We start from the raw sequence: 234,938 nt of genomic DNA, 5'->3' as shown, positions 1-234,938 counted from the left end.
AAGGGGCTACAAGAAAGATGGGGAACTTTTTACCAGGGCATATAGTGATAGGACAAGGGGGGATGGCTTTAAACTGAAAGTGTAGAGTTAGATTATATATTAGGAAGTTCTTCCCTGTGAAAGTGATGAGGCACTGCAGAGGTTGTCCAGAGAAGTTGCAGCTGCTCCATCCCTGGCAGTGTTCAAGGGCAGGTTGGATAGAGCTTGGAGCAACCTGGTCTAATGGAAGGTGTCCCTGCCCATGACAAGGGGTTGGAACTGGATGACCTTTAAGGTCCCTTCAAAGCCAAACCATTCATCTTTCTATGAAGCAATGAAGGCCTCCTCCAATAATGGCAACTTTCACTTTCCCAAGGCTTTTTGTTTTTGTTTTGTTTTTTTTTTTTTTGTTAAAGTGATTTCAGTCAGTGAAACTGACTTTCTAGCAGAGACTGGAGTTCCCCATTTGTATAAGTGACTTTGTGACTTCTTAAATGCAAGTCTGGGAAACAGGAGTTTGTAGGAATTTACTCCCTAATTCTTGACACCTACCTCCATTAGTACCAATGTAAACTTGCCTGTGATGTTGACAGCAAAAACTGGGGTTTCCTAAGTTTAGGTCACACACAGGTTAGTCTGGTATGTGTTTGTAAACACAGGATGGGTGAGGAAAGTACACATGCATAAATGTGTTCATTCCAACCCAAAATGGCCAAGTACCTGGACACCAAAAATACACCCACATTGTTTTCACCCTCCTTTGCAGGAAGAGAGTTTCTTTGTTGTGCTTAAATTTCATTGAAGACAAAGGCTGTTACCTACAACCTGGTCTTGCTTCCTGGCAGGACAGTGCTACAGCTGCTTTTGTGAGAATTTAAGGATCAGACTTCCCTTCCCTTAGTAGTATATGAAAGAATGTGACCACACTCTGCTTTTAGTAGCTACCCCTCTTCCCTGTCAAGAAAAAAGTCTGTCTTCCTCTAAATCAAGTAGCATTATTTCTGTGCATGTCTTACAGGAATTGCTACCACCACCTCGGGAAATACTCTACAAAAACCTCTTGAGATGATGCTTTCTGAAAGGTGAGGATTGTGTAATGCTGGGAAGGTTCTGAAATCTGTCAGGTGTGAATCAGGCCCTTTGGCTAATTCCCAGCCCCGCTGTCTAACTGAGCAGAGCTGGATACTCAGAGGGGTTTTGAAGAGAACATGCCTTCTGTTACTGTGCCTGTCTTCAAAACAGCATGATTTATGTAGCCTAGAAAACCTCAAGGGCTTCTAGGAAGTCAGCACAGCGTGAACAGTGAATGATGCGTTCTTCCATGTGTTTACAGGTTACTTGTGAAATTTGGACTCCAGAAAAGCAAACGTCCTCTGCTAAAAGGAAGTTGCAGGTTGCAGTTTCACCACCTTTGGTGTGTTTCAGGTGTGTGCAAGACACTTCATTCCAGATGAAAAAAAAAAATTTCTTCTGTAAGGTTATCTCCCACACAGGATTCAGTGGGCAGGGATTCATGGTGGATCAGTTTATAATATCCTTTCCCTTAGTCATGTGTGATAGATTCGACCAAGAAGCGATGAATTTTCTTGTGGATTCCCCAAGACTTTATCAGAGAGAAGGCTAACTCCTACCTCCAAGTACCATTTCTGAGAAGCAGAAATGAAACACCTACTCCTTTGTGAAACACCAACTCCATTTCTCCAAAGCCAGACTCCTATTTCCTAGCCCCTGTGTTTGAGTAATAGTGTAGCAGGGCTATGTGCTTGCTGCAGGTTTTTGGCCCCATGCCCAAGGAGCTAGAATTCTTTTGAGATGTTTCTAGCACCCAGTTGCCCCAGACGTTGCTCAGAGCAGGCACTGATAATCCATTTCCGGTAACAATTGCTTTTTTAACTACCCAGTAGCTAGCTATTAAATTTGAAACTCAAGACATTAATAGCTAAATCAACGCTGCAGAGATATGGCTGTAAATCTACAGAAAAAAATGGCAGCATGAAGCTGCATCTCAACTGCTCAAGCAGAGAAATAACACATTTGAACACCAGTAATGAAGCAGTATGACGCCTGCAGGTTGACTTCAACAGCTGAGTAGCAGCAGCTTTTAGTGCCCATGTTGTGAACTGCACCAGAACCACATTGTCCTGCAGAACTGGATTTAAAATCAGCAGGGTTGTAAATCTCCCTGTCTTCCATGTAACGGTAGATGAGGTCTTGTGATGGGTTACAGTTAGTCTGATTCACAAGGAGGATGTGATACTGCTGATTAAGCCAGCTAAAAATGGCTAGGGGAATGAGGAAACCACAGTGAACAGAGCTACATGTGTGACTTGTACTTGCTAATCAGATCTCCTATTCCCAATCTACCAACACTCTAAATGTCTTCTTTTGTTGTTTTTAAATTCTTGGTAGCATACTGCATCAGCCAGAAATTTCAGCAGAGGGGCTAGTCAGTGGCCAGCTTTCCCCTCACCTTACAGCTCACTGCAGTGCCGTGTTGAATAACCTATGCTACTGTGGCCTGTGTTACTTTGCATGAAAACAAGTTGTGGTGACTGGTTTGTAATTACTCGAGGACAATAAAGTTACTGATGGTGAGCTAGAATTGTTCTTTTAATAAATTATCTGGCCTAAAAATTCCAAGACCTTTACTCTGGTTTCTCAGAAGTTGTTAGGTTGGTAAAAAACAAAGTGGCTACAATATTCACATCTTGTAAGAAATAGATACAGAATTATGGTGGTTTTATAGTCATTGATGGTTTTCCTCTGTAATTCTAATTGGAATCTAGACCTACTATAAGCTTCATGAGCTAGACAATGAGAAAAATTGAAATAGCAGGGAATAAATTATTACAGAAACATATATTAGAATCACAGAATCATAGAATAGTTAGGGTTGGAAAGGACCTTAAGATCAAGTTCCAGTCCCCCTGCCATGGGCAGGGACACCTCACACTAAACCATGTCACCCAAGGCTCTGTCCAACCTGGCCTTGAACACCACCAAGGATGGAGCATTCACAACTTCCCTGGGCAACCCATTCCAGTGCCTCACCACCCTCACAGTAGAGAACTTCCTCCTCATATCCAATCCTATAACCATTCCCCCTTGTCCTATTGCTACAGTCCCTAATGAAGAGTCCCTCCCCAGCATCTTTATAAGCCCGCTTCAGATACTGGAACACTGCTATGAGGTCTCCACACAGCCTTCTCTTCTCCAGACTGCACAGTCCCAACTTTCTCAGCCTGTTTTCATACAGGAGGTGCTCCAGTCCCCTGATCATCCTCATGGCCCTCCTCTGAACTTATTCCAACAGTTCCATGTCCTTTTTATGTTGAGGACACCAGAACTGCACACAATACTCCAGGTGAAGTCTCATGAGAGTAGAGTAGAGGGGCAGGATCACCTCCTTTGACCTCCTTTTGACGCATATTGATTTATCTAAAGCATTAGAGAGAAATTAGTTCAAAAAAAGAACAGACCAGTATTCATATTTTCTTTAATATCATTTTCATAATCTAAATTAGGTCCCACTTGTCCCAGGGCCCTTCTCCACTGTGTCTGGATGAAGCAATCTAACCCCTTGTTTTTCTCTCACAGTGCTCTAAATCTGATTTTGGTGGGTTTCTTTTTACCTATCTTGTTCCAAAACTCTTCCTCTGTCCTGGAACACCTCAATCAGCCTGGTACAATTTAAACTTTTTAAGATGGAGATGAAATTTCAGCAGTTGATTTAGAATATTTGATCATCTGTTAAGTTAGAATCACTGCTCATGTAAGTAGAGAGAAGTAAAATCCTTCAAAATGGAATTAAATTTTTTCCTTTGTTGCAGAAAGTGTGACCGAATGTGTATATAAAGTGTTGAAAATACTAGTTAGAATCATAAAGACACTTTCTTAGTCTCAGACACAAACCTGCAAGATCCGCTCCTGTAATTTTGAATTCCTTTTGAGGATTCGCTATTCAAGTTAAATATCAGGTGCAGTCCCATAGTTGGTTATGAAGAGGTGTTCGAATCTGGGGTGTGGCTGTTTTTTCAACACTAGCTGTAAGAGTGTCCCTGCCAATAATGGCTAGTGAATACAGGAATGGGAGTTTTGGTAAGGAAAACATACCAAGTTCACAAGTACATTTGTAAGGAAATGCACTTTTTCAAGTACTAAAGCCACTTGTTCTTGGGCTTTCTGCCTTGCTCTGTGCCTCTTGAGTTCTGCAACAGTGAAAGTGCCTGTCTGTTGTGTCTTGTCACTTGAATATTTATGAATGGTGAGCTCTACGTTGGTTATCATCATGTATTTTCCATACAGCACAGCAACTAAGCAATACTACAAAGCCAAGCTGATCTTCAGGGATGGCTAAACCCTGCCTGAGGACACACACATGAAATGAATATCGAAATGACTTGTCTGTTCTGTCAATAGATAAGGAGTATGCATACATATCCTGGTAAAACAAAACAGGCTCAATGACCCTCTTCATCCAAGGATACTGAAATTGAGTCTCTTCATCCTTTCCTCTGATGTAAGAGTGTTACAGTAATAACAATAGAAGAATAACCTCCATTTGTTGCAGTGGACTCCAGAATCAACTACTCCTTCGTCTCTCAAGCTTTCTGTTTTCCATGCCTGTTTTTCATGGGAGGCCTTTTGTTTATGAAGAGCTATCAGATGGAAAGGGACTGGCCTCTTGATCCTGGTCTCTTGAGCATTCATTCATGGCTGCTCTAATCTAGTTTATAAGAAGAACTGCGCTGTGGCATTTCTGCACAGAGAAATCACTGAGATGGCCGGCTAAGAGCGTATAAAGTTTGTGGAAATCCAAAAAGGAAAGTGAAAGATGAAACAGAGGATCTAAGGGCAATTTCATATGGGTCTTTTTTTCCCTATATAGATTGTGTTTAATAATGTTTATTTTTATCCACACTTATGGTTGCTCTGGACCCACTATATAATCAGGACAAATTCATGTGCAGTCACACAGAGTTATTTTTACTGAAGCATACAAAGGTGTGTAATTTTTGCTATATAAAGGATGCTAAATGACAGGGCTTTTTAGTGTTGGAGTGTTTTTTTCCCAGAATGTGCTAATGACCAGACATATGCACAATGTTCTGGAGAAAACAAAGGAATACACAAGTATTAAATACTAGCAGCTGCTCTGTTCAGGCAGCAGCCACATGCTGCCTGTTTTATGAAAATTAATTGGAAAAACTTCCACACAAAATAATCATCCTACTTGAATTTTTAAGAGTCAATTTAAAATGTTTTACTTTCAAAAGAATGACTTCCTGCAGAGTTCAGATCTACATTGTTGTAGAAATACCTGCACTATATTGCCAGAGAGCATGAAATATAAAGCTCAAAGTGATTGCCAGAAATCCATCAGCTCTAACCCAGTCCTTTCTGGAGAGTCAAAACAAATTAATCTAGATCATAAAGGATAAATCTTTGTCTAAATATCCCTAAAATCTTTTCAGTATGGAGAGCCTGGAAATTAATTTTCCTTTTGTTCTTGCTCCAGTGTTCAAAGAAAAATATTGTATGGTTGTTACTGAAGCAGGGGGGTAATTGCAAATTAGAGCAGATGAGCTGAATGGATTTGTATAGGGAGAGTGAGGTAGGCTATCTTGCCCAAACTGGAAAATATAAACAGTATTTGTCCCATGCAATACCTTTGTTTCTATATTATAGGATCTTGATTGTGTCCCTATTAGTCTTTAACCTTATAGGACAAATAATAACCCATTCACATTGACCTTTCACAAGCTTTAAACCACTAATCACTTGTGCTCATCTGCTTTAGAGGGTACCTTCAGTTTTCTTGCATTTTTCATTTGTGTATGAAGCCTTTTCCTAGATCAGATGCATTTGTGAAGGATTTTTCTCTATATGTTTCTCTATATGCATGCACATATATCTAACCATATGTGTAACATTCACCAACAAATTATTTGCCCAGTGGCTGAGGATGTGCCTTTGTGTTTTTAAGATTAAGATGAAAATGAGTAGTCAGCAAGGACATAGATTAACTGTGGCAAACATATCAGCTTCAGTAAGGATGCTTGTGTTAGTGCTCCCCCAAGTCCTTGTAATTCAAAATAATCAAAAATCCTTTTGGGATGTATTTTGAAATCTTTGGAACATAATAATATGTTGCTAAGGCTTATTTTTCTTTTACTAGTTTAGCAGTAAATATTTTCTCACAGGTGTCAAGCAGCTTGATGCATAATGTGATTTGAAATGAGATTATTTAAAGATTACTTGTCAGCAACATTTGTACTTTTCTACCTCCATTTGAGACTTTTGACATTATATGTGTTTATATTTAGCATCTTAACATTTTTCACTAGCTCATTCTTCAGTCCTTCACTACAAAAATGGAATGGCCTCTATTGAGCTAGAGGTTTTATTTTGACCATGTTAGACATCATGTTTACTTTTCAGTTTTGAAATCTGCACTTCTTACTCCCCTTCTTTTTCCTAGCCTGAGAGCAGGGAGTATTTTGTTTAGAATTCTAGTGGCAAAAAAAGTCAGCGAACCCCACTGACAGCAGGTTTTTTGTGACACAAAACACAAGTTTAATGTTGACAGATTGTCCAGGTAATCATGTAGAGGAGACTAGGTAAAGCTATGTGACCTAGCTTTACACTCTGCTTTGGATAATAATCACAGCTGCAATGACCCATAGTTGAGGTTAACAGAAAGGAACATGAAAGAAAGGCTGGTGGGCTGACAGCTGGATACTGAAGGCAGCTGAGATCTCAGCTTGAGAGGCAGAGGGAAGCTATGAAGCAGCCATGGCAGAGCTGTGAATCTCCCTCTTCTGGCATTAGTAAAAGCTGCAAACAGTGGATTCTTGTGCAGATATCCCTTTTGTACTGTTCTCACATTTTCTTGTTGCTGTAGTCTTACAAATGGGAGTACCATTTCAAGGTCTAAGAAACCATTGCAATCTGATAGTCATGTCACTCACATATGAGGAGACCTTGCCTCATCTGTGTCTTTTCAGCAAACCACTTAAATTGACCATGTGTTAGTTCTCATATCTACTGATGGGATAGTAATGTACAGGAATTTTGTGCATTAACTTCGGTGGCTGTGCAACATCAAGGCGTTCAGTAGTCTACAACTGCCTCAAACTAAAGAATCTTGACTTTCTGTAACAGGAATAGACCACACAAAGCATGTTCATTTGGTCAGTTCTTTCGGAAGTATAGATGCCTACAAAGTTGGTGAGATTCTTCCCTTGTATATACACTGTCTTAGCTATTGATATCTGTCCCTGATTATTTCAGTTCCTTATGGTTTGGGCATTTAGTCGTGTCTTCTGGAACATAGCGCTCTGTTCTTTACAAAACTCTTCTCTGAGGCTTGCATACATAGACGTAGCAACTGGCTTTTAAAAGAAGCAGTATGATTTGCCACATATATCATAAGGCAGAAAAAAACCCTAAAAAACATATTGAGAGACAGATGCTACCCCAGATATCAAAGTTTTTATTTCTGGATACTAGCTTTATAGTCTGTGAAACTTGTGCTTTGGTCTGAACACTTGCTGCTCACTCAAGAAAATAACTGGTTGTACCATTTAATTTAGGGAACCATTCAATTTAGGAAAAAGGCCATTGTGTCTGTTTGTACAAACTGAAAGTGAAAGGACTGTCTTCTGTTAAGGGTTTATTCAGGCAGTATGTATTTTTATATACATCAGGTTACAGCTAAATAGAGCCATGTGCTTAAATAATCTTCATTCTAGTCTTCTTTGTCTTAATGTGTTGTTCTATAGTCATGAACATTAGTTTATGTGAGTGGACTGTCAGTATGTATGAACAGAAGATTTTTCAGATTTTGATGTGTGGAACTAGAAAGCAGGTGTTAGAAATATATGTTTGCCATTTGGTGAGAGTATTTTCTGTATCCAGCATTTAATTCAAAGGAGAACTTAAGGGACTGGAGTCTGATGCTTGACCAACCAGATTTTGAGTTGACAATTCCATAATGGAATTAAGGAAAACCAGAAATGCGTGTGTTATCTCCTGGTACTTAATGGAATAAGCAGCATGCAGCTAGCCGAGGTTTCTATTCTAAAATAAGAAGTGATTTCTCTTTTTGCTTACCATTAGGATTTCCCATTCTTCAACTTACTTCTGGAGGCTTGGACCATTTCTTTGCAATACATACCCTGTCCAAATTGGTTTATAAAATACTCCTACCTGGTCACTTGTAAATCAAGGTGTGTGAACTGGGGAACACTGTTGAGAATTAAAGATTCCTCCAAGCAGTGACTACCAGCATCAGTTCCCACTATGGGAAGTGGCAGTTCTGCAAGTGAAAGGCTGCATTGCAGATAAAGGGAGATGGCAGAGTCAAGATTTTGTGTGTGTGAATGGTAACCACAGGAGTAACTTACAAATCTTTATATGCAACAAAATTAAAGTAACAGCAGAATAACACATTTAATAACCCTTCTCTTTTTAAAAGTGTATTTGGATTCTGAAAGCACTCCTGCCCTTAAACAGCACACTGCCTTTTAAACCCACATATTGAGTGACTTGGTACTGATTCACTATTTATTGTTCTACCAAGAGCGTTTTCTGAGCCTGAGAGCTATGTACCAGGCAAGCATCTTAAATTGAGTTGCATAATTTTAGCTATTATGAGTTACGCATAGCAATAACCAGGGCAATAAATACAGTGAGAAAAGCTATGCTTTTACTGCCGGCCATTTATTTCAGAGTTCTTTTTCCAGACATAGTGCAAGGGGAAATAATCTGTTATTTTCTCGGCACACTTTCCCATTTTTCATTCCATTAGCATTTTTCTCAAATGTTTTTTTTCTACCACAATTCATCCAGCAAACATTCCTCCCTCTTTCCTTCTATTCCTTTCATTTTAATCTCTCTCGCACTTACCTATTTTTAGGGCGTTGTAAGTACAGAAGCACATGTAAATACACATTCTAGCACACCTCTTTTTATTTTATATGCTTTTCAGTGGGGGTTCAGCCTACATTTTCTTCTTAGGTTCTCAAGCTTCAAATCATGCAAAGCACAGAGAAAAATTGTTGATATGTGTTAAGTAGGAACTAGGAAGAAATATATGAGCCCACCCTGTGTGCATCACATAAGCAGTGAGTTCAGTAGAGATTTATTCCAGTGGTAGCACCAAGACACTGAAAAATAAGAAGGTGAAGAAATGCTGGCAAAGCTAGTGTCGTAAATTCAAGTACTGTCTTATCATCGTGATGAATCACAGCATCGAAATATGGAGATGCCAGGAGTTAACCATACTATGTTTGCATAACTCTATACTGGAAAGGATGGGTGACAAAAGCATTTATAATGGCAATTTTCTCCTGTAATTGTAAGCAAGAGATAATTCCCTGTGGTTTGTTCCTTTCTTTACTGAGCCCTGCTGACAGCACTGCACAATGGCATTTCTATAGCTAGGTTGTAACATGGTCTAATTATTCCTGAGGACTAAAGTTTAATCAAGTGCTGCATCAATCCTCAGGGAATTAGTTCAGAAGGTTTCTTGCTCAGAGCCCAGAGCTGTGTCGGTTGCTGCCACGTCCTGTTATGGCATATGTTTAAGATGATGTGTGGGTGTATTTTTGCTTGCGGATAATAACACCCCTCCATTGATTATAGAAGGAGAGCCTAGAATAGATAACTGACTTTTATACCACTGAAGTTGTGAGATGAGTAACCATACTACTCCACAAACGCTATGGGTCTTACTGAAGTCAGGTAGGTGTTCTATAGCAAGTACCAGTGCTACTCTCCAGTTTCAGACAAAAGTCTGTCTAGCAATTCTGTTTGCTTAAAAAACCAAGTAGGTCAAAGTATTTTTAACTTTCTGTGGGTCCCAAATGAAAAATAATGAGTTCACCTACCCTAACAGTAAAAGTGTTAACATTTTTATCTAGATCTGGTGGTGGAATGTGCTCCTATAAGCACAGTTATGCCTGAAATGCAGATGCATGTGATGGTGTTAAAATGCTTGTTGGTGCCAGCCAAGGTTGTTTTGTGCATAGCTATTACAGCACATTCATAAAAAACCCTACACTGGTATTCCCCACTGAAACACAGGAGACTTCATTTTACCTATGCGAAAAGCAAACTTTTGTTTTCAAATAGGTCTCTGCTCCTTAATAAGTTTCTGAAAGCTGCAGTTATATTTTCAAATGACTACTTGATACAAATGCTTTCCTCTGTGTGAATTTATTATAACTGGGAATGTCTATGTACTATTGACACAAACATGTAAATCCAGTGGAAACACTGCAATTTATACCCAAGAACGTTATTTCAGACATGCACAGGAATTCTTCAGCAGAGATCATGTAGGTATGAGACTCTTACCTCAACAAAAATCCCAGTCAGGCAGCTCGGTTATACAATGAGCAAATGCAACGGGCCACGTGGAATAATCGCTGTTGTCCAGATTGCAAAGCCATTTCATTGAATCTAATCGCTGCTTGAGGCACGGCATTCCCCTTTTTTCTCCAACTCTCACCTCCGCTAGCTGAAGCCCACCCTATTACTACACTCCATTTTAGCATACAGATAAATTAAAAGATAGGATGCCAGAGGCTGAAATTTAGGAATATGCCAGGCAGGCTTTGGTTTTCACCAAACTAGGAATTTGCTGTGCTTTGTAAATGACTCTAAACTGTACCTCTTGGTTGCAGCCCTGAGCAACTTCTGTTTTACTCATCCAGAAACTCTGACTCTATTACAGGCAAAATTAGGACTCCTATCCTAGATGACAAAATGCCACCTGTGCTCATTGCCAGGGAACTCTCTACAACTGAAAAGACAGGCATAGGATATATGTATTTACTTGACATGGTAAGATTTTATAACATGCCCTTCACAGGCCTGGAGTGGAAACTGTAGGGATATTGTAAACTTTATAGCTGCAGAGAGAAGAGAAGACAGCATTTGCCTTGGGCAACTGCAGAGAGGCAAGGGTCAGCCACACAAAATATCAGCAATCAGAAACGACTTTCCAGACCTCAGTTTCCTCAGATCTGAAAGGAAGAACTAGGAACAAAACCTACTTATAGCCCCAGCTAAGCTGCGATGCAGGCACAATGTTTGGCTTTGGGTCACTTTGCATCATGTCTCATGCAGAAAGCAGTTTCCACTAGAAACTGGTGCATCAGAGGAAGTTCATCCTAGTCAAAGGTATATTGGAGGGTTTAAGCTCCTCAGCCGTACCACTGTCTTCACAAATGAAAAGGAGGCCAGTGCTCAGTGCCTGTCAGAGATGTACGCTTGAGAGTGCCCTCTGAGGGGAAGAGAAGAATGAGCAGGAAGGGGAGTGGAAAGCTATCTTATGACTAATTGCTGTTTGCAGCTGCACATAGGCACGTGCTTGATTATCTGCTATATGCATGCAAATTCGGCTTGCTGTCACCAGGGTCCAGATGTTCCCTTCCATTATACTAAGTACAACAAACAAAAGAGAAAGGGTCAGAGGGCAAAATAAATGGGGCTGGGAGTGGCAGCTTCATGCTATTTTCCTTCCTGTTATACTCTCAGCCTGGACTACCGTTTTTCTGAACCCCTAGTCACAGACAGAGATCTGTGAGTTCAGAGCATCTGGTCAGAGAGGAAGTGAAGCCTCAGAAGAGTTATTCCCCCCAGCTTCCCTCCTGGGGTAACGCTGGGGAAAGAGTGCAGGAAGGACACAGCCCCATAGCAGGCAGAGCCAGTCATGGAGGGGCTGGGGGACCCAGGATGCCATGCAGGCACCCAGGAGCTGCCCAGGAGTGCATTGGGTCTTGCATTGGAATGGAGGAGCGGCTGGGCTCCTTGCCAGAACCACACTCCCCAGAATTGTCCAGTCAAGCTAACAGTTACCAGTTTCTAACTAGCTTCTCTGTTGTAGACATTTCCCTTGGCAGGGGTAAGTCGTCTCTGAGCAGTCCTAAGGCTTATTTTTTATTATGTACCTTTCCTTCTTCAATTGTAAAGTCTTTTTTCTTTTTATCCATCCTCTGCAGTCAGGTCTGGTCTGGTTTTTAGGCACTTTTTTGTATTGTTAAAAAAAATGCAGGTTTTTTTTCACAGAAAGTGGTGAAACATTCTTCATTTTAACTCGTCGTAGCGAAGTCCTTTTTCATAAGATTATACAGCATGTTCCTAACACTTAAGAATAATAAGCTACAAAACCACAACTAGATCCTTTTCTCCTATCAGTCCAAATCTAGGAACAATAGAGCTATGTTGATTTATGCCAATCATGCACCTGGCCTTTATTTTGTTTGATGGCATTCAGTGTCTCTTTGGAAGATTTAACCTATTCGTTCCATTTTAATTAAATAACAATGATCATTAGTGGGTTTGTGGTGTCTGTTTTGAATTAAATTTGTTCTGAGTATGTACGTCATGTTGATTCATTTTATCTTTTGTGATACATGCAATACACATAGATCAGTGATCACATGTCCTCCTAAGTGGCTCAGCAGAGGGAACATTTCCTTCCTTTAACATGGCAATATCAAGTTACAAGAATCTGACTGAATACAATTTATCAGTCATAAACTTGGTCCTACTCTTCTGCATGCAGGGATAATGAGATTCCCAAAAGGGTTTTCTTTTTCCTGAGCCTGCTAAAGGCATAGTGGGGTGACCGTGTAGTTCCCTTGCTTCCACCCCTATTGTTGATACAAATGCCCTCTCTGTGTAAAGCTTCGATGTATGTATATTTGCATTAAAAGGGTTATCTTAGGTTTTCCGGAGACTTGTGTCCTGCCCTTAATTACATAACAAACAGGTTTTATCTGCAATAACAATCTCTGTAAACCTTAGCAATGTCTTAGAATACAGTTTCTAGAAACTGTATGAGACTTGCTGCATGTTTTAATAAGGTGTGTGAGGCAAAGTCCTCTGAAGTGGTTAGGTTTTTACACTGAGCCACTGAACTTTGGATAACACCTATGTGTTTTCTTGGAGAACTGCCCAGAGTGCATTTAGGTTCATTACTACTTAGGTTACTGTCCCCGGGGTATGTCACTAGCTTTGATTTCACTGCAAAGGTGAAGTTAGAACTTTATTATTGATTTGACACATTGTTCTGAGGTAAATTTTATCAGTTGCAACCCTTGCCTTAGGCAGAGGAATGGGTATTCAGGTGTGTTACTGGCCCTCTAGGTTTGTAGAATAGACAGTATTCTGATCAGAAAGCAGTCAGAAGGAGCTAGAATTAAGATTTGTGGCAGGTGCTGTTAGCTAACAACAGAAATCCTCTATTAAGTAATAATATCTCAAGCTGACAGACTTTTGCTCATTATGTTATTAACACACTGTTAGTTAAAACTGTGCCTGCAAGAGCAGGAACAGCACCATTTATTTCTATATCTTTAAAAATTATTTCCTTCATTATGTCTTCAGAAATCAGATCTGAACAGTTCTTTTTGGATTGAAATTCTAACAGTCTTCTTCCAGATCATTTATAAATTACTGACATACCTATGAATGTAATTCTTCATTCTTACTAGTGCACAGTCATCCTGTGACAGGAATCTTAGACATAGGCTCCTGCATAATACAGAAATCTGTTGCTGTTCCCAGTTTAAATATAACTGAACAGAGAAAGAAGATCGTGATGCCAACTATCTGCCTCTTTATTCCATGCAATAATGCAGCAGTGCTTAATCTTTATCAATGAGCTGGTGATAACAAACAAATTGCGTCTCATGAAACACATATGCTTCATGTTCCGAACAACCTGTAGGAATCAGAGTAATTGGCTGAGTTGTAAAGTAATGACAGGAGTGTGTTTAAAAAAATCTTACGTATTTATCTTATATATTTTGATTGCTGTCAGCTGCAAACCAGGAGACACAGTATGATGTGACAATAGGTCATTGCTACAGTGGATCCCCGAAACTGACAAAGAGAACATAAAGACTCATTGGTTGTTTAGCTTGCAATTCTTATACTCAGAGGATGCTTCATTCCAGCTCCAACAATGACCAGCCTCTTGCAGATTTGAGATGTCTGGGCCAGCTGCATAAGGGGCGTTTATACTTATTCCTTGCAGTCTTAATGCCTTCAGTGATGCTGTAACATTGTACTATGGCACTATCCCCTTTAATGTGAAGTAGTTATTTTTGTCTATGTATTTTTAGAAAATACAGGCAGATTTACAGATGACTGGACCACTATGCCCTAAATTTTCTTACATCATTAAAAAAGATGCAGGAGTTTTTTTAAACAGGGAAACCACAAGGAGAATGTAAGAGGCAAAAAGCATGGCAAGAGTTCATTACAAAGCCGTAATGCACTTGAATCATTTTCAGTAAGACCACATTTTCCATGCTATTTTATGAGGGGCAGAAAGGAAACAGAGGGGAGAAAAACACCCAGATAATTCACAGAGGACTTTGGAAGAAGCAAAATTACTAGCAGGAGGGAGAGCTAAAATGAAATGGCTCACAGGTGACTCCAAAGAAGTGGTTACAAAACTGGAGGAAGTTAACTCACCCAAATCATTTTGCTGCTGACAGAGTGAAAGGTCAGTGGCTCCATGTTTTACATGAAAGCTCCACAGTTATAAAAGCACAGACCTTCAAACTCAGATATGGGATGACTTTTAAGAAGTTTTAATTGGAAGATTTTGTTATTAGAAACTAAAGTTACAATATCATTTATAAGCAGTGAAAAGGAACAAAATGTATGCTTTTCTCTACAATGAATGTATTTCCTTCCACAATGCCCTATGATCTATTTCTTTTTATTTGCCTGCAGTTCTCAGTGTTAAGCTTCCAAACTGCCTTTCAGCTCCCATTAATCTGGCTGTGTTTTGTAGTTATAATGAATGGGAACTCACAGACCTCGGTGTCATCCACCTCAGATAACGTGTTCCTATTAAATCTAATCCACATTAACTAGAGGAGAACCTTTTGCCCTTGATACTTATATGGACGAGAGATTTGGCAGCAGCAATACCAGTGTGGTTTAGTCTAGAGAGGAAATCTGCTCTACTTGCGTAATTGGTTTGGGATTCAGATGAACCATTATGGCAATCTAAATACACTGTTCAAGAGTGTGGGCTTTTTAGCCATGAGTTCCTGTGTATTGAACAGAGTATTTGATCCTTTTTCATTAAACTTTTCAAAACTTTCATTAAACTTTTCAAAACTTTCCTCAGGAGCCTGCATTTCAAGAGGTACAAACCGTATAGTAAAATCTTGCCAGCAGAGATTAACATATGCATTTCTGTGGTTATTACTTCTAATTTTAAGGTGAATGAAGCAAAATGCAAGCTGTAAAACTTTTGTACCCTTGAACACAAGCAATAATAACAATGCAAGCTCAGAAAGGATGACTGGAATTGAGAAGATTTTACCACTGAAAATTTTAATATTACTTGAAGACTTGAATAGCAAATAGTAATGATAACTAGACAATACAAAATTACAGGGAAAGTCTCTCTTATGGGAGGTACTTCAATTCTAACATGGGAACTGATAGATTTGGTAGTCCACCTGAATTTCAAAGGAGGTTAATAATCCATGGAAGTTACTGTCAAATGGGCACACTCAGATGATGAAAGCCTTGGGACTGCTACTTATAACAAGTAAAAAAAACCCACAACCAAACATGACATGGTGTTTACCCAAAGCTAACATTACTATTTATTCTCATAACATTTCATCTTACTACAAGATTTAGTCACTTCCTGTCTGAAGTATATAAAATGTACTGGGGAAATTGTTTACTTTGATTTTAACAAAGATCTTTCCTGGTGAAGCTGAAGAAAATAAAACTTTACAGTTGAAATTACGTCTGCTATTCATGGCTTGAAATACTTGAAAATTCAGGCTCTTGTTTTCCAGAAGTTGTTTCCCATGTGAGAAAATTCAGAATATTTTAAGCACAGAATGGACCGTGTGTGAAATACAGTTCAGTGTCCATACTGATTTCTTCCTAATAATTCTTCATCAGACTAATCTAAACAGGACAACTTCTTTCCTTATGTAAAGATTATCTACTGGATCTTCAGCATCAAAAAGCTTTTTACTAGGTGCTTGTCAGCATGGCATATATTTATCTATGTTACAGTACAAAACCAATTCTTGTTGGCTTTTATTGATTGTCCCAACAATGTGTGACAGCCTGACTTTATTGAAACAACGCAACTGAAGAAAGTGGGGGCGGGAAACAACCTTAAAATCAGAGTGACTTTTCTACTTTTTTTTTTTTTTTTGTTATGCATTAGGATTGTACTGGAATTATTATTTCCTAACCATTATAACATACAGTTACTCAAATTTTTCATTTCTGCTTGTCAGCGTTAAAACTACATCTGATAAAATAAAATCAGATGGAAGAGAACTGAAATCCAGGACTGGCTCCAGATTGTGACACAGAAGTCTTTGCCATGTTTGCTTTTTCTGAAGGAGGAAGGGAAGAAGCAAAAGGCTTTATTATGGTTGGGGAAAATCTGCTTCAGAGAGCAGTCTGGTGGTCATGAGATACAAAATGTTGCTAGAGGACTAATGATAAAGTTCAACTGCTCTTCCTTTCTCCTTGTGGAAATTTTCAGTGCCAACTAAGGGCAGTAAATCAATTGAGTATTTCCACAGTGTTCGTCACCTGGATATTTAACAATATACTTCAAAGGCAGGTGGCCTTATGCTTAGAAAGGATTCAGTTGTTGATATCCAGAAAGATGATTTCTGAACCCGATGACCTCCAGGCCAAGGGGTGTTTCTGTCCCATGAGGCAGCCAGCCATACAGGAGAAGCTGTTTCTCCAGAGCATCTCCAGAGATGGCTCTGCCATTACATGCTAATCCTTCGCTCCCTCAGAGGCCTCAACTCTGGCATGCTTTCACTACATTCCATTTCCTCCAAAACATGCTCTACAGCTGAGAAACCTCTGCATGGACATAGATTTGCCTGTAATGGAGTTGCCACGAAAGATAAAGGAACACAAGATTTGGTGTGATCAGCTTTCTGGCACTTCTGTCACCCTGCAAAGCTGCAAAGGATCTGCAAAGCTGCAAAAATTTGGTAAGAGATCTATGACCAAAGCCATAAGGACTATTGATCTGGCATCTTCTACTGATCGAGCTAGCACCTTACTCCAAACACACTGAAGACATGCTGCTGCACTTTAAGCAAGAAGGCAGTTGAAAGTAGGAACAAGCCATGTCAAGTCTATTTAGTCCAGCCCTGTATTCAGAATGAAGCAAACTGGACCCCTCTGTCCTCCACCATGTGTCAGTATCAGGTACAAAGTGAAGATTGAATGTCAAAGGAAAGAGTTTTGCTGGTTTAGTCCTGCAATTCATGCTACAGAACTGTAGCAGGTACAACCACTGTTCCTAATGTAACTTGTCTTCATTTAATCAAGAAAAAAAGCTTATGGAGGAGTCTTTCTGGCTCTGAAGATTACAAGAAAAATTACTCTCCAAGTTTCTTATATAACCACATTCTAACAAGCAGAGATGATAAACTCTTGCTTAATCAGGCAGTTCAGCTTCTTAAAGCTACAGAAATGCTTGCATAAAGCAAGCAGGATTTAGCAGCCTGTGAAAAACACATAAAAGAAATAGCAGGTTAAAATAACCAAACAAGAAAATGTATGGTTTTGAGAACATACAGCATTTATTTGGCCCCAGAATTCCTAGCATTGTAACAAACTCCCAGAGTTTCACTCCTTAAAGTGCTTCAAACTCCATTTATATTATTATTATTATTACTTTTAACATTAATGTACATTTCTGTATAAACATCAATCCAAAGACATTTATATTTTTATAAAATTCTTTATATTAGTGGATCAAATTTGCTCTCAAGATGACCAGCATTAAGGCAAACTACCAAAATTAATACACTGGAGTTATTCAAGTTGATGCTGTTGTGGGTGAGAGCAGAATTTGGCCCAGTAGGGTATATACAATTATATTTTCTGCATATATTGCAAGAGGCACAATGGAAATCGATAACATTGGAAAGGGAGTTTATCAAAGCAAATACTTTAAATTTGCTTTAGCACAGTCCACATCCAGAGGATGCATATGCTCACCAACTGGTCTGAATAACCAGCCTGGTGACAGTGACATGGTGATCATCAAAAGGGAAACCCATGTTGCATGAATTCTTACAGTACTTCAGCAGACCTAGCCTGAGGTGTGTACAACTATTGGAACAGCAAAGTTACTTTACTGGGCAGCCATGCAAACTCACTGCACCATGAACCTCTGAAATTCTCCTGATGGAGATGTGTTTGTCATTGATGTTAATATTCCGAAGACAGCCAAAAAATGGGTCTTTAACTGGAAGCCACGGTGTGTCCAAATTTGCTACAAAAAACAAGGTAGAAAGAGCAGTTTAATAAAATGAGAATGATTTTAAAGAACATAAGTTATTGCAAGGCTTTCAAAAGAGGGGAAATGTTATAGGACTACATGCATGAACAGGAGCCTTGTTTTGGAAGTGGAAAAAAACCCAGTAGGTATATAAAAAATAAGAAGCAATAATATTACCTGGAATTTTGCCAAAGTAGAGTGGCTGATGCACACGTCTAGGAGGAGAGGGTGGAAGTCCAGTAGTATAGTTACTTTGTGTGCCCACCTCTAGCTGCACTGTGTTCTCCTCCTGAGAGACTGCAAAGAAGCAGGTAAATGAGTGCTCTTTCTCAAACCTAGTGGAGGATCAACTACATATGGCACTATTTTTAAATAACATCTGTTTGAAATCTAACTCGCAGGGAAAATTTATTTTAATTCAAAGTCAGATTGACACATCTAGCTAGACTTGGGCTAAATATAGCCCAAAAACCCTGCCTTATGTGAAGCCTTGAATTAACACAAGACACTTATATTGTTCTAAAGAATATTCTCAGAATACACAGAAGTGAAATGATTAATAAAATTCTAGTGCTCTGTGCCTACTGTCCTTCCAAAGTTTCAGGTATGTACAATGTACCTGCAATCGTATGCCACTGTCCATCAAACAGATGTTGCTTGGGTGTAACTGATATCTGGAATTCACCAGCACCATTATTTCCAGTAGCAATGACCTGTAAAAAAGTTATCGTTTAAGTTACTGTGGCAAAGAGCAACAGAAAAATACAGTCCTTTAAGTAACTTACTGAACTTGTGATGGCTGGGTTTCATCTAGTTTTAAGTGTCACAGAAATCTTCCTCTCCAAGAGGAAAGTGAGTTTACCTAATAGAATCCCAGGAGAGGATATTTGGCTAATTTTTCAAGCACAGGTACATACCTTTGCCTCTCCCTCTCAATCTTAGAAAATTATGCTAATTCTTTTGACATAAACTCTCTGAGACAAAGTCTTTCCTACTAGGCCTTCCTTTCCTTTCCCAAAGCAGTCATCTACATGCTTGGTATCTCCTGAGAGAATCTCTGCAATGCATTTCTCTGGCCTTTCGTACAGTTTTGGACTACTTGTAAGTTACTCATGAATTTTGGAGCCTATTTGTGACATTTTGAACAAGAATCTGCTTGTGCTTTCTCACTTCTTGCTTCTCATTCTGTGTGAGTGCATTATGTTCTTTCAACATCTTCCACTCAAACTCTTTTGGTGTGATGGTTCCAACAAACTTGGTAATGGTCAGGTAACTGATACGCTTGAGTCCACTTTTTGTCAGGCTGATTGATGGTGTCCCACTGACATTTTATTCCTTCCTGTGTCATCCTGTCCACACTGACAGCATTAGTCTAAGTTACTGCTGAGAAAAAGTGGTCAATCTTGCCTCTAAGGAGTCCCTAACCGTCAATGCCCCTGCTCCTGTATGCTAGTTGTATCTTGAAACAGATCTGGGGAAACTGATAACAAAATGATAAATAATAAAACCAGATTCCCTAATCTGGGAAGAGAAGAGCAAAACTGAGCTTTCTGGAGTTAGGTAGACTTATGCTGGCTTAACCTATGTCATGAGACAGCAGGTTCTGTGGAGCACTGACATCTTTCTATTTGATGTCTCTCCAGCAGCAACCACAATAGTGTTGTAGTCCAAGATTCATATTCTGAATCTGTTACATTATGAAAAAGTGACAGTGACAATAACCAGAACCATGACAAACCGACAAACTGAAGAAGATGCTAACACAAAACAAGACGGCTCAAGTTCTATAACAGACATGGTTATGGAGCTACGTCAGTACAGCCACATGATGACTGATGTAGGAGTGGGAATAAGCCACAGACTTCTGGGTAAAACCCCAAGGGGATTTTGCAAAGGTCCAGAAGCCTGAGAAAATGAAGACTCTGTCCTACTGCTGACCACTTGAAGAAAGCATGTGCAAACTGATGTGCACACAATGGAATCTGCTAACAGAGGCACAGAGACAGGCACAATTTCCCATGTGATGGTTTTAAATAACTAAGGAAGTTATTTAACATTATACCTATAGACAAATGTAACACATAAGGCTAGAGTTCAAAGTCAGAATTTCCTCTGCTAAATAAGGACTCTGCAGCTGAAGTGGAAATACAGCTTATATTTACCTTTCCTTCTTCCATGTAAATAGTCAAGTAGTTGTCTTGCTTGCTTCCAGTATGGAGAAGTATACCTGTTGAACTCCTTGGTCGAATGGTAAATAGAATCCTAAAACCCAAGCCCATCAACAAATTACCTGTGGATAATTAAACAGTGGGTAAAGGAATGATATTAGGAGAATTTAATTGGAAAACCACATTAAAATAAATTAAAAACTCCCTACACATACACACTTAAGACATAATCTACGCATCTTACCAATGGTGATATATCCTCCTTCGTTAGAGAAATAAATCCCTGTGTCCATGGGAACATCCAGACATGGAAGTACACCATTTTTTTGCTGAGGTGCATTCATGACTTCTCCATTCATCTTAAAATTCTTCAGGCAACCCTTGAAACTGTTCATTGGTATGTTCTGAAAACATATTTCCAAACTAAAATAAATACCAAAGCATGATGGCAATTTTGTAGTAGGAATACCCCTAAGATCTTTTGTACTGTTGGACTGTATAAAGCCAACTGGCACTAAAGGCATTAAATCTCACCTCTGATGCAATGAAAAAGTATTCAAAATTTAAAAAGAGCTTAAAAATGAAAGCAAAGCAAATGTTTTCCAGTTAACATAACTTCTGTTTGCAGAAATGATGCTTCCCAATGATATGTCAAAAAGGCAAAAGCAGTAAGAGCTGTGAAATCTCAGATAAACCCTTCCCTTTCTAACAGGCTGTTTATTTAAATCTCATTTTATAAAATGCCCTGCATCATTAATTGTCCAGTTTTTAAAGTGATAGGCACCACACATATTTCAGATTAAACTCCAGTTCTCCATTCATAATTCTTTAATGCTTTCTTTAATTCTTTAATGCTTCTTAATTATTCCTTTGCTCCTCCACAGGTTATTGCCTAGTCCACTGAGGTGAATATTCTGCTGGAAGAGGGTATTCCTGGAATTACGAATGTGTCTTTGGTCTTTTCTGTTTTTTAAAGAAATATAAACAGTACATGGCTGTTATCAGTGTCTCAGCAACAACCACTGGCAACATGGGTCCAGCTGAGAGCTGGGTAGACAGGCAAGGAAGATGATCTGTAATGAGCGGCTGGGAACACCAGTCACAGATGGTGCTCACTGAGTGATTGGAAATATCTCACAAACTTTTACTACATGGAAATCCTGCACATTAACATTTTCACATGTAATTAGTGCAGAATGGGGTGTGTGTGGAGGTGGATGTGTCAATTACCTGTGTTTTTAGTGATGGCAGTCCTCCCACGTAGATTGGTGGCTTAATGCTGATGGCAGAATTTGTTGCTAATCTTCTGTGCTGGGCCCTTAGACCATCAACAACAAGGCGGATGTTCTCCCTATCTGTGCTGAAGGCAACCTTTGCAGGGTACAAGCATAGCACAGTGAGAAGCCCTAAGGCAAATGAAAGCCACTGAAGATTTTTTTTTCTTTAACTTAAACACCCTATTGTTGAAATATTTAAACTGAAAATAACATGATGGACCATCAGTCTCTATAAGCTCTCTCATAACAGAGACCTGACAACCACATGAACTTTCAGGCATAGGACTTACCTTCAGATGACTAGAATCCAATTTCTGATACCTTAAAAATTCAATAGGCTGTGCCTGCTGAATAATAGTTGTGGTTTCATCATGGTTCCTGTGCCATACTTACAGTGTGCCATTGCCCATCATTGTATTTAATACTGGTTTTGAGTTTGATTTGTGTTCCTCCAGAGCCAAGTGAAAAGACAAAACGTCCTTTTGAAATGTGGAGAGCCATATAAGAGTCCTCAGACCTTTCCTCTATGAAAACTATTAATCCTCTTGATGATCGAGTCCGTACATCTACAGAAAAATGTAACCTGTAGTGGAAAGTAAGCAAAGGTCTGTTTTGTTAATGGTATTCTTTCTGTTCTCCAGAAAAATGCCAGTGAAACTCCATTTGCGAAACAGAAAAGCTTTTGGGTGGGATCGTGGTGTTCTGCATTGCCTGCATTTCTGGATGCGAATGAAAGTTGACATATTCAGGCTTAGGACTTGGCATCAATATGCACTGTAATTGTCTACCACATCCAAGTCAATCTACCTATTCCAGATAAATGTTAACATACTAAAAAAAAATGCCTGAACCTTTAGAACCATTCTTCTGTTATGCTCCAAGACATACTCAAGAAGAAAATCCTAACTCCTAGCACCCAAATATTCAAGCAGCTTTGACAATTCAAATAGTAAGAGGAGAACAGAGAACATTTGTATTACCTGTCTGTAGATGACAGTGGAGAAAACATGTAGGATATAAAACTGTTGGGGATGTTTCCAAAGAGATACGCTTCACTGCTGACATTTAACTGATCTGGTAAAGTGTGTGTTTGCACATTAGCAGCTTTCAAATACCCAAGGTATTTTTCATTCTGTACCTGTTAAGACAGAATTGAAACCTTTACTATGCATACACATGAAGAAAACCCATCATTTCAAGCTACACATTTAAAAGTTTCCACCTGAGGCAATCAACAGCCTTCTCTAAATGGTAGAGTTGTCATTCTGAACAGGAATGGGTTTAGCATGGAACTTCAACAACAACTTGCTTCAGATGTGAGATGGAAGTAAATAACAACTGAATCTCAGCTGTATAAACCATGGCTGTGCAGGCAAAGCCTTGGCTTCAATATAGAGCAAAGATTACATTAAAAAGAAGCATACCTTGAGCATCTTAAACTTAAGAGGATTTTTAAATTCCTTCAGCAGCATTGGTTCAAGGTTCTCATATTTGCGGCAAGCTCCAAGGGACACACCAGTCTTCGCAGTATAATTAACGAGATTCTGAACCTCAGGGAGCTGACCTGCCCTAGAGCGATGAAAGCAGTAAGTGCCATGACACAGCATTCCTTTGCTTTAGTGTAATTAACAACATATTGTAAAACTGTGCTCTGTACAAAATAAATTTCCCAGTGATCTAATGTTAAAGTACCAATTTTCATTTTCCAATGAAAAATGTAAGTTCAATGCTGTAAAAAGTATTCCTATTTGTCCTGGGTTTGCCCCTTTTTGTCTATGGAAAAACTGATGTTTTGCTTCTAAACAAATTGATTTTTGCTAAAAGCTATATATTTATAACAAACATCGCCATTGAAAAAAAGGGGGGGGAGGGGGGGGAATGACAGCATCCTTGTTTGAATAAGATATCTGGATCAGACTACAAAACTTTGCTGGTTAATTATTACCAGCAGCAGATCAAGAGAAAATGGCAACAACAGATCCTGCTAACTCAATGATTCATTCTCTCCTTAAATAAGACATTCTAATGAGATTTGTCAAGGGGCAAAGCCCATCCCAACTTAATATACAGCTTTAATATTATAGCCAAATTATCAGAAAGGCTGTCAAAACCAAGTTCCTGTGTTTAAAGAAATAGTAACGCTACCCACTATCATTTTGCAAGTTGTACAGAGCTTCTCTAATCAGTAAATTACAAAACACTTTACAAGTAGGAAAAGCAACAAAGTTCCTTGCCCCTGGGTTTTTATTAGAAGAGTGGTAGAACTGGGAGCAGAGTCTGAACTTCTTTGATTCTGCTCCAGTTCACCATTCACTTGATCAAACTAGCTACACCATTAACTCTTAACCTATTTTTGTACTATAAGCAATTTTCCAAATTTGTTTTCTGATGGGGAGGTTAATACACAGGTTACTTCATTGCCTTGCAGTGCTGTAAATGAAGATGTAATTTGAGCAACATGGTCTAGTAGAAGGTGTCTCTGCCCATGGCAGGGGGGCTGGACTAGTTATCATTAAAGGTCCCTTCCAACAAACCATTCTGTGGTTCTATAATAATAAAATCAGAATACAATGTCATTTTGTAAACTCTATACATGTATAAATATTAATCAAAACTTAGCTAAAATAAAAAGTCCCACTGGGGCACCACTTGTGACTCAAGGAATTCTTTTCTTTAAAGAACATATTTATGCATATATTTTGTCCTAAATTTTTCCTGTAAGATGCTCTAATAATCAGAGAAACACATGAAAAAGAGACAATATAAATCACACACATGATTTCTATATGTAAGCTCTCATCTTTTTGTGTAACTCTTCTGGTTCCATCAGTAAGGTTTGCTCATTTCATTACTTGGCTTCCAGTGTAGCTACAATGATGCAGTCTAGCAGAACTTTTTAGATGCCTTGTTGGGACACTTGCAATTCACTAAATTGAGGTCAGTCTTTTATTAAAACACTACAAAACAAGTATGATTCAGACTAAGATTCCATTACATCTGAACAGCAAAATTAATTACAACTTGATACCATGTATTATATACCTGAATGAAAGAATATTTGGGGGCAGCAAAGTTACACATTCATGAAGGCTTCATGTATTTAGAAGAAAAGTCACTTTAACAAAAAGTTATTGTAATATGATTAAAGAAGGAAATCAGGCCAAAATATAAGAAACATTTGAACATTAGAACAGGCTTCCCAGGAAAGTGGTGGAACCACTGTCCCTGGAAGTGTTCAAAAACCGTATAGAGGAGGCCCTCAGTGATATGGCTTAGTGGTGGTCTTTGCAGTCCTGAGATAATGGTTGGACTTGATGATCTTAAAGGTATTTTCCAACCTAGTTAACTCTATGATTCTATGACTTCAAACAAAATTCTTTCTATGTCAAATACCTTTTTATAAAGATGTTTGAGATGCAACCTTCAAAATCATCTCCACCAAACTTTATAGGTTCGATTAATGCCCGTGCTCTGGGAGAGTCAACTGATGCCAATTCCAACTTATCATCAACCAATAGACGTACTCTGAAACCAAGTGAATAAAAATAAGCATGAATTCTAAAGAGATAGTTATGAACCTAAATGAAATATATGTATTAAAAAAGAATCATTTGACAAATGTATTGGCTTATTACATTATAATTATGCTAGAGCTCCATTAGTTTCTTTCTGGGACTTTTTCAATACATGCTCATTGACTGCTATGAATTTGCTCTGCTTTTTGGTAGTAGACATTGAGCAAGAGTTGAAACTAGTACTTTAGTCTTACAGTGAAATCCTGGTCCCATTGAAATTCATGAAAAGCTCTCCTTGACAGCTATGGGACAGGACTTCATCCTTTCTGTCAAAATGGTGCACTTTACATGTTATTAGCAGCTAGTACTGATAATATTAAGCTATAATTACCTGAAGTTATAGCCATTTTCCACTTCAACTAACAGTTATGTCCTTTTATGTGTTCTACAGAAATCACTATTATTTAGGAGCTTTTCAGTAAATTGTCTTTCCTTATATTTATCTGCATTAAAGATAATTGTTAAAAAAACAGACACAGTATTAGCTTCTTCCCTGGGCCTTTAACCACTTACATTACAGTGATGTATGTAAAGGCTATGGGAATGGGAAGAGCTCCTAGGCTCCAGCTTGACAAGCATTCAAAACTCACACCATTCATAAAACACATGCATAGTAGTGTACAGCTGAAACATCATAGTTATCAGCATGCACATTCATAGAACAAAAATCTCCTTTTGCTTCGTTATTTCAGCATCCTTTGCTAGCAGAGGCCACTTTTAGCTGTGTACAAAAAGAACAAGTCACACAAAATTTTAATCTTCTTTCTTTAACCACAACATAAAAGAATTAGGTAAAGAACTTAACTCACTCGTTGTTTGTTTTTGTGACTGTCACGTAATGCATTGACCCATCGTCGTATTTCTTTTCCAATTTGATTTCTTTCTCTCCCATTTTTGCAATTACAAAGCCAGGTGTCAGAAAGATGGTAAGAATATTAGGCTATAAAAGAATCCAATAAAATGATCAGTTAAATGCAAGTGCCTTTAGTTCTCCTTGATACTGCCATTTATACAGTTCTCAGTGGGCTCTTGTGGAAAAGAAATTTTCTTACACTAAATCTGCATTTCTCAGTCATCTAGTCCTAGATGCTACAGCAAATTCTGCATGATTAACATGGCTCCTGCTTTAAAATACCCCTGCACTCTGAATACCAGTTATTTAAAATGCGTTTTTAAAGTCTTTTTACAAAAGCAGAGGATTCAGTTCTCCACCTCTCAAATGCTTCGTGTGCACTCGCTTCTTAATTCCTTCAGCCAGCAAGGATGGGCTTCTGCTTGAACCTCCCTGCTTTCTGAGGGAACAGAGCAAAGTCAATTGCTTTCCTCTGCATATCTGATAATGGTAACATTCTGTAGGCAGAATGCCATTTTTTTCAGCAAACTATCAGGCAACAGTTATCTTAGTGGGATGGTGGTGATACATTGTGTATGAGCTACTCTGCAGAAGGATCAGGGTCAAAGCCCAGTTACTCATCAAACTACTTGTTGGGTGTGTGAAGAAATTGCGAAGATGTGTTTTTCTGGCCTGACAAGCAAGATGCCATGCTCAAAAAAGGGTTATAATAGCCATTTCTTGCCTTAAAATACAGGAATCTACATGAGACTTATGACACAAACTGATGCCAAACTGGCAGAGTCACGGAGACGTGACTGATCCAGAAATAAAACCAATCACGTATTCTAAGTTGAACATGTTTCATACCCATAGATTGTAATTTAAGAGTGTTCCAGTCGATGCCATGGTCTGAAATCCAAAGCCAACTTGAAAATCCTTGGGAAATGGGAAACCTGCTGCACTCAGGCTCAGTGTTCCCTTCTTAGAGAAAGCTGCAGATCTGACGAGCTGAAAGAGAGACAATGCTTTCAGCTATTTTCCTTTTAATCAGAAGAAATGGCAACATGGGACAACAACTGCCCTACTCAACATAATTGTGACTGACTCCAGTCAAAACCAAGCACAAGGCAAACTGCAAGTACCATTATTTCAGTACAGAAGAGACTGACTGAATTGGTCTTACCAGCATTAACTGTGATCTGAGAAACTCTACAGGGAGATGAGGCTTGCTGCGTATAATGAGCTGTTCATCTCTAGCTATTCTTTACATTGACATGACGGCTTTGAAAGTTTTCACATTTGGGAATGCAAAAGTAAGCATCTGAAGGAATAGCTCGTAAGTACGGAGCTTTGCAGATGAGCTACATAACTGAAATTGTGTGAGTCATAAGACAGAGTATTCCTGGGACTTTTTGAACAAAACATGTTTTAATACATGAGAAGTTATACAGATAAAGACAGAGAATGAAAGTCAGATCCTCTGCATAGGAAAACAGCCTGCAAAGAAATTGCTCTGTGAAAGGTTTATATGCCACAAAGGGAAATCAAATGAGAAGAAACATTAAGGGCAATGCCATATTAAAAAGGGCAAATGGGATCATGCACAATGTAAGCATCAGTAGGTAGAAGCAGAAGGGTAGTTTTCAACTCTTCATGCAGCACTGGTTAAGCCAACACTGAAATGTCACATGTTCCCATTTTAAAAAGAACATGGCAAAACTCAAGTGTGGACAGAAAATAATTATAAAAGAAACAGATGGGTAGAGCAATATCCTTACAATGAGAGACCTTGGTGGAAGTAGAGTCTGCTTAGCTCTTTCAAGAAAAAAGGTTGAGAGACCATTTAATTAATGCTAGTTGATTCTATGATTCTAATTAGGAAGCGTAAGCACCTTGGTGAGAGGAAAGATCCTGAGTAGTATTAAGTAACTAAGTATTCTAGCCTAATCAATAATAGCAACTGGAAGCCAAGTTTATATGGTAAATATAAATTCTTAATTGCACACAGTATTAAGTAAAAGGGTGGGCTACTCCGTAGAGCAAGGTAACACAGTAGGGTGGATGCTCCTTGCTTTCATATCTTCTACTAACCCCAGGTTCTTTTAATATTACCACATGTTATCCAAGCAAAATTTTTGACCAGAGTAAAACATAATGATCTGGGGTTTATAGACAAACCAGAATCTGTAAACACCAACAGGAAGTTTTTAAGGAACTTTGTTAGTTACCTTCCAATCATCTGAACATTTCTTGCTGACACCAACAGTCTCATCAAATATAACAGATGCAGTGTTGGGGTTTTTCACATTCTTCATGCAGCCCCGGAATGTAGGTGTGGATATATTAAAGCTGGTTTCAGGGAGAGAAAGGAAAAAGAATTCAGTAGCCTGGTATTTCAAAGCATACAGCAGCATAGTAGCCTGTAAATGCTGACAGTATAAGAAATAGAAAAACAGAATAAGAGGAATCTTTCTTGCACACACATACTTCACGCTGATCAAACACAATCTTCAGGATACACTGCAACAAAGATCCCACCACTAGCCAAAAATTACAGATTATGGTCATCTATTATTTTCATATTATATGAGATACCCAATACAGAGTGTGAAAGAAATAGCCTAAGGAAAGAATTTAGATGGATTTTCCATACAAAGCCTATGTATTATACTCTTTTTGTAGTTACTTACCGCTCCCGTAGAGAAGATGGAATTCCACCTAGGTAGTACTTAGTGAAAAGGAAGACATTTATGTTGGCTTTAATATCAGGGCTGACATGAACAGTATTCCTGCTTCGGGCAAGCACCAAATGAATCTGGAATAGGTGAATAAGGAGAATTACTTAGCGGAACAAAAATTATTTAGCAGATTAAAAGTATTCCCACAGAGAAGGACACAATGTGAGCTTTTTTCCCCCCTTCTCTTATTTACTAGTGACTTAAATCCAGAATAACTGCAGTAGTTTAAAGAGACTTTGCAAAATTTGGCCAAAGAAAATGCCTACGACAAATGCTCTGCTATCTAAATAGAAGGTGAGGTTTTATCTTCTTCAGGAATATTGCCCTAAAATACACCTCGCCTAAGATTCAGATACTGCCTTCTGTTTGCAGTTGAAGATCCAGGAGCTGCTGCCTGACACAACGACTAGCTCAGTCAGCTGGCTGGAGGTAACTTGGCTGGGTATGGCACAAAGGTTCCTTTCAGCAGACCTTGCGATCTATACTGTTTAGTTGGAGAGGTAGTAAGGGGAAAGGGAGAATGCATCAACATGGCAATCAAAGGTTTTAACAATGTCTTTACAATTTTACTCTGGCAGCACTGAAGCTAAGCAGACAAGCGACAACAAGAAGACCACAAAAGAGGAACCCTTGTAAAGATCAGACAGGCCTGAAAGAAATAAACTCTTAGGTGGTAAAAGCACTAATCTATTTATTAAACTGGTGTTAATAATAGCAATGTACACAGGTCTGTTTAAATAAAGCATTTCTCTGTCAAAATTTTCTTCTTTGCTGCTTTTTCTGTTAAAATTGAATTTATTCACCAGAAAACACAACAGTAGAAAGATTAATTTTCACATGTCCAAAGTAATCCCCAGAAGCTTGATATCCTCAAGACAAAAGGAAAACTTCACAACTAAACTTCACAACCGGATGTTTAGTTTCAGTTAAATGAGTAATTTTGCAAATAATGATCACTTGATTGTTTAAAATGACATACTTGTTTATATGTTCCATCATTTACAGTTGCGTTGGTTTCTATTTCTTTTGGAGGCTCAGAGCCAACTTTGTATTTAAAAACTGTGTGACCATCTTTAATAAGTACACTGATGAACTGATCCTGAAATAAAAAAAAACAACAAAACACCAACACAATTAAACTGCCAACATTTCTTATATTTCACTGTCCTGTGAATAATTTTAATGAAGCTATCTAGTTGCTTTGATAATGCTTTTGGTGGAAAAGGTAACACAAAGCCGATTAAAACTTACAATAACCAGCTATAATTACCTTAAACTGTTATAAATAGATCTGGTATCAGCTCCAGATGTATTCTTCAAGTCTCTAGAGGACTTTTTGTCATTTCAAGATGTCTACTGAGCATTGAGAAAGTAGACAGAAGATGTCGAAGTGATTGCAAATATGTCTATAATACTATTCGATAAGTAGCATCAATACTGTTTTGAGCACCTTTACAGGCAGAAGTCAGCATGTCACAAACTAAATTTTCCTTCCTCTGTTACCACCCATATCTAGATTTGGGAAGAATGCACTTCCACTTTTGGAGGATTTCAGCATTTCAAAATTGGCTTGATTCAAATTACATCCTCCCTGCCTGCCCCCAGTTCTGAATTCTCTGAATGGCCTAATGGAGGGGCTACTTGGAATGATTTTTTTTCTCAGCCTTGACAAAGTGAGTATTCAGCAGCCATTCTAGAATCATAGAATATCTCAGGTTGGAAGGGACCCATAAAGATCAGTGAGTCCATCTCCCTGCTCCTTGCAGTACTACCTAAAACTAAACTGTGTGACACTAAAAATACAGCAGAATCTACTAATCTGCCACATAGACAAAAATAATGCTTTTAAGAAATTTCCTTGTAGTAGTTACTAAATCTAACAAGTTCTCAAGTGAAGTTTCTAAAAATGTTCTTGGACCCCAAAACAGACAGAAGCATTCCACAAATTTACCCCATCTTCTGCAAAAAAGACAATGCCTTCGTCTGCAGTAGTCTCAATTGTCTGCTCATAGCGTACTCGGCTGTGGGTATTTAGTTCTTTCAATGTGACACTTGCATAACCAGTGCCTTCAAAATAGCTTTGGTCAGTCTCTTCTTTATACCTGTAATAATTCGATGACACAGATGTGAGAGCAAGAACTATTACCACATGGACTTACTGCCATTATAATTTTAAGAAAGCTTAAGTTGAGGCATTTGGTGCAGGGCCACAAATAGAGCCAAATTCTGATCTAACCCAAGTAAAAAGAAAACCTTCCACTGGCTTCTATTGGATCCGCATATGGTCTTCAGAGAGGAATTCATAGTGAGAGACTTTTTTGTGCTTAATGTGATATTTACATTAAAAGGAGGTGAATGCATTAGTCCATGAGTTGTGTCTGGGTATTGTAACATTTAAATTGTTGGCCAGTGGACTGAGATCACCATACATGTGAGCATGCCAACACTGAGGATTTTTTCTAAGAAATGCAGTAATGACAAAAAGTTAGAAAAAAATCACCAGTTTAGCCACAGTAGTTACTCTTCTGGATGGGAAAAGACAAGAATTCATAATGATAAAATCACAGAACTCTGAAACACTTCTGTGTTTATACCGTACCTTCTGCAGGGTTGCACTTCAGTGGTATTGAGATTAAATGTCCTCTTGAAGTTGTAAAGGCTGATAATATGCTCATTTAGGTTGTCTAATTCAATGCAGCCTTCGTAATGAGGATAATCCAGTTTACGTGGCGGCTGCAAAATAGTGCCACCAAAAACATTCCATCAACATCTAGCTGGCAATATTTACATTGACATGTAACTGCTAAGACTATTAGTAATATTATTCAAATATTAGTGAGACACAGAAGATGACATTCTAAATAGCAAAAAATTATTATTTCTTTGTGTATAATATGCAAACCATCTGATACCACCCCAGGAGTACTGCAGCACAATTTAAAGTGGAGTCATATGGATGTGTTGGGAATTGTACTTAGCAGGGGTGGACAGTTTTCATGCTTTCCTCAGCAAATGAAATACCATCATGCTCCCCCTTCTTTGAATTTCAGCATATGACACATCAGTCACCTTCTGTAGCAACTAGTGTCTCCTTACATCCTGTCTATTCCTGTTGATATAGATAAACTTTTACAGAGCCTTTGAGTGGCTGCTAGTTCCGATCTTTACTTGTAAGAACAACAGAATGATTAACATGGACATCTCTTTAAAAAATTAAGCAACAATTTGTACCCTAAAATCTGGTGGGTATCCTCCAACATAAAAGACAACAGTGCTGGGATCGAGATTTAGAAGCACGTCAGTGCCTCCACTGCCTGCAGTCAAAGGGCTTTCATACTCTGGAGAAGCTGATGTTGCTGCTTTGATGTAATTCAGCTTTACATACTGGTAAATCCTAAAAGCAAAAGAGACAGGCAAAATACCACATCATGCTATTAAAATATGTTCTTAGCAGTTTTTGGAATCGATTGCTGTGCAACTGTAAGTCCTATACCTTTCAAACTTTACTTGATCCATAACAGCTTCCTCAGTTTCACTTTGAGTCACAAAAGGCTGCACATCTACTTCTACATCACCATCTCCCAGGTTATAGACACAGGTAAGGTGACCATCTTTCAAAGCCATGCCAATATAGTCCTTGGAAGCCTAAGAATAGCAAAGCAAATAATAAAAATAATTAATGAATGATTAATGTTAATGAATGTAAAATACAGCAGCACTTCCTCAGAAACCTCATCATACTGTGCATGAGTCATAAGACATCCGCCCACCTAATAATGAGAATCGTTATTAAGTTTAGCAGTTCTGTGAAGAAAAAATGGTAATCTTATATGTTGGAGTGATTCAGTGAGTAATGTGTTGCATTGGTTCAACAAATGCAGCTATAAATGAACTGAAAAGTAATCTGTGGCTTTCTATTTTTATAACAATAGTAGCTAAATAATTTTCACATTTGTAACATCTCCTTGCTAACGCCATGAGAACATGACACCTTTCCAAAAAATTAGGCCCAACATCTGCAAAATAGAAAAGACATTTAGAGTGAGACTCAGTCAGGACAATGGTTCCTACAGAGTTACCTGAAAGCAGTCATTTCCCCAAACAATTCACATTTTATTTCTTCAACATGCCATATTTTACAAGTAGCAATTAAAATGTTGTCAACAGATATCCTGGGATAAAATGCCAGATATTGAGGGGATAAAAAGATGAAATCCAATGTAGAACAACTACCCTTAAGCTGCTTTCTGTGTATGCACAAGACTCACTACAGATATGACTGTTATCAGATGACAAGACTTAAAATGCATAGTTAGGAATTGCATGCAGGAAGTTTTTGAAGTGTTTGATGGTTCTTGAGCAAGCCTGAATGCACAAGCAGGTGTGGTTTATTCTGCATATTCAGAAGAGAAAGAATTTTAAACCTGAAATGATTACTTTCTATGTACCAACAGAGAAACTCACAGAGACTTAATACTGTGAAAAGTCAAAACGTTGAGGCAGGATTTAGGCTGAGTTTGTGCTGACTGCTGCAGAAACTGTCAGTTCTGACAAGACAGTGTGATGGTATCCATGACAGAGAAGTAAATCCTACAGCAGCAAAACAGCAAAGCATCAAAGGGCAAAGCAGTCAGTCATCCAACAAGTTATGTTATCAGTGGAGGAATGAACAAAACACTGCTGCCCCCACATAATGGCAGTCATGAAGAAATGGGCCAACTGTAGCTATGAACTTCAGTCAAAATAAATAATCTCCCATCTGTTTCTCAAGTATGTTGTCTGAAGACCAGCTTGAGTATCAAAATATACCTACATTTTTATTACCCAGGTACAGTACAAACTTATTTGATGCCCTCTGGGGATTGCCTGATTTCGTCTGAGGTCTTTGGAGGAAGAAAGAAAGTGAAGTATAGCCTTTCAGATCTTCAAGGTTGCTTGGAGGTCGAACTTCCACACCAGAGCTGCCATTGAACCTCATAGGAATAGCAACCTGGTAAGAAAGAAAATATTCAATATAATTAGCTGTTGCTACTATAACAACTATAACTATCTGTTACTACTCCTACTTAGTTCAGTGTTACGTTTAATTGCAAAGTAACCTATTGCATATCGTAGTCATTTTACAGCCATCAATTACTACAGATTTGGACTCTAATCCTACCAAACAATATAATTGAAACAAGCTGGATAATACGGCATTCTGTATTGTCAACCCTTATAACTTAACACAGTACTTTTTTACTACAGACATCAATTAATCAACCCTTACCACACCTCTGTCAAGTAATTGTTACCTTAAATACACGGACAGGGAAGAATGTGCCCTGCAGCTCTATAGAGTAAACCTATGAATTATTTAGATGTCTACATACAGATCCTGATGCTTCACTTGGACTGGACTAGCTGTTGGAAATTATAATGCACCTCTGATGTTAACAAAGACACATCCTATTACAGCTATTTGCACCACAGTCACAGATTTCTCTTTTTCACTGTGACTGTAGGTTATTTGTGATGACCTTAGGGATGCTTCTCAGGGACCTGAGGCCATGCTATCCCTTCAGATGGACAAATGGCAGTCTAGTAAGAAGATGCTAGTAGCCAACTCCTGACATCTTGAGGCAGCTGGAGATATAAGAGCACTGGGCTATACAACTTCTTTGGCAGTGTCAGCGTTCAGCTGTCCAAGCACGGTGAACAGCCCTGCCATTAAGCTACACAGCCGACTCTATCTCTGCTGCCAAAGCCACCACAATACCTTGGAAGACAAGAGACTATTGTACAAATAAGTATCAGAGATGCCCTGGAAAAAAACCCTAGGGGAGGAGGATGAAGCAGAATGCTACTGCATCCACTCATTTTTATGTACAGATTATTATGCTTCTCATCATCACAGTTACTTTAAGTGCTGGGTGGTGCTGTTGAATTAAATTTATGCCTGGTCTTTCACATACATTTAAAAAAAAAAAAGTTTTAGAAAGATAAAGAGGATCAAAGCACTGATGTGTGTCCAAACCACTGAGGTCAAGAACAATTGCAGCGTTCGGGACAGACCTTGTTTGCAGCATCTCTTGCCTGCTGAATTAGCTCTCTTATACGATTCACATTCTCAGAGATATTGCTTGTTGGCATTAGCTGTTGGTTGATACTCTCGATCTTGCTGAACAGATCTGGAAGTTTGTTTGTCAATTTCTTTACTGCAATGAAAGAAAAAACCATCACTGATGATGGAAAGGAGGAGGAAAACAGATGCAAAAATGTGATAGCACTACACAACTATCAGGAAAGCAATGAGCACGGTGATGACAGTACTGTTTTCATTAATTCTACAATATTAAGAAGCCCTTACTGAAACTAGGAGTTTAAACAGAGGTTATGGTACTCTGGAAATTTGTGGCCAAAGGTATTTGCAGATGCAGACAGAATCAGCACATCCAAAAACATATTAGATAAATTCAGGTCCAGAAAAAACTATTCAATAGAACAGACAGGATATTCTCTCTAACATTATTATTGAGTGACTGGGGATGCTAAGGCAGGATAAGGATAATGGACAACAGAGAGCGGTCAGGCTTATGTGCATTCCCTGAGTAACATCATCTGCAGCTGTTGGAGAGTGGATACTGGGATAGGCAGACTGCTGGCCTGACTGAGTAGGTTACACCGTATATTCTTGTGTCAGGGTTGCTAGTCATCACAATTCAGTAGTGAGCCTTATGATATCAGGGCAGGTTTATTTCAGGAGAAAAGGAGTTGATATGAGAACTTAAACTTTCATTAAAATGGGAAACAATTTTTCATCTCCTGTGATTGAGGAATAAAAAAACAAGCCTGTAAGTATTAGCAGACTGCAACCCTGTGATGCAGAAGGCAAATAAAAAGAAATCAAGACCTGTTATTTTTCTAAATAGAACTCCTAAGCTGGTCTTGCAACTTCAGGGATGACTTATGACTGCAATAACATGCAGGGCTAGCTCTTGTATTTGTCTTATTTGAAATGTTTACTCTCACTTGACTTTATCAGCCAAAGTTGCTGAAAAGATGAAAAAAAGATGCTGTTTGTGATTGTCCCTTATTTTGTATTCAACGCAGGCTCTATGCAGTCCATTTCACTTAATTTCAGCCAACAGACATCTAGCCTAAGCTGGACCTACCTAGGTCCCTTCTTTAGTCAGTGTAGTAGAAAAATCACAGAATCACAGAGCTGCTGAGGTTGGAAGGGACCCCTGAAGATCATCTTGTCCAACCCCTATGCTCAAGCAGGGCCAGTTGCCCAAAATCTTGTCCAGATGGCTTTTGAAGATCACCAAGGATGGCGACTCTGCAACCTCCCTAGACAACCTGTGCCAGTGCTAGGTCACCCTCACAGTAAAAGACTATTTTTCCTGATGTTCAGAGGGAACCTCCTGTGTTTCATTCTTTTCAGCAAGGGCACATTGCTGGCTCGTGTTCAACTTGGTGCCCACCATCACCCACAAGCCATTTTCTGCAAAGCTGCTTTCCAGCTTAGCCATCCCCTAGCATATACTGGTGCACTGGGGGTTTTCTCCTCCAGTACAGGACTTCTTCTTGTTGAAGTTCATGAGGTTCTGTCAGCCTATTTCTGCAACGTGTCTGGATGGCAGCATGGCCATCTAGTGTACCATCCATTCCTCACAGTTTTGTGTCACCAGCAAACTTGCTGAGGGCACACTCTCTCCCATCATCCAGATCATTAAGATGTTAAAAAGGATTTGCTCTAGTACTAAAGTCTGGGACACCCTGCTAATAACTGGCCTCCAAATCTTTAGGGACCAGCCATCTTTTAACATGTTCCACAGAATGGCCTTAGTCACCTTCTGCTCTACCTGTCCCTTTCTACTGGCAATAAAGAAAGCTCAGAATAGTAGCTTACGCTAGGTGCTTAACTTTTGGATCACTAAAATTTCTGCTGCAAAACTGACCATCTTCACCTAACAGTGACTTGGCAGGTCTCAGGTAGCACCTGCAGTACCTGAATTGTTTGCCTCCATCAATGCTTTATTGAAGCCAGCGCTCTGTGTGCTTCCATAGGTACTCTTCATTTTTTCCACATCTTCTTGAATTGGGAGCAGTTCATCCAATACATTGGTTGTGACATCCTCGGCACTTTTTACCATGTTCTTTGCACCGGTGATGATGCTGTCTATGTCATCTGAAACGCACACACAAACGCATATGCAGATTCTTATAGTAATAGGTGAAAGAGGCAAACAGAAGTGATCAGTAAATAACTAACCTCTATTTATCCCATTGAGATTATTTTGAAGAGTAACAAGATCAACTTGCAGTGTATTCTTCTTTCCATCAGTGACATCAAGCCTTTGCTTTATATCTTCAAGGGTTGGACCAATGGCTGAAAAACAGGGAATGTCCTGCATGAATTTTAAACCAAAATACCACCTTTCTGTTGGACAGGTGATGCCACAGCACCAGCCTTCACTCTTCCATAGCTCGTGTTGCCATGGAGTATTGAATGCACTGCTAAACAAACATAAGGCGAAACATTTGCTGGACAGGAGTACTGCAAAGGTGTATAGCATAAGCAGATGTAGGAAATTTTTCTAGCGTCTTTACTATTGGAAATAGCCACAACAAGATGTCTCATCATAACCAGCCTCTTCTGGGTCAATATGTGCTGCAGAGATTTCTGAACTGTGAAAATTTTCAGTTCAGTGACAGCTTCTCATGTCGTGCCAATATTTTTACTGTCACCTTCTTTCTTGGTACCTTTCAATGTCTTTTCAGTCTCCTGTGCTTGATTCAAGAGTGTAGTGCTCTCAGTTTTTAACCTTGCAGCTTTTCCTGATAGGTCTTCTCTCTTCACAGTCTAATGATAAAGAGAAACATGGTACTGTAAGATTGCTTAACTAAATATACTAACATTTAAAGAGTAAAAGAGATAGCCCAATCCATCTTAAAAAAGCAACTACGCAAGGGCAGAGTTTTCACATGAAGAACACCACCTTTAACGACAATTGTTAGGATTAATTTAAGCATAATACAATCTTGGTCTTTAGCAAACTTCTGATTTTGGAGTATTAGGAAGAAATTAATAGCACACGGCTGTTAAGAAGTGCTATACCCACGGCTGAAGAGCTTGTGGGTATTACTAGTGCAAAGTAAAAGTGAATACCTGAAATCACCTTTAGTGATTACAGGGCTTGCCTTATGCAGATCTCTATTTTGTACTGGAAGGAACAATTAGTATTTATATGGACAACCTCATCAGAAAGGCATTAACTAATGCTTTAGCATCTTTCGTGCTGAATCAAGAGAAAAAGAGTAATATCTAGTTGTAACAGGTTCACCAGCATTTGGCCACTTATGGATACTTACTGATAAAGCTGAGTCAGCTGCATTCCCAGCTTTTTTGGCTGCTTCCTCTGCCGCTTTGATGGCATTAATAATATTGTCATAGGCAGTAGAAGCTTCCACAGCGCAGCCTACCAACTCGTCCTTCCTGGCACTGTTCTTTATTCTGTGGGAAACAGATTGAAAAATTCAGTCCTCTGCAATGACTGTGGAATTAAAAGAGTATTCAAAATAGATCTGAACTTCGGATTTTCAAAGTAATGCCAATACTGAAAATAATACACAGCACTGCGTGCACATCAGTTAGATCTGTAGTTTCATTCTGAAAAAGTATCAATCCTGGAGGCAGACCAATACGATTCTTCAAGATTCTTCAGAGTAAGAAAAAGAGTATAAGCTCATGCATTTGGAAAAGCACTACTATGGGCCTCCAAAGCAGCCTTTAAATGATAGGGAGAATTCACCAATGCACAAGGTCAATAAGCCCCCTTGATCACAGCTGTCCAAATACAATTCAGTTTAGAATTGCAGCTTCCAGACCATCTCTGGCAGTTCCAGCATCCTACAGGAGTGGCAGATGGAGCACAGGATGGAGCAACTGCAAGACCTCTTATGTTTTCCCCAAGAACCAATATGACGGCTCAGGAATTAGAAACAACAGACAAAATCTCTTCTACCCACTCCCCATGAGCTACACTATTGCTCTGTATTAGCTGCCTTGTATTTGTGAGAACAGTGTCTTCTTAAGTGAAAAAAATCACAGTGGAAACTAATTTTTTTAAAGCAAGAATTTTCCAGCTGAGTTAGGTATCTTTGAGTTTTACTTTTTGAGAGTTTCTACTTGGATTAATGACAAAATTCAAACAACTTGCACAGGAAAAAATTATAAATCGGGATACCATTTTTTCCATTTTGTTCTGCTGACCATAAAAGGTCTCCAAAACCTCAGTCCTAATTCCAAGGTAAAGTACAAATAATGGCAAGTAATGGAGAAGGAAATACTTGATTCACATCAAGTGAATAATTTTTTTGCCTTCCTAGAAGATTCCTTGAAGGATGAGAAAACCATAAGAAGTCTTTTCCTCACTAACGCTTCAGGTGTGTCTGAAGACTGACAAGATAGCATTTCTTCCAATTATTTGCCTCAATTCATTGATATAATAAAAGTATCCCTGAGTACAGGTACAGGAAATAACACTACAAAAAAGATATTATAAACATCTTCCCATTCTATACATGAGGATTTTCTCTTTAGTAAGAAGTTAATGAAGTGTTAGTGCAGTAATACAAAACTGTATAATGGCAACCCCCCACTTCTGGGAAAAGGAAAAAGTCACAAAAAATACAGAAAGACCTGATTTGTGGGGAAAAAAGGGAAGAAATCATCTGTACATCACGAAGAAGCAGAAAAAGAAAACAAATTTCTAACTTTGCAAATAGTCATTAAAGCAAGTAAAGTTACAGACAGAGCATTGCAACCATGGATGTTATGTACAAAAATGGCTCATTTACAGAAATGGCAACATACTCTTCCAGTTGTTTTGCCAAGTCTTGCAAAGATTTGGCATGTTCCTCAGCCCTCACCACCAACGGTTCTTTGCTTGCTGATAAGGAGCTATTTGTCAGCTTTTCATTCATATCCTTCCTTGCTCCATCCAGCTTAGCAGCCAGGCTTTCATATTCCTATGGGTTTATATAGACAAAATTTTATTTGTATTCATACACGTTTGATTTTGTCTTTGTCTCCTTCAGTGTTACACATACCTTGCACCTGACAAGACCAAGGGACAAAACATTTCCTTACAAATTATTCTGCAGATTACTGGAAACAACTGATAGTCATTACATTATGCTTCCAGGCCCATTAGGTAAAAACTGAGTCAGATCCTTCTAGCCCACTACCCTGTCTTTGACAGTGGTTAAAAGCTATTGCCCAGAAAAAAATACAAGAATAACACAATTGCATAATGGCATTTCTCACAGATATTCTACCACATTCCAGTATCTGCAGCTCACACATCAACAAGCTTCTCTTACACTAACTTCTCTAGCTGCTGAACTATGCTACCCATTATAGTGACAGCAAGACATTGGGGGGGGTCTGACCATAAGAAGGTTAATTATACCTCTTTGCTCTTTTGCAGTAATCCAAGCACGCTGTTAGCTTGTGTCAGGGAAGATCGGGCAGAGCTTAGAATATCCAAGATACCATTCTGTTGTACATTTGTCTCCTCAATCCGTTTCTGAGGAAAAATGTGACTGGGTTAAAAATGAGACACGGGGAAAACCATATCTACCTAATCTAGTTTGCAGTAGGATTTACCAAAGGTACTCTCGCTCTGTTAATCAGGTGCCTATACTGTTTAAAGACTAATGATATCCTACTGATTAGAAGTGTGAGAAAACTCAGGAGTCTGCAGGAGCATAGAATAGCACTGGGCACCAGGCTACAATAGGTCAGTTATGAGCAATCAAATTAAAAGTACTAAGGGTCAGCTGAGATGAACTGTCAGGACAGGCCATCTAAGTGTCTGACCTCTTAAATCTGGAAACTTCAAAACCAGCTCCCTGGTGACTATCCTAATCTTTTCAGTTCTCTCAAAGTCAGAAATAAAACGCTTGCAGTAACCCTTCATCTGGGGATCTTATCAGAAAGGGGTGAGAAACCTCCCAACCTTATCCTCTTGAAAGCTGTGAGAGGAATGAAGCTCTTTGGTCTTGAGCAGCCCTGTGACAATCCACAGTGTAGCTCCATGGCAATGGCATCCCACAAACCCAGACAGACAAGTGGTGTTGCAGGTAAGGGTGTGTTACCTTTCTTTCATTGCAACGTGTTCAATCTCTGCCAGGTAAGTGTATCAGTAGCAGATGCACTTGTACAGATGCATCCATCATTGAACACAACTGTGCATACTTATTTGCCAATCATATTGTACAGTCAATGCACATGAAGGTACAATTAAATGTCAAAAGGGACTGTTGAAATTCTTTTGTTCAAGCAGTGTTAGTAAACTGGATGGACATGAGCGTGCTAAACCACTGACATATTCTAGCAAAACCACATTTAATGTAAAAGAATGAGTCCTGCAGCATACCTTTTTTTATTGTACTACTTCACCAGCTCTAAAAATCAATCACTCTCAGGAGTGCAGCTTTTTCTTGTCACCTTTCTGGTGAGATCTCAGAAAAAGTTCTGTAGAATACTAATCCCAAATAATTTAACAGTATTGCACACATTATCGCTCCCATCTTTCATGACTGATAAGGCAAAATACTTTAAGCAACTTCCTGTATTAAAAAAATACGTCAGGAATTTGATCCAGAATAGGAAAAAACAAAAGGCTAGTGGCAGCTGAAGAGAAGTGCTAGGCAGAGACTCCCATTCATCACAGCTAGTCTTGGTCACACTGTCCCAGTCACATAAAGAGACCACAAATGGGAGTAGGCTATATTTATAGCTGTCCATACATACACCAAAAGATGGAAAAAGACCTTGAAGAAAGTCTAAAGCATTAGCGCTACTTGGCTTTGCAAGGTTAAAAGCACTTATCTCCTGAGGTTTAACTTTCTTCTCCCAAGCCCTGACATTACCTTAATGTCTTCCAGCAGAACTCCATTATCTCTGTTTAAGTTTTCAGCCTGCTTGATTTGTCCCGTCGCTTCATTCAGAGCTTCACGAAGGTCAGTGATTTTTGATTCATATTCATTCAATGACTCCCTCACAATTTTAATAAGCCCATGATTTTCTTGGTGGTACTTTTGTAGTTCATTCTTAATACGTGCCAGTACTGCAGTATCAGGACCAGAAAGAAAAGTTTTGTTCAGAGAGTGAACCAGAACAAACTTCCTTCAAAAGGGCTTGACATTTAGAATTAGAAAGTTGTGGTTGTGTGAAATACTAAGCACCCTTCGCAGTGCTAATTTCAGTGTTACTGTAGCAGAGATGCTATTCAGCATCTCACTGGGTCAAATATGCTCGCTAGTTTGCTGTTGCAGACATAGAGCAGAAATAATTGCATTTATTTGGCAATTTCTAAATTAAGGATGAAAATCAGCAAAAACTGACTTTTTTTTTATTTATGTGCAACTAACAATTTCATCAACAATTTCATCTACAATGTAGATAGCTACATCTGTGCCAGTCACCAAAGCTTCCTCTGTAACCACTGGAGAGATAAGGGCATGTTCAATCTCAAAGAAGTTAGGAACATAAAAGAGATCAAATTAATCGCTCTCTTAGGAGTGCCTATTTCACTGCCTACGAGATAGGGTACAGAAGAGTTTCTCTGAGGTAGGTATCAAACTCCAAAGTTAGTGGATATGTCTACCACTTGTAAGGTCTTTCGCATTCCTCAACTACGCCCCTGCTTATGAGATAAGCCTGTGACTTTGATGTACTTGCTGTCTCTAATGTCTGCAATCAGGTTTCTGAATGTCCTGGTTAAATACATACAGAGAACATATAAGGGCGTACAAGTGCAACCAGAACTTCTGAACTTCCTTATCTTTGTATGATCTGGCCCTTGGACCACTCGAGCAGATTCTGAAAATCTGTTGTTAAATTACACCTGTAGTTCCTCTAAAATAGCTGCAGGTACCATAGTACTCCATAAGGATGTTAGGATTGGCTATTTCTTAATTTTACTGAGATAAACCTAATTATGAAGGAAGGATCTACTGGGTCTCTTCCCCAGCTCAACTCAGTTTCTTCCATAACAAACTAAAAATCCCTCCAGAACTACCACTTTCCTGTCGACTAACAACTGCTACTGATCCCAGGGATACACTGCAAAGTGCGCTTCCCTGCACTACCTCCCAAACAATCAGTAATGCTTCAGATTTCAGATCGATCTTTCTAGAGAGTAAGAAGCTAAGAGAACAAGCTCTTACACAGCTGAGCTGCTGTTCGCTCCTTCTCTGCCTCTGCTTGAAGTTGGCCAAAGTTGCGGGTTCGCATCTCCATCATCATGCGTTGAGCTTCGGCCAGTTCTTTGGCAGCATCTCCCAAGGGTAAGTTGTTACTTTCTGCATTTGTACCAGATACTTGTTCCAAGAGCACTGAAAAAAAAAATCGTCAGAGTCAAGGAGGGAATGCACTTAAGCCTATGCAAAATACAAAAATGACAAACTTTTGTGAAAAAGACATGCCTATTCTGTAATTCCTTAATGAAGCAGATCCATTTTGCATTAACTGTATTAAGCTGAAAAGTATGCCATGTTACACAATGGGAGCTAGTAAGATGGCATTGGGATTGAAATTTGTCCTAACTCACCAACTTCACAGCAACATTTTTAAGGTTCTAACTTTGAAGAGCCTGTGAGAGTCCTGACTAAAGTCAGACTAAAATCAGGATAGTCATTTATAGCTCTAAATGTGTCTGTGCTAAATCCTCTTTGTCCCTATTCACTACAGAGAGAAGGTAGTCTCCTAAACTAACGTTATATATTTCTAATAGGAAGAGGAAATTTCACAGCCATGTCCAAGTTCTGATTTATGAAGCTGTTTTCAAAAAAAAATCTATGCTTAATTAAGAATATTGTAAGTAAACTTTAAAAGATTCCATAAAACAAAACATGCTATGGAGTTAAAAATTGGTTTTACCTTGTATATTATTGACAACTATTTGTATTTGTGAAACCAAATCCTTTCCTTTCTGATGAGTTTGGCCAAAATTATTAAATAGTATCTCAGCTGCTTTGTAGTTCGCTTCAGCCTAGCAAGGGCAAAACATTATTAGGTTAAAAATATCTGGATACAGCATGCTAATATGTCGTAAAGAAAAGCGTATTTTTAAATTGATTTGGTAAGTCACCTTTTCCTGCAGAGCATTTACATCATGATTTAGGTTAAAGAATTCTGTCTCCAATTCATCTACCTTTGAACCCTGATTGCGTACAACAGAGCGGTAGTTGTTCAATAAACCCTGAAAAGAAAGAAAAAAAAATCCAATTAATTACTCATACACAGGAGACACAAAAGCAAAAAGTCACTGGGTTAGATCTTTATCCAAGGTAAATAAAAGCAGCATTACTGACATGAAAGCTGACCAGTTTTTGCCCAAACCCTGGGCTTTCTTATCTGTGAGTATAGCAACTGCTATTCCAACCAAAGAGATTCTTTTTAGGATGAATTTTGGTATTGGCAATTGGAATGTTAAGGATTTTTGGTAATGCAGAGGTATAAGTGCTGGAAAAGGACAGAGCTATAGGGAAATCTTGGAGATACAGCTTTCAAGGTGAGCAGGCCTCAGAAAAAGCAGAGATACTGATTCTCTTACAGAGAATGACATGGAAACAACTGTCCTCTAACAGGTGAAGCCCAGTGCTGTCAGCATCTGGTATGTGGAATCAAGCATTAACGTATGTTTCCTTGCAAGGTGACAAAAAGATGAAGTTCGTAGGTTCAGCTCTTATCAGCTTAATCTGAAATCTGCTTTTCTGTATGTGTGTACCTACCTTTAAGTCCTTGATGCGTGTTTCCAAACGTCTCATCTGCTCCAGTGTGTGGCTACTTGCATGGACATTTTGCAGCTGAGACTTAATCAGCTGAAGCTCATCACCTATTGTGCTCAAATCCTTCAGCAGTGTCATTACACAGCTATCGCAAGCTGGAGGGTGCATGAGCAAATGAAAGCAATACTTGCGATTAGTATTTGGTGCAGAGAACATTTCACTGGTTATATTAATAAATGAGATGCAATAGAAACACTTTGATGCTTGTCATCTAGGATTGCCTGAACAGCAAATGCAACAACAAAGCCCAGAGTATTAAGGGGAGTGATCAGAGGCAGAAATAAGGAGGAGGCCCCATTTACATCTGGCTAATTGACCACCTCTTTTATATTTTAAGTGTTTCATTGAATATTTGTTTTCAGAAGATTCATTACGGGACAGCTCCAGTCCTTTTTAAACTGTGTCCCCCTTAAAAAGTCATTGATATGTACCCAAAGCCAGCAGCAGGCAATCCAAGTCCAGTTCTACTTTATTACTTACGGTCACAATCTTCATTGGGATCCACATCTTTTGGTTCATTATTGAAACATTCTGAAATCACAAGAGTCTCATTAGCAGTCAAAGTTTTCTTATAGATATTACTACTGCATTTTTGCCTTCACTTTTCATGGTTGGCAGCCATGCAAAACACAGTGCTGCCCTTTCATAAATCCACACTCACTGTGAACAAGCTGAAATTCCCAGAAGGCATGAGCATGCCGAAACATTCAGCTCCCACCTATACCTTGCTGAGATCAACACCTTTTTGATCCCTTGAAGAAAACTGACTGTAACCCCAACCAATATACACTACTTAGGTAGCAGCAAGAGGCTCTCTTACATCAAGTGGGCAGAATGTACTGCTAGAATTTGCCTAGAATAACACTACCAGGACTGGAGCCAAGAGTATATTACAAGCATTAAGGCATTTTACCCTTCGCTTTAGCATCCATGTTCACACCACATATTCTGTTTCCTCAAAGGATGCCTTACCCACAGGGAACTGAGAAATATTTATGGACTACCTGTCACAGTTTGTGAGATTAAGGGATTAATCAAGCTTGAGAGAAATCCACATTTATGTGTGGAAGGAGGCCCTGTATGTAACCCAAGGCATGGAGCTTGGACCAGAGATACAAGTGGTATATAACAAACATTGCCACAGACTTTCCAAGAAGCTAGCACAAGTGGCTGCCTGTCCAGTGTGCTGATTCAGTTAGTTTATTTGCTTTACAAACCCCATTATACGAAACTTCTCTCCAGGTGCATGTGGGATTGTGACATCCTGGGATCCCAATTTCTTGGAGTCAGGATGGGAAGTGGCTCCTAAAAATGCCATTGTATAGGACAGGAATATTCCCCATCTTGATGCCCAAGTCTCTTTTACAGGCTTAGTCCTACTGCCAAACTCTCATCTCCTCTTGAAAATGAAATGTGCATATCTTTGACAGAAAAGGATGCACTCAGGGTATAGGCTGCTGCTGTCAAGAGTCAACAACAGCTTGAGACTGTGAGAGGTTACAGTGATAAAGTCGGACCCGAACTTTAGAGCAGCATGAAACAGCATGGAACCAACTGCATAGCTGTGCCATTTCCTTTGGCACTTGCACATTAAGTCATCAGGAAACTAAATGGGATTGGAAGTGAGCGCTGCTGCCAAAAGGAGACATGTCACAAAGAATATATTTGTAAGAGAATGAAGGAAATCATTCTGAAATCCAAATACCCGTCCAGTTTGGCTGTTGTGCAATTCAGCTAACACCAGACACATTTCAGCTGTCACACTGAAGTACCAATTAAAGAAAACTATTGCTACAGCTTCTGCAGAAACCGCACCAGCCAAGAAATGGTGAAATGAGAAAGTCTGGCCAAGTGCCGAACATCATGCACAAGAAACCTGCTAGAACATGCTGTGCTGATGATCACAGAGGGTTTTATTCCTCATGCAGAGAACAAGAGGGCTAATCAGAATGTATAGTTGGAGACAAACTGAAAACAGACTTGTTGAATTTTGCCCTGCAGATTAGTTAGTCGTAGCTAACTCTTGCTTCAAGAAGAAAGGAATGAGAAAAGATCAAACACTGCTTGGATCTGTTCCACACAGCTATAAATACAATAAAGATGTATTACGTCAATGATGAAATATGAAATGAAAACTAGATATTGAAAAATTGCACCAGCTGCCAACAGCGGTTCACATATACTTGCTGGTTTTCTAATTTCTGTGCCCAAAGAAAGGTAAGGTAATCCTTGCAGTTACTTGAATGCAGTACGAACAGCAGTGCAGAGAAATTAAGAGCATGGAAATAGTAGGAGTTATTAGTTTGACATTTCACTGACATCTGAGGAGGAAAAGCTGTCTACAGGGAAAGAAAATTGTAATTTTATTGGGGAATGGAAATATGGGAGAATAAGGTCCTTTTCAGCAGCAGTGACTGATGTGCTTCTGAATAGAAATGTGTATCCCAAGGAACTGAGATGAATTGAGGTGAAGACAGTCCGAAGAATGTAGGATCAGCCCCTTTAGAATTGTAACAGATAAAGCAAACATATGCCAGTGGCATAATAATCTTATAAGAGCTTACTAGTAGGGGAGTACATGTGTGACTGATTCTGGGAAAATCATGGATGTCTTAGACTGCAGCACGGTGTATAGCAGGATTTATAAAACAGCCTCCTGAGTCAGGTCCTAACTTCCACTGTAAACACAGTTAGCTTGGATATCTAAGAAGGCAGAGACTGATGCAGATTCTGAAGATGTCACTAATCTGTCCCAAATACATTTTAAAAAGGCATGTTGAGACTGCTCAGTTTCCTAAGTCCATAACACAGACTGGCAAGATATGACTTAACCATGTCAGCAGAAAAACCACAGTGCATTTAAAAACATATCCATGAAACAGAAAAAGAAAATAAAATTGCTAATGTTAATGAAGGGAAATAGCCAATAGTACAGCTTACAAAGGTGAATTCAATGACTCAGAACAAGCCACAATGTTATGTTTTAGAAAATCTTAAACTTTGTTAAAATTGATCTACATTTCTTACAAGCCTAGATCTTTCCTTCAGTACAACTCAGATAAGTACCTTCCTTCTTTGCTTCCCAGAGAGAAAAGAACACTCACTTCCATTTTCACAAGCTCTCACGTACCTCCAGTCAGGTGGTCACAGCTCGCCAGCTGTCCATTATTATTACAATTACATTTCTGACAGTAGCCTCCATATTTCTGTGGATTTCCAAAATATCCTGGAGCACAGCTAGATAAAGAGATACAAGTAATTTTTATTAGGTAGTTGAGCTACTTTTGTGAAATATACTTTCCCTTGAACCCCCCCCCCCCCCCCCCCAGTTATTCTCCTGAGGAAACTTTCAAGAACTTTTGATTTCATGTCTTAGACAAAAAGGGTTTATTTTTGCTTTACAGTATCCCCTGCATTATGCTAAAAATATCTTTCCAAGGACTGCAGATTTTTTTTCTATAAATAGAAGAACTCCCACAATGCTCGTATAGGAATAATTCACTTAGTCTGAAAAAAAACACAATGCACACAGATACATACATATACACACAGAGAACTTGACAAGGCTTAACCCAGTAAATCACACCATTATGGTCTGTGATCCCACCAGAAAACGCATACTAAGGAGGATCACCCTGCAAGCACATGTTGAGATTTCAAACAGTAATGGCACTGAATGACATTATCACCCTTGTGACGGGTGATACCTCCTCTGCCACCTGCTAGCAAAGCAGCCTGTCTGAGTGTGAGAAAATGTTTTATAGGTAAAATATACTGCTCAGATGGCTAGATAATAATCTTAAAAGTCACTCTGTTGTAAGATTGATAGGGGTGGCAATGTGAGGTCAAAGGGCCATGATGAGCAGCTGAGGTACATCATGAAGCTAGATCTGGAAGAGAAAACTTGTCTATAACCTGAAGCTTAGATATCAAAGGTAACAGTCTTGAAGCATAAGACAATGTGCTACTGGAGGTAACCTTCAGGAGAGACATCATGATGTTATTGGCCTCAAATTTCCAAACCAGACAACACTACTCTATTACAATTAAATTCCCCTGGGTTTGAAATTCAGTGATATTGCCTCATTTGCCTGCCTGAAACTGCCATGCTGTGTCACTTGTGTTTTGTCAAACTGATGCAATGTTCCAGCAAAATAGATGGTTCCAGCATTGTGTTTGTACGCTCCACATGTGGAGCACATCAGAATGAGTTGGGATGAAGGGTATCACAGAATCATAGAATCATGGATTGGAAAGGACCTTAAAGATCATCTAGTTCCAACTCTCCTGATTTGGGCAGGGACACCTTCCACTAGATGAGATTGCTCAAAGCCCCATCCAATCTGGGTTAGAACACTTTCAAAGAATGACATTGAATGTTATCTGGTTGCAGTTGGAATGTTTCTTTGGGGAAAGTTGGGTTTACATTTAGAATTACACTATAGCACTACATTACAGCAGCTGTTCATATAAACAGATAATCCTTAAGTATGTGCATCCTATGCATGTGTACATTCATATATTACCCAGTGCAAACATACCTGCTTTTATGGTATTTCTCAGAAACCTTGGTCTTGAGAAAGAGAAACAAGTCACTCACCGTTCACAACGAACTCCAGTATAGCCTTCTTTGCACAGACACTGGATTTCTTCACCGTTTTCCACACAGCCAGTTGCAAATCTTTGAGAAGAGGCAAGAATATTGTTGTGAGCAAGTCATCAAATAGACTTTACTCTCTAGAGGCTAAACTCAGTTAAATGATTTTCAGATTAAAAAGTTTTTATATCACTGAATTACTTCTCAGCTAATTTAATTGCCTCTAAATAGATTGTTGTGATTAATTCTTTGATGTTTCATATTTTTCATTGAAATTCTTTCCTTAGACTAAAAATATAATTGTTTCCTGACCTTCTAGACTGAGCATAATAGCTCACTGCCAAAAGGAATGCTTAAAGAAAACCTTAATAGTGGTGTTGTAAGATAAAACAAGTCTGGGTAGCTATTTTATCTTACTAGGGCAAGAATCAATAGCCTGTGTGAGACAACATTTCCTCCTGTTTGGATAACTTCCTTTTTTTTAATTTATTTTTCATAGATGGAAACATTAGAGGATATTTTATGTACCTCATATTGCTTGGGGTTTGGTTTTGGTTGTTTTTTTTAACCAAGGCAAAATATAGCTGTGCATCATTTTGGGGAGCTCTAGCATATCTCTAACACAATGAATATTTCTGGATGCTCTTTCCAGCAGACTTGTCTAACTTTAAATTCCTCTGGGAGAAAAATTACTTTTATGGCCACTGTTTGGGAAAGAAAGGCAGGAGGTGAAGCAGGGATGGCCACGTTTGCTGTTTCCGTTTGTTAATCTATGAAAGCTGGATAAAGCAAGTCTGTGTATCAAAGACAGATGTTTGCACAAATCATTACATCTAATTTGACTAGGTGGAAAATTGCTAACCCCAATAATGGCAGGTGGGGTGCATTTCCTATGTCAGGAATGGTATTTACCACCCTAACGCACAGCTATGAAACTGCACAGGTTTACTGTCTCTATAGGTATTTCAGCACTCTTAAAAGAAAAGATGACTAAAACTGTGTTCAGTCAGCCTCAGGCAAGCACCTGCAGAAGAGGCCAATGCTGTCAAAATCAGATCTATTAGAGTTCTCTGATAAATGAATAACCTGTCTACTGTCTGGTAGTGTAAATCTCTTAAGGCTACTTGGTGTTTGCTAATGCACCTGGCAAATATTATGTGATGCCTTTAGCAATTTATATGTTAGTTTGTTGGTTTTTTTTTTCTAATATATGTTTTTATTTAACACATTTCACATTTCAGTAAGATTTGGCAATTTATTGCCCAATTTTAAAAGCCTGGCAACCTTATTAGGTCCAAGGAAACTTTTTTAGCTCAGTACATTTGCACTTCAAATAAAGCTTCCACCTGAAGAGCAACCATACTCTTTTAGGAATTAGATATGTGCTTAAGAGCTTTAATGTTTTTATATTATTTTTGCATCTTACTAAATTTTCTGAATTCATATAAAAGGCTCATTTCATTATTGTCATTTATCTCCTAGCCAGAGTAATGGTGTTAAACCTGAGAGTAAAGATAACTTACACCTTGCATTTCAGCAAACAAGAAAGATTCTGGATATGCCCAGTAAGCATCCCATATTTTTCACTATGAATGAATTACTAATGGTTTTGTACGTGAGCCATTGTAACTACCTGGGGCTCCCCCAGGTAATGAGCAGCATGTCTTTATGACTCAGGAACTGAATTGGAATACTTACCTTATTAAAAAAGATAATGCCATGAGACAGACCACCAAGTTACTGCTGGTCTGACATGCCTCACACGGGTCTCATGCCCCACTACGTTGGACAATATGAAAGTACAGAAAAGGGTCATTATCTTCGTGTGTTAGCAGCATTTGGGTCTTGGATTGTTATTTGTTTGTTTTTCTTTTTTTCCCTCCCCTGCATGATTTCTTATGATGTTCTACTGTACCTGTTTGTATAGGGGCAAGGACACACCCGGCAGGAACCTTGAGTGGCATCGCCAAAATAACCATCTTTGCAGCGCTCACATTTCTCCCCAGCAGTATTATATTGACAGTTCTTCAAAACAAGCCAGACAGTTAATAGTGCTTTGTCACTCAATATGGCTTTACTATTATTAAAAAATATATAGCTTATCTATTCAGAGGATATGATCTTTCCCTTCTACATAATCAAGCATTTACTGCCAAACTGCCTTCCAGGCAGAATAGATTGGTTCCAGTCATTTTGTAATTGTAGAAATCACAATTCACTCATTATTGTGGAAAAGCTATAGATAAATAAGCAGCATTAAATATATTTTAAAAGAAATGCAATCAGATGCATAGTTTGTTAAGGAACGTTTCATTAATGCACTCTCTCTGTCCTGATATTTCAGTTAAAAACCACTATGTTTAAATGGAACTTTAAATTTTCCATCTTAATTAGAAGGCAGATATCATTTAAAAGCATGCAATTAATTGAGCCCAAGTACATCCTTAAAACAATCCCACGAAGTTAATATAAAAAGTATTTCTTTTAGTAGATTAAGATCAGAGTTTAATTTCATGCGCTTTCTCTAGTGTATGTTATTTGTATCTCCCTGGAGGAACTGGAATAAATAATGAAAAATAAAGGCTGGGAAAACAATTGAAACTGATACAACTGAACTACTTTTTCCATGATAAAACTGTTGGGAATTATATCTTATTTTAGAAACATTCCTGGTGCTGTTTAATTGTCATATACTTGTATACATTACAGGGAGACAATAAGCAAGTTGCTTTTGCATTACCTAAAGTGATGCTAATTTAAAATAGAAGTTCAAAACCATTTTGGGGTAACCATAAAAATTCTGTGTGATCCACACTCAAGAGACATTCACACTCCCAAGTTCTACAACTGTTTTCCAGCAGACTGATCCAATGTCCCACAGAGCTGAGGGTGTACCAATAAGGTAAAAGGTGGAAAGAGAAGGTGGGAAATTGCTTAGAAGTAGTCACTAAGCAAATTATACTTCCATTTCAGGGACCTTGATGGCTTAGCGCTGTGGTAAGGCCCTAGTACCATGACTTGCAGTAGAGGGGCACTTTTCCCTACACATGAGAAACGGTTCTATCTTTTCCATCTCTTCTTATGCTCCATTCTCCTCCACATTACTTCACATTCACATTCCCTCAACCACATGAACAGTGCTTCCCTCAGCCTCTTGCTCATCGAACCCCTAATTTGTTTTTATTTTGATTAAAGAACTAAATTTGTGGCTCACTTGGGAAAGACCCGGAAATGGTCCAGTTCCCATATAGGACATTTAACTAGGCAAGCTAAAGTTACATGAAGACACTATACTATGTAAAAGGAAATATTTTAAAATGCCGCCTCTCCAAAAGCTGGTGCATATTTTCCTGCAAAAATCTCACGGAAAATTCAGTCTGGTTTTGTGTAATTACTGACAATATTTATAATCCTGAAGAAAAAAACTGCAAAAAGAGTAAAAAAGAAGTACTTAAAAATATTTGTGGTGGTTTCATCTTGGAGCAACCTCCCATCCCTAATTCTATCTGCTGGTTTTTGTTTTGCTCACTTTATCTAAAGAAACTGAACTAATTCCATAACTACAAAGAAAGTTTCAGATATTTGACATATAAGACACTCTAAATGTGCCATGCTGCTCTTCTAGCTACATGGCACATAAGGACTGGAACTCTCAAGGCACAGTGGAATTAAACCAGAGCAGCAGCTCTTGGGTCTTCCTTCAAGTTTCACAGGGCCAGAGACACTTCTGAAGTCATGGCATCTCCAAACCATGATGTACTGTAAACTCTGAAGGGAAAACTCTCAGCTGATTTCATATGCACATATATGGTACAAGAAAGCCAGAGTAGAGTGTGTTAGGGCCTCAACAGAAACACCTATGAACATGGGGTTATGTGACATGAAACAACTTGTCATGGGATGGACAAGCCTCAGCACTGTTCTGCTGCTGAGGGAACCTGTGTTTCAGGAGGAAGGGCAGGGAGCACAAGGACACAAAGCCTGATTAATGGCAAAGGGTCAGCTTTTCCCTGCACATGAGAACCAGTTCTGTCTTCTCTACCTCCTCCTGTACTCTGTTCTCCTCCACTCTCAGCAGCGCAGCACCGCATTCCTCTCTTTCCATCAGTGTACAACAGGATAGGTATTGCCAGAACTGGGGAGCATTGCACTGCTGCCACAAGGAAAGGGTCTCACAAGGAAAGCCTTCTCTGGAGGCTACCACTGGAGAGAAGCTGGCATGTGAAGGTGCTATGCTCCCAGCAAGGAGCAGGAAGAAGGACACCAAGTGAGGTGAGCAGGTGTTGCACTTTGGGTGTGAAACTCGACAACTCCACCTTGGGAAGCAAGCCTCCTTGTTTTCCTTGCACCACTATAGGTCTTTGTCCTATGGCTCTTCTACAGAGAGACAAACTTCCTTGCTATGAAGTGGAGGCTCATGGTGGAAATATGGGCCCTCTGGGCTGGCACTTTTTACCACATTATTCTGGATGACTTTGCTTGCCCTAAATTTTGTCTGAGGGTCAAGTGTTGATATAGCTGTATCTATCTGAAAGTTAATCTAGCTGTGAGAAGGAGGGGCTAAAGAGAAGCCTAAATCACGTACTTCATGAGATAAAAGTGAAATTTGTATTTTTATTTTCTTTTCCCTTACAATTTTTCATCTGAAGTAAAACTTCCTCATCTTTACAGCTCTGCTGCAGCACTTTCCTGTCATGGCCTGCCCTGCCTTTCCAAAGCAGCAGCCTGTAAGTCATCCCCCAGAATGTGCTGAATCGGTTTATAGTTTTTATTGGAGCAAGAGGGTTGGTTGAGACAAAGTCAGGAGAATGACATAACGCACAGGAATGCACCGCAGGCAGAACGGATGCAGCATGAACAAGGAAGAAATAACAGAGAAGACAGACCATGAAAGATGTTGGCAAGGTTCTTGTTTACACAGTAAGTGAAATATTAGTGAAAAGTTTTTAAGTGGGATTTTTCAGAACAAACTGTTCAAAGCAGCAGCACGGATATAAGCTGGAGAAGAGCAGTCGGCCAAATGTCACACTTTCATTGCTACAAGGGATGATCTACTCCAATGAGGTTGCTTTGGGCTTAATATGGTGTGCCAGAGAGCAAAAACTGTGCCACTGTATCTTCTACAACCACTGAAATTTTTCTAATTAATCTAACTTTTACCCCCTTCAGGTCATCTTATTTATTGCAATATTTTTTAACCTACCTCTAGATTAAGATTAGTGGAGATTTACCGATGCTGATTAAATGAGGTTTTTCAAAGGCTATGCTATGCATGAATGTGGTGGTTGTCAGCACTGGCAAACCCTGGTATATATGTATAAAACTAAAGATGGTGTATACTAGGATAAGGCACATATTTACTATAAATAACTGAAAACACTTACATATGCACTAATTTGGTGACTTTTTATACCATGAGCTAACAAAAATGGCAGGGGAAAGAAGAAAACAAAAACAAGGACGTGAATTATTCTGATCACCCACAGTTACATTATGTACATGTAAGTGTATGCAACTTATGCTCATTAACAGTACAAGATATAGAGACTTGTACTAGATCTGTATCTAGATATAGATATGCAAGGACTATTTATGCTTATTTGATCAGAATTGACCAATATAGTCCATACTGCAATAAGGTTTCTTCTTTTCTCAGTTAATTTCTTGAATGCTAGTGGTTACTTACAATGCATTTTCCAGTACCATCTTGACATCTATTTGAATTTCCATTGCAGTTACAGGGGACACAACGTCCAGTAAAATATCCTTTATTCTCACGATAAAATCCAAGGCTGCATTCCTAGACAGTAAGCAGAGAGAAGAAACAACGGTGAGTGTTGGCAGAAAGCAAGTTTTACAGGTTATGGAAAGTGTATTTTGAAATTGTTTGCGATTTCTAAGGAGAAGTGGGGGTGTACATTTCCTTGAAAGCTCTTCCAAGCCCATGTTGTTGTTTAAGTGCTTTAATGCAGTGAGTAGAAATGAGTGGAGCTGAAGAAATTTCAGCTGAACCCTGTGCTCTACACTTTGTGGTAGTGAGGATTTAATCATTTTGAGTGTAACCTCTGAGAGAAACGTATTTCCGGTGGCTGTGTACAAAGGTGTAGAATATAACTTTTAAACCACGGAAAAAGATCTGAATATAGGTTCACACTATAGTGTTCTCAAAGAAGAATATATGGAAATCTCACATAGTAGCTAGTGCTTATATTAAATCTCAATTTAACTACAGTGTGATCCTTGGAAATACTTCTAATAAGATATCTTTTACATGAATTTATCATGACTTCCACAATAAGTCTACCTAGACCTATACAAAGCCATGGTAAAACAGAGCTAGATGATATAACAAAACATACAGCGATCTCATTTCTGAGTACAGGCTTGCCCCGGAGACCCAGGAAGCATGAGAAGAATGTTCAGCTATTGAGGTCACCGGAGTGGGAGCACAGCCTGTCAGATCAAAGTTGGATTTAAATTGGGACATGAAACAGAGAAACATTATAAATGAATCGAGAGACATGAAGTTTGTTAGCCTACACCAGGGAGGTAGTAATAATCTGTTAAAACTGGCTTGTTGCTTGGTATGGACAAAGAAAGCACAAGGGTAAGGAAAGTACAAGGAATTCCTCCCAGGCATAAAGCCTTCCCATATACAGAACAATTAAAGAATCTGTGTCCATTCCTCTGCTCAGCATCCTGGCACACTAACCACAGCGAAAATAGATGGACATAAGTTTATCCCTTCTATTCCTTAGCTCCTTTTCACTAGCCACTAAGCTAGTGCGGTGCTGATGCAAGGAATACTAGAGGCTGTGCAGAAGCAGGGAAGAAACTGCTCCCCACAAAGCCAACACCTCCCAGGTTCTTGCCTTTGGCAATGTATTTCTGCACTGTACTTATACCTCGCCTCTACCTCACAGTTAAGGGCTGGCTTCAATGATATTCAGAAAACAAGTGACACTTGAACTTTAAAGCTGTAAATCTCTTCTCCTAGCAATTGCACCACCGAGACTGATGGGACTAATCTGAAGAGCAAAGGGTTTGTGGGATGATGTCTCAAATCATGTTCCAGCAGTTTGAGGTGTAAGGAGTGAATTTATCAATCATGTAACTACCAGAGGGGGGAAAAAAATTACCTCTCCCAAAGCAGATCTCCAAAGGAATATTGATTTATTGCTGTTTAAATAACAGTTGCTAGTGGCATCTTCGCCTTCTTTACATGTGGGATGAAAATGAAAAGAAAAAAAGCATGCAGGATACTAATAGCATGAGTCAGGTTAATACTGACTTCAGTGACAGCAAGGACTGAATTTAGAATAGGCACTTGAGATTTTTCAACTGCATTTTTAAAAGGGTGCCTATATTCCCTGAACGATGGAGAGCCAATATACACAGCTTCTGAAGGAACAGTGCCTGAAATACACTAAACAGCATGACTAAGTAAAATATAAGTTCTAATGCATATATGTTCTATGTAGTGAAATAGTTTTTTTGGAGAGCAGAATGAATCAGTCATTTTAAAAATACATCCAAATGCATTCGGAAAAAATATGTGCAGCTTTTTGTTTTTCTATTTATGCTGTCTTTAAAACGAGATCTTTAGAGTACGTGGGCGCTTAGCTTTTGAAACAGTGCTCGTGATACTGAGAAATTGATTCCACACAAAGATGTGCTTCTAAGTGCTCAGGAGTTCAGGCTGATTGTTCTCAAGTAAACAGCAATTTATAAGAAACTTCTCTTTACACACTGTTGTTAGCAAAGTACTTTGAGACACAAGATTAGCTTTCTTATTACTTTTATATTAAGCAATGTAGCAGCTATCAAATTAGTTCATTTGAAAACAAAGAGAAAGAAGGAAGCAAGCAAGGAAAGGAAAATTAACAAATTACCTGTCTCAGGTAGAAGTCCCTTTGAACTTGCTGCTGCTGACTCCCCTGATGAAGGTGAGGATACAATAGCCTCTGCTGCATACCTTGTGCTAAACAACGACTCAGGGCTACTAACGTGACAACTACCCATGGTACATTTCTTGGTCTCTGTGCTTGGGCCATCATCTTTCTTTAGCTCCAGTTTGAACAGAATCTGCTATCCTTTATGTGCTTGCCTGTTCGCTTATACTCTCCCTTCTTCTCCAGCTTCTGACTCAGATTAATGAGGCTCTGTGCTCCAATGGGCCCCACCTCTAAACTTTATACGTGAGTCAAGTTGTACGGCACGTATTACTGTTCCTGAGGTTAACAAGTAACCTCGCAGTTCCTGTAGCTCAATATATACCTAAGTCAGGGTGTGGCAGGCATCACCTCCTCCCCACCTAAGGCAGCCAGACAGAGTGAAGTGATTAGAGCAGTAAATCACTGCCTGAGTAATACTGCATAAACATACGGGTCTTACGAACTACCCAACTGAGTGTCTTGATCACTTCCTTTGGCTATGTATTTCCACCAGGTTATATAAAAAACACCCAGCAGATTAGTTTTTCAAGGCAGTCTGCCGAAAGCAATGGGATGGCAGTGGGAATTTCAGTCAATGCTCACTGATTTGCATGTGACACAGAGCATAAAAAGTGTGAAAAAATCAGTCTCTATAAATATTTCCAACATGGTTATTTAACAGATGATGAATAGCTGCCCTGGGAAGTGGATGCACACATGAAACATAAGCCAGCCATAAATGTTTTCTTTAATCTCTCTGCTCTGGTCTAGATGTTATTCTTGCATGCTCATTTCAAAAATGTTCGCAAGGTTATTACAGCAATTGTAACCTTTAATCATTTTCTGAGAGAATAATTCCTCCCATTTTGTGCACTTTGTACACCACTTATCTCTTAGTATTTTATTCTGCTGCACATACGAACAATCTCTAAGCTAAGCAAAGTGACATCCAAAAGAATTACAGCTACAGGAACAGCATATACAACTGCAGCTAGGATTTCACTATTTTTCAGGAAACAGTATTACTTTGCAATGTTTACATTATCTTTCATAAAAATATCTTCAATTTTTTTTTTGCAAATATGTTGACTTCAGCTTTCAAACATTTTCCAGTAAAAATAGGGAAGTATCTAGAATTATCTAGATTCAGGCTACTTCCCTTGAGCCCTGCTAAAATAAGGAACACCAGGGATCTTCACTCTGCAGGGCCTCACAGACGTTGATCAAATCGATTTTGACCTTCTCTCCATTAAAGGAGATTATTCAGCTTTTCATAGGCATCACAGAAGAACCCCTCATTGTAGTGCCTCACACATGTAAAATGGCATCCACAATACCACAAAAACAATGAATAACTTTACAGTGCTTCTTAGACAGTGAAAGTATTTGAGCCATTGTACGAGCTCATGCTTACAAGAAGCGTGTTTAATTACTTTAATAACCAGCCCGTTACCTTTAAGTAAACCAGTACGCATAGCTGTAGGCAAGACATGAGATAGTGGTTACAGGATGGTGGCAAATGCTTCCTACCTGACATGAGTCACCGGTGTACTCCGGAGGGCAGGAGCATGTCTCTACGCTGTATGCGATACTGCCGCTTCCTGTGCTGGTGGCTTCTTCCAGCCCAACCTCACCAAGGGTTAATCGCTGGGTCTCCGTGAAGTAAAGGCCTCTGATGTGTAAACCATCTAGTCTAGACAGGATTATCATCAGCTCTTCTCTGGATACAAGGTTACTGCTGCTGGCATGCCTGAAGTTTCCCTGCAGGTGAAGGGTACAAAATGAGTATGACCTTGCAGCTTCTTAAGAAGAGCATCTGCAAAGAAGAAAGGATGACAGAAAAAGGGAGAAGACCCCCATGGAACAGACCCCTATAGTGCCAGTTGATGTGGGGTGAAATAGACGTCAGGAAAAGAAATACAGTGAATGTAAACACAGGATAGGTAGAAAATGGTATAATGAGCATCAAAAAGAACGTACCCTTTACTTTGCAAAGTACATATATATGGCTCTGAGGTACTGAAAAGTGAAGCATGTAGGTTCTTCTTTAGACAGCCAAATTTCTTTGAGGTATCACCCACCAAACCATAAAGGGTGGAGGAAACTGCTTTTATTTTTAAGAATAGGCAAAGTCCTAGATATCCAATCTTTGAGGGCTGCCTTCACATAATTTCTTGCTGATACTAGATGCAGCATTACTGAAAATGAAATCTGGCTTGAAGAAACTTTATATTTTTTTTTTTTTTTTGGCCTGCATATGAGATAGAAATATAGCCCAGTTTGACATTCTAAGCACAGGTTTAAGGTAGGAATAATCCCTGCTAAGTTTGCTTGCCTGAGTGTTGGACGCCCATTCTTAACTAGGTAGCTAGGCATCAAAGGAAAACAGGCAACAGTTCATTCCATCATTAAGTATGATCTGGTACTGCAGTGAATCATCTTCCATTGATGACTAGTTCAGTATTACTCCCATGGCCCTGGAGGGAGTGCTAAGGGCTAAATAGGACAAGATGCCTAATTCAGAGGTGCTAAAATTAGGTGTCATGAACCAGAACCTAGGTTCAATGTGGCAGTAAAGAGAGAAATAATGTTGTCTATAGTATTTCAACTTATATTCATTAATATTATAAAGTATTTGGTATTTCTGCACATTTTAGATGAGCATTTTTTATGTGCCACTGGGAAGAAAGGAAAGGCCATTCCATTTGCATTTCTTACCTCAATGAGCTGCACACGGCCATAATATTGACGGTCAGGCAGTGGGTCATTGGGATCCATATAAATGACTTTCATTTGATGGCCCTGTGTGAGAATGAGAATGTAACATTGCTGTTTCCCTACTTTGTATAGTAAAGTGTTCAGTGGAGCAAAATTTTGTAAAGCACATAAATCCTGTTCTTCAGGGGGCAAAAACTAAGTAATACTAGGAAAACTGTAAGTCATTTTGTTGGCAAAGTGGTATAGTAGGCATTGTATTCTAGTGTCAGCAGGTTTTTCACTGCAGTTGCCTATTAAAAATGTTGCTTTCAAATAAAAGACCCAGAGAATTATATTAATGCTGACCAATTTCCATAGGAGCTAGTTATTAATTTTGAGTAAAAATGTTTTTGCATTTTCATATACTCTCCTTTGTGTTCTGGTACACAAATGACTTTGGATACTACTGTAGTACTTTATGAGGCATGTTTCCCAATAAGAATCCTAGAATAATGTATTTGTATTTCTGATGGTCTGAAGAAACAAAACCACCCTCTTGGGAATGTGCAGTTCTGGTGTCCTCAACATAAAAAGGACATGGAACTGTTGGAACAAGTCCACAGGAGGGCCACGAGGATGGTCAGGGAACTGGAGCACCTCCTTTATGAAGATAGGCTGAGAAAGTTGGGTTTGTTCAGCCTGGAGAAGAGAAGGCTGCGTGGAGACCTCATAGCAGCCTTCCAGTATCTGAAGGGGGCCTATAGGGATGCTGGGGAGGGACTCTTCATTAGGGACTGTAGTGATAGGACAAGGGGTAATGGGTTTAAACTTAAACAAGGGAAGTTCAGGTTAGATATAAGGAGAAAGTTCTTTACTGTGAGGGTGGTGAGGCACTGGAATTGGCTGCCCAGGGAAGCTGTGAATGCTCCATCCTTGGTGGTGTTCAAGGCCAGGTTGGACAGAGCCTTGGGTGACATGGTTTATTGGGAGGTGTCCCTGCCTATGGCAGGGGGATTGGAACTCGATGATCTTAAGGTCCTTTCAAACCCTAACTATTCTATGATTCTATGAATTTCAATAAACAGTAGGAGATTTCAATTCTGGCCCAACAGTTTTTAAATTAAAAAAATGTTAACAGAAAATACATTTCTAATTCAGCCCCCTGAAGCCTTAGAACTATGTTTAATTTTATGCTAAAGAAAACTCTTACAGAAAATGAGATTAATCACACATGGGATCCAGGGCATATTTTGCAGAGTTGAGGCCATACTTGTTGACAAATGTACAAGGCTTTAATTATTTTTATTCCACAGGTGTATTTTATGGAGAAAATCCTGTTTTATCTTTTTATTTGCTCTCAAGTCAGTTATGCTTAATAATATATTACCTTGGTGACAGAGATAGCTGTGTTGATGGCTTTAAGCAAAATGCAATAAAATCACTTTTATAGAAATGTAGCAAGTTACTATAAAAGTAAAGCATGCTATGGGAGCAAAATTTGATATAGTTATCAGGTAACATAAAAATCATGGTATTGGTGTTGCTTGAAAGAAAACATAATATTCCAAAACTTACTGTTAGTTGTATATCAGGTCTCTTATCCAGAAGAACCATGCCCTCACTAGGTAAGCCAAAAGATTTCACTTGGTAACTTAAGAAACCACCATATGAAGAAAGCTGTAAGAAAATACACAAGACCAGAGGTACTTTACTGCACAATTGCTTGATATTAGTATAGCTTTATAGCCAAGTTTATGTCATCTTCTAGCACTATACATGATATTTTTACTCTATTCCTTAGGCAAAATATGTGTTGCTTGGAAGAAATTATTTTGTTTTGTTTACTTTTGTGTATCTGACATCACTTTTTGAGCAGTACTGTTCTCTGGAAGGTTACCAGCATCACTTTGGGGTGGTTTTTTTTCATGCCTGGGACCACACCACCTGTATCATGAAGGGGCCTATGGGGATGCTGGGGATGGACTCTTCATTAGGGACTGTAGTGGTAGGACAAGGGGTAACGGGTTAAAACTTAAACAGGGGAAGTTTAGATTGGATATAAGGAGGAAATTCTTTCCTGTTAGGGTGGTGAGGCACTGGAATGGATTGCCCAGGGAGGTTGTGAATGCTCCATCCCTGGCAGTGTTCAAGGCCAGGTTGGACGAGGCCTTGGGTGATATAGTTTAGAGCGAGGTGTCCCTGCCCATGGCAGGGGGGGTTGGAACTTGATGATCTTAAGCTCCTTTCCAACCCTAACTATTCTATGATTCTATGGAGAAATCACATGTTCACACAAATGTTCTTTCGCTGACCCTACAAAAATTTGGCTCATTAAACGAAGATGTCACACTGACAACAGGAGTGGTAGTGAGAGACTTGAAAAGCCATGGATAAAAAACGAGAAGTCAGACTAAGCATTTTAGATGTGGCTTTCATAGGCCACATTTTCTAGACTTACTACAAACATAAATCTAACCAGGAACCTTTTCTTTACCTTCTGTGGAATGGGACTTCTACTCATATCAGCTGGTACCAGCTCTGTTGTTGTAAACAGACGTTGCTGTAGGTTGAACTGAAACCACACTTCTGGCTCCGCTACAGGTGACCACAGGCAGCCTCAAACCCAACCAAATACGTACACTGCTGCCCAGAACAAAGACTGAGTTAAGTATGTTTGAGTCACCTGACGAACAGCTTCCCTGGGTTGTGTATGAGTGACTCAGTTCAAAACATATTGAAAGGAAAGGAAGCTCCAGGCACAGCTTAGAAGCCTAGAAAGAAAGTTTGTGGGCACTAGGGGAAATCAGGAGTTTTGCCACAGATTCACTACTTTGTTTTGCAGCCCTTGCTGATTGCCCTTTATAGCTTATGCTTGGTTTTGACATGGAAGGAAGAACTGCTTTGTCAGGTTTTGGTGTTCTACAGGTAAGCATCAGCCTTCAGCCTACCCCTTTCCATCCATATACTTTGATGAATTACAAACACAACACATGCATCTCAGTACTAAACTTGTTCTTTGAATCACAGGGTCATAATTAATCCTATTATCTTCAGCCAATTGCATTTTCAAAAGCATCATTTAGAATGTTGCCTATATTTTGCCAACACAAAACAACTGTGAAAACAACTGTATATACATTTTTATTGTTTATGTTTTTTTCCAAAAATATAAGAAAACTCAGGTTAGAGCTTTAATGTCCTGTTTAACACACACTTTAGGACTGCACCATATGAAAGGCTGTTATGTTCCTGCTTTTTCTTTTTTTTTCAATGGGAAAATGTTTGCATTATAAACTACCTTCTATGTGCACAGTACTTATTTGCTAACATTAAGAGTTCTCTATTAAATAGAATGTTAAAACAGAAAAGAGCAGAATATGGGGATAATGTGATCTGAATTTCCCAGTGACTGTTAGATTCTGCACTTCTATAGATTATAAATTTGAACCCTCTTTAACCTGGTAAACAAAAGATAGAAAGAGGAAAGAAATTATACTCTGCTAAATATTAATGCTCAGTGGGACTAATTAAAAGGTTTAAGATAATGGAGAGCAGTATTTATACCCTCATCATAGGATGTGGACTGATATTGTTCAGTTTCTGAAAGAGGTGCCATCACTAGAAGCAGACAAAATCCTGACATTTCCGAATACAATAATAATGTGACTAATTGGTAAATTTATGAGCTTTTAAAAATAGCAGCAAGATAGCATTTAGGGTGAGAGGGGACACTTTCACTACTGCAGCATTGCCTGTGCTATAATATATATGTGACATTTCTTTGAAAAGTGACTTGCAGACATTGAAACGAGAACAGCTATTACATTAACAAAGAGCACCCTAACTAAACATGCCGTGCACCTGAGAGATACGTACCTCTGAGTGCAGGAGAGCAGGATGAAAAATACTGCTCTAGTCTTTAAAATGGTGACTAAGGGGAACTAGAAAAATCGTACCATATTTAATGCTGTGGTGTCTATTCCCATTGTGTTCATCTGTGTGACAGGAGGGTTGCATCTGAAAAGCCTGTGTGTCCTACAACTGGCTAGCTACTATTGACACTGTCAGAGTTTCAAACAGGGAGAACCTGGGGCTCTGGGCCTGCAAGCACCCACTAGCAAAGTCCCCCTGTCAGTGTGATCCCCAGGCTGAAACGCCAATAGGTTTTAACTGTGAGCAAAAGACTGCTCCGATGCATGAGTAGAAAGAGGTGCAAGCAGTTCCAAGGACAAAAAGGTTAGAAAACCAGGTGTTGTTCTTCCCAAGTGACATGTCAAAAGCAAAAGGTTGGGTTTTTTGCATACACTGAGCACATAATCACATTATATTCTTTTGGAAATCTGCCCAGGAGGTACTTCAGGGAGTGTAAAGGATACTTGGGCACAGTGGTAAGCTCTAGATGTTCTGGGTTTCAGAAAAGCAGCTGAAGGTACCAGCTCTCTGAACCATAGCTCCTAACATGCTGTTCACACAAAGCCTTCCCTGGCACCAAGCAAGATGATTAATTCTGTATTACTGGTTATAATTTTAACTTTGTATTCAGAAGTAAAACGTTGTGATTCCTGGCATGACAGGTAAGAGAGGTAAGAATCTCATGAGGGAAAAGTGACAAACGTATCTAAGAAAAACAGTGAGACACTATCAATGATGCTAGAAAAAAATAATACATGTTATAAAACCAGATAAGTTAGGTGTCATTTACCTTCTCTCCCAGGTAAGATGGTGGTGCTTTCCAGTACAAACTGTGCACTGAAGCAGGTAGTTCTTGAACATCAGCCACTACGCTATTACTGACTGGATTGAAAGTGACTGGAATGTCAATATTTTCATCCACTGCCTCCAAGCTCCAGTTCCTCATGTCCACAAACTAACAAAAATACATGAAAGAAATAAAAGCTTGTTTCGTCGTTTATTAAACTTTACCAGCATCACGTAATGAGATAAACTTTTTTAGTCTCTATAATTCCCTTAGCATGAAATTCAACCCCTTCAGAGCCAGCCTAAAGTCTTTGAGCAACAGATGTTGCAAGGAACTCAAAAGGCAACAGAAGTGAGACAAATGTGCCAAAGCTACTTGGGATGCAAGTATTTGGTCTGTCACCTCTAGAATCTGCCAAACATTTCTCAGGTTTCAAGATGCATCTAAGATATAGACATTTAAAATGAAATGTGCTTATCAAAACATCCTTGAAGGAGACCATTGACTTCAATGAAGAATTAGTGCCTGAATATAAAGCAATAGAAGTTCAGCTCAATTTCAGTTCAGCCCAATTTCAGTTCAGCCCAATTTCAGTTCAGCTAGCGAACTGTAAGCAAACAGGTGGAAAGAGCCGTTTCTGCTGAAAGGCACTTTAAGTCTTAACAAGGCTGCACTAAATCTGCGCTATTGATTGCAGAATATTTCTCATCCTTAGAAACTAATAAGACATATTTTCAATTTTGGAAGAAATCTGGCATTTCATTAGTAGAATAAATGTAGGTTCATGGTAGCAAATTAAAAAACTATTGCATACACCTTGGTTCTACGATGATTTGTGCTGCGACAGTTGTTGGTTGCTCCAAAACAAAAGCAAGAGGTGCATCCCCTGGGATTAGAAGGGTCCAGATAAAAGGATCCTGGCCGGCAAGTATCACATTCTGCACCTTCAACATTCTCCTGTTAAAGCATAATTGAAAAAAACCTCAGGACTTTCCTTTTGGTTTTGGTGAGAGCCCCAAAACCTTCTGCACACAAACCAAATCTTCTAAAAGAGTACTTATTTAAATATAAGGACACATGAATGAAAATGTGCGTTGTCTTGAATACACCATGCTCCAAATGCAAATAAAACTGACTTCTTGAAGACTATCTTAGGAGCTTTCCAGTTTATAAAGTGAACCATTGAGTAATAAATATTAGTCAGATACAGCTGGTAACTTCCCTGCCAAAACCCTCCTGCTGGCTTTTCAAAGCCTACAGTATAAAAGGTCACTTGTGAAAGTTCACATTTATCACATTTAATTATGCAGGTCAGAACAAAAGAGGATTTCCTGGACATAATGATGTGGTGAAATGTCAACTGACATACTATGGCTAAAAAAAGCATGGGACCTGGTTAGCATCCAAAAGTCGAGATGCAAATGCATAAAACAGATCTGTTCAGAGTACTGATTGCTTCAGTGAAGCAATGGACATCTACTCTGCAGTTCTGTAACATCCCGCAAAGCCTAAGACCACCCATTCAACTGGCAGATACTAAACTCATTAAAAATGGCATTTAACTGCTACCATGATAATCTGCATGTACTTCAAAGTGTGGTAATTTTGTACAGCTGCATTTAATTTTTACTGAAAACTTGATGATAAATTTACTTCATTCACCCCATTAAATATCAGTCACTGATGTGCAAATGATGCTTGAGAATGCAGAAGTAATATGATTTATCTGACCTTGCAGAGACAAATTCCTGTCTGGGGATCACAAACACCTGGTTCTGTTCCATCCCTGTTACAGTTACATGGCATGCAGTTTGGGAAACCGTAAGTTCCAGGAGCACACTGATCACATTGCCGTCCTTTTATTCCTGGTTTGCACCTTTATCAACAAACAAACACAGAGGAGGGAGTAAACAGGGGAAGCAGGAACAGAGCAAGGGTGGGAAGATTAAACAAAAGGCTGGTGGATCTTTGAAGCGATTGCATGGCTATGACACAACTTTATAATTTCCACAGAGGAACAGCAGCAGGTTAGTACTGTTCTCAGATTTTAACAGTGAGACATTTTAAAACAACATGGAACTGATTAGGAATGGATTTGATTTTGAAGGCTATAAACGCTCACAATAAGATTAGACTTCTGCAGCTATTCAGTGCAGAACTACTCTCTATATATCAAAGTGTGAAATATGGATGTTCAACATGGATAAGCAGAACTGGAAGATTTATAGGGAGGATGTGACTAGGCATTACTCAAGGCTAAGAAAAAGGTGAATAATCCCAGGTATATGAATAATTATGTGGGCTTCAACCTGCCAAAAGGCTCAGTTTACTTTACAACAGTTCACAAAGGATAAAATCCACTTTGCTCACAATGACGACTGAAGGCCTTGAATTTGTTTAGGTGAAGTACAGCAGATGCAAAAACCAACACCAAACTATGAACAGGGCTTGAGATAAGAGAGGACGTCTTTCTGTGGCAGCAGCTACTTAATCCTACTTTTACAACAAACTTGTACAATCTGATAAAACTAGTGAAAGATAGATCTGATGATCCCTCTTCCTCCCGTTCATGCTGGTAAACTGTGTGTACCAGCCCCAAGAAACCAAGTTTCAAGAGAGTAAGGATCCATTACTAATGTATGCCACCACTACCCTCCACATCTTCACATTTTACTTGTGATAAGATGATTTTTAGAAGTGTCAGCAAGTTGAAGGAGTCTCCTTTGGCTCTCAGCATCGAATTCGTATGTGCACTAACACAGTGATTTTAATGGAAATAAACAGTTAAAAGTATGAGGCCAAGGCAGACTACACTTGAGTAATTGCTTCCATATATTACATGAATTCACAAAACAGTGGATGAGGTTTCTCAAAGTCTCTGTGAATACATTACCCCTATACACAGATAACTGGTGCTGGATGGGGATTTCGAGCTTCATGTAATCCACAGAAGTATTAATCAGAATGTAGTAGTTAGACATATCTTTCAGCAATCATTCTTAAAGTACTTGCTAAATATCAAATTCTGCTGTCATTTCTTTGATATTTCTGATGAGGCTGCATGTGAAAAGTATCGCCATTATAATGAGCCAATATAGCTTTTCACTGAAATGGAAAAATGTGACTATTTCTGAAAAAAATAACCTCAATTTTACTCAAGTAGAAATGTGCTGAGACCTTTCAATAAAGTTATTTGATTGAATGATTTATTTAATTTAATTTTGCATAGTATTTATTTTGATTTTTATTTTGTATTCTGTGGGGAAAATCAAAGCAGAAACTTATCAGATTGACAGTGCACCAGGAGACACAGAATACGCTATATTTTAATACTGAACCCCAACTTCTAAATATGAAAAGGGAATCCTGTTTTGCTCTTGGATATGGCCATTATTCACTTCATATGAAAAGGACAGATTTAGGAAAAAAAATAAATTTGGGAAGTATTATGATCATTCTCTGAAAATGAGTGCTCTCAATGTCTCTATATAATACATTCTCTATGATATTACAGGCTTAATGGCAGAGTACGAAGGACAAATTTCTCTTTATTAGGAGCATACCATAGCAGACCCAATCAAACTGTAGCACTCCTGGCCTTACACAACCTACTTGCTATCAAGTATTTGTACTTGCTATTCAAGGACTCAATCCCTCCAAGGAAATAAATGTTCAGCTATACTAATATGACAGTATTTGAGCTTAAGGTCATTCCTTATGGTTGTGGCTGTATGCTATACCAATTTTAGAAGATGTAAATAAGAGAATAAAGAATTTATCCTCATCTCAGCATGCTGAGTTACAGAAAAATAATCGTATGTCATACAGAAAGTGCAATTTTAAGGAGAATTACCACCTATGACTCCAACTGAACCATATATTCCATACAAACTGCACCTATCATCAAAGTTTCTCAAAATTTGTTACAAACTTTCAAGCTTTACAGTACTTAAAAGCATCATTAGACTTAAACCCAGACCTCAGACTGTGGAAGGTCTACTGTGAAGTTTTAAGAAACTGGGAACTAATGTATACCATTACAAATTACATGTGCATCCAGAAGTCATGAGCTGTGACATGAAGTCTACTACTGACATTGGATAAGTTATATGAGCTGGACAGAGATTTGGTGACTTCCTGGGAGTGACATGGCACGTCACTGGCAAACAGAACGCAAGCCCAGGAACCCCAAATCCCACCATTAGACACCTGCAAAACCAAGTTTCCACTAAAACATTGCAGGTCCTTGAAACAGGACTCCTCATTATTGCTAAGCACTGCTTAAGTCCCTACTGACCATCATCAAGGTTTCCCACATCCCCTCAAAATACCTGAAAAGGACAGTAAAACAAACCACTCGAGCCCTGTTTATGACACACGTATCCTAAACTTACCTGCACTGCCCGTTGTTCTTTTCACATTCTGGGCTTGCCACATTAACAATTCCTCTTTCTGAACAGTTGCAGCTCTCGCAGCCAGCAAGAGGGTGGTAGCTGAAGTAATTTTTCTTGCACACTTCACATTTTGGTTTCACAGTTCGCGGAGGGCATATGCATTTACCAGTCATGTCATCACAAAGACGCTGGCCACAGTTGCATACTAGGTCAGAGAAAATGTTCTACAAATCAATCACATCTCAATGTACAGCGATCAACTTTTACTGAACTTGGATATGAAACAAACACACACAACATTTATGCTTCTGTCTTTCACTAGTTTTAAGCTCAGGGTCATGGAAACCAACTATGTGACTGTAACAGTAGTTTCAAAGATTAACTTTAGTGCCTGGCTCTTTTCCACAGGTTGTTTGCTTAATTTCGCTGCAGACATTATTAATGACTTCCCCAAACTGCCAAGGATTAAATGGCAAACAGTTTTGGTGTTAAGGGCACCACTTTTACAAGGCAACATTTATAAACATCAAGTGTAATATCTGGGAAGGCAGCTGAGGACTGATCTATAAATCTGGTAATGTTTATAAAAATTACATCAGAATATGAGGAATTAGGAATGCTATGTCACTGATTATCTATGGAAGACAGATACGATGTAAACTGGGATGCAACAGGAATAACTTGGAAATTATTTAGCAGTCAATGCAGAAAAATCCATGTGACTGAGAGTGGCGATATGGATTTTAACCACTTTAACTGTAGCCCTGTACACCTGATCAAACAACACATGTGAAGGCACAGTCCATCATGAATTAAGTGTGCTTTAAGGGAATGAGAATTTAATTTCTGCCTCAAAATTATGCTATGCTAAATCTAAGACCGGCTCAAACAGCCTCTCTTAAAATCAAGTCCTATAAAGAAAAGTGGCATACAATGCAATAAAATCAGAGAACTGAATAAATCAGAGATTTGGGTCAGGTGTTGAATAATTCTAAGCTTGTACTTACACTTGCAGAATGGGAATCCATAGTAGCCGGTCTGGCACTGGCTGCACCGACGCCCAATAACATTAGGTCTGCAAATACACTGTCCTCCCATGGGGCTGCAAGTAGGGCTCACAGCACCTGCGCTATGGCAATTGCATGGCAGAGCTCCATCGTTGTAGAAAGCCACTAGCGATCTCACGGAGTCCTTACAGAAGGCCGATGATCCTTCTGGGCTATTTAAAATTGAAATATAAATCATGTAAGTACTGCACTTGGGAACTGTTATGCGGGTGCTTTGCAGTGGTTCAGTAAATTAGGGTTCTGTCTTCAAAAAGTTCTTTAACATAAGGATGGCATCAGTACACATGCAAGAATATACTTATTAAATTAGTGGTGAATGGCTTTGAATATGCAGGTAAGAGGTATTTTTTCAAACAAGGTGCATATTAGTCATATAATTAGTTCAGACACGCCAAGCAAAATACCGAATACCAAAGATGGAAATACCAAAGAGAGAAAGATGACATACATCTACGTCTTTTGTACCGTGAGCAATAAACCCTACCTTTACATTTCATTTACAATAGAAAGTCATGGAAAAATGACTCATGGAAATTTAGTGAGCCAGCATAAGCCATGAAAAGCATTTTAATGTAGCGCAGTGATTGGGATTTTATACATGTCCTTAATACAGAGTAAAAGTAACATTAATTCCTAGCTGGTGTCAATGTTCAGGTTTTTAGAAAGCAGTGCTTACTCAATATAAAAACTGTTTCCTCCACACTGGTTGATAAAATCAAGTGACTTGTCCACTGTCTTTTTGTCAAGGATTTTGTAACTGTAGGTGTCTGCTGGAACAACTAAGACTTTTTCCTTAAAACAACAAGAAAGCTAAATTGTACATTTCTGAGAAAAGCAAAAGACAGAATCTAAGGTATTTATATATTTAAATGTTGCTTCATTATGCATTCTGGATTTTCTCAAAACCCGTAACATTTTAACTTAAAAAATATAGGAATATATACTTACATTCCCCCCAGCGTTGTGATGCTATAAGCAGTGTAAAATAAAAACAGTGTATAGTATCTTAAAGTTTTAAAGTAAAACAGAAACTGCACAAAATCCTAAAAATCTGGAACACAACATTAAAAAAAAATCTTTCTTTTTGGCTTTCATCTTTGCATCTATCTCTAAATGAATGGTGAAACTGAGAACAACGTCGCCAAGCACATTTATGTAATAAACATACCAGAACCAGCATTCTTCCGTCAGGTATCATCACTGTAACAGAGATCTCAGGTTCAGAAATGTCAAGCTCAATTTGGTTTTCGGCAATCACCTGATCCCGGCAGCCAGAGGTGTGAGGGCAGAATGAAGCATTGAAGGAACCTAGAAGAAAAGACATATTGGATTTGTCTAGCAAGGTTTTTGTAGTGGGGGGGCTACAGGGGTGGCTTCTGTGAGAAGCAGCTTGAACCTTCCTCTATGTCTAATGGAGGATGGTGGTAACATCTTTCTGATGAAGTATTTAAGAAGGGGGAAAATGTTGCTTGTGCAATGGCAACTGCAGCTGAAGAGAGGAGTAAGAATCTGGGAGAAACAGCCCTGCAGACACCCAGGTCAGTGAGGAAGAAGGGCAGGAGGTGCTCCAGGCACTGGAGCAGAGATACCCCTGCAGCCCGTGGTGCAGATCGTGCCAAGTCTGTTTCACTCATGACAGTAATTGGTGAGTAGTCTCTTCCTGTCCTTATGTCCCACAGCCTTTTGTTGTATTTTCTCTCCCCTGTCCAGCTGAAGAGGGAAGTGACAGAGCACTTTTGGTGGGCACCTGACATCAACCAAGGTCAGCCCACCACAGCTCCGTGTGCCAAAACACTGAGGAAGGAAAGGCGTTAGATCAAATTCAGATGCTTACCTGACCACACACGTCCCACATCCACACGCACTTGCACAGAGAACACTGGGTGTGCTGGCTGATAAAAATGTACCACAAACACGTATCTGCCCAAGCGGGGCACTCTGCCATTCAAGGTAATCTGGTTCTGCAGAAACAAGAACAGCTCTGATAGTGTATTTGTTTCATTAAATATTCCTGGGTTTATGAGCTGTGCTCTGTGCCACCTACCTGCAATGAAAGAGGGGAGGCTTAGCATCTCTAAGCAAGTTAAACATCTTCAAAGAGTATGGCATTACAGCTGCATGTGCTGCTATCTGTTTGCATGCCAAACACTCCTAATGTTCTTCTGCAGTGTGTGAAACTACTGTGCAGTTTAGAAAGAAGCTGGCATTTTTGTTTCCCTTTCTGTGTGTTGTCTTTGTGGCTTACTCAGTCTGCTACATTTTGATCATACCACGTAATTCAGTTTTGATTCTCTTAAGGTGTTTCATCTGCTTAGCCTTGTGAAGAACATACTTTGTGACTTAGGAAATGAAGTTTTCAAAATATGAGATACCTGTAACGGTGTCAAGGTGACTCCATTAATTGAGCCAGAAGGTAAAGGGGCACTTAGTGGATCATAGAGTATATATCTCTGTACTTCAGGAATGTTCCCATCCTTCAATGCATTCAAAACCAAAGCTGCTGGTGGAGTTTCATACACTGAGGGTATGCATGTTGCACTAAACACAGAATTACAGTTATTACTTTAGGACCCAGGAAACTTTCTTAAGCATCATAAATGGAAAAGCAGTTGACATATTAGGCTGTATTACAATTAATAATGCAGTTAGCAACCCCTGTTACTCTTTAGATTCTATGTAAATGATCAGAAAGTAAATGAAGACAAGAGGTATGGATTTAACTTTCAAAAATGAAAATATATATTAACGGATTTTATTCACTCAAATTTTCCATAAACTGAAGAATTTCAATGGAAAGAGTTAGCTAAGGAATATTAAAACTAAGAGAACCAAGAGTGTTAAAAAAAGCAAAATAGATTTCAGTTAATCCAGTTAGTTACGTTCACCAGAATCTGTACTAATACTGAATTCTCAGTTCTGCAGGTATTTACATAGGTGTATCTTTTAAACATGCACGTTTCCCCACTGAAGTCAATGGGAATACTTCAGTACTTAGAAGTTAAGTATACCCTCAAATATTTGTACAATTAGAGCCAAAATAAATAACAGTGATCCTTGAAAGCATTCTCATTCATTCACTACTGTGTCTGACTATTTCTTCCTTGGTATATTTGATCCTGAAGAACTTGACTGAGAGAAGTATTTTCCAAGACTGCAGGAGAAAACATTTTTTTCTAGGGGGAGACAGGGTGGTTTCCTGCTTGCATTTGTTCACTTCTCATAAGTACTCAACAGACAATGATTAATCTTTGCTCAAGACAGGCTCGGAACTGGAATGACAAGTATGTTTCAGGGCCAGGACTGAGATGTATTTGCCAGGCCTGTGTGGGAAATCACACGCGCATCTGCTTATAACACTGTTTAACTGAGCCAAGATTCTGCGTCTTTCAACTTGGTGAATAAAAAACACTTTCAGGAAAGCAAAAATGTGACAACCAGCACAATGGTTCTAAGAACAGAACATAAAAGACACAGTAAACTACGCAAGTATAATGAGATTACAAATACAACCCACATCACAAAACAAAAGTAAAATGTAAAAATGTCTACATTTGCTTTATTTTAAATGCCCTTTTTTGCCCAGCCCCATTCAATTCAGAATATAAATGCCCAGGAATGCAAAATACCTTTGGTGCAAGGACAAGTATCCAGTCTTATAAAGCTGTTCTGAGTTGTAACGCTCCAAGCAGGAGAATTAAAGCTGCAATTCAATGCTATGCATGCTTGGAAGCTAAGTACAGTCACATGCTTTTACCTAATTTACTACCCAAATTTTTCTGCTTTCTCTTGCAATTCAACCACTGTATTAGAAGCTACTGTCTGGAAAACTATTAGACCTAGTCACCAACTCTTTCTGCCTCTGAAGTCCTGCAAATAACATTTACTTCCCACTGCCAGATCAGTAGGAAGAAAGCTTTAGGAGCAGTATCACGAGGGACATCCTGTGGAGTGCAACAGGAAATTAAATGTGGGTCTCCCTAATTTGGAAGCTGCAGTGATAATTCCTTTCTGGCCCGAAGAACAAAACATGTGGAAAGGGGAAGAGCTTCTACATGGTAGACCAAGTGCTCTGCAGAACCCAAACCTGACTACTTGGGAAGTGAAAATTCAGGTTCAGATCTTGGCAGCAAGAGAAGAGCCATCAGGTTGTGTCAACCAAGCTGTAGATGAATGTTCTAATTATGGGTCGTATACAAGTATAATGGAGGAGAAGGATCACTTGGCACTGCTGTATGCCGTGAACACTGAGGGGACACCTACCATATGGGTTGCACAATGAGATGGATAAAGAAATGGCTTGTTTCTGAAGCAGGATTTACATGTTGATTAGCTTGATGCTGCCAAATTGAGCTGGTGGATCGGTGCCTGAAAGGGCAGTGACAGCCCCTACCTAACAACAAACTAAAGCCATTTCAGAACAGCTGGAGCAGTAATATGTAGAATTAAACTCCAGAAGAAGCAGTAAGCATTTCAGGCCACCAAAGTAGCAATATTTCTCCAACCTGGACACCTATCAAAATGCACAGCGTATGAAAGTGTATGTGTCAGTATTTTCTAATGCGTCAGCACTCAGTAGTTCAGACGGGCCAGGGAGAAGCTATTCTTAACAAAATCCTGTGCAAAGCAGATTAATACTAATGCTTCAGCATTTTTACAAATGCTACATTGCAAAAGTAGCCTACATATAACTTGTGAGTCACCCAGAAAAGGATAATTCAAAAGAATTAAAATTCCATTCGGTCTGCCTTTCAAAGTCATCTTCAGAAAATACAGAGGATAAAGCCAAGCACGTTACCTTGCATCATGGGTACTCCTGTAAGCAGCTACGCACTGTACTTTAGGAGCCACATATTCTGGAGAAAATTCTTCAGCTGATACAATACAAACCTTATGCTGAAAAATAAGGATAAGGCACAATTAAATAATAATATAATAAATAAATAACAGGGCCAGGACTGAATGGGAATGATGAAGTCTAATTTTAGCATGAGGAAACCTGAGCCCAAAGCCATGTTCTGCCATGGACTTACTTTAAGAAAATTAAAACCTAAGTATATATGTTTGGCAATGGGAATGACAGAAGACCAGCTTGCACTGTCAGAAGGTAGGCAAGACATACAGATGTAGAAGAGAAAAGCCTTCATCATTGATGTGAGAGACTTTTGGACCCTGGTGCAATTCCTAGACCTTCTGAAATGCAGACATGAACACTTGCTCACTCAAAGTCCATAGAATTGAGTTTCAGTGACACCAGGATTTCTCCCAGTAGATTTAGAACTCATGGAATCATAGAATAGTTAGGGTTGGAAGGGACCTTAAGATCATCGAGTTCCAATCCCCCTGCCATGGGCAGGGACACCTCCCAGTAAATCATGTCACCCAAGGCTCTGTCCAACCTGGCCTTGAACACCAACAAGGATGGAGCATTCACAACTTCCCTGGGCAACCCATTCCATTGCCTCACCACCCTAACAGGAAAGAACTTCCTCCTTATATTCAATCTAAACTTCTGCTGTTTAAGTTTTAACCCATTACCCCTTGTCCTATCACTACAGTCCCTAATGAAGAGTCCCTCCCCACCATCCCTATAGGCCCTCTTCAGATACTGGAAGGCTGCTATGAGGTCTCCACACAGCCTTCTCTTCTCCAGGCTGAACAGCCCCAACTTTCTCAGCCGACCTTCATACAGGAGGTGCTCCAGTCCCCTGATCATCTTTGTGGCCCTCCTCTGGGCTTGTTCTAACAGTTCCACGTTCTTTTTATGTTGAGGACACCAGAACTGCACACAATACTCCAAGTGAGGTCTCACAAGAGCAGAGTAGAGGGGCAGGATCACCTCCTTCAGCCTGCTGGTCACGCTGCCTTTGATGCAGCCCAGGATATGGTTGGCTTTCTGGGCTGCGAGCGCACACTGAAGCCAGCTCATGTTCATTTTCCTATCGACCAGCACCCGCAAGTCCTTCTCCACAGGGCTGCTCTGAATCTCTTCTCTGCCCAACCTGTAGCTGTGTCTGGGATTGCTCCGACCCAGGGGTAGGACCTTGCTATATACCTGAAGCTCTTATTTTCCCCAGAAGACTTCCCACTAGAAACTTCCACATGTGGAGATACAGACTAATAATATTATCTTTTGGATATGTATCTTGTTAGCACAGCAATAGCAGCAGGCAGCTAACATACAATCTAAATGGTATCTGTTCACACTGAACACTGCCTCACGAAATGAAGAAAGCATGTATCAATTATTAATCCTAATAGTTCCATGAAACTACCCTATGTTTACAGCTGTGTTGAAACTAATATTTTAACCAACTGTGTAACTCACCTTTTTAAAATGGAAAACAGAAACAACATAGAAGAAAATTCTGCGTCCAGAAAAATGCATTCCTGGTGTGGCCAAAAGAGGTCAGTGAAGGCTTTTTATTCAAAGTATTTATACCAATAATGAATGAATCTATTACCTGAAATGAATCCATTTATTACCTGAATTTTGTAAGAGACCCAGGAAACTGGGTCTCTTACAGGTTTTGGGGGATAAACTCTTACATGGTTTTGAGGATTTAAAAAAAGTGAAGGAAAAAAATTATGAAGTATAAAACTACCAGAAGATTTTTCATTTAAAGTGCACATGTAGAAGAGAGAGGGGAACTGAAATAAAGCACAAGAGAGCTGGAAAAAACCTTGCCAAGAAAGGCAAATTTCTGTTTACACTTGGAACTGAGCAAGTTTGCCTCAATACAAAGAAACATCTTCAAGCATCTAATATGCATCATTCATACATTCCTGCACAGCATGTGAACATAGGAAAAGAAGTATCTCTCTCCGCCCTCAGGGGATACTTCACACTCAGGGAATAAGTACTACTAAAGGGATAAGAAAATGGAAACTTACCAGAAGAAAATTAATTGATGATGCCTTGAGATGTATCTTTGTATCTGCTAGTAGGTCATAGACTGCAATGCGATTGCTGTCGTCAACTACAACGCTGCGACAAAGGAAACTGAGACAGAAAGCAGGATTAAAAATTAGCCTGTGGTTTTGCCATGTTGTTTAGGCTATTGCCTAGCTCAGCTGCCTAGTTTTTGGCTAGACTCACCAATGGTGCCTAGCCATTCTGCTGCATCACAAGTAACAGCTACCTGGCCAGTGGTAAACCTGCAGTATCCTCACTAGCGCAATGAAGGATGTACCACATACAAGATACTGCTTGTCCTTTGTGGATTGACCTATTCAGAGCTCAAACATCCAGATCTCAGCTCAGATATCTGTTTGAGCTACTGCTTTAAGTAGCATATGGACAGACACGCATGCATGCTATCTGCATAACATGGTGTGTAACTAATACTCTGTGACTGGGCCGTGCTCCTTGAGATGCCAGCACACACCAGCTGCTGTTTTCCACTACAGCCACATGCCTCTTATGATGTGGATCAGCAGCTCTCACCCACCCAATGGCAACTGTCCAAGTCTTGATTTTAGGAAGCTATTCTGGACACGGGGATACTCACCAATACAAGTGAAAACCAAGTAGGCTTCCCTTTTACTGACTACCTTTGACTGGCTGCACTTCTTTGTTAAAGACAAATACAAACTAAGAGGAAGAGTCTTGCTAAAGCCTTTAAGCTCTGTCTTGTTCAGGGAGAATGACACCTGCAACTTGCCAAAAGTAGCGATAGTTCCCTTTTGCTAAAGAGAAGGAACTAATTTCTTCCTTCTGCACTTCTGCTCAGCTAGGCCATGGGTGAGAAGCTGCAACCACCATAAAACCACTTCTCTATTTCTTCTCTATTAAGCAGAGAATGTGGAAATTTCACTCTCATTTGGAGCACAGCTCAAAAATAAGGTCAGCTCAGGGCTAAGGACATTGAAGGACAGAGAAATATAGGTCCCTTATTTGTGATTTGCTGGAAGCTTGCAGTGTTTTATTGTCTTTTGATGTTTTATTTGGACTACCAATAGATCTGTCAGAAGGCCTGGAACAATATGTTCCTAATTCTACAAATTAATTTTATCTGCATGTACCTCACTATGTCATTTCTTGATTTATTTTTGAAGATACTTGTAGCTTCCTGCTCTAGAAAAGATGACACAGCAACTCACTTGCAATGTGACCATTAACTTCAAGCACAATGGCTGCAGAAGGGACTTACTGCATTGCTGCATTGAAGTAGCAAGGGCTTTACTTGTATTTTCATCAGCAAGTTCTTAGTGTATCATATGAATCAACAAGAATGCTCAATATTAGCCCATAAAATCTGCTGGGGGGTGGGAGGGAAATACCAATAAAAAGGAAGATTTATAGCACATTGTTTGGGGCTCAAAGTTTTACATAACAGGCTAAAAATAAGAGCCTTCCCCAGCAATAACCTCGCAAGGTCATCACTCCTCATAGTTCTGCTCTGCACCATGAACATGCTGATGAAAATGATTTTCCTTACTGGGGAATTTCACCCTCAATGCAAACCTAAGCACAAGCCTCCAGTCTGTCAAACTCTTGGCTCATGGGAAAAACGAATGCATGACAGTAGTCTCCTAGCACTGGGTAGAGTCTCCCAAGGGCGCAAGCATCTGCAGGATCACAATCCTAAACTGAGTCGTATACTGAAATGCTCAGGTGTTAAAGACAATCTCTCTCAGGACAGACAAAATCTCTTGTCGAGAAACATCTGCGGTAACCTCAGTAGTCGACAAGGATAAAGAAGCATTCAGCTGAAGACCTTGCCTACAGCCTAACAGCCAGAGGATGGCTACACTTAGAATTTCAGAGACCTCTTGTAAAACTGGCTGCTACATTTTTTATAGCCAAAGGCCTTGGACACACTTTTAACTAAATAAAAACAGTGCAGGCTTCTGCAGCCAACACTGATGCTTTTCTGCTGGACTCAAGAAAATAATAGTTTATAAGGGTTTATGGATGTGCATTAAAAAAACCTGTTTGTAGGAAAACATTTCATTGAAGCAGTAACAATATTTAATGACCTGATTAGACAGAGAGATTTATACCCACGGAATCATGGACTTGCTTTTAAATCAACCTATAATATTCACAGTCTACATAGTAAAATAGATTACAATATATAGGACGTATAATTATATCCCAAATGCTTATTTAATAATTTACTGATTACTTCAGAAATTCTTACCTGTATTTACAACTATATATTATCACTCTGCCTTCAGTGATAGGTCCAGGACTATGTATTGTTACCTCGGCAGTGTATAACTGGTCATCTTCATTGGCGTATTCAAAAACCAGAACATAGCGACCAACTTGAGGAACATTTATGGTCATCCGTAAATTGACCTAGGTCAAGATCATTGTAAAAGAAAAAAGCTGTTAGATTTTTCACTCCCTTTCTTGCAGGAAGCTCCCTTTTCCTGCCTTGTAAGCATACCCGTCAGTATCAGTCCAGGGCCAGTCCCGTAATGTCTCAGAAAAAGACAACCAACAGAATGGAAGCACTGCTTATGAATATCAGTATATCCACTAGTAAGAGTCAACCAAGTTCAAGATACAGCTGCCACTAAACAGTTCTAGGAAGGCTGTAAAGTAAGCCCAGGAAATGATCATATTATTATTTCTCTTCTCCCCAGGGGAAAGTATCAGTGAGGAAACTTTAACAATCCTAAATAATTGTCACCATCATCTCTAAACTATCTTTAATAACATAAAAATTGAGTCTACTTCTCCACTGAAAACAAAATTTCCAGGAACACAATTCCTACTGCAGATTCCTTACAAAGAGTGAAAGCATTTTCTCCAGGCAACAGCCAATACCACTTTCTGAAGCATCAAGTTTTTCTTTCAGTTTACCTGCACAAATCGGTTAACACAATATTTGATTCGAAATAGTTTGAAGTAGCTGCATGGAAAGCGCTGTGGTCGCAGAAGTTTTCGCCACATTTGGCTATGTAACTATTTTCAAATTTAAACTCTTTTTTCTCAATATTTCCTTAAGCTACAAACACTTAAACATGTAATTAATTCTGTCAACAGCCCTCTTGACTTCACTGCAATCTTTCATACCAGTACAGCTTTGCACATGCATCAGTCATGAAGCACCAGGGCCTGTGGCATATAAATATTCTTGTTGCACTTGGTATTTTTAAAAGCAATGTCTAAGCACAGTAGTAGAGGGCATAATCACTGTACATGTAACTATCATGTAATTGATAAAACACTGTATTTTTTTACCAGACACACTTCCAGTATATCTTTGATTTCACAAAGCATGTTTCTCTTTCAATAGAGCTACAATAGAGGCATAGTTGCTTCTGCTTTTTTGTTTATTAAAGCAAATATTTTATGTAAGTATAGCTAATTAAGGGGGAAAATAAGATTAATTTATAGTGATGTACGTACACCATTTCTGCTGACAAACCATTATCCCGCTTATGTTGCAATTAAACAGTATTCTGAACAAGCCAGTATGCCTAAAGCAGAAGGATCTTTATTTAACAAATTACTTGTGTCAGAGTGAAATGTCTACTCTGGTCACTGTTATAAATCTGCCTACACTGATCCGTTTACACAGTTCTGTATAAAATGCAGAACCTGGCACAGCATCTGCTTTAGGGATGTGTTACATATCTGCAAATCCTAAACTGTAACCTGCAAGTGTTTTAGTGCAGTAAGTTTATAGCCAACAGTGCAGATGGGACTGCAATTAGCAGCAGGAATCTGACCTCTCTTCCACTGATATGGGCCATCACTGGTTGATCAGGAGTTGGCTGCTGCACAGGTATTCTTCTGTATTCTCCCCCATGTCTGAAATACACTGCCTTTGAACCAAGGACACAGGAAAATCTGGCCAATGGCAAATGCTGATAGAGCAAGCAGCTTACATAAAAACAAACAAACACAGGATTGTTATTGTTTTCAAGTGCAGCAAGATAATAATAAAATAATCCAAGGCACTGCTTTACTCTGAAGCACATATACTGACTGCTCTGTTGAAGCATGTCCTGAATAGGTGCAAGGCTCTGTAACTTGTATCTGCAAGATGGATGCTTCGTAGTAATCACTGGGTAACAGCACCATATAGTCCTAAGAAGAAAGAATACAACAAATGCAAGACCGTGCAGAAAATTAAAGGAACAAAAAGGAACATCTCTAGACTTTCTCAGTGTAGTAATGAAAGAAACCAACCACATATATAATTTTTACAGAGTATATCTGCAAGACATGAAAGTTTTTTGCTGTTACATGGGCAGGTAATATCAGAACGTATCTCCCTAACTCTATTTCTGCCTTCATAGAGATGAGACGAAGGCAGCTACCCTGTGAGCAAGGAAATTCTGAGGCCACTCCCATCATGTGTTGTACAAGATAGTGCTCATGAAGCAGCTTCTCTACAGCCAGGTAATACACAACTGACTGCATGCAGTTTTCAGGCATGAGTGTGATCAACTTGCACAGAACTCCAGCTCCAGAAGGGAGATTCATGTAGCTCAGGTGACTTCATTAAAATACATCATGTAATCTATTAAGCTGTGCTTCAGAAGCTGGTATATTTTTGTTCTGTTTTGACTACTTAAATTAACATATTAGAGTTTTTATAAAAACTGTTAAAGTGAGAACATACTGGGCTAAAGTCATTAATAAATTCCTTTTCAAAGGTATTAGCTAAAAAAAACAGACACAATAAGTACTGTCACTTTCAGCAAGAAATATGTTTGCAAGCTCTTTTAGTAACATTTTACCTGGTACTCCATAAATTTAACAGAGCCCCAGGCTTAATGACTAAAGACACAGACTACTTGTTAACCCTATACATTATACATATGAATTCAGTATGCTGCCTTTGTGATCATCCATGTTTAAGGTTTCTCTTAGTTCGTGACCTCAAACAATTTCTGGTTTTAGAGCAACTTCTCAGAACTGATGTCAGAAAGTTTTTCAGTGAGACAAAGAAGAGTCATGATGGAAGGACGAAAAGCATTTAGAAAATAGCCTACTAATCACGCAGCCCATTGCATTTTTGCCTTCTTAAGAATCTTTGTCAAGAAACTAAGGCCTTGGTCATCTGTGGTAAGCTTTAGATATGATAGCTGATAGGTAGGAACTATTAATTTCTGTATTTCTTCTCAACCAGTTCTCGTGTGTGTTAATATTACTATAGCCTTTGAAAGTAAAAATTCCAGATAAAGTATGTAAGCACAAGAAAAATTAGAGCTGATGAAAGTCAGGAAAGAAGAAAAAATGAAATAAGCAGTGGGACTGTAAATTTTCATAATGATATTCTGCTGCTGTGCTCTTTTCACTAGTGCTGGATTTCAATCGCTTAGAGGGTTCTTCCCGGTGAATAACTCCGGAGCAATACTATCATGACAGCCTTCAAGCACCTGTTTTCCTCAATCATTTTCTTACCAAGAGGACTTCTTCTGCCATTATAGTGACAGTCCATGTGCCTGGAACCAGTGAGAAAGGCTCTGTGGAGCTTTTTCCTGGGATTGTGACAAAAGTCGGCTCCTTGCTGGGTGGGAAGACAAACTCTTTGTTCTGAGCAGCCCCTGCCAGCAAAATAAAACCAAGTAAAAATATAAGGAATTGTGAAAAATGTCTCTATTTGCTTAGTGTGCTGAACTAATGATTCAATCTATTTAAATGGTTCTAACAGGAGCTGATCAATGCTTTTCTTAAGGCGTTACATTAATCAATGTGCATTTGTCCACACAATGAGCTACAGAGCTACACAGTGATTGTTGTCTTTGTTTTCATTAGTCTTGAGCAAATTGGTTCAGAAAAGCAGAGCTCTGCCCCTGTGATGGCCAGTTTCACAATATTCTGAAGTGCTCACTACTTCACTTTTCCATTATTTTCTGTTCAGCCTGTATTTGCACTGACCCACAATATGTTCAGCTGACACCAGACCAGTTATCATGAGACTCTCAGCCAAATATTTCAGATACTGGAAGTTCTCAGCAGCATCTAACATGTTTAGTTACAGACAGTAACTGAAGGTCTAGGCATAGATGATGTACAACGTGCAGAGATGATGTACAACACAAATGTAGCTGCAGTGTGCTTCATCAAAAAGTTGTGAGGTGCAATTGTTATGAATATTACAGATTTCTTCTCTGAAGCCCAGACAAAACCTGGTTCCCTGTCTCCCATCCAATAAAACCCAGAAATAACCATGAACTGCTGCCACTCTGCTGAGTGATATCTGTGAAGTCTTCAGTTTTGTCTCCTTACGATTACTAAAAAGTCTATGACTAAACTCCATTAGCTGCCATAAGTCTGCTGAGGTTAGGCATTATAAGACATAATTCTGCATATAGGCTTGGTATCCTCCTGTTCAAAGGATATGGAGTACTTATCCTCTATCAGCCTCACATGCTGTTGAGGTCTGTAATCAGAGCTAACTTGATAGGTTGGATTCACCCTTAAATAAATGTTATTCATGGAATGAAGGCAGAAGCCACCTTTAAACTGAAATATTAAAGGCAACTAAACCAATATAAATGCTGTTATCCCTTCTTTAAAAGCTTCATTAAATACAGTTCAGAGCTTCCAAGTGCAGAACTGAAAGTACTGAGTTTGGCAAACATTTGAAGAAACAAATGTTGCTTACTAGTGTTAAGTAGGGATTTCATGCAAACACAGCCACATCAGTTACACAGCAAAATACACTAGGAAAAGCACAAAAGGCACTGCCACTGTTAAAAGTGACTCATTTTAAGCAACATTACAAATCTGTCTCAGGTGCACCTTGAAAAGACTCCTCCAATCTAATATTCTGATCTGTTGCACCACTGAGTTGCACCTACCTGTTTCAGGCCGAGATTGACAGGCAGATAAGCGACCAGACAATGTTTCACCTCCAGGGTTAATATACCTCAGGATAATGCGAAATAAGTTTGATTTTTCCACATTCAAAGTTATCCTCACTTCATTCTGAAAAATGGAAGTTAATAAACAAAACCAGCCATAAAGTGCTGAATAGAGGAAGTTAGAAGCCATGCAAGCACCATACTAAAGTCCTACAAGAAAAATGCACATGCAGACAAGTATATACTGGAATGGCAATGCTGCTGTATGACAGAGGAAGACAGGCAAGCCTAGTGAGAAAATTAATTCACTTACAAGTGTAATTAGTGCCAAAATGTTTTCCCTCAGCAACTGAGATCTTCCCTTTAGAGCTTTTTGAGCCCAGGCTGACATAGCGGAGGACTAGATGGAAGAGCTTAGGGGAAGCCACAGTGATAGGCACAACCACCTCTGGCTGCGAAAAATAAAAAGAAAGGGAAAAAGGAGGAAAGGAAAGTATATTATTTGTTACTAGCACCCAGAGAAAGAAAAACCATTTGGCCAAGACAAACTCTGTAATAGAAAAGAAAGGCTTGGACAGCTTACAAAAAGAACATAGAACAAAACCTCCTGTGAAATAAACTCTTGTTAAATACTAGCTTATCCAGAAAGACACAGAAGGGCTGAACTGACATGTGTGTTAACATTGCAGCTTGATATATGGGCAGTATTTTACAGTTATTCTCCCCTTCCATGCCCTAAAGGAGGCTTATGGCATCAAGGGTTGTCCATATTCCTAGCTTCCCGAAGAACAGGCCAGAATCAACAGTCCTCCTCTGAGATCACACAACACACTCCACAGCACACAGACATCTCAGATTGTCACTGAAACTTCTGCTTCTCCACCAGATCCTGTGGTTTCTTAGAGATGCAATACCATGCATGACTCTTTGCCCTGGGGCTGAACTGATTCCTCTGGAGCCATGCAGTTCTCGACCCCACAGGAGGCTTCTCTCTCATAGCCCCCATTATTTAATTGGCAGAGCAACAGAATCAGCAGAGACATGTTCAAATGGTGGTGGTGGATTAGGAAAAGATAGGATTGGTACAACCTCAAGTGTTGGCTTCCTTCTTTCCATCCTAAAACTCCCCTTGTAATCCAGCTCCCAACAGTTCACCCATCACGATCCACTTGCTGTCCCTTTCCAAGACTCTTGTTGTATGGTGACCTCCCCACTGCTGTAGTTCATTCTGCTTCTGCAAATCTACATGTTTTCTCTGTTCCATACATTTGAGAACAGAGCACAAAGCTTCATTTTCTGTTACTCCTAAAAGTTACAATAAATGCAAAATTGCCAGCTCTCCTATGCTGCTCTGAATGTTCCTCAATTCTGTCATCACCAGACACTTTCACCTTCTTAATAGAAATTCAAAGCAGAAAGCAAAGATAGGCATACCACAGATGGCAGGGCCAAGAGATCTAGAGACTTGATAGCTAAAATCTAGGTGATTGCAGAAGGGCAATGGGGAAAGCTTTCACAAGAGTTGTTTTAAGTGGAGAAGGATGACTTCTGAAAGATAATACATGGGCAAGACAGGCACTAAAGGAATACTTGAAAAAGAGACATGAATAAAAAAGAAAAGGCAAAAGAAATAAAAAAGCATGCTTCAGGAGATTTATCAAAATGGTTTCTGAGCTTTTATGGAAAATCTAGAAGACACAGTGAAGTGAGAGAAAGAAGACACGTGAGGAATGAGGGAGGAAGAGATGCCAGTCCCTGGCCTCAAGCAAAGACAGGGAGTGGGGAGAAATTATTCTTTGAGCTCTGTCACAAACTTAGGCAACTCTGGCTGGTGCTTTAAAATCTAAGCTCGACTGTCAGCTGCTCAGTCTACAATGAAACACCCATGTTGGCAGCTTGACTATAGTCTCCACTGATGTCACACACAGCTTATTTATTTCACCTCAAGAATTTTTCATTGTACTGAAATAGTTTCTTTTCACACAAAGCTCTTACAATTGCCTTTTGTGTGGTAGACATGGCAACATTTGCCTTCTACAAAATAAATGTCAGGAGGATTATTTCAGGGTCCTGCAAGACACAGAAACACTACACTGAAATTAGGAAAGTTCCATGAAATGAAGACCATAATTTCCTCCTGTTAAAACCTTGCATAACTGAGAATGCAACGATCTAAATAAGAAGGGCCTGGAGCTGGCAATTACATGACTGAAAAGGTTTGTCCAGGTAAGCAAAATAATGCACACTTGTATCAAGATTAGAGACTAAGGCTTTTCTCTGCCTCTTCACAAAATGGCACTGGATATGAAATGCAAAAAGCAGCTGAGTTAGAAAGCAGAAGTTAAGAAATCACAGCTACTGGACAGTTGCCTTCCTCTATGAAAGTGGAGTAATTCTGAAGATCCAACGAATATGAGCTCCGGGATAAAACAAACAAACAACAGAAAGAACAAAGAGGAAAGAGTGAAAAATTAAGAACTGAAAGGAAATCACTATGCTTGTGCGATAATCATGTACTTGCATGTCAATCTACAGAGATCCATTAATCCTTGGACACAACCACACCAGAGTACTACCTTTAAGAAGAGTGAGCAAATCCTATTTACTGTTCAAATCTACTGTTTTAAAGTCCTGGTTCACTTGGTCAATAGTTCAGTCCAAAGTCAGGCAGGTCCCTTCTTACACTTACTGGTGACCTTCTTTCTGTGATTTACTTATAAACTGCTGTTGCTTAGTTTATTTGTGGACTGTCATGAGACTAAAATGAATGTTGCCAATATGCTCCTCCTCACAGCTTCCTTTCTGCATCACACCTTTTCCTGTTTGCTGTAATGTGCTAACAAAAGTTGGCACCTTTCTCTTTTTCACCCAATATGATTTGCAGGTGTAAAAGACTTCAGTGACAGCCCTGTGATGGTACCTGAAAACCTTGTGGATACAGACTGCCATGGAATTGTGTAATTCAAATTATTTTGCCAAGCATCAACTTTCTGCTATTTCCACTGTCCTTGACATTACAAGAACTTCTGAACTTAGTATTACAGACTTTAAAGTTGTTAGCTCTTTTTTTTACACCCATTTCAAAATGCGTATCTCTCAGAAAAATCAAACAAACAACCCCCCCCCCCAACAACCTCAAAGATCATTTCTGAAGGACAAATACTGGCAAAAGCAATGACCATACTAATAGTACCAACACTCACTAATCTAAACAGGGATACAGTGCCAAAGGGTTCAACTTAGTGATATCCTGTCCTTTTTTTCCAGTTTCTCCATGACCCTGCATACACATAGCGGTACTATAGACATACATACCATGCACCTATGTTTTCACATCAAAGCCTTGAGCAAAGCTTACTTGTATAGATGACATCTGAGCATATCCTCTCCAACTGAAGTCGGGGAATTCCTGAGGATCATAGCCAAAACGAATTTCCCTTCCCTTGACAGTAGTACCATCTTCAATCTCAAACTTCATGTGGTGCAGATCAGGGAAAAAATAGTTTTTTTCAGGCCTTTCAAGGAAAAAATTAAAAACCAAACAACAAGGTGTCACTAATTGCTGTATGGTCTATATCTAAGAGCACAAAGCAGTGGATCGGAAGTGACCTACTGATGACTGAGGAATCCTGATAGCAGCTAGTAAATTCGAGACAGCTGATAAAGATTGGTGTAATGAGAGTTCTCCTCTCAGAAGTTTTTACAACTTACATATGTTTTACTATATAACTCTTGATATGTATATAGATTCATATGCATTATGATTGCACAACTGGCATTGGTTATTTAAGGAAATAAGTTTAAAACATCTTAATAAAACAACCTAAGAAAACTGCCCAGCAAAATTAATATCAACAGCTAATACAAAAACAAGTGACTTGCAGGCAGTTTCAAAAGAACTATGCTTAAGCAGGAGCTAGTAGCAGCTACAGCCAGACTCACTCCTGACAGGCTGTCCCCACGACATGAGCCCTGCACTGGCAGCCACCTGCGGGCTCGGCACACGCCAGGCTGAGGGATCCTCCAACATCACACTGGCAGCCTGTTGGGGAAAGAGCAGAAACCAAATATCCCATCAGAAAAGAAATGACAAAAGTTATCAGAAAACACACCTCGCTACTAATGATTCGTTTCCTCCTTCCAGAGCCCTCCAGACCCCTCAGACTCTTTCAAACGTGTTAAAACACATGCACGAGCTGCAACTATTTCTGGCTTCTGAAGTTTGTGGTTGTTTGCTTTATTTTCACCTTGGAATGTGAGAAAAGCCACTTAAAAAACCCAAATCACAAGCAGTAAGCCATGCCACATTACTAAATGCACGACTACAGCTCTGCAGAGCAGTCATTCAAATGTTTTGCTAGTAAGTCAGAATTTCTACAACATGATGATTATTTAACCCCCCCCAAAATAAACAAACAACATCCCCCACACCAAAACAAACCCAAAACCCTAACTTAAAAAAAATTGTAAGATATTAATTTTTCAGAACCTTTATCTTACAAAAATTGGACATGACAAGAACGTATGTGTTCATATAATAGCATATGCCCATTTTTAACCAATGCTGGACAACAATATTGAATGATTTTCTACAGGAGACAGGAATTGTGGCACAAACTAAATTACACCTCTAATAAGGAGGTATAATATATATTGTACTAAGGAACAGCTATGTCTAGGCTAAAAATTTCAAGCTGAATTGAAAGGTTGAAAGTTCCTAAACATGTACTTATGTCATAGTGTAAAAGCCTCCTGTTCCTAAGACATCATAAGTACTTGTAATCCTCTGACACCTTTGTGAAACCAGATCCCATTCATTATCTCCTTGGTTAGATATTAGGTATAAAAGCTTTGTTGGGTACAGGACCTGTTATTTTTAACTTCGCACAAATTAAATGATTGTTGAATTGCTTCAATGCATTAAAAATACATCTTTTGCATCAACTCCAAACAGATGTAAAGCACGCTGAAGTCAGTAAAAGTGCTTTCAATAATTTTAACAAACCTACATCTACAGGAGGGGGACAAGGAGGGAAGGGAACTGGTGCAGTAGCTCTACATCACTCAAAACACATGGCAAAGCATGTATCCCTCAGAAGAAACACTTTTTCCACATCACAGCTACATCTGGCTCTGCTTCAAAACACATTGTGGCCTGGACTGTGAATATACCTGCAAAAACACCCATCAAGCTACTATCATCTGTTGTAACATTTTAAGTTCTTACTGTAGCAGCAGACCTTAGAAAACTGCTAAGCAAAACAGACAGCTACTGCTCTTCCAAGTAACTCTTGGAGGAAAACCAACCATCCCTGGCTCCACAACTTGGGAGAAGGAACAAGAAGAGGAATGAATGTCAATTATATTGCTTGATAAGATAACAGCTTCAGCTGTGCGCAAGTGATTCAACAAATACATTCACATTTTAAAAATACAACCTAGGGAATTCTAAATACTTTTCTGCTAAGTGCAAGTCTGCTACTGGAAATGTCCTTTATTCATTTTACCTCTGCAGCCAAAATAATTCTTGCTTTCAAGAGCATAATAACCAGCTTCACAAGTGTCACAGGAATCTCCACAAACATTAGATTTGCAGTAACAATGCCCATTTTCCTAGGGGTTAAAAAAAAAAAAAAAGCAAAACAAACAATTTAATCAAAAAATTTTCTGCCCCTTTTTGAGAACTTTAACATTCAATATCCCAAATTCCCTCTAATTCTAAAAAGAAAAAACATTTTCATCTCCACACAAAATACAATCTGGACATAACCTCTCTCACATACCATCTTCAAAGAGCAGACTAGAAAATATATAAACTCAAGATGCTGAGAATTTTTCAGACCTTTCGTACAGCCCTAGGATGTATAAAACTTCTGTATAAAACTGCGTCTCCATTATATAAAACTGCTTCTCCATTATCGAAAACTGCTTCTCCATTATATAAAACTAGCCACTTTCTGTGTAAAAGCAATAATTGCTACCAAGACTTCTACCTTACCAAATGTCATAACAATTTATCTTTACAAAAGTCAATTTCATTAATGTCTTTCTTTCAATTTCACTTTACCTGCTGACATTCTCCGACTCCACTTAGTGTTCCCCTCATATCACACTGGCATGCTGCACAGATGAAAAAAAGGCAATCTGCATTTCATCATTCCAAGGTACTTTGCAGGAAAAAAAAACCCACCACCCTGAATCTGCCATTTTGAGTCATAGTGCCACAAGGTGGATTTTACTCTAGAAGGTTCAGAACAGCAGACAGATACTGGCACAAGGTGAGAGGAAAAACAAAAGGGGAAAGAAAGAGGACTTCAGTGTATGTGCGATTTACTGGAGTATTTAAAACGTTTTAACTTGTATTTAACAAAAAACAGTCTTGAGTTTGGATTTCAAACTGTTTCCTTTTTTTAGAAACATTCAGGCAATTGATGCAAATCAGTGTCCAGGCTGACTTGCACGTTTTATTTTGCGGTGCTACTTTGAGATCAGTTCAACTCTCCGTATGAGCGAATAACAATGACTTCCGAAAGAATTCAATACATTCCATAAGCCCAAAGAAATATGCCATGAAGTTATACCTGTGCATCCCTCAGGGTTTTCTTCGGCCAGATTCCAGTATAACGGTTTGCATTTACTACAGGTAGGACCTTCAACATGCTGAAGACATTGGCAATAGCCCTAATGACAGAAAGGAGTTAATATGGCTTCATCTGTTTCATATAAACATACTGGTCTTTAGTGCTAAGAAAATCCTAGTATTATTAAGAGCTCATGCAGTTTACTGACTTCTACAGATGCATGGAATTGAGGCTGATTCAGACTTAGATTTTTCCGTCTCATACGATCAGCACAGGACTTCCACACAGTGCATTTTTTCCACATCTAATTTATTCTACATGTTTCAATAGATGTACTTTCCAATTAGCCTTATTAGGACTGCTCTAAAGTATTGACTGTTTTGCAAAAAGTTAAAAAAACAAATTTACTTAAAAATAATAATTCATTTGCAAATTTAATCCTTCCTTTATTGATGGAAAACACACGTACATGAACCAACATCGATAACTCTTCCGTCAGTCAGACTTACCTTCTAGGTCTTAATTGCTACACATTTAGCAATGACCATGATTTCTGCTAAATATGCTATTATTAATAACCATCACTGTATTAATAACAATAATAGTGGAATAGTAACAGTTACAAAGAGAGAATAATTTTTCTCAAGAATAATTTGATGCTGAAATGGCCTGTTGCAACCCAAATCTACAAGGTCTGTGGGACATGCATAGGCAATGCATATATTAGAGTTTTAGCACACCAAGAAGAGATAAACAGTATGCATATTCTATATATAAAAGATGAAAAAACCACCCTCAACAAAAACAAAACACAAAGTTTATTTTCACTCCTAAGGACGTGAACAGTGAAGTGAATGTGTTCAGCAAAGGCACATGAGTTATTAACACACACTATTAGCTGTGATGGGAGAATACTTACAGAATGAGAACCAACGCTACCCAAAGGATCACATTCACTGTTGGCACCTTTATGAAATTAAAAAACAAACACATTGAAAGACCTTTTGAAAACAGAGCTGTGGAATGTAGCAGTGCCGAAGCACAATGTGAGTTTGAAAGGGTTTTTTAATCTGGTTACCTTGAAGGGACTGAAATGCTTTAAACTTCAAGACCAACAGAAACCTTTAGTAATGATTTTTCAGATGTGTATTTATCCTGGTTTAGACTATTTGGTTTGATATGCAAAGTAGTGGCTTAGAAAATAGTGCACTAACCTATAGGTCTGAGAGATGTTTTCTTAAAGTTCCTGTGTCATCATCTAACAACACTTAAATCTTACAGTATTTACCTTATGAAATAACATGCAGAATGACACATAAGCTCATCTAATATGTGCTCCTGGTGCATCCCTCCCTCCGTCCCCATGCTTCAGGGAGTTTCTGTAAACTTCTGTATGCAACAGACTGCCCTGGAGAACCCTGCAGTAAAGGCTTTCCCTCAGAAGTGTTACCTTTGCAGTAGGGGAAACTGTCAGCTGCAGAAAGGCATCTGTCACACCGTTGCCCTGTGATGCCCATTTGACACTCACACTGCCCGGATGTGGGCTCACACATGCCGTGCTGGGAACCGTCAGGAGAGCATTGACAAGCTACAGAACAACAAACATAGCCAGTGGTGGGAAAGTTCACTCTGCAGGTACCAAGCAAAAACCTTCCAAAACTTTAGTACTGCAGTCGTTTTGAATACTGTTTGTCTATTTGGTTTTGGTTGTTTTTTGGTTGTTTTTTTTTCCCAATAAATAGCTCACAAGATTCTCCTGTAGCTTACAGGGTTCTCACCCCTGCTTGGAACCTGAGTTTGATGTGACATGTACCACACTGACATTGACTCTTCCTCTCTGCTTGGCTGAAACAGGTAAGATTATCTGGAACTATAATAAAACTCTCCTCCTTAAATTCTTTGTCCCATCCCATGGGCAGAGAAGAGATTCAGAGCAGACCTGTGGAGAAGGACTTGGGGGTGTTGGCCAATAAAAAAATGACCATGAGCCAGCTTCAATGTGCACTCACAGCCCAGAAAGCCAACCGTATACTAGGCTGCATCAAACTGGGCTGCATCAAAAGGAGTGTGACCAGCATGTCGAAGGAGGTGATCCTGCCCCTCTACTCTGCTCTCATGAGACCTCACTTGGAGTATTGTGTGCAGTTCTGGTGTCCTCAACATTAAAAGGACATGGAACTGTTGGAACAAGTCCAGAGGAGGCCACGAGGATGATCAGGGGACTGGAGCACCTCGTATGAAAGGCTGAGAAAGTTGGGGCTGTTCAGCCTGGAGAAGAGAAGGCTGCATGGAGACCTCATAGCAGCCTTCCAGTATCTGAAGGGGGCCTATAGGGATGTTGGGGAGGGACTCTTCATTAGGGACTGCAGTGATAGGACAAGGGGTAATTGGTTAAAACTTAAACAGGGGAAGTTTAGATTGGATATAAGGAAGAAGTTCTTTACTGTAAGGGTGGTGAGGCACTGGAATGGGTTGCCCAAGGAGGCTGTGAATGCTCCATCCCTGGTGGTGTTCAAGGACAGGTTGAACGGAGCCTTGGGTGGCATGTTTTAGAGGGATTGGAACTCGATGATCTTAAGGCCGTTTCCAACCCCAACTATTCTATGATTTGATGATTCTATCTAAGAGCAGGCTTGGTTTTGGATTTCTGATTCTTTGAACTTCTTATGGTTATATAAAGCACAGAGCAAATTCTGCAATTAGACGCTGTTAAAAATATTATGGCAAAATCTAGAATACGAAACTGTACACCCTCACACCTTAGATCTGAGAGCAGGGGATGCCAGAAAAAGATTTGAAATACACCATGCAACAGTCTTATAATTTCAGGTCCCAATGTAAGGTCTCAGCTATGCAATGATATACACACATGAGGTAAATAAGAGTAACTCCACAAAAAGGAACAATGCTGCTAAAGCCCAGGGGACTCATCTTTGGGCAGATGGAGTCTTAAGGAAAACTAGTTAATGACAATTATTTTAGCAAAGTAGTAGCCAGTCTCCTAAAGAGAGAGAATAAATCTGCCAGATTATTTTTTGCTGTGGTTGTGGGGATTAGTTATATCAGAATTCTGGATACATCCCTTCTTCAGCACTAACAATCTTTTGATTCCTAGGAAAGTGCACTCCTGTTCATTATGATAAGGTAGCTTGCTGATTTTAATGACAGAGCCTGCAGGTTCCCCTCTTCTTGATGTGAAAAACCTATAAACACAGTCTGTACCTGATCAACTGATCCACACGGGCAGGAAAAATTCTTGATATCATGGAAGATTTGTAAAGTCAAGCCCTTCTAGACTAGGATTTACTGTGAAATGTTGGCACATGTCAAGTGCACTTACTTAAGAGTTTGCAGCACAGTGTATCAAATGTTAGAATCCCAAACCAGTTGAAACACAGCTTATGTTCTGTAAGCCATGAGAGACAGATCTCGTGAAGGTAAATGCCCATTGCCCAGCCTAAACTTTAGATTTAATATTTCAGGAGAGATCTAACTGCACAAAAAGCAAACACTGCCAGGCTCACATTAATCCAAGTAGCACAGGAACAGCAATCATGTGCTAAGGAGAACTACCTATTCCTGCTTGGAGTATGCACCTGCCAGGAAGCCTGGACACTGCCTGGATCTTCAGTGTTACTGTTGCCAGCTTCGGATGGAATAAAACTATCATGGTTACATAGGTAGTTTTAGACGGAAAAATACTTGAGAAAATTTGTTTTCTTCTCTATTGCAATATTAAGGAAGGAAAACACAGTAAAAGGAGAAAAGGCTTTTACTCACGCAAGCAGCTGGGATAGCTGTAATAACCCAGAGCGCACTGATCACATCTAAGTCCAGCATAGTTATTGTGGCACAGACACTGACCTCTAGGGCCACATGTATTCTCCACTGAGCCAACAGCATCACAGTTGCATTCTACACAAAGAAAAGGAATAATTATTATCCTTACAGCTACATGTCTATGTAGTTATTTAAACCAGAATTTGCCACAAAGTTACCTTTGAATGCAAAGCAATCATGAGGAAACCAAATGAACTCTAATTTTACCACCAAAAATAAATACCCTGAAATAGATGCTTGTACTGTAATTGCCTTCTCAACCATTGAGAATCAGGTTCTTACTGCAATTTTATAATGTACAGTTTAGAGATTTAGTTTGATGCCTTGTGAAACGTGTGTGACAGAAATCCATTTTACAGTGGAAAAAAACACCACAGGAAAGAGGTACTTAAAAAATAACCTCTCTAAAAAATAACTTCTGAAAATGGCATCCACAAAGCTAGGCTGTCTCATGGCTAACAAGAAGCTTATTAGTAATGAGGCACAAGCACAAGTTCATGATGCGCAAATAAATGATGCACAAGGTAAAAACTGCTGATGTTTTAATTCTATGAGCTGGCAAGCACTGCATTGCAGGAATCTGCTTATAATACAAAAGGCACATTGTCAGACTACAATAAAAGCTGTTGTCAGGCTATAATAAGAAATTTCTGTTGGAGTTACCACTATTTTAGGCTAACAGGTCTATCACAAGTAAGCCCTGACATTTTTTGGAATGATGCTGGGCTTTGCACAGGGTCATCACAGAGTTTATGGGTGCATGAATGGGAGCCCATCTGGGAATCCCAGCTGCCCCAGGTACAAGCAGTTAATCACTTGGATTTTATGACTGACAGAAATGGCTGATTGGCACAAATATACAACAAACACTTCCATGTTCATGTTCCTGGTTCCCCCTTTCAGTTCCTCTTTTCTTCTGCAGTCAAGGACATCTGACTCTGTTGTGTTACATCAAGGCATTTACATGCCTGGAAAGAGTCGGGGCTTGCTAGGAAGCCAGAAAGTTATAGATCTTCCTCCCTTCTGAAAATGGTAACTCCAAACAGGAGTAGCAGGCTGGGGTGCTCCCTTTCCACCACAGTTCGCAGCATGCTGCATTAGTTTAAATTTAAACCCATGGCAGCTTATTTTACAGAACAAGCTGTGAATGGCAGCAGTTTTGAGTAATCCCACTGACTGTTTTCAACTATTTTTAGCAGTCTTTTACAATTCGCTTTTGAATGCTCTTTTAAGCTTTTATGTCTCTTTCAGCATGTGGCACGTATTCAATACAGGTTTGGTTTGCTCTATGATTGCTACCTGATTCAGTTCTAAGGAAAAAAAAAAAAGGATAGAATATTTTAAACTCACTGAACAGCATGTACCAAAACAGAATCCTGGTTTTATGTTTTTCATTAAAAAATGTTAATCTACTCCAGACCATAAAGACACAGTCATGTGGCTTCTCTTTATTCCACCCACTGTGTTTAGTAACACAAAATAACATATCTTTGCAAGGGCATAAAGAATTCTGCTGTCTATTCATAGGAGACAAGCAAGTATATAAGCCCAAAAGGAAAAAGTTTGCTATGGTCAACAACCAAAAATAGCGAGATAGAAGAAAGTAAATCATAATGCTCTACATGAATCTTGTTAAGCTGTACAGAAAAGTACATACCAGAACTCAGCAATATCCTATATTCTTTCTCAGTGTAAAATTCACTAAGGATTAAGGGCCTCTCTTAACCACTGGAAAAGCAGACAAAATCTAGGGGCCAGATAGGACTTCATGGATTCCTCATACACACGCAAGACCATTATGATATTCAAGGTTATACTTCATTGATTTCCCTCTCTTGTAAAAATCAGACTACTCCTTGGTGGCAGGTACACAGGTCAAACGTCATAGAGATCTTTCATGTTTCATGATTACATGGGCAGAAATTGGCTCAGTGTCTCTCAGACGATCTTAAAATGATCATCATGAGAAATCATGCTGAAGGGCAAAATGGGAGATTCTAATTTTCAGATTCACAGAATGCATATTTTACCAAACAAGACCCTCTCCAAAAGTAGATGAGTGCTTCACAGCTCTGGTATGCCAGTTCCTTAGCAGTCACTTGTGCTCTGTTGCTGTAGGCCTCCATGTGAGACCACCATCCAAATTCTTTGGTTATTAGTAAGACAGCTGTGCTGACTGAGGGTCTATCAAACAACCTGACCACGCAAAAGGAAAAAAAGCCTATGAGAAAACAGACTATATAATTCTCCCCTACTGTGGAAACACACCTCTAAATGGAGAATTAGAATATGTGAGGATTCTACTATAGAGCACAAGACTGCCTTGCCCATTTACAGCTGTGAACTTCAACCACTGCAAAAACAGTACCTGAAAAGCAGTGCTGTCTGCCTTTTTGGGGGCCGGTTTGATGCTGTACATGCAATCGGGAGCCTTACCTTGACAGGCAGGGAAGGAGTGGTGGCCAGGCTGACAGCCATCACATTGAAGTCCAGCTACCCCTGGGCGACAAAGACACCTCCCAAGGAAATCACAGACTTTGGGCTGGGTACCTGCTGTGTTACATTTGCATGCTGCAAATAAAAAAAGACATTTCAGGGGCAGAGGCAGCCTCTGCACAAGCTCACTTCTTCTATCTTTCTTGAAATAAAAACTAAAAAGGAACTCCCTGATCCTCAACCAGGCCCAAATCTTCCCAGCAGATCTATTGTGATTCATAACAGCTTTTATTGATTACATCAACAACAATTCAGCATCAAGGGAGACATTAATGAAAGAACAAAATAATCAAATCTGTCTCACAGTAACTGCTAAGTTCAGTATCAGCGTTGGAGCACTACACTTGACATGTCCCCACTCAGTCTGATTTGTTGATCCCATTATGCCAACTATTGAAACTAGTCACATCCTTTTTTAAAAATGAAATGAAAAGAATAAGGCTTGGATTCACAAGCTCAGGTGGGAGGCATTAATAAAATGCCTAAATAGGCACAGAGATGGCTAATAAGGTTTAAAACCAATCAGTTTTCTAGTATCAGTTAGAAAGAGCAGCTTAGTGCATCAAAGTGAGGTTGCAAACTCAAACACAATATTCTTTTTTAAAAAAAGAAAACATATGTAAAAGAAACGTTCCCAAAGGTATTTTAAATTCCATCAATGTTACTAAATCCAACTCCAAATTGGAGTCTGACAGCTGCATCACACAATAAATAGCCAGCAATCAAGGAAATTGGGGCATTTTTAGATGGAATTCTCCCCTCATCACATTTTATTTCTTTGACTCCTGCGAATTTTTGGAGACCCCCTTAAGAGCACATCTGCACGGCAAAAGAAATTCACCCCTCAGTATAAAACTTGTGTCTGTATTTTGGATACACTTGACAAAAGGGAACGTTTGGCTTTCCCCAGCAGAAGGGTAATGAAAATACCCAGCTGCACAGGTGCCACAGGAAAAAAAACAAGTCCAGTTCGATATCTGCACTGTTGGGTATTACCATCACAGTCACCACCCAGCACTTTTGAGCTGTGGGACTGGCACGATGAAGAGCACATTTGTAAAGAAAACATCTGTGTCTTTATAGAATCATAGAATCATAGAATAGTTAGGGTTGGAAAGGACCTCAAGATCATCAAGCTCCAACCCCCCTGCCATGGGCAGGGACACCTTGCTCTAAACCATATCACCCAAGGCCTCGTCCAACCTGGCCTTGAACACTGCCAGGGATGGAGCATTGACAACCTCCCTGGACAACCTATTCCAGTGCCTCACCACCCTAACAGGAAAGAATTTCCTCCTTATATCCAATCTAAACTTCCCCTGTTTAAGTTTTAACCCATTACCCCTTGTCCTATCACTACAGTCCCTAATGAAGAGTCCCTCCCCAGCATCCCTATGATCTTAAAGCTCCTATTTCACTTGGAAGCCAAAGGCTGGCATTTACACTAGAGCACAGGCTCCAAGCATCAAAGAAACTACAGCACTTACGCAGACACTGGGAGCCAAAATACCCTGGTTTGCAGCCACCTTGTAGTTACAACAGGAAAGGCAAAAGAAGAAAGGAACTGAGTGCATAAAATCACGCAACTCTTCATATTTTTGCAGAGAAAAACAAACCAGTGCTAGTAACTATTACTCTTGAACTGGCAAAACTATTTGTACAAACCTTACACGTAAATCTCATTAGAAGTATAATAACCTGTAACTGTGTTTAGTCTGCCAGCACAAATTTACAACTTCCACAGTAACGGAAGCTTCCCCTTAGAGGCAGCTGCCTTTCTTATGCCTTCAGACCCAGATACTACTCGTTGAAAATGTAAATAGACCAAGACCTGTTTTCTCCTCTTTATTTTTTCCATCAGAGTTTTCCTTCTTCCTTTTAGAAACATGTGAGAGAAGGGGATATATGACAGAGCACACCCAGAGGCTTACCACAGCAGTTATTCTGGATGCTGCATGAAGGAGATAAGTAGTACAGGAGACTGAAGCTCTGTGGGCTTTTACAGCAACTGCAGATACTTTCAAGAAAACAGTCGGGATTTGTGAATATGTACATGGATTTGTACTGCCTGCTTATGTCAAACTGTTTGCTACATTCACAGAAGAAAACACTTTCTCATTTGCCAGCATGAACTCCAGTTCTATTACATCTAACAGAAATAAAGGAGAAGCATGCTGATTTTAGGATAAGAAAATGAATTCAAGGTTTTTAAAAGTTATTAACCATGAAGGGCATTACCAGTGTGTATGTGATTAAGCACTAGCTGGGATGATGTCTCAGGTCCTCGGTATGATAACATATACTAAAAAATATAATCCCACTGAGGGAATTGTCATACAGATTTCAGGCAGCTTTGCAGAAGGCTAAAATAAAATACATAGCTCTCTTAAAAATCAAAGTCTTCACTGCCAAAGGCAATGTGCAATTTTCCAGGTGTGAGAGGACAGACAGTCAGAAGCAGAGGTCAGTTAGCCTAAAAGATTTACACTGCAAAGCAGCAGTTGTGTCAGAAAGCCTTGATGGATCTATTCAGAAGAGCACTGAACAAGATGGCCAGCCTCTTCTGCAGATGTTTGCCTGAGGCTGGTCAAATTTGTTTTGATCCATAGCTCCTTTTGGAGCTAGCCCACTAAACTGTTTAATTTGAACATGACAACATGATGGACTCCTGGGAAGAACAAAGGGTCTCTGACAAATAAATACCAACAGTGGCAAAATTACTACATAAATCTCCATGAAAGCAGGCACCACTGAAGCAGTGAAAATAGCAACATTGGGAAAAACAGTGAAATGGGGGTGGAGAAAACCACCAAGAACTTGCCTATTATGTCACCAGCCATAGCGTCTCTCAGATTTGGAGAAGTAAAAGGATATACAGGCATATCTTTAAAATAAAAGAAACAATGACATGTATTTGAAACAAACGCACTAATTTCATTAAAAATTATGACAAACAATGAAGTCATCTCCTGCCACTACAAAGAGCATGATACTCACATGATTCTAGTAAACAACATCAGCTTAGTTTTCTTTTGGTTAGGAGCAGAATAAGAAACATTTTGCTTCTGATTTTCAGCTCAAGTACAAACATTCCTTCTTGAAACAATAGTATGAAAGGCTAGACACCATTTGGAAAGCATGTTTCACATCCCAGTCCAAGTGGTCTTTATACCTAAAGACCTGAAGACATGTTTAAACAGTTTGTCCAGGGCTTTAGGACTGGAGTTCATGACTTATTGAGAGACAGGCTGTACCCTTGATGGTGATGTCTTAAATGAACTCAGAATTGTGAGAATGCAGCACAGTCTATTTGTCAAGAAATCATCATTTTGTAAAATAAAACAGACTCTCTTCAGTATTAGGACAGCTGATTTATCAGAACAGGTAAATATGCAACGCTAAAGTGCCAGATGTTTTAACGAAGTAGAGTGTAATGAAAACTGTTAATTCTTCAATGCAGGTGTAAAATACAGGAAAAAAGGCATTTTTATTTGTACACTTACGGACACAAAACGGATAACCATAGAATCCATCAGCACAGTGTTCACAGTTTTCTCCCTGGAAGTTCTGCTTACAGAAGCAGCGGCCAGACCCTTCCTCACAGCCTTCTGAATGCTCTGAGTTACAACTGCAAGCTAAGTAAGTATCAGCAATTAGGCACTCTTTACAAAACAATTAATTTGCCTTTTACAGCAGTGCACAATGGTAAATTTGCAGTTGTGAATGCCTCACTATTTAAAGAATAAACATCTGCATGCCATTACCTATTTTCCAAGTACTTTATATCACCAATCAATCCTTGTGATACACCTTAGAAGTTATTCTCTTAGAGTGATTAAGTTTTTTTTAATTCAGAAAGCTGCATGTTATTACTCCACAGAACTGCAGCAACTATCTCTTCTGTGGGGTCTGATCATCTCTCTCTATGGTCTAGGTAAAGCCCCGTGCTCCATCTGCCTTCCCTTACACACCACGTGCAACATCATGACAGCACGCCACAGCTCTGTTGACTTCCCATTCATTTCAGAACCCAAACACAATAAACCATAGCTTCGTCCTACCTGTCACAAAGCCCCTTCAGCCTGCTTGTAATTCAGCCCTAATCTCTTAACTATGCTCAGTTCTTTTTTGAATGTATTAGTAATTATCCTATTGCATCATGTATTAGTCATTAGGTTCAGCACTGCATAAAATAGGATTCCTGATCCTTGTGACCTTTTGCGATATAGAATAAACTTTTCAAGTGACCAAGAGCCAAAGCATACTTCACATGTACATCAGAGAGCTAAGAGAAGCAAGGTGGTGAAGGCAGGAGATGAGAGTGTCTTCCTAGAGGTTATGCCTTCTTGCTGTGGTGTATATAGCAGTACCCCAGGCTTACATGATCCTATCTCCTCAGCAGCCCTTTCTGGCTTCCTTCTACTGTCCTGCTTCTGGTCTGAAATTTTAGGTTCATATGGCACATAAGTTGTGAAGAATATCATTAAAAGTGTCTAAAGCAACACAGAAAGTCATTTGCAGTTGTTCTCCAACATCTTTTGGCCACTTTTTAATTTTTCCTCTCAAAAAAAATGCATCCCATGCCTAGATTATAGCCAAAAAAAACCCCCAAGCTGTAACCATGAGAAGATACTGAATAGAGAAGGACTCACAAATGCAGCCATCAGTAGCTGTCACTGGAACACCATAAGGACGATAATAACCTTTTGCACACTTTTCACAGTTAATACCAGCTGTGTTATGCTATGTGAAATAAAACAAAAGGAGAATATGAGCTAAAAAAGGGAACTTGGAAGAATTAAGAAACAATAACATCCTTTTCACTTTTTCTATATACAGCTAAGAAAGCATCAGCACAGGAAAAAAGAAAATTGAATACGGCTGCAAGAAAGACAGCATTCATCATTTGGTGTTATTTAACTGCCTCTTCTCTATAGATTTATGAATCATGGTGTTCTTACACAAGACAGCTGAATTTTATCTTTGAAGCATTATAAAAAAGAGCTATTTAAAAAAATATCTAGGGGAAAAAATCTCTTTTCCCTATCACAAGACCACTTTTTATGCTACTCTCTTATCATAACATACATATCATCCAGGCAACTGCAGCATGATTTTTTCCTTGTACTATATCTTACTTTTTTGAATACCTTATGTCTAAAATAAGGAAAAAAAGTAAGCAATTTGAACTACAGCAAAAATATGCAACTCCACAGTAAACACAGTCCTGAGTGTATTTCAACTTGTGCAGCAAAGCTATCCCCTGCAGTGGGGCAGCAGGAGTGTGCAGCTGCAATGGCATGCACCAATAGAGTAAATCACTGTCATGAGGCATCCTGGCAAGCCCTCATGAGCAGAGAACTGGAGGAAGGAGCTTTGCCCTGGAGTGAACCAAAGTGGCTTCTCCGAGCTCCCACTTGCTGTTTAGCTCCTCCTTAGGGAGTGTTGCAATTGAAGGCTGTGGAGGGACCCATCATTTGATGGAGGGACTAGTGGGTAGTTTATGAGCAGCCAGGATGCTGCTGGGGCTGCCATTGATGGCTGTCGCTCTCAGTTCATGCAGCAGATTTGGGTTCTGCTTCCAGTTTTGCTGGGAGCCTCCTCCAGCAGCTTCAGATATGAGCTACTGCTGGGAAAGGCTGACACTAGATCAGTGCAATCTGATATAACTTTGCATCAAGCCTTGGTTTGAGTGGACCACTAATTCACACAATTTCCAGCGGTCCTTTCCATGATTCTGGGCTTTTTCGATACCTGTAAGTTCCTTCTTCGTATCGCCTATGCCCTCCTTTAGTTCTGCTAATCAGGGAGACCCCTCTGTTTTGCTGCAGTAAGGAACCATATGGCCTGAAACTGGGATTTTATTTGGTAAGTTTTACTTCCTTCGGTTACTCAGGGAAATGTCAGAGTTTGTAATCACAGTAAAGGGAATTTTTGTAGTTGATTTAATTATTGTATCGTGTGACTTTGTTTCAGTCACACAAGACTGAGCATAAATACAGTTTATATGTCTTTTATACATCAACAAGCAATGTTGTATAATGTAAATTATTTTCAAACACTTTTTCCCTGCTTTGAATACATGTAACACCACCAGAGAAATGGAACTACCCAGACTGGTCAGACTCCAAACAATTGGTGTGGACACAGTCCCTCTTCAGTAGCCCTTATTTAAACGTCATCTATTTAAAGTGACCAAAATGACCTTATTACCTGGCAGTTAATGCAGACTCCTCCTCCTTCATAATGCCCTTGGATGTTTAAGCTTTCTCGACGCTGAGCAACACTAGCATCATAGTAACAATCAGTGGCATGTCCATGGCAATTGCACGCTGAAAAAGGATTAATCTGAGTCAGCTTTCTTTATAATGCTGGAATTCAGTTATGCAGCAGAGGTTAAAAAGCTTAGATTTTTTTTATGTATACATACACTCCGGTATGCTGGAGTATGTTCAAATGCACATATTTACCTATCAAAAACTGGACTTTCATACCAGAAACATGGTTAGATCATGAAGACACAAAGAGAACATATGCTGGTAGGCTTATCAGAGGAGGCAACAGTTGTACCATCTCACAACTATGTTTACAGATAAATGTGAACCAGGAAGCTCCAGAAGAATGGTCTCAGCAGTTTTTAAAAATGATCAAAACCATGTTCAGATGCTTATTCTATTTTTACATGCCTAAAAACTATTCCTGGCTGAAGCTTTGTGCTCTAAAGCATGACTTAAATAAACAATTATAGATAAGCTGTAAACATTTGAACAATACAACACTAAAGAACTCTTATACTCAGCCACAGATACAGATACACCAGCAAGCCTGGCTATATGTTAGCACAACTGTTGTCTTCTGAATGAAGAAGTTTTAAGTACATTTTACTTCCTGAGAATTGTGGATTCAAAAAGATGCATGGTTTAAAGACGTATGGTATGAAGAGCAATGATACCACCACCAATAACAATATATTTTTATAACCTAGGAAAGGATAAAATTAGGTGATTGAGATAACTCATTTCCCCTGTATATGGTTGTTCATAATCTCAGCTGTGGTAATTTTTACTTTGGGTGGTTTGTGGTCAGCTCTTTTCCTTTACTTTCCCCTTCTATTAAGCCAAATAAAGGTAACAGCTGAATTCACAGTGGCTCTGAATCCGTCTCTACATCATACACATTCTGCTCTACTTACAACTCTTTCTAACAGAGGTTAGTATTGCAGTGCTCAAAAGAGATTAAGAGGTAACTGTGAGGCTTTGCTTGCAGACACATCAGTCACACATATGCCTCAGCCTCGCAACTTCATCCATGGAAAACATCTGAAATAAATACATACTGTTATATCCACCAGTGGCCTCATACTCTGTTTTAGCTTTGGCAAAAAGACATAGCAACATAAACCCCAGAGCCAGCCCAATGTTCATGCCTTGCTCACGGAAGAGAATTAACCTGAAATATAGCTCCACACTTCAACTGGTTCCCACAAATACAGTTCTAGTAAAGGGTGATGGATTTACCCAGAAAACAACTTCTGTAATTTTCTATAGATCAGTTATGTGTATCTCACCTTAGTTAAAACTAATCTCTTCCCATTGGTCATGTAAAAATCTGCCTGTCTTCACTGAAACCTTCCAGAGCTATAATATAATTCTGAGTAGGAATCAACCATAAGAGCAAGCAAACAGAATAAATCAAAGGGCAGGGCCATGGTTTTGCCATAAACTCATCCTACATCTTTTTTTATTTTTTTTTTTTAATGATCTGATCTTATTTCCTTGCTGGAAAAGAACAAGAGGAATTTTTACTGTTTTTTTTGAAAGAATGCAGGAAGCAAGAAAGGCTTCCCCAGGCATCTGGGTGCTAAGTGAGCTTTCAATTGTTCCATTGCTCCAGGGCAACCTTCCCAGGAAATTACTGAAGTTTTGACTTCATAAAGCTATGTCTTCATGTTTAAGGAAATCCTCTCTTCATCTGGACCAGGGAAGAAGATACTCTGGAAGGTAATGGGTTCCTGAAAGCACCTCAAAAAAGAAGGGCCCTGGCCCTACTTTCTTCACAGAAGGGAAGTGTATGGGAGGTAATCCTTCCAAGTACTTGGCACAACTGGGAGCATGACTCAGGGACAACTGATTCTCCATGCCTTGCTACATGATCAAACAGGCAAGAGAAGTGAAACTGGATCATTCTCTGTATCTCCTCTACATCTTTATATCTGAACAGCTTTTGGACAAGGAAACCTTTTCCTAGAAACTACCAACAACACAGCTGAGGTGGTAGCCTGCCATCAGGTTCCCTTATCGTCTGCTGAGAGGAGCAACACTGGTTGAGAGTGGATTCCCTGGCCAGGTTGTGATAGCCCATGAAGAAGATCTTTGGGGTTTTTATTCATAGATTTCTTCAAGAAAACAAAACATTGCACAAATAGATGAGAACATTAACAAAAAATATATATACTTACAAGGTAAATTAAAAAAATAAAAGCTCCTTGCCTCTAGGGCCAAACGGTGTGTGAGCTCACAAATATGCCTTCGAACAGTGACAGGAAATTATTTGCTCTGATTACAGTACTAGCATTTACTTTCACAGGGGAATAAAAACCCCTCCTACCTCATCAAGCATCTTCTCATCACTTTGGGCCACTTGCTGATCCATTCTGTACTGGGTAACTCATAGCAAAATGTTGGGCTTATCCCTACAAGCTCCCACCAACCTTTTTCAATCAGTTTCTCTCAAGGGACCTCAGGCTTCTGGGAAGCTTAAGAAGGTTACTTTAATTCCTTCACTACTGGCTGCCAGGAAAAGAGGTCTGCACCTGGCCAATGCTCTCAACAAATCACCTCAAACTGCTAGGAGCAATCCGTACTAAAAAGGGTATTTTTTCAGAGGTAGTTAGAAGCGAAGTCATTTTGGCTCAAAATCTTGTCGATGATCCTCTATAAACTCATTCTTTTAAAAACATGACATTATTTATGCTCTTTGTCTATCTCTTTCTTGGCAGAAAATGTTTTCATTTCAAAGAGGAGAATTTAGATGAGGTTTCAATCTTGTCCAAAAGATGTGTCCCAGCGTGCCTATCTCCTATTGAACATTTTAATCACCGCCCCTGCCCCCGCCAACACCCAGTGTTTTAGTACTGCAGTTTTATTAAACAAGCCATCTCTTTACTCCTTGAACTAATTATATAGGTGCATCTCTTCGGCTTTCAAATAAGGTTCCTCTCGGAACCTTATTTGCGGTTTGTACCCACTGGCTACACTACTCTCAGGAAAGGCAGACAAGGAAAATAAATTAGGCCAGACACAAAGGAAAGTGCAGGCTGCCAACATATTTGTTAAGAATGAGATGTACACAGAGATGGCAACACTGTCTATATCACACTTACTGGTTTCTGGCCAGAAGAATGCAGAACACCCATGTGTAACAGTAGGTACCCCTCCACCAAAAGAGGGTCCATGCACTGTTTTCTTTAACAGAAGCATGAAATATGGAGGAAGTGGGAGAACCATCAATAGGCTTCACCAGCTTGACTACTCAGTCCGAGGGTCTAAAGCACTCCAAACTCCCAACTACAAGCATGGGAAACAGTGCAAGTGTGGAATTGCCAGAATTCTCCAACACGAACACCTTTGTGCCCCTTGGTCACCAAGGGGCAGCCATCAGCAGAAGGCAGGGCAGCTCAAGCACCTGTATGCAGTGGCAGCCTTGAGCATCTCTGCAATCTGAACACCAAGAGGCTGGGTGACGGGGAGGCAAATTTTGAAGTTGTATAAGATGCCTACGGTCTCTGCTCTGCTGGGGGGATCCACACAATCTGTCAGCAGACAGCTATGACTGGGGAGAGATGCTGACTCTATGTACTGCAGGAAGGCTTCAAATTTTATTATGTAATATTCTCACACAGATTACTATTTTCACCATTTAATAGGATTGAAGAACATAAGTAATGTTCACTGCATCATATATTCCTTATTGCTATATGGAAAGGATTTTCTCAGTAAAGAAAAGATGTTAAAACAAGCAATGTGCTAATTATGTTCCATGAACACATGTGCTACAGCTGATTCATACCCTGTTGTCAATGTCTCTTTTAACCCACTATCTTTTAGGCTACTCACGTTCACATATGTTTGTGCTCCCAGATGTTGCAGGTTGCCACTGTTTCTGGTTATATCCAGGGCAGCAGTGATCACAGGTTTCCCCACAAGTGTTATGCTGACATTCACACTGAAACCTATAGAAAGGAAAGGCTCTTATTCTACTGAAATTGTATTTTTTTTAATTTTTTCTTAATTTTATCATAGTCCAAGATTTACACAGAGTGTGAAAGGGACAGGGCATAAGCTCAGTAATACCAGAATATTTTGGAATTTTCATCAAATTCTTCATGATTTATTACTTTAACCATGTGATTATGAGTTTATCAGCACAGATTACTTATGAAGAACATTTATAGAACATTCAGTAGACTGGATTATGAAACTTCATTCTAGCATATTAAATCAAGGTGATATATAGCAGTTTAGGATGTATCCTTTTTAAAATTCATTTTCAGGCTCAAGCTTTGACCTAGAGTAAATCAAAATATCACCTTTATATGCATGTTTTCATCATTTTTCAGTATGCTTCCTTTACAAAAAATTTATTAGTGCTTTTAATAAACCAAGATCATAACTTCACATTGTTATTTTTAAAACAGAGCACACTAATCATCAACAAAATGTAGGGTTTTGGTTTGTTGCTTGTTTTTTTTAATTTAGCTGAATAGCCTACTTAAAGGGCAGTCTCTCATTATAGTCTAGGGCTTACTATCATGTATAGTAACTGAATCCCAGGAGGAACGAAGAACTTGAGACTGGAGAGGCTTTTTCCAGCATTCCTCTCTTATCTGTGTAGTCTAATGACCATGGTGCAATAAAATTTTTGAGTATAACCATCCTATTCCCTTAGATTTCACACTTTTTGTACTTTATTTTCTGTAGCACAGACATCTAGAAAAGAGGCACCGATCTCCCCACTTAGTCTTCATTAAAACACAACTGAAAATATGGCATCACCCTGATAAAAGCTTGTTTCAATGCCATCATGGATATTTAAAATATGTTTTAGACAGCCTGATTATTCACAGTCACTTCCCTGTAGCAGATGAGACAAGAAGACTGATCTAACTCCTTGTGACAACAATATGGAATCATAAACTTCACAGAGAAAGGGAATAGTTCATTCAGTTTGGTTTTATTTTTTGTAGTAACGCTCAAGAGCCATTGGATCTTGGCTGAGCTCAGTATTTTAATCATGCTGAGTATCTCGAGGAAGCTCACTAACTTTGTGCTTGAACTGAGCTTCTAATTCCTACTGCTGGAAGGTGCTACCAAGCCATGTTTTCCAAAAAGGATTAAAGGTTTCTAAGAAGTTATTCAATCTGCCAAACTCTTATGTAAATTTAAAAGAAAAAAACTAAGACTTTTTATTATTATATTTCATGTACAGTTGCTCTTGATGTATTTTCTTGTCAATCAATACTAGAGTCTAGATTTTTTAAAATATAGTGAAAAATCCCTGTAAGACTATATAATCCTATGATAGAGAAGATCATGCGAAAACATTCATGCATTGTTTTTCTCATATTAAATTCATACTTTGCTCACTTTACTTACTGGTATTGGTTTTCAGCACTCTTTGCATTACACACTTCAGCATGGCCATGGCAAACACATCGACCACCAATACTGATGTCCTTTATACTGTAGTAATACTATGGAACAAGCACAAGGAGTACGTATAAGTCTTTTTGCTTACTCACATTATGTCAGAAATATCAACATCAGATTGTCAAATCTTGCTTATCACAATTTTAAAGGCATGGGAAGATTCACTGGGGAACTTCACAATGTGTATATAATGTGTGTATAATGAAAACACATTATTCTAATATATTTACGGTATGAAAATGGTATGCACAGTAAAAAGTAAAAGTTCTCAGTGTTTTCACCACAGGTAGAAATGATCACTGTGACTCTTGACAACCTATTTGACAGTGGATTTTGGTATAACAGTCTTCACAACACAGTTTATAGTTTCATATAGCTTTGCATTGCTACACTTTACTACTAAAAGTAATTGTACTGTCACTGGTCAAATTAGCAATAGGCCAAAGGGATTAATAAACTACATTGCCACAGTGTAGACATAAAACATAATCTATGTAATTCAGTGTGTCAGGATCTCAAACCTGTAACAGGGGAAGATAGGCTTCCCCTTGGAAGAGGGGGATAGCCGAACAGAACTGGTTTTCACAAGTTTCTACAGTAAATTTAACACAAAGATTCTCCTTAAGAATATTTATTATTTCCAGGACTTGGAAGGTCTCTACAATGAAACCTTGCACTTTCTTGTAACAATTTGATAAAACACTTGACATTTTGTTCAGCTATCCTACATTTCATGACTGATAACATCAGAAGCTCCTCACGCTAAAGCTGTGCTGCTTGCCAAGTAAACTAAATACTGCATTTACATCTGCCTGTGAGCAGCATCTTAAAATTTACTTAAGGCAATAAAGGTACTTAATGGGAGTGTTAACAAGTAACTGGAATAGCTTTATGGTTTTTGATACTGAAACCCTCACACACATTTGTGCAGTGCCTCACCCCAGGGTTTCCTCCAATTGTTACTGAATCTTCATTTTAAATGAAAAGGTTAAAAATAACAATACAATATAAAGTCTGCAATCTCTCCAAGTATATGAATTTCTATGCAGCGTTCCCTTGAGGAAGCTGAGTTTCCTTGAATTTCTCCAGTGAATGGGAGTGGGACTTTGGCTTTCAAGCTCTTGCACAGCCCTAAATCCACTGAAAACACCTAGGCATCTTGCAAGATTTGTGGAAAGACAGCAGCTTTTGAGGACATCCTTTTATTCCTGCTCCTTTGGAAACTCAGGTACTGCTTCTTGAAAGTTTTTCTTTGAATAAACAAAGGAAAGTAGTGTCAAATAATGCTGAAGAGATTTAGTTCCTCAGTTCTGCATAAGATAGCTTAAAAGATTTCCACTTTGGCTCCTTATAGGTCCCATAATACACCCAACTTCCTTTCATATCCAAAAAGAGCGAAAGAAGACTGTCTGTTACAAAATCATTAATCATTACTTCCCCCTCACAAATCTGTGCTGACCCACTTACCTTCTTGTCTCAAACCAACCTGGAGAAAATATGAGGATTTAAAGGTGGGTCACTGCGAATTTCGATTGTTAGGATGTTGCACATTTAAAACATTCAGGTCATTTTTTTTGTCTCTAAACCTGTTGAACATGACTGTTGAGTGTATTTCAGAGAAACAATACTTACTCTACGGGTTACAGTGGGGTCTCGTTGTGCTTTCGATATCAAGTGTCCAAGAAGTGTATTTGTTCTGAGGAAATGAAGGCGGATGTTTGTTGCTTTTGTGAATTCTCGAAGACTAGGGGAATAAGTGAAGTTTTTTGCTCCGGGGCGGCCATTTACCAAAGATACTACAATCTAACACAGAAGTAAGTATATTTTTGTTAAAATGTATTGACTGCAAGCGTCAGCAGCAGCACAGAGCAAAATCAATAAAAGAATCCAAAACCTTACTACTGTTCCTGAACTTATTTACAGTAACAACTACACATTTCATACTGAAGCCAGGACACTGGGAAAAATAGTGATGTTAGTCTTGGACCCTCCTGAATTCTCATCACCCATATGGCACATCAGAAAAAAAATAAGTGCCTTTATCTGTTTTGAAAACAAGTATAACACACAAAAAGTACACGGTTTAATAGGAAAAAAACAATAGGAATAGTCGCAAGCAGTTATATTAACAGTGAATAGTGTCAATGGGAGTTTTGCCTGAGTAAAAACATCAGGTTTTGGCTGTTTCCCAAAGCACATTTATTTTTGGGTTAAGGCACAAACGTTCCTGGAAAATATTATTGTTACCAGGTCCAGTGCCTGGGAGCGTATTAATGGTCTTCTGGGAGAAAGTACACCGTGTTGCTTTAGAAAATCCCCTCACGTGGAAGGAGGTTTATCTGACTCTCAAAACAAGGGCACCAGGACTTTTTTATTTTTTAAAGAAACAGATGCAGGCAACCTAGCAATCATGAACCTCTGTGTAATCAACAATCCAGTATGCATGTACAGGACTGAGATAGAGACTTTCATTGGCAACAGCAGTGTCCTTCTACGGAAATTACTCTTTACAATATTTTATTAGGAAGATTTTACAGATATTTTAATAACAAATTCTACTTTAAAAGGCAACTACAGTCCCAATCCTATAAGCTCAAAAATCTGGATAACTCCTGAGGAGCTCAGATCTAGATTCTAACTACGTCAGCATAAAAGGAGAATGTCAGCAGGAGCCATAGCCAGGAGTTTAAAATTCATTTAAATAATACAAGCCACAGTTCTGCATAGCAAGCTAAAATCAGAACATTTTCCAAATGTCCATTATATTATAAACATGTAGCATTTTATAATTATTTTTCTTAAATAGCTATTTATTCTCGAATGGCAATTACCTGTTTCTACAGTCTTTATTTCCATGAGCAATTGTGATGCAGTAAGTTCTGCTATGTACATGGCAAACATTCAGAAAATGTGGTCAGCACCTTCAAACGCGTATGGCTAAAGTGAGGTGTGTAAATCATGATAAAAATCAATACAGGCGACTCTGAGCAACACCTACTACCACAGGGAATGGTGTAAGTTAGGAGGAGCCAGCTCACCCTCCAAATATCTCACCAGCTACTTCAGTGCTTGGTTATGGACCCATTACTGTAGATTCAAGCTGTCTTAGCTGAAACATTCCTTCTAGTTTAGGTTTTTATTAAAACAGCAAACTGCTAAAACTGATGCTGTTTGCTTCCAACATTACACCTTGCTTTCCTAAAAGCACTTACCTCTCCGTTTTCGAGAGGCAGAATGCGAGAGTACTCTGTGGTGCAAAGGACGTCGCTGTCCCTCCTTGCCGGAAGATTGGCTTCCTTTCCAAAGTGCTGCAAGCAATCTGCTTTGGAGTCTGGTCAAGCGAGAACAAAATTATATTTACATGTGAAAATAAACACTATTGTTTGAATTTAAAAATAATGAAGTATCCCCTGTGTATTGAGGCAAATTCTCCCCCGTAACTGAATAGTAACAGTGATTGTGTTGCTCAGCACAGAAAAATGGAAATTCCTAAAACCAAAGAATTTCTCATCCTAAGCAATTCAGTGGTGCCTGACAAGATATGGCACAGTATTTCTCATATCATCACAAAAAAGAAGCGATAGGATGTATTCCAAGATTTTGCATTTGTAATTCACTTTGATTTTTGCAAGGAACTCAAGGGTCCCATGGGATGAATGTACTGAGGTTCTGACATAGCCAAAACCCAAGACAAACAAAACAAAAGAATTCCTAACAGACTGAAAAATATTCATGGTCTGAGTTACTTTCAAAATATCATATTCAATTTTAGTTATATTCTTGTCACTAATTCACTGTGGACAACTAAGACAACAGAAATGTATTTGACATTCATGTCTTCACTGCAGCTGAAAACTTTAGCAAGCCCAAGGTCCGATTTTGCTGCTTCTGGGTGAATGATTAAATAAACCTGTCCACAAAAGAGCAGTGACACAAGCATTGATACTCACGAGCAAAATATTGCCAAGGAGTGAAAGTTCTTCCAAAGTCCACTGATCTTTCTAAGATCCAGAGATCTGGACGAGGAGAATTTGCAAACTTGATAAGGACATAGGCAACATGGAAGAGCTGGTAACAGAATATACACAGATCTTATCAGCAGCTTTTTGAACTCTACAAAAGTACCAGAATACTAAAACTAAGGCAAATAAATACATTTTCTTTAGTGTACAGTGAGAAGGTTATCCTCTGCAGTTTCATTCCCATTAAAATAATAGGCCAGATTCTCAGCTGGCTACCTCATCTGGCAACATGTTCCAATACATTAAGAAAGCTGCAATAACACTGTGTTAAAAGCCATCCCTTTCATTTCAGAACAGCTCTGTTTTGCACATGATTGACTGTTTGGGTGTGTTAAGGGTACCGTAGCTGGAATTTACCCTGCCAATTCAACACAGCCTGACTGCTGCACTGAGTTCACCTCTTGTGATACTAAATTAGCTACCTAAATGGACAGACAGTATCTGCACATGGAAAAATAACTTACCACACAATAGTATCACGTAAAGTAAGTGGCAGACATCCTGCTGACAGAAGCAGGTCAGAGCCCAGAACTATGCACAGTGACTGCACAGGTGGAGTAATGCACCTGAATTACCAATGGAAAGTCTTTACATTGATTGTCAGAAATAAATGAATACTTTGGGGGCTGTGGCAAGATTAGTTTTTACTGACTTTCTGATACTTTTTGTCTAAGTGACTTCCTCTATTTGACTGGCAAGTGTCAGAGCAGGGATATTGGCCATACAGACATTATATGCCATCCAGTGTGGCATTCAGTGTGAAGACTGGTATCCTCCCAGGAAAGCATAGTAGTTCTGAAATCCTAAAGACTGCTTTATGTTCTTGCTCTTGGCCAGCTGAATTTTTCAAGGTGTATTGCCCAGTTCAAACCTTGCAGTGGGCAGGCAACTATCCATTAATAATCTTGCTTCCCCTATGTTTTAAGGTTTTTGGGAATCCCATCCTTACGTATATGTTAACAAGCATGGATAACACTCTGTGTGTTGGCTGATACAGATTTAAACAAGACAAATGGTTTAGAAATATCCAAAGGAAACAAAGGAAGCATACAGAAGAGGCTTTGCCTTCTTCAGGGCCCCACTGCCTATAGTGACGTTGTGGAATCACTACAACAATGACCTCCTACCTACTCTCCAAAAAAGCAGATGACATCTGCTTCAGCTTGTCATGCAGTTATTATATTCTTTTACACAGATGCTACTCAAAGTGCTGACATGGCCAGTTTTGTCCAGTTTCTCATAACAGGTGATACCTTCTCATGAGCATGAGCAAAATAGTAGCAGTGAATTATACTTCCACAGTGCTTCCACACTGCTGAAAGAATATGAGGCAAGCTTACTGACAACAGTGTTAGCCTGGATTATATGCTTTAGGTAAGAATCTAAAGAAAAAAGTGGTCAAAATGAAGGCATAGAATCATAGAAGAAAAAGACCTTTAAGGTCATCAAGTCCAACCATTACCCCAGGACTACCAAGACCACCAATAAACCATGTCACTAAGGTCCTCATCTGCACAGTTTTTGAACACTTACAGGAATGGTGATTCCATCAGTTTCCTAGGAAGCCTGCTCAATATCTCATTACTCTCTCTTTAAAGAAATTTCTCCTAATATCCAATCCAAACCTCTCCTGGCTGAAGGCAAATACATTTATGTTAAATTTATGGTTGAGTTTCCCTCCTCCCCTCTCCAATAAAAGTACTCATTTGGACATTACATTCCATTGTAACCCTTTAATTTACAACAGTGACTATTAATATCACTACATAAAAGCTATTCAACATATAAGTGCACAAGGCTTCACTGAGCCTGAATCTTTCAGCACTATATTATTGCCATAAAAGCACAATAAAAAACCCACAAACCAACGCTTTTTGAAGTGCAACAGTTAGATATTTCATTTTCATCATAGACTATCATGCTATCCTGAAACTTCATCTTCTTCTGAAGACAGAGTTCAGAAAAATACCTGGGAGAGTATTACTGTAAAACCTGCTGAGCATTAAGCAAGCCAAAGATGAGGGAACACCTGTTAAAATTAGGCAATCCAAAGAGTCAGGGGAAGGGCAATAAGCTTCAGTCAGACATTCTGCATTCAGAAGTTTAAAATATTTTAAAAAATACATTGGGAAAATCAGGACCAATTAAAGGAATAAATGGGACTTCATTTGATACAAATATTTTAAACAAGTTCGGAATAGCCACTGTATAAGCAGGTCTGTTAACAGGATAGGCACTGCCTCAGGGATCAACATTATAATTATTCAGGACTGTGATTGATTAGAAATACAAATATAGTACAGAAAGACAGGGAAGTAAAGCAGGCCTTTTGCTCTAAGGTTTTTTGCTTTTTCTCATATTACAAAGTACAGCAAAATAAGCATTTTTCTAGAAGAAATTTGACATCCCAAAGGGATTTTGACTTTCAAATTCACCCCTAGCTCTTGTGTAACAGAAGCGGCAGCAGGTGGATGCTCTGTTCCAACTCCATGGTAGTGAGCACTCAAACTTCCATCATAGTGCAACTATTCAATTAAATATTGTCATCAGACCATGGCGAAGGCTCCACTGGGACTTTGCTCTTAGTCTTGAAGATGTAATGGCAGGAATGCAGCAAATTAAAAGCTACTGACACTGCACTAAGTTTTGCTTCCTCTAATTGTGAATATTTGATGATCAACTTAAAACTCATTGTTTCCCTGCACACACATATACCTTACTTTTTGTCACGTTTTGCACATGCAAAAATAATTCCATATTTTGTTTGCAGAAAGAAGGTGCATTATGTCAAAATAAAGAACAAGATGACAGCTCAAAGAGGAAAACTACATCCCTACTATATTTTCAGTGTAACAGTCTGTGGTTCTGCAAGGCATGCTTCTAATTCTAAGAACACTTCTTCCTTAAAAGCCAAAACCTCCATTTCAGCTTACTTGAGGGGGAATTGCATTCTGAAAGTGTCTGCCTCTGTCAACTACTGAGCAAGTCTGCATGACTAACATACACTAAGCTCTTCATTTTTATGACCCTGAAATAAGGTAAGGTGAATTGGGGTCTTCAGTGTTTATCAGTTCACTTGAATAGACTTACTCTGCCACGGCACTTAACTTTCTTCCTCATTATTGGTATTGTGCAATACTGTATGAATTTGGGCTATAAAAATACTAGGCAAAATGTCAAAAGTAAATCTCAAGTTCAAAGAAATCCTAAGATTAAGCCTTAACTGGCTGAACAGAGATATGAGATAATGTCTGTGAAGTGGAAAAAACTACCCCGTCCAGCAACATAGGAATCCTACTATACCCTCATCCATTCACCAACTAAAAATGATCCCTTCCTGATATCAGGACCTGAAGTAATTTTGTCCTTTGTCTTGGGTTTCCCTCATTTCCAAGTAAGGGAGGTCAGAGTCACCTTTTCAAGTGGTACCAGAGTAAAGAAAAACACACACCCTCACGCTAAGAAATCCTTTAATAACTACAAAAATTCTAGCACATAGTGGTTGGTCTCCAAGGAGCCCCAGGATAAGAGGGCACCCAGTACATATCCTTCCTCTGAAGGAAGCAGGTCTTCCAGAAGTTTACTCAGCATATAAAAGATAAGGTGCCTGTCAGTAGGCTCTCCAAAGTAGCTAACAAGTACGCAGTGGGAATAGTTTTGGATGGAGCAATGTGCTACACAGGTGGATGATGATGCACAAGTGTTGGTCACAAATATGCTGAAGTACACCGCAAGACAAATTACAGTCTGCAACCTAAACCTGCATCTTGCAGAGACCATGACTGATGCAAGCAGCTCAGAAAGTAAGGCCTGCTTTACTGGGAGGTGATTGCCTTCCCATGTCTATTCATAACACCCTGCTCTGCATTCAGTGTCCCTACTCTGTATGACCAGCCTGAAAAGCACACTTCCCTACAGTTTCCTGGGAAAGAATGAGAAATTCACTTCACAGGAGCACAAAGCACAAGGGCATGCAACACTACTCAACGGTACAGTGTAACAGAAAGAGCAGCAGAACTCAGAGAAGGGTCCAAAAACTGTGTGCTAATGTGGACCCTGTGACCCAAAAATTCCACAGCTTCTACACATCTCACCCTTCTTTTGTGATACAGTGGAGAAAAGGAATCAAGAAAACAGCCATGTTATTAATTTAATTAATAGAAATGCAAAATCAAAAATCACAGCAATTTAGTTTAACTAACTGATATTCTCCATCTCAAGTTGTCTGGTCATTCTGCTCTGCTCCTTTACTGGATCAAAAAACTCTGAATTAAGGTATCCTCAAACTGAGAATCATCCCAGTCATGTGAGGGACAGGAGCATTAAGATCCCATGAAATAGAAGATGCAAAATAATTTGAACCTATATTCCCCAAAATAATGTCAGCTGAATCTCACAAAGAAACATTTTCTTTAGTACTTCTTCCCCCTGCAGTCAACTCAATTGAATGCCTCTTCAAAAACCCCTGTCCTACATAATCAGTCAACAGTTACTGCTGTCTAAAACATATATGCATACGTACACATGAATTTTGCAGCCCCCAGCATATATTTATAGTCATATGTTTTCAGCTGGTGTGAACTGAAGAGCATAACTAATTTCACTGGAAGAGAGCCCAATTATGACAGCTGAGAATCTATCCCTATGACTTAAAATACAGATGCAGAGGCTTTACTGTTAGCTGCTTGCCTATTGCCTGCACAGGAAACACGGGTGTTCATGTTACTGTCACATTATTAATCCATGATACACTGGTTTTGCTGTCCCTTTCCTTTTAGACCATGTTATCAGTATTTTTCTGTGTATCTGGAAGATCTTACTGGATGATAGTAAAACCAGAAGGACCCCTAAGGCAAAAGCAGACTCCAAACATTAATCTCAAAATGTGCATATGGTAAGAGATCATGAAAACTTTTTCTGTGCCCATGGAAGAGGAGAATATGAAATGGAATCTGGAGACCCAGTATCATTTGAGCAGTCTCCTATAACCTCAGGTTAAAGCGTTACAGTGCATGTGCAAGAGCACACACAGTCACTAAATCTGCATGATACCACTGGCAAGATCCCATGTCATAAGAATTCCTGAAAGAAAACTATCATTTTCTTAAAGTTAACTTAAATTAAAGAAGAAAAAAAAAAAAAACACAGAACATAAACCAGACAAAAAAAGCTGCGGTGCTGGAATTTAAAATCGTCCGTTCAAACATCTCTCCCAATTGCATATAAATGCAAGATTTGATCAAACCTTACCCAATAGCTCATGCACTTACCTGTCCCAGATCTAAAGTGACATTGACTTCATTGTACTTCAAGCCCATAGAAAGAGGAGGACTTTGCCACCAGCGCTCTGTGCCATCAATTGCGTTGGTTACAGGGTGAGCTTTATTGGGATCAGCAGCATTGCAATAATCACAAAACTGTCCCTGTAAAACAGTAAGTTAAAAAGATGGTCTCAGCTGAAAACTTATGCACTGTAGGTGCATGCTGTTGTTAATTGAGATTCTGAACTAGAACATTGGCTAAAAATTGAGCTATTTTGGATTTCTTATTATATAGAGTAATTTTCAATATATAAACAATTCCCCTGATGATTAAATTACACACTGGTACCTGAAACACACTGATTTTTTATGTTTAAACCAAAAATTTTTGAATTCTCTGTAAGTAAACTATGCTAAATCTTTATTAATGAATTTATTGATATTTTGGTGAAATTACCTATATTTAATCTGCAGAGGTGCCTGCAGGAAATTAATGAAACAAAGCTCCTTAAAACTGGATTAAGACCATCAAACAGATTTTCTTCAGTTCTCCTAAAAGACCGTGAAATATCCACATATGTACATAGGCTGGTATTAATAAAACAATTCAAAATACACTGCTACTTGTCTATAAGCTTGGTGCTACCATTTTACAATGCTGCTTTCATTTTTTTCATGCCATTATAACACATTCTGAATCACAGACTTCTGAGCAATACGTACTTATGGAAAATGCAATGGACCCTATAGAGTGTTCACTTAAAGTTTCCCTTTAAAGTATCCCATTGTATCTTCATTTGCAGAAGTTACCACCCAATTTCCAGTCGACAAACAAAGCCATACTCTGGAGATGCCCTGATAATCTCTCTTTGGTAATCTGTAAAGCTTTTTGCACTCTTCTGTACAGTTATGATGACTAAACCTCAGGAAACTTAATTGTCTTTTAATTTGGTATCCTGGCTTGCCCCACAAGCAGTATTTTTATCTCCAAGAAACTGCATTTTACAGTCTACCAATATAAGTGCTGAAGCATTATGACTAGTTATTAAGGGATCTTTCTAGTGTCCCATTCACTTCTTAATCCAGTTACTGGGTGGAAATGATCAATAAAAATGCTAAATTGTGACAGGCACAGGTCTTTGTAGAGCCCCGATAGGGACTTAATCCATTCAGCCTGTGAGGTGCTGACACTGTGCTGGACTCCTGTTTTAAATAAGGCAGCATTCGCAACATTCCATTTATCAACTAAGCATATTTTCATCAAAGAGATGTGACAAATCTTCTGTTGCTTCCACAACCCATGTGCCATGAAGTGTATTCCTACATTTCAAGTATTAACAGAATCCCATATAACTGCCATTATTTTGTCTGTCACTGCTGTCAAACTAACAGTAACTGGAACATGTAAAGTAACTGGAGCAATCATACTTGCCCACTTGTAATAGGGGAGTAACATTAGGATTCTCATATTCTTGCTGGGTATAGTCTTGCAATCTTGGTGAATTTAAGATGTTTATCTGTAGCAGAATTTGTTTAACATATGTCATAGCTACTAATAGTTTGGAAACCACTTCGTCCTTCTCATGTGATACAAATACACCATCTTGTGTCTTCCAAATACAAAACATAGATGTTCACCAAATATTTCTGCATCAGTAGTAACAATTTCAGCATCTGCATCAAGCAGTGGTCCATCCTCATCCTGCTCTTTTGGAAAGCGTGGAATATGATGTTTCCAAGAAGACATGGCTACCCTTAGCTATACTGATCCAGCACTGCAGGTGTCAACCTGGCTGAGGTTTAACTCTTGAGAATTCAAAGAGCTGCATAGAGACTTACAAAATCCTCAAGTACATAGGTTGGTTAACTATGCCTGGGGTCATGTTACAATGCAATTCTCCTCCATCTCTGTTAGAGAACGTGGTTTGGCTGACTTTCATGCAAACTACAATATGCCAGGACACGGCTGGATTCAGATACAGTTTGCTGCAGCAGACACCACATCAGTCCATGCTAGCTACAGGCAGTGTTGCCAATTTTTGCAGTGACAATAAAGAACATTATGTCACTATCTGCAAAATCCATACACTGAGAAATCAATCTGTGCACCAGTAACTGCAGTTACCACCACATCAAAGCATCTTTCCTGACAAATGTGTACTTGGAGTTCTGACATATATGTGTTACAACAGTTCAAGCTTCCCCAGATAGCTTGTGCATGAAACGTGGTCTTTAGGTTTACATTCATGTCCACAATGATCAGGATGAAAATACACAGGAAACAGTTGCTGCTAGAGCAGTTTCAGCTCTGATCTGGAAGCAGCCTCAAAGAAAGGCTAAATGAGCAGCAAACAATGGTGCATATTAAATACAAGGGTTACATTGACATGCACCTATGCGATTTCAGCACACCAGAGCACTTGATCTGAACTCAAGATAACCATCTTTTTCTTTTGGGGCATGTAATTCAAAGAATTCTATTGCAACAGCTGGAGTTTTGGGTATTTAAGGTACATTCCAGCAACACTGCCAACAAGGCAGCAGAACGAAAAATGAAAGAAAAGAAATTATTGGACAGAGCAGCCTTCCCTGCTTCCCACTGGCAGTATCTCAGGCACAACATGCTCAGCGTGTCTGCTACAGGACACGTCTTCATTCCAGGAGACTGGGCCTCTAGATTTTGTTTGATTTTGGCTGCAGTTCATCAGCAGGCAGGTGTGCATCTGCTGGTGACCTTGTTACCTTCCTTTCCCCTGGTTCTCCTGAGTGAAGGAGAAAACTGGAACTGCATGAAGGAGTTTGCTCAAATATGCCAGTGTAGACCAGAGACATCCAGGGGTAAAAATATCTCGCCTGTAAGTTATAGAATATGACAACAATGAAGGATTTGTTCACTATTTAATACCTAGCAGTTCTGTGCCCACTGGCAGGGCAGGACAGGAATGCAGTTAAACTTTAATTCATACCTGGACACCACTGCACACAGATTGGCAAAGCCAGGCATGCCATTTATCTATCTGCTGCTGAAATATTCTACAGTGCCATGCATCTCTTCACTCAACACTGTTCTTATTAAGTTATTGTCCACCTGCCAATGTGCTAAACAAGGGAAACACACTGCTTCCCACAGCATATGTCCAGCACTGCCTCAAGAGCCTCACGGGCTGAGCTGCCCATGAAGGGACTGTCCACCCCATTGGTCACCTTGCAGAAGAGCTTTAAATGACATCTAAGCTCTCTTTCTGGATTTGCTGAGTACGACAGGCTTCAAGAAAAGATACATCACCAAACGACAAGCTAGATGAGACAAGCCCGTGGCAGAATGGTGGAAATAAAGCTGGGGCTTCTCTTCCTGTCTTTGCCTTATTTTCAGGTTTTGGGATAGCACTGGCAACAGGACTGTCTGCTCCCTTTATCAGAATGAGGATCCCCCTTCACGCCTTCTTTCCAGTTTCCTTATTCATAGAGCAACAGCCACAGTCCAGCCTTGTAGAGACCCCAGAAATGAGTGACTCAGGTTTATAGTGTTGTTTTAACTTGAACTGCCCTGACATAGGGGATATTACACCTATCACTTCATATAAGTGTCTGATCTTCCCTCAGGCTCATAAGAAGCAACACGTGAATACTTACACTGATTTTAAATCCTTCTATGTAAGCTCAGCTTCTGTGCTTAATGCAGTTCTCTCCCATTTCCCACAAAAGAAGAGATTTTCTTTATCTACAGTGTCTTTGGACTTGTGAGGTGGTGTAGGTTGAGAATACCCACATTGTGCTGTTATCATATGTTCTGTAGCTGGATTTCCCTGACCTTTTGAAAGCCTTTCCAAACATTCTTGAACCACAACAACTACTGGTAAACCACAGGAGTATTCATGTTATGTATCTCAATGGGGCTTTGTTAAAACTGGAAAGAGATGCTGCTGTATCCATGCTTACACAAAGTCTGTAAGAGGCACAACATGCTTCCTTGTGCCAAGGCTAAGCTATCAGTAGTCCTGGGAACTTGAATCAGGCATGAACCATAACTGCCTTCTAACCTGTAAGGCAAATATTTAACAAGAGGAACACACACATCCCTTTTACCCCCTTTCTGTATATAATAAGCCCTCATTTCCAGTGTTAGTATATAAAGGAAACAATTACAAAAAACACTGATGCAATGTGCATCACACAAGAGGCTTCTTTCTGCTTGCCTGACATATTATTTGATGTTTGCTTTGGCTGATTTTTGTTATACTGTGATTTCTGATATTCCAAGGCATGTTAGTATGAGATTTCACTGCAGTAGTGGTCTATAGCGTGTTGGTGAGAGATTATTAGGCTTGCTTGAATAGCTTGAATAAGCTGGTGGCATGGTTGTTTCAGGCAACTTCAACAACTGGGATGGATGCCTAAACTTCAGAGGTGTGTTAGAAACAGAGAAACAAGCCGTTTTCTGATTATCACAACCTTTGTCTGTAACTTTAGTTTAAGCCTGTAATATCTGTGACCCAGTCTTCCTATCAGTAAAACAGTGCATTACTCAGCCTGTAAGCACCTCCGAAGCACTTCAAGCATTTTATGACTGAGGGCACTACACAGATGTACAGTAAACTGAGATCCCATGGTGAGTCAGGGAGGCATGGCAGAGAGGAGTTCAGGGCAAAGCACACTGCTGGCTGTGGCTAACGAACTGCAAAGCCAGGCTGTGCAGTAGTCCATGCTCCCTTCTGGCACATGACAAGGAGTACGTATGCTGCACCTTCTTAGCCCTCTTCCCCTCTTTTGAGCATCTCTCCCCATTAAAAAATGAGAAGAAAAACTTTGTTATTCATAGCAACTTCTTCTTAAACCAGATATTAGGGGTTATTTCACTACTAAAACATACAGACACTTCATAAGACTTCAAAAGACTAATCCTTATTGCTAAAAATTCACTTGCATTTTTCTGTACTGCCATGAGTCATAAAGTGGACCTTCAAGCTTTTGAACTCTCTTTCAGTCTGCCGTTTCATTCTGGCTCTCTCCTCCTCCCACCAAGAAAGAATGCAAATAAAATCATTTTGGAAGGTCTGAGGCTTTAGGAAAGTCCCCCCTTTAGCAAAGTTCTGATCAAACTGATACTGAACATCCATCAAGTACATCACAGAGTATGGTGCATTTGTTGCTCCTTCCTTACCCTCTCACAGACATGTTCATACAAGTTTCTACCAAAGGAAAACGTATTTCCATTAACCCTTTGCCAGGAGTTTTACCGTTTATTGTTGTCTCTTGTGACTGGCACAAAGCACGTGTAATGATCTTATGCTATGAGAGAACGTTAACATCCTCACTGCCCTGTGTGCTTGCATGCCCTGTCAGGCTTCCAAGGAATCCGTCTTCCTCCCACAGGCAGTGCATGGCACAGGCAATGGGCCTCACACACAGTGTTTGCAAAATATCCCCAAGCCACATGGCTAAAACTGCAGCTCTTCTCCTGCCGCTTCCCGGAAAGATGCCCGACCTCCAGGCAGAGGCTGCCACTGCAGGACGTCCCCATCCATAGCCCCGTAGGCTCGCTACTTTACTCCCAGGGGCATCACGCTGCTCATTGCGGCCAAGCGCTGGGGCCATAAACATCATTCGGCTTTAGCCTCTCCAGGCGGGACTAGCGGCTCACGCAGCCCCGGGAGCCACCCGAGCAGCGGAGCCAAAGCAGGAGTAGAAGGGTTAGAAGGTGCTGGGAGGACAGGAAATGTAAGGGGCATAAGAGGGTGCCGGGACACCTGAGGGCAGATGCGCGGGCAGAAGCGCCGCTGCCAGACTCCATTCCTGCCCAGCGCTCCCCTGCGCGGGATCCCTCTGGGCCATGCCCTCCTCCTCTCCCTTATGAGAAAACGAGACCACGCACCCCACGGTAACACCAGCACCCCAAAAAGGGGACATACACCCGGACACACACACCTACACCCTCCGCCACTCCCCAGCGCCGGGACAGGGAGCCGGGTGCGAGGGAACGGGTGTCCCGGCGCCGCGACCGCTGTCCATCCCGCCCGGTTACCTGGATGGCTTGCCCGAGGGGGGCGGCGGCCGGCCCCCCCACCAGCTTGCAGTACAGCTCCGAGCGGCCGCCTCCCGCCGCCTCCCCGCAGGTGGCCGTCGCCCAGATGCTGGCTGCGGCGGCCAGGTTGAAGTACGGCGGGTGGAGGCTGCGCCCTGTCCCGCGGGAGCCGGGGGGCTCCGGCTGCGCGGGGCAGAGGGCGAGGAGCTGCGGGAGGAGCGCCCAGAGAAGCGGGGAGCCCGGCGGCGCGGCCATCCTGCGCCGGGCGCTGCCCCACCGCCCCGGGGCGGCCCGACAGCGGCGGTGGGCGGGCGGGCGGGACGGGACGGGACGGGGCTGAACGGGAGGCGGCAGGAGGAGGCAGGGGCTGCCCGTGCTCTGCCAGCGCCTCCCCGCCTGCTCCCTTACTGCGGGGCGCGGGATGGGGCGGAGCGAGAGGCAGCCCCTGAGCCGCTCCCCCGGGGAGTGGGGGAAACGAAGGGTCTCCGGGCCGGCGGTGTTCCCCCAGGGATGTGCCCTGACTCCCAGCTCCCCGGACACGCCTAGAGGTAACACCCCTCCCCGGTCACGGCACGGCTTAGCAGGAGCTTTCTGATCCTCCCCTTCCTCGGTAAGTGTGGGGCTTCATATTGATGACAGACCGTGAAGAAACCTCAGAGCATCCAACGCTCGTAAGCCTGTCATGTCATATACGAGCAGTGAAGTTAAGGTTTCCCATCTTTCTTCTCATGCAGGGATATCTCTACACAAAGTACATATACCCTGCTTCTATCAGCAAGCCCTTGAAAAGGCAACCTGCGTAGCTGTGCTGCAGGAATCACAACTCCTCTTACCTTGTTCAGCGCTCTGAGGCTGCTGAAAACTGTGAAGTCCAAGCCACCCAGCTGCAATGCTCAGTCACTGCCCTCAGCTCCTTGTGAAATGGGTGCTCCTGCTCATACAGGGCAGACAATGAACCTCCTGTCTTTGTGAAGGTATTTGGCATAGGCTTTGAATAACACAGAAGCTGGGGGAAACACTGGGAAGAGAGAAGGAAGCCTAAGAATCATGTCATCCTTATCAGGAGTTGCACTCCTTAATGGCATTGCTATCCGAAGTTCCATACTCATTTACATTTCCAACCCACCACGTGCTCACACATCAGGTGTTCAGTTCTGTCAATACGATTTGCAGGATTCAGGCACATAGATATGGTTAGATACCTATAATATTTTAATAGTGATTCATGTGAGTAGCAAAGTATTTCATAACTTTATGAGGGCTTTGCTGCCTGGCACACAGCACTAGCGAGAGAGATCCCTGGTGCTGTTTCAGGAAGCACCAGTCGCAAACTATTGATTTTTGTCTGCAAGAGCGTATCACCACCCTTGGTTTTGTGCCACTGTGGCTTTAGCACACCACAGAGACGTATCTGCCAGAGACAATTTTTGTGTCCTCCATACTTGGCTTTCACAAATGTAGCATACTGCCAATTCAAATATATCAGATTTGGCTTTTTTAACCGTAAGTGTTTTCAATTTCTAGAGCAACTGAAAAATATTCTTCTTTTCCACTTGTGGAAAATTAATTGTCTTACTGCCCGTGTCCATCATATTGCTTCCTGCAATACTTTGTACTTCATTTAACTGTGAGAAGTCTGAATACAAAGAAGCAATGCCATCTTCAGATGTCCCATTAAACAAAATGCCATGCTATCAGGATATTCACTGGTCTTTTCAACATATTGCATGAAAATCAAAAGTATATCCTGAAGTATATATTTTTTTACAAATGGTGATCTCAAAGTACCTGAAGTAAGTAGCTTTTAAGTCCAGAGCAAGCAAGCTCTTACAAAGGCTTGCCATTGGTTTTCTTGTTGAGTGTAAAATCAGAATCAAAGCATCAGAGAATGGATTCTTTGTCCTCTTTTTTGTTAGAGGAATTAAATCAAATTGAATAAAAGCTGAGCAAATCATGTTCCTGGGAGAAAAGAACTGCTTGGATACTTTGAGGGAAGTCCATCATAAAGTACAATATTAAGAGAAGCTGATGAAGATTACAATTATGAAGATTAGAAAATCATCTCAGTCTATTTTAAGAGTAATCAAATTATCTCCAAGCTGGACATTCAGTCAGCAACCTCCTCCTGCTCCTGTTTATTTCCAGCAAGCCATTAAAGATTTTCTCATCTTCAACAAGAACCTTACTGTCTTGCACAGTATTTGGGGAAATTAATTTACTTCAGTTATCCTGTACATTCCTACAATCTCGACTCATTGTTGATTTTAATGACAAGGCATCTTTTGTTATGAATACTTCAAATGCAAAAGAAATAGCCTTTAGTGTGTTGGGACACACTTCTTGCACAGAGCCCTGCCTCTGCATGTGTGGGGATTGTGAGCAGCACCACCGCGTTTTGAGACTTGAACTCTTCTTCTGCACCTCTGTCCCTGGTTTCCACAATAGGAAGGGGTTTCTCAGAAGCATAAGCCTAGAATAAGGATAAGCAGAACATAAACCAGGTGATCCAAATACATCTGATAAATCTTTACAAACAAACAACAAAATTCACAGAGTATATTATGAACATGTAGAAAATAAGGCTCAGTAAACTAAGATTTTGAGATCTTGTGTCTACTAGAATCTGCTCCAATTTTTCTTTGTCTCTGCTTGTGCAGAGTAATACCTGACAATTTTTTTCTGGAGCAGTTCTGAAGGTAGTTCAGGTAAGGAACCCAGCTTCATGAGATCCTTTGCAATCTCACTAGAGAAGAGAGCTGTTTGGTAGGTTGCACAGCACACAAGTAAGCCCTTGCTCACAAGAGATGTCCTTTCACAAACAGGGACTGTCAGTGAATTTGTTGGGAAGTATCACATGAGAAAACACAGCTTATGTGAGCAAGAACCTAATACTTTAGTAAAATAATGGCACGTTCTTGGATCTGGTTTCCTAAAACTTAAAAACTTCACACACATTCAGAAAATCAGCCCATCAGATAGCAAAAAAAGAGAAAAAAATCTTCCTGTTTCCTCCCTCATGAAATGATGTACATTTTGCTTAATGTGTATCTAGATTGAAAAAGATTTTGTTGACCTCCTGTGTGATTTTTTTTGTCCTTTTCTTAAGCATTTATGCCAAAACAAACTTTTTTTTGTTCAGTGTGTTTTCTAGAAATGAAGGCTAAAATGCCACCTTTGAGATTTGGCTGACAAATCCCTAAATATACCTGAAGATGTGTGCAGATTTTAGGGAAAATTTTTATGACAAATTTGGTCTTTCACTCAAAAGTGTTAGAAAAAAAATGTTTCTAATGGCATTCCCAACACAGGTACTCAGCAACTTAAGTCGCATCAAAAATCTAAGTAAACAAGAATTTTATGTAGGGACCCTGGAGCTACATAAAGCCAGAGTGAATTATGTATGTGAGGAAGCAGACAGGAGCAGGTGTGTGCTTGGGGATGATAACAACAGCATGGCCTGTCACTAGCAGATGTAAAACTGAATGTTTCCAGTGCTATCCCAGTCTGACGGCACTGTGCAGGCTGTGGTGTGACCACACACAGGCATGAGTCTAGCCTGGTTTATGCAAGGTTTTAGGACCACAGGAAGGAAGAGCAGAGTGAGGAGAATGGAGGAATGAGATTTTTTTCCTTGAATGCAACCCTCCACATTTCTAAACTCTTTATCTCTTTGGTTTTTAATCTATTTTAAGCCAAATCCAAAACCAGCAGAACACACAGCAAAGCACTTACGACTTTGTTGAGCTCTTGCCCACCCTATCTAATGTAGAATTTCATTCTGTAAAAAGTTCAGTATCAATAATTCATGGAATGATACTTCATCTTCCCTTCATGTCATCTTTTGTTGTAATTACAGGTTCCTGAAACACAGACAAGATCTTATTAGCTGGCAGCTCTCAGCAATGAGCATTTTTAAGACAGTGGCCCTCTGTGGAAAACACTCTTCTCCAGATAGCTGCTCTTTTGTCCTCCCAGCAAAACCTCTCATTTTTCCTTCAGCCTTAATAAGGTGTGCTTTCCTTGCCTCTTCCTGTCTCCAAGGAGTAGACATGGTTATTTGATAGATGTCAAGCAATTGATGAATAAATGTAGGCAATTGAAAATGTTTCTGAATCTGTATTACTTTGATGTAAACTGATCACATTACATTAGTTAGGCATTTGCACTGCTGTGACTACAGATCATTTATTGTGTTTGTGCTTTCTGTTTTAAAAGCTGTTCACTTAACAATGGATTTAAAATTTCAAGTCAAGGATGCTTGCACAAGTAGTAAACTATAGTAGAGCCTTTTCCAAGTCCATGGCAGGTTAAGTGCAATTTTTTGTACCTTTTGGTTTCTCTTGAAATGTTCTAGTTACAAACATCTTACTTGTGAGTTCCCCCGACTTGACAGGATTGCAAAAAAACCCAAAACTTAAAAATGTCTGCTTTGGTACTTCAGACCCTCTCCTTGCAAAGAAGTACTAAGCCAAAAAGTGGAGGGAAGGTGAATGTTTGGTGCCTTACAACATTTTCAGGAGAAGGCAAATTGCCGTTTCAAGGCGAAAACATGAGTCCTCATCAGTAGCCAATGTGTAGAGGTCATACCAGTTTCTTCCAATCTTGATCTTTGTATGTTTACCCACTGAGTATCCTAGGGGCTAGGGCAATGCTGGAAGTGCGACAGCTTCTTTGACATCCAGTTCCAATGAATAAGTCAAGAGGAGCACTCTGGGGAATGCAGAGGTATAGCTACCTTAAGACCTCCTAAGCAAATTACACTTGGCAGGGCAGTCACCCACAGCTAGTAGGAATTCAGGTGTCAAGCCTCACAGGGCACCCAGGTGACACTGCCATGGGCACCAACAGATTACTTTCCCAGTGAAAACCTTTTTTAGGCTTTGTGTAAAGTTCGGGGCACATCAAAGCCTGAGGCATCCTAGTCGTGTTTGTTTCTGGGTCATCAGCTGCTGTTTACATGCTATCAGTCCTGGACAAGTTAGTGGATAAATGACAGATACTACTTTGTCCCTTTAGTAAATCATTGACGAACATGGATCAGCATTTTGAGATGTTAGGGACGTGGTTTTGTGGTGGAGTTGGCAGTATTCGGTTTACAGTTGGACTTGATGACCTTAAAGGTTTTTTTCAACCTAAAAGATTCTATGGTTCTATGATTCTCCACTATGTTGACTACTTGAAGAAACTTCCTAATGGACAATATTAAAATCCATCCACCTTGTTCTTTTGCGTCTTAATGGTTTTCCCATTTGTTCTTGGCTTTCTGTACTTTTTTATGGAGTTGCTCATGGACTTAAAGTTCAAAAAGAAGAAAACAAGTCTTGGTCATATAATGGCTGATGCTTTGTGAAGAAGCATGTACTCCCTTTGGTCAGTCCTCATGACTTGTCAGTCAAACATCAATTTCTGGTATCTGTGTCCAGCAAAAGTTTTGTATTTTTAGGTAATGTTACTGTTGCAAATTTAGAAGCCACCTCAGGTTTACTTCAACATCAGCTCTAGCCTGCCTATAGTCTCATCAAGCTCTTAAGTTTTAAATAGAACCTTATGTTTAAATGTGTTAAGGAGCAACACCTTCAGCAGTATAAATTGAGGAGACTCTGGTGGTTAAATCAGTTTATTCCAGCTGAGGATCAGGTGTCAAATGTAACTAAGAATTCAAACATACTAAGTTCAGGAAGATTAAGATTTACCTATTTTTAGTTTTGGAACTTGAAAAAGATAGTAAATTTAGAACAAATCCCTTGTGAAAGTGCAGAAAATTCAATGCAGAATACCTTTGCTATGTTTTTTTAAAAGTATAATTATAGATTTCCATAACACAGGTATAATACATATCACAATTCTCTATGGAAGTGGTATTCATAATTATAAGAGTTAAAACTCATAAATATTGGGGAGGGGAAAGGGTTGTTTTATTTTTTAGTAACAGTTTTAGCCCTGTTAATTATGAGACACTTCACTAGGAGATGTGATAGTGCTAGCTTTTTAGCTCTGCTGTAATATTATTTTGTCATTTGGGTATTTTATCACACAGTCATAGCCCTATGTTCTTTAGCCAAGTTCTTTCTTTTCAATTAGAGGACTGATTTTCTGCCAACAGGGCATAAGACAGAGAACCTGAACAGACTGAGCTGTAGCCAGTAACTCAAATTTTGCACCTGGCAAGGTAAGTAGTCTCTGTCTCACATGTATAGAGATGACGCCTATAGAACCTGCTTATGCCCTGTCACCCTTACCCTGAGCCAAAGGTCCAAAGTCCCTTCCTTTGAGGACCTCGACTCTCTCCAAGTGAGGATGAAGTCAATCTCCCAGATCAGTTTTAATAAGTAGGGTAAGTTCCTAGAGAGCCATCAGGACCCTGAAATTTATGCTCTGCAATGGCTTCTCTTTTCCTTGGACAAGGCTTTTGGGACAGAGAAGAAATCACCCATGCAGTTCTGCCGATCAGAATGTCTCATGTGAATGCGACATCAAGAATCTTATGCTCCTGTGCTTAACACAGAGCAGTTTTGTGGTTCTTGTGCATCACTAATGAGCTTTGTTCCCCTTCAACAGATCTGTTTACTTAGGCTTAAAGGATAGCTAAAATTTGGCCCAATTTCTTATACTGAGGTTTTTTTCTATCTTTGTTAATGAACATATGCAAATATTCTACTTACAAGAATAGGAGTCAATTATATTCTGTGGGGAAAAAATAGCAAACTCTGGATAATCTGTTGGTTTTCCTACCCATGGTAGCATAAGGGATACATCATGCATTGTTCTCACACTCCTATGATATGTATGTTCTCAGACCCACATCACCTCACACAGTAGAATTATATACAATAATATATAAGCAATGCCCAGGAAAAAAATGGACACAATATGATTTTGTTTGAATATGCCTTTATATTCCAAGAACTTCATTGCCTATCAAGTTCAGATTCTTCATGGACTGAGATGGTCATTTTCATTATCTGCACCAGTTTCAGACAGGAGTTAAGTGGAATTAGAAAGCCTGCAAACCCAAAGCACCTGAAGGCAGGCTCACCGGCTTCTCTCTGGCTGAGCAGATGGAAAATAGATAAACAATTAACTTCAGACTGAGTCATAAAATCAACATAATACAGAGGATAAGCAGGGAAAGGAAATGACAGATGAAGAAAATATACAGTTACAATCTGTACATGCTGTCTTAAAGCAATAAAACTTCAGGAGACCAAAATTCCAAGACAGGGAGGAGAAGGATAACAAATTTTAAAGCGTGATGTACAGATACTGACATAGAGATGTTTAAGTTCAGGTTTTGAAGGCTGTAAGATGTTTGGACTATAGTGACAATGGCATGCTGGTGCTTATACTGGGCTGGAAATTGGTCTTAGATGGTAGTTGTAGTTCTTGCATTGACTTTCTTGACCTATCATTCTCTGTGGCTAAAAGAATTAATTTTCTGGGAAAAATGGGAAAGAGCAATAAAAAAGCAAATTCACTGAAACGCTCACATAATGATTTGTGGGATTATTCTGCACTACTGATTGCAGTGCAATGTTAATTTCTGTCTGATTCCCAGGTCACAAGCCCAGGCATCAGTTTGAAGGTCCACATGAAGGAAGTTAATAAATCTTGCATGGTCACTTACAGTTAAGTACCTTAAATTGTCTTATACCACCATGTTTGATATGAAATTTGGTATCATTGGAGGCTTCAGCAAGAGAACCATAGAGTGAAAAGAAAGATTCGAGGTAGCAGCTCCTTAGAAGGATGAATGCATACAGTTAGGATCACGCTGGGTAAACTGTTCCTATTATTGAATAAGCTTTTTCAGGTCCAGTTTTGTAAATTCTCCATTCTATTTTTAAAAGGTTTATGGGATACATAAGTATTTGGTTCAGTCTTCCTCCGAAGTTCATAGGATTTGTTTCTAAACTAATTTTTGCTATTTCTCTTATTATCGCTATTCATTTCTAAGAGCATCTTCCAAAATAAAGAGTAGCTCAAAGTACATTCTTTATACACTTGTTTCAGTAAAATAGGCCTGTATTTTAAAAAATAAAATAGAAGGAAGAAACAGCCCATATGGTTATGCTACAGTTTAGCAAGGGAAAGATTAATGAAAATGTTTTATAGGCTGCTTTATCAAAGTTAATGCTGATGATTTAAATGCACTTACTTGAACAAGAAAAAAGGAAATTAACAGTGTATAATCATAAGAATTTCTCTGCAGAATATTTATGATTTATATCTTTTGGGGGGGAAATGAGAGGCATAGATTAATTATGATCTTACGATATAAGAAGCTAACCTTTAGTTACATTGTTTTAAAATTCTAGTTTTTCACAAATCTCATCAGAACAATGACTATGCAAACTTCAGGACTTCTCAGTCTAGTAAATGTGGAAACTTTAGGTAATGCAAAAGATAGACGATATTTTAGAAAACTAATAATATGCTGGAATGATCCCAGTATTTCAGCATCAATTGGAAGAGTACTTGCTACAGCCTTCCTATTGTTTTCATGATTTAAAATCAGGCATATCTTAAATGACTGCTCTTCTTCTTTTATAATGAAATGAATGCATAAAGGTAAACATTGAAGATATACTGACTTGCTGTAACTCTGGAAAATACAGACTGACCATTCAGTTCTTCCACTATTTAGAGCATATTTCTCTGCACAGGCACTCAACAGAGTCCAAACATATGGCTTTAAACTGCAACAGAGTAGATTTAGATTAGATATGAGCAAGAAATTCTTCACTATGAGGGTGGTGAGGCGCTGGCACAGGTTGCCCGGAAAAGCTGTGGCTGCCCCATCCCTGGCAGTGTTCAAAGCCAGGTTGGATGGGGCTTTGAGCAACCTGGTGTAGTGGAAAAAGTCCCTGCTCATATCAGGAACTAGAAGACCCAAAGATCAAGTAAAGAGAAGTTTTAGAGTTACTGTCTTACTATGTGCTGGTATTGAATCTTGCTGACAAAAAAACAATGTTCAAAAACCTTAGGCTGATGCTTTCAAAAGAGGACTTTGTCCTGTGTGTCTGCATTTTGAGTTACAAGGCAGGAAAATGGCTGTATGTCTGTAGGGTTGATGCATTTGCTTTCAATATCACCTCTAGAAAGTGCTGACATTTCTAAATGTGTATCTGCTTGTCCATTGCTATTTTTAAAAGCAAGTAGAAATGAATGTAGTATTTGCATAAGTACTTGTAGATGTTTGGATTGAGATCATAGAATCACAGAACGGTTTTGGTTGGAAGGGACCTTACAGATCACCTATTTCCAACCCCCTGCCATAGGCAGGGACACTTGTCACTAGACCAGGTTGCTCAAAGCCTTGAACACTGCCAGGGATGGGGCATCTCCAAATGAATGTTCTGGATAACCCAAAATTTGTGCCACTTCTTTTAATTCTCCATGTATAGCTGTGCCTAAACTGTTCTGGCTTAGGGGAGGTTTGTCTGTAACTTAAAGACTTCTGTCTGTGGCTTTTAAAGGCAGTGGTTTCCTTTGTTCCAGCAATTCATTTTAGGTAACCTTCAGATTTGTATGAAACAATGTGACTCAGGACATTGGAAATAATCACTGTGATGAAATACTAGGCGATAGGAATGCAGCCTGCTGCCCTGCAGATGAATTCTGCCAACGAAGTAACAAATCCCAACCAGTTCAAATATCTTGCAATCTTAAATATCCTGCCAAGAATCAAGAATAGGGGAGATGTGGGTAGTGTGACCACATGGCCCTAAAATGCAGCATTGCCACTGCAATGAGTTTGCAAGGCTTGTCAGGACTGAGGCTTGGCAAGCTTGCCCTCTTTAAACCCTTCTTGACCTCCCCTCAACTTTGTTTTACATGGTTTAGCTGTAACACCAGTTTTTCTAAGTGACTAAGTGTCTACAAGTAACTGGTTTTGCTCTTCCTTTGTGCAGTATTACCGTGTCTTTATGTCACTAACATGATGGTGCAATTTTAGCTGTACTATTATTAATGTTGATTGGTTTTCTGCCTAGCCTTATTTTTTTTCTTTTTCTGGAGTAATTATATGTGCTTTAGTAATGATTCTTGGATTACTGCTGAGATTCAGTTATACTAATTATAAATTCTTGGATTTTTATATATATGAGATGTGTTTCCCCTTTGCCCATATCAAGATCTTGAGGGTAACAATAGACAGAGATATACACCATAAGAGGTAGTTTCTAAATGCTTTCTGGGGTAAACCTTCAAAGGGTCACCAAAAAGGAACATACCTTACATATGTGGGTTTTTATTCATAGAATCATAGAATAGTTAAGGTTGGAAAGGACCTTAAGATCATTTCATTGCAACCCCCCTGCCATGGGCAGGGACGCCTCACCCTATACCATATTGCTCAAGGCTCTGTCGAACCTGGCCTTTCTGTCAAATTATTGCAGGTGGATATGAAAACAGCCAAATCACAGCAGACCATGTACAATTGAAAATAGGTGCAGTTTCAGAGTTTGTGGGCAAGTTAAGAAAGGCATTTCAAAAGTTATTTCTCGATATTTAAAATAAATACAGACCAACCCCCCCCCCCCCCTTTACTGCACCAGTCTGAGTTTTGTTGTTCATCCAGAGAATTCCCTATTTTTCTTTGTCAGAAAATTTAACATTCTGAGTGATGAATGTGAAAAGCTTGGCATGCTGTTCACAATAGGTTGAATAAATACAGGGATTTTCCAGGGGTGAGGCAGGGAGTGTGTACAGCTTAGTAATACTTTCCTCTATCAGCAGGCAAGCACCACTGTGTGACTGGAGCAGAGCAAAGATGACCCTAAACAATGCAATATCTACTGAGTTTATTCAGTATTTTTAAGTTTAAGAAAAAATCAGAATGATCACCCATGTTTGCATGATCTTAGTAATTAAGGAGAGGTTCACACCAGGCCATACATTCTGAGATGAGCTTCTGCTGTTAGCAGCTCTCATCTGCTTGCCTGCAGTTTGCGTTACTGTATGCACAGATGAATATTGCCTCAGGAAAAAAAAGAAAACCCTCCACTTGCAGGTTAGTTAGAAATAAACTAATTGGATCTCAGTGCAAATATATTCTCTCAATGCACATACATAATTTTCTCGTCAGTGGCATTTATGCGTGCACATCAAAAGAGGAAAATCCCTAAGGGCTCAGTTAAAACCAACCATAGCAAAGAAATTCAGGAATCTCCCACCAGAGCATGCCCCGTTTTGCCTACTTTATATCACGCAGACTTTGAATGCAATCTGCAGCAGCCAGGCAGAACAGGACATGCCTTGGCTTTAGGGCTGCTCATTTCTGGAGTCTTAAAAATTAAGCTCTTAAGAACTTACTGTCTTCCTCGTGAGAGCACATGGCCCATGGGAGGTAGTGTCACAAACATACATGCAAGGTGAAAGAACTCTCCTCCCTGCATTCTTGTGCAGTTGGGTATATTCACAGTGATCCCTTTTAACAGGTTTTTCCTAGATGGCCGGGGGGGGGGGGGGGGGGTGTGGGGGGTTGGAACTAGATGATCCTAAGGTCCTTTCCAACTCTAACTATTCTATGATTCTATATGAAGGAACAAGGCTGTGAAATAATAAAAGAGGTGGCATGGAGGTGACATGAGACTCAGGCTGGGGGTGCCTGGGTTTGGACCATTTTAGTGCTATTTCTGAGTGACGGGTGCCTGACCTATAGGTCTGAACCAGAAGTGGCTGAGCAGTGTGTGTTCCCACTGGGACCCTACTGCTTGCTGTGGGATGCTGCTGCTGGAGCAGGGATACAGGAGAGTGGTCATGACAATAATAATAACACCAATAATAATAATAACAACAACAATCATAGAATAATAATACAATAACAGTACAAAAATAATAATAGTAATACAAATAATAATTATATAATCCCACACTGCCGAATAAAACCTTTAAAGAGGAAACCCGACCAGAAACCCATAGGCATAAAGTGATGCGGGAGGGAGGCGCTGGCCCCGCGCCCCGCCCCGGCCCCGCGCAGCCCCGGCCCGCGGAGCGGCGCGGATGGGCGCGGAGGCGGAGCGCTGAGATGCGATGCGCAGGATGTCGTTCAAGGTGAGCCGGGAGCCGGGAGCCGGGGAGAGGGGAGGGGGGATGCGCGTTTGTCTTCCCGCTTTGTGCCGGCAGCCCGTGAGATGCTCCGTCATATTCTTGGATGTGGGCATTGATTTATTATGTTTTTCTTTAGGAAATAAGGAAATAAACCAGCAGCGTCCTTCCCGGGCTGTGGGGTGCTGCGGTGGCAGCCGAGGGAGCGGTGCTTTCCACCGCAGACATCCCCTCAGGAGAATGCCTGGTTAGCGTTACATAAACTGCTAGCCTCCATGGAGCTTCACGCTGGCTTTAGGGTGGCCAGGCTCAGCGCGGCGGGGTTTGGTGCAGTCGGGAGCCTCCTCTGCACTTTTCTGGTCATCTTTGCTAGTGCTGGTTGCGTAAGAGTTAGGAGGCAGCCTTTATTCGTGCTGTTTGTTTTGGGTTACAGTGGCCACTGAAGCTGGGCTGGTTTGTTCCCTTTTCTGTCTGTGACTCCTGTCACTTTTTGTACTTTTTCCATCCAAAACGATGCAAGAGCAGTCATTTTAAAAGATCACCGGAAATAAGTTTGGCTTTTTTTTTATCTGAGGATAGGATTAGTGAAATCAATTGGCCTTATATGAGATGTACATCTTCTTGGTTATGCACTTTCTGGATGCTGCGCTTGCCCTTCTCTTATTGATCACCAGCTGAGTGCCAGACACTTGCCATATTGCCTGTGTTGCATTGCTTTATTTGTTGGATTATTCCCTGTGCTTGCCTCTCACTCCTGCCAAGGTGTCTCCCTGCTGGGATTGCTGCTGCTGCAGTGGCACCCTGTTAGCTCCATGGTAGTGCAGCAGGTGGTTTCCACCTGCACTTAAAGCCCTAATGGGGCAGGAAGCAGGGTACCTTTAATCACAGTGCAGCTCAGCCTTAGCTTTACCCTGGATGGTGAGATCTCTGTGGTCACCCCCTTTTTGGTCCCACACTGGTCTCACACCTGCCTTTTTTTCTTAGTCTCTTCTGTTGCTCCATTCTGTGTCCGTGAGTTTTTTCCCACCTTTGTTCCCCACAGGAATCCACCCTAAAGGATGCTAGTCCCATGCTGTTGGTGGTGCTATCCACTTCTTCTTGCCTTGTTTTTCTAGCCTCCTTTTTTAGCTTTGTCCTTCAGGTTTTCTTTTCTATTCTGTTCCCATCAGCTCTTTTTCTGTGCTGTATTTCTCACTTTCTATTCCCTCAAGTACTCCTGTTCAAGGCAGCTCACTCACTGCCAGCTCTCTCTCCCTCTGGAGAACTTCAGCCCCCACCTCCCTCTGCTTTTTCTCTCTTTTATGTGTCTTTTTCTGTTGGCATTTTCACTTTCTCTCGGAAGACCCTGTACTTGGATTCCTGACATCTCTGTTTGCCACTGTCTATTCATGTTTTTCATTTGATTATCCTACTTACTCATGAGGTAGCATTTATCTTGCTTTCTCACTGTCTACACATATGAATATCCCCTCTTCTTCTACTAGCTTTTGCCTGTCTAAACTTACATTTCTATCTTGAAATACTTTTCTTTTTTATCAGCATCCTTCGTATAAGCTATATTGTTATCTAATAAATTCCTCTCTCTTTCCTCCTCAGGTCCACTAACATTTTCCACTCTATCATGCTTGATCCCAATTTCCAGTTCTTCTTCTTCAAACTTTTTACTCAATTTCTCCTTTCCATTAGGAATTGTTTAGAAACTGAGAAAGAAAAGGGAATTTTCTTGTATTTTGACAGAACAAGATACAGCCACCAGGCCAGTGTTCTCCTCATCTCCTTTCTCTTTGCCTATGCCTCTTTTCTTTCAACTTCAAGATCACTGTTTAAAAATGGTACTGTTCTTAATCAGTTGTTACCCCACTATGACCTGCCTCTTCTCTGCAAACAGCAAGTCAAAGGTAGGGCAGGGAGCAGAAGCTGCTGATCACAGCACTTAAATGATACTTTTCCCCTCAATATTCTTAAGATGACATATACAAACACATTAGTGCATTTTCTTTTTTCTGTATTCCTGCATAGAAATGGTCTTGTCAGATTTATAATGTATATTTTCCTCTAGGCCATTTTTGAATGGTCCAGAGGAGTCCACAAGTCCTGAGGAGGGCCAGAAGCTCTCCTATGAAGGCAGTCTGAGAAAGCTATGCTTGTTCTGCCTGGAGAAGCAAAGGCCTCAGGAAAACCATACAGCAGTCTTCCAGTACCTAAAAGGGGGCATACAAGAAAGACAGAGAGGGACTTTTTATCAGGGCATGTAGGGACAGGACAAGGGAGAATGGCTTTAAACTGAAAGAGGGGAGATTGTGATTGTGTATTAGGAAGAAATTCTTCACTATGAGGGTGCTGAGGCACTGGCACGGGTTGCTCAGAGAAATTGTGGATTCCCCATCCCTGGCAGTGTTCAAGGCCAGGCTGGATGGGGCTTCGAGCAACCTGGTCTAGTAGAAGGTATCCTGACCGTGGCAGGGGGTTGGAACCAAACGATCTCTAAGGTCCCTTCCAACCCAAGGCAATATGATTCTATGAGTTTATGGTTCTATGATTCTATGAATAACTATTTTTGCTTGATGTCAGTACAGCATGAATATAATGCCAGTTTTTCATCTTTGGGCCCTCATGAAAGTATATAAAAAATAGAAATGAGTAGCACAGCCAGAGTTTGAAATAATGCTCTGGAGATCTTGATGAGGTAGAGAAAATTGTATCCTGAAAGTTGCTGATGCTGGAACAAATGACATTATGAAACATGTCATTTTCACCAAAGCCATTAGCTAATCGCTTTTTCAAACATTTATTACATTCTGTTCCCAGACTGTCAATACTGAGAATCAATCATTTACTTTACGGCGGCTTTAGGAGCAGACTAGCTTTGTAATAAGAATTGCATGGAAATTGTATCCATTTAAGCTCTTGAAATTCAACAGTACCTCTCCCTAAGTATCTGATGAGACAGGATTGAGTCCATAACTGAAAAACAGCAGTCAAGGTTTATGTCACATACTGCTATTTAAAACCCATTTATTGCTCAAAAATTATTCAATTAATAAGATTAGTAATCCCAAAGTAGTGCCTTACATTTGGCCTACCAGTGATGTCAGCATTGCTGATATCACCTGAAAATGAAGAGCAGCAAGGTATAAATCCTTGGTTTGAAAGCAGAAAAGAAATTGCCACATGGTACTCCCTGAGGCTGTCCTTGTAGCATGCACAGATCACCTGAATGATTTTGCAAATTCCATTCATCTTAGTAGATAAAATAGCTCAGATTTGTGTTTGCTTTTTTTATCTAATCACAGTATGGTTGATGGTCTGAGCATGTTGTTTACTCTATTTTTATACAAGGAAGTGGGGGCACAAGGGGAAATACGAGTACTGATAACAGTTGCTCCAAACTGGGTCAAAAGCACCACTGGGAAAAACCTGATTTCATATCCTTGATGCACTGGAGAATTCTTCCATTCCTTGGGTCTGATCCAAAGCAGGAGGACAACTTTGCTGGAGAGCTACTTTAGTAATTACAAGGGGGAAAAAAAAGAGGTAGAAGTTTACGATTTTTGGACTTCTACTTCCAGACTAACGTAGCACTGGCAACTTAGTTCTCTCCTCATGTAAATTGATGAAAGCAGGTAAAGAGTTCCTGAATATTCATTCTAGCTCTTGCCTATCTGATAAATAAAGGTGATATCGTAAGGTGGGCATAACAAAATGCAGTCACATTGCTGCTGTGCCCTCTTCTAGAAAACCTGTCTGGATGAAATAAATCTTTCCTTGTATGGATATCTTGCCATGTCCTAAAGTTTTCTCAACATTTAAAGGATAGAGTGAGGTATAAAAAGAATAGATAGATAGATAGATAGATAGAGATACAGATGTATTTGTAGATATATAGATTAGATTAGATATAGATATAAATAGGGTTAGAGATATATGAAGGAATTTGGTTTCCCATTCAGAAAGGTCTAAATAGAGTTCTTTGCAATAACTTTCCACTTAATATCATAATAAAGTAAGACAATATTTCTAACTACCAGCTCTACAATTAAGTAGCTGCCTAATAAATCAGATCAGGGGTAGAGCAGTTGATGTCATCTACCTGGACTTGTGTAAAGCGTTAGACACTGTCCCACACGACATTCTTGTCTCTAAATTGGAGAGACATCAATTTGATAAATGGACCACTCGGTGGATAAAGAACTGGCTGGATGGCCACACACAAAGAGTTGTGGTCAATGGCTCAGTGTCCGGCTGGAGATCAGTAACTAGAGGTGTCCCTCAGGGATGGGTGTTGGGACCGGTCTTGTTTAACATCTTTGTTGCTGACATGGACAGTGGGATTGAGTGCACCCTCAGCAAGTTTGCCGATGACACCAAGCTGTGTGGTTCGGTTGATATGCTGGAGGGAAGGAATGCCATCCAGAGGGACCTTGACACGCTTGTGAGGTGGGCTGATGCCAACCTCATGAAGTTTAACCATGCCAAGTGCAAGGTCCTACACAGGGGTCGGAGCAATCCCAGGCACAGCTACAGGCTCAGCAGAGAAGAGATTCAGAGCAGCCCTGCGGAGAAGGACTTGGGGGTGCTGGTCGATGAGAAAATGAACATGAGCTGGCTTCAGTGTGCGCTCGCAGCCCAGAAAGCCAACTGTATCCTGGGCTGCACCAAAAGGAGTGTGACCAGCAGGTTGAAGGAGGTGATCCTGGCCCTCTACTCTGCTCTCGTGAGACCACACTTGGAGTATTGTGTGCAGTTCTAGTATCCTCAACATAAAAAGGACACGGAACTGTTGGACCAAGTCCGGAGGAGGGTCATGAGGATGATCAGGGGACTGGAGCACCTCCCATATGAAGATAGGCTGAGAAAGTTGGGGCTGTTCAGCCTGGAGAAGAGAAGGCTGCGTGGAGAACTCATAGCAGCCTTCCAGTATTTGAAGGGGGCCTATAGGGATGCTGGGGATGGACTCCTCATTAGGGACTGTAGTGACAGGACAAGGGGTAATGGGTTAAAACTTAAACAGGGGAAGTTTAGATTGGATATAAGGAGGAAATTCTTTCCTGTTAGGGTGGTGAGGCACTGGAATAGGTTGTCCAGGGAGGTTGTGAATGCTCCATCCCTGGCAGTGTTCAAGGCCAGGTTGGACGAAGCCTTGGGTAATATGGTTTAGAGCGAGGTGTCCCTGCCCATGGCAGGTGGGTTGGAACTTGATGATCTTATGGTCCTTTCCAACCCTAACTATTCTATGATTCTATAAAGGGCAACATGGGCCACTGTGTGCTTAGGGCAACTGTTTGGTTTTATGTAAAATGTTAGTGGTTAAAAATGTGAAGACAGGAAAACACTACTGCGTTGCCAGCAAGGGTATAAACTGCTAGCTTCCCTTTGATTGACATTATCTACAGATTCACCTGGGAAAATGTATTAGCTGTGAAAGGAAGAACAGAATTTGATCTTGCTATATATCGTTCTTACTGTATTTTTCAGACTCCTGATCCTGTGTGTGCTGGCACAAGAAATATTGCTATCAATTTATAGGAAGTGTCGTATAATTTATTGAGTTGTTGAAATTTCTCTCATCTCAAACAACTGCCAGTTTTCTAATCTATGAATATTAAAAATGCAGCTCATGGAAAGTGATCAGTGTGACAGATATGTGATAGATTCATACAGGATTTGTCCTGTGTCTGTTGGTTTCTGTGAGGTTCATTACCCTTGCATCAGTGAAGCAAGCATTTCAAACTCTCCTCTATGTGTGCATTTTAAGCATCAAGCATAAAACCATTCAATCCTGATTCTCTACCTCATTACACATGTCTACTGACATTTAGACGTGGAGAAGCATGTATTACATTTTCTGAAGCTGAATGATTGACTTCTATCTACTGTGCACTCTGTTTGGATTATCCTGAAGGCAGGATTCACTGGAGAGCAAGACCCCCAGCTATTTTTGACACTGTTTTTGTCTAAGATGACTGTCAGTGAAAAGGTGCTTTACTGAACTGTTGATGGTTTTAGGCCTCATGAACAAACAGCAGCATGAGTCTGCTTTAGGATACATACTATTGCCATCACAGTGCTGTTTTGCCTCCATAATTCATCCGTCACAATGCTTACCTGTCAGGGCAGCATTTTGGCAGCTGCTTGCCTGGATCTAACAAAGAGGCCAGGTGGAAAGTCTGTGTCTTTTTCTGCTGTCCTCCTCCTGTGTTGGGGCAGTGATAATTTGCTTCTATCCAGAAGAAGTCACACTGTGGCATTGTTTCTAAGACTAAGAAAGCCTCAAAAGAGGATTATATTATTACCAATTTGTTTAATAGTGGACTGTGTTATCTAGACTTCAGGGTTCCCTAATTTTGACTTACACATTGCCCTACATACCTAGTAAATGAATCTGTAAGTCTATACACAGAAAGATTTTATCCCTTTTTTTTCCTGGCATCACTCAGGAGATATTTCATGTGCCCACAGTTACAGGGTGTTAACTCCAGGGAGGAGGCAGACCAAACAGTATGAGAAATGCATGAGCAATACTTTTTGCTGTGGTGGGACTTGAAAAGACAAAAAAGGAGACAGCAGAGAGCCAGCCTAAAACCTGGGAGCATGTCCTGCAGCAGGGCATGTCAGCAGGATGATTCAGCCTTTCTAACTGTGCTCTGCCCCATCACAGAAGCAGACAGTACAGGTGCTAGTTAGCACATTGTTTTCTGTGCTGTTTCCCTGTGGATCTGGACTAGCATCATCGACTCTCATTACAGAGCAAGCTAAGAGACATAGGCTGCCATGGACACAGGGAAAACCTGAAAAAACACGAGGTAGTATGGAGAGGCTGATCCCTTTAATTGCACAAAGAAATTAAATTAGCTTCTCTTTCATGCTCTGGTTTTGAAAGAACAGCACACTTGAGCTGAAACGTGCCTGGCTTGAATGCAGAATTCACATGTGTATGTTTGTCCAATGTATCTTCCAAAGTGGTTCCTTTCTTTCTTTTTCTTTCTTTTTTTTTCACCAGAAAGAAACACCACTTGCCAATGCTGCATTTTGGGCTGCGAGAAAAGGAAACCTGGCTCTCCTCCAGCTGCTGATGAACAGTGGGCGAGTAGATGTGGACTGCAAAGACAGTGTATGCACATGAGGCACCTACACCCTGGGCACTGATTTTGCATCACTTTCCATAGCCCGCTGTGCAGAGGGTGTGGCAGGCATCTAACAATAGGCATATAAGAGTCTTATGGCACTTAGGGATGATTTAAAACCTTATCTTGTCAGGAAGCCAGTTTGAAGCTGAAGATAAAATGGCATGATGATTTACATCAATGGCAAGGGGTGAGGAATTTGCCAGCACTCAAAAATGTGTCTTACACAGTTATTTGTGGTGCTGACATTAAAAGCACAGATCCTAACACCTCGGGCTTCTCTTTGCAAGGAAATGTCATTATAGTAATAGATCACAGTGAAGAGTCAACTCAGCTAAGCCCAGGTAGCAATGATTCTGTCAGCTTGCAAAGCTCCTCATAATTAGAGGAATTACTGGCCTCCTAACTGCTGATCCTCCCCCACCCCAGTATCTCCTGGACTTGGCACCAAGGCCAAGCAAAGAGTAGCACAGTCACATGGGAGATAGATTTCATGGGGATTTCCTTACTGTAATTGGCATGGGTTGAAATCACTTTTGAGATTAGAAATGGAGTGAAAACACAGATACGTCTTGCTATTCTGCCTAGGGTATATGGAGAGGTACTTGATTGTACTGTGGCAAAGAGCAGGGGAAAGCTGAGATTGAGAAATTCCCAGGTTTCTATTGTTTGGAGCTGGGCCTGGCTTACTGGGAGTTGTGTCTGTGTTGCACAGGATTATTGTTCACATTTCCAGCCTGAAACATGAACCTGCCACAACCTCTCTTACTTTGAATATCTTAAAAGTGCAAAAGATTTTCTAAGCCCATTGACTTCAACCCATCTTTTAATTTTAGTTTCATTTTTACCCTGTAGGCAAGTATTTGTCCTGCACTACTTCTGGAGGTGATGCTATGGCTGTCTTTCTGACAGGAAGGGAAGGATGTTCGGATAGGGAATGAAGTAAGCAGGACAGATCGATGTAAAGAAATAAGGTCCATCACTCCTTGATCTTTCTTAAAAGAAGGCTAACTTTAGTAAAGATTTTTTACAATGCACTGTAAAATATCTGCCTTATCCATTCTATCAGGTATACACATTTTCTAGATTATAATATTCTGGTATGATTAAGGCTGCATGCTTCTTTTTTGAAACATACATTCCTTCTTTATGTGTGAATTGTTTAGAGGATAAGTTTCATCCCTAGGCATGTGGTTTCTGTGAGTTGTCTGCAGACCATATATATATAACCTAAATCTTACCTGGTTCATGGAAGTAGTGACCTTACGGTGTACTGTGGGAACTTCAACACATAGTTCTGGTATGGAAAGTTCTCTCATATAAAGTGAAAAGATTACTCTCATCATTTGGATAGGGAATTAGTATTCAAATCACCCAGACCTTGCTCCTGACTGACTCAGAATTAAGTGACTCAGCTAAGTCACTCAGCTCCTGTGTCTAAGTTTATTCTCCTGGAAATGATGCAAAGATCTTTGGGATTCTCTGATAAAAATGCTGTGCATAAACCAAAAACATTCTTGTTACCCTTGTTTCACTTATTTTGGGACAATAAGGCAAAGTCATTGCATACATATTTGTTGAATGGTCAGGCCTTAGCACTGCAGACAAGTCTGTAATGTTTTTGCTTTAACACCCACTAATTGCTCATTTTCAAAGTATTCTTGATAGCAAGCTTTAAATTATAGCAAATTTTTCAATTATCATAAGCTTCTTTCAGCTTTTCAGAAGAGGTGGTGCTGTCTCTTCCATTCAGCCTGATTAATTGCTGAAGGTGTCTGTAGAAGGTACTGACTTGTTTTTCCTTATTCCCAGCTTGGCACAACAGCTCTGATGGTAGCATCTTACTATGGCCACAAAGACTGTGTACGGGAATTGGTGTTGCAAGGAGCAGATATCAATCTGCAGAGAGAGGTAGGAGAAGTTCTGCATTCAAACAGGGATTAAGTGACCGTTGGCTTATTACAAATAATAAGAGTGTTGTAGTGTTGTCTGCTGCTTTTTTTGCCAGTTGCTTCTGTGTTACTTGCATGTATAAACAGGGTCTGTTCTGAGGACATCAAGGAATCAGATGTCTGGATTTTATAATAGGAAATGAGATGCCAGAGGAACATATATAAATAATTCATCACACATTTCCAGCACATCTGGTTGGTGAGGGTCAGTTACATCTGAGATGTAACTCCAGGGTTACACCGTTAATGCATCTGCAGTTTTACTTATCAGCACAGTAACTTACAGCTCTCCAGATGAGACATCCTTTACCACTCGATTTTCAGAGTCCAGTCATTAAAATGGAATGGATGTCATTACTAGCCTGGGGATTATTTTGGCTCACTATGTTTTGGAGTTTCTGCCTTTTGGTCTGAGCCAACTCATCTCTAACAATCCCACAGTTTAATCACCTGTACCCTTCCTTGCAACTTTGCTTTGCCTTCAAGGCATCTCTTGCACCATGCTTGCTTGTGGCTGCCTTAGGGAAGCTGCCTTCCCCTCGTACTCCACACAGATGTTTGTAAGGAGTACCTGCAGCTGCTCTGGTCTGTGTGCTGTATATGCAGAGAGCAGAATGGCTCTGGGACAACAACAGTTGTACTGGTCCTAAGAGCAGAGCAGTTTAAGGAGGGCATGCAGTAACATGGGAAGGCGGCTGGTAGTGCAGGACAGCAGTATGTTTGTTGCTTTAACAATACAAGCCAATGTTTCTCACTTTCCTTGGAAACCTGGAACCAGAGAATTAATCTCATGCTGACACCTGCAAGTTACTGAGTCAGTGAATGCTGTGTTCGATGATAAGAGTGTCTTTGCACTTACTGGCCTAAACTTGCTCTAACCATGAATGTCAGTGTCTTTCAGGGGGGTCCTGTTCCAGCAAAACTTGCATTTAAACATGTCCCTTCCCTTAGGTAAACACTGCTTGAAAAGCAGGGACAAAAGGAAAAGTTGAGAACAGTTTTATGGGGCTGCTCTTGAGTATTGCTCAGGATGTAGTGATTCAGCAAGCCAACAAAAAGAAACCCTGAAATCCTCCAAAATTACTCTGTTGCAGAAAAGAAGCAACACGGATGACGTTTAAGCCCTAAAGACAAATGGCACTGTTTTGAAACTAAATTCAATCAGTAGCTTAACCAGTGCTCTTGTACTCTGAAGGTGTTGTGAAGCTTAGGGAAGTGAAAGCCCCATAGATGTGTCTGGAAGAGGAGGCTCTGAAATGGTGTCAAGAGACCTATTGTAAAGGCATTAGACATTGGAGTGAATTTCATGTGGAATAGGTGTTGGGTTCAAATTAGCTGTTCCTGTTAGGCAGGATTGTTCTTTTCTCACTCTGGGCTTTTTTTCCCTATCTGGTGACTGAGTAGAAGTTACTAAATCCTAAGAGGTCTATACGAGTAACTGTGCAGAAGCCCCTTACGATATTTGGATTTTATTCAAATATACAATGATGGACAGATTTCTCAGTGCAATAGGAGTAGAACTGACCTAAGATACCTGGTGTCCTCAGAAGTCTTTTCAGCTGATATGGAATAGATTGTGAATACTTTTAGATTTGAAAGTGTCTAATGTGTTTTGGGGTTTTTTTAATCCATTTTATTCCTTACAGTCCGGTGCAACTCCTCTGTTCTTTGCTGCACAGCAAGGCCACAACGATGTAGTGAAGTTTCTCTTTGAATTTGGAGCCTCTACTGAATTTAGGAATAAAGTAAGATGATGGGTCTGGTTTTGCATGCTGATACATTCCAACAATCAAGGCTTTTTTTCCTGTTCACATGAAACATGACATGGCAGCAGGAGGATGATAAAAGGATTTCCTCTCTTGAATATTTTCTGCATAATATGTGTAAAACAATATGTTGTGAAAATATTAACTTGGAGCTAGCTTCTGTTACCTAGAATTAATGGCTTAAGTTGATCAAAGGTCAGTCCCTTGATAGCGATAGTTGATAGTCTTTATTCTCAAGCCATCCTACAGTGCAAGAGGAAAAGGTCTTCTTATACATGTTAGGTAGGATCCCATTTTAGGTGTATATGTACAACTTGCAAAGAATGGAATATCATCTATTTCGGGATGTCTCTGGGTGCTACCATAGGATGCTTAAAAGCATAATGGCTTGGGTCCTCCCTAAATTCCTATTTACCCATCTGTGCCAGGATGAAATGCACCTCAGAGCTTGTATTTATTTGTTCATGTCAATCCTTTTACAAAATCTTCTCAGGATAGCCGGAAGCACAGATGGTAGAGCCTGGGTTGGTTCATCCCCTGTTGTGGGGTGAACAGCTTCAATTCATCACTGACATCAGTGTATCAATTCAGTTTCTGTGTCCAAAGCAGTACTAGAACCTCTGCTTTCAGCAAACAGAACCAAACCCAGTATATTTTCATTACATATGCTTGTTCTTGATACACTGGCCACATTGGAGCATCCCAATAATTTGCAAAGGCACTTGCCACTCACTTACCCTGGGATCCACAGCAATGTGTTTAAAGAAGGAATAGTTCTTTACCCCACAGCAATCAAACCTTAAAGATGTTATAGTCTGTGATTTGAATTACTCCTTTGAAATTGTTTGATCTTTCATAACAATTTATGAGCCTTATGAAGCATGCAAAATATACTGACATGAGTCAGTAGGGCAGATAAAAGGGAGTAAAGATCTAAATTAAAACAAAGATATTCCTGCATTCTGATGCTCCTAATGGCTTCAGGCTTTGGACAAATGCGGGTTTGGGCTCTACTGTTGCTCACCTTGAAACTTTTCTCCCAGCCCCCATATTCCTGGCTGCCTCTTCTGAATTTATATCTGACATGGCCCATGTGCCAGTCCTAAGTACCTTTTGAACTACTTTTTAAGCACTCAAAGTATGACACAAGCTATTGTGCCTGAAAAAGCTCATACTATCTGAGCAAAGGATAGCGGAGTTAAAATAATCTGTGCAAGATCAAAGTGACACTGGTTTGGGGGGGTTGTGGAGTCTCCCACATTGGAGATATTCAAGGCCCGCCTGGACAAGTTCCTGTGTGATGTACTCTAGGTTACCCTGCTCTTGCAGGGGCGTTGGACCAGATGATCTCTCCAGGTCCCTTCCGATCCTTGGGATTCTGTGACGAGTTGAGGTTAGCTATCATGTCATGCTCTCTTTAATGAAAGGGCCTGCTCTCTCTCAACAGTGACATGAGGGCTTTGCTAGATTCATCATTAATGCTGGGCTCTATCCTGGAAATTGTCATGTTCATACTTTCACTCATCCCTTGCTTGGGAACTGCAGCTTTCTTCCGAAGTAAGGACCTAGACACAGGAATACAAATACTTAGAGCTTCCAGACTTGGCTTTGGTAACCCACCAAAGTTTTAGGCTGAGGCTTGCTGGGAAGCTAACTTGTACTTTGTGCAGCAGTGTGTACCTGAGCAGGAGGCTCCACTGAGAAGGTGTGCATTGAGAGTGTGCATCTTCCACTGGCCTTCGAGTGTGGTTTTGTATCTGTTCTATTTTCCTATTTAATAATGTGTTTTCCATAGCTTGGAATTATTCCATCAAACCATCCTTCTGTTAAAAGGTGACTACGATAATAAGCTCCTCCATCCCCTCCAAACCCAGAAACAATATAGCTGACAAAATATGCCTTTTCAGGTCAGACATATGGCATTTTCCGATTAAAGTGCTCAGCTAGGAGCAGTGCTGGAAAAGATATAGCTGATCCTGGCTGGTTTTGAAGGGCACTGCAATCAATCTATCTGCAAAGAGCTTTCTATTATAAATGAAGAGATGGAATGGAAATAAGGAATAAATTGAATGCAATCTAGGAAACAGACTTTAAAGCAATTAAATGCAAAGCCCAACAATTTCTTTTTCATGTACCTCTCTGTAAATTGTAATTATTACACTCATTACTCATATACAAGAGCACTGGAGAACTATCTTACTATAGGCACTCGATTTTTGTTACACCTTGTATCATTAGAGTTGGTATTCACTACAGCAGGCAAACCAAACATCCTAAAACAGTGTAATAAAATAACTATCAATAATTGCTGATATTATAAAGAGAATAAATAGTAATATTGAAGGTTATTCTATATATATTATAGAATACATATTATTCAATAATATTATTCTGCACTGTCTCAGTCTGACACCCCTAGAAGTATGCATCATAAATAGAAGCATGTTCTCTTTACTTAGTCTGAGACATGCAATAAGCATGTGGCTTCTTACAAGGGTTTGCATAGTGGCATGTTTTCTGAGCCATAGTGCATGTTCAGCAGTATGTCAGAGGCTATTTTTCAGCAGGCAGTGATCGCAGAAGATCAGTTCCCCTCCCTTGTAGTATATTTCAGAGACAGAAATAAAAACCATATTAATTCTAATTTACTTCCAGGCAATGATGATAGAGGTGAGGGAAGAAGTAGGAAAACAGGGAATTCTACACCAAATAGCATGGTCTTATTAGGTGATACTCTTCCAAGCATTTACATGGGAGGTTGGCAGCTGCAGTATGTGCCACCTGTAGGGATGACAGACTGTGTGGGGATAAGGAAAACTATTTCAGAGAAAGAATTACAGAGGTAGCTGAGAGAACAGAGAGAACTGGCTCTTATTTGAGCTGGAAGGGTTTGCAGTGAAGGATTAATAGAGGCTACACTATGTCAGTAAAACAGGATATGAGCAAGGAATAAACCTAAGGTGATGTGCATTCTCTAGGCTGCAACACCAGCCCCTGCCTGCTGCAGAAATGTGACTGCCTCAGAAGTGCCTCTATGGTTCCTCACGTGTCCTTGCTCCCACTTTCTGCCCTGCTCTCAGAGTTTCCAAGAGGCGTGCCAGTACCAAAGATGCTGCTTCAGCTTTTTACTTGTCTCAGCTAAAGCAAAAAAGGAAAGAGGGCATCACATGGCTGAAAGGGATGTTAAAACTCTGTCATTTACTTTTTTTGTTTTTATTCATAACTCATCTGTCTTCCCTATGGCCTACCAGGAGGAAGCTCTTTTCTGTAAGGATGTTGAGGCACTGGAATGGGTTGCCCAAGGAAGCTGTGAATGCTCCATCCCTGGTGGTGCTCAAGGCCAGGTTGGACAGAGCCTTGGATGACATGGTTTAGTGTGAGGTGTCCCTGTCCATGGCAGGGGGGCTGGAACTTGATGATCTTAAGGTCCTTTCCAACCCTAACTATTCTATGATCCTATAAAACACGGGGGTCTCCAGACAGAGCCTGCTGGAGGAAAGTGTAAGGTAAAGTAAGATGGAAGTTTGATATGGGGGAGAAGGGGCTGAATTTTCCTCCTAAGAAACCATGGGCTTTCGCACTGTTTGACAGCTTTTTTATTTATCTGAGTGCTGTCTTACCACATGGTCAGTGGAAAAGATTCCTAGCTTTGACTTCTCTTTCTTGCAGAAAGACCTATCTCTGCTTATCATAGTGGCACCCTCACCCAGAGTGTGCAAATAAAATCACAATCTTTTCTGCTGAAAGTATTCAACTTCATAGGAGACATGCAGTAGAGCAGGTCTTAGATACCAAGGAGCTGTTACTTAGTTCTTTCTGACCCAGTATATATTTGATTCAGGGTGGACAGCACGAACTGGGGACCCTCCAAAGCTTTTTTCTGATCTCCAAACTCTAATCAGGGTGATGGAGAAAACTTGGTTGCTGTAGTCTGAAAGATCTAAAAGGTGTATTTTGGAAATGTGTCCCTCTCTAAAAAAATGTATCCATCTAAAACTGTTCAATGGATTTAACCAAACACTTGGTTAGGATCACCATTTGGAGACACCAAGTATATCCTGTGAGAAGTGTCTTCCTTCTTAAACTTCAGGCTGTATGATTTCTCAAAGTGAGATCACACAATTGGACTCCCAGGTGTTGGCCTTCAGCTCTGCTGTGCTAACTGTGGCTAGCTTTGCAGGCCTGCTTTTTGGCTGGGACCTGTTATTTGGTTCCTTCCAGAACTTATGTTAATAACCAAACAATCTTCTCAAAATAACAGGAATTTGTTGAGCACACACTAATTTTTAGAAAGCAAAAAACTAAACCATAAAGCAATAGTGATAGGACAAGGGGTAATGGGTTCAAACTTAAACAGGGGAAGTTTAGATTGGATATAAGGAGGAAATTCTTTCCTGTTAGGGTGGTGAGGAACTGGAATGTGTTGCCCAGGGAGGTTGTGAATGCTCCATCCCTGGCTGTGTTCAAGGCCAGGTTGGGCAAGGCCTTGGGTGATATGGTTTAGAGCGAGCCCATGACAGGGGGGGTTGGAACTTGATGATCCTAAGGACCTTTCCAACACTAACTATTCTATGATTCTATGAATTAACAAACTATTCCCACGTGCAGCTGAGTGTGTCTACCCTCCATACAGGGAACCTCAATATTTTTAAGCTTCCTAAAAATCATCCTTCTCTGCCTCTCCACAGAGGACCTCCAATCTGGATAGAACAGTTTCTCTTCTTAACTCACTGACTTTTCTCTCTCCATTTCATTCAGGGAAAGAGTCTTTGAAAATGTCTATTTTGTTTGTAGCCCTTTGATCTGGTAATTCACCACTGGAGCAAAGTGTCTTTCAGCTGGTTGGAGACAAGAAATAGGTTTCACAAAGCTATTAGTTTTTGCCATTGTCTTTAAGTCTGTATAAAGCATTTCTTCAATTCAGAAGCCTCTGTGGTTGCTTGTGTGTTTTGTTTCAGCAGTTCCTGTTAAATTAGGATAGTTCAATTTGACAGGAAGGTCTAATGACACATTGTAGCTACAGAGTAACTTAACTCCATCGACCTGATTACACATTATAGTTACTCAAATAATTTAGAATCAATATGCAATTCTTAGATTGTTGTATAAGAGCTTCATATCTGTGACTTTGTTGACATTCAAGCCTCATTTGCTTTTCAGCGTCACAGGGAAGGAAGGATGAATTTGAGAGCAGTTATATACAGTCCCTATGGGTTAGCTCAATCATGTCAGAGCTTGAGTTTTCATGAGGTTATTGTAGGCATGAAATAGCACCACAGATTAATAAACTTGATTGGCACTTCCCATTATAAAAGATCCATTTGGCTGTTCAAGCTGTAACTTCTCTTGTGGATATCTGTCTGTGTGGAAAATTTCAGACAAAACTTTGGAGCTGTTTCAGAGAACAAAGCTGAGGGAAAACACAGTCTTCTGCCTACGTTAATGACAGCTGTAGAAACCATTTATCTGAAATACTTCAGATAGCTTATCTTGTGGAGGAGGGACTTGAGACTGGGAGAAGGCAGGGAAGGAGAGAGAAGACCTCTGGTGAAGATGACTAGGGGTGTGCCTCATCTTTGCACAATGGTATGATGCCATCCCAGGCAGAAGATAAGAACTTCCTCTCAATATTAGTGTCAGAAATACTGGTAATTTTTGAGTGGGGAACAGTGCACTTAAGATGGCAAGACCAACTTTTGCTGTCTATCTCAGTTGTTTCAGCTGGCTTGGATTCAGTCGCCAGGACACTGAGGTGTTTCCCTTCTCAGATGGCTCCCAAGGGAGCATGTCTACAAGCAGGCTTCAATGCATGTGCCTAGGTCTCCCTTTAGTGGTGATGTGCAGCAACAAAACCGCCTGGGATTGATCCTACCTGCAGGGAGCTCACTTCTTCAGCAGAAGTAATGTGGCTTTCACTGGTGGTCATGTGTTTGGTCTGACTCTGGTCTAGTCAGCTAGCATGCTTCAAAATGCACCCTCTCTACTCTTCCTCAGGCCAACAATCAATAGGTTAGAGGCGGGAAACGACAGGGAGTGAAGGTCTGGCTAAAGAAATGATCAATAGGCTTGGAGCAGGGGAAAGGTGTGCTGTCCTTTAGTAGGTGGAACAGCTTGGCAGAGGATGGGATTTGGCTGTAAAGGGAAGAGACATGGAGGAGTTGTGAAGGAGACAAAACAAAGTTTCTAGGGGGAAAGCAGAAGATGAGGAACAAAAAGCAGAACAAAGAAGCACTATTAAAAAAAAAACTCAGGAGAAAACAGTTTATAGTGACAGAGCCAAGTTTAAAGATTTGCATGGCAAGACTTGGTACTAAACTTATGAAACATTCAGCAGCTAGTCACTACAGAACTGCTGTGAGCCAAATTCTGAAAAGCCATAAAATCTGCTTTTCTTTTTGTATGGTGATGTTTAGCCCAGCACCTGACTCTTACCTGACTACCCATTCTTTGCTTTTTCACAGGATGGAGGTACTGCACTTCTAGCTGCTTGTCAGTACGGGCATGCAAAAGTAGTGGAAACGCTGTTGAAGCATGGTGCCAACATTCATGATCAACTTTATGTGAGTTATTTGACACAGATAATATTGACAACACTGGTGATGGAACAAATGCGCTGTTGGTTGAACAACAGCAGATGGTCTGACTCCAGCACAGAGAAGCATTTGCCAGATGTGGTTTTATAGTACTCTTCTAAGATGTGAATTCTGTTAACTGTCTGCTTTTCGTGATCCTGGGAGAAGTAGTACGAAATCAGAAAAGACGTTTTGGATGTCTTTTGATTTGTTATCTCTATGAAGGATCAAATCTGGACCAGATCTATGTAATTCATTAGCCTTGAACAAAAGACCATGTCACGTCCTACCAATGATTTTCATTGCAGACAAAAGAGTGAACAGCAATACAGACCCTGAGGTACTAGAGTCAGATCATCAGTTTTCTGTCAGAAAGAGTAGTAAAAGTTAAAATATTTAAATCTTTACATATCTGTAAATTGTTTTTTAAAATATTAGTTAAAATTATGTTATTTGGTATTGGTGTATTTCTAGCTTGACAGTGTTTGCCCTCCAGGGCAAAGGATGGTTAAAATGGCTGAACTGATGTTGTTTAGTTGACTTTTCAGAAAGCGGGATTGAGCAAACGAAGCACTGGATTTAATTTACTGCAACTGAGACACAAAAACATTGAGTTTTTCAGCATTCAACAGAAACAAATGGTAGATTTTCTTTCCACTTCCCACTGCTCATTCCTACCCTGGGGCACTCAAAACTGACAAAGAAGAAGTTCCACAGGAATATAAGTTTTTTCAGCTTTTTCCAGGGGCTTTGGATCTGCAGGATGCTGTTGAAGTCTTAGCTCCCACAAGTGTGCATGGGAGCTAAGGGCTGGTGGCTGCAGAGGTCACTGGGGGCTGTGTACTAGACGCATAGGGGATCTCCACCTCTGTGCTGCCACCACCCTGTTACTTATAAAGAAAGGTGTTTCACCTGCACTGCTGTGCAAATAGCAGTTGCCTTTCTAGTCTGAGGACAGTGATTCATACCTCTGCACGGTAATCCTGGGGTTTACCACTCAGTTTAAAAATAGCCATGCTGACACACCTGCAGACACTTACCTAGAAGTAAAGGCAGTAAAATAACTTCCTTATTGTCTCTCTTGGAAATGAGCAATATGTGCAATTGCATTTAGAGATGTATTTTTATTGCTTACAGCCATTGGGCAAAACCAGGCAGAAACGTTTGCTTAATAAAATAAGAACACAACCTCTTGGAAAAGTGTGTTAGCTTGGCTGCTTTTGTGGGATGTTGCCAAGCTGCATTTGAGAAGCAGTAACTGGCTGGCAGGTTCGCTGGCAGGTTCACTGGCAGACAACAAAATGGGAGGGATTTTGAGCAGCATTTGGGTAGTCCTCCTAAAACCATCTAGATATTTTAATCTTAAGTTTAACCATGTGAGGGAGGAGTAGAGGGGAAGATGAGAGAATACCACAACTCAACAGTATGTCTTGCAGAAATATGTTATAGCCTTTAAAACAGCTTTCTCATTACAGCATCAATTCAAATCATGTAGGTGATAAGGAACCCAAGGTCCTCCATCTTTACTGGTGCTACAATAAAAAGCTCTTTTAATATTACACAATCTAGTTTCTAAATGGAAGAGTTATTATTACACTTGTCTCTGGTGGAAGCCTGCAAAGCACCTAATACCATTCTGTTATTTCATATACTCTCATAGCAACCAGAGAAAACAGCCCCTCAGAGAGCCCAGGGGTGTGTGTTTCTAGTGCCAGCAGACACCTGTTTTGTTTGCCAGGACATTTGTTCTTGAAATCAAAGCCAAACACTCTAAATTCAGTCCCTGGGGTGCTATATTCAGTTCATGCTTCACCAAGTCTGTGCTGAGTTTTGCAGAAAGAAGAGTAGCTATGCAGTATCTCTTAGCAGACAATAGCATTTGGTCCCAACATAGTGATATGCCAACAAGGGCAACAACAGACTTCTACTAAAATGCCCTGTAGTTTGCATATGCATGAGATGACATGAACTCTATATTTGCATATCTGAGATGCAGTGAAGGGATGTCTCCAATTAAAGAGTCTCACCTTCTGAGAAAACTTGCCCTAGCATGTTCTGTGCTGAGTGCTGTGGTTATAGGATGGGTAAACACCTGTCCCACCCTCATTGCAGATTTCCACTTCTAGTTGGTTGGAAGGATGATAATGCTGCTTGAAATTTTTTCATCAAAGAACTTAATGAAACATGACGTTTAAATTCTTTTCCTAAGGAAGAAATTCCTGTGAAGTCAAATTCTGAGAACATCTGCACATGAAAGACACGTTGAGGAAAAATTAAAACCCCAGATTTGTTCACAATCTTTGTTCTTCAAAAGCTTTGCTCTTCCACAAGCTTTTGCAAGAAAATGCTTATTTCTTACGGGGCTATGACACAGTCTGTCTTACATGTTCTACTTTTACATTATTATATTGGAGGTAAAGTCTCTTTTACAAGGTGTGCCAGAGCAGTGGCATGGTAGTTGTTAGGGTGGCCCAGTAGTATGGCAGAGTACTTACTCATTTAGCCTCAGGGGCAGACTTCAGTGCTGGAGCCTCCAGTCTTGCAAAGTACTTGACCAGGTTTTCACCATGCATCTATGTAACAGAACACTTCTGCATGAACATATAAAAGCTAAATGAAACTACATTGCTATACAGGATGAATTTCTTGTTATGTAGAACAATGCTTCAATGAACTAGACTCTTAGGATTCCAGAACCAGGATTTAATGTTTGGTCTGTCTGTGGTGGGAGCCAGCACTTGTGCATACAGAATGAAAATATTACCATGGTTTGTTATGAGCTGTACTGTGGATTTTGGCAATTATTTACTGAGCATGGCTGTATACCTGCTGCATGGCATAATGGCTTAAGAACCAGAACTTGATTCTGTTTGGCTTGGTTTTGTGAGGAAAAGTGGCATCACTTCAATACAGTGTAAGATGGATGTATTTGTTCTTAGGATGGAGCTTCTGCAATTTTCCTGGCAGCACAAGGAGGCTATCTGGATGTCATCCGGTTGCTACTCTCTTCAGGAGCAAAGGTTAACCAGCCACGGCAGGTAAGCTCAATACTTGAGGGCAGAACTGGGATCTGATTTTTTACAGTTATGAAAAATTAACACTGGAATTTTCTCCAGGCATCAGATTCCCATGGAAGTATTTCACTGGAAGGCAGATTGTGGGGTTTCAGAAGAATGGCGTAAAAGGGGAGAATCACCTCCTCTCGACCTGTTGATCACACTTCTTTTCATGCAGCCCTAATGCTGCAAAAATGTACAACCAGTGGTAACCATAAGCATGAAATTAGCTCCTCTGCAGGCTGTGGAGCTGCTGTTTGATCATTAAATGATCAAACATTGATCATTTGAGTTAGATTTGTGGCTGGTTTAGAGGTCCCTGCTAGGGAGCTAAAGCTTAGATCCACCCTCCACCACTGTATGCTGGTGTTAGGTGAGGGTGCAAGAGACTTCCTAGGTGTCAAACTACTTATGGGATACACAGCATATGTGGTGTACAGATAAAAATAAAAGCTCTCTTGGTTTCCAAAAAAGGGTTCCTTAATTGTTCAGCTGTTTCTTGACTCTAAAATTGGTGCTTAAATGGTACATTTAATATGCTGCTTTGAGTTGCCAGATGTGGGTATTGCACAGCTAGCTTTACTCCCAACACATAGAAATGTCTGGTTAAAGACAGGGCTTCCCAGGAATCTTTGTCTACTTTAATGAAGTCTCCCGTGTGGTCTGCTGAAACCCTGCAGGCAAGGTTGCTGTCCTGGGTCTTCACTGCACATTTTAAATTGATGGGATAAGGTCTTGTCCTTGCAATCAGTCACATATGTCTGCCAGGTGGCTGTGATCACTGACTTGCAGCAACTAAAAAATCATCAGGCGAGAGCAAACGAATGTGAAAACTCTAATAACAGTGGACAGCATGGCATGTGACAAGCTTTGTCAGGCATTTTCAGTATTTCCTTTCACCTAACAAATCATAGCCTGGCAGCAGTGACTGATCTATATGACTTATACTGCACCTGTAGGTCTGTGTGGCCTACTTGCTGCTCTGTAGTGTAAGGAAACTAGATTAGCATTTTATGTGTTCAAACTAAAGTAATTTTCCTGCTGCCCCCTCCTGCACCTCTCCAGCACTGGAATTGTGCTGGCAGCTACTCCCTGGACTGATGCTTTAGCTGCTCCTAGGCTTCCTCCACACTGTCTCCCAAGATCAAGATTAAAAAATGTTAAAAACTGTTAATTCACACAGTCTAAAAGATCAGTGTAGTAGGATAGGTGTGCATTAATGCCTTTTGAGCTGGTCAAAAGAAAGTTGGGGCACCTTAGATTTAGCTGAACCATGTTGCCATAAAAACTGCATCCTGCTAACCATAACACACCAGCTAATTCTTCTGACAATATTTTTTTAGTTCTCTAATCCAGTTCCTACAACAGAACGTTTCATGAGGCATTTTTAAATCTTAGTTGAGGCAAAGACTTGACTCTGTGTGAATGTGCCTCCTGGCTGTTTCATCTCTGGCAAGATGGGCTTACTGTGCTTCAGGGTACCTCTGATCCCTGCTAAGATTATGCCTGGATAAGTCTGTGGCATTTGTATTTGGACCCACTGTAATCTGAAACATTTCCTTAACAAATGGAACATTTTTACTGTTTAATTAGTAAAGTAATGGTTGGATAGACTTCAGTCTCTCACCAACAAACAAATTTGTACTTTGTTCGAAGGTGGCATGCTGGTCATGAGGAACGTAGCTCTAGATGGAGCAGTTTTGATGCCAGATGGCTCTTACTGTCAGTTACAAGCTACATTGCCCTCGCTGCTGTAGGAAACTCTTCTAAGCAACATAACATTGAATACAGGGCTGCAGAGTGCCAGGTGTGAGTTCATGCTTCTTCCTCATGGTGTCCAAGTTTTCCTCTCTACTTTCTGAATCTGGGGGCTTAATTCATGTGCCTGAGTGCTTGCATTTGTCCTGTATGTCTCCTCCTGCTGCTGTAGCGGGTACCAGTTCCTCTTCAGGCTCATGTCCCATCTCCCCATGTCACGGGGGCGCTCATGACACCACAGAGCATCTCGGATGACATTGGCTATCTGTGTGCAGGCCCTCCAGCTCAGCCGACTTAGTAGTGAAGCTTCCTGGCAAGTTTCTTTCCTGACAATGTATTTTCTCTGGGATTTTAGCTGCTTTCTGTTCTTCTTAACATTGCAGAGCCGGGTAGGAATTCTTTTGTCATCTTTTTGTCTAGACAGAGCTTGGGGCAGTGTCTGAAGCCTGGTGCAAGAGGTGTTACTTTACTTCTTCAACTCAAAGCGAGAAGATTATCTGCCAATGATTTTTACACTGTTTTGGCAGCCTGTGTCCCAGCAGCCTCTAGTCTGACTGGGTAAGCAGGTTTCAAATACTCTGAAAATTAATTATATAAGCCAGTAAATGCATAGAGAGTATAGACTTCAGGCAAACAAGCAATTTGCTATTAGCAAGAACTGAAATGATGTAGTGGTGTGAGAAGACTGATGGGCAGAACAGCGGAGGAGATGATGCTGAGTAGCCTGAGAGTAGGGGCTCTCTGTACCTGAAAGTCCTTACTGGGAATTTGAGGGGTATTTTACTTCTCACCCTAGTCTGGCCCTTTCTAAAACTCCAAGCCACAAGCAAACATTGAGATTCAAAGCTGCAAGGCAAAGTCATTAGCTAACGGATAAGATAAAGAGCATTGGAAATTTTGGTTAGAGTATGTTTGGAACCGCTGGCTGCTGGATATAATGAGAGGTAGTCCATATATTCCAGCTTGTAATAAATACAGAAATAAGCACAGCTTAAAAACATATGGGGTGTTTAACACTGTTCTAGGAATGTAGTGGTTTGCCGTCTGCTGGGTGGGCAGAGGGACAAGGAAAAGAAAACAGTTTTTGAACTGTATCTTTCTCTATTCTCACTTTCTTTCTGACTTGTCTCTAAGCCCTAATGTCTGTTTACACAGGAATTCTCAGGTGACCTTTTAGTACAATGCACTGTTTTGCACCATATAGCATATGCACCATATAGCAACATGAAAATGGACAGAAAATTCATTCACTCCATATAAATTTTATATTCATTTACATAAATCTGCATATTAGATGCTATTTGCTTAAGAGAGAAAAGCTGACAATGGTCAGTATGAGCACACCATCCACTTCATCATCATTCTTCTCTTCAGGCTAAATCCTCCAAGACACTCATCCTTTCTCACAATGTCTTTTTGCCTCTAGCATATAACTGAGATACTGAGGTTGATGTTACCCAACGCTTCTGTTCCTTTTCATTTATACCTGGAAATAGAAGTTGTTCTTACAAACGTCACTGTGAGAAAAATAAAGCTGCTACGTTCTGCGTGCTGTGCTTGTGCTTGCATTTCTTGTATAAACAGAAGTGTGGATTTGCACAGCATCTTCTTTATGCGGATTCAATTGTGTGGGCAAATTCAACTGCTCTCTTTTCCAAGTTTTATAGGCTTTTTCAGTGCCCCTATTGCGATTTACTAGAGCCCTCTGGTGGGGGGAGACTAGAAAAATATGAAGTATGGCAGGGAAAAAGCTGTAAACTGGAGAGGGACAGTTTTTGCCATCACACTAACATCACATACACTGTATACAAGAGAGCCTTTGTTATTTTAGAATCAGAAAGAACACTCATTGTATTAACAGGATACGTACTAGAATGAGGTCAGTCACTAATTTAAATTAATTAATCTATAGAGAAATGATAAAAGAGTGGGCAAAGATTCTGTTCCTTACCATTTGAGAAGACTGAAGATCTCAGAAGGTGCATTTGCTCTTTCACGGAATCAGAAATAGGGAAACTCAGAATATCATACCAAAGAAAGAAATAACTTTTCTGTTTCTTTGAAAGGATTAAGTCACTAGCCCATAGAAAGCAGAGAATTTATGCAACAGTGGTTTTTTTGGACTGCATGGGCAAGTCATATGAATCTTCAGCTGGCACTAAGGAGAGATTTCTTCTTTAATTAAGGTAGAAATACCTTATTTAAAGTAAAAAGTTGTTTTCTCCTGAAACTTCTCATTAAGATTCTTTTGGAAGCCCCAGTATAATTTGTCTTCCTTTTTCCTGCCAAGTCTTCAGGCTGCTGTGGGTGGTGAATGGAACTGGCAACTGCTGAAGGCAGTAGTGCTGAAGGCACCCTGCTACACTTCACTTTTATGTTAAAGTCCATACAGGAAAAGCCTTTTGTTAAGGGCCCACAAGAATCAGTTTGGCACCACATAACTGCTGGAGTCCTGTAGTCTGGAGAATCAGGCCATTTAGAAGCAAAAGGAGGAAAAGACACAAAACTAAATTCTAATTGAAGTGAGGAAGACTTCTAGCACTTCAATTCACCTTTGCCTTTGGGATGAAAATCAATCACAAAGTCTAGCTTATTCTGAATGTGCATATTATTTTCTGAAGTTTTCTGCTCAAGTAATGATTGCACAGGACAATTTTTCCAAAACAGATTATTTGAGGTTGGATTCCTTGATAATTTTCTTGTTTTCTAGTGGAGTTGTTGAACATAAAATTTGTGAAACACTCACCACCAGTGTAAGGCAGGGTGTTTTTAACAGATTCCCTGAGGATGGGTAACGTAATTTAATGCTGAAAGCTAGTGATCATCTTGCATTGCTCCTTAACTTCTATAAACAACCTCTACTCCACATGTACAGAGACCCAGCTGCAGAATCTCCACATGCATGCTGATATTTGCCTGTTACCTTCTGTCACATCTAGCCACCTAGAGTTCAAAGTACACTTTGGCCTTTACATTTCAGACTTCCATATGTATTTGAGATACAGCTGTTAAGACAAAGTGACTTTTAATTGTTCAGACAGTAATGTATGTTTGAGGCCAACTATGTAAGAGAAAGCAGCTAAGGATGGCTCTACTCCACAACTAGAGCAGTTTTGTTTCGACTTGTTACACCAAGCTCCCATGTGCTTCTGGAAACAAATCTGCGTATCTCTTTCTGTGATGAGGGATTTCATTGGGGTTGAAGTACATCCAATCCAATAGTCAGACTTGGGTGGTAATATACCATGGAGCACAGGATCTCAAGGTGAAACCATTAGCAGTCTTACTCTGTTTGCAGGATGGGACAGCTCCCTTGTGGATTGCATCGCAGATGGGTCACAGTGAAGTAGTACGAGTAATGCTGCTTCGTGGAGCTGATCGAGATGCCGCCCGGGATGTGAGTAGACTTCTTCCTGTGCTCTGTCTGCAGTTTAACACCTCCTAGATTTTTCTGGGGCTGCAAGTCTGCCTGGTGTCCCAGAGTCTGTCCTGTTTGCCATGATGTAAAGTCCCAACATGGGCTCCCTTTCTCCTGTTGTGGCTGGGACAGCTTCCTGGAGGGACCTTCTGGAATAAAGGAATGGAAATGTCTGTATAAAGATGATCTATGGTGTCACTGGTTCATTTTACCCCAAAGTTTTCACCTACCAAAGCAACAATCCTCCTGATGCTCTAAAACCACAGCATATGCTGTGGAGTTGTCTCCTCAAAAGCTTTGAGCAGAGAAGACCCCCTTCTCAGAGGTGTGGGGGAAAGCTGGTGTTTCCCTCTAGCCAAGGGGAATGCAGGTAAAGCATTGTTAACAACTGGACTGACCTTCGTGTCTCCTTCCAAGGATGGTACGACTGCTTTACTGAAGGCTGCCATTAAGGGGTACAATAATGTGATAGAAGAGTTGCTGAAATTCTCTCCCACTCTTGGCCTGCTGAAGGTTAGTAGTGAAACACGTGGATTTTTAGATAGGAACTCAGGAATGAGTTTCTGATAAAAGATCTGACGTTTATGACTATGACAGAGGAAGATTACAAGGAGCTTGAGCCCAAAAAGAAATCAAGAGAAAAATTAAATTATCTTACTTAGCCTTTAATGCCACACACAAATTAATCTTTTTAAACAAAATTGTGAGTTTGAATAAAGCAGAATAAAGAAGCTTAGGAGTCATAGAAGGAATTTTCCTGCTTTTCATTATTTGATTTTATTCTTACTGTTTATGGATTGCTCTTAATAGTGCAGTTCTTAGCACTGTATGTGGCCTTCTATTGCATTTTGTCAGCAAAATAGTATCCTAAGAGATCTGTTGTGAGCAGATTCTCTATTTGTCTTTGTTTTCATCTGAAGTCAGAAAGTGACTTGAAAAATAACACATTTGGAAGCTACTTTTTAATAGCTTATCTAGTTATATTTATCTATAAATCACATACTTTGATAGCCTCTGTGCATGCAGCATTGGCAATTTTGATGTGCTTGAAAATCCAGGTGGCATTAACTTAGTTGTTAATTAGAAGTATGAAATAGCTTCCACACTTATTTGAACTGTCAATTTGCAGCCACAGACAAAAGGCCAGCCATAAAAAAAAGTCCCCATTCAGCTGTCTGACACTGAGACCATTAATCATCAGAGAAAGAAGATAAAATGCACAGATGGTTTCCATTACTGCTTGCACTTCTGTTTCACTTGCTAATGGCTGGTTTTGCCAGGCAGAAGCAAGTGCTGTGTCCATTTCACCTCTTATCAATTGACAAGGGTAATTTTTAAAAGGAAATACTGCTGTGGTGAAGTGAATTTGACTCTCATTTTTATTAAAGCATTTAAAATCACCTCCTTCATAGCCTGCTAGCCTACCAGCACCATGTCTGAATCAGACACTATACTTCTAATGACCTAGTTTATCCCGTGTTACTTCTTTCTTGTTCATAGGTTTGTTGTTTGCGAACATCTGTGTTTCACTGCCTTTTGTTTTCTTCCCACGCACGGTACAAACATTTCCATTGGTATTTTCTAGAACGGGACCTCTGCTCTCCATGCAGCCGTCCTGAGTGGCAACGTGAGGACAGTGGCACTGCTCCTTGAAGCAGGAGCAGACCCGTGCCTGAGGAACAAGGTACGTTCTGGCACACTCTCCTGGGCAAGGAGCAGTTGGGAAGCACTGAGCGGTGGAGCCATGTGTGCCATGGAGGCAGCGGCAGCCCACGTTTCTGTGTTAGTCCACAGTTGCCTCCTGTTCCTCTCCTGAAGCATCACCGTTCAGTCCATTCATTGCTGTATACAGGCATCTATAAGGGTGCTGGGCAGTGCCACTGGTGATGCTGGTTCTTGTGAAGTAACATCAATCTAAGGATATGTAAACCATGCACTCACTCACTCAAGCACCACAAATTGTTAACTATAACTACTCATGGGCTAGCTAGGTTGCATTTCAGGGGAAAAAACCCCATACGTTATGTTTTCATAAGTCATAAGTTACACCATACCTCCCTATGGTCGTGTAAGAATGATATTTCTGCAGCAAAAGAAATGTGTATCTGGGTGCCTCTAATAAGAAAACTTGGTTAGAATTCAGGACATCGCTAATACAAAGAAATCCTGCGTTACATGTACCTTTACCATACCTTACTGTAAATTTGTTAGTTTAGTGAAATACTTTCATATTCTTTTTGTAACAATAACTTTTCTGCAGAAAAAAAATGGTCTTTTCATATTCTTTTTGTAACAATAACTTTTCTGCAGAAAAAAAATGGTCTTTGTTTTTGCCTGTAAAGTATTTTAACATTACATGTTTGCTAATTTCCATGAAAATGTCTTCCTCTGACTTGTGTTTATAAACTATTTGTCTCTAGTATTGGAGATCTAGCTGGGTTTGCTAAGCTGTGCATGGGTGGTCAGGTATTTACTTCTTGTTTATGACTGGGTGAATGACAGTTCGTAATACAAGTAACCCAGCACGTACCTTCTGAATGTTTTGGTCATTTAATATAAAAACTGTGCCTGTTATTTCTTTATCATTCCACTTGATGGCAGCAAAGTTAACGACTCTCATACAGTAGTTCCTATTAACAGGCATTTTGATTTGCCCCTATCATCCGAACAACACGCAAGATTTTTCTGCTACTGATGGTGATTTGCAGCAGAAGGGTGTGCAGTATGAGAAAGTCTATGGCTGTAATCTCTCCTACTGATTTTTTTTTTTGTTAATCACATGAAATTTGGCACAAGAGAGTACATTTGCAGGACAGAATTCCTGATTTTCAGAAGTAGCTTCATTACAAAGACAGTTTGTTACCAAATTTGTATTCAATATACACAGACGACCGAACTCTGATGTTCTATTACCAATCCTACAGAATAGCACGAATTATTTCATAGCAATTAAAGTATTCTCTCAGATCTTTATGGACTTTTTTTTTTGGACTTTGGTACTTAAAGACCTGCCTCATCTCCCCCCCAGAAATCAGTACTTTTGTGGCAGAAGCATAGGGATACCATTTAACCTGGACAGTGAGCACAAAATAAGATGACCACTTCGAACCCACACTGGGACTATTTTTAAGACTTAAGTGGGAATTGCATGCTGAAAGGTGATTTCTTAAGGTATCTCCACCAGTGGTGGGACAACATTGGAATAGACCCATCATTATAATGCCCAGTAGCATCTTCTCTAAAGTTGAATGTTTTTAAACCATGTTTTGGAAATAATTGTTCATTTCTGCTAACCCAAGGGTTTTTTCATTCCAGGCAAATGAACTTCCAGAAGAACTAACGAAAAATGAACGAATCCTTCGACTCCTCCGCATGAAAGAAAAGCAAGGGAAAAGCTAATGCAGCCCTGTAGCAAATATGGTTTGACAGAGATGCCCCCTGACCACAGCAGCATGACTGTAAACCTAGGTTGCCCCAGAAGGGCTTGTTGGAACAGTTTGCAGAACTGATTAGCCTCTCCAGTACACTCTCCCTGAATGCATGAGGCCCTTGCCATGGGGTCACCATGGGCTAGGACCTCTTCCTGGCATTACTGAACACAGGACTGCAATGAGAGGAGGGGTTGGCCTGGGAGCTGCCTTTGCACTGCAGCCCCATGGTGCTGCTGCCCTCCCTTTGCTGACAGTGCTAGCTCAGACCATTCCTCTCTACTTCCAAGTGCCACATGGGGCTAGAGGTGAGATCCCACCTGTGACATCCCAACAGAAAAAGTCCTCCTGCCAGCCCAGTTCTTTGATAACATTTTGGCTACTACATGAAGCTCCATGAAAGACGATTCAGAGAGTTACAAATGATGCCAAAAGCTACCAACCAAACAATAAGCAAGGAGATGTCCTCCTCAGTTGTAGCACCTCGATCTGTCAATCTGTCCAGCAACAGGAACACAGCAGAGCAGCTGATAGCATTTTGCAATGTGTGCACAGTGCTATGGGGATCCATCCCTAACCCTGCTGTCTACATACATGGATAGGGGAGGACCAGTTACTGGGCAAACCAACCAGGACATATCATTCACTGGTGCAAGTCCATCAGAAATTCAACTGTTGGGCACAACAGCACAGATGTTGTACAAGTGGTAGGTATATACGTATGTTCTGCATGTGCATATATATGTGACACTATGGTTTACTACCCACAGCTACTATGCAATGCACTTGTTCCCCAGGTCTGTGAAAGGAGTTAAGGGAGAAGCTCACAGTGTACAGATCTTTTAATAAGAGGGCTACATGTAGCCACATGCAAACAGGATCACTAACTGATGCAGGCATGGAAAATGAACTCTCAACAGCAGTTTTAGCTTTTGTTGTGGTTGGGACACTTGGACACGCTACCAGTGCCTGTGTGGGGACTGCAGTGCAAATTGTGAGGGTTTGTGAAGAGCTATGTTTGAAACATGCTGATGAAAGATACCCCATTAAACCCCAGTCATTTTTGTAGTATAAATAGTATATACTACATCTTGTTAGCCAAAAATAAAATAAAAAATAGAGTTTATTTTACAGTGAGTTGAGATATAAAATTAGCTCAGTACATAAATCCAGGCACTTCAGCTGCCTTCAAAACTTGACAAACTACTGCAAAATTGCTTTAAAAGCTAAAGACAGGGAAGACTGCAAAGAAACCAAATATTCCCTGATTAAGAGACATCTGCCTAGGATTCAGCTGAACTGTTGCACTTTTGCTTCAGTGAGTTAAAAAAAACCCAAAACAACAAAACCACATTATTTTAGTGAGCCATCACAAAGTAATGTAATTTACTCAGTGCAAATTAGCCATATGTCTTACCAATCCTAAAGTTATTGTTTTTGTAAATTAGGTAAGAAGTCATGATTCTGTTGAAGAGAACAGAAGTGGGCGTACCTTTGCTTGCAAGCTGAAATTGCTGTTCAATTTCTATTCAGCATTAGAAAGGAAAGCTTTAACTTTTCCAGCTATATAAGAAGACACCAGAGAAATCTATTTGTTTAGGTAATTCATGCTGCTGTATTTTTAAATTAAAATAATGTTGTGCCTAACAGAAACTTGCAGACTAACTGGTACAGAACCAAAGAATTATGCAAGATGCTTTGAGCATGACTGTATCCAGGGGTAAGTTCTGCAAAAGACTAAAAAATACTGTATATGCAGCAATCTCAAGAGCCTTATTGGGAACTTAAATTCCACAAGCATTACATGGGACTGGACTCCAACTTCTTTAATAAGCAACACTGGAGAGGATAGTTTTATTCAGAGCCCCCACTGGGCTGAAGATGAACATACTGTTTTGGGGAATGCTAGAGGGACTCTAGGCAGCCCAGCCTCAATATTGACCTTTCTCCCTAAACTTTCCTCAGATCAACACCTGGGGACAACCACACTCTTATGGTGAAAAGCCCTTTCACAGTTGTAAAGGAGGAGGGTGATCATCAGGTGGTCTTCAGTAGTCATACTGGGTGAGCAATATATACTCTAAATATCAGACAGGTTGTAATGAACAAACAGTCTTGCTAAAAAATGTGGAAGCATCCACTGTTGGTGAGGGCCTCCTACTTTTTTCTGATAGCAGAGCATACAAATGAGGACAGTGCAAGCCAACAGTGGTCCTGTGACAGCTGGAGTAAGCAAGCTGAGACAACATGCAGGTAGGTGTTCAGTATCTGCAGGTAGCCTCTCCTTCCTTCCAGATGTATTTCCTTGTGAGAGTGGTATCACCCCAAAGGGGGCAGCTACTCAGCAAAGAGCTTCTTCTGGAATTATGCCTGTTCATGGGAAGATGCACGCCTGCTCCCCACCATTTAGAGTAGGACTTTCAAAGTTGTGTGTCCAGCTGCCTCTGTGACTGGCCACCACAGCCAGGGCTGTCATGCACCATAAGAAGAATGGGGTGCTATGTCCAGCACAGAGCATCTTCTGACCACCTTCTGAGAGGGTGCAGTTACCAGGTCCTCTTCTGACAAGTGATACTGGGCTATAACTGACTTTTCTTATTTCTAAACAAAATTCGGGTTTTGTGGGGCTGGCACTGGTTGAAGGGATAGGCTTGTAGCTCCCTCCTTGCTCTCACTAGTGTTGGCTGATCTGCATACGAGCTCTGTGTAGCGAGCTCCATGGTAGAGAAATGGCAGCAAAGACTTTCTCTGCCCCATCCAGGCTGAAGTTGAATCTAACTTCAGCAAAGATACTATTCAGCCAACACGGGACTTTTAGGCATGGAAACCTTCCCACTGAGAGCATGTTTCATCTCTGCCTTTCAGATAGTAGGTTGCTAAAAGTTTTGGGTTCCCTGTAACAAAAAGGTGCTTATTCTGCCTGTAGATGGGCCTGAGAGATGCAGTACTGTTTCTCACCATGCAATTGACCTTTTCACAGAGAAACCTTAATAATTCTTAGTGTTCGTGTAGCTGCTGTTATCTTTAAAGTGCTCAGTAAATATTGCTGTGGTTTGTTTGTTGTTCTAAAACGGAAACCTACTTTCCCTTTGTGGCTGAAGTGATTCACTAATATTGACAGTAGCTCTTTGCATAGTTGTTGTGCCTTTTGTGCAAGGCTTTCAAAGTGCTCTGCAGACACTATTACCTTTGTAAGTTCCAAAATGCACTGCTGGGGGAGGCAGCAAAATAGATTATTTCACTCACACACCAGTGAAATGCAGCAGCTGTTTATCAGTTCATGTCAACAGACGAGTAAATTTAGACTAGAAATTAAGGAGCATTAAACCCATTTCACAGATGGCAGGATGGAGCTTGGTACCACATAATAATATGAAATAGAACTGTGACCAGCCCAAATTGTTTTTTTGGGTTGGGTCCTGGTGTTTCATTCCCCCCAAAAGTGCTGTATATATATATCCATCTTACAACCCCCCAGAAATCAGCTCCACTAGCATACTGCTTTTAGGATTGCCTCTCTGCACATTAGGATCCATGAGCCCAGTGTGCTGGGATTTATGCAGGTGCTACAGCCTGGTGACTTTCCGTCAGCTGCAAGTGAGCACAAAGGATGTGCCATCAAGAACAGGCTACACAAATGAATCAAGGAAAGGCATAGGGCATCTTTCTTTAATTTCACTAGTATTAAGCCATTGTAGAGTGGGAATGAGCACAAGGGAAGGCCCATGTTGTATAGAGAGAAGTAGCATCCCAACAGTGACATGGTCACGGCATAGCCTCAGACGTCCTAAATACAGGGACCTCTTCATTTAAGATGATCACTGCAGTGCACTGTGCAGGGACATCTATTTAGTAATGATACAAAAGGAGTGTTGTACCTCCTGACTTGCACATGCTGTTGTCTTGGAGCAAAACCATGTCACTATTGATCCACCCACCTTTGTTTAGTTTAGAAGAGCTAAGAGGATTAGAGCACCAGATCAAACAGCTGCAGGTCATATTTAATGCACTTGTAACAATGAGAGTTATTTGCCTCAGAGTTGTAGCCTAATTGCAAGAATATTTCATGCTTCTTTATTCAGACAGTCATGGTGACTAGTGGGAAATCTGCAAGTAAACCAAATCTCATGTTGTCTCAGAAATTTCAGAATTGGTGTACAGAAAATGAGGTAGCACAAACCCCAGCCCATTTAAACTTCACTTAAATTGAACACTGAACAGACAAAATACTACCTTTGTCTGGACCCCTTGAGTCAGCGGTGTTAAAATGTTAATGCTTACTACGAGTCCAACCAAAGATTATACACAAGGCTCTGTTTTTCAGAACCAGAATATTGTGGTGCACACACAGGACTAAATGGAGTTGTGCCTTCTTACAGTGGCTCTGCACTTGGTCCTGGGAATATCACAGTAGTTTCACAGTTTTCTGAATTCCACAGTTTGTTTTGACATGCCATTTTATGCATTTATGAAACTTATATAAATTTGTGTAACTCCATGTAAGACTAACAACAGAGATGTTGTTGCTTTGCTAAAACACTTTTTTCCATACCATCACTTCAATAAAACTTACTATACTACTCAGATTATCCTGTCTGCATACTTCAATGTTTCTTTCCTTTCTTCTGTATCCTACTCTTTCTCTGTGTAGAATACCAGAATTAATTTCCTGTTTAAGTAAAGACCACTTTGTTCTATCCCACTTGATTGATTAGACTTCTATTATTTTCCAGGTCTTTACAGATGAGATAGCATTCACAGAACAAATAAAGCCAACGTCCTGGCTTCAGAAACAGGGAAACTTAATTTAGCATGATATAATGAGGTTTGTTTCAAAGATCCAGACATCACTGACAGACTCCCCTTGACATTAACATCTGTTAGGTCAGATCTGAAGGGAAGGTTATAAAAAGCAACCTAGGAACCAAGACTATATTTCCATTTATTTTGTCAAACATGTCTTTGTGCTTCTGTTACTATTGCTAAATCTAAAACTGGCCCTTACACTGATCTGACCTATTTCAGTTAAAAAAAAAAAGTCAATAGCCTCCTGATATCCTTATTATGTTATGCTGTGGATTATGTGTGCTGTAAAAGGGGAAAAGAGTCTACACTGAAAGCCACATTTTTGATCTTGTGTTTGACATCCCAGGCTTTTTGCCTTATTCCTACAATTTCCTATTGTGATGAGCTACATTTTGAATCACTGTCAAAAATTCCTACAGTCACAACTCCTCCATCTGCACCTCCATCTATTCAGAGAATGTAAAGAGAAAGTGCCGTAACTTGTTCATGGCTTAAATCACTATGAAGGATTATTTCTGGTAGCAGGAAACTTAAATTTGCACATGAAAGCGTAACAGAACAGTGTCAAGAAGCTGAAACTAGACAAATTCATGCTTCAAGTTGTGGATTTTCAGGAATAAGGATAATTATGTATGGAAACAAATTGCTGAGATGACACCTTCATCATTTGAGGGTTTTGGGGTTTTTTTTAATAATTAATTTTCATTCTGAAAGAGTCATTTCACCTGAAACATTTTGTGGTTGATGCAGGAACTAACATCATGTAATCATAATAGTCTCCTTGTTCTGAAAATCTATGAATCAATACATTTTTTGTTTAATCTCCTCAGTGATTTTATTAAAGAGATGCTAACTCTCATGAGGCCGGTAACAAGACGATATGCCTAGCAACTGTGGCTGTAGCTAAACGGCATGGCAAAATGAAATCTGAGACACATACGTAAGTTGTCTCTAAATCCATTTCGCTCTCACAATGTTGACAAGGCATTTTAACTGGGCTAAAGTTTTAATGTCCTGCTGTTAATGTTGAGTTAGTTCTCACAGAGCTGGCACGAGGGTGGCGTAGTGCTGACCTTGCCAGAAAGCAGGGATGAGCAGAGCAATCTGGGATGTGACAGTGGGAACACAGATAAGCTAGGAATGGAAAAGGGATGGAACTTTTTGCTATGGCAAATGTTTCACTGGCTTGGATGCACAGGTGGAGCACAACATTAACCTACAACACAGACTTGAAGCAGCCTGAAATTTTGTATGCACTGCTCAGATGTGCTCTTACGTGGTATATATGTTACATGCATGCATACACACTTTGTATCCAGCATATGGGTATAATTTCCTTGGAAAAGTGATACCAGAACCTTGTGGTTTGCCTGTCCAGACTACATCACATGAAGAGGCAGAAGAACTATTTCACTTTCTGAAGACTCCCAGAACAGTCCCTGCAGGCACTCCCTTGGCCATACTACTGCATCAGACGCTACTAACTGGGACAAACGGTTATAAAACTGACAAAAGGTCTTCAAGTCCAGCCATAAACAGGGTGTTCCTCAGGTCAGCCGTGGCTCATAAACCTGTCTCTAGTCTCTCCTGCCAAGTCAGATTTTGGTAGTGCCCTCAGGGACTTCCCTGTGACAGTTCTGCCCATATTCTCTACTTCAACAGCAATCCTGAGTTACTCACCATGTGAGCAGCATGGTGCTCACAGGGGCTTAGTAAACTGACATTAACGAAACCCAGGAGAATTCATTATACACAGTCATTAATAGGTCAGACCTTGAATTTGTTATCACATCAGTGCTTATGCACAGTACCTGGCTCAAGTACACCCTGCACCTCTTCGCTCACAGTAACAAGTGCAGCATGCCTCCAGACCCTACTGCAATAATATACTGCATTTCTAAAGTGTTTTCCTTCAACAGCTCACTGGCTGACACCTGGGTTTGGAGCTCTTGGGCCACATGTTGCCATGCAATTTGCATCACTTTACAAAAGAGAAAATTGCACTGGAGAGGTTGGGACTTGCCCAGATTGTCCAAAAATCTGTAGCAAAATTGGAACAAACGTTTAACAATTTGAATTCAAGTCCCAAGGTTTTGCTACTAGGCAATAAATAACTTTGCCCAATTGTAACAAAAATGAACAAGCTTCAATGACTTCAATGATAAATACAGAAAGGATGTGATCTTAAAGAGTAATTATATGATTTTTTAAGGTTAGGTAGTGGGACACTGGCACAGTTTGGTAGAGGAGCCATCAAAATACATTAGGGCAGATACAAAGATGAAAAGATAAAAAGACTTGATTCAGCATCATTTGACATACCACATGTATATTTAAGTAAGTACTGGCAGCACCAAGCAGATTGCTGTCAGTCCCCTCATCCTGGTTTGATCCCACATGGGAAGTCTGAAGCCAATAGCATCTGACCAAAGTAATAGGTATTGCAGCGTATATAATTAAAAGGCAAGCAGGTCTCCACAGGTGAGGAAGGCTGACAAATGAGAGCTCCTTACAACACCAAATAGGAAATACCAGCTTTGCTTAGTACAAGTATTATTCTGGTTTAGCTGGAAAAATAGTCTTGGAACAAGCTAGAGTGGTTTGGACTGGCTCTACAAAAAAAAACCGGAGGTGTGAGAAGCTGGGTGAAACTTCTCACTCACCTGTTGCAGCTTGTCTTCACACACATTGCAAGACATCCATGGAGAACATCCCACTTTCCCATGTGCTCGTGCACAGTGTTGCTTAACATAGCTCCCACTTCTTGGAATTGTCTCTGGATACTATCTCAATAGAAGTAATAAAGGCTAGCAATAAATTATGGAGAATAAACAGCGATGGACAGTTTAATTGATTTTGCAGCAAAGCAATCACATACTGCACTTCCATTTGCGTGCAGCAGTAATTCTTCAGACAGATTGCCATCTAGACATTGCAAGGTCATTACTACTAAGTGCTTGAGTTTCTAGTAGAAGCAGCAACACCAGTTTCATTTCTGCAATGGGTAAAACGATGGATGTACAGTAAGGCCTACACACCCCTGAAGGCAATGCTGAGGGCTTTCCATCAAAGGTGTAGAACAGAACAAAGCAGGCAGCTATTTTACACAAACTTCCTGGCAGGCACCTTTACACCATTCACAATATCCAGTGAGGAAAAGAGCTGATTTAATCGTAACAGACAATTAAAGGGCTTGTTTGGTGCCATGGAGTCATCAAGCTACACCCTGAGTGATGAATGAATGATGAAAATATTGGTCTTTTCTTCGAGGCAGCAAAATTTAGTTTTGTATATGCTGCTGAGAACCAGAGTAAATATTTTCCATTAGTCTTCCAAGTGGACAGTCCCTCAAAACTATGCATAATCCTGGGTTTAATCCCAGGGTTAAATCCTTTAACTAGAGCAGCTATGAATGGGGATGGTCTCTTTTGGGCCATGTTTACAACAGAAAAGGCAATGAGCTGCTGGCAGCATTGATCTGGGTTAATCATTCAGGGCTACTTTTTCCCTGCCCGGAAGGAAAGAGATATCTTTAAGATGACACAATCAACGATGCCAACTTTATTATTGATAACACTCATGCAACTACATTTACATGCCTGGGAGCTGCTAGACATAGCTCTGCATCCACACTTGCTGTTACTGTTCCCTGCAGCTATCAAACAGGAGGATGTGGGGGAAGGGAGGTACAACTCTTCTCAGGAAAAGAGGCACAGATTAAAGATGGAACATGGAAACAGGTCTTTAGATACAAGAAAAAAATAAGAAAACCAACCAAACCAAAAATATTTTACTCTAACTGTGGTCAAAGAGTGGAACACTATGCCCAAAGAGGTTGTGAAATATCCATCTCTGAAGCTATTCGTAACACAACCAGACAATTCCCTGAGCCACCTGGTCTAACTGGATTCTACTTTCAGCAGAATGTTGGGACTACATGACCTTCCACAGGTCCCTGCCCAACAGATTTGCCTGTAAGATTATGACACCAAGACTAGTCTGCATTTTTGTCAGCAGATGGCAATATCACCTAAATTACATATTTTATTCCAGCAGCACATTGTGCACTACTCTGCCATGAAAGCAATAAAGCGGCTGGGAAATCAGAGAGGCTGCATGGGAATGTGTCCCACCCCACTTTTAGTGTGCTTCCTCCCAGCCAGATCCCAAACAAACTGATCCCAAACAAACAGATCCCAAGCACAGCGACAGTCTGCCATCAGCACTCCTGAAACTGATTGCAACACCAGTCAGGCCACCTGACATCAGCCCACAGCTATGCCAGCAGCCAAAACCCCAGCAAAGGGCTCTTCTACCAGGTAGCCTGATCTGCCTCTCATGGGAGTATTTATTTACATCATTTATACTTAATAGGATAACAGAATCACAGAATGTTTTGGGTTGGAAGGGACCTCAAAGATCATCTGATTACAAATCCCCTGCCACGGGCAGAGACACCTTCCAGTGGACCAGGTTGCTCAAAACCTGGTCCAACCTGGCCTTGAACACTGCCAGGGATGGGGCAGTCACAGCTTCTCTGGGCAACCTGTGCCAGTGTCTCACCACCCTCTCAGGGAAGAATTCCTTCCCATTACCTAATTTAAATCTCCCCTCTTTCAGCTTACAGCCATTCCCTATCATCTTACCGCTACCTTCCCTTGTAAAATGCCCCTCTCCAGATTTCCTGTAACCCCCCTTTAGGCACTGCTCTAAGGTCTCACTGGATCCTTCTCTTCTCCAGGCTGAACCAGCCCAGCTCTCCCAGCCTGTCTCCACAGCAGAGGTGCTCAAGTCCTCTGATCATCTCTGTGGCCTCCTCTAGACTCAGTAGAGCAGGTCCACATCCCTCTTGGGTTGGTGGCCACAAAGTTGGATGCAGTACTGAAGGTGGGATCTCACGAGAGTGGAGTAAAGTGGGGGAACCACCTCCCTTGACCTGCAGGTCACATTTATATGATTTATTGCAGCTGCACAGTAATACTACGCGGGATTGCGAGACTAATGCTTGGAAATCGTGGCTTAGTAACTTTGAAGCAAAACTAAGACGCTTTTGTTAAAGCCAGGATTTCTGCAGCGCCTTTGATACCTGCAAACTACGTGGTTTATCACCGCCGCGCCCGCACGAAGCCGCGGACCGGCTGCCCATGGCGCCCGGGCGGAGAGGCGCGCAGCTCCCCCCCACGCACCGCCGCCCGTGAGGCCGTGGCGTGAGGCGCGGTTCCGCCCCGCCGCCGGGGGAGGTGGTGCCCGGGGGTGGGGCGGCGGCGGTGGTTGGCTGCGGTGACCCCGCCGCTCCTCGAAGGGGCTGGCAGCAGCGCCCGGCCTGGCGAGAGCGGCCTTTCCGGATCTGCGCCGGCGCGGCTGCCTATCCTCCTCCTTCTTCGCCTCCTGTCTCCACCTCACCGTCTCTCGGTGCTGCGGCGGCCGAGAACCCTGCCGGCTCCCCGCAGCCCTGCCGTGGAACCATGGGGAGCCTGCAAGGCAGCCCCGGGCGGGGCGGCCTCGGCCTGCTCGTTCTCTTCCTGCTCTTGCTTCTGTCGCCTCCGCGGGTGAGTCCTTCCCGGGGTGGGCGCCGTGGAGCGGCCGTGCCTGCTGGAGTAGGGGGTCGGCGGGCTGGGCCTCCTGGCACCGTCAGGAGGAGAAGGGGGGGCGGCGGGGCCCCCCCGCACCGCTGGTATCGCCTCAGGGCTGTGGAGGGGCCCCGGTGGCTCCTAGCGCAGCCTGAAGCCGAGGGTCTCCCGGGCGGGGGGTGGTGGCTGTCCCGCCTGGTGTGGGGTTAGGCCGCTGTAGTCGGGCAGTGCGAAGTTGCAGCGTGGTACCGGGGTGTCTCCTCCTTATCCCCGGAGAGGCTCTCCCTCCCCTTTCCCTCACTTCGGCTCACTGCCGGCGGGACGGAGGCGAGAGAGAGCGGGACACCCCAGTGACACACGGCAGGCCCGCCTGGGATCAGCGGCTAGACAGCGGGCGTGCTTGGGCTTAGCCGAATTCAACCTGTGCTCGGTCCCTTGGTATTGCGGCCAGCAGCAGTCCCCGGGGTGCCGCGGTCCTGTGGTGTGCCCTGGTTATGCAATGCCCCGTGCATGTGAGTAGCCACGCAGTCACATGCTCGTGTAGGGGCTTGCGTATGTCCTCAGTGTCTGCTTCGGTTTGTCTAGAGTGTTTATTATGCTACGAGACAGCTTCCTGGAAGTAAGAGTCTTGTGTGTAGTAAGATCTTGCTGTTTACCGACGAGCTAGTATCAAGACGACATGTTTCCTTAAAACTAAGGACTAGAATAAGTTGGACTTTATGACGCTTTAGGAAAAAATACGGTACCACCTTCCCTTGTCTCTTCTCTGTTATGTTTTGTTTATGCTGTAGTCCAAGATAGGAGTAAGCTGCTCTGACTTGCTCTGGGGAAACAAGTTGTGTTTTGTGAGCCTTAGTGTTTTGTTTGTGGAGATTTTTCTCTGTAGCCAATTTGGGAGCATACTTTCTATGTCAAGTTTTATGTTTAACTGTTTCCAAGTTCACAAGTTTGTTATTGTGTGTGTGGGCTGAGGTTCCCCTGTTCTCATATCCTTTTCAAACAACCTCTGAAGCACTTGAACAGAGAACTAGGAGTCTGTTCTTCTGTTACCACTGGATAAGCTGATTGTTTAGTACTGAGTCATGATCTCCAGGTGGGTAGGTAATGAACTTCACACCTTACCAACACTTCTTTATGTAAGTTTTTGGGGAGGAAGATGCTATCTTATAGCAGTGAGGTGTGTTATAAGTTGTTAAGTTGCATTATGCTGTCATTTAGGTGACAGAAAAATACTGCTTGAAGCAAGTTCCCTAAGATTTAGGGGATCCTTGTAGAGGATGTGGCTTTGTGGTCCATAAGAAGTAAACATTGCAAAATTATTTTAACCATGCAGGTTTCAGTTTCCTAATGAATTTGAATCTTTTTACTATGAACTTATTTATAGCCTAACGCTCAAGTCTTGAAGCTGTGCGTGCTCTTTTCTGAACACCCTCATGTGCTGGATGGCATCTTGTGTGCTTTAAGCAACCTGTTTCAGTTTCTCCTTGTATAATTATACTAAAACAGATGTTGTCAGTTTGGTAGGTGGGACACAGGTTTCATATCAGTAACAGGAATCCCAAGCTGTAGGATATATTCTGTGTTTCTGAAATCCTGTGGGAAGATGTTAAGGACAGGTGCTGCTCTGGCTCAAGCCCTACAGGTGGCTTGCAGTGTGGTATTACCTGACCTCTGAAATGTCTGTGTGGAGCAGCTTGCTTGGCAGGGGTGGGGATGGAGCTTCAGGATTGAGACAGTAACCTCTTAAGTTAGTTCCTGGAAAATCAGGAGTGACTTATTCAGTCTTTCTGGATGAAAAGTGAAGAAGTCCTCCTAAAAGAGGAGAGGTGACTGAAGGGAATGACTGGTAGAACTGAGTAGTACTTTTCTGGGCAGTAGACAAAACAACGTGTGTTGTACAGTGTTATTACTGTTCCCCTGTAGGGTATGGGAGGTATTCTGATACAGGTGGCCTTAGTGTTGCAGGCAGCTGCTAGTTAGGGGCCCTGTGCTTTCTGATCATGCATGTATTGTGTGTTTTCTTAACAAAGTCATTGTCAGCCAACATGAGCTTGCTCCCACAGATACTGAACTACTCTCAGTATTAGAACTTTCTTTTCCTGCTTGACTTTGACTTTCTTGTGCCATCTGAAGTGTGCTTGGTAATTCCAGAACTGTGGCTTGCTTTGCCGTACCAGAAGTAGCTAATGTTTTTTCTGTCTGAAAGGGAACAGTTCCTTACTATGAGCAAAAGAACAAGAGGAGCTTGGCAGACAAAAGCTTGTCCCTGAATTAGCTGCCTCTGAACAACTTACTGAAAGAGACAAAATAAGACTAAGAATTAAACATTTAAAGTTTCCCTTAGACCGTAGACCTCTCCCCCCTCTCATAGGGAGGGCTGTGAGGTAATGTGCAAATCCTGGGGCAGATATGCAAGCTTGACCTGGTCACCTGCTTCCATAAATCAGCCTTGCCATTTGCTAAAGGTACTATGATATTGTGTTTCCCTAGAACTCAATTTCTCAAGCTAGTGGGCAATATCAGGTATTAATTGTGATGTGGACTAGATATTATGGAAGGGGAGGCGATGACACAGGGAATGTGTACCTTTTCTTGGAATCTTTTTACCCTGCAAGATCACAGGTCTGCCATCGTAGGTGAAGGAAGGGGAAACAACTGCATCTGAAGCCGTTGCGTTTTCCATACATTAGTAATCTGGAGAGCCAAACAATGTTCACTTGTGATCTGGTGTTTGCAAGGCTACAAATAGTTGCTGTTTCTGTATAAAACGTATCATTGTTTTTTGCTTAACAGCTACATATTCATTGTTGGTCATGGCTAATGTTGCTGGAAGCATTTAAGGTTGATTTGTTTCAACATGCAGTTGAAGAAACTTAGACTGAAGTAAATGTTCTTATGGTCTGTTGGAACACCAGTTGTATTGCAAACGATAATGCCTGCAAACCAAAAAGCTGTAGGAGAACCTTTGTAGAATGTTAGTCATGAAATGCCCATACTTGCTTGTGTGCAAGTTTTTTACTAGGACTCCTCGAACTCTGACCTGAGGTGAAACGTCTCTTTAAACAGGTTAAGTTGACTAGAAGTAGGGATACACTTTTCTGAACTCTGGGGCTGTAGTGAAGTATAGTTAGTGTACTGCCAGATGGTTTCTAAACTGAGCTGGGGGCAGCAGAGAACAGCCTTAATCTGAGGTTATGTTGCTATTGCTTTATAAAGTACTTACTCCCATTTAAAAATACAAAGCACTCATTAGTGTGATTAAGAAACAAGATCAGAAAAACCCTCAACCAAACAAAGAAAAATCTGTTGGTGTTACTCCTGTGGAGTATTTTATCTTATTTAGAAGGCAGTTTGCTTCAACACTGCATTTCTGTTACTCTTGGGGCTAGGAGGGCTTTCACCTGTTTAAGATGATTGTTCACCCAAATCTTAAATGACCTGAAAGTCTTAACTCTGCAGGCAGCAGCTTTGTTAAACTGCAGTTTGTTGACAACCACACTTGCTCATCTCCGTCTCTTCCAAGTGGTGTAGGAGTGTTCTGAGAGAGTAGAAAGAGCAAAGTACTTGTATTCTGTAACTTAATCTAGCTTTTTACTGGGGAGTTTCTTGGGGGAAGAGCTTCCAGCTATATCTTATCAGTGGTAACAGTAGTTACTTAGTGGCTTGCAGTATCCCTGAATACTGTCTAAACCCTGGGAGACCAGCCCTCTGCCATATTTTGTGACTGAATCACTGATGAGCATGCTGTTGAGTTGTTAATGTCTGAGAGCTGTACTGGTGACTTCCTGCTGACTTTTGATTTAGTGGGTTTTAGGCTTTAGCTCAACCCCTGTAAACCAAGGATCACCAAAGCTTAGCTGTTCAGGGAATAAATCCACATTTTTATTAGTGAGATCTTGCTAGGTCATGGCATAAATACCTAATCTCGGATTGTTTCTGAAATTGCATTCTTGGTGTTAATACTGCAATAGAGTATTAAAGTTCTATATTTAAGTGTTCTAGTAGTCAAAAGTAACTGATCTAGTCAGCTTTACTAAACAAGCTGAAATTGAGTGGCAGACTTTTTTTTTTTCTCATTGTAGGTGTTATCAATATGGAACTTCAGGAATGTGGCTCCAAATTCTTTATTCAAATTACAAGTGTAAACTAACACTAGGCCAAAACACCTCATCTTGCTTTATTTTTTGTGTGTTTAGCTGAATACTTTTTGGTGCATGACCAGGTGTCATGTGCGAGTAAACTGCTTTGTTCTGAAAATGATAGCAAAATGCCTGGTGGGTAAATTTAGACATAACATAGCTTGTATTTTATTTTGTATTTGTATATTTATAATCAAGGAAGTGTTACTTTGAAATGCAGATAACATTAAAACCATAGGGTTACCAGTCAGCCTGATGTGGTAACTGAAATTTACTTTACAACACAAATTTTTCTATGTAGGAAGTGCCCCGATAAGTGTTATTTTTTTTTTGTAACTGGTAACTGCATTACCACTTTTCCCACACCTTCCACTTTGGAAGAAGCTTGTCTTTCTGAAAAGAATAGGTTGATAATCTTGTAGGTTTTAAAATTAGAAAGTGTTACATGACAAGACCTAGTGAACAAAGTTTCATAAAAGTATGATTACAAACCATTCTAGGCTAAACATGGAAGCCAGCCTGATACTGAAGAAATACCTCATTCTGTTTTCACAGGCAGTAGTAAGCAGCTAAAAGTTCTTTGCCCTTTTACAAAAATAGCATTGAATCTGTACTGCTTCTTGAAGAGATTGTCACTTCGGACACTGGTACATACAGACACTAAACCATTAGCAGATTGTTTGCTATTAAAACTGGAGTATACAAGTGTGAGGAAGCAGAGGTGAAGAGGGCGACTTCTAATTTTGCATCAAAGAAACATTGACTTCTTAATTTGATGTATGGCCACATTTACAATATAGTTTCTGTAAACAGACTTCAATTTATGGAAATTTTTGGCTTGTGCTGATGTTAATATTTAGTGTTTACAGATTGTAATCTCAATGGGTGGCTTCTAACTTGTATGTAAGAATATGGTGGTACTTAGCAGCTGGTGACAGGTTTAGCTAGAAGAAATGCTACAGTAGACAAATGAAATAGTGATCTGGATGGGTGGTACTTAAACTGACTCTTGGACCTGGCTTCTAGTGAGTAATTTGAATTGGGCCATGTTGCCTAGGTTAAGGTAAAAGAAAACAGTTCTAGCAGGATTAGGTAAATTGGTGATAGCTATTGATTTAAAACATAATAATTACTTACATACTTTTTGAGGAACTGTCAGTGGTGTTGGCACAAAAATGGGTGTTTTAGAGGCATTGTAATTCTGGGTAGCTCTTGGGTATTATGAATACAGCCTTTCAGGGGCCTCTCTAATCAGTAAATAATATTATTCACGGTCAAGCACAAAGCACAGCACTCTGTCCTTGCAGTGTAAGCATATGCTGTTTCTGCAAATGCTAGTTCAAGGTTGTTCAGGAGATAAAAGTAGGTCAGTTATGTCTCAGACTGTACCATTCAAACTTCTGATCAGAGCTGGCAGAAGTGCAGTAAGTGTTTGTGCAGTCTGCTTTTTGTTTGCAGCCCAGGTGCATAGGGCAGTCTTGGAGCTGTCTTCAAGAATTTTCTGTAAATAACTTGTTATTGCATTGAATATTTTGGTTTAGCATTTCCAATGTCTTGGTGTCAGTACCACTGAACAAAAAGTACAAGGCTTCCAGGGTGACATTATGCTGTTTCCATTTCCCTTATGCGCGTATCAGTTTTGCTAGTCCTTTAACTGGAAACATCTCTAAAAGGAAATGAGATTTTCTACTTATCACTTAGATGTTGCATGTTTAGGCTTGAAAGTGGTGATGAAGAGCATCCTTTGAGATTGTGACAATATATGGCATTCCATGGTGAGTGCAGAGCCATGAAGTTCTGTTTTGGAGTCTTCTTCATGCTTCTACTTCCTCAGTCACTGTAAGTGACTTGAGTTTGCAAGAAGGATTAAAAGGTGTCAGGAGGAACTGAAATACATCATGTAAGCAGTATGCTTCTCTTCCATGTATGCTGACTCATGCTTTAAAGTGACAGTTTAATCCACTTGCATGAACAAATTGTTTTCTACATGACCTTCTATTTGGAGATCCTTTTGAAGTCTTGTTGTAGGTTTTTCTTAGTTCTTATACTTGGTCTTAACTGTAGACTGGAAGTCTGTAGCACTTCCTGTTACTAGCCTGGGTAAGGACAGGTGAGGAGCTGAGGTGGAAGTTTGTAGTGGTGTGCACATGTCAAGCACACGTCAGTGGGTGTTTTATTTGGTACAAGCTGGTGTTTAAATTAGTAGAAAGTTAATCTGGATTATAAACGAGTTTTGGAATGTTGGCACATAAACTCTATAATAAATGAGGAATTTGGCACTATTCCTTGCAGTTAATCAGTTATGTTGTATTGATTAGGTACTTCCACAGTCTTGTGTCTGGTATGGGGAATGTGGAGTTGCTTCTGGGGACAAGAGGTACAACTGTGCTTATGATGGACCACCAGTAGCACTACCAGAAGATGGCTATGACTTAATGCAGGTGAGATTCTTGTGGAGGTCTGCTGCTTAAAAAACGATTCTCCTACACTTTGGAATTCTGTATTGCATTCTGTTGGACCTGCACTGTGGTGCTTTTAAACCTAACCTGGTAACCAAATGAGCAGATTATTTGTGATTTCTCAGGAATAGCTTATAGCCCAAAGAGTTCCTGTTCAGAGATGGAAGTCTCCAAAACATGTGATTACAGGGTTCCACAAGCATAACAGTAAATATGGGATTGTTTCGCTTGCCTGTGTATTTTCCTCAGTGGCATAAGCACGGTGTTTTTAGGACTCTTCCAAACTACAAAACTCTGCAGTTACACCCTTCCAGTCTCTAAAGTACTACACTATGTTTTCCATCAGATGATTGTTCCTGAACTCTTCTTTGAGTAAGAATGCAATAGCTGACACCCATTCAAATGGAGCAAACTTGGACAAAGTTCACTTTAGCTGAACTTAGCTGACCATATTTCCGTATCTAGGCTTTAGCTGTCAAAGTGAACAAAATCACAGTCAAAATAGAGCTTGTGTATTTGAAACAGTGTAGGATGATACTGCCAGACTTGCCTTCTGACAGATGATAGTTCAAAGCTTTAAAGTGTGAAATAGGTATAGAGATAAACAGTGGTTTGGCCGATGGCAGGAGCGACTTAAATATGCAGCTGAGCTAACTACTGTTTTGTGTTGTTTCTGAAGACCTAATGTACAGGTCTTGTATGTTAGTATAAGTTATACTTTTATTAAATGCATGTATCTCTTCTATAAACTGAACATGAAAGAACTCTGCCAGGTAATGAATGGTTTTTATGGTTAGTGGCTTGTGTTCTGAGATTCTAGAATCTGATACTATCCAGAAGGTATCCTAGAGGATAAGCTGCAGGAATACTTTGAACTCGGATAAACGTACTCTGTTGTATTACTAATAGACTTTCAAATACCATTATCATTCTATATATAGGCCCTGGTGACTAAAGATCATCTGAAGGAGCTTTCTGAAAGGAAGTGATGAATGAAACTGAATAAAAGAAGTGATTCTTTTCCCTATTCTCTAAAAATTCTTATTGGCTAGACTGATTTTATTTTTTTTCCCTATACATTTCCCAGAGCAGCACTAAAATATGCTGAAGTAGAACCCATGATTCTCTATGAGTTCTGAAGTCTTAAACATGCTTTTGCTTCTTTCCTCTGATCTCAGTACTGATTTTTTTTAAGGAACTCTGTCCAGGTTTATTCTTCGGCAATGTAAGCACTTGCTGTGATGTTCATCAACTTCAGACTTTGAAAAACAACTTGCAGCTGCCTCTGCAGTTTCTCTCCAGGTATGCTAACAAATGGCAAAGCAACTAGAGCTTTTTAATATAAACTTGTCTTAATGTGCTTTCTTAAGTAGAGTGTAGAAAAGGTGGTAACTTCATTCTGAGGCTTATTGGAGCAAGCTCTTGGAGTGACTTCCTAATCTGTATCAGGAGGTTTTAATGTCATTAAACTACTTGCTGTCTGGGTAGAGTTAGTTGGTAGAATAAACATTAATTTAGTTTGCCTCAAGCTACTATTTATAATGAAACCTTCAGAAGAGTGTGACGTAAAGTACTTTTCAGTCTTCTTGTTCAAACAGAAGCCATCCTGCTAGGAGCAGTTAAGATTTTCCTTCAAATTCTGCTTGTATCTACTATTTGAGGTGGGAAATTTTGTTAGTGAATGGTGTTGATGGTACTGATAAGTATTGCACAATTTTAAGCACCAGCTAATGTTGTATTGCTGATTAAGAACTTGCAGAATTTAAACATTTTGTTCTGTCATTGGTAGCAGAATGTTTACGCTTGCTCTGTAGGTTAAATTGGATATGTTGCATCTTTACCTTTTAATCTTGACTTTTCTACCCAGGTGTCCATCCTGTTTTTACAACTTGATAAACCTCTTCTGTGAACTGACTTGCAGTCCAAATCAGTCTGACTTTTTGAATGTTACAAGCACCATACCCTATTATGATCCAATTTTAAAAGAGAACAAAAGTAGTGTTACAGAGCTGCAGTACTTTATCGGAGACAGCTTTGCAAATGGTGAGTAAACAGCACGTTAATTTGTCTTGGCTTTTGTTAAGGTAACAAGACCAGTGCTTTCTTGAGAAGAACTGGGAGGGGCAAGCCATCTCTTTGACTATCTTTTGAAGTTAGAGATATCAAATTGGTACTGGTAGTCCCCCTTAAAACAGCTGGAATGCTAACTTCTGCCTGGGTAGGAGATACTGCAGTGACACTGTTAATACCACTGTTTGTAAGACTCAGCTGAGATTGGACATCTGTACAAATGGTTAAAAGCTGATAACCCTGATGACTGTAACTTCAGAAAAAAAACAGTTAACAAATATTGAATGTCCAAAGCCTACCTGATACTGAAACTATGTGGCAGATATGATGGTCAGGTTGGTACATGGTGCACTGGAATGGTTCTGTAAGAGGCACTCATTCCTCTTGAAATGGACTGCTCCAATCCTTTAAGTCTTAAAATTTTTTTCTAACAACAAATTCAAAATACAACCCAAATTTATAACAAGCTTGAAGCATTAATTCAGTCTTTGTACCCTTTGTGCAGTAACCTTTAATCAAGTTGAGACACTTGAAAGTCATATGTGGCCTATAGGTGAAAACTACCTTAAATGTTTGTCATAACTTTCCCTGAAAGGAACTTAATATTAAGCCCTGTTGCATCTCAAACAGTAAAGTAGGTTCTAGCATAAAGCAGATTCAGGTGGCCTATCTGGAAGAAGATAGCTGTAACAAAGCATCCCAACATTGAATACTATAAATAAAACTGAAAGCATTGTATAACAGTCTTAATAGGTTTCTTCTTGAAAACATCTATAATTATTGGAAGTACTCAAACGATAACATTGGTCTTCTGTCTTCATGCATTCTTCCTAGCAATGTATAATGCCTGCAAAGATGTGGAGGCTCCATCAAGTAATGTTAAAGCACTGGGGCTGCTATGTGGGAAGGATGCCAAGGACTGCAATGCAACCAACTGGATTGAGTACATGTTTAGTAAAGACAATGGACAAACTCCTTTCAACATTATTCCTATCTTTTCAGGTGAGAAACTGATTAGTCCTTGCTTTTGAAGCTTCGGTCAAAGGCTGAAAAATCAGTATACTATAGCTAGTATACAGATTTGTTAAACAGCTGCCCAGCAATGAGTATCTGCAGTTGAAGGCTTTCAAAGCAGTGTAAGAAACTGATTATCTTTCCTGATACATGCTTGGAAGTCACACTTTGCACTTGCTTTGTATGCAGCTTCTTGCTGTATAGATCTCAAACTGATTAAGCAATGGACTGAGCATAGACAACTGGATAGCTTGCATTTTTGGGGAAATCAGGGTGGTACCCTAATCCTTCAGGATTTCTTTGCAAAGAAATTGTTATCCATTTTTTCACTCTGAACAGATGAAGGGAGAGACATTGCTGGGATGATAGCAGTATGTCCTTGCTAGTTTTACAGAATGAAATGTTCTGAAACATGACCAGACATTTAGTTAGTAGACAACTGTAAATAATTGGTACCTGCTATGAAAACAGTAGTGGCTTATTCAGCTATAAGACCAAGAAAAGCTACCCTGCATAGAGGGTAGGGCCTTTTGTATAAAGGCTTAACTAATTTAACTGAGAAGCTTTTGTTATGAAGGTCTGAATTTTTACATGGTAGTGAATTGTCTCTGCAACTTGTGATTTGGCAGATGTTCCTGTCCATGGAATGAATCCTATGAACAACGCAACCAAAGGCTGTAATGAGTCTGTGGATGATTCGACAGCACCATGCAGCTGTCAGGACTGTTCCATTGTTTGTGGTCCAAAACCTCAACCCCCTCCATTGCCTGCTCCTTGGCTTTTATTTGGTTTGGATGCTGTGTATGTCATCATGTGGATCTCCTACATGGGATTTCTACTCATATTTTTTGCACTTGTTTTTGGAGTCTGGTGTTACAGGTAAAGCATTCAGAATGCTCAGCTCTGACAGTCACTTGCCTTTTCCCTGAAAGCTTCCTTTGCCCAGGACAGAATATTTATGCCTCTTTCTTTACCCAACCAGAAGTCCTGTTCTGTGCCACATACTTACAGGGAGTGTTCAAACACCTAAAATTCACATGGTAGAAAGTGGGTTTGGAAGTTGGTTTAGTTGATGCACAACTCTTATAGAATCCCTAGCAATGGGATCACATACACAAATCTAAAACTTTTATAAGCAAGAGCGTGCAGAAGTCTGGGGAAATGCATATATCTGCTTCATTTAACTGACATTAAGCCCCTGTAGTCAACAGTGAAGTTTCAGATGAACTTTGTCTGTTCTTGGATGATATGTATTAAGATACCAAAGCGCTGCCTTCCAGGAGCAGTGAGCTGTCTTTTTTTGTACTCGGTGTCAAATTTTGGGAACTGTGGGGTTTTACAATGCTTAAGACAAGGTCAGTACATGAACAGTATCTTGGAGAACCCGTATGACTAAAAATGCAGTCCTGCTCTCTTCCTCCACTTGCTTATTCCTTGAAGTTGGAACATTCCTGTAGTTGGAATGAGCTGAAAAATTCCAGTGATAGAAAAACCTGTTTGCCACGTGCAGTGTTTCTTTAAAACCTCCATTGCTTTTGGTTGTTGTTACACGTGCAGGGAAGTGTTTAACCTGGTCAGGAGATGTGGTTAAGGGGGAAAAATCACTAAAAGTTTGATTTAAAGGTAATGAGATTATTGTAACTCAGTTCAGGATCACTGGCAGCCAAATGCAGTTGTAACATTGTTTTCTTGCAGACTAATACTTGTAACAAAACAATAGATGCCCTGCTGCAGATTAAGTCTTGAATACTTCTTAGTCTCCTGAAACAACTAGACAAAAGCTGACCTTCCAGTAATTATAGCATTTTGTAAAGTAAGGGGCAGCAAGCCAGCTTCTGTGCTGTGTGATACTTGCTAGTAAAGTGCACAAGTAGTTGTAGCTATAAATGCTTTGTGGGTGTGCTAGCAATCCAGAGCAGTGGAAACGTTATCACTATTTCTTAATAGAATTTTCCAGAGGCTTCTACTATCTAATATCTCGGAGTATGGTGGTACTTTTCAGTTTAGCTTTAATATTGTCCAGCTATGACCAGGAACCTGAAATTGCTGTATAATGCAAATTAAATCTGTGTGGAAAAGGATAGTGGGTCGAACAAGCTTATAACATGCTCAGCAGCCTTCCTTTAGTAGGCAACATGCAGAGTAAACCACATGAAATAAGGGTGACATGTCTGGTTTATAGACCAAAACATTCTGAGATAACTGGAGGTTTAATTAGCTTACTACGAGGAGGCTATTGAACTTGGCTTCTGCTCTGGGTGTTGGGAATGACTATAAGCAGTCTTGGTCTATTGTAAGTGTTCAGTGCTATAACTTGCCTGTCTTCAGGACAGGAAGAAAGTGGCTCCTTTCCTTTTTTCCTTCCCCATTTCTTCAAGCTAAGTAGGTGTAACTTAAGCAGTTTGACTAATAAAGTGATATATTTCTAACATAGAGAGCTCTTGCAAGTGTTCCCACTCTAAATTGTCAATTTAAAGATATTCTTTGTTAATGCTGCTGGCCTTCTAAATATGCATAAGGAATGTGTGCTTGATCCAAGCTGGAAATTTTATTAAGATGGCTGATGTGGCTGTAGGTTGTTCTAAAGGAACATGAAGATGATGTTTTGAATGGATGGGTGTAGAGGGAACATGCGATGCCTGTAAATTCTGGAGGAGTAAAATATCAAATTTATTATTAGCACTAGACTGTTTTTACTGTACAAACCCCAAAAGATACCTTTTAGGGGGATTAGGGTAATACAGGCTTTTGTCTTGCAGGAGACGGCACTTTGTCTCGGAGTACACACCAATTGACAGCAACATAGCCTTTCCTGTGAACTCTCATCGTGACAATGGTATGTCCTGGATAAAAGTAATAGATTTATTAAAACTCACTGTAAATGCATCCCGTTCCTGTGTATGGGTTCTGGAATTTTAGCTTTGTTAGGCCATATAATCCATTCTTACAGGGTTTTATTTTGGCTTTTCTGGACAGTATTTTCTTTTTAGGGTATAACTTAACCCTGTTTTGCTGGATGCTGAAAGCCCGGGGTGCACAGTTTATGAATTTAGCTACGCTAATAGGAAGTTCTGGAGTGTTTTGTAGCTGGGGTGGGGGTGTGGGCAACATGATGCTAGTACAGTTTGATCATGTTCTGACCCATCTGTGTATCCATTCAAAGCATGTCATGAGAGAACTGTAGTTTGTGTGGCAGCTGAGATAGATCAATTTAAGGCTTATGTATCTTTTAACTGCTTCCTACCATTATATGCTGTGCCTTCTTCTGCCAAAGACAGTCTTACATTAGAAGGGGCAGTGTTAGGTACAACCTGATTTCTGCCCCCCTTGACCCTCAGTCAAGGATTGGTCCCTGGGTCTGACTATCAATATGGATGTGGCTTCTGGTGTCTACTACAAACAGAGCTGGAACAAAATTTTATCTATCCTAATGGACTTTAATAAAATGCTGCTTAACTGACTTCTCAAACATTTACTCTTTAATTTTTGCTCTTATAGGGAAAATTACTTGTGGTGAAAGGCTTGGTGAAAGGTTTGAGAATGGCCTAAGGATGACATTCACATCATGGGGGGCATTTTGTGTCAGAAATCCACGTCCTGTTATCCTGTTCTCTGTGGTCTTCATTGCAATGTGCTGCTCAGGCTTCGTATATATTAAAGCAACTACAAACCCTGTTGATCTCTGGTCAGCCCCAAGCAGCCAAGCTCGCAGGGAGAAGGAGTACTTTGACACACACTTCGGGCCTTTCTTTCGTACTGAACAAATTATTATTCAAGCACCAAACAGCCATCCACACACCTATTCACCTTACCCATCGGGAGCAGATGTATCTTTTGGGCCTCCTCTTACCAAAGAGATTCTTCATCAGGTAACTAGAACTTTCCAAGAGGAAAGACCTAAACATACCTATGGGTATAATCATATGGAGTTGACTTCCATCTGTAGTGCTATGTATCCGTCAAAACAATTGGGAGATATTCATATTGAAAGTCCTAGTCTTACTATAAACTTTTTGCTGAAAAACTTTTGTTAGAAGTAGGCTTACAAGCTAAGTCCAACTAAGTATTCTTAGCGTGATCATGGGAATAATAGGTTTAGTAATGTGCTGCTATTGGTGTGCTGCTATCTCTGGAAACTTACAGGAATGCAGCATGCAATTCAGTCCTGTCTTGCAAGGGAAATGCTTTTTTTGTGCTGCTGTTAAACTATGGTTTGGTTTGGTGGTTTTGTTTTTTTTCAAGGTACTGGATTTGCAGGATGCTATTGTCAACATAACTGCTTCTTCTGACAATGAGACTGTAATGCTGAAAGACATTTGCCTGGCTCCTCTTGCTCCCTACAACAACAACTGCACTATCCTGAGTGTACTCAACTACTTTCAGAACAGTCACTCTGTTCTAGATCACACTGTTGGGGACGAGTTCTTTGTCTATGCTGACTACCACACTCACTTCTTATACTGTGTTCGGTAAGCAGTACAGTTACATGGCTTTTTCAAACTGTAGGCCAGCTAGGTCTTAGTCTTGTTGGCAGACAAAAGTAGCTTGTTTTCATTGCCCTCTTGAGCCTTTTCTTACCCCTTTATAAATACAATACAATGTGAAACTGCAGATTAGTATAGGTTGCTTGTGTTTCTGTGTCTTAGTACTTAAGCAGGAGCTACATTTTAATCAGATTTCTAGTTAAGCTTGGTTTGTTTTACCAAGCCAAGATGCGGGCTTTGGTTTACCTTAAACATATTTCAGTTACTTTGGAGAAATAAGATTCTACAGAAACTGTCTTCTCTTCAGCTTTCGCTTCAGTTCAGTTGGGTAGAAGCTACGCCTCATCTTAGCTACAAGGAAGACACCTTTAAAATCATTTAAATTCAAAGTAAATGTAGCACAAGGGCAATGTATCACTAGCAGTCTTACTTCATTTCTCTCCTGATATATCATCAGTTATAACACAGCAGCTCTCAGCTCTCTACCTTTTTTTTTTGTCCTGTGCTGCTGTGCCTCATTTGTCATGCAGAAGCTAACACTTAACTGCTGGTGATTTCTTTAGGGCTCCAGCATCACTGAATGACACAAGCTTGCTTCATGATCCCTGCTTAGGAACATTTGGTGGACCTGTATTTCCATGGCTGGTGTTGGGAGGATATGATGGTAGGTTGGCAAAACAGTATTGCAGTTTAACTCTTAACAGTACATATTTGTGTGCTGTCTTTGGCACTTAAGGTGCATTCTCATTTAACACAGATGTTTAAGTATACTCCAGAGAAACTGGAGTTTCGTTAAACTTCCAGTAAGTAAGGGTATTTAGATTTCCAGTAGATCCATGCTGAGATTGTAGGCAGACTACTCTGGAAATACAAAATGTAAATAGGCTGTTGCTGGAACATACTTGTCTTGTTGACAAGTATACAAATGTTCAGTCTGCTTTGGCCCTGCTAAAGGATCTCTGGTTTCGAGAGAATAGATAAAGACATTAAGTATCTCAGATCGACATACTGGGACGTGCATGTGTTTTGTCTTTTAAGTTAAAAGTTTTGTCACTGCTCTGACAAAGCAATTAAGAATAAATTGAGGTGTTTGCAAAAGGAATCCTCCCATAATTATTCTGAAGCTCGAATTTTGTTCAAGCAGTTTATCCAGTTAAACATAACTTGCTAGATACACCAAACAAATATACTAAAACAGCCTCTGAAGGCATGCACTTCTTGATGAAACTGTAGGGGTTTTGTACTTGCTTTGAATAATATCTAAGTATACAAGAGTATCCTGTTTCCTAGATGGAAAGCCATAAACACTAGTTATATAGAAGCCCCTTGTCTAATCATGCAACAATTTAATGTTGGGGTGCCATGAACATCATTAATAAAGTATAGTGACTTTCAAATACAACCTGGAATGGTTATCCGCTTCTGTTGTCATTTCAGTAGTGTGTTTGAGAACTTGGTGTTGTTAGATTGTTTTAAATGGAGTTGTAGGGATGGGATTGCTTTGAACAACACTAATTTTAAACTTAACCATACAGGATTGCTTTGAACAATACTAATTGTAAACTTAACTATACCAGCCTATTCTGAAATGTGAGCTCCACTTTATAGTGCCTGACTTTTTTTTTTTTTCCCTATTCTAGGTGATAACTATAATAATGCTACAGCTCTTGTTATTACTTTTCCTGTTAATAACTACTACAATGATTCAAGAAAGCTAATGAAAGCCTTGGCATGGGAAAAAGAGTAAGTAGGCATTCCTATATTCTGGAATACATACATTACTTGGAGCAGCTCCAACTGTAGAAATGTGAAAAACACCTGTACTGTACTGCTTTTCTGTGTAACTACACAAGTGTTTTGAGAGGCAACAGAACCAGTTAAGGACAAACTGTGCTGGTTATAAAACTTTCATTTTATGTGATATACTTCACTTGGTTTGAGGAGATAGAATCTGATCTTGTTAGTGACCATCTAGTACAGTAGTACTCATGGATAAGTACCTTCAGAAAGGGTTTCATATACTTTGGCTGGAGTCACACAGGTATTCTCTTAAGTTGGCTGGAGTGTTAACTACCAGTGGAGAGGTCTGGATTATCTTGTAATTCTTAAACTCCAGTTTTTAAAAAAAAAAACATCTTCCAGATGAGTCTTTCCTCCCCTTCACGATCTTGAAGAGCTGATGTTAGCTTGCACAGGCCAACTGCTCCGTTAAACTACTGTACTAGGAAGTCTAAGTACATGTTAGTACAGCCAGCATCTACCTGTGTCAAAAGTACCTCCCTTCAGTTAGGGGAACTGAAATGAAACTACTAGCCCTTAAGTATTGTAAGCAATCTGTGTATTTCGAGGTCTAACTTTGAGGAAGGTTGCACTTATACTTTGAAATAGCTTATGCAAGATATGTAATTGTCCTCAGACTCTGGAGAGAACATGGAAAGTATTTCAACATAGTGTATTTCTGGTGCTTGGAGCAGAGTTTTAGAGATGTGTAGCCAGCACCCCTCTTAAAGAAGGTCATTCAAAGTACTGTCTGGCCACAGTCCAGTCTTGTACCACACAGATGATTCAAATTTGCCTTCAACCAACTTGTATTCCTAGTACAAGATGTTTTAAAGTGTGACTAACTTTTTTTCCTTTAGGTTTATTAACTTTTTGAAGAACTATGATAACCCAAATTTAACCATATCATTTTCTGCTGAACGGAGTATTGAAGATGAAATCAATCGTGAAAGCAACAGTGATATTGGCATTGTGTTGATAAGCTATACTGTAATGTTTGTGTACATCTCTATGGCTTTGGGACGTATCCAGAGCTTCAGAAGACTGCTGGTATGTATATAGTTCTCACTGCTGTAAACACTGAAGCTACACCTTGCTGACTAGCTTTACTTGGCTTTAAGCGACTTAAATATTTTTGCAGAGTGCTCGTACTCAAGACTGTCTTAAAGCACTGAGTCTGCTTTGGGCAGGAACTGGGGGTAGCATTACCCTTGTCATACTTGATGATACTTGTATGCTTCTTAGCCTTAAGTATTTTCATTTGATGTGCAGTTAACTTCAGCTTTAAGGCTTTTACCTTCAAGGCTCTTTGTGTTTTGTTTTGGCTTTTTGGCTTCTTTTTTTTTTTTTTTTTTTAATTTCTGGATCTTCACAAGAACCAGAAAAGCAGCTTTCTAGTACTTACACTTAAAGTGAGAACATGGCATTTACAGTTGCTAGAATCTGTCCTTTGATGATGCTGATTTGGCTGACGGTCATTACAACTTTTTTAGGTGGATTCAAAGATATCCCTGGGCATTGCAGGCATCCTGATTGTACTGAGCTCAGTGGCATGTTCTATAGGCATTTTCAGCTACTTTGGAATCCCACTGACACTGATTGTGATAGAAGTAATTCCCTTCTTGGTGCTGGCTATTGGGGTGGACAACATTTTCATCATGGTACAAACACTTCAGGTATTTATTCTCATATGCACTCTTATAAACATGCCTGTCGTCTTCTGAAGGCTGTTAACTCGGAGCAGTGTCTTCTGCATTCCAGTGCTCAGTCCAGTATGAGCAGCTCTGTCTCCCAGGAGTGGTGTTGGAGAGCCATATGTATGTTTTGCCTCAGCAAACACACCTCCCCACCATAATATCTGCTTTTTCTTACTGCTGGCTGATAACAAGCTTTACTTCTGGTCCACGTAGTGGTGATGTACAAAAGAATAATATCCTTAACATCCTTCTCTGGTAGATGTAAAACTTGACTCCTATTTTGATCACTTGTAACTTTAGTGTATTGTGAGCAGTAATCATGGACTAAACGCTTCAGACCAGAGACTTCTGATACCAAGTAATCAGCTTTCTAATTCGACAAGCTCAGTAACCTACTGCAACTGGCACTGCCTTTGGCAAGTGTGTTGTTTGTGTGAATTACTGAACTTAAAATACAGTACTAAGTTTTAAGCAAGGCAACAGAGGATGTTCATGCTGCTTTTATATTGGAGAATCTCTGCTTTTTTATTTAACTTGTGTTAATGCAGCAGAAACAATAAAAGAACTTGGTGTGTTTGAAGGGTTTTTTTAAAGCCAATGAAATTGCTTTCTAAATTGCATAATTCCTAATTATAATAAATTGTCTTGAAACAGAGAGATGAGCGCCTTCAGGGTGAAACCCTGGATAAACAGATTGGCAGAGTCTTGGGAGATGTGGCACCCAGTATGTTTCTCTCGTCTTTTTCGGAGACTGTGGCATTCTTTCTTGGTAAGACTTCTTTAACCCTTGAAGATAAGGGCCTTATACCTGCATGTTGCAAAAATCAATAAAAAACTAAAATACGAAAACAAAGCAAGAATTTGTAGATGAAGCTAAGCTTAGTTGTTCATTGCTATAATCAAGTTTAACTTGAGCTCTGCTGGGGATAAGCATTGTAGTACTTCAAGAGACTGGCACAGTTAAGAAGTTCTAATTCTGAACATTGAGCTCTTTGGGCTGGAGCTTTTTACTGATTTTTAGTTATTGACAAGTCTAAATTTGACCTTAGTACACCCTAACATCTGATATATTACTAACTCCTATATTGCATTCAGTCATCTTGCTGCTGCTTGGAAGAATTGCCCCTACAAGAGATCACATTTGAGGTTCACTCTTGCAATATATTTTAGAGCTATATCTTACGTTGTTACTCTCAAAGTATAAGTTCGCCTTTTTAATAATGTATTTGCTTACCTGGAGTGTAATTTGCCATTGGCTCATCTTGCATTGAGTGGCTTAATATTGAAGTAAGACCTTGCGTAACAGTGCTCTTTAACAGCCCTCTTATGCAGTCTGCACAAGACTAATAACTTTGGAATTGAGAGATGTCTTGAAGCCACTCACTTCTTTGCACAGCCTTAAAGGTGTCAAACAGGTCAAAGTGTTGTAGCCAGGTTCATCTCAGCTGTTCTTGTTACTTAACAGAAAGGGTCTTTGTCCTGCTATGACACTATCTGTTAACTTGGGTATCTGTCTAGAAAATGCTCATACATTTCTAAGAGAAGGGAACTTGCTTTAACAAACTGGGTCACTTTCAGGGACACTGTCTACGATGCCAGCGGTTCGCACATTCTCCCTGTTTGCTGGAATGGCTGTGCTCATAGACTTCATTCTTCAAGTTACTTGCTTTGTAAGTCTCCTGGGCTTGGATATTAGGCGTCAAGAGGTGAGTATAAATGCACCTGTAACTGCAGTGTAATAGGTATGGCATCTTCTGTAGCACTGTACTAAATCTGGCATTTAATCCCTTTTTAGAGGAATAGACTGGATGTTCTGTGCTGCATCAAGAGCAGTGAAGAAACGGGTGGAGTCCAGCATTCCGATAGCATCTTATTTCTGTTCTTCAAAAATCTGTATTCTCCATATCTGCTTAAGGATTGGATGAGACCAATAGTAGTATGTATATTCTGTTTAAAGTAAGCAGTCATCTAAACTTGAACACAAGTGTAGTGAACCTTAAGGTCTAAATACTGAAGAAAAAAATCTTCACTACGATGAAACAAATGAACTTCCTAGTGTTTTTGCTTTCAGCATTAGGAATGGAATAAGCTTTTATAACTGCAAGAGTATTTCTAGTAATTAGAGGCCTGACCAAAGCCCAGATTTAAAAGCTGTGTTACTGACAATGAAATCACTCTAGGTGTATGTTAAAAGTCAGCACATGGTTGGCTCCTGCAGTGCAATAATCTCGAGTGTCACTGCATCTGTGATTCAGATTGAGATAACTGTGCATACTTATGAAGTGGTTGGCATACCTTTCCCTGCTGCCTTCTAAACATAAATTTTCTTTTATGGCTCCAAAGGGAGCTCTGGGTAGCAGTAAAATGTAGCTACTGTTGTACTAAGCCTGGGTAGCATACTTAAACTATAGCCTCTTTGCATGCTTCCTGTTAACTTAATGAATGACTTCTACTGCTTGCTGTTTCTGTATAGTTCTTGCTTCTGTGACTTTGCTTTTTTGCAGATAGCAGTGTTTGTGGGTGTTCTGTCATTCAGTACAGCAGTTATTCACAATGTAGAGATTGGACTGGATCAGTCTCTCTCAATGCCAGATGTAAGTTTTAAGATTATGTTGCTCTTCAGCAGTTTGTGACTCATTTGAAACCTTTATCTTGTGCTACCTCAACATCATGTAATAGTAACTCAAGCATTTCCCTTTTAGGACTCTTATGTAATAGATTACTTCGGCCACATCAGCAAGTACTTGCATGCAGGTCCTCCTGTCTACTTTGTCCTAGAAGAAGGGCACAACTACACCTCTTTGGAAGGGCAGAACATGGTGTGTGGTGGAATGGGATGTAATAATGATTCACTTGTCCAGCAAGTCTTCAATGCTGCAGAAATTGGTAGCTAGTAAGTCTCCTGCTTTTCTCTGCATAGTCACATTGAAGAGATGTAGTTGACCAGTGTGTTCTTTAATTTAGTTCAGGCCAGCTTGTGCAGCTGACCCTATTGCACTTGCTTTATACTGTGGTTTGGGATGGAGGAAGAAAAGATGTTGTAATCTCCTAGCATGAGTATAAAACCTGTCTTGATTTGTGGGATATATTGATGTACTTGGGTTTAGAAAAAGAGCTTGATCCTTTAAGGAATGTGGGAATAGTAGGAAGAACTCATGAAAACCTCTTGGTGTGGTTAAGCTCTCCTGGAAAATTACTTGCATGATTAGCTTCTAAACTTGGTGGATGAACTGGTCTAGCCAAGCAAGGCTAAGCAGGAATTGTATCTGGAATTCAGTAGCTGATAACTGAAGAAAGTCTCTTCCTGATTACTTCCACTGTAGCTCAGTGGTTTCACTTCAGTGTAACTGAAGGAGGAGCCTTGCTTGAAAACAGTATCTGGAATACTTGTGTTTATCTTAAGCTGATTTTTTTTCATAATATATATGTGTGTGTGTGTGTGTGTGTGTTTGGAATGTGTTATAAGTAAAGTGAAGACAACACCATTTGATGTGAAAGGTCAAGGAGAAAGCAAAAAAATATTAATATGATATTATTTTTTATAAGTGAATAATGAAGAAGAAATGCCTGAAGAGTTTAAGCATGTGCCTTTTAAAGCAAGTATAGTTTAAAATATGATATGGTTATGAACTAGATTCTGTGATGGTACATTCATCACATGACTGAACTGATTTACACACAATTAGATTTAGTTAGGATAAGGACTCTTATGGACACTTTAATTATTTGCTTCTTGAATTGAAAAGGGGTGTGCATTTGATTTACTGTCATCTGGTGGGTGATAAAGATCAGCTAGTTGATAAATGTTGCACAGAGTGGATAGGGGAATGGAAAGTCGAGTATTAAGTGTAAATTGAATGTGGGGAAGAAGCTCCTCTTGCTTGTTAGCTGTGGTCTTATGAGCAAGACTGACACTTGAATAGGGAACTGGAACAGGGGACTACATAAAGGGTTAAGTAGCTTAGACCAGAATAAGATGATGTGGTGTAAGTCAGCATTGGAAGAGGTCAAGGGATGCGTTCTGGAATGAAACACAGAATTACTGATGATGAATATGTTGCATTATTTTATTAGCACAAGGATAGGTTATGCCCCATCATCCTGGATTGATGACTACTTTGACTGGGTGAAGCCGCAGTCATCCTGTTGCAGAGTCTACAATACCACTGGACAGTTTTGCAATGCTTCAGGTATTGGCATTCATCTTGTTGCTAGGGGATTAGTTTGGTTTATAAGTTTCACAGCCAAAACATTATTATGAGTCAAGTGAATAGCTTTTCTTGCTGTGAGCTTGCACTTCTTGGGTTGTCCTCTCTTTGAACTGCTGTTTGAGTGAATGTAAACATTCTACTGGAATGCAGCAGGCTGAAGACAGCCTACCTGCACAGCCATTGTAATGACTGTTCAAAAAATAACTTGATCCTTCTGCTGTTTTCAGTAGAGCACACAAGCCTAGTGCTCTGGTTTTGTTCAGATCCTTCAGTTTGGTAGAGTTCTCATTGGGTCCAATGTAGGTAGTGCACAAATAACTGAGTTCCCTGGTAAGCCTTGCCTTAGTAGTAATAAAAATAAAGGACTAGAAACTTTGTACAGAATTTCAGGGCTGATGAGTTATTTCATCAGTGAAAGTGTTTTTTGAGGAACTGTATCCTGTAGTATTGCAAGTCAGAAGTTACTAGTGTTAGGATCAATAATTGATCCTGTAGTTGACTACCTTCATGTATCCTTTCAGTCACTGATCCATCCTGCACTCGCTGTCGACCACTGACTCAAGAAGGCAAGCAGAGACCAGAGGGCAAAGACTTCATGACGTTTTTGCCAATGTTCCTATCAGACAACCCTAACCCTAAGTGTGGCAAAGGGTAAGAGCCATATTTGATGTATCTTACTTAGTCCAGTGTTGAAGTTACTTGCTGTGGAAGCGTAACTTCAAGTGTAACTACTTGCTGTGGAAGTATATGTCTGCAAGGCTGGGTATTTAACGACCTTCTGAAAGGCAGATAGACATTGACATCTTGGCATTGAAACAAAACTGGGAAAACAAATGCATCATCAATTAAAAGGAAAGCTACTTTTCCCTATACAAAGAAACTGTATACTCAGTCTATCCTGGTATATCCTGTGCATTCTTCAAATGTGTTGTGATCTGAAGCTTCTGTCAGTTTTGGGAAATGTTAAAAACGGGATTTTAAGTTAGAAAAGCTAGTAAATTTGAATGGTGGTCACTGATAATGACATCTAAAATGTTACTGTGTTTCTGTAGAGGACATGCTGCCTACAGCTCTGCTGTCAACTTTATAAACAACAAATCTGATGTTGGAGCTACTTATTTTATGTCTTACCATACTGTACTGAAAACGTCATCTGATTTTATTGATGCTATGAAGAAAGCTCGGGTTATAGCAGATAATATCACTGAAACAATGGGCATCAAAGAGAAGAACTACCGGGTGTTTCCTTACAGGTATGCTTACATCTTTCTTGCCTTAGTGATAAATACTCAACTTGAGCAACTAGGAAAAGATACTGGCTAATAACATCTTAAAGATTTGAGTCTTGAGTTTTGTTTAACAGAAGGTAATACAGAGGTTCTGGAATTTATGGTAAAACTACAAAAATATAATTTATACCCATAGCACTAACTCTTATCAACTGTGGTTGATAACTAACTTAAATCAACTTGTCCGTCACTTACACAGGCAGCTCTGGCTTCAGCTCAGGCTCTTCCTAGCTTTTGTAGTAGGGTTGAATAGTTCCAGCTTGACCAGATCTGTTGATCTGGGTAGTTAGTTGCAAGCTGTAATGGGCATGTATTGACTTCAAACTTCAGTTATTTAAACTTAAAGCAAAGGCAGCAGTGTTGCCAAGTATAGCTTATCTAACATTTGTATGATTAGCATACTAAAGACTGTGGAAGAGTACCACAATGAAATTGAATTGGAATTGGTATCTCTACAGCTGATCTCTTCAAGTCAAAGAATCCTATCGATCCTTGTGATCTCACTGTGCAATGAATCTGCTCAGACTCTCTGCAGTTGTTCCTGCAGATACTTCAGTTGATCTGAGGAGTTGCCTTCTGGCAGCTACTGGAGCTGGAGATGTGGACTGTGGGAATCGCTCTGACTTCCAGATACAGCCTTTCTTTGAAGTATTAGTGAGGAGCTGTCATGTAACAGCCAGCATTTCCACAGGAGTTATACCACTGATGCTAGAAAGCCAGTTTCTGTAGGCGACCCCTGTTAGGAGGGAAGTACTTTATCTGTAGTGCAGAAGCTAATATTAGCATGTAACAAGGAAGATTGCTAACTACACCTTCTCTTCTTTCCACAGTGTGTTTTATGTCTTCTATGAACAGTACTTGACAATTGTGCACGATGCTATCTTTAACCTCTGCATCTCCTTGGGATCAATATTTTTGGTGACAACTGTGCTGCTTGGTTTTGAAGTATGGGCTGCTGTTGTAGTTTCAATAACTATTGCTATGATCATCATCAACATGTTTGGGGTGATGTGGCTCTGGGGCATCAGCTTGAATGCGGTTTCATTAGTAAACCTTGTCATGGTAAGTTAGCAAGACATCTCTCTGCTTCTGTTGCCAAGTCTTAAAACAATTGTCTTACTGATTCTTATCATGAATATATGTGTATTTTCTACTAAATTTTGACAGACATTTGAACAGTAGTTGAACTATCTTAATACATCTAGATGGCCTAGAAAACAGGCTTATTCTAACAACTAGTCTTAGTACTGAGCATATAAAGCCATTGAACTGTCAGCTGTACTGCAGCTGGTGGTGTTCTAGTCTGTTCTGTAGCTAGTTGTATTGCTACTATACAGGCATAGGTGCTGTTGCTCATCAAGAGAAGCTGTTCATGCCAATGGTAAGGATATATAGCCTAGTGTTAGGGCTTTTGCTGTGTTTATCTTCTCCAGAGTAGATCTATGATGTGCTAGCACCACTATTGTTCCTGCATAAATGGATAAACCACTTCGGCAGAGACTGCTTTGGTGAAACATTCCAGAACTTAGTAACTAATAGCTGAGTGCTGGAGTTCTGCTTACTTTGTTTTCCAGAGATTTGTGGCAAATCTGAGGAAGTTATGGGAGTAAATGGTTGCCCCATGTTACAACTAAGCATGTGTTCACGCAAGTCCACCTGCCAGATAAAGCTAAGATTTACCAGCAGTTCATTATTGTTAAATGACTAACTAGTTGAACTTCTATAGTAGCAAATCAGCATGAATACTCAGTGTTGTTCTAAGGCAATGTTATTGCAGGTAATAGCTGTAAACTGAGTTCAGTGTTCAGCGTTCACTGTGCACACCTTGTTGAAGCCAGCTTTCTACGGTATTAAGAGACTTTCGTTCTTCAAAACTACCTCATGTTCTGATTCCTGTTTAATCAGACTGATTGTCTATTAGTAATAACTGGCGGTAAAATGCTGTACAATACTTGGAACAGCCCCTAGAAAGGAAGGAATGCTGAGCTTGTAATGTCCAAAGACATTAATCCTGGGAACTGATCACAGCTGCCAGAACTTTTCTAGCCTGTCTATAGAGTTCTGAGTAGAGACATTATCGTCAAAATGCTCATCTGAAATGATGTTTTCATATGTCTCTTTTCATTCCCTAGAGTTGTGGTATTGCTGTGGAATTCTGCAGCCATGTAACAAGAGCGTTCACTGTTAGTACTAAGGGCAGTAGACTAGAGCGTGCAGAAGAAGCTCTGTCTCACATGGGCAGCTCAGTAAGTATCTACTGTACTGGGGGGGGGAAAGGGGTAACCAAGTCACAAACTATGCCAATATAAAGTCATAAGGATGGCCTTTGCCTTTTCTTTTTGGAATGCTTACAACTCTTCTTAGGCTTCTACTATTAACATGGGTGATGAAGACTCACATTTTTAGTCTGTTACTACTACCTCATAGTAGAACTACTACCTCAGCTAAAAGTTTTAGCTGAACTAGTAGGTTGGGTTAGCCTTGAATTGCCCCATTAGGATTAAGTGCTTCCCTCTTCCAGATACTCAGAGGCGACTAGGAAAGATCTGTGAATATGAGATTCAACTGAAGCTTTCGGAATGCAAGCAGGGCTCAGTATTTAGGCAGTACTATCATATCAGTCTAAGTGACATGGTTGGGGCTGGAACACTGTTCTGGTAATGCATGCACTGGGCCTTCACTTGAATGTGAGTCATTTCAAGTGATAGTTTTCATCTGTAGCTGCCCAAAGTAAAAAAAACTAGGTGGCTGTACAGATACTGGGTTTTTAACCATACTGAGACTGTCCTGTGGTGTCTGTTTCTAGTGGGACCAAGAACTGGAACTTCTCTCTTGAGTTAGTTTTTGGATTTGGTTCTGAGGACTAATGGGGAGGCAGGTATGCTGCATGTAGGAGCCTCAAATCACATAAAGTATTTTAGCAAATGTTAAGTGCCTTAAGCAAATGGATTATAAAGAGCCCTACTTGGAGTATTGTCTGCAGTTCTGGTGTCCTCAACATTAAAAGGACATGGATCTGTTGGAACAAGTCCAGAGGAGGGCCACGAGAATGATCAGGGGACTGGAGCATCTCCTGTATGAAGATAAGCTGAGAAAGTTGGGGCTGTTCAGCCTGGAGAAGAGAAGGCTGCGTGGAGACCTCATAGCAGCCTTCCAGTATCTGAAGGGGGCCTATGGGGTGCTGGGGATGGACTCTTCATTAGGGACTGTAGTGATAGGACAAGGGGTAATGGGTTAAAACTTAAACAGGGGAAGTTTAGATTGGATATAAGGAGGAAATTCTTTCCTGTGAGGGTGGTGAGGCACTGGAATGGGTTGCCCAAGGAGGTTGTGAATGCTCCATCCCTGGCAGTGTTCAAGGCCAGGTTGGATGAGGCCTTGGGTGATATGGTTTAGTGTGAGGTGTCCCTGCCCATGGCAGGGGGGTTGGAACTTGATGATCTTAAGGTTCTTTCCAAGCCTAACTATTCTGTGATTCTACTTAGCACTTTAATACTTGTTTTCTTATCGACAGGTTTTCAGTGGTATCACACTGACCAAATTTGGAGGAATTGTAGTACTGGCTTTTTCCAAATCTCAAATCTTCAAGATATTCTACTTCAAGATGTATTTGGCTATGGTTCTGCTGGGAGCAACACATGGACTAATATTTCTTCCAGTTCTGCTTAGTTACATAGGTAAGATGTGACAGCTGGCTCCAAAACATGCTTCAAACAGAAACGGCTAGCTGCCTCTGTACACTATTTCTCCCCATGAAATGGAAAGGTTTGTGAAAATACAAAAGCAGTACTTGAATGTACCTCATTCGTCCCAAGTAGGCTCGCTTTGGAAAGCAAGGGCTGACTGGTGGCAGTGCAAGCTCACTGTTTGGGCATGCTTAGGTGAAGCAAATGCAGCTGTGCCCTGTGCTGACTTTTGTGGAGGTGGCTTCTAGGCCCATGTGGCCCAACAGACAGTAGCACGATTTATTTGTATCTCAGCCTGGGGACAGGATGGTAGGGGGAAGCAACAAACCTGCTGTGGGATGTTGGATGGTCCAGATACTATTCTCCTGAATTTGGGAATTCATGCATAGACTGCGGCTCTTCAAGGCAGACTAATTCAACCTTACTTAAGGGGGTTAAGACTGATGGAGATTCACCTACTGCCCTTGCTGCTGTTGCCAGCTACTAGCAACTGAGCAGAAGTATGTTTCTCCATGTTAAGCTAGACCTAGACAGTTAGCTCACCCACGCTTCTTGATCAGCTGCAATGCTGAGACTTGGGAATTAACTCTGTTTTCTCTCTCTCAGGCCCATCAGCAAATAAAGCTAAAACTCGTGCTGCACAAGAGAGGAACAGAGGTACAGAACGGGAGCGACTCCTCTACTTCTAGTTTTTAACCTGTGTTCAGTGGACTACATGAACTGTGGCTTAGGCCCAGCTCTTCTTAAGAACTGAAGCGCAGCAATGTTCTATGACTATCACACTTTAACCACCACTGACTTGACTCCTGCACAGATTCAACTAATAGATCAGCTGCAGCTTTGGACATAGCTTTAAACTCAGGAAATGCTCCGTGTGGCTCATGTAACAGTATTACTAAAACTAGATGTGTTAAGATTACTAAAACACTTCTGTTGTCAAGAGGTTACATCTTTTTCCTCTAGAAACCTGAACCAGCTGTCTTGAGATTTGAATAGCTTATTTTGTCAATGAAATGGAGGTGATGTGTAGGAGAACGGACTGCTAAACCACTGACACTGATTTTTTAAATGCAGGTCAATGCAATTTTTGTCTCTATTTTTAGGGGGAAGCCATCACAAGTTGTAATATTTTTAGTACTATTTGCCAAAATGTCTTGTATATACTTTATTATAAAATAGCAATTTTGTAGTTCAAAAATCTACTTAAATGCAATAAATTAAGTTTATACATTTCAGTGGAAGAGCCTTTCAGAGTGTTGTGGGCTTCATGAGAGCTTGTTCTCCAAAAACTTGTTTGAAGAAGGTGACATGCTCTTCACAGTGCTCACCTAAGGAGGGGAGGGGAGACAGACATTAACTTTAAAACTTAGAAACAAGACTGTAGTTTTACTTACCTCAGGTCATAAGTACTAATTTTTATTTTTAATGCCTTTAAGTAAAGGAGTTTAATAATTTTAAAGCAGTAGAATACTGAGCCATCTCCTGTTCTGTGACAAGGATTCTTATGGTAAAGCAGTTTGATCTAATTCCAGTATTTCACCAGCAGATTCATATCCACAAGTTCTTTACTGCCAAGATACAAGATATTGGAGTGGGATTCTGCACCTACAGGCTCTCTGGTGATACTGTGTTGCTGGTGCAAGCCAGTGTAACGTGGTTTTTGAAGTAAGAGGAACTGTAGTACAAAATGAGCCTTGAATTTTTGTCATCTGTAGAAACAAACAACTGAACTCTTAAGATTTCTTGACCCAGTTTCTGGCTTCAGGAGAAGGCGCTAATCAGAGATAATTACTCAGCTAAGCTTAGAAGTGCAAGCAACTGCAGGCCAAACAGGTTAGCTTAATCTGCAAATTCCTGTTTGGCTCTGTCTCTTTACTCCTGGATGCAGTATAGAATAGGATATGACAAGTTAACTTTGGAAGTATGCTTGAAGGCAAGTCTACAGGCTAAAATGCACCACGAATTTTATCTTGTAATTCAGACTTGACTGGAAGCGAAACTAGTCTTAGTTCTACTTGCACAATTGAGTATCTGATTGCTTACTGCTTACCTGGTGTAAAACTGGGGTTTCCTCGTAACCGCTGATTTCTTTGTTCAAAGAATCGGAATATAGTATAGAAAAGCATGTCATCTTCTGCTTGTTTTGCTGCATCAAGGAATTTGCGGGCTGAAATGCTGTCATGTCCTCCAATGCCCCTGATGAATCTCAAGGCAGCCAAAACTTGGTGTTTGGACAACAGAACTTCCACTATTTCATCATTTGCTGTGGAAAGTCTCTGTGAAGTCAATCATAGCTGTAAGACTATGCTTCTAACATGTGACTGAGATGCTAGCTAGTCACTTCAAGCTTGGTCAGGTAAGTTGTTTGATAAGTTAACCCACATGTGGCATGGAGTTACTATAGTCTGAAATGCTTACTTTTAACATGTCCAGAGACAGCTGGTGTGCAGGAGGGTAAATGCTTTCCAGGGACAGTAACAGACAAGCCTAGGCCAAAAGCAGAAATAACCTTAAGATTCTGATGACTGCCCGCTCTATCACTAGCTTATTGAAATAACCTGTCTTACATACCAAAGGCTTTGAGTCACTGAGCACATGGTACTGCAGAAACTGATGGAGCATGTAGAACAAGTTGTGTTGAACAAGGGTTTTGATGACCAGCTCGTACAAGTAGTGCTATAAGTGCAGGAAGACCATCGTCAAAGGTATGTCTCAATACCAGTTTTTACTGTCTAGAAGGTAGCATTGTATTGGACTTGGACATATGACCAGGATTGGTCAGAAACTCCACGTCATTTCATGAAGTAAGGCGATACACATGGCATGTTTAAGTACCTTACCTGAACTGCAATCTGGAACTGGTTAAGAGAGCGAATGTATTCCATCAGGACTGCTATAGTGAACTTATGAGGTTCTTCCTGAACAAGAAAAAAAGTGTTAGGTGGAACTTGCATAGCTTCCCCTTTTAATGACGCCCCATAAGGATGGGCATCAAAATACCTAATCCTGACAATAAAGCCTTCTATAGGCTAACACTTAACTTACCTTCTTCTCTGTAAATACAGATAAAACGTGTGTGTACATGTCAGATTGGTCAATAACTGCTTGAGTGCGAACTGGACGTTTCAGGAGTGGATTACTTCTACTCAGACCTGCCTCTACCACCTGCAAGAAGAAAGCCCTTTTAAAAGAAGACTGCAGTGTTGCACAGTTTTAGTTAGTCTTATCTGTACAGAGATCATTCTCCACTGGGAACATAACTATAAACATGTTCTGTTACTACGCAAGTTCACATCTGTGGTCACATTATACAGAATGTATTCTGTTCAGTATGGGCTTCTGTATTCAACTTACAACTGCTTTTAAAAGTAATGTAAATGTAGCTGCTATAGTTTGCCTCAAAGCAAAGAGATGAATCAAGCTTACTGTGACACATGCCCTGGGCTTTTAAAAGGATTTTCAGTATGTGGCTGTACTATGTGAGTTAGTGCTTGAACTTGATGTTTTAACATAAGCATCAGGGCTGCACCTGTTGGACAGTGGTATAGTGTGCCATGAAATCACTAGTTTGGGAACTACTTCAGAAGTTACATATTCCAAGCTGCTTTTTAAGCTTCTACCCTCTTTTGCTTTCAAACACCAGTGTGTGTTACTTGTCATGCTGGAGATCAGCTGTGCATCACCTGCCACAAGGGAGTGGTAGGGGAGGGTAGTGCACCTTGCATGGTAGACCACCTGTAAGCCTGGGGCAGCCAGGACCTTAGGGTAGACCTGAATTTCCTAAGTTGAAAAGAGCATGCCTTTACCATGATGCAACCTGAAATGCAAATAGCATTGTCCTATCTTTGTAAGCTGCTGTAGCTAACATGGTTTACCATAGTATAGCTTTGCTCAGCTTCCAAGTACTTCTTATATTCATGATTCAGTTTGTCAAAAACAGTTGCAATCACAGACAGTGATCCCCTTTCTGGCTCACTGAGCACTGGAAAGATAAGAAGAAAAAAAGAACTATGAGGAGAAATAACCAGGGGCTTTAATGTTGCCATTTTCAAGAGGTGATCTCTGCTCTAAGCTTAATTCTAAACTTAAAAAGCACTTTCAGGCATGTTAGGTTTTAACTAACTGGGGAGTGGGTTGAATTCTTCCATGCTGCTAATTTAAATTAAGTATAGGCAAATGCCATCTTCCAGGACCAAGCTAGCTTCAGAGGTGATCTTGTATCTAAGAACAACCCAGCTAACTTGTGTCATTATTTATGAACAAGCAGAAGTATAAATTCAAGATACAGACAAAGCACTTGAACTTACTTTGAGAACACACAGATAGGATAACCATTTTGCATTCTTTCCTTTGGAGAAGGAAATCCATTAGCTTTCCTTTATCTAGCAAGAGGTTAACTACAGGTTCAAGTTTCACTTGAAGACTCCAGAGGTAACCTTGATTTGAAGGAATAAAATGAAAAGTTAATTGCCTTGTATACTATAGCCCAGATATCCAACTTTTCAGTCTTTAAATGAGAACACATCTGGATTGTAACTTATTTACCTTTCCAAGTCTGTTTTATAGCAGCATTACCCCTGAGAAGTTGTAAAAATGTGGTTATCTCAGTTATTACTACTGAGAGTACTCATCTCACTAGGTACATCTGCTTAGTTGTTCTGTTTTAAGCTGCTTTGTGCACTGAAGGTATAGACCAGCCACCCTTTGACACAGAGTACAGCAGAGTGAGACAGCTCACTGCTTACCTTCACTTGCACTGATGATAATATCAGGTTGAAAGACAATCCAAGAAGAAGAATCTGGATGTTAAAGTTCTAACATCAATAGTTAACATTTGATTCTACACTGTTGCTACTATTCACATTACTGTAGTGACGCAGATCCCATTAATGTACTTCCATTTACTGTCATCTTATCTTGGAAGTCTTGAACCCTACTGGAATTATATCTACAATTTCATAGTGTACCTATCAGTAATTTAATGCCTGTATCTCAAATGAGCAAGTATAGTAGTATACTAGATTTCCATAATTATAGTTCTGTGAAAGCATTAGTCTCTTACAAAGCATACTTTGTCTTGAAGTATAATCAGCTAAAGCTGGACTTAATGGGTCAATCGTACATAGAATAAGGCTTCAGGAAGTTGTAGAGTAGTTAAAGGATACAGAGTTTACATGGAACAGGAGACTGACTAGTCACAGAGGCTGGACCTGCAGTAAAAAATAACATCAGGTGAAGAACAGTAGTTCTCTGACAGCTCTCCTATGCTAACAAAATACAAACTATAATCTTACACTGAAAAGTACACATAGATTATAACACATCTAACAGTCCTACACCACACAGACAAAAAAAGATAATCCCATTCATGTTAGCCAGATCATCTATGAAGTCTGATACTGAGAAGAAACAAATTCTTCAAAACAGACAAGTGACACCATGCATGCACGAGTATCTATCACTGGTACTGTAACTCCACATACATAGATGCCATCTGCTGTATTTATGTAAGAACTGTAAAAAGGAAGACTGGTCTCATCCTAATCTTTGTTTAATACAAACCTCCCCCTGCAGATTTGTCAGTCATACTTGCGGTAAGTGACTTAAACTCAGATGTTTAAAGTGCAGTCCATCCTCTAGAAGCTCTTTAAAATCATCTTTCTCTTACATAAAGAGAACTATCCTGATTTGCCCTGTGCTAGTGGAACTATGCTCAGACTATTTCAAGCTACTTCCAGCGTGACGGTAATTACCTGCTACACTTCTAGGACAGGAGAACAGAAAGGTAATCAAAGAAGAATCTAAGTGTTGAAGTCTTAACGGTGACTACTTTTCTGTAGTAGGCATAAGCTTGGAACACAGGTTTATGCTCAATTCCTTCTTCTTTCCTCTCTCACCCTCTCCTAAATATGCACCATAGAAATATTAGTAACCAGCATCCTAAAAGCTGAAGCACTGGTGTGCCAGCTGTTACATTAAGATAATCTTGATAACAGTGTTAGACACTTATTATATAGCAATATGAGTAATACCTGCTACAGGTATTTGATAGGGTTGTATTGATCGAGGCGGAAGTACAAATTGATGGATAGTAGTAGACCCATCAAATTCTCCTTTTAGCTTGATGTCAAATATAACTGAAGTCTGCAATTGAGAAGAAAAAATTAGTATTCACAAGTGGGAATTACTCCCCATTTAGGTGCATTCAGGCTGATTTTTCATATTTTCATCTCGTGCTCTCCATTAGAGAATAGTTTAGGTTGGAAGAGATTTGCTGGGGCAGGGACACATTCCATTAGACCATATTGCTCAAAGCAACACTTCTGGGGATGGGGCATCCACAACTTCCCTAGAGAACCTGTTCCACAGTGTTACCGCCCTCACTGTAAAAAATTTTTTGCTTGTATCCAGTCTAAATCTACCCTTCAGTTTGAAATCATTCCCCCTTAAACTGTCGCTACAGGCCCTAGTATATGTCCTTCTGACTCTTGTACATCCCCTTGCAAGAGATTCCTTTTGAATTCTCTGCTTAGTTATAGATACTAGAAACTGAGGAAAATTCTGCATCTTCCTAGGATATCCCCATTCATTTACCATTCAGTCTTGTTCAACTCAGGTCACTAACACTTCCACCCAGTATGTAGCACATTCTTATCCTTGCACAGTGAAAATTAGCTTTACTGTCAGTGCTAATGAAACATGATTTCCACTACTACCATCTACCTTATTTGTATATGTAGGGTAAAATATAAACCTACCCTGGTTTTGTTTTCTATGTTTATATATCATGGTTCAACCAAAATGCTGAAGAAAAAGCACTCTAGGTTAAATGTGTAGAATTAACGTGAATTACAGCTGAAGCATCACCTAACCATCCTAATGAGGTAAGATGTATTATCTTCTCTTGGGCAGCTTCAGGAACAGGGACAAGAAGCCACAGCCCTTCCACAAGTTAAGAGCAAAATACCTCCCTAGCTTCACCACTGATCAAGCCTTGCTCCTGAGACTACAGACAAACAAGTTCTACCCACACTACCATATGCATAAGATCACTTGAGTCCATGTAAGTTTTTGCAGAGCTGGGCCTTGAAACTCAAGCAGCATATGTTTGTGTCATGTAACATTCAAATGTTTGCAATGTGAAAGTTCCCAGGTTTCATAATTTAGTACCCAATTTAACTCTACTTCTTCATATGCTGCCTTAAAAGCCTACACAGTACAGCATGAGAGTATCATAGGAGACTAACAGGAATTAAAAAGAAAGTATAAACCCCAGGAATTAACAACAGCCCTGACTAAATGTTAGCCCAGCAAGCTAAAAGGATAACTCTGAATCTCTTCTACCCTTATGGGTTTGTTCCTGCAAAAACTCTGGCTTTTTGCAAAGCTAAGCACATGCAGACCATTTCTAGGGCTAACAGGCACTGTTATTAAAGTCTGCCTGTGACTTTCAAAAGTTAAGGCACAACATGGCAACCCCATGGCAGCAGGTTGGAAGTTGATGATCTTAAGCTCTTTTCCAACTCTTAACTATTCTATGATTCTACAATCATAAAAAAAATAAATCAGACCTCAGTATCCTGATGATGGACTACCACCAAATTATCCACAACATTCAGTGCAAACTTCCCAGTTCTGTTCAGCTTTAAAATGTGTGTCTTCTTACAGGAGCCCTCTCTATGGAAACAAACAGGTTATGAGAGCTGGTCAGTAACGCTGTTTAAACTGGAAAACAGTATGTCTCTTACATGTGAATCACCATGAGTGTTCTTCATTCTGTTCTTACCTGGGTAAGTGATAGAGGACCACTTCTGCTCCTGAACTATTGGAAGTCCTTGAGTGATGCCTCAAATAAAGAACATAAAGCTGTCCGTATCTAACAAAACAATGGGATTACAGCATTATTTTCAAGTAAGAGCTCTAACCAGTCTACTACAGCCATACTTATCCTAAAAGATGAGAGATTACCCAAGTCAAGTAATTATTAATCAGGACTAAACCAGCACTTGATAAGTCACATGGCACAGCCTAGACTCATGCAAGTTGGGCATCTGTGACCAACTCTATCAACACACCAGTTAAAGAAATGAACATTTTCAAAGTTTCTGTACAAATCAAGAACATTTAATGTAAACCAGCTCTACGATACTGTTTAGAGGCTTTGTTCTTGGCAGTAACTGAAGCACTTTAATGCAGTAGTACTGCTAGAACAAGAAACAAATACAACCAAGTTAATATTCTTATCTTCTCTCAGCATCCCCTGAACTGTAACACTTTTCCAAGGAAGGCTTAATTAGTTAGATACATACATTGTAGCCATAGCAATATCTCTTTCAGAAAGGCTGAGCTTGGATGACTTGGGTGCTGCAGGTAACTCTATTTCAAATTTTGATAGCTTTGACATTGTTCCGCTCTGTTAAGCAGGAAAAAATAAATAATTATTAAGACATAAACCAGAGGTCTCAAGCAACCGTTAATCAAATGCTGTATCAACAGCACTCCCAGGAGGCCAAGAGTGGCAGTAGCCAAAAAGAAGAAAGGCATTGACACGAAGTGCATGATTCAACACGTGCTTCTACTGTTACAATTTTAGCAGCTTTATCATCTTGATTTTATAACACCAGCTTCAGCTAGTAAGTCAAGACAAATGTCTATACAAATCCCATTTACAATTGACCTAGGCATCTCAAATAGCAGCTCTCTTCCCTCCTTTCTCTCTTCCAGCAAAGTATATCCTCCAAGTCATGAATAACTGCTTACTGGAAAGGAGAAATATCAGTACCTCCTATCAGTCACAGTTTCCTTTAGTTCCTGCTAAATGCACAATCTGCCTTAGAGCCTATCCCTGCTCCTGCATAATGTTTCCCCTCTCCTCTTCACCTTTACTATGGAATTTGTATTTAAACAAGTTTTTAGGGTTTTCAAAGCTTCAACTGAAATTCACTTCCCATTCTCATTCATTCATTCTTGAGTGTGAAGTGTGAATGCTACAGCAATATCTCTTTTGCTAGAGCTCTATTTTCAAAGATTATTTCAGAACATTTCAAAGATTATTTCTCAAGAGACCTTTAAAGATTACCTTCTGAACGCAAAGTAATAACTATTTAGCTTCAAGCTGCAACTCAACACAAAATGTCAACGAGGGGAAAAGCATGACCTAAGCCCTTAAAAAGAAAACTGTGAGAGGCTAGCAAGTTCCACCAGCCACCTACGAGAATGTCATTTCAGGATGCAGTGCACATGATCAACACAAACCAGGAAACCATTTGAATAAACTGCTTTTTAATCTCTTTCCTTAGACTACCACAGAAATCTTACTAATCCTTTGACAGAAGCAAGACAAATGCTGTAATTCTTCACCTTATAATTACAGTGTGATTAACTTAAAACAGATTCTAATTTTCACTAAACACCTTTTCAAGACAGTAATAAAAATATTTTCCTAGCAAGCTTGGGACAATAATTGTTTCTTATTGTGCTACTTTTTGTCTTTTTCAAAATCATTCCCTCACATTTGGAAGGTTGTAATTACAGTCACAAGTGAAAGGCCCTTATTTGTCATTACCGTACTACAGAATGCCAAAGCTCATATCAAAAGTAAATAATCTCTTGAAATGTATTCAAGGTGTCAAATATTGTGTATTTTTTTTCCTCCATTTTTAAGGTCCAACAGTAGCTGGACAGACCTCTTTCCAAAGACAACATAAGAAAGAGCAAATTACTTAATTCTAAGCCATCACCTTGGCACTATCTCATAGATATTTGCTTTGTGTTTTGCTCATAATCCTACAAGAATATGAACACATGCACCTCTTGTAAGAAGCACAGGAATAAGAACATAATATTTGAGTGAAGAAGCAGGCTAAAAAAAGCAGCACACAAAAGGAAAAGTTTGGAATACATCCCTTTACCTTGAAATAGAATGGCTGCAGGACATTGCCAAGGACAGTGGTTGAAAGAAGAATAACAGAGCTCTCTGGACAATACATGTACCAGTTGACATTAATACTCTGATTCTTCAGAAGTTTTAAACTTCGTTTCTCTGGTAATACCTGAAAAACCAGGATATTAGCATTGTATTACTGTCAGTATTCCAACAACGTAAGTGATACTACAGAATTGCTAGGAATGTTAAGTGAGAAACTTACGTGTAAACGCATTTACGGTGCTAGAATTAAATCACAAACCTGACAATCACAGCTTAGGCCCCCATTTACTGTAGCTAAGGAAATGCACATCAAATCCTCCTCAGATCCTAACAAGCTGAAAGGTGCTGTGTTTTCCCCTTATCCAGGTCTGGATATAAGTTCTGTCCATAATGGAGAAAACACCTAGACACAACTAGTGAAGTTTTAATAAAATGTTATTACAGTATTCTTGCTACCTGCACTCCTCCACTTCCTTAACCTTTTATTTTAAGAACTAAGACAGTATATAAATTAATGTTTTTCATTTTAAGGTCTTAAATAACTTTTCCTTTAAAACACACTTACTTGAGTCAGCCCTTTTATTTGCAGGGTTGACATTCATTATCTCTTAGGTGTCAAACATATTTTCCCCCTCAATCAGCAGTAAATGCTGCTGCTTTTTCTGTTACTTTCTTTACTGTTAGTAATTATGCAAGACACCACGTCTTAGCTCCAGGACTGGAACTATTGGGAAGTGCCCAACTTCGGAGGACATTCATAACATTCCTCATCATGAATGTCAGAAAGGGCTATTTATTCATTAGATTTCTTCAAAAACGTATGCAAAGGTTAATACACATAATACAGAGGAACTCAGACAATGAGATCAACGTAGGAGAAAACTGCTCCTTTGCAGGTGGGCATCGGTATCTAGTCAATTATTTGTTCTTTGCTACATTTTAATCATGTACATGTCCTCCCTAATGCTGACTTGTTTTGCATGAAGTGGTATTTTACATTAGATTTAAATATACATACCCATATACATGAATACTACATGCAAACCAAGAGCAACTAGGTACTCCTTTATGCACAGTCTTTGTTAGCTCTGCTAAATAACCTGTTGATAATAAATTCCCTCTGCCTCAAAAATGTATTCCTCGCAAAGCAAAATAATCACAGTCTGCAAACAAAATGGCAGAATTTTATTGTTTTAGTAGTTTGCTTTCTCAATGAGAGCAAGAAGAAAGGAATTTAAAGAAACCATCACAAATTTACATTTTCAGTTCTGTAGATACGTCCTGCAGGAGTTATTTGTATTACCTGGTAGAATTCAATTCCTTGATCTGTGATGAAGACAATTTCTGTTGAGCTTGTCCAGCAAAATCCTAGAATATTGGCGTTCTTTGTCTTTTAACAAACAAGCAAACAGACACTCTTTTACTTGGAATAATTAACTATTCAAATAAGTTAATATTACTAAATGAAGAACACATGACCAAAAGCAATTTAGTTACCAAATCACTGGAGTTAATACTTTTGGTTAACTGGAGACCCTGCATCATGCATGTACTTATGTACTCATGTACTCATCATCATCATGTACTTGTGTAAAAACTTCCAAAACAATGATTGAACACAACTGCTCTACGACCTGAATTTTTGGCAGCATGCGAGATTTACAAGTTTATTACACAGTCAAATTTTCTTTTCGCCCTAAATACAACCAAGTTCTGATGGTTCAAACCATACTGCAAATTCAACCAATTCCTGCCATGAAAAGCAGGTTCCTTATGTTAACAGAAATTAAGAGCTAAGTGGAAGTATTTGCCCTGACTTCACTCAGAACACTACCATAAATGCTTTGCTAGAATGATTTACTCAAACGTGTAATTCTAATAATGAATCAGACTGCTTCAGCTTTGAAGTCTACAGGAATAAAGGGATCTGTGCAAATCAGATGTTTAAAAATTCACTTTAGAATACCCCAAAACGTAACTTATCTTAGTTAAAAATTGAAAAGTACCAAGCAATGTTTCTGGTAAAATAATAATTAAAAAAATAAAAAATAAAAAGGGTTGTTTAAAAATACCAAACAGCACACAAACTGGTAATAGCTTACTAACACTGATCGGTGAAACGAGGGTAAAGCAGCCACATTAACATATCTGGCATTAGTATAATTACTGCCTGCTGTTTCTCTATCATCAGCACTTTGTCTCTTCTCTTTCCCAAACTCTGACATTTGTTGCCTCAGCATTTGTTGTCATAGCATTTCCAGTCCCTTCTAGGAAAGAATTACAGTGACTGGACGAGGAAGGTTTTTCCGGTATTGTTAATACCTGTTTGTTTAATTCAGATAGGCAGTAGTGGCTACATATTTATTTAATGTTAGTATTTGGGAGGTATCTCAATCAGTTCTCTTGTAGAGTAGAGGCCACCAATACAGTAGAGATTCATCTAGGCATATAAGCTTGGCACCTTTAACTTACCTTACATTCCTGTGTATACTCTAGCTGAGGGCTATCTGGAATAAAATTCAAAAAATCCTGCAAAAACACCCATAAAGTGTATTAGCAATTCCAAAGCACAGAGAAGATACATACATAGGTACAAGAGAATAGTTATTCGTTTTTCAAATTCTTTTGGACATACTGAAGATAAACATGACTTACTATATTCCACTTCACCCCTGATATGGAAGTCGTTATAGAAGTTGGCTCCCCCCACGCGTTTTATTAAATGAGAACACTAGCAAGACAACAATGTTGCCTATTCAGCCTCTGAGGATGATAGAGGAATTTTCACTGCAGCTGTTGTTAGCCATGAGACCTCTTGAACATTTGTCTGAGCTTCTACTTGGGTACTGCAAGTAGACTTTCAGCTCCAATTCCCTATCTGTACAGTGCGGGTTTCTTACCACACTCTTCAAAGTTCTCTGCACAGCCAGTATCTTGTTCCCCAAGGAAAACTTGATGCACTTCACTTCTCCTTTGTCTTCCATCCTACAGAGAAAGAAATTATGGAAATACTGTCTAAAATAGCTTCTTACAGATCTCTGTAATATACCCTCAAAAAGAGACAGGAAAAAAAGTGCAATGTAAATGCTTTTGAATACAACTTATAAGCACTGCCTAAGAAGTACAGGATTCAAAATTCAGACTGAAAGATAACAGCAGTCCACTCTTCAGAAGTCCTGAATTAGCACCTGAAGTTACCACAGATGTTCAGCTCTGTTGGCCTACAATGCAGAGCTAGACAACTGTTGGGACCATTCAAACCTGAGTTCTCAGTTCTGTTCCAGTAAGTCTGGAGTCTTGTGACACTCACCAACACCCTGCAGCCAAGCTCCTTTACTTCCAGAGCTACCACTAATTGATGCAAGCCTATCTGCCTCCCCATTAGGACACATCCTCTAGAAGAATTTCTGATGTTAGAGGGAGAGTGAAGCTGTTTTCATACCATTTAAAAAAAAAAAAAATATTCTTACCAAACAAGCATCAGTACAATTGGCATGAATCATAGAATCATAGAATAGTTAGGGTTGGAAAGGACCTTAAGATCATCAAGTTCCAACCCCCCTGCCATGGGCAGGGACACCTCACTCTAAACCATATTACCCAAGGCCTCATCCAACCTGGCCTTGAACACTGCCAGGGATGGAGCATTCACAACCTCCCTGGGCAACCCATTCCAGTGCCTCACCACCCTAACAGGAAAGAATTTCCTCCTTATATCCAATCTAAACTTCCCCTATTTAAGTTTTAACCCATTACCCCTTGTCCTATCACTACAGTCCCTAATGAAGAGTCCCTCTCCAGCATCCCTATAGGCCCCTTTCAGATACTGGAAGGCTGCTATGAGGTCTCCATGCAGTCTTCTCCAGGCTGAACAGTCCCAACTTTCTCAGCCTATCTTCATAGGGGAGGTGCTCCAGTCCCCTGATCATCCTCATGGCCCTCCCCGGACTTGTTCCAACAGTTCTATGTCCTTTTGATGTTGAGGACACCAGAACTGCACACAATACTCCAAGTGAGGTCTCACGAGAGCAGAATAAAGGGGCAGGATCACCTCCTTCGACCTGCTGGTCATGCTCCTTTTGATGCAGCCCAGGATACAGTTGGCTTTCTGGGTTGCAAGCACACACTGAAGCTGACTCATGTCAGGAGAAAGGGTCAGGGAAAGAACATTTGTGTGAACATGTGATTTCTCCATAGAATCATAGAATCATAGAATAGTTAGGGTTGGAAAGGACCTCAAGATCATCAAGCTCCAACCCCCCTGCCATGGTCAGGGACACCTTGCTCTAAACCATATCACCCAAGGCCTCGTCCAACCTGGCCTTGCACACTGCCAGGGATGGAGCATTCACAACCTCCCTAGACAACCTATTCCAGTGCCTCACTACCCTAACAGGAAAGAATTTCCTCCTTATATCCAATCTAAACTTCCCCTGTTTAAGTTTTACCCCATTACCCCTTGTCCTACCACTACAGTCGCTAATGAAGTGTCCATCCCCAGCATCCCTATAAAGTAGTTCTATTTCCAGTATGTGTTATGAAGTCCAGAGAGCTAGTGATGCAGGAAAACTGGAACCTCCTGAAGTTCACTGAGTATTTTCAGCTGTCAGGATTTGTGACAAGGGTAGTCAAATAAAAAAGTCAAACAAAACAGCAACTCTCAGGACAGTCCCCATGTAATTCCTGACAGATAGCAGTAAACACACCTTGTCTACAAACTGCTTCATCTGCATTTGAACTGAAGTAACTTCCAAGTAAAAGAATAATTCCTTACATCTGGACAGAGATCAAAGAGCTATCACTCTTAAAGGCATATATAAAACAGTCTTCTAAAGGCAAAAGTTCCACTGAAAGCACTGTTGGTCAGATTCTGCAAAATAAAATGCTTCCACAGGAAACAGAAAAAAAGCCAATTTAGGTTAAACAAGAAAAAGGATGGAAGAAACCTACATGTTGGAAACACTGTGCTTGAATCACAGGCATGAAATTGGGAAATCACAGTTCAAGTTTATTTCATTTTGTTTAATTTGCATCTTTGGATAAGTCACTGCTGTTGTAGGAATCCCCACACTCTCTCACATATATAGCATGTCTTATTAAAACACTGCTGTTTAAAAAAGGAAGTCACAACCTAATAACCTACAGTCTTCCACCCCACCCCATAACGAAGACTATAAATTTCATGAAGGCAGAGCATGCCATCTTAACTGCAAGATTCGGTTAAAGAACAAAAATCAAAAGATGACCATGACTAACTTACAAGTTTTATGCCTGAATTACAGTAGATCAGGCCTATAAGTACCACACAATTTTAAGATTGCAGAATTCCATCCCAAGGCAGCAAAGATGAAGGTGTCCTACCTGAAAGAAATAGGGTTTCTATCCTCCAAACCTTTAACAACAACTCCTGTAGCTCCACCGGATCGAACCGCAAAAACCTATGAAAAAGTTGCAAACATATTTGTAGCTTATTCCATGCTTATTAACATGCTGTCTTTTCTATAAGCCATACTTTGATTCTTTTTTTTACTAGACACCATTTCTGCTCTTACACAAATCCGTCAGTTCACACTGAGATTCAGTAAATAATAATTCCTTTCTCTGGAGCTCCAAGTTTACTTAGAGTTGATGGGTTTCTAATGGTACTGTAACAGTCTTGTAGGCATATTCTGAACCACTGGGCATGTGAACACAGTACAAGTCTGTATAAGCTTTTCTCTCACTTTTTTAATATATTAATATTTTCCTAAGTTGGGTACTAGCAAAAGTATCTGACATGAGGACACTTTAAAACAAAAAGTAAATCAGCTTGGGGATTGGGAAGAGAGGCAACTCAATGACCCAGAAGCTTGATCTTGTCTGAACATGTTATTAGACAGTTAGTTTAATGGTAATCTGCGGTTTGGCATGCACCTAAGAAGTTTCGGCCGACTTGCACTAACAAAGAATTCCTTTAGCACAACTGCACATACGCATGTATAAAACCTGTTACAGCTATACTGCTTATTAAGCCAGAATAAGATAACATTAAAACAAAATTAAAAATCCATGCTGTTACAAAGTTTATCTTAGAAAGTCAGGGAGTGCCTTATTTAGGCTTACTGTATGTGCAGAATCACCAGACACACCGATCAGGTCTCAAAATAACAGATATATATATACATATACACACAGACATACTATGATCAGTTATTGGAACAGGCTTCCCAGGAAATGTGGTGGAATCACTTTCCCTGGAAGTGCTGAAAAACCATGCAGATGAGGCCCTTACTGACATGGTTCAGCAGTGGTCTTGGCAATCCTGACATAATGGTTGTTGGACTTGATGGTCCTGAAAGTCTTTTCCAACCTAGTTGATTCTATGTTTCTATATTATTTTGTAATATTAGCCACTCTACTGGTCCAGTATGCTCATGTGACAAGACTAAACTGTAAACAAGTTTACGGCCTTACTAGAACTGCAAATACTTAGTGACTTTTAGTATCGCTATAGATAGAAAATGAAGGCAATGCTCCTAATCTTTGTGAGATGAGAAGACAGCAATGACAGATCTCTTCGAGGGTCATTCATGTGGGAAACTGGCACTGAAATGCTGGTTACAAGTGATTCAAAGACACTGGAAATCAAGCAATTTTAGAGTAGCAAAAAAAACATGGAGAATTGAGATTACAGTTTCTTTCAAGTGTGCTCTTAACAACCAGTTTCTGTATAGTTACTCACACCTGCACTGAGATATAGTGTCTCCTGACAGACACATGTAAGAAATCTTATTTCAATACAGCCTCAAAACATAAGCAAAGCACTATGGTTTATAAAGAGAAAAGATACCAATAATTCTGAACAGAGAGCAACAGCAAGAAATACATCCCAAAAATACTCTCCCATCTCCAAACACGCCACTGCCAGTGTCCATGCCGCACATGGCAGATCATAACATTTATACAGGGAAGAAAACCTGACCATGTCAATTCTGTGAATGATGAGATCACAAAATGGTTATGGGAATGAAGACTGTGGAATACATCTGCATCTATATAAGCCTCATGACAGACTATGGATCTTTTAGCTATAATGAGCTTAATACTCAGAAGCCCATAGGAATATTAAAGACAAATGCATTTAAAAGAACCAAAGCCAAGAAATTAAAAGCAAAGTGCCCATTCAGGTCTGAGCCACAAGTGAAGCTACAATTAGTTTTTGTAAGTATACAGAGAAATGAAGCCAACAGTGAAGCGACAAAGTTTGGCGGTAATGATGGGACATTCGAAATTGAAACAAAAAGTGCTGACTGAAAAATCCCAGAAGACCTTACAGCAGCAGAAGTAAAAGCAGCTGAAATTCAACCTAACATAGCTACTTTGAGGCACTTCGGAACAATACTGCCGTCTCTACTCAAGATGACAGGTCCTGAACCAGGCTCCCAGCAGGAAGACCTCACACCACAGCAGTCTCGCAAAATCATAGCTGGTTTGGGTTGGAAGGGACCTTAAAACTCATCTGTCAAGGGCAGGGACACCTTCCACTAGACCAGGGCGCTCAAAGCCCCGTCCAGCCTAGGCTTGAGCACTGCCAGGGATGGGGCACACACAGCTTCTCTGGGCAACCTGTGCCAGCGCCTCACCACCACCATTGTAAGGAACTTTCTCCTTATATCTAACCTAACCAGGCCCACGCTCAGCAGCCCAGGGAGGACAGGCATGGGGAGACCCAGGCATGAGAACCTCCACACGGCTCTGTCAGAGGGGCAGCAGCGCAGCAGCGGGAAAGGCTCAGGCAACAGGCCTGAAGCCGCGGCCCCGCCTGCAGAACCCCGCGAGGCATGGCGGGGGTGCTCGGGATCCGCCCGCCGGTCTGTCAGCGCGGGGGAGCGCGGCCTCCCGCCGCCGCCGCCGCCGCCGCCGCCACCGTCCCCACCTGCTTGTTGGCCTCATCGAAGAAGACGCAGTTGACGGGGTTGGCCTTCTCGAAGTGCACGGGCCGCGCGCACAGCGCCAGGTAGCAACCGCCCTCCGCGGCCCTCGCCCTCCCGTCTGCTCCTTCCCCTCCTCCTCCTCCCGCCGCCTCTTCCTCGCCCGGCGGCGGCGGCTCGCGGCTCATGGCGGCGGCGGCACGAGTCACTCAGCACCAGCGGCCCCCGGCGAGCGCTCCCGGCTCGGCCGCTTCCTGTTTACACTCCCCTCGCCCGTGACGCGAGGCCGCCCGCCTTAAAGGCGCCGCGCACTCAGGCACCGGCGGGCGGAGGGCCGGGCACTTCCCACACGGGCCTCGTGATACGCCACCCGCCCCGCCGGCCTCCTCGCGGCGCTGCTTCGGTGAGTCCGTGCTCCAGCACCAGGAACAGGCGCTATCGATACACATGAAACCGCTGTTAGACTGGCTAGCTGGAAATTATATCCTGAAGTAGCCCTTGTGTCAGGAACAATATTAATAGAATAGTGGGGATGTTGGTAAAATGTTTGAGCCCTGGAGAAGGCTCAGGGGAGACCTTACAGCAGCCCTCCGGTACCTAAAGAGGGCCTACAAGAAATATGGGACTCCTTCATCACAGACTGTAGCAATAGGTTTAAACTGAAAAAGGGAAGATTCAGATTAGATATTAGAAAAAAAGTTCTTCCCTGGCACAGAGACACTGGCACAGGTTGCCCAGAGAAGTTGTGGCTGCCCCCTCCCTGGCAGTGATCAAGGCCAGGTTGGATGGGGCTTGGAGCAACCTGGTGTAATAGAAAGCATCCCTGCCCGTGGCCTGGGAGATTGGGACTGGATGATCTTTAAGGTCCCTTCCCACCCAAACCATTCTGTGACTCTATGAAAACCTTGTTTAAGTCTGGGTTGTTTCTTGGCATTTGCATTTCTTGTATTTTAGCTGGAAAATAAACCAGCTAATGGGGTTTACCAGTTGATGCTCTGGCTAATGCCTTAGTTCAGTAGTTGCAAAACCTACAGTATAATTTAGAAATCAAGTGAGAACATAAGTTGTATTTGCTTATTAGTTTAGAAAGGGAAATAAACACTAAAGGGGAAAATGAAAAAAGCCTGAGATCATCATACCAATTTAGAAGTTTTCAGATTAGAGCCGAGTGACACCACTTAGTAAAGGAGAAACTGAAGTATCAGATACTAACATGGTATAATGTGAACAACCACTTGCTAACTTGCAACCCAGTTAGTCCAACTGGGACATCAGACGAGAAACTAACGTCACGATAAGGACTTACCACAAGTTATTCTGCAAGGCCTTTCTGCATCATTGGACGATTCTATGCTAATGAGAGAGGATGAGTATTTCTGCAGCATTTAAAGTACCTTAGAATGTATCAATCTTTACAAAATAATAGTAATCATAATAAAAAAAAATCTTTTGCATTTTAGCCCAAAGGTAGTTAATCCAAGGCCAAAATTTAAGGAATTCTACTGACTTTTAACCTTCTCCTACTTCCCAACAGGCCAGAAAGCACTTTCTGCAACTGCAATAGGAATATTAAGATTGAAATTGAGGTACACAGGGTGAAGGGGAGGGGGTGCCTCAGTTTGAACTGACACCTCAGAAAACACCTTCCCCTCACTTCTGTCCTCTCTCCTCACTTGATGCAAAAATCCTTAATGACGAGCATCTTTCCCAGACAAGCATGTTGTAAGGTACTAGCAACTGCTTTGTATTTTTTTTCCTCAAATAAATTAAACTTGTAATAAGCCTAGGATAGGACTACCCTTTTCACTTTAAAAGCCACCTCTGAAGGAGAAGAATGTATTATATTTGGCAGCAGCAGCGTTTAAGTTTCCCGGAAGGGCTTTGATAACTGTAGCATCTTCCTCTCAGTACCTATTCTGTTCTTTCCTTGATACTTTTACTTTGGACAATTGTTTCACTGAGCAATCTGGAATGGACTTAAGTCTCCAAAAGACCTAAGTTCCTTTATTTTAAAAGTGAGGGTTAAGTGCAAGACAACTGTCTCGTCTAGAAAGGGAAAGAATATCCATATACTGGGATGAAACTGGCATAAACATCAAGGCTGTTTACTGTTTATATAGTTGTCAGGATGCTTTAGTGCAGTCCTACCCTAACACACTGAGGAATCCTTGAAGGCCTGTACCATGCCAAGAACAATGCAAGAATACCTGCACGAAATGTTAAGTTTTTACTTCACCATCAGTTTTCCAACAAAAAAGAAAAGTATCATTTTCACAGCACACTGTGAGAATGCCACTGTAGCCACACTATATTCTGCTCTTGATAAAGAGCAGCAGCAGAAACAGTCATCAGTTAAAAAGAAGCTGATCAAAATTTCTTAGTTTCAAACCATCCCACTACATCAGTTCATCTTTAAATGCACTGGAGAGAAAACACTGCTAGGTTTTTAGAACCTGCTAAAAAGAAAAAAAATAGGGAAAAAAAAAGACATTAAGAATAAAAGCATCAAAAAGACAAAATTGAGCATTTCTTTTGTACTTGTAAGCAAAAAGCTTAGTTTAAAAATAACAATAATCAACATTTATTTTTCATAGTCTGTGATTATCTTTGTGGTAAGAATGGTTGATGATCTACCCAGAATTCCAGTTTAGAGACAGGAATATTATCAAGAATTGACTACTTGGAATAATCTGTATATCAAGAATGAAGCTAACTGATCTCACTGGGCTACGCAACTTGGATGCAGCCCTCAGCATTTCGTCACCAAGGAAGTCCTCTGCTGGTTGAATTCAGAACTGTTTCTCTTATAACACCCAGTTGTATTCACAAATACGATCAGAGCCACATTCCATGTACTTAAAAGGTCCAGATTTTTGCATTTATAAACAAAGTGGTTTGTTAAATGAACATTTTCATATAACTGCAGTGCATAGTTTTCATTTTGCCCTTGATGGAGAAGGATGAAAGATTCACCCACACTGTGTCCATACACAATTTTTAGTTTTACAAGTAGCAATAGGAAAAAAAGAGCAACTGTCCTAGTGTGCCTTCCCACTAAGTATTTTAGCCTATCTACATGATTTTTAAAGGGGGGGGGTGTTTGTTTGGTTTTGTTTTTTTTTTTTTTTGTTTTTAAAAAAACTAGAACGTATAAGCTCTCAATCATGCAAAATATGACTGCCTTGGCTACATTCATCTAATGAAACTGGGCAGTTGGTGAAGTTGTCAGACTGTCTGAAGAGGTAGTGAGAGTCCATTCTCACAGTGCCAGCCTGACGTGTGGGCTAAGTTAAAACATAAAACCACTGAGGCATCACCATATGCTCGCTGTGTTTTCCATTTTGGCATTCGCAGTCAACCACACTCTCTCTTGACACAGGTAGTTGGCATTTACCACTGCACCAACACAGAAGCAGTAAACTTGTGTTTTGTTACAGTAGCAGCTATACAGTCAGTGCTATTCATCATATATAGGTGGGTCTCCACTGCTCGAAAACCTCGACAGTTTCTTTCCATGATTTTGCACATGATCTTCATTCCTCTTCTCCAAGGCTTCAATCTAGAGACAAAAATAAATCCATGCTTAAATCATAAAACCATGCCTGCACCAGAATGGTTCTAAGTGTGTTAAAAGGTAGCTTGAGGTGACTGATCAGGTATAGACAGTACTGCTATTTCAAAAACTTGGTCACGTGTAGGGAGCAACATGCTTTGGAAGTGCAGCTGGAAACATCTATTTTCAACAAGTTCCTAAAACCAGTAGCACTCCTTTATAGTTTCTCATGCTATGTAACTGAAATCAGAATCATAGAATGGTTTGGGTTGGAAGGGACCTTAAAGATCATCCAACTCCAACCGCTGCCGCCAGGAACCACTAGACAGGTTGCTCAAAGCCACATCCAGCCTGGCCTTGAACACTGCCAGTTGCAGGGAGGACTGAATGATTCTTAAGACTTCAGCTGTATTCCCCAGACATTTTCCAACTCTGAACACCTCTACTGTAACTCAGCCAATCCATCAGCACTGGAGAAATTTCAAATAATACCAAGGTTACAAATCCACTGTAATAATATTTAGTGGTGAAAGCTGAAGGGAGTTATACTCCAATGTTTTGTACAGTCAAAGTAACATAGTACAGTAGCTTATTCTGATCTTGTTATGTCTGGATTACTTCCTCTTATACTCCAGGGGAGGTAATTTTAGTTACTCACAGCTAAAGTCAAAGTCTGAAGTTTAAGGCTGGGCTGCCCAAATTCATCTTTATGTAAACAGCAGTGTAAAGTCTTTCCCATAAAACTTACATGTACAAAAGATGACACAAAACAACAACAAAAAAAACCACACCCCAGTGCTCATGACACGTTCAGTGAGGGAACTGGTTTTTGCTGATACATAAGGACTGTGGAACAGTGACACCTGTGTTCCCTTTATCTTTTCCTTACTTTGAGGACCTACCCCAGGAGTTAACTACATGGTGGAACCTACACTGTCATTAGGAACTGAGTAGAACTGCCATGTTGCCCTTACTTTAATAAATACAGAATGTTTGATCACATATTTTTTAAATGTCTGGTACCGGGAAACATGCCTTGATGAGTTACAGCCAAAATCTGAAAGTTAAAAGTCAAAGGTGACCGAAGATTCCTAGTCCATATTTATGTTAGCATGATTCTAGGCTTGAAAATTGAAAACACTAGCAATGTTTTCAATGAAAACATTGAAAACCAGTTACATTAAAGAAAATTTCTTATGGAAAAATTTGAATTCAAGTCAGTCAAAATCTAAACCATGAAAACTAAGCAGCAGAATTATTATTTTAACCCAGCTTTCCTTTCTCTGCACAGCCTTTAACATATGTAAGGGAAGACAGCAAAGCTAGCTTTTAAACTAAAATGGATCAATAAATTTTTCTTAACATGGAAAGCAACAGCTGTATGAAACATAAAGCCTTTTATACTTGGGAGTAGGGGAAACAGGAAAGGGGGTGGAGAGGTCTGTCAATTTGATCTTCTGAAAACATTTGAACTAGGTTGAAAGAAACTTTGCAAGAGAGATGCAGAATGATTGCTGAAATTATACTCACACACACTAATCATACAAACTTCATGTGGAAAGTTAAGGTATCAGAACAGCTGCTATGAGCTAACCAAACTGAAATGTTAAAATGCAGAAAGATATACCTCTTCTTGGAAGTCTACTTCGTTGTCAGCTGTAATATTTAAACCTGAGACTGCGTTGAAGAGTTCACGCTCATTAAGTGCTTCTGCCACACCTCCTTTCTGGAAGAACTAGACAATATAAAAAGACACATTAAACACTTTACTATACTAAACAAAACATTAATTTCCTTCCTGATATCACAATTACACTATTTAGTCAAAATGACACTTCTGGTTTTGTTGAACTGAAGATAGAAATAACTGAAAGTTTTAAGTTCTAGTGGTACCATTTCATTCTTGCACACTTTTTTCTCCTCTCAGAAAACAATCAATGCAAAAAAAAAATACATGAGTAATCGTATATCTATATGGTCACCGTATATCTATATGGTCACCATATATCTATATGGTCATATTATCTCATATATATATGGTGACCATTTTTTAATGGAGTTGTATTAGTTAGCTCCAAATTGATTTTATCTTGGAAAACATTCTGCGTTAAGAGAAGGCAATCAGTTGAAGAGGTCCTACCTGTGAAACATTCCTACAGTCTCTGAACAGAAACTCAAGTCCATGAGGATGGGTTGGCTCCACAGATTGGCTGACATCAATTAGCCACACCTGTAGTCACACAGAGATAGCAATTCACTTGGTATTAACATTTCACATTAGATGAAACCTTTCCTTCCCACACTGAGGATAAGCTCACCTTCCCATCATGCCAAAGCATGTTGTATTCACTCAGATCGGCATGGACCAGATTGCAGTCCTTATACAACTGCTGCATCATCTGCAAGGAATCAAATTAATGAATGAAGTATGCTATACTCCAAATAAATATCTTTTGCATGACTATTTCCCCAGTCACCACCCAATTTATATCTTGGATTTTTTTTCCTCCAAGTCTTCAGTAAAGTTCCATACACGGAATCACATACTTGGTAAACTGCCAGCAAACCAAGCTTTTATCATCGAGCTTAGCTTTGGCAAGTCAGAAGAATCAGTCTGGTAAACTCACGTCAGCTCTGCCAACCAGTCCACATGCATGAGACACATAAACATGGTTTCAAAATATACCTGTCCTTCTCACCCCTATCACACAGGAAAGAAGTATCACAGTTTTAGATACTGAATCCTAACTAGTATGCATATTCACTTAGAACATGGCCATGTTGCCCTACTGGGCCCAAGATCTGAGGCACAGACCATCTGTATTATCAAGCTGCTGGGATGAATGGTTGGTTTCTTTAGTCAGTTTGATTTGGTCTATAAAGTAATAGCAAGTGGACAGTTAGCAAATACGTGTTTGAAACAATTATAGCAGGTAATAGGAAATTAAAGTATCTACCATACAATATTCCGATTCATTCTCTGATTTCTAGATTTGCTAAAAAGCAGGCTGGGGAGGGGCTATCCACTGGAGAGTGCTTAAGAATTGTAAATTAAGTGTTTGGTATGCCCTGACAGACTTCAGAGAACCTTCTAAACCACATATTGCTTCTATAAAAGGAGGACTACTTGCTCGTAATTCCTCTGCTGATACATATCTGTTTGTCATCAAGTTCCAGCACATCTTCCACTGGGATTAAATTTATTTTAAGGGCATAATTTCTTATTTATTTTGAGTCACACATTAAACAGCAGCAAAATAAGCCTTTGGACTCTGTATCTTGGAAGTGGTGCAAGCATCCTGAAAAATAAATAAATGCTGATTTGTCCTTTAAGTTATTCCCCTAAAAGAAAACACAACCCAGAACTGGAGGAGAAATCAGCATTGTCTTACATTAAGAACCTGATGGTAGGCCTTTTTCATATCTTCACTACTAAGTGTTACATCCTTTAGTTTAGGAGCTGGGACTTGATCCTGTCCAATGAAAGACATAACCAAGACGTGTTTCTTAAGGAGAACCACTTTAGGACACGGAATTCCTGCATTTTGCATTCTGTGGATCAGAAAATTGATACTGATTAAGAAAAACAATACAAAACCCCCCAAACCCTACAGTTCTAGCTCCTGCTTGCTCATTTTCAGTCTTAAGAGAGCCAAGTGAGAAACGTGATCCAGAGTCGAAAAGCCACTGAAATAGGCCAACTGAACCCTTAATAAATACATATATTTCACAGTATTTCACATAGGAAAATTTGAATCTTAAAGTCCCAAGTAGGTCTAAAAAACTAAAAATCATTTTTATAGCTACAGCCTAACTTCATGGGCTTGTACATTCTCCTACTAAATCACTGGAAATGCTGCCAATTCATTAAACTGTAAGAAACCAACACCTTATTCAATCTGTGCCGACTTGTACATTATTTAGCCTAAAATCAAATCAAACCTTCTACCCAGACATATTTTCCTTAAAACAGTAAACGGTAAACCAACAGGTATTTGGCAGCTACACCATTTTTTTCCTTACCTTGTTAAGTTATGCATTTCTTTCTCAGCCCACATACGAATAATCTTTCGTGGATTCAATCTACCAAAGCGGTCTTTAAATCTGTAGTCATCCTTAATGTACTTGTCACGGTTCTTGAATTCATTAAGAGTTGTTTTAAACACTTTGATGGCACATTCTGGAGGTATAACTTTATCTTCAGTTGCACTTCTTATGGAAAAAGTCCAATATATAACAAAGTTAACTATTTACATCTTCACAAGCTAATGCAAGGGTCTCTTTTCTTATTTCTTTTTAATACTTCAAGATAAAGCAATATTTAATATAAAATCTGCTTTCCTATCAAATTTGGAAGCCAATTCTAGCGAAGTTTCTAAGAGTTCTATAATTAAGCTTATATACACATTTGGGTTTTAGCATTCTAATTATGTGTTGCTTATCAAGTAGGTTCCATCCCCTAATCCGTTAATATTTTTTTAAATGTCATAGCTAAGAAGACCTCTATTAATGGATGTACTTGCTTCAAGAAAGTATGAGTGAAAAAAAAATCTTGCATTAAAAAAAATAACGGAAGTATCACAATGTTTGTTAAGCACCACAAAGACATGGTGCATCTTTTCTCCGCTCCCCCAACTTAGGCGTCTCTTGACATCCCTTGACTAGCTGTATTTGGGGTTTATTAGTTCTTTCTGAAACACCACTATTTTGAAGTGATTTAAATGCACTGCCATTACTACCAACATCCACAGTCCTTAAAGCATGGTAGTCTTTAAAACAGGATTCTTGCATGACTTGCAAAGTGAAGAGCATCCCAACACTGTTCTCAAGGTAACCCAAAAGTAAAAACAGCACCTCCACTGAACTGCACAGATGGAGCTGATAGCGCAGCAGTCTGCGTGGAAAGACAATCTTCAGGCAGCCCAAGATGATCATAACAGCTCTGTACTCTGGGGCAGGTCAGTGGAAAGAGTTCCTCAGAATTTCAAGACTTCTTTCTTACAAAAGAAGTGCATATTTTTCCACAGAAAGTTACAGTGGATTTGTCCCTGTTCATTAAATGATCTCCATGGTCTCTAAAGTGGGATTTTTTTTAACCTTACGGTTGGTACCATTTGGTTTTCAGATTCTTACATTATTATTTGCAAGTACATTAATACAAACTTTAAGTATTTTTGTGGTTTCTTCTTTTAAAACCATCTCTGGTACTTAAAGCTACTGTTAGTAACAAACAATATACTTACTCTCCTCCATATGCATGAAAAACAACAGATTCTTTTCCTGTGCTGATGCAGCCTGTGATAGTCTCCAGCATTCCAGAATTGATCATCTTGTACATAAGTAAACGCGTTTTAGGATCCACTGCTTTCTCCTATAGACAAGGAATGAATATTCATTAACATAATTCTTTGCTTTACAGTGGGTTTAGAGTATTTATACGCTGAAAGTGTTCAACTAGGTGGAAATAATAATTTATTAAAAGCATTCTTTCAATTGACACAGAGGGGAAAAAACCCAAACAAACAAACCACAACAACAAAACCAAACCAAGCAGATGAAACAAAGCCAAACTGCCCCAGCACTGTCATCTTAAGATTTAATACCGTCAGGTACCTTATCAGTTGTGTTCCATAAACAGTATTTTAGCAATTCGACATAAAGTACACACTGTAGCTCAAGAGCACTTACTACAGTGTTCTCAAGAAGTCTTTACAAATCATAAATCAAAATATCCCAAATATTGTATTCTTCATATATCAAAAACTATAAAGCAAAACACCCAGATTTCAAGTCCACAGCAGGCATTACCAGAGGCCCTGCTCTAAACTCACCCATAAAGAATATCAACTGACTTCCTAAATTATTAAGTCAGAGTTTATTTGGACACCTCATCTTCCTGAAATTTGCTATGAAGACATATCTGGATCCACACGGTTCAGCTGCAGAGGATTAACTGTCTGGATGGTTTCTGTAAGTAATTTCTAGGCAGTTTATTCATTGTAGCTATTAAGAGACGAGTTTAGTAAAACAAAGAGAAAATAATGGAAGCAGCTTGATCTTACTTTGAGCTGGTTCTCACAGTAATGCAGTTTAAATAAAGACAGCCTTTTACTAGTAGGAGCTGGCTAATACAATTCCTCCAGTAGTGTTTAACTGTTTTACTAAAAATGGAATGTTTCAGGAAATTACTCAAACTCAGATATTACACCAGATAAGAAGTATAGAGAAAGACTTGATTAAAAACATACAGCAGTGGAATGCTCCTTCTTTTCATGGAGCCTTGCACTTCGACGCTCCTCAGAGTATGCATGTTGCTTTAAGGCATTGAAGACTTGATTTGACAGCTTTAAGTCCATCCCAATTCCATCCCCAACTTGGAATTCAGGTGCAAACTACAAGTAGAAATAATAGAAATTTAAGCACTGTTACTAGCAGACACCAAAATTTGCCACAAGCAGAAATTTCTCATTCTAATTTGGAAAAAAAATGGTAGATTAGGACCCTATGAAACCCACTTTGTGTAATGCTGTCACTCCATTAAAAACCGTACTGCTCTGAACTCAGAACTTGAAGTTCTGCCTAAATTGATATGAGATTACCTAACATCCTGTAAAAATAGCACTTGCAGTATTTCCTTATTTGCAGAAGTTGCACCAGTTAGATTAAAGAAAACAAAATGTTTACACTATGAAAAGCTGCAAGTTGAACAACTGACTGAAAATTATTTCCTTGGCTCATCAGGCAAAATGAACTTTAAAAAGTGTAAAACTTAGATTACACAACAGTTATACTTTTCAAAAATAGCCTGGGTGTTTTATTTGCCAATACCAAACTTGCTGATAGTTGTTTTGCCAAAACAGTTCTGTGCAAATTCTTGAATCACAGTCATAGTAACACACTGGAATGGGTTGCCCAGGGAGGTTGTGAATGCTCCATCCCTGGCAGTGTTCAAGGCCAGGCTGGATGAAGCCTTATGTGAGATGTTTTAGTGCGAGGTGTCCCTGCTCATGGCAGGGGGGTTGGAACTAGATGATCTTAAGGTCCTTTCCAACCCTAACTATTCTATGATTCTATGATTTACAAACTATTATCAAACAAATCTCCTGCACAACTCGAAGCTGCATATCTGAATAACTAATTCAGGCATTAGTTCTTTGGTTGAATTACAGCATTCCAGTTTCACACACAAAGTAAGTTTCCCCAAGTTTTTGCTTACATTTTCCATGCGAGCAGTATTCTTTCTTCCACATACCACTTCATCATGTTTAGTAGTAATGTCTTTTCCTTTTCCTATGAAGCCCCTTCTAGGTGTAGTAGTAGGTTTATCTGGCAGCAGGAAGAAAAATAAATCAAACTTTACATATAAAAATACCATTAATCAATGCTCATAAAGGTTCCATAATGCCCACAGAAGTAACAGTTTTATTTATTAAATGGAATAAAAAACTTCAGTTGCATGATCTTAATGCAGTCTTCTCTTATCCTAAGCGTGACAGCCGCTTTTGCTATGTAATGGCTTACTTCTGTCTTCTCTGGGGTGTCAGACACACTTTTGGAGTCTTAAAGACAACAATATTCAGTATGTGCAGATACCCCAGCCAAATGTACATGACAGACATGCATAGCCCTGCGGAGAAGGACTTGGGGGTGCTGGTCGATGAGAAAATGAACATGAGCCGGCTTCACTGTGTGCTTGCAACCCAGAAAGCCAACCGTATCCTGGGCTGCATCAAAAGGAGCGTGACCAGCAGGCTGAAGGAGGTGATCCTACCCCTTTATTCTGCTCTCGTGAGACCTCACTTGAAGTATTGTGTGCAGTTCTGGTGTCCTCAACATCAAAAGGACATGGAACTGTTGGAACAAGTCCAGGGGAAGGCCACGAGGATGATCAGGGGACTGGAACACCTCCCCTATGAAGATAGGCTGAGAAAGTTGGGACTGTTCAGCCTGGAGAAGACTGCATGGAGACCTCATAGCAGCCTTCCAGTATCTGAAGGGGGCCTATAGGCCTATAAGGATACTGGAGAGGGACTCTTCATTAGGGACTGTAGTAATAGGACAAGGGGTAATGGGTTAAAACTTAAACAGGGGAAGTTTAGATTGGATATAAGGAGGAAATTCTTTCCTGTTAGGGTGGTGAGGCACTGGAATAAGTTGCCCAAGGAGGCTGTGAATGCTCCATCCCTGGCAGTGTTCAAGGCCAGGTTGGACGAGGCCTTGGGTGATATGGTTTAGTGTGAGGTGTCCCTGCCCATGGCAGGGGGGTTGGAACTAGATGATATTAAGGTCCTTTCCAACCCTAACTATTCTATGATTCTATCCCAGCAGTACTTGCCACATGCAATAGCTGTTTTGCCAGATTTAGCCAACCTATGCCAGTATACTGGCAGACAGAAACGTGAAGTTACCCGCCTAACTTCCTGCATAACACCTCCCAATTAGGTGACCTGATTTTACATGAAACTGGAATGTCTCCTTACATTTAAAAAAAAAAAAATTTAATTATGTCATATTCTTACGTCTATTAACTGAAGAAAGTGCGGTCTTAAAAACCACCACATACCTGCTCTATAAGGATCATGACGGGTATCCTGCCAATCAACCTCGTCCTCGGAACTGTCACTGTCATAGGGATGCACCTTCCGGTAGTTTTCAAAGGATATGGAGACTTGAGAAACAAAAGAAATAAGCATGTCCATGATTATCAGGGGTTTGCTGCTTCCTCACAGCTCTGTCAACTTAAGCAGAATGCCAAGAATATCTCCAAAGCAAAAATATTTCTTCTAATGAGGGTACCTTTGCTATCTCCATTGATCTTCTTCTCTTCACGCCGAAGCTGTGCATCATATTCCCTGTCAAATTCCATTTGCAGCATCTGAGCTAGCATTAGGTCACTAGAAGTGTCAGTATTTTCTCCTGTAATAAACGGTCCTTCAGCAACACTGTGTAAAATTAAGCAGAAATTTTAAAAGTTAGTCACAATAATCTAATCAGGCACACTGCTTTATACCCTTTTATCAAAGACCATTTATACCATTTTCATACCAAAGACTTCATGCAGAGCTGCACAAAAATTAATAGATCTCAACTGTCTGCTCCCCCTCCAAGCCAACACTAAATAGTAACATAGCATGACTTAATTTCACTTTGCTACACCCTTACAATGCAAATACAACTTAAACTTCTGGTTGTTTACCATTCTATATGAAGCATTAGGCTCTATTTTTAAGATGCCCTTGATGAAATTGAAAGAAGGCATACAGGTATATATATATGTGTGTGTGTGTGCATATTTCATTAACAAACATATAAAAGCAAATTTAAAAATAAACAAACTGTTGCTTTGCTTTGTTTCACAGAAAAGACCATAAACAAAACATGTATGAGTTTAAAACTAGTAAGATCTTGGCCTGTATGTTCAGAACATCCAAGTATTAGAGGTATACAGATGATGCACCTGACAGTTCTCAAAATAGTTCTGTAAACTGTTAACAAGTCTCTGAAATGGAAGAAAAAAAACTTCAAGCAACAGCATTTCTCAAAATGAGCTTATAGAGACTGGCGTAAAGCACCCAAAACAATAGAAAGAAAACATCAGGAAAGAAGGAAGTGTGACAGAGAAGAGAATCTAAGGAGAAGTTTTAACTGGGGAAGCCAACTTCACTGAAAAGGACCTGAAGAAACAAGAGTTAATGGGTAAAGAATTTACTATATCACAACACATTAAACACGGGGTAGGAGAAAGCACAAGAGATAGAAGATGACTTCATACTACAGAAATCACTAATCCAGGACTTAAAACTTACGCAACCACTTCAGGAAAAGCAGCATTTTCTTCTTCCAGCTGCAGCTCTTTTGCCAGCTGTTCACTCATTACATCAGCAAAGGAACATGATATTGATGTTGTGTTAGGGGCTCCCCACGGGCACTGTGAACGAACATTTTCTTCAAGTAAGCAAGAAATGCAGTGGCAACACAGTAATCAGGATAATTAGCTATCACTGGCTCTAAAATAAGAGTTTGCCTGCTACAGGTACTTAGGGAAATATGATTAACTAAACTACATAAAATTCCTGAGAGAATAGTTTCATAAACTCAAGAGGGAGAACTGTGACTGAAAGCACGTTCATGGTCACTTACTAATGAGGGGAGGAAGTCGGTATGTCAGAACCCTTTAAAGACAGTGGCAAAGCCTTTCCATAATGTTTGCTTACAGAGTCTATATAGAACTTCTCTTGGAATACCACAACAGCTCATGCACAGCTTCCTCCTCCGTTTCTGGAGCAGTGAAAGGACAACCATCATTAACATTACCTCAAAATCGCAGGAGCATGCACACAACTTTGCTTGGACAGGCAAGGGTTGAGGAATGAGAACTCCAAGTTGTGACTCACTGCCTACCACCCTGATAACCACATTCACCGGGATCCAATTCCCTGCTTTACCATCAGTTTGGCAAGAAGCACATTTATCGGGTTTTAACAGAAGCTCTCTCCACCAAGGAGATAACTGCTAGGTATCTTGTCCAGCGTGGCTCATTACTCGCTTGGGCAGTGGAGACAAACCTTCAGTTTCCCAGATAACTGCAGCCTTGGCTTTACGGACGCCGCTGCGTCTCTTCTCTGCCCAGCCTGTAGCTGTGCCTGGGATTGCTCCGCCCCAGGTCTAGGACCTTGCACTTGGCATGGTTAAACTTCGTAAGGCTGGCCTCAGCCGCTCCAAGGGAGGCGAGCGGGAGAAGCGCGGCCACGAACTGGCGCACCCTGCGTGCCGTCTCCCTGCGCGGGCCAGAGACGGCGCCCGGTGCCCCAGTTTGCCTTTGTTCTCCCAGTCCGCCTCCCAGGAATCGGGCCAACAGCGGCAGCACCTCTACGGCCCCGGAAAGTCGAGGTGCCGCGGGGGGGAAGTGAGGTGCCGGAGGCGAGGTGCCGGACACAGCCCCGCGGGCAGCCGCCGCTGCCGCCGCCACCACCACCGCCACCACCATGAAGGCCCGGTCGGGCCTGCGCCCTCTTCTCCCCTCCCTATAGCCCGGCCAAGCCCGACCCTCACCTTGCCCCGCCAGGCAGAGCCCGGCCCGGCGTCGGCGGCAACTCCGACCGAGTCCATCTGCACATGCAAGAGTGGGCGGGGGGGGACGGACAGGAGAGAGCTCTCCGTACACAGCGACACTTCAAAAGCGAAACCTTCCGGGTTCTCCCCAGTTGCCTCTTCCCGTCACCTGCCGTCAGGCTGCCCATTGGCAGGCGGCTCGGCGCCTCACCCTCCTTTCCGGTGATGTCAGCGGGGCGGTCCGGGTGCCCCTTGAAGCGAGTTTGCCGGCGGCGGGAGGAAAGGGGGGGAGACCTGGCACCTTGGAACGGGGACATGGCGCGGAG

The 234,938-nt window shown here is 40.2% G+C and overlaps 5 protein-coding genes and 2 long non-coding RNA genes across 13 annotated transcripts; 4 read left to right on the top strand and 3 right to left on the bottom strand.

Annotated features, from left to right (window-relative positions):
* Nucleotides 1–17,584: 17,584 nt before the first annotated feature.
* Nucleotides 17,585–124,238, bottom strand: LAMA3 (laminin subunit alpha 3). Of its 2 annotated transcripts, XM_061360505.1 has the most exons (75): nucleotides 123,844–124,238; nucleotides 117,831–117,983; nucleotides 112,489–112,606; nucleotides 111,751–111,869; nucleotides 110,171–110,341; nucleotides 108,485–108,582; nucleotides 106,946–107,061; nucleotides 103,044–103,162; nucleotides 101,483–101,573; nucleotides 100,334–100,465; nucleotides 99,652–99,714; nucleotides 96,771–96,905; nucleotides 94,275–94,409; nucleotides 91,414–91,460; nucleotides 90,495–90,594; nucleotides 89,981–90,033; nucleotides 89,421–89,526; nucleotides 87,856–87,955; nucleotides 87,272–87,428; nucleotides 83,911–84,037; nucleotides 82,508–82,650; nucleotides 81,084–81,184; nucleotides 80,824–80,977; nucleotides 79,281–79,441; nucleotides 77,029–77,137; nucleotides 74,933–75,030; nucleotides 72,510–72,675; nucleotides 71,972–72,098; nucleotides 71,306–71,445; nucleotides 70,814–70,929; nucleotides 70,078–70,289; nucleotides 69,071–69,275; nucleotides 66,408–66,552; nucleotides 65,493–65,633; nucleotides 64,680–64,844; nucleotides 61,553–61,654; nucleotides 59,999–60,082; nucleotides 58,811–59,041; nucleotides 55,033–55,146; nucleotides 51,262–51,371; nucleotides 49,350–49,430; nucleotides 47,880–47,986; nucleotides 45,230–45,280; nucleotides 44,693–44,844; nucleotides 44,050–44,160; nucleotides 43,839–43,950; nucleotides 43,127–43,294; nucleotides 41,828–42,024; nucleotides 40,363–40,479; nucleotides 39,765–39,919; nucleotides 38,261–38,402; nucleotides 37,652–37,751; nucleotides 37,161–37,277; nucleotides 36,897–37,076; nucleotides 34,958–35,100; nucleotides 33,717–33,893; nucleotides 32,397–32,548; nucleotides 32,135–32,297; nucleotides 31,503–31,636; nucleotides 30,855–31,005; nucleotides 29,883–30,002; nucleotides 28,856–28,980; nucleotides 28,394–28,514; nucleotides 27,033–27,173; nucleotides 26,140–26,270; nucleotides 25,149–25,280; nucleotides 23,180–23,324; nucleotides 22,736–22,893; nucleotides 22,149–22,338; nucleotides 21,709–21,849; nucleotides 20,723–20,882; nucleotides 20,473–20,600; nucleotides 18,930–19,023; nucleotides 18,488–18,607; nucleotides 17,585–18,304 (listed from the first exon to the last, which is right to left on the bottom strand). In XM_061360505.1, the coding sequence occupies exons 1-75, from the start codon at nucleotides 124,096–124,098 to the stop codon at nucleotides 18,159–18,161; spliced, it is 9,981 nt and encodes a 3,326-aa protein (XP_061216489.1). In that variant the 5' UTR covers nucleotides 124,099–124,238; the 3' UTR covers nucleotides 17,585–18,158. The 2 variants fall into 2 exon arrangements, with proteins under 2 accessions (XP_061216489.1, XP_061216487.1); XM_061360503.1 differs by lacking the exons at nucleotides 99,652–99,714; nucleotides 100,334–100,465; nucleotides 101,483–101,573; ... (6 more) ...; nucleotides 117,831–117,983; nucleotides 123,844–124,238 and adding an exon at nucleotides 98,318–98,412.
* Nucleotides 41,793–44,677, top strand: LOC133216093 (uncharacterized). Its single transcript, XR_009726551.1, has 3 exons — nucleotides 41,793–41,917; nucleotides 42,360–42,527; nucleotides 44,517–44,677. It is a non-coding gene; the product is annotated as an uncharacterized LOC133216093 (long non-coding RNA).
* A 134-nt stretch (nucleotides 124,239–124,372) lies between the features above and the next one.
* LOC133216094 (uncharacterized) lies at nucleotides 124,373–127,946 on the top strand. Its single transcript, XR_009726552.1, has 2 exons — nucleotides 124,373–124,594; nucleotides 127,700–127,946. It is a non-coding gene; the product is annotated as an uncharacterized LOC133216094 (long non-coding RNA).
* Nucleotides 127,947–129,121: 1,175 nt separating this feature from the next.
* Nucleotides 129,122–165,362, top strand: ANKRD29 (ankyrin repeat domain 29). Of its 3 annotated transcripts, none has more exons than XM_061360515.1 (10): nucleotides 129,122–129,252; nucleotides 142,892–143,002; nucleotides 144,828–144,926; nucleotides 146,614–146,712; nucleotides 153,195–153,293; nucleotides 156,245–156,343; nucleotides 161,418–161,516; nucleotides 161,955–162,050; nucleotides 163,123–163,221; nucleotides 164,853–165,362. In XM_061360515.1, exons 2-10 carry the CDS (start codon nucleotides 142,964–142,966, stop codon nucleotides 164,934–164,936), a joined length of 813 nt encoding a protein of 270 aa, XP_061216499.1. In that variant the 5' UTR covers nucleotides 129,122–129,252; nucleotides 142,892–142,963; the 3' UTR covers nucleotides 164,937–165,362. The 3 variants fall into 3 exon arrangements, with proteins under 3 accessions (XP_061216499.1, XP_061216497.1, XP_061216500.1); XM_061360513.1 differs by lacking the exon at nucleotides 129,122–129,252 and adding an exon at nucleotides 135,773–135,897; XM_061360516.1 differs by lacking the exons at nucleotides 129,122–129,252; nucleotides 146,614–146,712 and adding an exon at nucleotides 135,773–135,897.
* Nucleotides 165,363–175,145: 9,783 nt separating this feature from the next.
* On the top strand, nucleotides 175,146–203,404 carry NPC1 (NPC intracellular cholesterol transporter 1). The gene is made up of 25 exons (XM_061360506.1): nucleotides 175,146–175,320; nucleotides 181,799–181,921; nucleotides 183,135–183,241; nucleotides 183,807–183,982; nucleotides 184,844–185,011; nucleotides 185,653–185,902; nucleotides 187,783–187,859; nucleotides 188,522–188,892; nucleotides 189,266–189,492; nucleotides 190,071–190,171; nucleotides 191,148–191,250; nucleotides 192,147–192,336; nucleotides 192,780–192,962; nucleotides 193,638–193,752; nucleotides 194,562–194,689; nucleotides 194,779–194,919; nucleotides 195,488–195,577; nucleotides 195,686–195,876; nucleotides 197,058–197,173; nucleotides 197,716–197,845; nucleotides 198,247–198,447; nucleotides 199,314–199,545; nucleotides 200,616–200,729; nucleotides 201,998–202,160; nucleotides 202,776–203,404. The coding sequence occupies exons 1-25, from the start codon at nucleotides 175,237–175,239 to the stop codon at nucleotides 202,856–202,858; spliced, it is 3,864 nt and encodes a 1,287-aa protein (XP_061216490.1). The 5' UTR covers nucleotides 175,146–175,236; the 3' UTR covers nucleotides 202,859–203,404.
* Nucleotides 203,320–221,598, bottom strand: RMC1 (regulator of MON1-CCZ1). Of its 4 annotated transcripts, none has more exons than XM_061360510.1 (20): nucleotides 221,515–221,598; nucleotides 217,459–217,535; nucleotides 214,998–215,082; nucleotides 214,570–214,626; nucleotides 213,401–213,487; nucleotides 212,081–212,221; nucleotides 210,479–210,582; nucleotides 209,956–210,045; nucleotides 209,741–209,846; nucleotides 208,202–208,313; nucleotides 207,335–207,379; nucleotides 206,915–206,968; nucleotides 206,477–206,605; nucleotides 206,045–206,151; nucleotides 205,215–205,334; nucleotides 205,010–205,087; nucleotides 204,741–204,845; nucleotides 204,588–204,656; nucleotides 204,220–204,445; nucleotides 203,320–203,497 (listed from the first exon to the last, which is right to left on the bottom strand). In XM_061360510.1, the coding sequence occupies exons 3-20, from the start codon at nucleotides 215,079–215,081 to the stop codon at nucleotides 203,418–203,420; spliced, it is 1,794 nt and encodes a 597-aa protein (XP_061216494.1). In that variant the 5' UTR covers nucleotide 215,082; nucleotides 217,459–217,535; nucleotides 221,515–221,598; the 3' UTR covers nucleotides 203,320–203,417. The 4 variants fall into 4 exon arrangements, with proteins under 4 accessions (XP_061216494.1, XP_061216491.1, XP_061216492.1 ...); XM_061360507.1 differs by lacking the exon at nucleotides 221,515–221,598 and adding an exon at nucleotides 220,013–220,302; XM_061360508.1 differs by lacking the exons at nucleotides 204,588–204,656; nucleotides 204,741–204,845; nucleotides 205,010–205,087; nucleotides 221,515–221,598 and adding an exon at nucleotides 220,013–220,306.
* A 1,547-nt stretch (nucleotides 221,599–223,145) lies between these two features.
* On the bottom strand, nucleotides 223,146–234,693 carry RIOK3 (RIO kinase 3). Its single transcript, XM_061360512.1, has 13 exons — nucleotides 234,613–234,693; nucleotides 233,367–233,488; nucleotides 232,357–232,502; nucleotides 232,124–232,228; nucleotides 230,777–230,886; nucleotides 229,809–229,952; nucleotides 228,804–228,931; nucleotides 227,584–227,772; nucleotides 226,953–227,112; nucleotides 225,879–225,959; nucleotides 225,701–225,790; nucleotides 225,188–225,295; nucleotides 223,146–223,566 (listed from the first exon to the last, which is right to left on the bottom strand). Exons 1-13 carry the CDS (start codon nucleotides 234,667–234,669, stop codon nucleotides 223,465–223,467), a joined length of 1,542 nt encoding a protein of 513 aa, XP_061216496.1. The 5' UTR covers nucleotides 234,670–234,693; the 3' UTR covers nucleotides 223,146–223,464.
* Nucleotides 234,694–234,938: the final 245 nt, after the last annotated feature.

Source organism: Neopsephotus bourkii, unplaced genomic scaffold (assembly GCF_033783945.1).
Source record: "Neopsephotus bourkii isolate Nb327-2 ecotype Australia unplaced genomic scaffold, CSIRO-AGI_Nbou_v1 NB_1027, whole genome shotgun sequence".
NCBI lineage: Eukaryota > Metazoa > Chordata > Aves > Psittaciformes > Psittacidae > Neopsephotus > Neopsephotus bourkii.
The sequence above is the reverse complement of the archived record's forward strand: the minus strand, read 5'-3'. Positions and strand labels throughout refer to the sequence as shown.

Coding starts and splice junctions, on each gene's coding strand:
- LAMA3 (XM_061360505.1), bottom strand. CDS start 124,098: ATGGCCGCGCCGCCGGGCTCCCCGCTTCTCTGGGCGCTCCTCCCGCAG. Junction 79,442..80,823: donor CCCATATCAGTGGAAGAGAG/GTCAGATTCCTG, acceptor ATCTTGACCTAG/GTCAATTTACGGATGACCAT. Junction 31,006..31,502: donor GAAGTGCAACCCTGCAGAAG/GTACGGTATAAA, acceptor GAATTATTACAG/GTATAAAGAAGAGACTGACC.
- ANKRD29 (XM_061360513.1), top strand. CDS start 135,877: ATGCGCAGGATGTCGTTCAAG. Junction 161,517..161,954: donor ATCGAGATGCCGCCCGGGAT/GTGAGTAGACTT, acceptor TCTCCTTCCAAG/GATGGTACGACTGCTTTACT. Junction 162,051..163,122: donor CCACTCTTGGCCTGCTGAAG/GTTAGTAGTGAA, acceptor GGTATTTTCTAG/AACGGGACCTCTGCTCTCCA.
- NPC1 (XM_061360506.1), top strand. CDS start 175,237: ATGGGGAGCCTGCAAGGCAGCCCCGGGCGGGGCGGCCTCGGCCTGCTC. Junction 195,877..197,057: donor GCTGCAGAAATTGGTAGCTA/GTAAGTCTCCTG, acceptor TTATTTTATTAG/CACAAGGATAGGTTATGCCC. Junction 198,448..199,313: donor TACCGGGTGTTTCCTTACAG/GTATGCTTACAT, acceptor TTCTTTCCACAG/TGTGTTTTATGTCTTCTATG.
- RMC1 (XM_061360507.1), bottom strand. CDS start 220,195: ATGAGCCGCGAGCCGCCGCCGCCGGGCGAGGAAGAGGCGGCGGGAGGA. Junction 214,627..214,997: donor AGAGAACTTTGAAGAGTGTG/GTAAGAAACCCG, acceptor GTGTTTTTGCAG/GATTTTTTGAATTTTATTCC. Junction 206,152..206,476: donor CCTATCTGTGTGTTCTCAAA/GTAAGTTCAAGT, acceptor TTATCTTTCCAG/TGCTCAGTGAGCCAGAAAGG.
- RIOK3 (XM_061360512.1), bottom strand. CDS start 234,669: ATGGACTCGGTCGGAGTTGCCGCCGACGCCGGGCCGGGCTCTGCCTGG. Junction 228,932..229,808: donor AGAAGGAGCATTCCACTGCT/GTATGTTTTTAA, acceptor CCTTGTCTATAG/GAGAAAGCAGTGGATCCTAA. Junction 225,296..225,700: donor ACTGTAGGAATGTTTCACAG/GTAGGACCTCTT, acceptor TATATTGTCTAG/TTCTTCCAGAAAGGAGGTGT.